This window comes from Molothrus aeneus, chromosome 3, assembly GCF_037042795.1.
Source record: "Molothrus aeneus isolate 106 chromosome 3, BPBGC_Maene_1.0, whole genome shotgun sequence".
Lineage (NCBI taxonomy): Eukaryota > Metazoa > Chordata > Aves > Passeriformes > Icteridae > Molothrus > Molothrus aeneus.
The window spans coordinates 92,930,127-93,173,919 of NC_089648.1; the positions used below are offsets into that span (position 1 = coordinate 92,930,127).

General features: G+C 37.2%; 2 protein-coding genes across 4 annotated transcripts; one reads left to right on the top strand and one right to left on the bottom strand.

The window, feature by feature from the left end:
- Nucleotides 1-75,747: 75,747 nt before the first annotated feature.
- Nucleotides 75,748-126,179, top strand: IMPG1 (interphotoreceptor matrix proteoglycan 1). Its single transcript, XM_066545903.1, has 18 exons — nucleotides 75,748-75,814; nucleotides 88,387-88,620; nucleotides 91,441-91,607; nucleotides 91,815-91,843; nucleotides 94,218-94,285; nucleotides 95,310-95,395; nucleotides 96,459-96,605; nucleotides 97,866-97,924; nucleotides 99,662-99,682; nucleotides 101,087-101,340; nucleotides 102,756-102,832; nucleotides 103,640-104,141; nucleotides 118,635-119,191; nucleotides 119,970-120,189; nucleotides 123,465-123,675; nucleotides 125,384-125,560; nucleotides 125,660-125,841; nucleotides 126,148-126,179. The coding sequence occupies exons 1-18, from the start codon at nucleotides 75,748-75,750 to the stop codon at nucleotides 126,177-126,179; spliced, it is 3,090 nt and encodes a 1,029-aa protein (XP_066402000.1).
- A 4,663-nt stretch (nucleotides 126,180-130,842) lies between these two features.
- Nucleotides 130,843-234,252, bottom strand: MYO6 (myosin VI). Of its 3 annotated transcripts, XM_066547401.1 has the most exons (35): nucleotides 234,174-234,252; nucleotides 204,929-205,067; nucleotides 198,811-198,880; nucleotides 194,147-194,220; nucleotides 192,013-192,142; nucleotides 190,905-191,010; nucleotides 188,995-189,050; nucleotides 186,698-186,795; nucleotides 184,760-184,924; nucleotides 180,218-180,298; nucleotides 177,447-177,627; nucleotides 175,197-175,341; nucleotides 169,313-169,470; nucleotides 168,670-168,761; nucleotides 168,148-168,220; nucleotides 167,166-167,293; nucleotides 166,020-166,115; nucleotides 164,368-164,541; nucleotides 160,591-160,629; nucleotides 158,829-158,922; nucleotides 157,353-157,483; nucleotides 157,163-157,240; nucleotides 156,118-156,247; nucleotides 155,273-155,363; nucleotides 153,908-154,058; nucleotides 152,343-152,551; nucleotides 151,884-151,962; nucleotides 149,944-150,104; nucleotides 145,881-145,910; nucleotides 145,293-145,331; nucleotides 141,991-142,094; nucleotides 140,218-140,349; nucleotides 138,043-138,069; nucleotides 135,710-135,928; nucleotides 130,843-134,256 (listed from the first exon to the last, which is right to left on the bottom strand). In XM_066547401.1, the coding sequence occupies exons 2-35, from the start codon at nucleotides 205,043-205,045 to the stop codon at nucleotides 134,057-134,059; spliced, it is 3,858 nt and encodes a 1,285-aa protein (XP_066403498.1). In that variant the 5' UTR covers nucleotides 205,046-205,067; nucleotides 234,174-234,252; the 3' UTR covers nucleotides 130,843-134,056. The 3 variants fall into 3 exon arrangements, with proteins under 3 accessions (XP_066403498.1, XP_066403500.1, XP_066403501.1); XM_066547403.1 differs by lacking the exons at nucleotides 145,293-145,331; nucleotides 145,881-145,910; XM_066547404.1 differs by lacking the exons at nucleotides 138,043-138,069; nucleotides 145,293-145,331; nucleotides 145,881-145,910.
- Nucleotides 234,253-243,793: the final 9,541 nt, after the last annotated feature.

Genomic DNA, 243,793 nt, shown 5'->3' on the forward strand with positions numbered 1-243,793 from the left:
CATTCAAAACTTTTAAGGTTAAATACATAATTTAATCAGGAGACAATTAAGGTTCATCACAACAATTTTTATTATTTACTTCTGTATGTATTGTAGACTAGTAAGGTAATGACTACACAGTCTTACATAAGTTTTTAGGGATCCTTATACTTTTATTTTTGTATCTCAATGGATCCAATCTCTTTGGATTTGAAAAAGAATAACGATCTCAGTAATTATTTTGGGTCTAAGATGCCTGAAAGATTTCTTTACTCGGTGATGTACTTTCAAAACTTTACTCTTATTAGTGGAGGACATATTCTGTATTGCCCTCTCCCAAGGGCTCCCAAGGCTGGGGAAATGAGCAGCTGAAGAAGCACAATGTCTGAGACTTCTCCGTGTTATTTTCATCTACAAATGAATTTGTATGCTTTATCTGTTGCTTCCCTAAGCAAAGGGAAAAAACAAACCTTTCATCCAAAGCTCAAATACTACTAATAAAAAGTATATTTCTTCCTTTTATATCACCTCTTTTTCCCCCACCATTGTTAACATTGACCATTTCGGGTATATTTATTTAAACAAGAAAATTCTTTTCATGCAAATCAGGTCAGCAGCAGTGACTGGGACAGAAAATCAATAGGGGAAAAGAACAATACTTTGGCAAAGGGAAAAAAGAGATTGCTAAATATTTTTGCTGCCACCTTCCTTGCTTGTTACTGTCCCACATCCAAGATAAAACAGAAAATTAAATTCTAGACATCAGTTCCCAACTTTCTTTCTTTAAAATATTTTGACATATTTATCACCTAGGCAATAATGGAAGGAAAATTAGGAATTGAAGGAAGAACAAAATTAGGAATTCAAAGAATAAAACCAATTTTCCTTACTTCAATTTTTTTTCTGCAGAATGATGGAAGAATATTATTGAAAATGCTGAACAACTCTGGCTACTGTATTTCACAGAAATATATGGCTAGACACTCACACTAGAAACATGTGGTTAGCATGACTGATAACTTTCAATGTAATTCTTGAAATTTTTCAACATTTTTCCTGTTTCAGAACACAGCCTAAAGAAAATATGCAGCCAATTACTTGCAACTCTTTTTTTTTTTTTTTTTTTAACATATGTGCACATCTGTGTTGCACTGGCCTGAATGAATGTTTCAAATAAACATTTAAAGCTGTCACACAGATAGGGACTCCCCTAGACAGACAGAGGGTGGGTAGCTGCCTCTGGTAGCAGACTGCTTCAAGAAAGATTTTTCCTCATTACCCAGGTGCTGGCTCTGCTCTGCCTTCACCATTGCCTTTTCCCAGCTTCCCTAAACCATGCCATCAACATAACAGTTGATTTTGCTGCCATTTATGATGAGGAAAAATGCCTTACCTTTGTCATCCTTGAGGTGACAGATTTCAAGTTTCCTTATACTTCTGAGAAGATTTGGGTCAGGTCTGCCTCACCATGCCTACTTAAAACAGGAGCAAATAAGCTCCCAGCACATATTCACAGTGGCAAAAACTCCCTGTGGAGTCACTCTGACTCCTTTTATCAGTCTGGTGTAAAGTCAGTAAATACAGGACCCATGAGTTCTTACATGGTTTTCTCTACAGAGAAAGCCAAATTATGCCAAACAATAGTATTAGAATAATCAATACAACAGAGATTGCACTCTTTATTTACGTCAGTTGCTTTTTGAGGAGGGAAATGAGGGTTAACATCTCCAGAGATTAAAATCCAGATCAAAATTACTGATTAATTTTCATAAACGTGTTATTATTTAAGATTTTGGTTTTCAGTAGTTGTTTCACATTTGAATATGAATATCCTAATTTTATGTTATTATATTTTCCCTACATTATAGAAGAAGTGTTCCTTCAAATTACTACTGCAATAGAAATGCTATTAAAGGTATTTTGTTTTATAAAATCATTACTTTTTCTATATTTGATCATGTGCAGATTATTCAGGATTAATATCATTATAACACATTCCAGAATATTCATTAATTTTGATTCTTGAACATCTGGCAATCTGGCAATAAAATTACTAAAAGCAAACAAGATTTGTTAGTTAGACTCTCAGACACAGGCATTCAAACAGAAGTGAAATCCAACAAATGCAAATTGAAAAGACTGCTGGCACTTTGAAAACAAAATTATTTTCTAACACAAAATTAGTTTTAGATCCTGTAACTGCCTTTTCATTTCTGAGCTCCTCCATGAGCTCTGGGGATTTTTACAGTAACTTTTATATGTTTTAAAATTCTATCTTTGTTGCAGCATGAAAGATCTACAGAAGCTGCAAATGAAAAATTTGTTACTATCCATGTATGCAAGGAATCAGAGGAGATTGGTTGCAATTATAATGACTCCAAGCATAGTTTATAGTATCAATAAAAAAACTATCAATTTTCTTAAATCTTCTATTTACTTCTCATGGCAAATATGCTAATATAATTATGTGATTATGTGACATATTTATTCAAACTCTTTGCCTTTGATCAGTCCAATGATTGGAAATTATGAACAACTTAATTAGAGAGAAGGGATCAGTTTGTGATTTATGTCAAATTCCATTCGAAGTTGAAATTGGAATTGCATGTTTACCTTTAAAAGAATTTTTCTGTTGAGCAGGACAAATTTTAGAATTTAAGCCAGTTTTCTAACTAGCAATGTATTTACTGTAATTGCACAAGATCACAGAATTAACTAGGTTGGAAAAGATCTCTGAGATCATCAAGTCTCACCTATGACCCAACAGCACCTTATCAACTAGACAATGACAGTGAGGATCACATCCAGTCCGTCCTCAAACACTCCAGGGATGGTGACTCCGCCACCTCCCTGGGCAGCCCATTCCAATGCCCAATCAGTTTCTCTTAAGAAGTATAACTAATTTATTCTCATATATTTGTAATTCAAGATTTTAATTCAACTAGGTACCACCTCTCTTCCCTCAATTCATTCATATATTTGGAAATTTCTGCCTTTCCAAGTCAGTTTGTGATGCTTGCCGAGGCCACAGCTTAATGCAGTGCAGGCCTTCTGCATGCTGCACTGCCAAGCTCTTTGCCTGAAGTCAGCTGGAGCTAGACTTGTGCCAGAAGAGCAGCCAGCATGGGGGCACTGGGGATGAGCAACGAGCCTGGGTTCCTTTTGCCACAAACATTACATGAAAAGTTGAGGCTTTTATCATTGGCAGCTAATTATCATGGGCAGGTCATTCCATGATAAGTGACTCATTATGCCACAAACATCACAAACTGGCTCTCTGCAGACTCCCGCTCAGTGCTGAGCACAGCTACCTTGCTTCTTCCACTGCCAGCTACATCTGATGAGCAGTATTGCCATGTTTGCCCAGAGCAGGTCCCGTGCCAATAAACCTTGAAGACCAAGGCTGGCCTGTGCCACAGCACAGGCTGGCATTTGTATTCACACTGCCCCCAGATCTGTTGGAGAAACTTGTGTGCAGGGAGGCCCAGAAGCATCTCTGCAGAGCCAGCTTCCACTCTGCAAGGCTGGCACTGACTTGAAACCAGAGCACAGAGCACATCCAGACAGTTCTGGGCAGAGCCCTATGGCTGAGGCTGTGCCACACAACCTCATTGCTCCAGATTCCAGCAGGGTGCATTTGCTGAATGCAATGCCAAGCTTACAGTGGCTCCTTGTGCTTGTCTGGAGCATGACACAGAGATGCCCAAGTGACTTTTCAGGGGCAGCTTGCAGGACAGTGCAATACTGCAGCCCACATGGCAGCTCTAGAGTAACCAGCCTTCCTGTTACCCAGGGAATCCTGGCTCCCACGGAAGTGCAGAGATGACTACAGCAAGAACAACATGTTTTTAGTAAGTGTTTCGTGACTGAACTCTCTAACTTGTTGTTATTTATGTCATAGAATCTGTAGGCTGGGAGAGACCTATGGGTGGAAATCACCCATTGCAGCTCCTGTTCTAAGCAAGCCCAGCCCCCAAAACTGAACCCTGGGCAAACTGTATCATTGGATCTACTTTTAAGACAGTCAGTGCACCGGTATTGCAGTTGTCTTTCATTAAATACCTATGAATATTTATTATTTCAGGATATAGTGTTTGTGATTCAAAGCACTCCTGCTCTATGTAAATCTAAACAGAAACTTCTTACCCCAAACTCACTGTCTCATCCTTGCACAGCCAGTGAGCTCTGTTAGAATTCTTCACCTGAATTTATTCACAGAGCAACACACTGTCATCCCCAGAACAAGGTTTCAATCCCTTGCAGATTCACACAGTTTGCTGTGGTGTCTGTATAGACAAGACAGATCTACATGGTTCACGTGCAGTGGTGCACATGAGCCAACACACAATGTACAGCCAGCAGCATATGTGACATACCAGGAACACATTTTAGAGAAGAATGAGGTAAGAAATCTGCTAGTACTTTAGCACAGCACAGAAAGCAGCTAATCTACACAAAAAATTACAACACAGAATAAAACATTAACATGACAAATGAACAGTGGTTTTGCTGTTAGTTCTTGTTTTGTAGCATTGCTTCCTACTAATATCAGAGCAGTAAATGCAAGAGCTTCTAAATGGATAGGGTCTTGAAGTTCTGGATGACACAAGCACATACACAAAATGTCTAATGGACTCTGTCTTGCATAAAGTCATATTCTTTTAATTATTCATGCTAGAGCTAATATGTTTTAGAAATCTCAACGAATTTTAGAAAAAACTTCCTAGACACAGATCTAGGAGGACAAACACTCTCCAGATCATCTTAAGAAAGCTATAGCATTCTGTACAAATTGATCAATCAATACAAGAAATACATTGTTCAGCACACAGAGAAAAGCACACTACCTCTTCCTCCAGAAATTAAATGCCTGTGAGATAGGAAAGAATGGCAAGAATGGCACTATTTTCACTGAGATTTATTTGTAATTGTGATGTCATATCAGTTCACTTCTTCCATTAAAACAGCTGCCAGTGTTTCTGAAAATCATACAGTGTCAGCTGACACCAAGAGCACAAAAACACTGCAGCAATCTCCTTGGTGTTTTCTTGTCAGTTGAATAAGGAGCAATTTCAATTCAAGGCCAAATTGATCCAAACAAATCAAGAATAATTTTCTCAGATGTCCTATGTCTTTGAAGCATTATTTCCTTCTTGCAGCTGATGCACTTCCAAGGATTGAAAGAACTGCTGGGGGCTTTCTTTGTTTTATGTTACTGTTTCCATCCAGGAAGAGGGATGGAATATCACATATTCTAGTCTGCACACAGTAGCACTCAAGGACAGGTTGATCAACCATTTGATGGCAGCAATAGGAGCACTACCCCTGCTGTGGTCTGAGGCTGCCCTGGGCTTACGGGGGGTGTTATGTGCCTCTGCAAGTGGCTGGCTGCAAGCAGCAGCCTTGTAAACTGCCTGCACACACTTCAGCATTTCTCTTGATCTCACAACTGAAGAACTGCAAAGGTATACCCAGTGAGGCCTTAAAAAAATGTGTATGTTAATCTCCTGTCTTTCTAATATGCTTGTAAGATAGGAGGCTCTAACTCTCTCATTCCTGTGTTCTGAGTACTCCACAGAAGAGCAGTTTATTCCAATTACCATCTGGCATAGCTGCTTGCTTAGCTTAAGTAGCAGAGCTTCATGTGTGGGCTTGGAGGTTCCCAGGTTCAGGCACTGAGATGCTTTGAGCACAGAATTTTTTACTCTGTTTTAGTTTGGGTCTGTTCAAGGACAAAGGAGAGACATTACTCCCAGCACACTGTGAATCAGACCTTTGTCTAAAGTACAGTATTTCTTGTGAAAAACCTGAACTTCTGTTACTTGAGCATCCCAGCAGAAGGACATTGAGACTAAAGCACTACTTTACTGTCTTACTTGGCTTACCTACAGAAGGGTGGTACAAGGCTTACTTGGCTGCTAAGCTTTGCAACGCTCATTGAATGGAAAATGGAGATTTGCAGTGCAGCTGAAAAGCAGAGGCTGTAATATTTCATAGTACCAGGCTGTAATTGAGCCGGGGCAATGAGGAGAAACAAAAACTCAGTTAGCACTCTGCTTTTCCCCACCGATAAATCAGCAGCTGATATTGCCAGTAAATTGCTCAAGTATATGCATATTACAGCAGAGTCCAAAAAGAGCATATAAAAAGAGAATATAGGTACAGCATATGTTAGGAAATACCATATGAATGTAGAAATAGCCCAACAGAAAAAGAAGGACATGCTTTGTGTTAAATTAGCTAAGAGCTAAATCAGATGCTGTTTAATCAGTAAGTGAGCAATCCAACTAAACTCCTTTTTAGTAGGTAATTAATGATGGGAGACTTTTAATCCTGCAGTTAAATTCTGCACAATATCTGAAACATGTCTTGATTCTTACCTGGTTTAGATGTATTACACTCAGGTCATGGTGAACAAAGAAAAAAAATTGAGCAAGAAAATTTATTCTTATTCTGATGTTGGTTTAGTGACTTTTCTAAGGATACCTTCCTAATGGGGCCAAATTCCAAGTACGTCTCATCCTTTACCCTTCAGAAATTCATACATGTAGACCAACCTAAGGCTCGTGGTCACACAAAAAAACATAGGAGAGATCTAGTTCCTTTCCTGCTCTCTCTCACTTGTAACTCTCTCAGATATAATTCTTGCGAATTAAACTTTTTTTCTCATTTTTCTTAGCAGTACCTTTCCTTTTTAACAGCGATGGTAACCCAGGATTAGGTTAGTACAGACAACATGCTTGTACTTCTTACTTGTAGGTGCACCACCAGTTCCTAGTTAAGTTCTACTGGAAGAGCTTAGCTTTCTTAGCACCCCTAGGTAGGTTACTGGAAAAATGTTTCAAACTAAGATTACCTCTGGAAGAATCTCTACATTGTAAATCAGCTTCTAAAATTGATTTCCAGAAATGTTGACAAACAAAACCTGAGAAACAGAGCTTTAGACCAATTAAGTTGTTTTATTTTGTTACTGTTGACTTTATTTTTTTATAAAATAGATTGTTTGAATATATTTTTATGTCAAATAATTTTTTAAAGTTTAATTTTTATTAGCAAAACAATGAGGCATCAAGAATTTGCAAACAAAAGTAAGAGAACATCACTGAGCAATTACATTAAACCAAGCCCTTGCCTTGAAATGACTACGGGTTTGACTATTTAAAATTTTTAACAGAAAGGCTTCATAAAAAAATTTTCTTGGTGGCTGTACTTTACACATTTTTGTAAGCGTCCTTTCCCTTGATCTTTCCAAATAAGATGTTACCAACCTACTAGTCAATAGTGAAGTTTAAAAGCAGAAAAAATATCACAGAATTACATATATTCACAGAATATGCTGAGTTGGAAGGATCCCACAGTCATCAAGTCCAAATCCTGACCCTGCACAGCACCATCCCCAAGAATGATCCCCAAATGGCACATCCCCATGTGCCTGAGAGCATTGTCCAAATGCTTCTTCAACTCTCTTGGGCTTGGTGCTGTGACCCCTTCCCTGGGGGGGAGTCTGTTACAGTGCCCAACCACCCTCTGGGTGAAAAACCTTTCTCTAATATCCAACCTAAACCTCCCCTGACACAGCTTCAGGCCATTCCCTTGGATCCTGTCACTGTCACCACAGAGCAGAGATCAGTGCCTGCCCCTCCTCTTCCCCTCACAAGGAAGCTGTAACTGCACTGAGGTCTCCCCTCAGTCTCCTCCAGGCTGAACAGACCAAGTGCCCTCAGCTGCTCCTCACACAGCGTCCCCTCAAGGCCCTTCACTATCTTTGTTGCCCTCCTTAGACACTCTCTAATAGTTTAATGTCTTTCTGACATTGTGGTGCCCAGAACTGGAGGTGAGGCACTCGAGGTGAGGCTGCCCCAGTGCAGAGCAGAGCAGGACAATCCCCTCCCTTGCCCAGCTGGTGATGCTGTGCCTGATGCCCCCAGGACAGGGTTGGCTCTCCTGGCTACCAGGGCACTGCTGGCTCATGTTCAATTTTCTACTGACTAACACCTCCAAGTCCCTTTCCATGGCACTGCTTTCCAGCACCTCATTCCCTGTCTGTCTGTACATCCAAGGTTGCCCATCGCAGGGGCAGAATTCAGCACTTTCCCTTGTTCATTCTGGATTATAGTGTTATACTCAAAAAAGGCATTGCATAACCAGTACATGCCATAAATAATGGAAACCTAAGTCAGAGGGTGAGGCTGGCTGGGAAGAGGCAGTGTCCATCTGTACATGCTGGTGTGGGCAAGGAACTAATGCACAGAGAGATTAAGGGTATTGTTCAGCAAAACCCTTAAGCACGTGTATGAGTAATCCCACTGCTGCTCAGGATGGCATTACTGCCAAAAGGAAGGTCTACAGCCCTTTGTGTCAATTCAGGGCCCTGCTGACCTTTCCAAGGTCACGAAGTAAATCTGAGATAATTCCAGGATTTGGACTCAAGCATCTTGTTTTCTACCAGCAGGTCTTGAAAAGAAACCCAGTCTCTACTTTTCAGTTTAGGTTCATCCCCATTTGTTGTGGTTTTGTTTAGAGATAGATAGATAGATAGATAGATAGATAGATAGATAGATACATACATACATACATACATACATACATACATACACATTCAGGAAATCAAACAAGTAATTACAAACTTCAGTCTCCAATCCAATATATCTAAAATCTAACTGGCATGAATTTATTAAATAGGTGGAAAAAATTAACAAGAAATTGTATAATCATAAACATGAAGAAAAAAAATGTGTAGGAACATAAGTGTGCACACTGTTTCATAAAATTGCCATGACTCACTTTCTGTGAGATCACCATATAAGCAAGTCTTCAGTAGAAATGGAAAAATTTTATATGTATACATAAAAACAAGACTTTTCTGAATAAAGCTGAGAAGACTTTTCTAAATAAAGCTTCTTTCAGGAGAAGAGAATGTCAGAGTAACGTGTCTTACAGGTACAGCTCCCTGCAGAGAATCATCAGGTTCTACAGGCCTGTTTTATAGGAAACAACATGTCACAAAATCAGACTTCGATATTGTGAAATGGACTTTGTTGTTAGGAAGTGATTGCTTAATTTTTATATTGAGCAAAGAAAATTATAGAGTTTAAACTGAATTTCATTACGTTATCGTTCCTAAATTTGTCGTTTTCTGATGAAGATACATTGCAATGCCTTCACCTTGGTTGCATCTGCATTTTCCATTAAGAAGCCCATGCAAATTTAGAAGGGACTTTTATGCATTCAGCCTTCCTGAACTTTTAAGAGCTTTTAAGACAAGAGTCTAAAAAATTACCATTGTCCCAAGTAATGGAGTCCCAGGTACTGTACCAAGACAATTTGATCAAGACAGCTAGAGGACAAGTACCAATTTAGATGAAGTCATGTAAAAGTGTTCTTTTTTCTTCTCTCATCTCACCTGTTTCAGACAAAAGAAGTTGCATAGGAGGTGAAGTTTTTCCTAATCCCTTGTCACAACTCTCAAACCAAAGTTTAGATTCAAATGAAGTGATAAAGAGATTTGTGATAGATAGAGGTTCGGTCATGAAGTGGAACATGTTCAGTTTCATTGCTAGGCTGACAATGAAGGAGAAAAAACTGAGAACTGGAAATATGTTCAGCCTGGAGAAGAGGAGACTGAGTTACGACTTCCTTGTGAAGGGAAGAGGAGGGGCAGGCACTGATCTCTGCTCTGTGGTGACCAATGACAGGGCCCAAGGGAATGGCCTGAAGCTGTGTCAGGGAAGGTTTAGGTTGGTCGTTACTAAAAGATTCTTCACCCAGAGGGTGGCTGAGCACTGGAACAGGCTCCCCACAGAAGGGGTCACAGCACTAAGCCTGAGAGAGTTGAAGAAGCATTTGGACAATGCTCTAAGGCACATGGTGTGAGTCTTGGGAATGTTCTGTGAAGTGCTAAAAGCATGATAATCCTTGTGGATCCCTTCTTACTGAGCATCTTACTGAGTGATTCTCTGTTTCTGAGAACCAGTTACATAGACAATGTTACCAAAACAAACCAAGAACCAAGAAAAGGATGTGACTCTGTAATTTGCCACAGCTTTACTTAACATAGTTCCATGTCTCCAAGTTTCATGTCTTCAGTAACGTGAGCAAAAAAAAGAAAAAAAATCCTCCTTCAGGATATGAAGACTGTCAACAGCATTGAATGAGCGATTTAGAGAGCCCCATAGGCACAGTGCAGACAGCAGGCTGCAGAGAAACCCTTCACCAGCAAATATTGCACATAGTGGTAAAAGCTCTCAATTTGACTTACTCAAATAGCAAGGCTTCCAATTAGGCTTGCTTAAGAGTTCCTTCAAATCATGTGATTACTCCATTTGGGAGTCTGCCACCGAGCTTCATTTGTGTATGCATGCATTATAGAATTATTATTGACCCTTATGCACTTCAGTTGACACCACTCATTCCTAATGATTTCAGGGACTTTCCACTGCAACACCTTGCTTACTAATATTTTTAAGCTTGCAAAACTAAATTAGCAGAATTTTTTTTAGTCCAGATGTTTGCCTGAGATCACACTTTAATGGAGAAATTCCAGAATATTTCATCTAGGAATACATCCAGGAAAGAAAAAAAGTCAAAAGCTTTTATCCTTTCTTACAGAAGTTCTGTTAGCTTCTGACTCTGCAAAAAGACCATGACATTTTTCAGGGCTGAACTTTTTTAGCAAGAATATGCCTTTTGCCACTCTGCTGAAAATCACCCCACATGCCTTCAGTCAATACCTCTGCCAAGTCAGGGTTTGCATAGTAAGTCCAATAGAAATGTGCCAACTTTTCTGAAGTTTAAAAGCAAAAGTTTCTGAAGATGTGTCTTAACTAAGAGTGCTTGAAAGATCCCTGGAGCTAGAAAAAACTAGATCCTCTGCGTTCAGACAAAGAAGACATTTCACTCTCTTTGTGAATCAACAAATTAACATCAAAGAGAGATGGAAAATCTCATCCAAACAGAAACATCTCATCCAAACAGAACATTTCATCCAAACAGAAAAAATCCCTGAATTTTGGTAAAACAGGAGTGAAAAGAGTTAACAAATTTTACTTCAGCACTACTTCCCTTCCTCCTAGGTGTTCAGTTTTCTGCAGGATACCTACTCTAAATTTTTAATTTAGTTGGAAAGACATGGGTTGCCATTGATCATCAGCTTAATCAATTCATACAATCTGAACATCAGCTTGCGGTACTGTCAGAATTTTGTGAAGCTCTATTAAATTAATAATGCACTTATTTAGAAAATATAGAAAATAGGTTGCTATTGATCATCAGCTTAATCAATTCCTACAATCTGAACATCAGCTTGCAATACTGTCAGAATTTTGTAAAGCTCTATTCAATTAATAATACACTTATTCAGAAAATATGGATACTGTGCAGCAGCAACCATCAGTCCCTGTAGCTTTTCTTCTTGGCATCGTCTTTTTCCTTTTCCAAATGAAAATACTTCTGTTTACAGAAGTAGATTTCTAGCATATCATAAATAAACATATTTAAATCCTACCATCATCCGAGCAGCAGCTGCTCCTAAGAAGGCATGGGCTGTGGGATTTGAGTGCAAATCCAATTTAGTTCAGTCTCCAGTGGCCACTGCTCATAAACCTGAGCATAATTTGTTGCAATTGGCAACTTTTACAGAAAGAAACTTGCAAGTTCCCCAGTACTATAAAGTATACATCTGCCATCAAAGTCTGCTTTCTGCAGGGGTGGAGGGTGAAGAAAACAAGCACCAAATAGAGTTTCACAGTTTCTTCTTTGGGATCCAGGCATAATATATTATCTTTATTAAAGTTTACTGGGAGACATAAGCAATAGGAAAACCACTGGTTTGATGTCTGGCACCACATTATTTAGGTTTTGCTTGAGAGGAAGATTTAAAATAAAAACTCAATTGCTGTGTTATTGAATAAATTAGGATGGCTGAATATATCTGGAGAGGTGTTTGATGAACACTTGGAAACATCTATCCAATGTAAAATAGGGAAGGAGAGGTTTTTTCCACAAAACCAAACAATTTACAGAACTGTCTTATTCCAAAGATGCTGGTAACCCAACTCGGCTATAGGTGATACTGTAACAGGTGCACAAAGGCAACACAAGTACATTGTAGTAAGTAAAATGAGCTGGTGATCATCTGATGCTGAGGCCAATTGACACAGCAGAGCTGATACCCTGCAACTAAACCTTTCTCCAACCCAGCACATGGTGGCTTTATGTACATGAACAATTAAAAGCACTACACTACTCCCCAAGAAATGCCTAGATATCCTTTGTGAAGATAGTAGAAAGCAAAAGACAAACCCAAACCATGGGGCACACTGACACATCATCTGGATGGAGAATTTAATATCTACCTTGTAATCTTAGTATAAAAAAAGCAAAAATCCCCAGCCAGGATTTGGGTTGCTGAATAGTCTGTCTTTTTAATATTGTGGTCTCTTTCCTAGTGCAAGAGCCAGCCTTCTTCCATCAGGCACCAGATTAAGTTCTCAGCAGTTACTCCCCAATGAGACAAGTACTTTAAATGACATGAGGAACTTGGGTAATCAAGATGGGTCTTGATGCTTCAAGATATGGTTCACTGTCCACCTCTGTTTTTTGAAGCCTTAGTGTCAGGAAGCCCTTCCAAACTTATTACTCCCAAAGGAGTTCTCCAGAATAATTTCCAGAGGAATAAACCAACAAGAAAATTTTCTACTCTGTGTCATGGCTCCTTCCCAAAGAGCATAATAAAAGTAACTACAAGAGTGCACATCAGTTATGATCAGTTGGCTCAGATGTAGCAATGTCTAACACAACCTTTCCATGCACAAACATGACTCCATGCAGTACTTCCCCAGCTAAGGTCTCTGCTAGACAGGTGTCTCTGTACCACTTCCCATTTCGTGGTGTAGATTTTCCCTGGAGGTGGCAACATAAGTACTGCTTCCTTACTGGCACTGGCAGGGGTACAGGGGAAAAAAACTCTGAAGTCATTGAGGTTTACAGTATTTTTCTACCTATGTAGAAGGCAATTTCAGCATTTGCTGATTGATTTTCAGGCAATTACAGCAAGTAGCTTTGACCACTGAAATCAGGAGTGCAAGGACACAGGAGTAAGGATGAGCATTGCAGAGAAAGTGGAAAAAGACTTTGCATGGGAGCGATAACACAGTCCCCTGCTGGGTAAGCTTCTTTATTCCCTTATCTAAGTTCAACTGCAATGTGACTGAAAGCAGGCCTGTTCTCTGCAGGCACGGCTTCAGCTCCAGCCTGCCTCTTGTGTGATCTGCCCTGTATCTGAGAACATTTCATTCTCCCACACTATCCATGTGTACCCATTTGCCACAGATTTCTGTTTTGAGAATCTTGCCGGTAGCACTGGCCTCGATAAAAAATCTCTAAGAAATATTTTTGTTCTTTATTGGTTTTGATGAATGCTTAAAAAACATTGTTTATACATTTTTTTCCAGATAAAGCTTTTACAGGTTGGGGCTAACAGCTTGCAGTCTTGACATTCAAGCTATGTAAAGAAAAATGTGAGTTATATGCTAGCATACATTTTATTGTGAAATATAGCTATACCACCTTTTTTCACAAATTCTGTCTTGTCTGTTTGAAAAGAAAGTACACAATGGGCAAGGTAACTTTCAGGTTTCTTATCAGCCTCTAACTACTCTCCAAACATTCACACAGTTGGTGAGAAATGTTATCTTCGGAACTGCCAGAAGTATCAGCTTAAAAGGCTTTGGTCTGTTTTGCTACAACTCTTCTTCATAAGATATTCAGGGAAGGAAACCAAAGTTTACTCTCACTTAAAGCAACTGGCATGATCCACAGTGAGCATTGATATAGTGTTAAAAATGTTTTAAAAGCAATTTTGGAAGCACTTTTCTTTATTTTCTGATGTCTGTTATAAAGATCTTGGAGATTTTCCAGAAATTTGTCTCTTGCCATCTAAGAAAAGGGATGCCATGGAGAGCAGACAAAAATTATGTCCTTTTAATATATATTGACCTATTGTAGACAAAATCCACTGCTATTTATTTGAGATATTTACTTCTCATTTATTTTATTTTATCCACTTTCTCCTCTTATCCTTCATGCTTCAGAGAATCATCTATGAAACAGTGCTTTGATATTACCCCAAGGAATTCATATACAGCTGTGCAGAAGCTGCCTTGTAAACATGCCCCCTATAGATGAAAATGTCCAAACTGGAAGTCCAGCAAGAGAACATAATAAAACTGTTAAAGACTGCTAAGAAACAAAAAAAAATTGTGAAATTCATTTCAAAACATGAGAAAGTTTGATAAAACTTGAAAAATGTGAGTATACATGATTTGACCGTTGTCCTATTAGGCATTCCCAGGAAGTAAAAAAACCCACTGCTTTAGCACTCTTCTAAAACCTCTTCTTTCTCTCATCATAGCCTGTAAAACTCCTCCTAAAAATTCACAGTCAACTAAAAGAACAAATCTGTTCTTTCAGGGAGAAACACATTTGAGATTTATCTAGGAGCGCTTGGCAATGGCATATTTACACTTTATTAGGATATGTATTTGGATAAATTTAGTGTCTGCAGTAGATCATAATATTACAAGCTTTCAAATTTATGCGTAATCTAAGGTATTTTAATAGTTAAAGTTGGTAGTACAAATTAACTCATGTATTTACACATGGTTTTGTGAGGCTGCTGCTTAAACAGCAATCCATGGAACTTATTATGTTATGATATTACCAATGAAGAGCTGCAACTCACATGAAGACTTTAGGAAGGTAAAAGTAGTACCAGCCTTCCAGAGAGATTGAAGACAAAGCATCCTATTGTATACATATCTTTTTCTCTGAATATTACGGTTTAGAAGATATTGAGTTGAATTATCAGTAAGTAAGCAAAAACTAATTAAGCGGTGTTTCTTAAACTGTGCAAAATGATGATGGATAAATCCTTTCAGGCAAAAATGATAAGTTCTTACGATAAAATTAAATATACACTTACTACTATGTGGAGCATTTTTCTACTGATTAAAGAAGACAACGATAAGGGAGCAAATATTGATAGAATAGATATAAAGGATTTGATTGTTAAGTACTGATACTGGAGGAAAACACTTTTTCAGCATATGAGTTCATCTTAGCTGAAACTTCTATTTGCTTCAATAGGGGTTAAACGTAAACTTCACACTTGCAAAAGGCAAAGATTATAGGAAAATAATTGTAGATCTGAGCAGTCACACTGTGGACAGAAGTTTGCCATAATCAGATGTTGAACCTACTGCAGATTTGTTTACTAATGATATAGCAATGTGATGAAATTATTCCTTCTGTCATGAAAGCATATGTCAAATAGGTTGTCAGCACCCACAAATGGCACATGGAGTTGAAATTGTCTTGGAAGACAATGCAAAAAATAGCTACAACTAATTTATTTCCCTTTTTTGTGTTTGAATTATTTTTCCAAATGATTCGGCATATTGCTTTCTGCTCTGTGAAGTTTGACCTTTAAAACTCTGAGCCATGAATATTGCTTGTTTGTAATTTTTTTAAAATAAATTTAATCAAGTCTTGATCATTTGCACTTAAATTATCATGTATTATTAGTTCTTGAAAATTATTATTTTCATCTGAACAGAAATTGAGGACAAAGTTCTTACCTATAGAACGTGTATTTTAAATTTTTTTTCTTTGTTTTACTTTCTAGAAAACTCTTGAATACTGACAGCATAAAGCCTCATGAATATGTTGGCCAGATGAATGTCCTCCCTAATACTAGGTATTTTTTCCTGCTTGTTATAGGTGGGTATTTAAATGATTAATCTTTCTGTTTTCCAGTTTGTGCCTAATCTATTAAAATATTGATCTATGAACTTCAGATTATTTGCTTTAGAGTTGCCTGCAATCCTGAAGAAGAAAATGCTGTCTTGACATTAAGTGCCTCTTCTGCCTTCTCTCTTGTCTGTCTATGGATTCCTTATCAGAAAGGTTTAAGAAATTTCAAGTTATATTCAAGCAATGTTCAACCATTTAGTGATAGTGAATAGAATCCATTTTATGCTAACACAATATTAACTCCCTCTCTGCTTAATGATTAAGTTTTTTAAGATTTATAAGAAAGGAAATAAAAAATGTATTCCCTTCAGGACCATCAAAACTTTGACTTTCCTGTGACATCTTGATGTTATTCTCTAGCACTCATAGGACATAGAGAATAGCACCATAAAATCCTCAACTTCATGTCATGTGCCATTAAGCTATTCACTGGCAGAATCTTCTTTCTTCCATACGCTTGCTCCTAAAATAATGCAAGTACTAGAGTAAAGCTGTTTAGTTTTGTGTTAATAATTGTTTTTAACTGCTTATCCATAGGTTTAATTTTCCCCTTCACTAGATGGGTATATTCCAGTGAATGCACTAGTGTCAAACAAGAACCTGAAAAGAATAAAGTCAAATTTTTTATCCTAAATGGAGAGGCATTTGTATGCATATCATAAGCACAGACAGAAGCAAGGGTGAGCTAAATTTGATTAGAAAAAAATCTAGTCTGCTGTAATCGGATCCAGGCAATTATAATATTGAAAAGAAGAGTACAGTGAAAATAATCAAATTTTTATTCCTTCTCTGCAGCACTGTCACTGGTTTTGGATTCCAGAAGCATTGTTTATCTGTGGTCTCCAAGGTGAACCACAATGCAGCTGCAGAATCACCTGACAGACATCTTGCAATGCAGCAGCATCAATTGCTGGTCTATTAAATGAGATGTTGTTTTACAGTAATGGAAAGAGGCTCAAAGTAAAATAAAACAACACTACAGAGAGGAATAAAGACATGTTGAAGAGTTTCTTTGAATACACAATAGTTGTGGCCATCTGATAATAAACAAAAAAGTCTTCCAACCACAAAATTGAAACGAGTGGGTTTTGGTAGAATACTGATCAGCAGAGAAGAAAAATCTTATAATTACATCAACAGATTCCCTAACACTGCATTACATATTAATTTAAACTACTATTGCTTGTATTAAGGACTTCAACTCATCACTAAGACTCCTGACAGGAAATCTCCTGTTTTCGGAAAGGCATGTTCACATCTTTCCCAACAATGTGCAATGAATACAAGCTGAAGATGATAAAGATTTTTTTGTTGTTTTTCTTCACCATACAGTCTTCTTTTGCAAGACATTATTACCAAGACATAATTCAATTTACCTGGAGATCCAAAGATTGAGGCTTCATTTAAATGATACACAGGCAGAATGTCTTTTGAATCTAGATGCTTATGATGTGACTCTCCTGGGTCTGAGTTTCCCCTGCCCTGCCAGCACTTCAATGCAGGCTCACATTCAGCACAGTCCCTGGCTTCAGGAGGTTGCACCCTCCATACTCTGAGAGCCTGGATCAATTGGTAAACCCCTGTCTCTTCAGGAGAGACTGCATTTTGTGGCTTAGCCATACTCTTCTATAAACAGGGAAGCCATTAATAAGATAAAGAAGCTTCTTGAGGAAAAATTGTGACACCCAAGTTAAGAAAAGAAGTTGAGACATTTGATAGAATGGGACAGGCAATAGGGAGGAATTCTCCCAGGAACGGGAAGTAGCAAGTAATGTTGAAAATAACAGTGATCTACCTTTCTTTTTTTTTTACTTTACTTCTTTTATTATTACTTTTTAACAGCAATAAGAAGGTAATGCATAACTATCATGGACTGAGAAAGTGTGATCAGTAGTTATAGTGAGACTCACTATTTTTAAGATTATCTTGGAGGTGAAAAGTTAAACAAGAGCAACAAAATGTTCTTTACCAAGAAAACTTTCTTGACTAAGGATTTTATGTCAGAAGAATTGTCAGATTCTCTCATTTCAGTCATCATATTCATTGCTTTCAAAGATCAAATATTTTTCATAATCATGAACATTTGAAAGCTTTTCACCTTTCACCGATGATTTCTGCTGCTAATGAATACTTCTGGATATGTCCTTGCCCCTCAGATGTCTTTTCTGTTTCTAATGACAGTCAGATATCTGTCTTCCTTCGGATCTGACATAGCATTTTTCTTCCACAATGTTACTAGATATTTATTTCCTATACCTGTATTTAATATACTGATTTACTTTTCTCCTGGAATAAAGACATTTTAGGAAGAACAATCAGGCAGTCATAAATTTTGCTTCTAGTTTGCTCATTTGTATTTTCATTTGACAATGTGAGTTTGCTATTTGTTAGGAAGTAAGAACAGATATTGAAAAAGAAGGTTCTTGTAGCACCTGAGAGTACCTGCTAATTTCTTTGCTTTTTAGGATCCTATTTCTTAATCAGAACATTTGCACTCTCTCTACCCCTCCTATGTGGTGGGGGGATTTTTTTTTTTTAATAGAATTCTTACTTTGCTGGGAGAATGACAAAATTCTCTCCTTTTGTAAAACTTCCCATTGTCAAGTCATGTCTGGCTACCTCCCAGGAAACAGGGCCTCAGCACATGTAGAAGTTTCTCCAGAAGGCAAATGTTGTGAATAATAAATGCTTCCCCTTCATCCTCCTTTCCTTATCTTTTACATCCCAGCTGATGTCATATGGTAAGGAATAGCCCTTGGGACAGTTTTGGTCACCTGGCCTGATTGTGTCCCCTCCCAGGGTCTTGCCCACCCACAGCCCCTTGGTGGGGGCAAGAAAAGTTGGAGAAAGAGCCCTGATGCTGTGCCAGCACTGCTCAGCAGTAGCCCACACACTATTGGGTTATCAACACCTTTCCAGTTATCAATGCAAAGCTCAGCACAGGGAGGACTGTGAAGAGAAAATGAACTCCAGCTCACCCAGACCCAATACAATCATCTTCAAAGCTCTCCACTGGACCCTCCCCAGGAGCTCCATGTCTCTCCTGTATTGAGGAGCATACTATGCTTGAAAAAATTGTAATACAAATTTTTGATAATCACAGAATGCAAGATTGAAATATATTGTATGTATGTAAAGCATTCAAACATGAAAAAAACAGGGTAGTTTTTTTTTTTTTTTATTTCTTTGATTTTGCCATCTGAACAGCCCATTGTTTTATGGTAATACAGAAATTTATCTCCTAGGTTTGATGAACAAGTCCAGTAACTGCATGAGATAACTCTAGCAGTCACCTGACATATAACCCAACAAACATGTATTTTCATTTGCAATTTATACAAGCAGAGTTTTTGCTTCCATCTAAATTTATTTTTTGAGCACAAAAATATCTGAAAGCATGACTTGGATATTCTAAAAGTACAGTAAAATTGTATGGTAATTTTGAAGGATAATAGTAAATAGTCAAGCTATTGGGCAGCCATTTGAGAAAATATGTGCTAAATCATCTTGTCCATCGCAGCAGTGCAGCTTTTCAGTTCCTCCAACTCCTGCAATTAACCTGCCCCTCCTCCCCTTCCACTGGTGAGTTTCTGGACGCTGCAAGATATCATAATCCAGCATGTGAAATGTCTTTTATTTATGAGTATGTCAAATAGTCATCCAAAAAAGCACAAGTATGTAAGTTTGCTTCAGTACCTTTGCTGCCATTTGGAATGAAGAGTGGCTGTGTATAATTGTTAGCAGTTATTTCAGATAATTCAATTTGTGAAAATGAATATAATTTTCTTTCAGGCTCGTGTTCTTTTTCATTGCTTCTCCTTCTTACAGGACTGTTCATTTCTTTAAAGGCAGTTCATTTCTATAACTGAGAGACTTTACAAACTGTCACAGACATAATTTTAATTACTTTAACAACATAAAAACGAGATCAATACATCACAGTAGGCAGAAATGTTGTCTAACCTTTGAGCTTGTCTTGACAACAGTTAATGCCAGCATGCAGCTGGAGAAGGATCAGGCTTTAGTGCTTTTATTCGCTCTTAGCAAATGCTGAGAGAGTCTTAATGAGGGTGAATGATGTGTGTCCTCTGATGCAGAGGGTTAAATGCACCCCACGATGCTTCACCTTCATAAGCAAAAACTTTTGATGTCTTCTTTACCTAATTAATGGTGTTTTTTCCAAGAAAATCACAAGCTGAAGAATCCGTCATCAGCAACAACAGCACACCAGACCACAGACACCACCCTGCTGACAAGACATTTTAGGGGAGCTCATAACTCCTATACCTATTTCCATTTCTTAGTAGGAAAACAGTGTAATGAAATTCCTGTTTGCAGATGAATATTTGCTTAAGCATTACAAAAAACCCCACACTCCAAGACTCAGAATGATGTAAAGCTACAGGAGGCTTATTTTGTCCCTTTAACAAAATTAATATAATTTTCAGCTCTTGTTGCTCTATATGCCAATTTCCAGTTTTTTTCATTGCTCAAATAATTTTCCAAATCAAAACTAGGACACACATTATTACAATGCTAAACATGTCAACATATTTATGCAAAATTTACATTTCTAAGGCAAAACAAAGCCTCATAATATCTAATTGTTTTGCAGAGCAAAAGATTCACTCTGAATCATTGCAACTACATACAATATTTCTGAAATACAAATGAATTATTGTTGCAAGTTAGATTTTCTTAAAATTAATTACCAAAGTACTTAGAAAAAAGAAATATGGGCTCAGAAAGGATCCTTGCTAACTTGCAAGCCATTATGTGGAAGCCCCAGAGGTATTCTGATGTGATGCTGTGCACACTCTCAACCACCTCCCAGATAAAGGAAAGGTCTGTATTTTCTTGTTGATATGTAACTGAATCATTTGGTTGTGTAATTAGCCAGGGTTTATTTGAATGACAGAAGTAGCCAAAAGTACTTATATTTCCTTGATACTTTATTCTAGCTATTTGGTTTTCACCTCTAACCAATGACACAGTGTGACTGTGGTTCCAGGAGAGAAGAAAAGATAAAAAGAACTTGTCAGTCATTTTGTTAATAATAATCCTGAGCTTTTATACACATTTTTCTACATAAAATTTACCACATTGTCTTTATGAGATGATGATTGCTTCCACTGCAGACATTTTTAGGTTTTTTGTGACATTACAGCAAGCTGTGCTCTGTCAGGCTCTTGTTTTCGCAGGGTCATCACCTGAAATCACTTCAGACAGAAATTATTCACTATCTGTTCTCAGTGATTCCAAGTTTTCAAATGTGTTTCGTATAATTTCTTTAGTACTCCGTGCAAGTCAAATATGACAGTGTTTGTTTCTGCTTTTGTAATGCAGAAATATCAGGTTTTACTCTTACTCAAAGCACGTCCAAAGTTTTATACAATTAACAGACAGAAAACTGGTTACATATTTGTCAAAAGCTTTGATGGTTAAAGATGAAATATACCTTGCAGTCACATAAATCTCCATGTACTCAATTTTCACCAGTAATAATTATGTGCACAATTACCTGTCACGTTCAACATCTGGCTGGAACAAGGAGAAAAAGACTTTACTGGGTAATTGATGTCACCCTTGGTTTCCTGTTTAACATGACTTAGCTTTTCCTTAACTCAATAGGAGTTGATGCTTCTGTTAAATAATGTAAAATCCACTCATGGACACATTCTGGTTTGTTGATCCATCTTAAATCAGCATTTGCCTTCTTTGTTAGACCACACAGAGTGCAGAATTTGGCAGCTTGAAAAACAAGACAGTGGAAAACAGTGTCTACATCAGTTATTAAGAAGCATATGCCCAATGGCTTCAAGACAGACACTGGGACAGAAAAAAACTACTTTAAAAACACCCACTGGAATGAAAGTTATTTGTCTTCTGCTTTTCATCAACGTTTTTTCCTTTCAGGCAATTTTTTAAAAGATGCTGTAAGCCCAAGTGAACTACTGAAAAGTTCTAAACTGCCTTAAGTAGGAAGATTTATCAGGCTCATGATTGACAGATGGTAACAAGTCTCAAAAGGATTTATGAAGCATGAGAGCCTTTGGTCTCCAAGAGCTCCTTATATTATGTCTAACGTGTCAAGTGTACAGACTGCAAGGCAGGAAAATCTTTGAAGATTTTAATAAAAAGAAAAAAAGGTCCTAAATTGGACCACTGAATGAATGAGCCTGGACAGCACTGCAAAGCCATGGGGAAAGAAAGAGCACACAGAATTTTGTTTTCACTGCTCCAATGTCCAACTTACATTTTGCCTTTGCAGACAAATCTGCAGATGCGATGAAGGTACACTCTTAATTTTATCACAGGAAGGGAGCCACAGAGAGTGAAACTTAAAAGGGTGTGTTCCACTAATCTTGGATGTCTCCAGGCAGTAGATCCTTGAGGCTTCCCAGACCTGAAACAGGACATCTAAGTATCCTCTTCACAAAGTGAGTCAGCTCTTTAATTCAATGTCTCCCTTTACCTACCTGCTTTTATTCATCTCATGTGCATGAAAGCTTCAGCTTTCTACTGATATCAAGCAGATATTGTCAAGCATTTTGTCTTTCTGAAGGGTACAATAATACTTATTTGTTGACTCATGGAAACTATCTCCACCTTCACACTGAGGATATTATTAAATGCTGCTACTCCACAATTCATGCAGAAGGCTCTCTTAAAGTCAGTAATTCTGGTAGATATCAAATACATTGTAGGTGGACATCTCACCTAACTTCGGTGCACGAGAAATAATATTTTTATTTGAAAATATTAGGAATGTGACATAGTACAACTTACCAGCAGTACACTGCTCTGCAGTCTTCACTGAGTATGAAAGACAGATTTCTTTTGTCTTCTGTCAGCAATTGTAAATAGAAAACATGAGAATGTGAATCATCTTTTCTCTCTCTTCTTCCACTCTTATCAAGGATATGTCTTTAGGATTTTGATGCAGTCTCACACAGCAATTTCCTAGGGGCCACAAACAAGAGGTAGGAAGTGGTCATCAACTCTGCATCTGCAGCCAATGGATCCTAGCCAACCTCCCAGTGCAAAACCCATTAATTTTCAGCAAGGATTAAATTCCAAAATGTCTAAAGAATTACAAAGAGGTGTTACCACTACTACATTTTCTACAAGCATTCCACTGATTTCTGCCTTTTTCCTAGCTCTCTCTTGCCAAATAGCATAGAAACTCTTTGTCCATGAGTAAAGAAAATACATAAACTGAGAACAGGTGGGTTTTTTAAAATAAAAGAGGCAAAATCCCTGCAGATTTAATTTTTTTTTCTCTGTGTCCTGGTATAAAAGCATAAATATACAGGCAGAAAAGCTTAATTATGTATGACTGTTTCAATCCCTTTAAAGGTCTTTGTTGCTTCCAAGGCAGTGATTTTTGTTTAAAGCTAGTGACTGAACTAGAAGCCAAAGGCCATGTAAACTGCTTATCTATTGATTAGTTAGTAGAAAATGCACAATTACAATGTGAATCGGTTTTGTAAGGAGGCACCTTGAGTTTAACAATAAATGTCAAGTTTAATTTGGGGCTAAAAACAAAGAATTGAATGGCTGCCTTTAGACACAATCTGACAGCTGAAACACATTTTTCAAACCAGAGGGAGCCTAATAATAACTTATTCAGGCAAATGTGACATTATCCAGAACAGAAATATGCTGGAAATGGTTCACTTTGTTTCTACATGCAAGTGTTTTCTGTATTTCACTGATAGTCACTGGCAAATAACTTGGCAAACCTCTCCTTTATTCATATTTCTGGGGTTTTTTTCCTATTATTAAAATTGTATTCCATTCTTGATATTATGAAATCATTTTTACTTTGCAACTGAAGTATCCAGAATATTACAGTACTTCTTATTATGCAGATATTTACTGTGTAAAATTATAGCAGCCAAAAATTAAGGCTTGGATGTGTATAATCTTTTTTCTTAGAAAGAGTTCATTTTTCTTATATATGTTTCCAGTTTAATGGCTGATCAAAATAATTATGTTGCTAATTAATTTCAGAGTGCATCTACTCTTTATCTCCTGCCACATATTGTTTTTTCCCATGCCTTTCCATTCACCACTGTCAAAATGGACAAATGTTTCCTCTCATTGATAAGTACTATGACAACATACGTGCTATCCCTGTGGTGCTTATATTCCACAAATCATGTTGGAGCTGTACAACATGTCTTATCCACTCTTGGAACTCTAAGTTAATATGTCTGTAGCTTGGGGCTATGGGAATGGTTGTGACAGCTACAGGGCTAAGAAATACCACTTATAACTCAATAGAGCACATAATGTTATATGTTTTGACATGTCATTTTGCACCATTCTGTTAAAATGAAACCATTGAAAACTTAGGTAATCAGCTTTTGCTCGACCTTGTGCAAACCTCAACCATATATGCCTTGATTTTGTGTCATTGGAAGCACTGCTTATGGCAGTTATTAAATGGAAATTATGGCTGTTTTATGCCTGCACTAGTTCAGGTTTCCATTGTGAGAAAGAAATGCCTTGGTTTCGTAAGATACTTTACAAATACAAAGCATCATTTCAGATACCTAGAAACCTCCTTGCCATTATTAGATGTTCAAGTACCTAATTTTTAATCTCAGTTCTGCTCAGTCTCAATGTATCTCCCTCCATTTTGAACTGAGCTAGAGCCAACTGAAAACTCCTATTTATCAGCTGGATGCAAAGCAAGAGAACTTTCACTTCCATCGCAGAGATTCATGCCACAAGTTACTGTCTAGTCCTTTTCTGTTTTCCCTGGTGACCCTCCACTCCTCCCTCGCCCCCGCCAGGTGCTGCTGGAACTGCCTGCTCTCCTACTGCAAGGCCCAGCCCTGCCTCTCCTGGAGGAGATGGTTAATAAGGTGGTGGGAAATAAAGAGGCTGTGATAGGGCCAGTGCAGGTCAAATGCAAAGTGGCAGTTTTCCAACATCTGCTTCAAAAGCAGTATTTGTAAGCCTCCTGCTGCATTGTTTTGCAGTTACAAGGTTGAAGATGAGAAACTGGAACTATGGCCTCATCCTGCTCCATGACCAGGACTACAGAGTGCCTTACAGCATAAGGAATTTTTTCTCTTCTTGTGCTCAGGGGCCTGAAATTCCATCATCTGTGAACTTGGTTTGGAAGACATCAAGCGCCCCTAGACCTACCAAGTCATTAAGAGCTGTGACCAGTACCCTACCACTCCTCAGATGGCCTTGTTAGTACAGATGGGCAAAATAAAAAGTTGGTTTTAAGAGCAAGCATGTTAGGAAGAAGGATTCAGAGTTCAGCTGCTGTAACTCCCCATCTCATGCCTCTTTCATTTGCATGGTAATACTTTCTTATTTTTTCTGATCTCGAAGCTAAAGGCAGAGATTTCAGTAGCAGCAGTAGAAGAAAATGATCTCCTGGAGGAGTCCAGCTACTGGATTTGTGCAGGCTCAAATCACAAATTGTTGTGCAAAGGCAATACAGCAGCAAAGATAGGTGTAATAAAAGACATTTTCTAGGCTGATATTGATCACCACCATCATTCCTTCTTGCTTTTGTTTCTATTCAAATGAATTCTAGTAGTTTCAAGCATATAGACTTTATTTCTCTCTGGATTTATTATTTCTCCTTCCACTCAGATGATTTTATTATGCAATAACACTGCAGTGAGTGCTAGGTGGGAAGTAATGATTCATTTAATTATTTGTCTGGCTTTGATATAATAGCTTTCTAGAATTTGCTTTGAAACACAACATTTTTCAAGAGTCTTAGCAATTATTTTAAGATTGTAATCCAGTGGGTGCTCAGATGGGCTGGATAGTAAAAGATGAACAAAAGCTCGGAAATAATGAATAACCATTCCTATTGTTTAAACATGAAAAAAACAAGCAGCTCTTTCTGTCCTTCTACCCCTATGGAAAAAAAATAAAGATCATTATTTATCTAAATTTAAAAAAATTCCCAAACACCTTACTCAGTACATAAAATCTTAAAATCATAGAGTAATAGAATAATTTGAGTTAGAAGTGACCTTTAAAGGTTGTCTAGTCCAATCCCCCTGCAATGAGCAAAAAAGTAACAGGCTTTTCATGTCAGTGTTAGAGCTGATTTTACATAGGAAGTTTCCATTGCAGTCTTTGTGAAGCAGCACCAGAAAAGCATTGTGCCACTCCTGTGCAATTCTGACTAGAACTTTTAGCAGCCTCATGGCGAAGCTAGCAGAAAGGTGATAAAGCCCTCTGTGTTGAAACCATGAACAAAATCAAAAGCAGAATCCTTCTTACATGGATTTCTAGTCCTTCCAAAAAGAAGCACACAACCCCTTAAAATACAAAATAACAGTGCTGCATCTTCATGGGGTCATCCTTGGTTGCTGTACTCACTGGGGTGTGAGAAACCCACTTCAGACCCAACTTCTGATTGCCCGCTTTGGCAAGGAGGCCCCAGTCCCACGGTGTGTCAGATGTGAACCTGTCAATATTCAGATGTATTGGCACAAAGTGCTGAGGCTCTTTCCAGAGACACTGTCATGTGTGAGGTTTTTGCTGATAATTACCATGGCAGGAGGGCATCACACTAAAAATGCCCTTGTTAAAACATTTCACTTTGTTCATGATACTTAACACTTTATTTGCTCTGGAACAGTGATAATGCCCCCAGATCTCCTCCGAAGATCCCCACACTCTCTCTATTCAAGACAGAAAGCAGTCTGTATTGTGTTATGAAAATGCAATAAGCATTATTCAAAATTTAATTGATAAAAAAAGATCCATATGTGGGTTTAGATACAAAGAAAACTGTTTTTTCCCAATAAAATAGCATGAGTTATGGAAGCTGTAACAATTTTAAAGTAGATTAAGAATCAATAAACTTGAAAAATTATGTGCCAGACAATAGGTAATAAAAAATGGTAATTTTGCTTGGGTATCTTTTTGACCAAGTACTAAAGTTTTAGAGAAAAGAGTTTGAAATAGCTTAAAATAATTTTTAATTTAGGATAAGTCAGAATTATATTCGTTACATTTTCTTCAGTACAAGAGATCATTATTTTAAAAAGACTGCAATTGTTTTTCATTATGCAAAGAGAATAAGCTTCAGCAAATGGAAAAGCTCTTGTGTACCATGGGTAAAAGTCCTGTCAGAAATTTTTTATACAGGAACTAGGCATATAATTGGTATTTGAAAGTAATAGAATAAGAAGGTGAAATTTTAAGAAGGTAAAATTATTCTGCTCTCATCTGAAGAAAATAAATTTGTATGGGAGAAACACGTGCACTATCTTTGAGGATAATCTACCATATTATTCTAGGAGTCAATTCTGTCAAGACCTTGTTATTCACAGTGTAGTATTTTTGTGAACATGAGCATTTTTTGAAGTTCCTGCGTAAAAATTAGGAACTTTTTTTTAAATTCCCTAATTAGGAATTAGGGCTTTCAGTGCTTAAAGGACACTTGATGAAGCATTGGAAACAGAGGATCGTCTCCTTCGTGTAGTGAACAATTTGATGTTTGGCTACAACAGAGGCAGAGATCTCCACACTGATTCTTATTTTTCTTTATTTAGTTCTATCCCTTTTGTGTGTAAACATATTCTGCCATTTTTGTTTCTATGGTGATACAAGTTTAAGTAAAAACAAGGTTTGGAAGTGGAAGTAATTTTTTTTTATGACACAGACTGGCATATTTTTTAAAAGTAAGGGTCTTTCAGCCTCACAATCCCTTCTTAAGGTCTTCATCACATTACAGCTGTTGGTTGAGTATGTGGTTATCAGTAACTAAAAAAACCCAAAACCCACAATACAGTCCTTTTTAAATTTTGTCACAGTTTACTAATAAAAAGTAAAATATAGAACTTGAATAAGCAGTATTATCAATATATTGCTTTTTAATTAGTTCTTTTGACAAAGAATCATCCACTAAAACAATTTTTAAAATAAGAAAAAAAATGAAGGTGAAGCAATTAAATAAAACTTCATAGTAAAACTTCATAGTCCCTCTAGAGCATAAAGTGTGGTTTGAAGTAAGCCGGACTTCTCCATAACTCTAAGAACACAAAGCAACTCGAAAATGAAGGCTGAAGTAGTTGGTTCTCTTTGTATGGTGACACATTTTTTTAAGATAAGGGTACCACTCAGATTTGTAAACCTTTTTAAAAACATTTTAAATCTAAATATTCAATTTTATTTTTTTATCCTCCTATAAAAATATGTTAAAGAGAAACTGTTTTAATTAAAGAATTTAATTTAATTTTAAATTAAATTAATAATTTAATTTTCTCCAGGAAAAAAATTAAAATAAATGCCTACACATTTTCATTAAAAAATAAATGTATACTTAACATTTTAACAATGATAAAATGATTTCACAATGAAACAAATTAAAAATTCCTGTCTCAACCCATTCATTTAAATCATTTTCAGCTATTAATATTTTCAATAAGTTCTATGGATCACACAAAGGCAGTAACAGTACTCGATGAGACCTGTAGCTTTCACATGAATAAAAGCAATAATATTGAAGAAAAACTGTTGTTGGTTTGCCTAAGCCTATTTATAAATTCTCCTTGAAATACTTTTAATATAAACAACCCCATTTCCAGATGGAGAGATCACAGCCCATCACCATCATAGCCCATCACCACTACTCTGATGAGAGCGAAAGGCCACTGAAAGCCTTGGCCAGTCTCAGGCCAGGAACTACATCGACCTGACACAGATTGTGATCATATATAACATGTAGCACAGCACCTCTCACTGCAGAACTGCACAGAGCATTGCACCCTGCATGGCTGCCTCTTGAGACGTGCCCTAAATCAGGCTTCCTTTCTTTGGGCAAGAATTAAACTGTTCTCGAGTTCTGAGAAGCAGCTCTGCAAAATACACACCACTTCCACCCTGGATCTTAAACCAGAATAACCCCACACTTAAATATATGCTTGAATGCCCTTATTTTAGAAGATATTCTAGCAAGCATTTAACTATGTGCTCAAGATGTGTACAGACAACTAAAGATTTCCGTATTTTCAGAGAATACCTGGAGCTGTAGTCAATAAGATCTAATCTGAAGAAGCTAAAGGTCCTTTTCATGGCTAGTGGGTAAAATGATATGATAATGATATGATTTTGATACTGAGGACTACTGATCTTTCTCCATTAGACAGCAGGTCTTCTCTCCTGTGATGCTCTGATTCGGGTGTGAAAGGTGATGATGATGGAGGCAAACTGTTCCATCCATTAACGACCTTTCCTCAGTCACAGGAAGTGCTTTGTCAAGAAGGGTAGATAAGACACTTAGCTCTCAGATGGCTAAACTAGGTGAAACTAATTTTTTTTCCTAAAGTGTGGGAATACTGTGCTTTCTATTTTCAGGTTTATCTGTTAAACTATGAAAGCCAGAGTAGCCAATCAAAACTCAGAGGTTATTCATTATAAACTGTAATTATGCAGCCATGGGGGAGTAAGTATACAAAAGACTTTAAAACACTAATTAACTCTCGGAAGTAAAAAATGAAATGTGACTGAATGCGCATTATAATAAATGCAGGATAAATTATACTGCAGTGACATCTCAAACAAAAGACTCCTTTTTAAGTTAAAAAAAAGGTGATTTCACATTTAAACTGAACTCTCACTTTTTGAATACTAGGTTTGCAAAGGGAAATTAATATAGAATATGTAAGCTACTGAAGTAAGTGAAATTTCCAGAGGTTTTCTATTTTTTTCTTCAGTTCAACACCCTCAAAATATCATGAACATTTCCTCTGATGTAAGTTTACTCATCTTTCACTATCAAGACACGAAATCTCTTTGGAGAATTTCAAGGTTTTCAGCTGCAGAAGAACAGATCACCCTTTTTCCTATTGTCTCATGTACCTACCTGATCTCCACCTCCAACTGCACCTGAATTTGACTGGTTTTTAATTTTTCCATTGAAATAAAAGGCATTGCTCTGAACTCCACCTCCAACACCATGAAAAATTTCCCTTTACAATACCTCTCCCATCATTCATCATCTTCTATTTTCCTATCTCCTGGTTATGGAGGTTTCAGTTTTTTACCATAGAATTCCTGCTTCAATCCATGTAGCTATGAACAGCATCCAGGGAAAGAAGCAAGATAAACTACAGCAATTTGGAAAGTTTCTGACTTGCATTGATCTTCAGCACAGATTTTTTTAAAATTCTTATGACTCACAGCAACATCTGAATTCACTGTGAAAAGAAGTTTAATTTAACCTAAACCACCAAAATTCAAGCCCTAGGAACCACAAAGCAGGAGAAAAAATTAGTATAATATAGTCTTCTGGATCACATCATTTTCCTATAAAATAGATATGTTCACTTTCTGGAGTGGTGTTAATACAAAATACTCATGAAACACTCAGATTGTATATGGCAAACCATAAAGGCACTGAGAAAAATGATTTTTTTTTCTTTTATGAGTTTCATTAGCATAGAATAAATAATATATCTGAATTTGCATTATCAATATGCAAATTCAGACATATAGAAATGTGTCTCCAGTCATAGTTTCAGCCTGTTTTATACTGTTTTATATGTGTGTGTATTTTTTTTTATATGTATATGTATATACTTTGTAATACACATACAGATACACTCTTAAGGTAAAACTTAAGGTAAAAAAGTAGGGGGTTTTGATCAAATACCTCATCACTATAATTTTTTGAGAGGAGCATTACCTGCATGGGAATTCTGCAGATGGTCCCAGAAAGCATTAAAAATTCTGGTACTGCAGTATTTTACATGTTTTGGCGGGCAGAGGAGGTAAACCTATGCTCAAATGCTGGAATATTTTGGAGACAAAATAGTTTGTTAAAATTATTAGGCTTTTCTAACTGGAAGGAGGTTTGAGGGAAAGATAACTGCAGAAGATGGGTTTCACGTATTTCTTATCAAAAAAAAAAAAAAGGCACCCAACTGGTATTTTTCCTATCAAAACCAATACTGCTTACTTTTCCATCTTTCAGACAGTTAAAGATTAAGAAGCTGAGTTGCATGGCCCTGCTGGACATCCAGGACATTATATTGTCAAGAGATATGAAGTCCACATTTTTTACCCTGCAGTGCTAATAAATAGGTTTTAAGCCATCCCTTGTGCATGACTGAACAATGTCCCCCTGTACTAAGACCAGCTTGTTTTGAAGGTAAAATTCCTTAGCTGAGGAACAATCAAGTTTCATTTTATAAAGACAAGGCAGATATTTAAAGAATTTATATAGGCAGATATTTAAAGCTTAGAGGCTTGGAGCTTTAAATTTTTTCTGGCCAAGGTTCTTAGGTTTGTAGACAGAAGAGTGATGAAGTAGATAACATACTAGAGGCATTATAAACTGCAATTAAATATCTCATCCTGTAATTTATTATATATTTATCACTTTGCCAATATTCACTGTATCTATAGAGACAGAAGTAGTTGATCAGGCCAAAATCATAACAAGTTGTTAATCTGTGTTCAGGGATTATTTTAATGAACAGTCTTAAGATAAAACTACCAAAAATGAGGTTGAACCACAATGTAACAAAGATAGTCTAAAAAGAACAGAACCTGTTAGCACAGGAAAAGTCAATCTGGATAGCTGATATTCCTGTTTGTAGTCTTTAAAAGAACACCTGCTAACCCTCACTGAATGCCAGGTGCCCACCAAAACCAAACCCCACTACCCTCCCCATCCTCAGCTGGTCAGAGGAGAGAAAATACAGCAAAATGCTTGTGGGTTGAAATAAGGACAAGGAGAGATCACTCCAGTTACTGCCACAGGCAAAACAGACTGGACTTGTGGAAAAATTAATTTATTACCAATAAAATCAGAGTAGGATAATAAGAAATAAAACCAAACCTCAAAACACCATCTCCCCACCCCTCCCATCTTCCCAGCCTCAACTTCACTGCTGAATTTTTTCTACCTCTTCCCCCAGAAACATGGGGAATAGAGGCTGTGGTCAGTTTATCAGGTTGTCTCTTCCACTCCTCACACTCTTCTCCTGCTCCCCTGTGGATCCCTTCCATAGGGTGCAATCCTTGAGGAACAAACTGCTCCAGTGTGAGGTCGCCCATGGGGTCACAAGTTCTGCCAGCAAACCTGTTCCAGTGTGGGCTTCTCTCTCCATGAGTCCACAGGTCCTGCCAAGAGCCTGCTCCAGTGCAGGCTGCCCACATGGCCACAGCATCTTTTGGGTATCCAGCTGCTCTGGGATGAGACCCTCCAGGGGCTAGAGGTGGATCTCTGCTCCACTGTGGATGTCTGTGGGCTGCAGGGGCACAGCTGCCTCACCACAATCTTCCCCATGGGCTGCCAGGGGATCTCTGCTCTGGCACCTGGAGCAGCTCCTTCCCTTCCTTCTGCACTTTGGTGTCCACAGGGCTTTTTCTTTCACATGGTCTCACTCTTCTTTCTTCTCCTTCTTGAATCTGTTATACCAGAGGCTCTCCCACCTTGGCCAGCAGCTTGTCTTGGAGCCAGCTGGGACTGGCTCCACCAAGCATGGGGAAAGCATCTGGAAGATTCTTCTTCGCAGGAGAGTCATCCCTGTAGTGCCCCACTACCAAATACCTGCCACAAAAATCCAATGCATACGCTGAGTCTCATTTCTGCTGCTGAAATAAGATCAGGCAACCCCCACAATCTTAGTTGATGACATATTCATTATTGAAAATGCTGATCAGGAGACTAAAAAGGGAATGAACACAACGTTTGAAAGAGAAAATAAGATATAGCAAAACATAACTAAAAGAGGAAAAAAACCAAAAAGGAAAAAAACAAATAAAAACAACACCATGTTGAAAGGCTCTTCAAAATTGCTTTCAAACCTTCCTCCTCTTCTTTTATGTTATTCATTTAAATAGAGTAAGCTTAATTCTGTAATTCTGAAGTACTCCAAAAATCTCTTCCCACATACCTGTGCCCATTTTTGCCTCATAAAAGATCGGTTAAGATGAAAAACATGGCAGCGTTGGGAAAGAGCAGCAGAAGAGATGCCTCTCACAGTGCTGAAAAAGCTGCTAGGAATAAGGCAGTGAAGAGAGTGGACAGGAGTCAGCTGGGGAAAAGAAAGGCCAGCTACAACCTGTAAGAGCAGAAAATAGAGGCTATGCACTTAGGGCAGGTGCTATATGAAAACATGAAATATAAGAATTCTGTTGGCAAGAACTGAGCTTGAATTTCAGTTTCTTTCTAAGAGCTCAATTTTCCTCCCCTGACCCCTATTGTGGTACTGCAGGAACCCTAAAAAAAAGATAATGTCTTTTGAATAGTATGGCAAAATTCAAGCTTAAGTTTGTTCAGATGACTTTAATTGTTTTACTTGCTTTATGTCTATATGCAGAGTTCCAGCTGATGCACAACATCAATTGATATTTACCATGTATATCTCTACACAGATGTATATTTTACATTTCTTTTTTAACAGGAACACAGTCAGTAACACAGTAACACAGTCCACTGGAAATATGCCCCTGCTACAGAAATGATGTTATTTATGGGCCAACAACTTTTTCCAGTGTATATTCTGCACAAGGCAGCCCTCCCTCTCATGCCATGCAAGAGTGGAATGAAAGCTGTTGGCATCCTGACAGCAAAACACAAGGCTGTCACACCACTTTAATAGGCATTTGTCTGGGTGAACAGCAAAAAACAAATTTCCATAAAGGCCTTCTTAAAGCCAAACATTATGTTAAGTACCATAGCTTTTAATTTAAAAAATATCACAGACTATGCAGTCTATATGCATTTTTAATTCTTTAAGGCTTACCAGCTCCTGCAGCTCCTTACTCTCATTACAAACTGCATCAAGTCTCTGCAAGGGTGTGTGAGAAACTTCCCTTTCTTTCTTCCACAGAGAGTTTTCAACTATTTAGCTTTCCCAACCTCCAGACTCGCAGATTAGTTTGAAAATATGCCTTCTTCTGTTATTTGGCCTTTCACATACTGTTGCTTCTCTTCTCTCTTTCATTTCATAAAAGAAAATGTAATACCGTGTTCAATCATTTCACTTCACAGCCAACACCATATGAAGTATTCATAAACCCAGTACCAAATGTTTTGCATTTCATGGCACTTCACATGTTCAGGGCCTTCTTCTCTCCTCTTGCAGAGCATAGTCAGCTCTCCCACATAAGGAGGATGGTGGGTCAAAGCCTTGTACTTATTCAGTATGAAAATTTGTATTTGTCACCACAACTGCTGTGCTTTTAAACAAAGGATACCACAAGACAGACATTCTCCAGAGAAAGGACTCTCAGCTTAGCTCTTTCCACTGCTGAGCCACTGAGATCAAGCAATAGTCAACGTGAAACTATCTGGCAAATGGGATTGCAAATAAGACAATAAAGTACTACATGAAAAAGCACAAGATAAATTTATCCTTGAAAACTCAAGTGTGCTATTCCAGGAAGGGTATTGTTTTCCATTTAGTTTGAGATAGGTCATTTATAGATTGAATGAGTTTTAAAAGCTCATTCCTAAATAAGGGAATGTGAAGGTTTTTCCTCTGAGGAGAATGTGTATATGTCAGCATTCTACTTGATCCATTTTAATAGTCAGGGGGAAAAAGCTGTATCAGCGGGTAAGGCAAGTAGATGCTATAGCAGATTACAATAGTTTGGTAAAAAGTGATTTTTTGTAAAGTTGATGCAACACATCAGAAAGGGATGGAAGACCCCTGAAAGTCTGTATGCTGCTAGAACGTCTCATTAAAATAACCAACAAACCAACAAAACATTTCCCTAGCATCTTTTCATCATCTTCTTTTATTTAGCCTTTTATTATTGCAATTACTTTTTCATAAATAACTTTTTTAATTGTTTACATTTTTTACTGAAAACCGAATGGGATTAAAAAAAAATACCTCAGCCTGTTCACCAAGAATCCCCAGACAAGATGCTGATAATCTATTTACCAGTGCAAACAAAAATATTTTGGTTTTAACTCAGACCTTGTAAAAGCAGCTGTAAACAAACTGCTACATCAGTACTACATCAGTTAGGTGTTGCATGAAAAAGAACATTTAAAATGTTTTGCAAATTAACTAGTGTCCTCTACGTGTAATAATGTTAGACATTATTCAGTTGTTGTTTTAAAAAGTCATCTTTATTATGTCATGAAATCATAATATACATGGGTATATGAATAAATTGATCTGAATTCACTGAAGGCATGCAGTTTTATATGGCACATTTATTCTAATTCTAATATTTTTATGTATATATTTGCAATTGGTTATCACCACTGTTGGTCACCTAGAGTTCTAAATTGGACTTTATCCAGCAGCACAGTTTCAAAATATTATTTGTGAGTAGAAAATCTTCATTTTCTTATTTTGAAGTTCACTATTTAATATTCCAAGTGCTGGTGCATAGAGTATCAAAAAATGCAGCCTATAGGTCACAGGGGCTGTGAGAAGCATTTGTATGCAGACACACACAGTCACGGAGCTTTTCTGGCCAGCCTTCCAAGGCCATGATTTTCTTATGCAACTCCATGTTACATCCTAGCAATTAAACAGTCTTTAATGAACAAAGCCTTCAGGCCCAGTCCATTAGCACCTGAATGACAACACATTCAAGCAGCAAAATCCTAAATTTGCACCTGGTAGATAATGCGTTATTTTTCAGGCATGCACACTCTTTACCTCAAATGAGACGGAAAAAAGTCTTTTTGTACGCAGGGAGCATTCCAAGCCAGGTGCATTGACAGTTAAGTGTTGTTTTCATCCACAGAGCTCAAAAACAATCCCATGCTCTTAGCTGTTGCTCTGTCACTGTACACCAGCCATCTCCTCACACAAACAGTTTTCTTTCTGCAGCACAACTCAACAGCAAAATCCAGAACAAGAGCATATGAAGCACTATTACCCTCCTGCAAACCTTCCAGATAGACAGAGCATTTGTAGCGAAGGATGCACCTCAGATTGTCATTCCTAAAATATGGTAACTACGTTATCATATTGCAGATTTGGCTTGTGATTGTTGGTGTATCCAACTTGGCAGCTAAAAAGGCTCTTGCCACAAGATATTCGCCATATGCTCCTTGATTGCTGTTGCTAGACAGGAAGGTAGAATAGCACCAAACCCACTGAAGCATTGTCAAATACCCTGATACTCATTTTCTGTTGCCTTATTGCATTTGACTGTAGTGTTTCAGCTCAGGAACTGGTTCATGTTTGCTTCAATTCGTCCTGCCATTTGTTGCAGCAAGATCTGCTTCAGAACAAACAACAGAAAGCATCAGCTGCCTCAGCCATACAACTTTAATCCATCTGGTTTTGTCTGCATTTCATTAATATCTCAATAAATGTCTACAAATTCTCCCTTACTGCTGTAAACAGTGAAGATATCTAATAGATGAACAAATGGTAAATGCTATAAATATGCAGTTTGAAATAACATGAAAATCAGTAGAGTGCCAAGTTACAGTGTATAGAGATGCTCTGCACAGTAATCTGATTGTTCCAAATATATTTGTTTTGAAAACTATGACATTTGCAAAGACAAAAATGAGATCTAAGGGCAAAATGGGATATAAAAGCAACCTGGTCTAGTAGAAGATATCCCTCTCATGGAAGGGGAGTTTGGAACCCTTCCTTAATATTCCTTCCAATCCAAACGATCCTACAATTCTGTGAAAGTGTCAACCACATTCTGAAACATGTTTACACTGAGAAAGATCCTGGGGTCATATAAGAAATGAGCTAATTAAGCATGAATATTCAGCAAAGTGCTGTAGATAAGAAAATGACTGTGATTCCTGGATGCTTAAGCCAGCAAATACTAAGATTACTGAAGAGCTGGTATTTACCTCTGTAAAGAGCATTAGTGAGACCATAACTGGAATATTATGTCATGCTGTGCAGTACGCAATTTAAAAATTACTGAGTCACAAGTTAGAAGGATTAAAAATGTTTTCAAAATAACTTGTGACCTGAAAAATCCATCTGTTAAAGTGTTAATAAGCTCTAATTAGTTTATTAATTAGTAGGCTAAGTTATTACTTGTTCAGCTTCTGTAAATACATGTAAGTAAAATATTCATGGCATTGAGCTCTGTAAGATAATAATTTTTAAAATGTATAATGAGATTCATTAACCAGAAAACAATGAAATGTGAAGTTCAGCCTCAGGTTTACATTTCAGCTATGAACCTAAGGAATCACTGGGAAAATACTAGGACAGACATGTATTCAGTCATTTTGTATTTCTGAGTTATACCTTTTTTTCAACATATACCATATCTTATGCAGAAATAATGTACAGCTTAGGGACTGTCACTAAATGAACATAACAGTCACCCTTTCTCTTCAAATTCATAGAACTTTGAGTATTCCTCAAATTACATGGTTTGGTTTTTTTTAAGGAAGGGAGAAAAATATCTTTATTTTCCCATACATTTCAAGCAGATGTCATGTAGAACAGTCTCTGATTGAATTTCATAGTTCTTCACAGCCTATTCAGAACCTATCTGTCATATTCAGTATTCAAAGATTAGTTCCTAAAGACATAATAAGAGGTACAAAACTCAGCATCAGGGCTCACCAAAGACAACCACAGACAGTGAGACCTGAAGGACATGGTGGAAAGCACTCAAAGGCAGAGAGATTTCCAGCAGACTGTTTCTAATTAAACTGTCTCTTATAATGCTCTAAAACACATATCTACTTTGACCATCCAAGAATAAAATCTTCTGCTACTATGCACAGTTTGATTTTCAAAGTTTGTTCTTATAAATCCTTCCCTGTACAGGGTAGCAGCTCTCAACAGCCACTCTGCTGCCCTCTTTCAAATTGCACCTGCATGTCTGGGATGCTTACAAAAAGCTTGAGAACATTTAGGTTGCTAATGCTCTGTAAGAATTTTCCTTTCTTGCTGAGCTGATTTGTCCTAATATACTATACTCTTCATTTATGTTAACCCCATTTTACCCCAATGGTTCAACCATATACTTTTGGGACAAGGAGAGCCTTTTTCCTGAGCTCTGTACAGGCCTGAGCCAATAAAGCCCTAGGACCCACCTACGTTCACTGGCAATAATTAAGAATTAAATAGAGTCGATTGACAAAAGCCCTGCAGTTAGCAATAATTTGATATCTCAAAAACACTGAATTGCAGATATGAACTACAGGTCCCTAGTTCATATTTACCACTGCTGCTGTCCTCAGCTTCTTAGTGTTCTTTCACTCATGGTACATACAGAAGAATGAGGATTTCAGATTTCAGGATTGAGAAATCTCCCTTCAGTTCTAGAAAGTGAGTCCAGCTATCAAAATCTACAACCTCAAGATTGCTTCAAAAATTACTTTTTCCCAACAGTCAATTATTGTGCAATGTTTTCAAGTACTGATATTTTCAGCAAGCCCAGGAGTCTTTTCTTTCAAAGAATATCATCCACTAGTTATCATATATAATGACTCAAAGCAAACTTACATAATTTCTACAATTATTCTTCACTTTTTGTCCTGTACACCATTGTGTATACACTCTGTATAGGTGTATGACTGCCCATGTTCTGCAGGCAGTGGACTTTGGTTGGTTATCTTCCTTATAACTCTTGTATTCAATTCCTCATTTTCTTTTGTTTTTTGATCTTTCTTACACAAGGAACTTTGCTACAAATGCTAAGACAAAAATGCTAGGACACCCATGCTGTGTTTTAACATTTGATTTAACCAGATTTGATATCGATAAAAGCACCATTTTGAAACTGCAGTCTGCATAGGAGAGGTGGATTAATGAAGCATGGTTGCAAAAAGTGATTTATCAACCTTGTCTGGGAAAAATAGAGGGTGCTTTAGACTCCCTTTGTTAGACTCCCTTTAGACAGCCTTTGTTAATTTGTTCATGAGGAACATTCAGCAAGAGGGGCTTGTTGCAAGGAAGGAAGGTACTTCTCAGATGAACTGAAAGGATACAGAAGTTTTCAAGGACAAGTAACACTCTCTTCTTCATTCTGCAGCAAATAACTGTAAATGGGATTTGACCAACTTGATAGTGCTACAAAAGCACAACACACAGAATAACAGAGGAACTGTTTTATCCATGGTCATCTAGGAAGAGTAGGCAAAAAGCAATCATTCTGAGCTCAGTTAAAATCTAAAAAAACCCCACTTTATTAATATATTAGCATAGATTTCAAATAAATACTGAATGTACAATCAAATTTATATCTCATGAGCTCTTCATCTTATTAATTCAGTTTTGGTAGAAGTTTTAGGACCAAATTTTGAGAAACAAGACCATCCAGACCTTAAGATTATGTCCAGAAGGATAATTTATGACATCAAATGTGCCTGACATCACATGTGTCTTTACCCAATTTTCCCAGTGTATTAAAGTCAAAATCCTGTTATTTATACTCACATCCATTCCTTTCATCAGTGGATGGTGGCACAAAGTCAAGACTGCTTTTAAAACTTCCTCTAGAACTACTTTACATAAGCTGTTCTATGAAAAGAGAAGAAAAAGTGGTAAACAAACAAAAAGCAGAACACAATTCTGCTACTTAGCACAGTCTAGATGAAATTACTTTCATAAATAATTCATTAAATCTCCAGTATTAAACAGGTTAAATCATTTTTATTTGATGGGTTTTAGTGATATTAATCCTTCAGAACAAGAATTAGAAATTGAATAATCTCGTATTATTTGTAACTGTGGTGGAGATATGTGGTCTTTTTAATGCAGTTCTAAAGGAACTTTCTGAGTTGCAAATGTAGTTTATTAAATTTCTAAATAGTACCATAGCTGGATGTGATGGTGAATTTTTTTTTACCCAGGCCATCCTAAGGAAGGTGCAAATTTCAATGAAGGAAGAATCATGGTTCTTTTTAAGCTTCATTCCCATATTTTTCGTCCTGCTAATTGTGAAATCAGGCATAATCTGGGCTATTTGCTGTGCTATCTATTCTCCTATTGAGAAATTAAGTTCCCATATAAACTTGGAAATCTATGATTTTCTCTATTCAAGTGAAATATTTTTAATTTCAATATCAATTAAAAATCAGGTGGCAAAAATTATATATTTGAATCAGAAATGTAAATGTTCGTGCTTTTGAGCAAAGAAAAAAAGTAGAGTTTTTTAATTCAGGATGAATTAAGGGTATCTCTTCTCCCTTTTTTTTGAGCACCTAAATATTTACAATTTATGGAATAGACTGAGAAGAAAATTATAGAATTGATTGGGAAGGTGTCGCCTCTTCTTTTATTTTTTTTTCCAAGCAGCTTAAAAGTAGGGCCTTTCAGTCACCTGAAAGACATGTTCAAACACACATCTGCTCTTTTTCAATGGCATTCAAATATTATATCCAAGGAGAGCAACTTTACTAGCAGGTTTCTGTGTATTGCTCAGTAAATTCTTCACATTCCCTCTTCTTGACACCAATACTTTTTATAGAGAGTTTTATACACTGCATTAGAAAGGGAGTAGTAAATATTATATAGCTGGTAGAAACAAATAGGGCTTGGTTTAGTTTGTTTTTTTTACTGCAAACCCCAGTTTGTAGTCTGTGCCTCACCTACAATGCATTTTCTGCAAGCAAAATCACAGGTCAGACCACAAGGGATGACATGTTCACAATTCGTCTATGGAAAATTTGGTCAAAAATAGGCTACAGAAGAATATTTGGTTAAAAAGTTCTGGAAAGCACTGTCTGTTTCTAATTTTTCTGAAATATTTCTTCTTCTAAACAATCAGAAAAATCCCGTTCAAAATTCACAGAGTTTTTCATTAAAATAATTTTTAACATCTTAGATAAACAAAATAGCCTTAAACTATTTATAGCATAGATTGAAAGGCCACCCAGACATTTCTGAAAAAAAAATATTTTGACAGTTGCACCAAAACACTTACAAAGCTGGATTTTAAGAAATGTCTGTTTCACTGTCCTCAAATAGCAAGTTGTGTCAGTACTGGCTCTGATATATGAAAATATCAGTGGGTTTTAGTTAAATTTTGCACTTGAAAAAACTTGCAAGGGTTTGCAGATGTCTGTCTTATGTTCTGCTATAATTTTTTCTTGTTTGTTTTTCCTAGTAGGCCCATATTAAACAAAACAAAAACAAGAAAAATTCCCATATCTTGGTCTACATACCAAACTAGGAAAAGATTGCAGTGCATCTCCAGCTCAATTGTATAACCACACAGACAACCAAAAATAATCACTTCTATTTTTCTGGTGAAGTGTTGAAAGAGCTGCTATTTTGACCAGCATGAATTAGCAGGCAGTATTTTAGCTATCAAAGTGAACCCTAATTCAATCTCGTGATAAACCTCAGATGTCAAAGTGTTTTCAAACTGCCAAAGCAAGCCTGTAAAGGCAGAATAACCCAAAGCAGTGAAATCCCTGAAATAGTCCCAAGCCTCCCTGTATGGCAGAATGGGACAGGGCAGACACAGTGGCAGGGTTTCAGCCTGTGGTCCCAAAGAAGTACAGGTTTATCCCAGTGACACTTGGTTAAATGAATTGACTGTGTTTCATCAGCAAACGAACAATGCTTAGCTCTTCTGCTGCATTGCCTCCAGCTCCAGTTTGGTGGAAGGAGTCAGGGGAGCACTTGTTGGAGTCCTGGGATGTGTTGGAGTTCAGGGATGTCTCTACTCTGTCTGACATGGGCAATCCCTGATGAGCTGAGGGACACAGCTCCCACAACCTTCAGTGGAGTTCCAAAGCCCACCCTTGTTTTCTAGGTGGGTGTGACTTGAAAGCAAATATTTTTGCTATGGTAACATGTTAGATGGAACACATAAGATATGCACACCCTTTTTAATAAAGGATACTTCCCAAAGAACAGAAACAAGAAGCAAATTTTAGAAAACTAAAATGTAAGCAGTACCTGTTGAAATGATTTTAGGGAATCATTCAAGAGTGCCCAAAAAACCCACAGCAACTCATCAAGACAGCCAGCTGGCAAGCCCACAGCACTTCCAGAGCAACAGCCAGACTGTAGCAGCTGCCAGCTGATCAGATGATGTAGTTTTTGAGATACTATTTTCCATATAGAATCATATATTTATATCTAACTCCATTACTACCTAAAACACTCTTTTTTTTTCTCAAAAACAGAGATTATGACAGAAAACTTATCAAGAAGACATTTAGAGGCAAAATTAGACAGTCAATACTTAAATGTCAAAGCTACATTCCATATTCCAAGAATGCACAGGGATCAGACTCTTAGTTGACCACCTCTGTGTCAAATACTTCAAAGGATATAGTAAATGAATAAACTTGAACCTTCAAAGAAGCAAAACCCTTTGCTCTACAGAAAGGCCTTGTACAGTATCCACACAGAGTTCTGCAATACTGACTTCAAGAAGTGGTCATGGAAGCCCACTGGATCAGATCAAGTTATAAATTCAAAAGGAAACACTGGTTGGATCAGCTCCTGGCCTTGAAACAGCATTATGGGAGAGTCTGAGAATGGGTGCTTGAAGGTGCAAAGCTGGGAGTCTCGTGAAAACACAGGGTCTCCCCTGTGTCCCAAGCTGAAGTCCACATTATTCCTTGCTTTCACAAAGCCAGCATCACTGCCTGAAGAAAAGAGAATAATGAAAGATGATAACTCATGTTCTAAGAATGTTGTTCTAAAATCAGATCCCTGGACTCAGCAATGACTCATGGCCAATGAGCTCCATGAACTTTTATGAGGGTAAAAATAGCATATTTGCACATTGTTAAATATATATACAGTAAACTAACCTCTTTATACCAGCTACTCTATCACTACAGTTGCTCACTGGGCACTTATTTCTAAAGTTCTAGGAGGTGTACTAATGAGAAAAAATAGAAATAATGTAAAATACTCATCCTGTCCCTCAAGGTTATGAAATTCAAGTGGCCACATATTTTCTGATGCTGATTCTCTTTTATGGGCTATGATCAGGTACAAAGAAAGTTAGCTAAAACCATGATGCCTTCAAGAAAAGCATTACATGACATCTTGACTGAAACACTGGATGTGAGCACCTCTTCTTCAAAGCTTTTATTAAAAATCTCAGTGCTCAAAGAAAACAAATAAAAAGCATTCCTCAAAGTTTAATAAAGACAATTCAGAGAATATGCACTTAGCTTCCAAAGCACCAGCGTGTGCAGCACTGGACAGGATTCAAATTCTTCAGCATAGAAATCCAAAGAGGTGAAGAATATGAAAGAAAAATTGGACCAAAAGATTATTACAATTTTTTTGAATAGCTGGTGTTCCTGATAGTACCAGCTTAACTAGACCCTAAGGAAACTGTCATGGACCACTACTAAGACAATTCCCTCCCAACTTCAGCATACCCTGAAACTCTGGGCTTCCCATCTCCAATGCCTTTGGGAATGGCTCAAACTAGCAACTTGTCACTTCATCATTGTCTATTATATTTTCAGCTCTTCACAATCTCCACATGTACAGAATTTAAAAAGACATTTCTGAATTCAAGAGAATTTTCATTTTCCTCAAGATGGAGTGCAACCCAATCTTGTTATTTCTTCTCTTTTTACACCCAAGAGCTATTACCTTAAGGAAAGAGAGCAAGTTACATAAGGAAGAAGAAAGGAATCTGATGTATTCCTACCTATGTTGCTTGAAAGACTTTGATCTACTTGTACAAAGATAAATATGCTATTTTGGCCATCAGTATTGTCAGAGCCTGCTGTGGAAGAGAGAGGGTTTGGAGAAAAGAGTTGGAGAAAAGGGGGAATACTTCCTACAGGATTAATTCTCACGTCACAATATCTAGAAATATAGCAATGTATTGGAATGGGTGCAGAGAGAGAAACAAAGAATTGGAGCAAATTATACTCCTTACTGAATGAAAAAGTCAAAAGACACCACATTAACTGCAAGCAGGTTCCCATCCTCTTGAAGCAAACTCAATAAATACATGTCTCAAATTACAGCTGGATTGCAAAATTACAAATTAATGATACACAGAAGGATTTGTTAAAGAGCATTATTAAAGCTGCCATTCAGCTGCTGGAATTCAGACTTAGGAAATGACAGAACTGTCTGTAGAGACATCATCATTCACCTGCCATCCTCTCCAGAAATATATAAATAACTGCAATATTTTATTGCATAATCACACTCCGAGTGCAGACTGATCAAATCTCCCAAAGTAACAGGTACACAAGGGGCTCACATCCCATTCTCTCCCACTCTACACCTCTCAGCACAACCTATGATCTTGCTCCTGTCCTGTGACTTCACATCAGGCTCCCAGAGCACGTGGATCTGAGTCAGTCAGTCAGCCAGTCAGCCAGTCTGTGTGCTGCCCACAGATGAAGCAGTGGGATAGGAGTTGTACCTGGTAGGTGATGTGCCACCTGGTGATTGACCACTGTCATCCACTTCATGTCATAGTGTCCAGATTTATTGGATTGAGAACAGAGAGACGGAAAAAACCATGAGGCACACATCATTCTTTCAGCCTGATTTGATGTGCAGAATGTACTGGGCTCAGTTAAGGGGCTTGCCTCTCTTCTGCACACTCTTTAAACATTTTTACATAGGCAGTATGTGATTATGAGTACTCTCTCACGATTCTTTCCACAGAACTCCTCGATAGAATTTTTGAAGACTTCATGAGCCATCTTCCCAAAACACATCTGTGAAAAAGGTCAATGGCATTAGCTGTGTATGGCTGAATCTGAGGCAGATGTTAAAATCAGTTTTTCTCACAGGGTTCTCAGGCCTAGGATTCTGCCTCACTCAAGAGATGCCCAACCTGTTCTGTAAATAGGTTACTGATGACCAACCCAGATAATTCTTTAACTTTTCAACTCTAGCTCCTGCTCTCAGCATTCTGGTTTTGAACAATTGACTTCCAATTTCCCATTTATTCCCCCTACTCCAATCCAAATAATTGCGTATCCATTGTTTCTCACCAAGCTGTCACAGCAAAATCCAGTATTTTTTTCCTTTCTTTTCTTTCTAATTCATTACCAAATGCTTTCAACGGGTCCTTCTCTAGTTTTCTGACTCTCACCCAGTCTCTGTCTGACTGCACTCTGAATTTATACCATATCCTCCTTCTGCTTTTACTCTACTCCCCACAACAAGAAAAGATTACTTCTTCAAGAGGCCAGGCTCACCAGAAATCAATTAAGGGAAAGCTACTGAAACTTCTGTGGCCCTGACCTCAAGCATACACAAGTAATTTGTAGCAGCAACAGTTATTCAGCATGGTTATTTCTGAGCTATGAGAACCACATCCAATTATTCTACAGGGATGGGACAGGTGTAGCTTGAGCATCATTTTGGGATCTGTCTGAGAAAAACTAGCTTGAAGAAAAATGGCATTTGAATTTCTTCGGCCATTTTAACTATAGAAATTTAAAAATTCTCTACCAAGTACTCACCAGTTTCAGTTTTCACAGAGATTGAAAAAGGTTGCCCATGACAAAAAAACCCAAAAAAAAAAACAAAAAACAAAAAACAAAAAAAAAAAAAAAACAAGCAAAAAAATAAAAGACCCCACAACTTTTCAAACAACTTTGAAGACTGGGGACTTTTAAAGATATAATCTCAGAACATTATAGCATAGGTAAAAAAAAATATCTTTCCCCTGATGGTACTACTGTTTGAGAGGAGCAAAGGAGAGAGAATGATGAAAGGAAATGACTGGAAAAAAACTGCTGGATCACTTTGGCTGAAATTTTCCAAAAGAAATTTCAAACATGCAAAAATTTTAAAGCTTCATACCCATTAAGGCATCCTATCAGAAAAGTTTCCAATTGCCACTTATTATAAGGAAATGCTGCAAAAGGATTTATATAACACTGCTTATGTATCTTTTAAGTCCTGTGCTTCTGGGGAAATTAAATTATTTATTAGGAAAAAATTGTAACATTTTGCATACTGTGTTTACAATTTTAATTATAGAATAAGAAACTCTAGGTCTTTCTATGTTCCACAAATACTGACCAGGAATGGTTTGCGTGCCAATTCTTGATTTGGGACAAGAGAATGGATTAATGCTTTTCTAACTTTTCTTTCAAACCTATTTTCTCAGATTAACATAACCCTTTTTACAAATCCTACACCTACACACTCTTAGAACTACAATTATGGGCATTCACATCATCAGTAGCCTAAAAAATCCCTTTTACATCAGCAACATATAAAGAGAAGCAGTAACTGCTTGTGTTAACTGCAGCTAAATTTATCCAACTGAGTATTTTGCCTCTAGCCATTTTAGTTACAACAAGTCATACAAAGATAACACAGAAATTAAAATATCTGAGGGCTGTTGAGGCTACATTTCCTTTAGCAGTAGGTAGAGGTGCCAATAGAAGAAGTTTTATAGGTAGAACAATTAGTTCTGAGGACCTACTTTTGGTAGCAGTACGCAAATATACATATTTTGGGTGTTTTACAATAGTCTAGCCCTACTCTGGTCCCATGGAGTGTTGGACTAGAGCAGGTGAGTTCCTGGATTGATTTTATCAGAAGGAATTTAATTCATCTCTGGTCTCTCTATATGAGATACTAAGTTCAGAAAAGCACTCCTGCCCCAAACCAGAACCCTGATGTAGGCACATCTTGTCAATGAGGCTTGTGAAGCTGTAGTACAAACCAAGAGTGACCCTTTTGAAGCTCACATTGCAAAGGGAAGAGAGGAAGATCCAAATCAGGACCCTGAAACAATATTACTGAGCTTTAAAGCTGAATTACAAATGCTTGCATAAAGGTTCATATTTGCCTACAAGGGAAAGGGAGGCAAGACAGCATGAGGTCTCAGCAAGTGAATTAGAGATGATGCTCATTACCAATTGAAAGAATTGCTAGGAGCTGTTACATTAGCTGGATAAGCTAGGTAGCCTGTAAATTCATGACTATCTTAGCTGAACAGACAGACTACAGGAAGAGAAAACTTGCTTTACTTTTTGTTGGGGTCATGCAGGGCTAGTTGCAGAGAATGTGTGGATTGTGTGACATGAGGAATTTGCAGACTCTTACAGGGTAAGCAGAAGTTACCAATTTCTAGATTCCCAGAAGTCCCTTTTATAGCTGAATTCTAAAACTTTAAGAGGGAACTTGATGTAAACATATGTATTGTTGTTATAATGCCTTCAGGCCAAGTAACTCTTATCCAAATGAGGCATATAAATTAATTCTTCTGATGAGCAAGGGAGATTCTTTGCTTATTTATCCAGTGTGGGTAAAGGGACCTGTGTGTGCATGGAATGGTTTGGGGAGTTGTTTGTTTGATTTAATGAGTATAATTTCGGTATTGAATTTTCTAGCACACATTAAATTTCAAGCAGATCATTATTTCTATGCAGAACCTCATCGAAGTATACCCTTACAGACCTAACAAAGAAAAGCACACTATATGGTTTCAGAGAGTTCTTCTTTCTGCTTTTGCATAGAATGAAATAAAATAATTAAAAATTCCATATCAAAACCTGCAATTTTATAAACAGTATTCAGAGAATAGGAAAAATATGGAGAAGATTGAGGCTCATTCTTCATGACCAGGTTTTCTACCTTCCAGATTCAGCGAGCTAAGGTCAGTTCAGCAAAAAGAAATCAATGATTCATCCAGATCTCAGGCTCAATCTTATTTCTTTGGCACATTTCTGTGTCTACCACAAAAGTTTGAAAGATTTGGAAGGGACCACGTGAACCTTATGAAGATAAACAAGGCCAAGTGCAAGGTCCCGCACCTGAGTCCAGGCCACCTCAAGCAGAAGTACAGCTTGGGTGGAGAGGGGATTGGGAGCAGCCCTGAGAAGAAGGACTTGGAGCTGTGGATGAATGAGAGCCTCAACATGACCTGGCAATGAGCATTTACAGCCCAAAAGCCAACCATACCCTGAGCTGCATCCCAAGAAGGGTGACCAGCAGGTAGAGAGAAGTGATCCTGTGACTTCACTCTCATGAGACCCCCCCACCTGGAGTCCTGCATCCAGCTGTGGACCCCCCAGATGGCAAATCCATTTCTCTATTAAACATTGCCCAGCTTTTCAAATCATTTTTAAGTATGAGCTCCAGAGCTACACTTTAAACCAGAAGTTTAAATTAAAGGTTTCAGAAATGTTGACAAAATGTTGCTTGCCTTTAGGAAATAGGCAAAATGTAGTTATGTGAGGGCTGGTCACCTAAGCTGTCAAACTAGAAAAGAAAATCTGTTGCCACTAAGGAGAATAGGTTCGTAGAAGTCCACCAAAGCCCGAGTGAAACAGAATGGTACAAAGTGTACTGTTTAAAAGCTCTCTGACATAGGGGTCTCAGAAGCAGAGAGAGGTCTCTTGGTATGGTTCTAGGTTGGCATGACTCTAGTCTGAAGGATCCTACGAGCAAAAGTAGATGTGCAATATCGGGGGCAATTACAAATACATTCCATGTACATTCTAATGGGCTGTGGCTGGTTATCCCTCATAAGGGGATAAGGCACACAGTCATAAGGCACACTCCTATGTGTAAACACAGTCTGGAATTTACTGTGAATTCTGTCACCATAGTTACCATAACTGTTCTTTCTCATCTCATTTTAGTAAAAATTATTTTCTTTTGTCTTTGGAACACCCTTTCAGTCAAAAAGCAACAAAAAATATTATTTTCTTTGTAAGGTACCGTTTCTTCTTTCACACTTAAATCTCAACTTAGGAGAACACATCCTTTTGGGAACTTGTCAGGGTCTTGTAGCTACTGCAAGAACTGTGTGGTGGATGAATTAGACAAGTAAAGTGCTACACAAAATGGCACAGTATAAACTTGCATTACATGAACATGGTTTAAGTAACCCTAAGATAGTCAGAAAGTGAAGAAGACCTCATCCAGTAGAAGAAAGAAAAGATAAATGGATAACAGTATTGTCCAAATGGAGACTTATTCAAATGGGAACTTAATAAGAAGAACGGTGCTTTATGCCTATTCACCTGCTGGATCTCATTCCTATCCTATGGTGGATCCCATGGCTTCATTTTTCATTTCTTTTTGCTGTAACCTCTATATTCCCCACTTCATTCCAAAACCTAACTTCTCCTAAACCTGTTGGCTCACCCACAGCCAGCCTTTGTTCCCTGTCCCCTCCCTCTATGCATTTAGGCTCAGCCATGTGTTCTCAGATATGATGATTGCACAATTGCCTGTGATTTCTGCTTCGTTTGCAGGAGAGGTCAGCCACATGCTACAAGCCCTCAGCAGGACCCTGAACCACTGAATCCTCTATTCCCAGTTGGCAGAGAGTGCTACTGGAGTGCTTCAAGATGTGCCAGTGAGGGGCAATGGTCTGCAAAACACGGTATGAAGGGGAAGAAAATCTCTCCCTTTTAGAAGACTTCTTTAGCCCAGATTACTCCAGCACAGCTGGCAAAGCGATGGGGACTGAGTTAAGGCATGGGAATGGGATTGAAGGAGGACAAAAGGCAAGAACAAAGCCCCCTCGGCTGTTTTTGCTGCCAGAGACAGATGGAAGCACCTATCTAGCTTGCCAGGGTGTTGTTCTGGAGAGTGGAGCAGGCACATCAGGGATGGGGTAGCTACAGCCTGGGCACACAGAGCTTTGACAGGGGCATTCACAGGAAGGGTGTCTGGCTCTCAGGGCTGTGTGCCTCCTGTTCCAAGGAAAGGGCCTTACAGACACATAAGCATTTTGAAATGTATGGAAAAACCAGTCCTGAGGCCTGCCAGTTTCTGACACTACACAGTCTTGCATTTTATATATCTGGAGAGAAAGTCCTGTCATAAAGATTTGTTATAGCAGGAATTGTTTCGTGAGGAAGAACATGGAAGCCCCATTTGAAGCACTCTTCTTTCTTTTATCTTTGTCTCAAGTACACTGACATGAAATTAATCTCATCTGAGAGTTTAAAGGGCTTAATTCCATATTCTTTTGTGATTGTTAAAAGAAAGAAGCAGGAGGCAAATTTAACTACAATGTGAAGTTCAATTATTTCAATTACCACCTCCTGCCTAAGTGAAGTCTGTTCCTTCAAAGACATCTGCAATTTTACACTCATTTGCTCTTAAAATAGCATTAATTATAATCGTTTAACTGGTAATTCTAAAAGAACACATGAACAAATTAAATAATTACTTACATACATTAAAAAGTTGCATACACATTTAATTTATAAATTAGTTATTTACCTTACATAATTAATCATGCAGCTAAGAACAAGCCTTAGTAAGTATCTCAAGAGTGTAACATGAAATTTTGGTCCATTTTAGAAGTCATATTAATATGGGATCCCACTCTGCAGGCCATTTCACAAAACAGAATAAACAGATCTTAAGTAGTTGATACTTACAAAAAGCACAATAAAGTGGTATAAATTACAGGGGAAACTATCATATTATCACTTTGGTGCTTTTTCTGGAATGGGGATGATAGGTATTGACAGGACTGTTTCTCTGTGGGGGAACTTGCTATATTGTGGATCAACAAAACGACAGAACAAAGAGCAAACAAAAAAGACAGAAAAACCACAGGCAAAGATAAGATAAGGAAAGATTGTTGCACAGTAGGAAAGGGAGTGAAGTGACTGAGAAGCTGACAGTGGTGCTCTAGGCAGCATCTCAGGGTGTCCATGGCAAAAAGTATGCAAGGAAAAAAGATGCATGGATAAAGACCCATAACAGAAGGAAGTCAGGATTTTATCACATTTTCTGTAGCATTGGTCAGTCTTTATGCAGGGAATTTATTTCAGTTATGCCAAATGGCACTGAATAGACACCTTACATGAAGAAAACTTCAATGTTGCAAGTACACAGGAATGAAGTGCACTTAATACTCTGGTTACAGACTGCCCTGTGCATGGTTGTTACTGAATTTAGTCAGAACTGACACAAACAGGTACATTTCTGAGAGATCCATTTGAAATCACAATCATATTTTGTGTCTAAACCTGAGCATTCTTTTCTGCTCCCAGAAAAGGCAGGTGCTAATTTTGCAGTGAATAACCAACAAAGTAATTTAAATTCTGCTTAGATTGCCAGGTTCCATTCTACCTAACCTATGGCAATAACCCTGTACATATCCAGAGAGAAATGGAATGAAAGATGTAGAATTCCACGCATAACAATCTGAATACCAAAAAATTTTATTATCAGACATCAGCCAGAAAAGCTACAGTGGGCACTGGCAACAAAACAGTGCAAGAAATTTTTTATATCTCTGCTCTTTTTACTGGGCTACACAGCACAGATTGATGCCATTTCTTTGCTGGGATCAAAGATATCCATACTTATTATCAGAGTACTTCTGTGCAACATGCTTGGTGACTTCCCAACCCATGTGCAGACCTAAGGACACACTGATTCGGCATTATTACCTCACAATGAGTCAGAAAGACAAGAAAGAATCTGCTTTTTTTTTTCAAAACTGTATTAATTGTGTTACTTAGATCTAAGGATGGAGTTTATCCTGATTCTGCGGAGATGAATATTAATGGCACCAGACCAATTGAAATTCTCTGGCCAACACTGATGAACCTGCTGTCTATCATTATATTTTTATATATTTTTATTATTGTTAACATTTTATTAAGCACAATGACATTGGAATAAATCAAGCAAGACTCCATTTTCTTCATGAGCAAAAAGCTGAATCTTTATTTAATCACATAACTTATTTAATACAGTTTGCACAGACCTCGTGTCCAACATCTATTGGCTAGTAGTTTTCTTACTACTTCATTTATTGGTTAGAAGGTGATTTGTGTGTACATGCTAGGGTTCAGGTTGTTTACATTTTTCTTTTGTGGCTTCTCATGGACCAGATCTAACGTTTATGTGGGTACATTTATTTTTTACCCAAGAATTGGTTGTTATGTTAATGAACTATTCATACCAAGATTGTTTTTGCATGGGAACTTGCAAAGTACTAGCTGCACTTAGAAGAAATGACAGGCTAGCTATTGGTTTAACAGAGCAGGCTTGATTTTATGAGGCCTTTCTTTTTATAATTTCTCTTTCTCTTTATAATTTTCTTCTACAATGGTATTATTCAGCAAATAATATTGCATCAGATCCCAGTTGACTGCTTATCTCTAAAAATAAAGAGATACAGAAGTGCATGATTTTATTCATCATCTGTAGAAAAAAAGATCACAAGAATTTTTTCTGGAGTCACAGTGTCTGTGTTTAGTTACAGCTCAGTAATTCTCTGTAGGACACATTTAAGCAGAGAATGGACTTTAAAGAGTGAGCCCTGAGTACTGAGACAGCATGGGCAAAGAAATTGTACTCACACAATAATCTGACTTAAAACAACAAGCATCTCTTCTCTCTTGTTTCAAGAAGTTAACTAGTAAAGGAGGAAGAAAATCTTAACCTCAGGGACTCACTACAGGCATATTTTCTTATTAGGAACTTGCTGAAAGAGGAGATTTATTGTACCAAGGCCAGGGGCAGGAGATAACCCTTTCTGATTGAGAAGTGATTAATGTATGATACAAAAAGAGGGTGGAAGCACTGTCGAAATATTTGCTCCTCAGAGATGTTCTATCTGAATAATGAGATTACTAGATAATAAAAACTGCTGGCTACTTGTTCCTTTCCATCTCAAATTATTGCAGAAGTAAATGTGATAAACAATAGCTCCCACTATCTGAACTCTGATCCTTCAATCTATATGTCTCTATGTATTTACTTTGTCATTCCTTGGTGTTTCTCCTTAGCCATACATGTCACAGTTGCTAAAATTCTCAAAGGGTGACATAAAAAAATATACTTAAACCTCAAACACTGCTATATTTAAAACATAATTCTTTTGTTCTCTGAATATCATATCCCTCTGTATAGTAGAAGAAATGTATTGTATTAGAATTTCTGTATAGAGGTCTATATATATATATTTGCCCCAGAGGTCTCAGTTGCCCTTGATGGGCTGCAGCTGCAATGTCCTTAATTGGGCTGCAGCTGTAACCAATGAAGATGACTGGGATAAAAAGGGGGTGGGTTAGCCAGTCAGGGAGAGCTTTGGAGGAGCCCTGACCTGAGAGAGAACAGTATGCAGCAGAAGGAGTCAGTGAAGATCTGCAGCCATGAGAATACACTAAAGAGGTATGGACTTAAGAAGTCTGAGACTATCATTATGGGACTCTAGAGAAATAGAACAACAACAATTGGTGACCCTGACATGATAGTTAACAGAAGATAAGATAGCTGAGAGCTGTGACAGAACATAGCCTTTGGGTCAGAGAGCTGTGAAAGAGTATGGCCTTTGAGCAAGGAGCTATGTGGGTTGTGCATGACCTGTGAGTCATGAGAGAATATGTGGGTTGTACATGGCCTGTGAGCCATGAGGAAATGTATGTATTGTAATTGAACATCTGTACAACTCTTAACTTATGTAAAAGAAAAGGGGGAAATATAGTAGAGGAAGTGTATTAGAATATGTGTATAGAGGCGTTGCCCCTGATGGGCTGCAGCTGTGACCAATGAAGATAACTGGGATAAAAGGGGATGGGTTAGCCAGTCAGGGAGAGCCTTGGAGGAGCCCTGAGCTGAGAGAGAGCAGCATGCAGCAGGAGGAGTCAGTGAAGATCTGCAGCCATGAGAATACATCAAAGAGGTATGGACTTTAGAAGTCTGAGAATATCATTATGGGACTCTGGAGAAATAACAGAAGAATAACACCTCTGCTTAATCAGACATTGGCAGAAAAAGAGAATGATTCCCAGAAAAAGAAAGAAAAGATCACTTTATGCAAAAATATGTCTTTTTCTATACACATATAAGGTAAAATTTTGGAGAGGAAAAAAAATCTCAAATGCTTATCCCAAATCACCCTTATTCATTCTCCACAGTAAGAAAAATAGTTCCCTATGTGGCCTTAGTCACAGAATATAGTTTAAATAGGTTTAATGCTAAAATGGAGCTTGCACAAGTAGGGAAAAAAAATTAGAAATTGATGGTAGTTTTCTTTTCTGTCTTACTTTAAAGTTACAACCAGGATACCTCATGATATCCACAAGAGTGGTCAAGAGGCTAGATGATCTGCACAGTCTGGACACAGGCCTCATGATCAGTTCTGGAGCGCCTCTGACACGAATCACAAAATCTGGAGATAGAGCAACTAATCTCTACAGCGGTCTAATATATTGAGCATGCTATGGTCATTCATAATGCAAATAAAAAATACTGGCATCACTCATCACAACCCAAATAATTTCATAAATAAAAAAAATCATTAAAAATTGAACACTGCTGAAGATGGACCTACCAAATGCTGCCTATTGGATCCATGTTTCAAAGTCCCCATACAAATGTTAGGCCTTCCTCAGAAAAGGGAGCACAGAACCTCATTTCCAGTTTTCTGGGAAAGTCCAACCATTAGGCAGATCTATGACAAGATAGGCTGTTAGAGAGTGTTGACATAGAGTGTGGTTATCATATTCAACCAGGATTCCTACTCACTTCTAAGCTTTTTAAAAAGGTAAGACATGAGGTTCAAAGAATTCAAACCCAATATTTTTATATCAAATTCTTTTATATTTTATATGTTGTGTTTGCATTCATCTAATTCAATTTGTGGCTTTTTGAGATTGATCTAAAATAACCATAATTTTCTAAATGCTCAAGTAGGGAACCTAGCCACCTGTTGATGCTTCTGGGCTCAAAACCTAGCTCTTAGGCACTGCAAAATTTAGGAGTAACTTCAGCAGGCTGAACAAATTTTAGGCAGAGCTCTTCTTTTTCTTGGTATTTTATCAACAAAATACTGTATTAATATGTGATCACTAGTTAAGGAACAATCAGATACTAGGAAAATGAGGCAAAAAAATGCTTTAAATAAGTATGTACATTTTTAATGGAAGCTACAGGCACACACACCTTTAATTCATCTGGGTCTCATCTTCACTCTTTTATAATTCTGCATCGTTCAAATGAGGTTTTATGAAAATATCCAGGTCCCTGCAAATATCCATAATGATACTTTTCCTGATGACCTTTCTGTCAAGAGAGATATTGACATTTTTAAAAGAAGCAGTTGCCCCTCAAAACAGCATCTCTTATTATGTCATTATAAAGCAGGTAGATTTCCCCCCCCCACACTCAATTTCCATCTTAGGGAAAGAAAGTATTTAATGTCCTTAATATCTAGGTGAGAAGCCTGGGGAAACACAGAGAATTTTTTTTATAATTGCCACTGAATTATTTTTGCAACCAAATAGCAGATGCCTGATTAATGGTTTATCATGGCATGTTACAGGAAAGAAGTGTTCAGTTGCTTTACTGAGAATTTTAAGTAGACAGCAAAGGCTAAAGAAAGGAAAGAGAAACATAAATAATAGACATACAGGTGTATGATGTACAGGTATTATTCTGTAAATGCAAATAATACACATACACTACTGTCTTTTGACATGGCTTCATGCCTCCTAACCTAGTCCAGGAGAGGAGAATAGGACCTTAGAAGGAAAAGTCATGCAGTCAGTCATGTCACTTGAATGTATTACAGAAAAGAAGACTCCCTATATGTCTGTCTATTCCTGGGTAGAACAATTAAGATTGGAAGTTAGTAACAATAGATTTCTTGCAATTGCGTTTGCTGTACAATTAGCTGTTCCTGTATTTCTCTCTGTAGGAAGAACCTCCAAACTGTAATGTTTTCACTGACCCCTTTTTTATATCCATACAGTGTTAAAATTTCTTCTAGCTTCTTTTTGTCTTTGCTATCACAGGTGTTCAGCATCTCCTCCAAGGCAAAGGAAAACTAGACTAAATTCTAATTAAAGTACAATACTGAACTATTGTTGGTGGACAGATTAGGAAAAGAAGAAGAAACCAAAAATGTTTTTAAAATATTCTGCAGTATTTTCTCTTTCCATATGAAATTTCTCAGCTAAATGCAATTGTAAAAACACTTCAGCAGAGTATAAGAAAACAATGTTAATATTTTACACTATAACTATTTCTAGATCTTATGACTTTCTACCAATATTTAAGCTCAGCTTTGTGTTTACTGCTGAAGTCTTTGAAAGAAGCAGCTGTATGGAGCAATCCTGCCAGCCAGAAAAGCCACACAGATTCCTGGCTAGGTAAAAACCACATGTTTGAACACAATTAAGTGGAAAGCTCCTTAGCCCAACAGGCTCTATCTGCCCATGGGACAGTGGCTTAAGAAAGGAATAGAAAGTGATTAAAGGTTGATCCTTTCCTTAGAGGATTCTCCAGCTTCCTGAAAAGAGCATGTTGAAGGGCTGCTTCAGTCAGAAGTTGTAGATAGATGATCAGATTTTTCAGTTACTCCATAAATTCATCTGTTACTAAAACCTGTAAAGTATTTGATCTGTACAGCATCTCAATGCAGTAGATACCAAAGTTTAATTAAGTTTGAATGGCAGCTCTTCTTTCTGTTTGTTTTGAGCGTGGTGTCTGATGGTTTTACTGGATATCTTTTCCCACTCTCATGAAAGGTACAATCGTGTACCTCTATTTCTTTATCCCTCATTGTTCCTTTTCTTTTGCATCTAGGGTGAGCAGAGCTTCACTCAGCCCCTGCAGATGGAGTAAACCCTGTTACAGCTAACCCAAAACACAAAATTGATGTTTCATTCATTTCTCTAAGCAATGATTTTCCTAATTCTAGCCCTCACCACAACTGATCTTAAGTATGAATTTCACACATAAAGTTCATAAATAACATTTTTTAAGGCAGAGAAATATCTTCATAATGAAGTAATAGACACTGAAATCCACTTCCCTCCCTACCCCCAAGTTGTAGAAATATACTTATGATTTTAAAGGTTCTTGTTTTAACTATTAATTTCAGAATAAGGCTTTTGTGTTTCCTTACTTTTCAGTCAGCACCTTTTTCCAACTAATTCTGCAATGTCCCTAGCCAATCCAAGGTTATTAAAAGATACATTCTTTCCCAGTAGGAGAGTGTAATATTATAAGAATATGCCTTTCAAACAACAACAAAAGGACAAGTTGTATTAAGCTGTATCTAGGAGGAAAGATTCCTCATTCAAATGCACATTTCTTCAATAAGCACAAGTGGAACACAACAAAAAGTCAATTTCTTTTTCCAGCAGCTTTTTCTTGAAGTGAGAGTACCTTAATGTATAAATTCACCAAAAGAAAGAAAGGGAGGCTGTTAATCCTCAATAGCATGTGACCACTTGACCTTCAGTATAAATGTGTAAATTAACTGTTAATAAATATCTTCACAGATTAACAAATTGAACAAAACTTCAAAAGGAAGCCAGTGATATAAATGAAAAGGAAGATGGCTTTTTTTTTTATGAGATGAGAGGGGTATGTGCTTCTGTGTCTTCTGGACAAAATTAAACATATTCAACAGAAAGCTTTCAAACAATGTTGTATTAAATGCCATGTTGACCTCCTATTACTTTCAAGCAGGTCCAGTTAAGTTCAGAATGCATTTGTATCTAGCAGATAATAATATCACTGCTTCTATAAACCCTGACACAGAGCAGTTCACACATGAAAGGCAGAAACTCCTCCAGGTTGATCCTTATTATCTAGAGCTTACAATTGGTAAATAATTCTGCGTGCAAGGACTTAGAAATAAAAGTATGACACAATGCCAGCATAAGAAACCACTGAAGTGTCTTTCTCCCCTCTTAACATTTTTAAATATCTTTGGATAAAATAACTGTTGGAGAGAAATAAAACTATGCTTTTACCATCTTGAGAGGGTAGGATTCTGTGAATTCTCAGGTTGTTACTAAATGATCAATGAATTTATTATTTTTTTTCAATGAGCTTCCATGATTATGCAAATACTTGAAATTTGGCTTTTGTCATGTTAACACACATTATATCAATATGAATGTCTTCTAACGTGCCCATGATTGCTGCAAAGTCAAATAAATTTTGTAGCTGTGTCATTAAATAACCGTTTGAAAATTATTCCTTCACATCTAACACAGATTAATTTATTGCCAAATAATAAAACATGAGTCCTAATGAAGCATAGGAATTCTGTTATTGTCCTAGAACTGAAAAAATTGTAAGACAGAGCCTATCTCATTTCTTTCTTTCTTTAGCTACATCACAGAACTAATTCCTCAGCAAATAGTTTCTCTGATGGCTTTGGAAAGATGGCCACAGCAAGGCTCAATCAAAAGGCATAAAATAACAAATTTGACATTGCTGAGAAAAAGGAGGGCTAGTCCTAGTTAGAAGATCAAACCCAATAGGGCTAAGAAAGTATAAAATTAAAACTTAGCCTTATTGTATGAAGAGGAAGACATAATGTTGATCCTTGTGTAAAAAATGCAACCACCACTACTAAATAAGATGGTTACTCTGAATTTAGAAAATTTACAAGTTTCTTTTAAAGGTTTGTTTATCTCCCTTAGGTCCAGGCCATAGCAAATCACTTTGCCACTATCACTTTGTGATACTGAGTTTAGAAAAGGCCTTTCACTAGACACTGACTTGGCTTCTTTTTGTGCTAGAAAAGAGAAAGAGAAAAAATAATTATGAAAATTAAGAATGTTCTCCAAAAGTTGTAGGGATTGCTGAGGTTACTGACCTAGGCTGGATGCTGATTAAGTGCTTCAGCACTGGGATGCAAAGGGGGACGTGCAGGAGCTGCTCCCCTCTGGGCTGATGCACTGCCCTGTGTGGGCCATGGAATGCTCTGGAATGTCTGTCTGTGTGCAGGGCTTGTGTGACCACATGCAGCACCCTGTGTCCTTTCACGGGCTCCCTGGACACAAGGAAAATATTAACACACTGCAGCAAGTTCTGTGAGAGCCACCAGAGTGGTCAAGGGTCAGAGCACAGGAGGCAATGAAAAATGACTGAGAGAAATTGACTTGTATAGCCCTAGGAAAAGAAGGCACAGAGGAGGTTTTTCCATGCTGGTCCAATATATGATCTGCAATATAAAGGCTTTCCAATATCAGTCAAAGGAATCTTTTTATAAAATATCTAAATTTTCCTTCTTTCATAAGAAAAACTTTAATTGACTTTGCACGATGAATGGCATCACTTTAAAATGCCAGCTGACAGGCCTACAAAAGCTAGTTATTTAAAGTAAATTTTAAGAGGTGTGAATCAGCATTCAGAAACACATCTCATATGTCTGACAAAACATTGGATGGTAGATTTTAGTTCTACAGCCTATCATTCATTTTCCCAGTTTATATATTAAGTGCTAAGGTGTGCCTCTGTGTGTTTAAAGATAATTTTTATGCCATCCAAAACTGCAAACCTGCGATCAACTGCAAAATGGCACAAAATAAGTAGGCATTGGGTTAAATGATTTCTTTTTCTGAGGCAATTGCATACTGCTACAATTTTATCACATTTATGCATCACAGTCTTTCCATTTCCATACGTCCCTTCCATTTATTTCACAAACTTAAGTTCAGAAAAAGGACAATAATTTCCAAATCATCACCTCAACCAATCTGGAATCTCATAGAAGTAGTCCTTGCTACAACATAGAGAAATGTCTCATCACCTCAGACTTTCTCAACACCCAAACATAAGAAATCCTAAACAGTGCTATTTCAGTGCTCAATTACATATCTGAGGATTTTGAAGTGTTGGCTCTGAAAAGAAAATAAGAAAGATATAAGAAAAACATGAACTAGCGTTGACAAATTTCTTCTTCCACAACATAAAGATCTCACATGAAACCCTCAACATAATGTCATCTTTCAAATTAAAAGGAAATTCCAATCATGTTTCTTTTACTTATCAGAATGAGTTAGAATTTACTTTCTTGGTTAAGCACAGCAATTACATGAACAAAAACTACACTTTCCATATACAACTGCATAAAGGAATATTACTAATAGAACCTTTGCTGTAAAATTATTAAATAATTAAATGCAGTTCCGAAGCCACAAAATGTGGATAAGTAGAAGTACTTATTACCCAACTCTGTTTTTCTAGAACAAGCAAACGTTTCCACTTACTTGAATGTCTAAGAAATGTATAATGCAAGAAAATAGCCTGAAGCCAAAAAATTTTTAAGAGCTTGAAACAATCTCAAAAAATTGTTGAAATTACATCTACCTGTGCTAGAATAGAAACATTTGCCTAATGAATTTTCCTTCAATGGCATGAAAATAGTAGCTAATGTATTTATATAACCTGTGTATATGTTATTGAGAATCTCTCATTACAAGAAAAATATGCAGACTTTTTATAGATCTACCAGATGAGAGGTTTACCATAACACACTCAGATAAATTACTTCCAAGTCATATTATTGCTTAAACATTCCAACAGTTCAGACTAAATCCTTCTTTAACAAGAACAAAGCAACCCAGTTGGACCAGTGTCTGAGCATTTCTTCAAAGCCTTAGTGCTTCTAGAGCTACTCCCCTGCTACAGTAAAACCAGTAATGTATTATAGACATAGACAGGATTCAGATGAAATGTAGTTCCAGAGTGTTGCATCTCTGTGAGAAACTCAAGTGAAGCCAGAGTGCAGCAAAGTCTTAATTCCCCTCTGGATGTGGCCTGTGAAATGCTAGAAACGCAAACAAATTTAATTAAATCAACGCTAATCCCCAGAAAAACAGATGGAACTGAGGCATTTATTTCCCAGACAGTTTCAAGAGAGGTAATTAGCCCACAAACCAACCTACAAGATAACAGTGGAAGGGAGATGGCACTGTTGGTGCTCCCTTAAGGAAGGGCAGTAAGCCAGGCCTTGGCTAAGACCTTGGAGTTCTCAGGGCAATCAGACTCAAGGAAGTCATTTTAAAGTAGCAACAAGAACGTCCATGAAGTCTACTTAATGTATTTTACTTCATCAAAGCTTCACACAGTTTCCAGAATGCTTCTGCCACACCGTGGTTGAGGTCTCAGGTCTGAAATTACCCAGAATTACCTGTCTGGCCTCCACCTAGTGATTCAGGAACTCACAGGTCCAGCAGAGGCACTGTGTCAGATCTGTCAATCAGAATCCTTTGGTTAACTGTGAAAGAAGCCTTAGCTATTTGGTTTTGGTTTGTTGGTTGTTTTTAGTTTTTGGTTTTTTTTAAAAAGTGGAAGCCCATAAATGTAACTTAGGAGGTTCAGAAAATTCTGTGGATTAATCCCAGTTAAATAAGTCAATCTCTTTGAATCCAAAAGTAAGATTCTTATTCTAGTCTTATGTAAACAAAATTAAAACAGTCCTTATCTTTTCTACAAATAAGTTATCACTTATGCTTCAGGAACCACTGAAAAGATGATAAAGATGATTCCTGATAATCCACTTTATAAGAGAAGGATACAGAGAGATTCTTCAAAGGTAGAAATTTGCTTTCGTTCCTTAGGAGGGAAACTTTCATATAGATTTTATTAAGAGAAGAAAGATTGCAGGAAGAAACATCAATGACTAAAAAGCAACAGAGAAGCCTATACATAAGAGAAGATATCCCCAGAGCCCACTGAGAGGAAATATTTCCAACACAGAAAAAAATCTGTCATTGATTCCTTTATTTTTTTTTTTATTATTATTTTTGTGGAAAGTAGGAGCTTTTTAAATACTAAAAAAATATTTAAGTTAAGCATGTAATGATGACATCATTATGGGTCTTAATAACATCAGAGTACTATGAATATTTTTGTAACAATTCACATTAACTCTAGAATCATCTCATGATGAAAACAGAACCAACCAGCTAAAAGTTCCTTTGCTGGTGTTTTTATTCAGATCATTAACCAAGACTTGAAGTTGTTTTGTCTGATACCTGGAGAACCACCCTCGCCTGCAACAAAACAAAACAAAACACAAAAAAAAAAAAAAAACCACCACCAAATAAAAGACACAAGAAAAGTACTTCTCCCTTGCAAGAAAGAAAATCTATACCATTCTGATTCAATCCAGCCTCAGCATGCAACTTTTGAAGACAGAGGTTGATCAGCAACTGTGCACAAGAACAGCTTTCCAGTTTTGAACTGTTTGTGGTCCTTCCCCTACTACCATAAAAGCACAGTTTTAACACATTCATCCTTGCAGTACTGCCTTGAGAAAGTTTTATGGAAATGAGCTAGACTGATCAACAAGGCTCCAGATCATCAAAGGGTTTTAAGCCTCTAACTCCCCTCACTACAGCCTTGGTGATCTGACCAAGGACTCTGCTGAAGGTCAGACAGTTGTCTGTAAATGAGCACAGAATTCAATCCAGCTTTCTAAATTCCCAGAATACTGGTCTAATTACACTTCCCCAAATCCTTATGCCTTAAGTAGATTGCTGAGATGATTTTCCTGTATGGGCAGTACTCTAATTTTTACACAGAGATAGATCCTGTCACTTTAAAACTACACACCCTTCAGCTGCAAAATTACAGGGGATGGGAGCTGCTTGGTTTTACTTTGTTTCAATTAGCTTTAATGTTGCATTGGTCCAGATTATTTCAATTAAAACCTCACTCAGCATTCCTATTTGGATAACAATTTTCTTTGTGTTTTTTAAGGCGATATTTGCACACATGTGAGGCAATTTTTGAGCACCTGCATTGCCTGCACCCACCCCAGCCTCTGCTTGTACTCCTCTTATTTCTTGTGTGCTCAGGTGGCCCAAGTGTGCTGAGTTGCAGTCTCTGATTTGGTCATTAGATGTCCCTGCGTGCTCGGTAGGATTCTGCACAAGGTGTAGTCCTGGTAAACACCACAAAGCTGAACTAGGTCAGTCCTGGGAAGTCTGCTTGTTGTATTTATGCTTGATACTATCCTGTTAACAGGTCTCCTCTTTAAGAAGGCCTGTTGTTTACCATTTTGAAGATGTAATCCAGCTGTTTACATTTCCAGAAATATCAGCTAGCTAATCCCAGTTAAACAGCATTGTTCCTTCTATTCAGTAGGACAAGATGCTGTTGATTGTCCTTTAAGTCAGCTCTTGCAGTTTGTCCAGTTTAAACTAATAGCTTTACCAATGAAAATTAAAGATACAATTGGTTTGTTCATGTGCCATAAACATATTTTTACTTTCCCCATCCCTCTCAGTTGATTCTGTGCCTTTGTACAGCTCTGGCATTTGCTCTCTACTCATCTTCCTTATGCAATATGCAGTCTCCAGAACAATTAAGTCATTTCTGTGGGGAAGAAAACCTTTTGGTTTTCTCATAAGTAGATTCTGTGGGGATGAAAGCCTGTTGATTTTCTCATAAACTGTGGTTTCTCAATAAATGGGATTTCTGGACTCAGCAGTTTTATAACCAATTCCCTCTCAAATTTAACTACAAATTAGTTAAGCCTTAAAAAAAAAAGCAATAAACCTTAAAATACAAACTCAGGCATAAAAAACTACACCCTGATTCCCTTGAGACTATAAATAACTTCAACAGGAGCACCTACTGCACAGTTAAAGTAGAAGAGTCCCATTTGCATTACATCAAAAGAACTGATATTATCTGTTCTATCGACAGAAGGAATGCACTCAACAGGAATTTTCAGAATTGACCATCAGTATCGACGTATCCATTCTGTATTTGTGGATGTGAAATAAGTCTCAGTATAACAGGGGTGAAAAGGTGCTTTTCTTCTCTATCAGGTGGCAAAATGAATGAGTGCTGTACAATATTGTTATACTCTCTAGTGCTTCAGTAGCTGTCATTTAATTTCACTAAGTCCTTTCATATTATGAAGTGGAAATTTACTCAGAAGCATCAGAATTGCCTGATATTAAACATTTTTTCTCTGTAAATTTAACAAAAGCAACAACTGTAGAAACTTTTCTACTTGCTTTCTTATAGCACTGAAAGAAATTATGGCACTTTGATGGGAAGTTAATCTCTGCAATTTAACAAATATGTGCATTCTCATTGTTTCACTTGTATTGTTTTATGTATTGTGAACGTGTAGGACTGTGTTGGTTTCCTCACCTTCAACAAGCACCTCAGCAAAAAGATATTTAGTGAACCTTTTCCCGCGCTTCTCACTATTTTTATATTCTGTATAATATGACATAAGTAAACTATATATTATAAAAGAGGTTCTGAGAAAGTGAGTGTCAGATACATTCTCATTTTAAATTTGCACCAACCTTTGTAAAGGTCAGATGCATTTTGATTCCTGTGTAAAAAATTTTAAGGTGTCTCTGAAACTACAACCTATTTTTACAATCCAGTCACAATCCAGAACAAATACAAATCATGAATCTCAAACAAATTGCTAGTTTGCCTTAGCATCCTATTTATACTACGTCTTTGACACTTATTTATCATTCTAAGATTTCTACCTCTGTAAATCATAGCTGACAATCTAAAAAATCTAATACCTGCATAATGTTGAATGGAAAACTATAAACATGAGAAAGGAATGTACCCAGGGCTTCAGTCAGACAAATGCATGCATGTAAGCTACACTCTGCTCAAAGTTGATTGAGTAGATTTTATGAAACTGATCATTTTCCTTTAAGTCAGTGATATACCATTTGGTAGAAATCAAGTCAAAAACATGATGGAATCGAGTCCTTTGCACACAAGCACACTTGGCGGACTTAGTTACAGGACCCTTCAGATTATAGCTCTCCATCTGTTGTGTGTTAATGGGAATTAGAATAAAGCTAATTTAGGAGCTGAAAGGCAATGCACTTTCACTAAAAAAGCACAAATCCAGTCTACTAAGGTGGTTACAAGAAGACTCAGTAATGCAAATATAAGATACTTATCTGGTCTTGCTGGATCTGTGCAATTTTCTGGAAGCAGAATCTTTCTTCCCTTTCAGCAGAAGCTCTGTCTTCAGTCTCTGCAAGTTTCCAAAAGAACTGTCTGCACTCATATCTGAGTTCTATAGAAGAAAATTATTAAGTCCCTTGTGGGACTTTTCAGTTAGTTTTACAAAACACTTAAACTGACAACTATTCTACAGCACACTGTTCTTTGTGGAAAGTAATATAATTTAATGAATGCAATAAAATTAAGCATGTAATATAATTCACAGCAATTTAAATTTATGTGCCATTAACTGCTTTCCTGGAGAAAAGCAAAATATAATTTGAAAACATTTCTCCTCCATTGTGAATAAAGACCCAATTTTGAAGTAATGATGATGCATTACAGAAACATTTCTGTACTTTTTTGTAGGCTCTATGATATTGAATGAGGAGCTCAGCATCTTTGCTTTATGCTTCTCAATCATCTTCTTGCTGATGGCCAATACATTGTCTTACATAAAAATGGTATTTCTGCCAGGTAAATCACTTATGCTTAGGTCTAGGTATATGTAATCAGCATTCTTCCTCACAATGAATTCCATTTTTATCCAGTCTGCTCCCATGAGGCATGCAGCACGCATGGCTCCAATACAGCTTCTACAAATCCAGTAGGGAAATGTTTTCATTCACCAGTTTTCCTTATTTACTTGTTTTGCTGTGAAATTTGCTGGGTTTCTGTTTCCAAGGTACATCAGGAAATCAATGTCAAAAGTCTTGCTGGGAGAATTCTAATGCATTTGAAATTTTTTAACATAATACCTAATCTATCTTACCCTTGTTATCAGGAATCTTATAAGACTGTAATATTTTGTAATAAGACTTTGTTACTGCATTAGAAAATTGAATACTGATCAGAGGCTATTATATATGATAAAAATTTGATCAGACTGTCATACGATAGCAGAACAGAAGGCAGTTTCTGGATTCAAAGAATTATATTATGGAAGAACATGGAGTACACTAGCTCTGTTTCATAGGAATAGTAACAGTGGTCCTATTCATGGATTTGTAAAGTTTATGTAAGATTGAACTCAGTCCATCTCTGCATTCCTTTTTCCTGGTTTTGCAAAGTTCTAGGATATTTTAGGTAAAAATTACATCTATTTCCTGAGTCAGTATAAATAACATTATGTTCCATTGCTTTCTAGCATTTCTATTTTTCTCATTGTTGCTATTAAGTGTCTGCTACTACAGGACCTCCTACTTCTTCTGTCTCTGCTTCTTACTTATGATCCTTTTTATTTCATCAAAATATCTGCATTCCAAATTCTTTTTACTTTGTAGGTTTGTTGGGGTTTTTACACTTGCTTTCACATTATGCTTCTGAATGAAGACCTGGTCATCATGAGGGATTTTTGCTAATCAGAGAGTGATTTTTTTCTAATAATTTTCATGATTCCAAGAACTCATTCTTTTAATCTATGTGAATTAGCTTCTCTTTTCTGACCTTCATGAGTCCCAATTTGTTTGGAAATTTTATTGATAGATAAGTTATACTTTATAGCACACGGAGTTTAAAAAAAAATTATGCAATTTTCTCAAAAGTGGCTACTGATGTCTTCATGTACTAACAGTGTCGGATTTTCTGTGTAAGTGAGCATCTCACCCTTAAATTCTTTCTCTGGCATAAAAAATGTCCCACATTCAGCACAAATCCTGAAACTACAGTCCTGGAAATACCAGGATGGGAAACTGACCCTCTTGCCAGCTAGAAAGTCTGAATATCAACAATTTGTATTGCACCCTGCCCTATATATCTGACCTGAAACCCTGACCTGGAATTTGGATCATCCAGAGACATCCCACAAGCAAATTCATTAAAGCCCTTACTGCACACCAAAAAAAGTTGCTTAATAAGTATTGTTCTGTTTTAAAGTCAGCTCTCCAGCTTGCATTACTACTAAGACACAACAATACCAGTTCAGGAATTTTAGCTTAGTGAAGTATTCTCTTGGATCATTCCTAAGGTGTTGGATTTCCCAAAATAGTTAATACCTTCCAGCCAAAAACAGAGAGCTAACTTCAGCACTAAGATATACAGACATTTTTTTCATGTATGAAAGGGAGAAAATGGAGAAAATATATGGAAAGAAATAAAGGAATAATATTAATTTGATAGTTAAGGTAGGACAGAATACTGTTTTCACGTTGCTCTTTTAAGTTTAGATAATAATATGCTTATCACTTTCTTTTAAGATCAAGCCAACATCCTATGAAAGAATTTCTACAAAGCAAGACAATTTGACTGATGAATGCCTCAAAGGTATTTGAGCAAATGGGCCTCATGTAGAGCCTACAAATAATTTTCAGAGAAAACTCAGGTCCCAGGAAAGCAGGAACTTCTTCACATGTCATGACCACACTTGCTCATGTGGATACTCTAGGGCAAGATATGAGAGCTTCTAAAATCCTGCATGGGCTCCCTGTGAGAGATGCTAACTTGGGATTTCATGGGTTCTGTGCATTAAATAAGGATGACCATGCATGTCTTAAATTAGTTAATTAAATCACTGCTAAAAAGTTAATATGGAGCTTTGCAGTTCCTGTCTGCTTAATTTTTTTTCCTTGTCTCTCTTTTCTGAGCAATGCTGAGTGTGTGCTGCCACAGCTTCAGCATTAGCTGCACATAAACACAGATGAACTTTTGGAACTGCTACACAAGTTACAGAAGTTACAGTTCTCAAAAATGCACATTCAAACTGAAAACAGGCATCTGTGGTAAATGGAGGAAGCACAGGGCAGTGACATCCCTCCAAAGACACCATTCATTTTCATTCATCCCAAGTTATTCAAGCTGTTTGAGGGGATAAGGTGGAGCTAACGCCGAGTCCTCATGTGTGAAGATAGGGTAAAGAGACCTGTTTGTTTGAAAGTGCTGGTCTAGAAATTCTCCTGGAACATTTCCATGGAATCTAGCATCCAGGAAAGCATCTGAGCCCAAAAAAAGCTTCCAGCCTGGTGAGAAGGTGAGCAGTTTCACAAGAAATACCTTTTTGCAGAAGCAAAATCCCAAACAGATCTCAAACAGGCAGCAGTAAAACAGCTGCCACTAGCACCTTTGAGACATGGCATGATGACCTTCAAATATAGTGTGATAGTAGCATTTATTTGTTACTGGAGTGTTTATGAAAGTGGGGCTTGTACAATACACACACAACATCCCTATTCCACAGCAGCTTCTTATCTAAATAGACAGGCAGATAAAAGCTAGAGAGAGGATTAAACACACAAAAAGGGCAATAGGAGTAAGAGCTGGCAAATTTCATGTCAGCTCACCTACTTTTATATATTTGTCCTTTGGGCAGAGTTTAATTAGTAAGGGATTACTTGACAAAAAGACAGATGACAGGGGACAGATATTAAAGATGGCCAGAGGGAGGGAGGAGAGGCACACAGAAAGAGTCTGGAGTGAGGCTGAGCTCAGAGTCTGTAAGAAATGAAGCTCAAGGAGTTGCAGAAGGTTGGTGCATGGCGCAGGGCAGCACTGTTCCTTACTAGAACTGTAAAAAGCAGTCAGATGTCTATGTGTGAAGTGGATGGGGACAGAGGCACTGGCTTGCCTCTAACAAGTGCATAGCAGAGGCAGCCCTGAATTGGTAATAAGGACACACAGCCAGCAGAGTGTCTCACATAGGGTAAGAGGCTGTAAAAAAGTTGCTGGTTTTAACAACTTCTGTGCCAGAATCAGCCTTGAACTGGCTCCTCCAAAACCATTTGTCTGGGTGATCATCAGTGGGATGCAAAAAGCTGCTGGATCCCAGAGGAGGCCTATTCTCTGCTGTCTCAGACCAGAATGATGAGGAATTCCAGTTCACTGCTCAGTTATCTCAGGGTAAGGTGAGAGGAACCCACATAACACATCCTCTTCCATCAGCATTGAGCAGAGCATCAGGCTCAGCTGACAACAGAGCCTGGTTTCTGAAGCCTGCATCCTGCAGGGATGGCTCTCCTTGCATAGAGGCAGGAAGAAGCTGGAGCCACTGTGAGAACCTGAAGGCAGCAATGGTGAATGAGAAATTGAAATTAAAAAGATGTCTGAAAAGGAGCTAAATAAACCCTCATGTTAACACAATCTGCTGGGAGGTAGAAAGAAGATACATGGCAGTTGCTTATTTTTTCCTAATAAAAGGTAAGCTATTTGGCCTTCTAAATTGTAATTCTCTGGTAAATTTTGAAGACAGGAGCTACTTATGTATTGCTGTAGCCATCAGTGACATGCAGAGGGAAAGATGGAGGAACTGCCAGTGGATGGTGGTATTGTATAAGGTAGAAGAAGCAGTTTCTCACTTCTTACCTTGCCATTATCTACCAGGGATAGCCAGTAGACACTACAATCCTTCACTCCACTCTTAGCTTTCAAAATATTGTACCACAGTGGGCTGGAAAATAACTTCAGGCTGAGACATAGAGGAGATGAGAAAACTGCAGAAAGAAACAGAATGAAGTCAGGAGATGGAATGAAATAGGAAGGTCAGAAAGCAGAGAAAGCAGATGGCAACACGGGGAAAAGGGACTAGACGAGAGGCCAGATGGTGACCAGGGGAAAGAATCAAAAAATGGTACTTGGACAAATAATCGGTTGGAAAATGTGATTTTTAAAAATTGATACAAAATATCAATCAAAGACTGAGAATTTGGGGTTTATTCTGGACTGGAAGGGAAAGAAAATGGGATTTGTGTACAACAGATTTTCTTTTCAGCTCCTCCCTTCCTGCCAACCATATGCCCCATCAGTGTATCTCAGGTTTTACACTGGAAATAACTTAACCACAACTGATCCTATATTGCAAAAATATTTTTAAACTCCCATCCTATTACTTTGATCAATTCTTGCATTCATTCCTGGGGAGGGGTCATCTTTAATTGAGAATTTGTATGTACAATGTTTTTTGAAATTTTGAAGCCTATTCTAGGAATCACAGAAAGAATGATGATAATAAAAATCTAAACAGGTTATTAACACCATTTCTAACAATACACAAAATTTTGCCTCATCACAGAATTCAGTTTCAGAAACGAAGGAATTCTGTAATTTTTTTCTTCCTATTCAGACTAAACTTTTCCTTCTTTGAAACGTAATTCAGCTTCCTAGACTTCTAATTGTACACGGAATAAGTCTTCCTGCTCTGTGTGTATTATATTCTGAAATCTTTGTGTGTGAATATATTTGCCGCATCAAAGAATCCCTTTGAAAATACTGTTGGGAGCTGAATGTTGCCATACAGAAGCCCTGCAGTAATCTGAAAAGAGTCATAGAATGAGAGTGTCATAAATGGCTGAGTGAGCAAGGGCCCTGTGCTGATCGCATTGTCCAGCCCCAAGGAAGACCAGGGTCAGCTAGAACAGGCTGCTCAGATGTTTTTCCAAGAATGTTGACTTTACTGCCTCTCTGGAGACTACTGTCCCAGTGCTCAATCATTCTTATATTTAAAAAGTGTGTTCAAATAAATTTTTTTTTAATATTTCAGTTTGTACCCCTTGCCTCACGTCCTTTCACTTGGCAATACTGAGGATCTGGTTCTGACTCTTTACTCCCTCTCGTCAGGTATTTTTAAATGTTGTTAAGATTTCCCCCTGAGTCATCTCTTCTGAAAGCTAAACAATCCCAGCTGTATTCAGCATGCAGAGTAATACATGTATAATGCATTTGGCCTTGTGGAATAGTACACTGAAACTGCAAACACTTCCAGACATACAAATCTGCAAGAAGGGGAAAAAAAGTCTGGAAGTGAGAGGTAACTGACATCTTCATAGAAAAACAAGGTCACAACCTTATTAAATTATACATAACAACTTCTCAAGCTGCTTAATGAAAGTGAAGAAGCAATTTTTAAGTATGAGAACAACTTTACAATAACTACTTTTGGAAACAATAAAAATACACCCATCCTCACATAAAATGGCCAAAAAATATTAAAAATTTTTCTGTTTGAAAGGAACACTGGCTAAGAACTCATCTAGTTGATATTTCCCTTAAAACTTTTCAATATCAAAATGAGAAACAGCAACTGAGCAATAAAACCAAGAACTATAACATGGTTTTAAAGAGAGAAAATGTTTCCATACCCATAATTTGCATCACCTACATTTCCAAAAATGCATCTACAAGATGCAGATAAAGCCTTGTTGGCTCAGAGCCCTTCAGACATAATGGGAAATAATAATAATAACAATAATAACAATAACAACAATAACAATAATAATAATAATAATAATAATAATAATAAAAATTCACTTAACAGAGCAAGATAAGGTAACATGGGATACAAGGAACAAAGCATGATATGAGTAATGGCAGTGTCACACTGTTATAATGTTATAATCGTATAATAGATAAACCATAAGGGAGTTTATTGGTGGTAAGAACAACATCAAAATTAATTTTGTGAGATTCCATGGAGGGAATCAGCAGCAGCAGTACTGGGAAAACCAGCTTCTGCACATACACAGGATCCATTATGTAAACAATGATAAGCATGATACTGTCGGAAACCTAGACATAGGATTCCATCAAAAGCGTAAAACAATCTTGTCAGACAAGGGGTCAGTACTTGTACAGTTGACAGACAACCTGCTTCCCAAAGCAACTCTGTTTTTCACAGCATTTCTCTGAGCTCAAATGCAGTAGATTACTAAAAGCAACTGAAGCAAAAATTCCAACAATATACATAATAGTAGTGTTTAAATTATTTAAAAAATTCCCAAGCCTTACCAGATCTAATTAATAGCAATCTCCACACTATTTCCTATTTTCCTATATTTTGTTAAAAAACATTGGAATTCAATTTTTATATTTACTTCTGCTGGACTATGAATTATGACAGCCACTAACTTTGTTGATGACAGTCAACATGTATAGATCAGGAAGTTTCAGGTCAGATCCTAAGGGGTCCTGCTGACTGTCACCTGTCCCTTTCAGGAAACAATAGCAACACCCATCCCCTCTTGAAAAAGAAGAGTAAGAAATTCTTAAGTAAAAAATATAGGGATAGCTTGGATAGCTTCATTTTTTAAAGCTGATGACTACAATGTTCAACTTAATTTGCTACCCTGCTAAGGACAGATTTGTGACCAGTAAATCTACCAGTTATTCTACCAGCTAAATCTAGAAAGATCCTTTCCCAGCATCAAGAGAAAAGCAACTTGCCAAGCCTAGGAAGAAATGTGTTTCAGCTCCTTATGACTCCCCATGACAGAAGCTTAAGGCAGCCCCATGAGTAACAGAAGGCTGTGTATTGGCAAGCAAGCAGGTGAATGATAATCTCCTTGGGCAGATGTACTGTAGTCTTTATCTCCATTGACTGGAAACTGGTGGTCAGCTTGCAGGAAAAAAATAATCATTTTAGTTCTGTTTAGATGTTGGAAAATACCAAAGTCATATCAATATCACCATGAGCATCATTTGTTTATCAGTGATCATCTTAAAGCAGGCTGAGCTACTTTCCTAATAATTATGCTGAATTGCTCAATTACTACCATGCTTTTTTCATACCCTTATCTCCCTTGTCACACTAAACAATATCTAAGTACATTAATCCTTTTAAGAGTGTGCAGTCTAAAAAAGTTTCAGAAGAAAGCAGAGGTAATGGGGTCTGAAAGATATATCCTGAGAGCAGAGGTAAAGCAGTCCTGAGAAATATATTGACTGATAACTCATCATGTAAATGTAGGCACATGATACTTTTTCCTGTTCTAACTGATAAGGGGTTCTAGGACTTCACAAATGTGATAGCAACAGCATAACAGCAAAGATTCTTGAAGGCCCCGGAGAAAGCTGGAGATATTTTTGGATTGCAGTAGTCTAGGGTTATGTCCATAAAGGGGGATGAAGAGCTGCATTCATGCATCACATGCTTCAATTTTGTGCTCAGACTAGAATTCCATCATGGTCTCTGCAACTGCAGGACAGCAGATCATCAGGCTCCTTGTTTTGGAGGAGAGAGGTGTCACAGAAAATAAACAAGTTTGCTTTCAGCCTGACCAGTAAGCTAGACTTTAATGGAAAGTTGGTCTGAGTTAGGGACTACAGCTCAGTGCCTAAAGGTAGTCATGGATGAGATCAAAGACTCAGTTAATCAACTATCTCATCTGTGTTTATGGCAAATAAATGGATAAAGAAATAACATAAATAACAGGAAAGCAAAAGTGACCCAGTTTCCAGCTTGCCTTCAGTGCATTTGACTGACTTTGTAGGACCTAATTTTGTTGCAACTGGAAGAGCTTGTGTATCCCATTCCCGGATGGTTTTACAGTTCAAAAATGTCTCAAATTCCTTCTCATTCTTAAAGGAATAAGGAAGAAAAATTTTATAATGTCACAATTAAGTTGGAAATTATTTTATCTCAGCAAGCTGCCAAGACCAAAAATATAAAAGCTCAGGAAAAAAGTAGGCAATAGATGCCTGAAAATGAAATTGGGTATATTCCTCTTTTTTCTTCCATTTTACATGAAAAATTGAGACATTCTCTCAACCTTTATGTCATTTGTCTTTCAGGCCAAAGATTTCAAGGCTTGGTAATCTTTCCTTATAGGGTAACCCTTCCATTCTTCTGATAACTTTCACCACCATCTTATTCAAATTTCTAGTCTTACTAGGCAATATTGCTGTTGCAAGACAAGAGTAGGACACACTATTTCATTTTTTTTAAGTTTTTCTTTCCATTTTATCCCTGCAGATCAGGAGGCTGAGAGACAAGGCTTGATTTGGCCAAATTCAATAGCAGAGAAGGGACCAGAAGAATCCAGATTTCCTCATTTTTGCAACCAAAGGAAACAGCTTTAGTTGTATTTTAACAGCATATGCGTGATTATTCTAGGTATGTGCAGTAGTGCACTCAGATGACCAGTAACAAGTTGAATTTAACCCATTTGTAAGCACTTGTTCTGGGTGAATGGATATTTTGTTTTCCAGTTTTTCCCTTCCCATGTCTTGGTAGTATATTTGTAATGTACTATTGAGTTTCAGTAGAATTTTTTTAATCACCTTTTAAACAATATATAATTATTGTTGACAGCAAACCAACTAGAAGAAACACTTCTAGATTAATTAACAGTGACCTATAATTAAGCCCTGCAGTACTTAGAGATGGAGTGGTCCCTAGATAATATTGCTTTAGTTTTAATGAGTGTTTATCATTCTTGTTTGCTCCCCCTGTGGCAGTTATCAAGGTTAGTTACAAAATTTCTTAATTAAATGGAACTACATGGAAGGTACTGTCTTAGCAGAAAACAGTTTGAAATATTCATGATTTAAGCATAATCTCAAAGTGTGCAAACTCCTGCCCTACAAATTTTAATCATAGTTTGCCTATAGAGCTCAATCTTTTCCTTAAGTCATATCTTGATGCTAAAAGCAGTGCCATATTTTAGGATTTTTCTTGTTCCTTTATCTCTGAAAGATAAGAATGTGTTATTAAATGTCTGCCTTCTCCAACATGTGAATGTCTCAAAAATACACTTTTATATGAAAGCTTTGATAGAGGACTTCTGATTCCTGGCTCAGGCTTCACTAACCAGTTTCTAGAGTAATTAAGTAAATCTCTTTATTGCACATTTTCAAAATGTAGTCTGACATTCCTAATAGAATTAAAGGATCACATTCCTAACAAATTCCATATGGAGTTTGGTACCCAGAGTGCTCTGAAGAAATAATCTTCCTTTCACCAATTCCACATTCTCAGATGACACCAGAAATGGCACATTCCACCACCCTGAGAAAAATTCTCTTTGCTTCCAATTGTTGCAGAGTGAAAGCTGAAGTAACTAAAAATAAGGTAGCATATGGGGGGACCTTCATCTTCCAAATATAATGCTGATAGAAATGTTTGCTAAAAATTACCTGGTTCACACAGGTAATACTTCTAAGATTTCACTATATACAATATGATTATTATAGGTAAAACATGTAAAGACAAATATTGGTACTGCTAAAGAATGAACCTTATATAAAAATACATCTTTCTTCAGTAGAAATCCTAATCATCCCCACTGTTGCTTTCCATTGTGCTGCTGGCAAGGTATTCTAAATTTTGTTTTGGTATTATACAAGGTATTCTAATTTGTTTTGTTGGACCAATAAAACAATGTGCATGAAAGTTTATACACTTTAAAAAAAAGCAAATCTTATGTGAACCCAGCCCAGTCTGCACCATAGCTGGTCTGAGTAGTTAAAATCAGGCAATCTTGGAAAGGGAGGGAGGTTACCATTGTTTAAATCCTAAGTAAAAATAGAATACTGATTGGGTTCAAATGAAGGTTGTTCTTAAAGTAACTTGTGCTTACAGATTCTTCCTGGCAGTCGAGATACTTCTTATGTCAAAGCACTTGGACAAAAATTTTTAAGGGGGAGAGACCACTAGAAATGCCTACCTGGTAGCATTTTCAGGTGTAATGCAACAGTAAAAAAGGTATTGGAAAATAAAAGGGTAAGTATGAAACACCTACACTTACCAACATGTAACTGAAATAGTTATCTGTGAAACTGGAGCAGATAACAGCAGAGCTGTTTGAACATTGTATTCAGCTGCTGCCAATTCTTGGCCTAGTTAGAGCTGTGTGCTTGAAACAGCATTTCCCACCACTTTCTCTTTTCCTCCCACCATGCAGCACTTTCCCTGCCCCAGTCACAGTTTGGCATCAGATTGTGCCAGCCCTGAACACTGCTGCAATTCACTGCTGAGTCATCACTTCACCCCTGTCACAGAACATCATCATCACTGCTCCAACAGGAACATTGCAACGGCAACCCTGTGGTACAAGAAGGGAGAGAGGATTGCAAGACATGGGCGGTGGAAGAGCTGAGCATTGAGTGTTCTTTCAGGAAAAAGCTATCCTAAGGGAGTTCCCTGGGGTTTGTGGTCACTGGTTTGGAAACAGCACCATTATCTCTTCCCTTGCTCACATGCCATATCTCCAGAATGCCCAAAGGATCAACGCTCCAAGGCAATGGGAACTAGAGGAGACTTCCGTTGTTTATCATGGTGCTGTTGAAGTCTCCTGGGGTTGACAGATGCCGCTCCAGAAGGTTAAGAAGATGAAGAAAGCTCTTCCAGCTGGACCGTAAGAGGGATTATGTCTGAGCAGCAGATAAACAGATTATTCCAGAAACAGACACTGCTTTTTTTTAAAACTTCGTCACTCTTGTCTTACCACTCCAGTTCCCCAGGCTAGAAGTGTGGGCGTCGGAGGGTTCGCCCAGCTCTTGCACTCTGGCACCTGTTGCACTCTGCCCAGTTGCAATTCCATGCAGTCCAAGGCTGGAGATACCTGAAAAATAAAGACATTTGGGGATTTTTGTTCTCTAAGAAAACAGAATTCTTCTACTTGACCAAAATTTTCTTGTTTCCTGCATGACTGGTCTTGAAAACTGTGAATGATCAATAGACAGCATGCATTTGAAAACTGGATTAATATTTTTGATCATTTGCCTTGCTCTCCAAGTTCAGGGAAGCAGAGGTAAGTTCATATATATTAATATATAAGGTTTAGATGAATTTTACATTGCATATGTTGATAAACAAAATAATTGCAATATCAAAGGCTTTCTTATTACAGAATTTTTAGTGTAGAATGTGGTCTCAATACTACTAGAGACACTATGGTTACTGATACTGCTACACAGCTGAAAAAGGAAATATTGGCGTTATTTCTTACGTGTGTTTTGCCGGTTTTACAATATCATAAGAGATGCAATTTAGCTTCATTTTACCTGAACAGGTTCTGATATGAAAAAAAAATTATCTGTGAGACAAATATATGAAAATTTTAAAAAGGCTGAAATATCATCTCAGTGTTGACATGGTTGAAGATGGTCTTTCATCACTGAAATGAAGAGAAAGTAGCAAAATATATCTGCATTTACTAGTAAAGACATTTATTCTGATTACTAAAAACAACTTCAAAAACTTCTAGATGGACAAATTCTGGAAGAATACACCATACTGTGAAATATACAAAAATGGCAGTAGCAGTATAGATTAATGTAATAATAACTATAAAATTATTTTCAAGAAAACAGAAATACAGGGAACTAATCTGTACTTAGTACATCAGCTAACTCTTGCTCTATTTAAAAACATTTAAAAGTCCACAACATTTATAAAGCTACTTCAACAACAAAAAAGAAAAGACAGTGATGTGATTTTCCCTGGTTCGTCCCATATTCAAAAGATTTAGAGCTTTGGGGAATGCATTTAATTTTGGAGAAGATTTCTCATTAAATTTTCCATCTATGCTTTGATATTTGCATAATTGAATTAAAAGCTAACATTACAACTGCTATGTGTGCTCAAGTCAATGACCTTCTATTTTTATGTCAGGCCTGTTAATTAAATGCAAAGAATGTAAAATTATAAAAGATAAGTCTCCTCAACGTTATCTAAATATTTGTTAGGGAGACAATATGAAATATAGCCTGCTGTCAATACTAATTGGAAAATTTTATTTACACATTTGGGTTTTTTAAAGAAACTCCTGTTTTTCTTAAAGAAATACAGAAATGCAGACCACAGTTCTTGTATCTCAGTTAAATTATGTAAATCTTCTTTAGTGGACAATTAAAGAACTGAAAAAATCCTTCGGAAAATATATAGTTAGCACTAGAATTATGTTTTGCGTCTCTCTAATTTTACTTTTAGATTCTATGCCAATGGTTTCATTTAATCACTAATGATATTTTGGAAATGTGGCAAAAAATGAGAGAATGATGATATTTCATGTCTGACAAGAAAACAAGTTTTAACAAGATGCAATGTTTTTGCATTTAAGTTGAATATTCTGTGATGGAAGGAGACAGAATGAATTCCAGGCAATTCATGCATGCTTGATGGCATCATTGCAGTCCCTATTTATAATTACAACTTAGAAAGCAATAGTGGTAAAAGTGGCATCTCATAGTTTCATCAATTGCAAATTGTGATTGTATACTACAATACACCTTCCATAAAAGACCAGCAAAATAATGGGGGACTATCTTGACAGAGAGGAATACTAAATAACTAGAAATATTCCTTGCCACCAGTTCTATAAAGTGCAGGTGGTATGCATAAATGCATAATAATAACACTTGGTTTTGACATTTAGTCATGCCCATACATAATATTTTTAAAGTATTTGATTTCAAATATATGCACACAGATCTCAAAACACTTAATGCTTGTGTTAAGAAACTTCTTTTTCAGAGCAAAGATACTTCCAGGGCTGTTATTTTATGACTTAGCATTAGGGTCAGATACTTACAGAAAATATTTTTTTAAAGTGTATAGGCTCTCCCAGTAGTCTGAATATTTGCATGAATTGCTCATTAGAGCTCCTAACATGGGTATTTTGAGATCTTTACAGTTGCTCGGATTTGAAGTACATGTAAACTGTGACAGACTAGCAAATAAGAGACTAAGATATGAAACAGCCCCATCTTAAACAAAAAAAAATAGAGATCATTTCTAAATATTTAAAGGGTTAGTCAGTTGTTTTTTTCCTCATTAAAAACTAAATTTCAAATTGTTTTCTCACATTTATATTTAACAAAAGGTGGGTTAACAAATATGGAGCTTGCTTAATAATGTTTTTTGGTCCTTCCTCCCTGTCCCTATTTAAGGACCCATAGAGTCCTTCCCCCATCCATTTGGAGGCTCTCCAGGAGCACCTCCAATTCCACAGTAAACAAACAGGAAACTGTAGACAGCAAAATAAGAGTTACAGTACTTAACTTTGGACATAACTTTGCCACTGTCCTGACAAAAATTGTCTCTGGCAATGAGAAGAGAAAGTGAGAGGGATTAAAACTTTTTGACAGCGAAAAGTCTGCGCACACAATCTGAATAGTAAACTCCTGAACAGCCAGACTAAATTCCAAAATGCAGAGGAGCTCTGAAGCCTCAGAACTATGCCCTGATGCTGGGTACATCCTAGCACTTGATACTGAGAATGTAGAGGGCCAGAGTGTGTTCAAGGCTGTTTTGTGACACTTTTTATTCAGCAAGCAAATATCTGCTATTTACTCAGCCATTCCTTAGGACACAAAGGCTTTGTGTGTGCTCTATGAAATCATTTTAATTCATTCTGACTCATCCCTTCCCGCTAGGCTGTTCTAATTCCGCAATAAATGTTTCAGATCTTCATTACTATAATTGCCCTCAAAAAAAAAAAGGTTTAAGCAAATTTGTGCCAAAGGAAAAGGGAAAATCAAGGAATATAAAGCTTCAAACAAAGAAAGAAAACAAGATATATCTGCTTTTTGTGCTAGGATTATCTTCTACTCTCATCCATAAAATAAGAATTATCATGTTAAAGTTGGCTTTCCTGGATGGGCTTATAAACTTATGAAAAGTAAGACTTTTCCTTTTTTCTCTCCTTTCTCAAACAAATGTAACACTGCACTATATATGGGATTTGATCTTTTCTGTTTTCTGGCTAAAAGCCAAACTGCAATATAAATACTAGACCATTGTCACTGAATCCTAAAGATTGATTCCCGGAATAGTCGCACGTGTGGCATAGGCGTTGGTGAACTGCATGTGAATGAATAGCAAGATATGTGAAATTTTTCTCAGAAAAAAAATTGTCCACACCTGTGGACAAGATGATCAATATTAATGATCAAAGTTTTCTCCTTCTACTGGACATTAAGTTACAGGCTGTAATAAAATAACTGGGAGTGTTAACCTAATAGAAATCCAGAATGTTCATGTTCATTTTTCAGCTAATTTTGGAGTCTTTGTGGTTTAAGCAGTGTACTAAGTGACATGGACAACACCCATCACATAGCAAACATGGTTTCCTTTCCAGAAGACAGCTTTTCTTCCCCAAAGGAAAATTCTGAATGCATTCTCCTGCATTTTGATGCTTTGAAATATTTTAAATATGTTTTCATTCTTTTTTCTCCCCTGTCCAACCTAGTCCTTTTGGGATTAAAATTAGTCTTCTGATCATTCTCTGTCACATAATTCTTCCATGTTAATCAGAGATTAGTTGCACTATCTTGTACACGCCATGAGGTTTGTACTTTGTAAGTCCAACTGTGTTTCAATTTCTTCCCCTTCAGAATGTGTGATATTGAATAAGACACTTCTTAAAAAGAAAGAAATATTTATCTGCTTTCCTATATGTGTCTGCTGGCAGTTAGTCACTGTCAGCTGCTGTTTACTAGACAGAGACTTCAGAACAGTAACCTGTCTGAAAAACACAAGATTAACAATCATCTGGGCACCTGCCACAGCGTAGGTGCATTTAGATACCCTTACATAATTGTAGCAGCCTTATCATTGTAGGCAAGCACAGCCCCAGCTTCACCCTCACCTGCTCTGACAGAGTGCACTGTCATTCTCATTTCACAAGGTGTGAGGTGTGACACACAAACTGAAGCCCTGGCTCGTACGAGGCATTGCAGTCATAGAGCAGGACAGCACCAGAGGTTGCTGGGCTGATTCTGGTTACACAGACGTCTGCAAAACAGTAAGACCCAGGCTCACAGCTACATAATTAATTGCACTTAGGCCACCATGCTTGTCTTTCCATTGGTGAGGTTCTACTGGCTTCTAAAGTGCTGCTTCAGTACAGAGCCAAAATTAAATTCTTCCTGGCTACTCAAATGTTTCAATATCTCCCTGAGACTTTACCCAACTTTATAGTGACAATCTTGGTACCCCTGTTACCTGAAATACTGGTTTTAGTGGCTGTGTTGCAGGTATACCTTTCATATATATGATTCAGCACAGATCATAGAAACCCCAGCAGTTTCAGGCAGGAAACAGCAGTGCACTCATCTTTAATTTTGTGATCTCATGGTGATGGCACAAAATGAAGACATTTCTATTAAAGTTCTTTCCCCTTTCCTCTTCTCCCTCAAAACTAGATGAGTAAGTTGTCATGCTTAGATCAAGAATTGGATTAGGTGTCCTCCAAACCATTGGTCTGTGCAGCCTGATACATAACTAAGGTTAAGTGAAAGTCATGTTCTGTCAAAATGAGGTGTAGTGAATTAGCCAGGGACTGTAGATTGTCCTGCAGAATGAGTGACCCCAAACTGTGAGGAAAATCAACCAGTTCCAATTACACAAGCTGAAGTGAAGAGATGACACTGGGTCTTCTGGCACCTTTTCATTCACCAGATATCCTAATTGTTATCATATGTGAATACAGTTACCTCAATAAATCCATTCTGCACTGCAACTCTTTGACTCATGCCATCAAAACTGTTGAAATGTTGACAATGTTGACAAATGTTGAAATGTTGAAATGGCAAAGCATCACTGGAACTTGAATTTATGCTGTCTTATTGACTTTCTCAGAGAAGGCTGTACCTCTTGAGAATGACTAATCAGAAAATTAAGAGCAGAGGTGCTCAGTTGAGTGTTTTATCACTGCCAATTGGATGCATCCCTCCAAGAACTCAAACATTTAAGGCATTTTCTTGCAGCCTTTGATATCATATCCATATTAATTAATAGATACATGTTTCATACATGAGCATTAAAACCAGTCACTCTTCAATGCTGTTTCTAGTCCAGGTTCTGGACTTCAAGCAGACTGTTGCAAGATTCACAATCTGGCAATGAAAGCATAGATGGCCTTTGATATTTTTTATGAATTCCAGCAGCAGAAGTGAGCACAGCTGATGAATAAAAATTTTCACCTTTCTGTCTGAAAGAGAATGTAAACATTTCTACCTTTAATGGCACATATTACATCTATGAATACATTACTTTCTTACTATGTTTTTGTCAGGCTGCAAGAAAATGTGTCAAAATCATATGTTGACTCAAAGATTTCAGCATGTTCAATATTTGTGGTATGTACAGACAGCATTTATTGTGAATGTGGCTTCATCATTAGTATATGACAACTATATTCACAAAAGCAGGAAAATCTTACCAGTTTCCTGTTATGCTTTCTATTCTCATCTATAATAGGTAGATAATATGCTGCAATTATTTTCCCATTAATTGTATAACTAGTATAATTCAAAGAAGTTACTATATTATCTACTTTAGAGAGAGAGAGAGAGAAAACTGTTTGTCTGTTGTAAGGCCCATGCCTACATTTCATCAAAATTGTTCCAAATTCTTTGTTTCTTCCTGAAGTTGGTTTTCAATTGTATTTCTCCACTTGGCCACACAGATATGCATGAGCAGAGAAGGAGGGCAACAGCTGAGGAATTCTGATATCTATTTTACCTTCCCAGTGTAACTGACTTGCAGAAATTAAATTCTCCACACTTACTGAAATCCAAGAGCACATTAGCTGATGGCAACTATGATGTTTGATACCAAAATGTAAATCCAGTTTAATTTGAAGGGTTCTGAAAAAGAACCATTACCTAATGTCATCTCCTAGCTTTGAACATAAAACCATTAAAACAAAAAATTTTGGAGTTTTCATTAAAATTTGAACATTTACTAATGGCATTGTTTATATCACATATTTCTGAATAATTTATCATGTTCTTCTTCAGATTTATTTCCATACATATTCTGAGGTGTAGGTTGTTTCATTATAATCAAAAACTTAATATTTTTAACATAAGGATTACAATAGGAATGTATCACAAAGATTCATGGGAGACTTACCTTATTAGAGCACTATGTTAACAGTACCAGATTCTTCAACTTCCATAGACATTTAAAGAAGAATTATCACGTGTTTCTGACAAGAAGCAGGATGTATGAAAACTCACCCTTTTCCTGGATTCTTGAGAAGGAAACCCCTTGGTATAGATCTAATTTTAAAAATAACATAGCCTTTAAAACGTTGAAACTTATAGAACTTACCTCTTAAGCAGAAGCCTGGAACTCCTCTCCTGCGTCATAGACAGCTTGAGTGCAACTTCAGAATATGTGAAGGTAGTGTTTTGTCATGCTGAACCCTAGCAAGAGACACAGGGATCAGGCATATTTTGTCTTTTGTATAAAGTCTCCACTGCACGAGCAGAGCCTCATACCTCCCTGACATGCAAAGGTGATGCTGAATCTTGCGTACTACTGAGATATTAGTATGTACAGGAAGGGTTCTGTAGTGCTGAGTGTGTAGCCATCATCTTTGTGGCTCTTGTACAGGAAGTTCACAAGTGAATTTTAGCCAGCTAGACACAGGATCTTCCAAACTGGAGGCCTGAACTGTCCCCCATAGATACAGAACTGCCAAAATTAGAGATCCAGGCCTCATTCCACAGGCAATGCTACTGTCACACTTAAGAATGGAATTTACAAAGCCAACATACCAAACAGTAATTACAAAGCTCATCATTATCCATATTCATTCTGAGAAATTAAAATTACTTGCTTTTATATATATGTCTTAGCCCCCTTTCCTTTTTTGGAAATGAAGGCATTCTCAGCCACATTTCCTCTTCTACTGAAGCTAAGCATCAGTGTCAGCAGCTTATTTTTCAGCAAAACTTCCCCAGAGTAGTGTACACTGCCCACTTACTCAGCAGTTCACTGGCAAAGTGCACTAAACCTGAAGAAGTGAGGTCCAAAGTGAGTTCCCTTCTGTGCCTCAGCTACCCCAGTTACAGACCAGGTAATCCCCACCAGGGTGCAACAATCACCATGGCGGAGTGCCTCAGGAATTCCTTTCCAAGTTCTCTCCCTGTGTGCATTAAAAACAATCCAATGACATATTGGACATGAAGATGAGTTCATGCAAGCCTTACGACGTTGGGTTTAAGGGCATTGAGCTCTCAGACAAGACCTGAGCAGCTTAAATATTAGCATTAATTCTTCTAGTATGGAATTCCATACCCTAAACTTTTCCAAACTGTGAGTCTTTAAGGTTGTGAAACACACTTGGAAATGCAAAGCAAACAGTCAAAGTAGCAGTATTCGACAAAGCACTGGCAAAGCAGCCCTGAGCATCAGCAAGACTAAAACCTCCACTTTCACACCTGCATGGGAAGATAGAGATTGCTGCACAAAGGATGCAGGCAGCATTTGTTGATAAAGCCTTGCCATATTTTAATCTGTCCCTGCTCATCTAAGCCCCTTCAAATCCATGTAGACTCTTCCCATGCAACAGACCTGAGGAAAAAAAGCCATGGGGAATAAAAGATTTTAAAAGGAATATGAGTAGAGGACATGTCATGGGCACCAAGTCTATCACTGGCAAGTGCCATTAGAATGTGGGATCCTCACTGGTGCCATGAGGAGAGTGCCTCTGGGTGAAGAGCCTTGGTATTACCTCTGTGTACTTTCTATGCTCCATCCGGTGTTTAAATGGATCAGCCAACTCAGAAATCTCAAGATCAACTTTTCAGGACTAGTTGTGAAAAGCACTAGCTGTGCTTTCATTACTGGGTCAATTATCAACAAAATGTTGGCCCCACTATAAATTTAACCTCAACATGTTTATGGATCTTTGCTGAATCAACCTTCCTGATAAGATTTCCCCGTTTTATTCAAACATTTTGCTTTACATAAGCCTGGTCTTTTAAATATTATTTTATTGTGCAGGCAGTATGACTCATTTATCAATCAAGCATTCCTCTCTATCCAAAGAAGATCCACTGATTTTTCAGACTAATCTGCTTTTTCACATTTTAAACCTTTTGATGATTTTAATGATGAATTATTCAGATTTCAACAATTTGGTCACCTTGAATTTTTCTGGCAAATCTTTAGCTACCATATTTTTAATTATTCTCTTAGTACTTGATGGCATCTAAATTTTCTCAGGTCAAATAAAAATAAATGTTTACCTGAAAAATAATGCTGTATATAAATGTTCCTACCCAAAGATCATCTACATTCCTGAAAAATGCAATTTTTCAACTCCAACTCCAACTCCAAAATTTGAGGCCTTCCAAACCTAGTACTATTAACAGAGAGAAATTAATAAAGCTGTATAGACAAGCATCCACTCCATTTACACAAAAAGGTATGAATAAGGCCCTCTTGCTCCTATGTTTGTAAAAGCAAATTTAAAAAAACAACAAAAGCTGACCAATTATCTGAGTAACTTTAAACTCTTTTTCTCTAGAATTCCATTTCAATCGTGATGTACTTTTCCCTTTTTGACATGCAGATTATTAAGAACATATAGGAACTTTTGAAATCTGCTCCTCCTGCCTTGTTGTTTTAGTTAGGGTATAAATTTGATAGTGCAAGTCTCAAGAGACACAGAGAAGAGGCCTGGCCTAATTTCAAGAATTTCAATTTTTTTCATATGTGAAATGAATACCATTTATTTGCCTGAAACCAAAACCTGAAGAGCAGTGCCATGCACTTGAGAGATTGGTATGGATATCAAAGCACTTTGATTAGATCCCATATGAATTAGATTACTGTATCATATTTGGAAAATTGCTTTATGGTGTTTTGAAAAAATTTTATTATATTTGTCAAAGTTCAGGACTAGATGTCAGGAACTCCAGAATTTAATAACAGCTGACAGTGATTCTGTAGATAACCTTGGTAAAACTGCCTCAGTATTTTTCTGCAAGTATGTCACCTGGAAAATTTGGACATGGTGTAGATTCTTGCATGTGAGAATAAAGGAGAGTTATATGTTTGTTTAAGGAATCTTGGAGATTAGCTGAAGTAGAAAAGCATTATCAGACTTCCACCGTTATCTGTCCTTCTGCCCTAGAACTACCAAAGAAATCTAAAAAACTTAAACACAGCTTTTAAAAGTAAAACTGAGACAGTCATCTCTGTGAAACAACAGAGTTAAATAATAAAAAGTCAAATTGGACAGGGTATATATTTGCTGCAAACACTGAATATTTTAATTGCATGTGCTTGATTTAAAAAAATGAATAAGAAAAAATTACAGATATTTATTTTAAGAAGAGTTAACCAACCTAGTGGTATTTAGATTATTTAGATGATCAAATGATGTACCTGTAAAATTTGCATCACTCCAGTGTATTCAGTTACTATGTTGCATAGTAAAAAGAAAAGGGATCAACTAATATCTATTGATTCAATTTCATAATAGCGTGTGTCTTTTTGATTTTTTTTTCAACCCAGGACACTGAAATCAAGGCATCTATAAAGGTAGAGATGGAAGCACATTTTAGTAAAGTATATGGATGAAACATCTGTGAGGTTTAGGTAGAAATTTCTCTACCCTAAAAATTTCTCTGAACCTAAAAATTTTAGGTTCAGAATTTCCACAGACACAAGGGAAAACAAAGATATGAAGAATTATGAGGAAATGTTTATGCCAGAAGGCAAGTTTTCTTCCAGTCACAATCAGCAAATATCAGGAAATTCATACTGGACAATCATGTGGAGAGAAAGGTTAATGCTTTCTCCAATTCAAGTTTTGCTTTAGCAAAAAAGTGATTTCAAAGAATTATGATAATAAAAGTTAATCTAGGAGGAGCAATTTGTTAACCACAAGATATAAAGGAAATTAAACCTATTGCAACAGATAAAGTTTAGAAACAGATCCCTAAAAAAAAAAAAAAAAAGAAAGAAAAAAAATTGAAGGGAAAGAATGAAAAGAAAAATAATGTAAAAAATTTATACCCACCCAAAATAGGGTAGCAGAACAGTGCAAACTGAGAGCAGAAAACAACTGGTCACTTCTCAGAATGAAAAGCCCAAATAGGGACCCTAACATGGAGACTTTGAAATCATTACAACAATCATTTGAGAAGAATCTCCTTTGTCAGTTTTATGAATAGTATAATTCTTAATTCAAGTTAAAGACTTAGAGGTAAATCCTGGAGAAGAAGCAAATCCTTCAAGAAAGGCCTCTGTCCCATACAAAAGCTATCAAAGAGCTTAGTGACAAAATCCTCTGCCCTAGTTGGTCGGGCTGCCTGGGCAGCTGGTCTAGCTCAGTTAATACACCTTGTGAAAGGTAATAGACTTACAACTGGCTACTTTCCATGTGGATTCTTGATTCTCTCTTCTAGAGGATTTCATTTATTTCAATATAACATTCAAATAGCTCTGTGTCTCAGCTGACTCTGTGTTTGGCCACTTGGGGATTCTGCTGAAGCCAACAACATGTTTCCACAGGGGAAATTCCTTTTCTGCAGTTTAGGGTTTGTGACCTGACTTTAATGTGGAAAAATTACTTCCATTTCATTTCATATCAAATATTATACGACTGCATCATCATTTTAAATTACCTTGCAACAATTAGGCAGTTCTAGGTCTGCAGGTCACTGTCCCTGGCATGCATTAAAAAGTAATAACAATGAACTATTACCTTTGTTTTATAATTTCCTTTCTTTTAGACAATATTCATCACAACCAAGCAGTTGACTTTTTTTCCATATCAGAGTAGCACCTATCTCAAAATATAGATGTTACTACTATGATTTCTACACAGTAAACAATGGATGTTCCTTTGGAAGTTAATCAGAACTGACATATATATATATATAGACAGATATATAGACATATATATGTCTACTGACACACATAGTAGAACGTTCCCTATTCTTCATTTCGTATACTGTTCTTTTTATAAAAGTATGTTTTTCAATTATTTTTCTCTCATCGTTTATCTGCCCACTTTTCTTTAAACATTTAATCAACACTACTCGAAAGTGTCAAGATAATGTGTTTTTAACCTTCCTTATTTTCTCTTGATTTGCCTAAGAACAGGGTAATTAGTATTTGTTATATGCAGCATGACACTTCTTTCTCCAGCAAACTGATAATTTTTTACTGCTATTTTTCTTGCTAGTACTTCTCCTACTGAACTTACTCCTTTTTAACCCTCTTATTTTCTGTTATTCCTCCATTAGAAGCTTTAAAACCATTTTTCAAAGTAATTTTTTCACTTGATTAATCAAGATTCAGGAACACACATACCTTGCTTAAAGCTTTCTAATTCTTTCAAATTGTCTTCTATTCTGCTTATATTTTTCTTTGTTTTTCATCTGTAATAGCTGTATCAAATTACAGCAAAAATTTAACATCTTTATTAACATGTATACAAAATGTATTAACATAACATGGATACAAAATTTTGGAAGATAACCTAAAAGATACTCATTGCTCCTGTCACATGTTCCTGTAAAAGGCTGTATTTCACCTCATTTAAATCTGTAGTTTATACACTATTTTTAGCATTGACTTTTTCATATTAAATTTAGCTGCCATTCATGCAATACTGCAACACAAATAGTTAGGAAGTGGTACCAGATGAGTCCTGAATTTTTGTGATGGAAATTCCTATGCTTGAGGTTATCTTGACAGCCTGGAAGCTTTTCCATTTTTCATAATTGAGTAGCTTCATAAGTAAAATTTAATCCTAGGTCTTCCATTCCTAGTTACTGATGTCACTTTTTTCTACTGTAACTGTTCCACTTTGCCAGGAACATTTAAAGTTTTATTAAAATATGATGCCAGAGAATTCACAACACCTATCATCCAGTTGCAAAGAAACAATCAAAGTCTCTTCTGGTTAATACTTCAGTTTATGTGAGGGAAGGATAGAGGAGTGCACTGTGGAGTAAGAGAGACTGGAAACAAGTATTTCTTTTCCCAAAGGTAATAAAACTTCTGTTCAACTTCTGAAAGTTTCAGGGTCTAGTTCTTAGGATAGCTTCAAGGTTATGAACCTGATTTGAAGGGAGATGTTCCTTGAAGCCCAAAGGAAAAGTTAAGATTTTAAAGACTTAAGGTACAACTATTTCTCATTTTACTTATCTGCAGTGTAGACATTACTTATCACTGTACTGTAAATTTCCCTACAGGGCGATATGCTCACAAATGAGATGCTGTAGCACAAAGTTCAAGCACTTAAGTGTCTTTTGTGGATCTAATCCAAAGTCACTTTTGAAAACAGGATTTAGAGCTTCTGAAACTTTTACCCTGTGTGTCCTGGGGTCACATGTTGAAATACAAGGAAATTAGTTACCAAGTCGCTTGAGCTGCAGTTCCCCCGAGTGGTCAGAGGCTGTTTCTCCTCAGCACAATTATTCAATCAGTGCATTGACTCCACTATAATGTAGCAAAAAGAATTCTCAAGTTCATGTCCATTTTCAAGACATGAACCTGCATTGAATACCTACTGCCTAGGCAAGGTATGCTTATGTACTTTCTTGTTTTGTTTTTTTTTTACAGAAATTCCTGATAAAATAAACCGTGCTGAAGCCAAACAACTTGCAGTCACCTCAGGGTCAGACAAAACAGAAAGAACAACAAAGAGGTCCAGGATATCAACCATAAGGCGGATATTTGACATGGCAAAACACCGAACAAAAAGGTCATCCTTTTTCTCAACTGGTGTGAAAGTTTGCCCACAAGAATCAGTGAAGCAGATTTTAGCCAGCCACCAAGCTTACTACAGATTAAGAGGTAAGACGATTATTGTAGTATGTACTTCCTCCTTCAAAGTCTTTCCTTTAACTGAGGAAACCCAGTAATTTTCCAGAATTGTGTTCTTCACCTTTAGGCAGTGTAAGTGCTATTTAATTTATGCTTTATTTTTACATAGATAATCAAATGTTACTTGTGCATCAGCAGGGTTTGAGATAGACAGTTACCAGAAGAAAATACAACAATGCATTCAAAGGACTAATGAACTCAGAGTAATTGCACAGTGCTCTAGCATGGCTGAACATGAAGAACAAATTGTGCTTGCATTAGTGTTGAAAGAAGCACCCCCTTTCTCAAAAGAGCAGGTACCATCATTGCTATGCAAAATCAATAGCACCAGTTTAGGACAAGTATTGGAATCCTTAAATGGTCATTGTGCAATCGTGTTGGTGTATCTGTAGTTATATTAAGTCTATGGCAGTGTTGGTATACAATAAACACTGAGATAATTGCTAGCAAGTCATGAAAAAAAGCTTAGGGAAGAAGAAATATTTCAGACATTTTATTAATAAGACTTTTTCAACCAGGTCTGTCACTTCCCAGCTCTTTTTTTTACTTCCCTTGCCTACAAAAAGCCTATCAAGTTACCATTCTAATTTTTGGTCCATTTTTCTCTCTTTCTTCATCTATCCCTCCCAGTCTTTTATCCTGTCACTGTTCTATTTTGTATTCGAAAAATGTGTGTATTTGCAGTGCAGCTGGATGGTCCAAAGCTAATTCTAAAACCTAGTCAGCATTTTGGGGATATAAGTATCTAAGGCAACATCTACTCTCTAATCCACCTTTCCTTATCCATTTTTTCCTTTTTATCAGACACCATCCATTCACATTGATCTGTGTAACCTGGATGCTCCTCAGCTCTCTTTTGGGGAACCAACTTGTTCCCTCTGAAATGAGACCTGGAGGTAAAGCTTCAAAAATTGTACTCCAGCAGCCACTTGCTATAGGCAGCATGGGAGAACTACACTAATGTCTGTAGCTATCCCTATGCATATAAAATATTTGATTTCCATTGTAGCATCCAATGGGCATTAGACAGAAATCTGAAATGTGTTACAGAGGCTGATCCAAAAAGTGTTTCTTAAATAGAAATTAATCCTCAGAGTCCCTGAAACTCCCTGGTTACATCTCAGATTGGGCTGAAAACAAGCTATCCTGAAACAGACAGGTATCATTAATCTGAACTCAAAAAACTATAACTATGACCCTTTCATTTAAAAGTCTGAATATGACAGCACTACTAGCTCTTTGGAGAGCAGCACATCAGCTGGAATACTGGACTCTGTAAGTCTTGTAGTGCAAGAAGGTTTAAACTTAAATACTCCGTTTCCCCAGCTGTGTCTTCACTCACAAAATTTTCTAAGCAGGTGTCATCCAGTTCTTCAACTGAAACTGGAGTACTTCCCAAAAAGAAAGCAACAAAACGCATTCTGCAGCTGAATAATTTGCACACTCATTCATAAAAAGGTGTTTCTGCTCCCTTGAACAATTGCATATTTTCCATTACAATGTCTTCCATCAAAACCTCAAAAAAAATTTTCTTCAAGGAAAGACCAGAATTTCTGGTAAAGACTTCTGCCCTCCCAGTTGAGCATGATAATTTATCTGATGAAAATGATAAATGTAAACAAAAAAGAGCTACACTTGAAAATGTGGTGATACAAGAATCATCCTTGAATCTGTAACCACGTACAATCCTTCATGTAAAGGCAATCTGGTAGCCATGCTGGAGCCTGAGAGCCTGTACCCATCTGTGGGATGATCTCACCTTCATTTTGTTTTGGATATATACTTTCAGGTTCTTTTCTGTGTCTAAAGCCTAGGAGATGACCTCCCCCCCTTCAAGTTCCATGACAGTGAAAAAGCACTGTGGATCATATCAGTCATCTAGAGAATTTTTCTGCAAGAAAATTTAGACAATTTTATTCTTTTTTCCATATATATGCATTCTGTGCTTCCAGGAATGAGCACTCAACAAAAAACAGCTCAGATGTAGGAGCTCAGATAGTTGCTGTGGGATTCTTCAGCCTCCTGTGACCTTATACCAACTCTGAAGATACACATCATAGCTTAGGTCACCATGAGGACAGTCTCTTATGTGGGGCAAACTGCGAGAACACACTACAATGCCTCCTCAACTGGTCATGTGTCACATTTATCTGGTAACTGGATTACTTATCATCAGATGGTATATCTTTATTCAGCAGTAACTGCTCAGAAAAACAAATGCCAGAGAGTTGCAAGAAAAAGGAGATAGAAAGTAGCTTTAATTGCTAGCTCATAATAAATAAATCTCTTCAAAAGATAGCCTGTTCCTTTTTAATAACCTGACCACATCTGCTCCACATGCAGCTGCTCTACTGGGAGGGCAGGTCGTTCCTGAGGTATTATTGAGGGGCCCTAACACAGCTAGGTGAGTACATCCCTACAGCAAGTTTAGAGTAAACTTACTGCACTAATTTCAGAGACACCCATATTTTAGATAATGCAGATAATGAACTCACTCTAAGGCAAAGTAGGTATCAAGTACTGAAAATAAATGTCCCATCTCACAGTAATGAGTTTTGCAAAGTAAAGTGCTAAAGGCAACAGCTTTTAAATTACCAGCAAGTTTTGGTTAAAATGGTTTTTCTGTTAAATTTGAAAATCACCTTCTCTAAAAGAATTTTTAAACATTTTGAAAAAGTGTGTTCCTTCATCTTGAGTGAAAATGTGTAAATGCCAAATCACTGTTAAAAGGCTTTCAAGTTTACTATTTGGTACAAAGCATCTATCCCCAGCCCCTTTCTTCTTACTCAGTCTGCCAGGAAGCTGTGTGGGAAGCCTTTCGTATTTTTCTGGATCGGATTCCTGATACTTCTGAATATCAGAACTGGGTTACTGCCTGCCAGAGAGAAACCTTTTGTATATTTGACATTGGGAAAAACTTCAGCAATTCCCAAGAGCACCTGGAAATAATTCAACGGGTAAGGATTACTGACATCTGTTTAGAAACTGGGAGAGACTTCCAAGTCCCTCCCCACCTGCTTATTTAAGGGCAAAGTATTGCTCAGGAGAAGGAGGGGGCATGTCTTAGAAGGAAAACATAAAAGTGTAGCAAACAAAAGAGCTAACAGGCTCAATGGTTGGATACACCCACTAGTAAAATGCTGTTTTTCTTAATCTTTTTGCAGCGAGTAAAACATAGAACCTTCCAGGAAAGGTAAGTAGCACAAATAGAACCTTGCCACTTGATGTTACTGCCTCCCTTGTAAAGATATGTGTAGCTGTGTGTGGATGTGAGCAGATATTCAGATAGCACTGTGGTGTATTTGGTGTGTGCTGTGAGAGTTGTGTCTACTGGATATATTATAGGACACTGTAATTGAATCACAATAATGGATATGGCCAAATGGCTGTTACCTGTTCATTTCAAAACACCCCTGAATGTTTTCTCAGACTAATGTGAGCATGAAACCCTGACAGAGACATAGCTTGGCATTAGGCTAGTGTTGATTGGGAGTGTGACAAAACTTGCTGTAATTCTCAAAAGGAAAGTCAGTTTAATAAAAGTTTAACTGAGAGGCTACTTTAAACAGTAACATGAAAACTCTGTGCCTTCACTTTAGGTTTCTCCTGTATTTTTATACAGTGTTAATTGATGTGATACTTTATTCTGTAAACTCTTTGGAAAAAGTATGCTCCTGGCAATGCTCAGAAGTTGGAGAGTGGCAGGATTAAAGCTACCATGCTGAACTCTGGTTCTCTGTATATAAATACTACAGTGCAGCCAGACAAATCATTGTCCACAACTTCCGATTGATGTTTCTTTTCCCTTCAAGTTTTCTTTGATTTTCAAGAGATTTTCAGGAAAATAATATTTTCCATAGGTTACACTGTCTCCTGATCACAGAGGTCTTATGTATCTTAATTCATTCTGACATGGGAGATCTGACATATTTGTAATAATGTAGGGCCTAATTGAACTTTCCTGGAATCCAAAGGGAGCCCTTTTCATTCATCCTAGTGCAAGCAGCGGCAGCAAGGCATTAAGAGAAGTGACTGATCTCAGAGTTCTTAGGTTCTCTGTGAACAGTACTGTTTTCCCTAGACACAACACTGAAGGTGAATTTGATTCCATGAAATTTCTTGTATTTTAGTTGGAAATACAGACAGCAAAGTTTATGCATGGTTGGACTTCATATTTACTACTTTGTAGCCTAGAAAATATTTTGTATCTTCTGTAGATGTCATATAGAGAAATCAGTCTCCATGTATAGATACAACACAGAACTAGTTAACATTGTGAAAGCATTACAAATTATACTTTAGTTCTCACCGCACAGGATATCCGGACGTGGTAAATCAGTTGTCATTCATTCATGTTCTTTATTTATGTTATTAAACATCTATGTTCCTCCTGTAGCTCAGGACACCTTTTCTGTCTCTGCTACAAGCTTTGTGCTGTCTCAATTAACACCACACTACACATTTGCAGTACCCTTATTTCTTTCATTCATACCAGTTTTCACAAGTACTCCATCTGTATGCACTGTAGAAAATTTCGGGAATTATACTTTACTCCCCAGTTTCAGGAGAGCAAAATCTCAAAAAATCCTTTAGAAGATTCTTATCTAAGAAGCTTAATTTTCCCAAAAGTTACAAATTAATAACAATTTGGTTTTAAGGCTATAAAATAATTTCTAGCCCAAGTAAAAGAATCTTTGATACATCTATTTATTTTAAAATGTACTTAGAGATGGATACTATTGCTGTTTTTCAAGCAAGCTAACATTAGCTATTAAAAATGTATTCACCATGTGGCTATAAAACTTAAACCAGAAAATAATTATCATCAAAACCAAACAAATCCTGTGATACATCATACCCACCATATATTCTTACTTGAGTTTTTAGCTCTCCTCCTTGGGGACCATGGTAGGCATTAAGCTATGAATATTACATCCAGAAGCAAACACTAACATTCCTACACCTCAAAATAATCTGGAATCAGGAATCGGATTTGATACTATAATTATTTGGAAGCATCCTTATGGTATTATAATGCAGACTGACAACTGAAAAATAAGCCCACCCATTATTTTCTCACACCATACCATATGAAACACACATGGAACCTGAAATGTCCATTGGCTCTAAAATGAGAAGAATCCTAAAGCCCTCACTGAGCTACCTTGATAGGATGAGAAATAGCGAAGAAGACAAAGGCTGATTTAGGTGATGTACAAGAAGCCTTTCTTCCATTTTAGATAGTGGTCAACCCTTCAATGAGTTCCAAGAGTAAAAAAAACAAACCCAGTACACTGATTTAATCTCTGTGATCTCATCCCTCTGGTGGCATTGATAAATTCTGAAACAAAACCTCATGAGCAGATTCATGACAGGATTGGTAGTTCTTATGCTGTTCCACTGCCTGTTTAATCAGGTCACAAAATGTTCTATTAGAGATAACTTCTCTCATTTAAACTATGCTTAATATAGGGATCATTTCTATATGTTTTTTGGTTTTTTACCCTTTTGTCATTGCCAGTACAATATGCAGATAATTAAATCACTCATTTCTATTTGATTGATAGGAAAGATGAAATATCAGCAGAGAAAACCGGAGGCAAAAAGGTGGAAGACATTCCCTCCATTTCTACAGGTAAAATAAAATCTGCTTGTTCTGTGTCTGCCTGTTAAATAAAATTGCTAAGGCAAATGATTCTTAGAAGGCTATATTTAATGAATGTTGCAGAATGCTTCTACAACAGTTCAGTGGAGTGAAAATGTTTGAGCAAAATAATCTTTGAGAAGAATTTTTTTTATCTCTTTACAACATATTTGCTACTCAAATGTTGCATTCAAAGTTTGTCTTCAAATATATGTGTTTACCTAGTTTCAAACTTAGATAATATAGGGTTAATTTTCCTTCAGTTAAAAAATACCATTTAAAATGTCAACTGCTGCATTTTGTTAACAAAAACAAAACAAGCAAGCAAGGCAAATAAAGACTGACAAGCAAGAAAGTCAGAGTGGTGCCAAGACAATAAATTGATCAGACTATTACAATTAGGCCTGTTGTGTACTTCAATTCTTTAAAGTAATGTTAGGATGTTAATAAAATAATGTTAATTCACACAGTGATAAAAATCTGTAAATATTATCATTTTGGCTCAAGGAGAAACCATCCTGAACATATATTCTTATGAAATATATCAAAATCTTATTGGGAAGGACTTCCAGCATGGTAAGTTGGCCTCTAGGTGAAAAACTCTGTCGACATCTCTGGTTACCTTTAATTGAGCCTAAAGAAAAGAGGCTCTCATAGGGATAAAGATCTCAACTGGCAAAATTAAGACACTTGGTGATATATGATGTGGCATGACAGAAAATGACCAAATATTATTAACTCACACAATTTCATTGATTATAGTCAGTGCCATTTTTGCCTTCAGTCACACACGTGCCACACCACTAATGTTTGACCTGGAAGAAAGGTTGTCTATTGTACAAAATGCAGCAGCTTTACCCACACCCTAAGTCATGGCACAGGCTTGTGCTCAAGCCCTCCCTCCTGGGGGAAAGCTGCTCCAGTGAGCCGACCCCTGACCAACACACGAAGAGAAGGCTTTTGATGTGAAGGCTTTTGATGTTCTTTCCTGATTTTTCTTTCTCTCCACCTGCAGGCTCTCCTGGCACACCCCTCTCTCCATATGCACCTAATGGCACATTGCTCAATGAAATTTTCAATGACACAAAGGCTCCTGTGAAGGTGAGGACAGCCTGTGTTCCCACACACTTTTTCACTCACCTTTTCTTTTTGAGCTTCAGCCAACAGGAAAGAGGGAGAAACCTTATAAACAGTGCTTAAAAACAACAAGTGCTCCCCTCTGTTTCAGCTAGCAGGACTGAAGGGGTTTATTAGCAGCTGTTATATACTGGGGTAGGGCATGATGGGTTTTGGGTATATAGTAGAAAGTACAAAAGCATGGCAACCAGCTTTTGGGCAGTTTTCAGTCTTTCAAGGAGGGGCCTGTTGCCTATTTTGCACCATTTTGTAACATTGCTCTTCATTAAATAATGCCAAAAAAAGAATACCTGCTGGGCTTGCCATGACACAGGAGATAGGACTGGGGCCTCCTTGCCTTTTTCTGCCCAGCCAGCCGTCAGAGGCTTCTCCACTGCTGTGTCCTCAGGGCAGCCATGCAGCAGGCACTGGGGACTGCCCCTCTGCTCACTAACAGCACCTGCTGGAAGAGACACCTCTGAGAGAGGGGAGGGGTGCTGGGAAGGGCTGTTCTTTTCCCTGTCCTGGCTGCTGTGGTCTCAGCACAGATGTGTGGCCTCACAGTGGAGGGAAAAGCTGCAAATATTGTTGGTAAACAGCATACAAAATACAACAACTTTTAATAGCAGCAAAGTCAACTGCATAAGAAAGGTGTATTATGGGTAGGGATAATTCCCTTTTATTATCAGCAAAAAACAAATGCAAACCTCTGAACAGAAAACAGTTGTGTGACTTTATGATGATGGAACTAAGACTTGGTAACAGTCTCTGTGCAAGAAAGGCTTGATTCTCTTCATCTTCATTTATGCATATCAAAGACAATTCTCAAGTTACCTCTCAAGTAATAGAAACTTGTTTGCAAAGACAGAAGAATTAAGCCAACAGATATACTAGGAACTTTCACCTTTTGTGGAATGTAGTTCAGAAAGTTATTTTGGGGATGATCTTAAACGGGACCATTTCTACCTATTAAATACTGAATTGTGGAGGGGAAAACTATCTCTTGGTTTTATTTATTCCCTTTTTGTCCTTGCCTTTTCTTTTCCAGGAGCTGGGAACAAATGCAGTCCCTGAACTGCCTGTGGAGCAAATGGTGGAATTCAGTGTGACTCTCACTGATCAGGAGTACACAGCTGAACTTAGTGACCCCAACTCCCCAGAGTACCAACAACTAGCTGCCAAATTTCAGCTACAGGTAGGGATGCTTAATGAATGCAAAAAATTGTTGACTTTGTACCTTGGCTGAGGTTCATACTAGGAAATTATCTTCACCATGAAATAGGATTAGTATGTACTGCCCTCACTTTAAACAGGTCATTCCTGTTTTCTCAAGACCTTCACGTTTCCTTCATGTGTAGTATCAGCTTATCCCCAGATTTAAGCCATCTATTCAGCCAGCAAGCTAACAAGTCAACACCTTTGACATCAGTAGAAGCTTCAGATAATGGATGAACAGAATAACTTTAGGAATTTTGTTCAGACTTAATCAGGAATTCATGGGCAACACTTTGTCATAATTTAATTTCTACAATAAACCTAATGAAAAATGTAATATAAATGTTAAAAGTAATTAGCTACTGTTGTCTGAACTATTCTTCAAAGGACATACACTCATTGTGCATTACCAGGGTTTATGTACGAATTGGAACATCTGTTGTATTTTCAGACAGTTAATAATATTAACTGAATGTTCAGCTATCAGTTTAACTGATAGCAGTTAATGACTTGAGGTTCCCAAAAGGTTTTCTTAGTAAAATTAACTAAAGCCTCTCACCAGTTTCATGAACATTCCTTAGTGGAACCTATTTCACTTTCCTGGTTCAGTTCCAGATATGTGTAGAAAAATGGTAAAGGATGCATTGGCAGAGCTGGCAAAAAATGGTTTCTCTGAAGATTTTCAGCATTACCCTCAGACATAAGTGCCTGCAGACATTGTGTAGTACACATGTAATGCCTCTTCTATTCAAAAACATGTAATTCTACTACTGTTAACACTAGAATAAAAATTGTATTGTTATTCTGTTTGTACAAGACAGTTAAAACTGTTTCATTTCTAAATGATTTGTCAGATAATATAAACTCATTTGCAGTTGCTTAATATGTCTAAATAAATAACAATTTACAGGTGACTTGAATCACAAAATTATTCATGAACCAAAACTACTGAAAATGAGGAAACCATTTGATTCATGTTGTTTTAATTGCTGTTCTATGAAATTGATTATCCCTTGTTTGCATAGTTACATTACTAAGAAAAGCAATATTAACGGGTAATACAAGTACATGGAAAGCAAATTTTGTGTTTAAACTGAGCAATTATGATACCCAAAAGAGGACAATTGAGACTGTTTCCTAAAGCTCTTTCTGAAATATGAAAAATATTGTCTATGTAGTCATCTTGTGATTGCCTTTTAGTCATAGATCTTATGCTGATTTTTTTTATGGTTTTCTATAGATGAAAAAAATATTTGAGAAACTTCCAGGATTCAAAGAAATCCGCGTGTTAGGATTCAAGTAAGTAAGAAAATGGGGCTCTCCTTTTTGTTGGTTCCGAGGGTTCTCCTCTTCCTTCCTGTCCTCAAAAAGGAAGAGACCTGTAGAATAGTGGGCTGTGTATTTCTGTAAACAGAAAGCAATTTTATGGGAATATCATAGGGACAATATGACAAGAAGTACAGACACATCCCAAGTGAGACTATGAGGTTTTGAAGTAGCAAAAGTAGCTTTGATTCCCCTGAAGCTTGAAGGACACAATAAATTCTTTGAATTGTTTGTTAACAGCCCTGTATTAAGGACTTTTTAAAATGACAAGATAAAGAGAGTTAGTAGCATGATTAGTTAGGTGACAACTTTTTTGTTGCCCTTCATATCTTGCAGCGAAGGTGCCTTAGCAAGAGAGGGTTGCAGGAAGATGCATGTTCACACATATAAAACTTTTTCAGTAGTTCTTTCTCAGGCCTTACAGGCAATTAAAAAAGTTTCACTTTTTCAGTAAATTTGTGTTCTGTCTTGCCATTTCTTTTAGTTTTAGCTTCCTTGTGTGTTTACTACTAACACAACCTCATTTACTCTTTCAGAGAATAGAGAATTTATAGGGGAGGGAGAGGACATTGCATAAAGAATCAAATGAAAAACAAATAATAATAGTAAGAAACTGCAAAAAGGAAAGAAAGAGCAGGGAAAAAAGACAAATTTATTCGGTCTTATGGCACAGCATCAGGAACACTCAGTACTTCTTGCAATATTTAATATATGTTGAAGAACACTCATATTGCAATGCAATTTTAGACAAGAGCATCCTTCTTCCTAGCATTTCTCTCTACAAAAATTGCCTAGGAAAAGGAGAGAGAAGAGCAAAATAGTCTGAAAATTAGTTCCTTGTATTTTTATATTGAAATTAATAAAACAAAAAGCTGCCTACTGCAGTACAAGCAGAGAAAATGTATAGTAGATCTCATAGTTACAACTTGCAGTACCTAATCTCATTTAGTTGTGACTCCAGGAGGTCTGGGATCCACTTTGCTATCATATCTTGGACTTAGCTGGTATGAAAGAACATTCATCAGGTGGAAAAATTGGATTGATTCCTAATATCCAGTAATTTAGTTAGCTTTAGGAGTTACAGATCAGCAAAGATGGGTGTTGCTGTCCACTCTCTCCATGTAGTACTCTTGCCATGGTACTACACATTCTAGCAGCATTTCCCACAAAGCAATGAAAAAAGACAACATCATAGGTATTCTGGAGAATTCACCAGGGAAAATAACTGAGCATTATGTGTAGAAGGTCAACATAGGCATGTCTTCCAGAGGTAATTAATGGTTCAAGTTACCCCTGTGACTACAGCCTGAATAGACATCGTGGATGGTAACTGTGATCATGGAAAGTACTGCCACAAGTGCCCATTGCCACCACAGATTTTAGCAGTGACAAGGCTCAAACTGCACCATTTCACCATGGAAATAGGAAAGCTGATATTTCAGACTGCCATGGTAAAATAAAATTCCTGTTTCCCCACACAAATTCCCCCACAGTGATTCCCATTGTTTGGAAGGGAAAAAGTGAACTGATGGAGAGTAGACTGTCAATTTCACACAGAGGTAAAAATTGTAGATGACATGTAGAAGATAAGATAAATTGTCAAAAGATGGTTGTGATGTGTGTGACAACTATTTACCAGTAAACATGAATCTTTATTTTTCTTTCTTTTGCAATCCTTTCTCACATTCTTTATTCTGCGATGAAATGAAGACAGAAGAAGGAGAAAGATGGGTAATCTTTCAGTCATTCATCATTGTTTTATAGACTAATTATAATAATAATTATTATTAATAACTTTATGATGTACATAGATAAATCATTAAATGTCTTTATCTTGATGTGACAAAGTGAATTGGTTGTGTTCTAAGTACAATATCTGCCTAAGTACAAAATCTGTGCTATAAAGTGTCAGGGACACCTTTAATCTGAATGTTTCATGTAATCAAATTTTCTTAGGATGTCTCTGAAGAAAAGAAAATCTTTGACCTAAGAAAATTCACATTCATATGACTAAAGATTTATACCAGCTGTATACTGAAAGGGAAAAATAAGTAGGAAAACTTTATATTCAAATTTTCATTTTTGATCTGCTGTTTCCTAGCTGTATTCCCATGTACAAAATATTTCCATGAGTATGTAGAATTTGATTTGTTATCTCCATTATCAAGGCAGATAGAATAGCAAAGAGATCAGTTACTAGCTTGATAAAATGCAGGAAGTTTTTCACTGGTAATACAAACAGCTACAGAGTCTATTGTTGTTGCTGCTTAAAAGTGCTACTGGGGAATAATTTTTCTAGCAGTTTCCCAGAATTTCTCTCTTGCTCATGCTTTAAAAGGAAGAATTTTCTAATGTGTTTCCTGAATTCTTGCAATGTCATATAAATGCAAATATATTGCACACACTAGATAAAAGTGAAATTCTTCTCTTTATTGTTATTTGACATTGTAAAAAAAAGTAACATAGTGGAATAGAAATGTTTACAATGTACTCACTATTTTTCATTTAATTAGGTGAATTTAACATGTATAAAAATGATGTATTAAAAATGGTGAATATTTGAGACTTCTGTTAAACATGAATTCCAGGGAGAAGCCATACACACCCATTTGCACTGGGAAAAGCTAACTCCCACTGTGAAAAAGTGATTTGCTTGCCACATTAGCTGGCTGTACTTTGAAAAAGAGAAAAAAAATGTCTCTTGTGATAAGATTTTTGCTTATCTCCAGTTTTATGATCTAATCCCTTTTCATAGGTTCCTGAATAATTAATGTGTGATTATACGTTCTAATAACCCCAGTGTGCCTTCATAGCTGTTTGAATCAGTAGTCAAGGACTTCACACTATATTACCAGTTCTACAGATTTCTGAGTAGTCAGATTAAATCAGATTATGTTAGAAGATTTTTGCAATTATCTTCAATGTGGGAATTTTTATTAAAAGTTATGCATGGGAAAAAAAAAGGAGTTAGGTGAAGAAAAAGTAATTTGAAGGTGACAGTCTCATTAGAAAGATGTAAATTTGCATTACTCTAACAGAATATGTTATGGCTGCAGATTTGTTGGTATGGAAAATAATTTCTCAGCCAGTGACTGATTTTGCTGCTCTGGGCACTCTCACCTTTCCCCCTTGCAGATCCAGCAGTACAGTAGCAAGATACGTGGTGAACTTTGAGAGAGATGGCTCAGAAACCAAAGGCACAGCAGATGACATCTCAACTATTGGATCTAATAAGGTTGAAAGTGAAAAAATACCAATTTCTCCAGTTGAAGAGAGGGAAATATCAGCAACTAAACTGACAGTAACAGACCTTCAGCAGCTGGTTGCCACTGCACTCCATGAAGACCAGTCCCTGCCAGTGGACCTTGGAACACTTCAGTTTACTGATGGTCAGTAAAGCAGGTGGCAGGTGCCAGGCACAAGCCTGAATCTTGCCTTCCCAAACTGATGCAATTTCAGTAAGGTGTCCTTTGCTTCTCTAACAGATGATTTTCATCTGGCATAGTCCATTCTTCTTGGTGTTGAAATAAGTTAAGTTTTATGGTAAAATGTGTCTTTATACAGCCTAACTTGCAACTGTATTAGAATATTTTTTCTTGGTTTTTTGTTTTTTTGAACACTAACATCATTAAGAGGAGAAAAATAAAATAAATACTATGAGTATTCACTGTATCATTTTAACTTCCAGTATGGACACTCCTCTTTCTTTAACAAGAAAAAAAATTAAATCTGCCTCTTACATCAGATTAGCTTTCTGAAAGCTCTATCTTTATTGTAAGTAAGCCATCTAACCTCTCAGCAGCATCAGAGACATTGGCACCTTAAACAGCATTTGATCCCAAGATAAAATCAGTAAAGATGTGTTTCACTCACACACTGAAACACAGAGGGAGTGTAGAAGACAAGCTGGGTGTGAAAACCTCCAGCAGAAGCTGAAGGTCTGGTGTTCAGTAATCCAGCTAATAAATATCCCTTTCTAGTTCATCAATCATTTTTGCAAAGCTAGCAAACTACTTTTTGAGAGATGTGTTAAAAAGGGGGGAAAAAAATTTGAAATAATTTTTCATATGCATATTTACTGCAACAACCTCAAAACCCATACCAAATTTTAGCTACAGTGTTTCATTTGCAAAAAGCAGCATTTTCCTACCAAAAAAAAGTTATTCAGTTGAACTAATACTTTCTGTAAGAATAAAGTGTCATATTTTAATGTATAGGAAAAGTCCCAAGAAAAAATTTTTATAGAACACTTCAATAATAAATATTTTAATCAACTTTCTCCCAATAGTTAATTCTAATAACCAATTTTAGACAAACGGTTTGCATGCAAGTACTTTTAAGTTCTTCTCTGAGAGGTGAAAGGAGCAGCCTGAGCACAAAAGCCAAAACACTGACATGGCAACGGTGTGGACTCAGGCTAAAACTGGAATGGCTTGAGGCTTAATGAGCACAATATAATGAGTCATTGTGGTCCATGCAGATTTAACTGAGGGGTTCACACTTCAGATCATTTTAAGCATTCCTCCATGGTTCAGCTCTCTGCAGACCTATCCCATTTATGCTAAATAAAGCATATGAAGAATAGTGCATATAAAGTTTGGTTTTCTTCATAATTGCCTTTTTGAATGGGAATTGATACTTTTTTTGTCTTTAGATGGATTTTTAAAAGCAATTTTTGGATGGAGAACATTTTAGTACTGTTTTTTTTAATTGAGTTTATGTGTTTTGATCAGTTTTCAATGTGCTGGTGCTGAAGTATTCTGTGCTGTCTCTCTCTTTCTGATGTTTTTGACTTTCTTTGCAGAAACTATTGTACCACCTAGTGATTTAGACAATGATATCCAAGGTGTGGTCACTATTCCTCTGGCAGGCCCTGATTTGGTAGGTTAATAACACTTTTCATGTTTATTTATTTCTCCATGGGAAAAGAAATACACAAAAAGTTTCTTATGCTGGAATAACATATGTGCCTTTTGTACATTCTGTAAGGATGAATATTGTGTTGTTTTACTGCAGCAGAGATACTGTTTAGAGCACTTACAGGTGAATATTACAGCCTGATTATGTTTTCCAGATTTAATTACAATGTAAACAGTGGCTCATCAGTTCAGCAGTACATCTTAATGACAGAAAGAGAGCAGTTTACAGGGCTAGTTAAAGTCATCTTCCTTCCACCACTTTTAAAATTACAGGAACTGTGATCAGGATCACACGTACATGCCAAACATTTTACTCATCCGACGAGTTCATAGCAGCCTTCCTGTATCTGAAGGGGCCTGCAGGGAAGCTGGAGAGGGACTCTGTCAGACAGAGTTTGTCAGATCTGTAGTAACAGGACAAGGAAAATGGGTTCAAATTGAAAGATGGGAAATTTAAGTTAGATATGCAGTAGATGTTCTTTACTGTGAGGATGGTGAGAAACTGATACAGGGTGCCTGGGGAGGTTAAGGATGCCCCAGCCCTGGCAGTGTTCCAGGACAGGTTGGATGTGCCATTGAGCAACGTGGTCTAGTGGAAGATGTCACTTACCACGGCAGGGGACTTGTGACTAGATGAGCTCTAAGGTCCCTTCCAACCCAACCCATGTTGACTTAGCTATTTGCTAGCTCATGTGGCTAAAGATTATTGCCTTTTTAGCAATGAAGTTCAAACATAATAATGAAAGCTGCTTTTTTAAAACTTTTTTAGGAAGAACTCCCACTAGGTTATCCCAGTCCAGCAACAGTAGATCAAAGAGGAGATGTATTTGTTGATGAATTTACAACTGAAAGCCCTGCTCTAAGTGAAGAAATCAGCATCCCTGAAGAATTTAATAATTTTATTACATCTGAACCTGATTTTCCTACCAAACCCTCCAGAGAACCATTTCAGGACAGATATCCATACACCCAAGTTATTGCTACTGACCACCCAAGTTTCACAGTGCCTTTCAGTGCTCTGGGTAGCACCAGCAGTCCTCCAAAACCAGAGGATTCCTATTTGCCTCCCCCAGCAGATGACTCTGCTGGCCAAGACTCGCTCACGGGTGGCTCTGAGTCTCCAGTGGAGCTGGCCACCACGGGGAGCTTCACCACACCCCATCTCCTGCCTGCCAGAGAGCTGGACAGGGAAGCTGAAGAGAAGCAAGAACTGACTGACACAGCAGAACCTCCTTTCAAGGAAGTCGACCAAGACAGCCTGTCTGGACAAGGTAAGACACAAGAGATTTTTATGTAAGGGAGAGTAGGAGAGGTGCAGCTGTTGCGACACGTGCAGTCACGCGTCAGAGCAGTAAGCATTCCTTTCCATTGTGACAGAAAATTCTCCTTCACAACCAAAGGTGAAAAATGTACATTTCTGATGGTCTCTTCAGCAAAATCCTAATGCACCTTAGTTCAAAGTTGTAAAACCCAACAGATGCCAAAGGATAAGGAACACTTAGTACAGAGTATTATGGTAAAATTTCAAACAGGCAGAGCAAAAAAACATGTCAGTGAAAAAAAAAAAAAGGAAGTTCTAGATTAACATCCATTCATGTTTTTCTGGATTAACACCCATTCCTTTTTTTTCTGGATCAATCAAATCATAACATCAGTGTTTTAGAGAGTAGAGGATGTAAAAGGTGCCAACCATCAGCTCCTGACTGGGAAGAGCACAGTGCATTTCATGGTCATGTTGTTGCATGTTAATGCACTGAATATAAACTTCCCATTCTATAATGTTGCTTTCATAAACAGATTTTGGAAATGAGAGAAAAACAAATACTTTATGATTAGCAGAGTGACTTAAAGTTTAGAAAAATCACTTCTTACAAGAATCAGCTGTCAAATGTTCCTGAAAATAATGTTTATGATGAAAAGTCTTGCATGCAACTATTTTCAAATGTGTGGTGAGAAGTCTTGTAGTGTTACTGATAAAAGCACAGCATACCTTCAAATAACATTCATTATAACTGTGGAAAAGTGCTACATTTGCAGGGAAAGGAAAGTCATGCATTTTTCATTCTATTCACTCATTGCGTTAGGGACTTGATGTCATAAAAACTGCATAAAGTCACATATCTATTTCCCAATTTCTTAAACATGTCTTGCCTATAAGCTTCAAATGACTGAAGGGAAGAAGCTGAGGATCTTTAACTCACTTGCACTGACCCCTTAAGAAATTATTTGCTGCATATTTAGGTTAGAACCTGTCAAACTGCAAAATAGAACAAAATCTAGAGCTGTAAAAAAAAAAAGCCTACCCCAAAATAAGGTATCCTATCTTGTTTCACCTTGTTGAATAAAAGTAATGTCTGAAACAAGCACCACAGTATAAGAATTCCATCATTATTTCTGCAGCTGAGTAGCAGGGAAAAAAAATAATTGTTCCCTGTCTAAAAAGTAGGGATGCTGTGTTGGCAATGACTCAAAGCTGCAGCTATTATATTTTCTTAAAAGCTTACACTACACAAAGCATACTGCATGCCTAACAGTCAGGAGAGCTGTTAAAAACCTATTTCTTGAGTTTTTAAAATGTATACTCTTTACGCTTTAAAACTTTTTTCCCTTTTTAAAGCCTTTTTCAATTTTGGCAGTCCTGTGTGTACAGTATTTCCTGTAGCCTTTTATTTCCTGATATATTGTCCATTTCATGGGAACTAATGGAATTCAATCTGGAAATTCAGGTTTTATTAAAGTCACCAGTGTTAGTACTATTAATTTTAATATGGCAGCAGAACCTACCTGGTACAGAATATTTCATACTTTGTTCCTGGCTGCATTTCATAGCTGCTTTTCTTAGTAATATTGAAGGGAAAAAAAGTCTTTAAACTGTTTTTGGTGTGAAATGGCAGGAACTACTCAGACAGTGCTGTATAAGGTTGGGCAGAGGATTAGAATCCAAACAGTTGCCTGAAATTCTACTGTATTAGTTTTCAACCATTTCCCCACCCTACTCTCCAGAAGATGGAGCACATTTTCTTCATCATGTGTTTAGAAATCTAAATTCACTCTTCTTTACCATGAAAGGAAAAACTGGCTACCAAAAATAACATAGTCTGAGGTTTTTTTAGGTATTAGCTCTGTTTCAGAGATGGGCTTTATTGCACTGGCTGTCACGTGTGTGCACTGGGAGCTGGACATCACTCCAGACTCCTGAATATTGAATGTCTACATCCCACACCAACTACCTTAACTGGGCCTGCCCAAGATCACTGAGCAAGTAACTAAAAAATTTCTTTCACAGTTTTTAAAAAGATAAACAGCCTCAGCCTCACACCCATAAATACAGGCAAAGTTCTGCATACAACACCTAGAGAAAGGTGAGCAGAAACAGGTGAGGGATGAAGAGTCCATGAGAGGTGTCCTTTGAAGCCGTGGAAGAATGGGAATTGCCAGGTGTGGGCAGCCAGGGGGATTCAGGACAGATATCCATACACCCCAGGGGGAGGGATGAGCCAGGAGCAGGCGTGGGCTGTGGAGGTGCAGCTCTGCACAGTGAGGTTGTCCATGGGCAGCCAACAGCAGGCCAGGGGGATTGGAGCTGGCCACATGGTGATGGCAGCTGCTCCACCCCCTGCCCTAGTCCAGAAGCAGCAGGAAGATGCCAAGCTGTCCTTAAGGTAAGCCTAGTGTTCTGGGATTTCACTACAGAACTAGAAGAAAGGCTGTGGACACTTTTCCATATCTCTAATTGAAAAGTTCTGAAATGCCTGTATCAGATGTCACTATTTCAATATCTGACACCTCAGAAAGGTTTTTCTTTGCTGTAGCACCTTTAAAATATTGTCTATTTCTATTTTCCATTTACAACTAGTGCAAAAAAGAGAGTTTTTTCCCCCTACTGTCTGAGATGATACCTGATCACTTTTCTCCAGCATTCTTCTTTCTTCTTCATATTTTCCTCCTTCTGCAGTTAAAAGTCATTAGCATTTCTTCTGCACAGTTAAATTTCTTCTCTTTGCAGTCCTCCTGCAACTGTCTAAAACAGTATGACAATTCAAAAGGGAAGCAATTTATGTAATGTATTAGACAAATGTTATTTCAAAAACCAAGAAAATTTCAGCAGTAAAACAGACAATAATATTTGGCTTCCTAAACAGTAAGAAATGCAATTTGAATTTGTTTTAACTGTAGCCACTAACAAATTGTACAGTCCAGGTAAATGTTTATCCCAAAATCCTGGCCATCATGGAGGCAGCATTATTTCTGGAGAAGTTATAGCAAAAAAAACCAAAGCTGCAGTAAAATCCCTCAGCTACTCAGATGTACTGCATCTCAGTTTGAGGAGCCTGGGTCATCCTCAGGCTTTCAAGAAGGACTCTGAGAGACAAAGACTCTGCAGGGTTTATTGGAGGAGTTTTTCCTGTGAGAAGAAACCACTGATAAGGAGTATATGATGGTCACATCTCTGTATGTGTAACTGATAAAAGTCTCATTAATTATTTCCATAATTAATCTCATGTTCACACAAACCTGCTGTGAGTTGTCCCCATTAATATTATCCTGCTACCCAACAGTTAATTAGGTGGCACACTCGTCACTCATTCTTATTTCCAAGTAATCTTTAGGAAAAAATCTCAGGGTTTTGCACATTTGTGGATTTTTTCTGCCTCTGTTTCAACCTCAGCTGCCTTAGCAGTGTCTTTTCTTAGCACAGTTTTCTGTTTGGCATAACCAGCATTGTCACAGAAAAGAAAATCCCATTGTTTCTTGCAAGAACCTCTCTGGAAGTTCCCAGGACTGGAATTCACCCATTCATTGTGCCAGGAACGCTCACCATTTTTTTTACATCAATGGATATAGAGGGTAAGAGCTCTTCTGTTCCCTTGAATATTTTTATGTTTTCCTCGTGTGTTCTTGGATCATAAACTGACAGAATTTTCTTGACATTTTTGCCCATCAGCTTCTCTCTGTGCCCTTCCACTTGTCTCTTGCCGCTTCAGATGTGCAAAGAGCGTTTCTTGTGAAGGTTGCCTGACGTTTGGAGAAGTGAACAGGTAAGTCTAGCAATGTCATTTTCTCAAGCACCTTATACAATATTAAGTAGTCTGAAAGTTGTCTACAAATTGAAGATGAGGGTGAACAGAAGAGTTCCAGCAGGCCCATATTAGGATATGCTGGATTGAAGGAAACATTTTGATCAGTTAGAACTGCCTACTCAGAGTATTCCAGAGGAATCCTAAACATATTAAAGTAAGTTATTAGCATCTGGTCAGAATTTAATGACAACAATCTGCCCAGCTGTCTCCGTGCTGGGAACAGCAGTAGCAATTGGAATAGAACAAAAACTACATCACATCTTCAAAATATTCTTAGAAATGCTGAAATGAAATGACTAATCCAAGCAAAAAAGTTTGAGAGAAAGTGAGCACTATCTATTTTTCCAATTTAACACATGACTTGTTTAAATTATTAAGCTATCCAACCACTTCTGTTTTACTTTAAGGCTAAGCTTGTCTTCCTTCAACTATTATTTCTTATTCATGACCCCCCAAATACACAACACAAATGAACCAAAAAGAGTGATAACTTTCTTTAAACTCAATTGGTAATTCCAATGACTCATTAAAATGACTGTGTGAAGTACTGAAAACAATTTATATTGCTGCTAAGAAAATTTGTTTATCCAGATGCAAATCTTCTCGTGTAATGAAAAAATGTATAATAATGAAAAAATGTAACACCCCATTGTGCACCTATGAAAATAGCAGGAAGATAGACCTCAGTGCTTCACCACTTGTTCAGTCACACTTTGTAGTCAAGCCTACAAACCACCCATAATTCTTCCTCTTTGTTACAGTGCATGAAGGAGCTCTCACTCCAGGAGGGATATATATGTGTTGCTGCATGTGGTTTAATTCCACTTTGTTCCAGAAAATTAATTTTCTTTAGAACTAAAGGGCTAAAATCTTGAGGCAGTTTACAGATTTTAGACATGACTGCAATAATTCTAATTGTCTAATAAAGGCGAACATAAAAGGCAGAAATAGGTTCAGAATTTGAAAGACCAGTATCACAAATAATTTTAAATGTGTATTTTAAATATATTATTGTCCTGAATAAAATTAATTTAAAGCCCCTGGTCTTTGCAGCATTATAATCAGAAGGATATTCTAAAACAAATAATACAGACATCTGTGCTGGGAGTGTAAGGTTAACATTTGTCATGTCATAAATGAAGGAAACTAATGACGTTTACGTGTCATGTAGTCCAGTTGGAACAAATATTAGGCAAAGTGGCTCTGCTGAGACTAATACACCCTAAATAATGCATTTCCCTCACTTATTAAAAATCCTTGGTTTTGCTAGAAATGCTGGGTTTAAAAAAATTGTGTTATGATCAAATGGTACTAAAACTTTGACTTTCTAAATTATTAATCTCCTCTCTTTGGAGAATTCAATATTCTCCAGCATAGGAGAGTCCACTTGACCTCAGACTGGAAATTTTTTTAGTCTGTTCCTTGTTAGAGAAAAACTCATGCCACCTGCACTGGACTGTTATAAACAAGTTGTAACTTGGGTGCTCTGAATAACCTCTGCTCCATCATCTGCTCCATGTCTCAATGGAATTTTGTATCTCTGTCTATAGACAGGGCTTGGCCTTCCAGCTTTGATCTTCTCAGCCATCTTAAGATGCCTTACGTAGATAGCACTGATGCTAATATCAATTTAAGCAACTAGTGTTTTTAAAACACTACAGTGTTTAAAACTAACAAACAAAAAAACATAAAAATCTTAAATGGAGACATATTTGCAATAATCACATTAAATTTAATGTGATTCGTGTTTATGAATATTTACAACTTAAACTGCTGTCAGGGGTGTCATAGACTTTTTGGTTTTAATTGAAAATGCAAGTAACTTCTGACTTTAAGTTGAAGATAACATGCAATTTTTCTCCCATAAGTCCTTAACATTTCTTTCTCAAAATTTCTATGAAGTTCTATAGAGGAAAAAACTAAATTTCAAGCAATGACATCCAGGTGTAAATTAGAAGGACACAAAAATTTCACTTGCATTCTGTAGAACAGCAAGATCATTACATGCATCAGTAAGAACATGATTAAACCAAGCCTGGATGCAAAATATTTTTTCTTCTTCATTTTTCTGAATTTACATGTTTGGCCTTCTCTTTCATTCTTCCCCAGTTGGTAGACATTTTAAAATTAAATTATTGTAGTATACAATATTGGTAGAATAGTGGTGCCAATAACAGAGTTTTATAGTCAAAATTTTATACAGAGTCAAACATTCCTTAATAACCATCTTTATTGCCATGCAGTTTGGAATAATGGGCTTTCAAGCAGAGTTGGAGCAGGGAATTTCTGGCACAGAAAAGCCTGCTGGGTTTGACTGAAAAACAAAAAGTATTATTCATGAATGGCATCTTCATAGCTTCCTAAAGTCCATCTTCCCATAAAAATTGCCATAGTTTTAATTTATCTTTCTAGAGATGGAAAGAAATTAAGTTGGGAAAATATTTCAACACATTTCAGTCCTTTCTCCTAAATGTATATCTAGCCTAGAACAGTTGTTGAAGTCCTGGTTAAACTTGTATTAAATAATTAAAATAAGCTCAAAGTTCCCTTCTCATCCCTATTCTATACCATCTATATCTACACCTATGTATCCTTGTGTCTTCATCACCATTTCAGAATCAGATACTGACACTTCAAAGGGAAACAACAAAAATTAAAATTATGCTGAATAAATCTTGAAGAACTTCACAATATGCCTACATGATACTGCAAACCTTGAATAATAATAATAATAATAATAATAATAATAATAATAATAATAATAATAATAATAATAATAATAATAAGTAGTAGTAGTAGTAGTAGTAGTAGTAGTAGTAGTAGCAGTAGTGTGGCTTGAGGAGAATGCATGCCCGAAAGCATCAAGGCAGATGATTTTAATGGTGATATGTGGCAGAGTAGAAGAGAATAGAGTCAGCATCAGCTGCAGTTGCAAAAAATAATGATTTCTTTTTTTTTTTTTTTCCTGCTGGTTAAAAGGAGGTTTTTCCCTCTTATTAACAATTTCTTTTAAAACTATGGCAAGAAGGTTAGTGTTAGTAATACTTAGTTCTTTCAGGGGCAGTCAAGGGAGTATTTTATGGACAGCTCACTAGTTTTTCCTATTTTTTGCATCCCAATGTACCTGTAAGTTCTATGAGCAGTTTGAGTAACAATGTTTCATCTTTGTATTGTCACTGCCACTCAACAACAATTGGAAAAGTTAAATGAAACTCATCTACCTTAATCCAGTCATTTCATGTGAGAACAGTCCCAAATATTAATTTAACTGTAGTTTTTTTTAAAAACCAGCTCATGGCATAAGACTTCTGCCCCCCAGTGTTGTGTGAAGGTCTCTTGAGGGATTGCACTCAAACCTGGGACCAATGGCTGTAAGGACGATTTTCCTGCTTTATGGGTTTAACATTGAGCATCCTTCTGGCTGCTCTGGGCTGCTCAGGTCCACAATCCAAGCATGATGGGTGCATTCAGCAAGCCAAGTCTGCACTAAGGCATCTGACCCAGTCCTTTTCAATATCAGTAAGATTGAAATGTATTTCTACAATGAAACATAAAGACAGAAGGATCTTCCCTCTTAAATATCTCCTTCTATCTCTCTCACAAAGTCACATTTTCCTTTTAAAACATTGAGAAAAATCAGACTACCTACATCCAAGGCACAATTTAGAAGACCAAAACACTCCTCATTCTATAACTTTCATTCCATGAATTGTTTTCTCATACAAGAGACTACATAGTACAAGGGGGGGAAAAAAGTATGTTCAGTGTTTTAATTTTTCTTGGCAAGTCTTCAAGTGCTCATCTGATTATGAAATTATAAGAGAATCACTGGTTTTAACTTTCTGATTTCATGTTTTTCTTTTCTGTTTCAGGTCCTTGGTCAACACATTACCTGAATTTGTATCGTGTAACTTGTATTTTGTTTTTGTTTTTACCATTTTGTAAACTAATAAACTTTGTTACCGCAAAACTGTCTGATGGTCCCATCCTCTACAAAAATTTGCTCTTTTTCCTGTTGCACAATTGAGAAAAATAGAGAAAACGGGCAGGAATTTGGAGAGCATTTTAAGTACTGAAGGATAAGCAGTGTTACTTGTCAGATTTTGTTTCCAAACATTCCAAAATAAAATAAATCAAAAAGAGTATTCCAGGTTCTCCATTTGGGGTGCTCCAAAACTGTTATAGTGTCATACAGCAGTGTTTGCAACATTTAGAAGGATGTCTCTTTATTTTTCTAGGTGTTTGTAAAGACCCAGGCTGTTTTCACATAGATCTCATTATTTTAAATTCATTAAAGAAATTTTTCAAATTTAATTGAGAGCATAAAACAATGGGAATAAGAGATGTTAAATCCTCCTGAAGCTATTGTTTTAAACAAGAGTTTTCTTATTTGGTTTTGATTCTATTCCTTGGTAGAAGTGCATTTCTCTTTGCAAATTCACTGCTGCTGGGGTTTGCTTCCAAAATTAGCATGGTATCTTTCTTGTTTAATATATATTTTAATATGATATTTCTATGGTAGAAAATGATGCAGAACGTCAATACAAAATATCTTACAATACAAAAAAGTCATGGTATCCCTGGCATTTTTTACATGTTTTTATGTAAATGTACTTACAAATCTACTTATTTCACAAGAGCATTTTATTCTTGGTTGCATAATTTTTAGCAAGGACTTTAGTCAGAAAACTGACTTTCAGAGTGCTTGAGCATTAGTGTGTAATTTTATCTGGCAATCTCAGTAGCAGAAGAGGTAAAAGGTTCTGTAAATGGTGAAAGTGACTTGTCATGTTATGGAAATAACCTGCCGCTGACCTACTGTCCACACAAGGTATCTGATTATGCACCTCACCTTTCTGTAAAATATTCTTATATTCTATTCAGAATTTTGGGTCTGCTTTAAACAGCAGCTATTTCTGTATTGTTTAAATTATATCTGTGTCTTTGAAATGCTTAATCCTCTAAAACTGCTGAAAAATGAAAATGCCAAAGACACTAGCTAAGGTTCAACATCAGGTTTCTCAGCATATGAATTTGATACAGGTCTGAAAAGTAAGATTGCTCAGTTAATAGTTTTCTGTTCTATCTCCACCTGTTGTACTTAAATTATTAACTTGAAGTCAAAAATTTTTTTACAAAATATTAAATGTATTGATTTCATTGTTTCAAAACTTTAGAGTCTTCTTTAGAAAACTTTTAATTGAAGTAACAGAAGTCCTTTATAAAACAGCAAATTATTTATATAAACGTACTTATAGAACAGCAAGCAGAATTACTATTTTCAGCCATGCTATGGCAAATGCATGTGAAGTTATAATCAGAGAAAGAATGAATTTTTAATCCCACAAGAAACTGATATTTCAGAGGACTTGTACTGGTGCAGAGACCAAATATGAAATTGTTCAAGGCAGATGTGACTCCTTTCTGCAACAGACTGACTTCCATAAAGTCTAGGGGAGCCTCCGTTTCCCAAGGACAGTTGCATCAATCAAAATACTGACAGGCATTACGTGAAGAGAATTCTTCACCTGTACTGAAAATTCTGTGTGAGTTGAGTAAGACTGGCTGACTTGCAGCAGTGAAATGTTTACGGACAGTCAGACTGAGTGAGCTGCATCATTCTGCTGCTCTCAGGCAGACTTGGCTACTGTGAGGGGAAAATTGCAGAGCAATAAAAGCAGTCATGGCTTGGCTTTTTTCTTAATGGTTTTCTCTTAATCTTTATGCATTGAAACAAGTGAAGAGTTCTTTGCATTTTGTTTCTTCAGTCACTGCAGAAGTAAATAATACTACTGACCTCCCAAAAAGAATTCATGGTAAAGATCCCAATGAGATGAGGGCAATGTCATAACGCATCCCCAGTCAAACACACAGTCTGTGGCCCTTCACAAATTACTTAGCTAAGCAGGAAAGTCAGTAAGACAGGATTGTCTGGTACTGAACAGAAGGCTGGCCTTGATACCCATGTGGAGAATAGCTAAAGAATCATCCTTTGTTCATAATGAACATAGACAGGATTAGTAAGCTTTGGTTGCTCAATGCCCTGAATTCTGTAGTGGTTTAAATGTTCAGGTCTTGATTTCACAAATTTTGTCTTACTCTTTAAATTTTCAATGTCAGGTAGAAGTAAATAGTCCTGAGAATAATGAGAGAAAATTATCATTACTAAGCAGTATTTTATTAAGATAGAAAATACTCTTCTTGTGACATCATGTGAGAATGATATTTATCTTTGAGGCTGAGAACATTGATAATGAAGCACAGCTGCAAGGTATGGAAATTTTCAAAATAAGATGAAGGCTTCTATAAGTTACACAGAACATCACAGTAGTGGAGTGAGTAGCAGAGCTAGAGCTGTGCTCTCAGGCTGTCCTATGAAAAGTTAGACTAGCCAAGAGCTCCAGTGTGGATGCTAATGAGAAAGGTTAATAGAGAAAAGAGGTTTTAGGACTGGAGGATGGAGGAGAGATGGTGTGTGTTCCCAGTGAACTCAGGTTCCCTGGAGTTAGTGAAGAAAGAGCTTTATGGATTTAATGGACACTGAACCTCCTTTCTGGAGGGTCCATACAGACAGACAGAATGACAGTCTTAGATCACTGTGGCTCTTTTGTCTTGGCTTTGCAGTTAGAAAGATGAATGTAATCAGTAATCATGTGTTGGGAGACACTTGTGACACATTAGGTTAATGATCCTCTTCTCTTAATTCTTTTAATCCTCATATTACTTGTGTCCTAGTTAAAATTAAAGGCCTCAGACATAAATTCAGCACTTTGTCTGTACACAGCAGTCCTGTGTCCAGGGATTTAGTGACATTTCAAGCACCAACAAAACATGTAAATTTGAATGCATCTACCTTCTGTATCCATCTGGTATTGGCATCAGCAGAGCTGCACACAAGGTGATTCTTACTCTGTATTTTGAACCAATCTCTTAACTGCACACTTTTCCCTTCTTTGGTTATTTCTTTCAGCCAGCAAGTATGCAAATATATACATAGACATTGTAGCACTGTAACTTTCATATACAGAGCATGTACAGAATATCCACCAGTGGACTTGGGAAATATGTCAGTGCTTATTATGCTCATGAATGAAAGGAAATGCCAGGACCTCTTAAAGTACAACATTCTGGGCCTGCTCATTAATGCAAACCCTCTAGGAAAATGTCTTATGACAATTTGACCTTTCCCCAACAATTACTCCTTTTTCATGGTCAATTAGAAGGGTTTCCCTCATTTAAAAAAATATGAGGGTCAACTAATCAGATACCTAAAATAAAGTTGTTGAAATGGCAGGGTTTTTTTTTTTTTCTGATAACTCAAATCTGTGTATTTCATTCCCTCAGCAGGGAATAAATGCCTACATGGACAACTCCTTTTACAAAGATGTAATATAGCATGGGCACAGGAAAATGCCTCTTAATTTAGTGTTTTCGTGTCTTTGCCAATGGGTGTCTAATTTTTGTTACAATACTCTTGGTACAATACTGTCCTGCCTTGGCTATGCAGTACTAAAAAACATCTGGGGAGTTCAGCAAACAACTTCGTGAGAGGGTAAGAGGTGGCTGAAATTTGACTTGCAGTTTTTATTGCAGACATCAGCTTTTAATTCCATTGTATTGTTTAACCTTCAGTGTGGTTACTCTGGGAGTATATTTGATTTCATTGACTTATTTTGTGCCCTCTGTGGATTCCCTACACCTGAATGATAGTTCTATAAACGAAACTTTTTGCTGAAATGAAATATGCTGAGACTGAGTGTCTAAATCTTCCGAGTTTGTACTTGTAGAGGTTTCATAACATAATTGTCTTCTGATGTGAAAATCTCATCTAGAAAGCAAATTGGTGAAGTTTTTACAAACAATTCCTTTGTGATGAATGATGTAAGTGCATTTTGTGTTCTGTTGCAAAATTTTATACATATTTTTATGTGCATATGGATTCCAAGATTCATAGAATAAGTTTGATTGGGAGGGACCTTTAAAGGCCATCTAGTTCAACCCCTTTACAATAAACAGGAACATCTTCAGATTAGGTTGCTCAGAGTCCCATTCAATCTGACCTTCAATATTTCCAGGGATGAAGCATCCACCACCTCTCTGGGCTGCATGTTCCAGTGTTTCACCAATCTCATAATAAAAAAACTGTTTTCTTTACATCTAGTCTGAAAATCAATATATATTGATGTAATATATAAACCCAACATTTTAAATGCAAAGGGTTGGGAAGGGTTTGTTTTTCATTTCACTGACCAGCAGGTCAAGGGAGGTAATTCAATTCTGAACTCCACTCTTGTCACAACCCACCTGGAGTACTCTGTTCAGCTCTTGCCCCCCCAACACAAAAAACACCATGGAGTCCAGAGGAGGGCCATGAAGATGGTCAGAGGGCAGGAGCCCCTCTCCTATGGAGACAGGCTGAGAGAGATGGGCTTGTTGAGCCTGGAGAAGAGAAAGCTCGGGGGGAACCTTACTGTGCATTCCAGTACCTAAAGGAGGTGTACAAAAAGTTGGATGAGGATCTTTTACAAAGTCATGTAGATACAGGACAAGAGAGAATGGCTTTAAACAGAAAGAGTGTAGATTTAGGTTAGATATTAGGAAGAAATTCTTTACTGTGAGGGTGGTAAGGCACTGGAACAGGTTACTCAGGCAAGTTGTGAATACCCAATCCCTGGAAGTTCAAGACCAGATGGGATGTAGCCTTGAGCAAGCTGGTGTAGTGGAAGGTGAAGCTCCCCATGGCAGGGGGGGCTGGACTGGATAATGTTTAGGTTCCTTTCCAACCCAAACCATTCTTTGATTCTATGAAATGGCTCGGTCTTCTCTGTTTCATCCATAGTTCCTAACTTCTTAGGATTGAGTTTTATTGAAGCCTTGTGTAGACAGAGGAAAATCTTGGTAAAACGAGCTGTAAATCATTGCAGTGCTGATTTCAACATGTCACTTGTGTAGGCAAATCTTGCAGCAGTAACATGACACCTGTTAGACAAAGAACAGGTCAGTGATCCCTGGGTTTGGGACTGGTGCTGTGCCACAGTTGGTGCCCAGCAGCCCTTGATTTGAGCCCATTTACTAACAGGAACCAACACAAACTGTTGGGTCACTTGCTGTCTGTCTCTTTCAGCTGGAGACCCAGTGATTGCTAAGAACTGGCAGCTTATAAAAACAGGTGATAGATGCTCAGAGATCATCTTGGTATGCCCTCAAGGCCTTTTAAGTTACTTTGCTTATAATAAGAGGATGCCAGAAGACCTTTATAGTCTATGTATAGACCATATGTATATATATACACACAGCTATATGCCAGGTGTGCAATATATACATATGGCTGTGTATTTCTGCTTCAAATTTCCTGCAGTTTCAAAGCCATTTCAGTACGTCTTTCTCCTGTAGTTATCTTTCTAAAATATAATCTGCCTAACAAATGCCATCACAATGGTGTGTGCTGGAGTGTGTGCTCTCATGCTGAGAGAGGTGTCTGTGGGGCTGCAGGCTCATCCCATCAGTAGATCATCCTGCATTAATGCCTCAGGCACTAATGCTAGCAAAGCTGTTCTGAGTTCTCTTAACTGATAAGTGACTCTCACTCCTTAGCAGCATAACAAGTAATAGCAAGAGCTTTGTAAACAGAGAACATCACTAGGCTTTGCTTTTCTAATCTGTCCGTATCCTTAATCATACAAGAAACATGAGGACATGGCAAGAGAAGAGCATCTGAAGCTTTTGTTGAAATGAGGTGGCAGGACAATTGCCACCTCATTCAGGCAAGGATATTCCCAATGCAAAACTTTGCTCTCCTTTCATGTTTTCATTGGCCACTGGGAGGAAATCAGGATGTAGGGAAAGGAAGAGTTGATCAGTGGGAGAAAAATTTCTTTCCTTACTGCCAATAAGTGGTTTTGCCTAAAGGGGGCTGCTAAAAGTTCCATGTGAAGAATGGTATAGCACTGGGAAAGGACAAAGGCACCAGTTTGGGCAGGTGGCTTGGTGGAGGACATCATTTATTGTGAAGTCATTGTGGCCAGGTAGCCTCAAGCCAAATTCAGAGAGTCACATTCCCAAAACTTTAGATTTGGATTTCAGCTATAGTTATATCCTAGATCCATGCCAAGCCCCGATGGGAATATCATAAAAATTCTGCTTCAGGTGCAGTAGATGGCTTCTTAAGGTTTGAATATTTTTTCGTTGCTGCTATTGTCTTTTGGGTAAATTGACACAGTTTGCATCTGGAGGGGCTGTATTGTTTTTGTAATCACATTTTGTGATTACTGGCAAATAATAGCTTTAGCTTTTCACAGAGCGAAGCAGAATGACTCTGGCATACAAGTGTTCCAAGCAGAGAGCTCAAAGCTCCAATCTCCCCTTTCAGACAATATAAACTGACAGTGTGATTATGTACCTTCAGAACAAGAATGTGCTGTAGAGGTTCAGGAAAGACTTGCCAAGCATAAATATTAAACATAGAACCTGCAGAAATCCCATCACTCAAACATGTGTATGAGGTATTTTGTTTCAGTAGACCTTCTTGGTGATGGCGATAACATTTTCATATTTAGATAAGGTTAAACTTATTGTTAAAAGTGTTTCAGTGGAAATACCATATACATTTTTTTTACCATGCTTGATGCTTTTTACGCTTGCTTTGCAGCATAGCTAATTTGGTTTTATCCTGTTTTCCTGCAGCAGTTAAGATCATGGAAGAACCAGAATCATCAGGTGATGATATTTTTGTTACAGCCAGCACTTATGAAGGTTTGCCTTTCTTTACTGCTCCAAGTGGCGTCTCTACCGTGCAGCCTGGAGCTGTCATTACCGATGTGCTGCCACCAATAGCACCGCTGCCTGCAGCCACCAGCCCGTCCTACAGCCCCTCTGAGGTCATTGAGCAGTCCCTTGAGTTACCAGGTTCCTCAGTGCCAGCCCCTGAGGGTGCTCCTGTGGATGGCACCGGGATGGGCGTGCAGGACATCGCTGCCGAGCTGGATCAGATGGGCACCGTGAGCACGGCCGGGCTGGACGAGGGCAGTGGCTACATCCCAGTGCTGACCACGGAGCCTGCAGAAACCACCCCTGCACCCGTGCTCAAGTATGTCACTACCAGCTCCATGACCACTGCAGCCAAAGGCAAAGAGCTCGTGGTTTTCTTCAGCCTGAGGGTAACCAACATGCACTTCTCTGATGACCTCTTCAACAGGAGCTCGACAGAATACAAAGCACTGGAACAACAGTTCATGCAATTGGTGGGTGAAAATCAACCTGAACAGCATTTGTGGTAGCTGGGTGCAGTTTAAAGGAATACACTGAAGTGCACAGTATTTTAACAATACTAAACCCTACTACAGTTCAGTCTGATAAGCTATATTTTAAAGGATCCATAAGCCTGGGATGCTCTTAGAGTCTGAAGACAGAGTTTATGAAGTCAGTGATGAAAGATTTTACTTGATCAAGAGAACCCAGATATATGCCTAGCATGTAATTTATTTGGCTTTTTCTTAGATCCACGTCAACAGTATAGCAGTGCTGATTATATCTGAGACTTGTGTCTGCTTGCTGCATTTAAAAATAGGCTTTTAAAAATATATCATAGCATAGACTGTGATTAGATATGGATTTTCTCTGTTGGTACAATAGGGCACAGGTCAGCTCAGCTATAACATGCCTATTATACTATGCCCTAACCTGCCTGGATTGAATGTTTGAAAATAATTAAAGTTGGCTTTTGAGTGAGGTAATTTTTTTCTCTTCCAGATGAATAAACTCCCCAGCTGCTATGCATTTCATTACAGGGGAAATTGCTGCCCATCCATCTCAATACATTATTGAGAAAAGAGCAGAAATCCAGAAGAAGATACTGCTAAACAGAAAAGTTAATTTGTTCGTGGAGCTAACAATTGTATTAAACTCAGGAAAATAAATCTGTGATGTGTGTACTTGATAATGAAAATTGACTATAAGAGAAATTAATAGCAGGTAGACACTTACATCAAGTTAATATAAAGGCAAATTTCTGTTTTGCAGTTACTTCCATACCTTCAGTCCAACCTTACAGGTTTTAAGCACCTGGAAATTCTCAACTTCAGGAATGGAAGTGTGATTGTGAACAGCAAAATGAAATTTGCCAAGACAGTGCCATACAATATCACAGAAGCAGTACACTGTGTTTTGGAAGATTTCTGTGATGCTGCAGCTCAGCACCTCAATTTGGAGATTGACAGCTATTCCCTGGATATTGAGCCAGGTAAGATTGCATTACTAATGTATGTGCTAAATCAAAACTAAGCAGACAATCTTTTTTCAGACTGTTACAGATTCAGAAGTATGACTGTCTTGAAAATAACCACATTAGCAATATCCTCCCAATGATAGGGGGTAATAAGATGAAAAAAGATGTTGCAAATTCTCTGCAGATGTATTTTCTTACTGTAATGAAAAGCTGGGTGGAGCTGTTGGGCTGTGCATGTTCACCAGCTGCTTTTCAGAGACAGAGTGATCTCTGGAATAAATGCTGGGTGGAGACAGGTATAAGAAATGCTCATGTGCAGTTTGCAGGTCTTTCACTGGAGTATGGAAACATAATTTCTGGTGATTATTGCAATGTTATAAGCAAACCATGGTTTAGAGCATTATTTGTTCTTTTTTTAAAGGGATACATTATTCAAAACAAAAGGAGACAATGTGTAGGAATAATTGGATTCTACAGACACTCACTAATTGGGCATGACTTTATGTAGTACTCCATAGATTTGTAATTCTAGAATCCCCCTGGATTTGTATCTTTCAAATAAGTTTGTAGTCTTTGCTAAACAGTAGAAAGCCAGTAACTACACAACTGGACACTATTCTTATGTCAAAAACTTAGTGTTTTCAAAAACTACACTATTTTAAAAATTGAAGCCTAAATCTATTTTCAGGCTCTGGTAATTATTTCAGGGTTGAATTTAATTTCATTGTCATGGAGAAGAACAATAGCAAAGGTATGCAGATGCCTCAAGCAGTTTTGGTTAAGCTGTCTTTTTATGTACAGATCTATGACAATTCTGGAACAAAAATCCATTTAAAATTCAGTTTCTAACCAGTTTTCTTTTTACATATGTCTTTGTGGCCACTAAAAGCATAGGTAGCTTGTGGTAAAGAAAGCTAACAAAATCACAGTATTCTACCCACCAAATAAACCATAATAAACTGATGTTTGATGTATAAAGTATCAAATTAGTTAATTATAAAGAGTAAACTTTGGGCTGCCACATGTTCCCTGCTTTAGTAATGAATTTTCATTAAATAAAAATTAAAATAAGAAAGATCCTAAAATGCAAATTCATAAAAATTTTTAAATCTTTCATCTTCATCTGATATGCCTTACTGATATGGTATTTCAACATAATTCAAGAAAACAGAGAATTCATTAGAGAGAATTTGTGGAGAGAGCTGGTTTTTTGAGGCTTATAAGCTTATTAGGTAATATATAGTAGTATATATAGTTTATAAAGTAGCTTATAGAGTCAAAATAGAAGAAATTGTGTTCACAAAGCCAGTATATTCCAGTACAGGTGTGCCAAAGCCAGATGCGTTTTCATTTCAGAAAACAAATCAAAAAAATTAAACCCAACCTGTCTATCAAGTTAAGGTAATGTAAGCAAATTCCTCCTTATTGTGAAACTGAGAGCCATCTAGTGGTAAGGATGTTCTACCAAAGTGAAGCATGGATGGGAACTGACAGTCCAAAATCTACGTCAAGAGTCAGCAGCTGCAAAAGGCTGACTGCACTGGTCCTAAATAACACCATAAAGAAGGACTTTTCAAAATACCTGCACGAAATACTTCATTATTACTTAATAATTTCTAATATTTAACTAATTATTAATTTTATATCTGTTTTTTATTTTTTATTGATAATTAATTTCTGTGGAAACAGAAAATAAAACAAAGTATGCACGTATGTATTAAGGAAGATGAAATATTATCACAAGAACCCAGCCCAGCCAAGTGCTTGAGCCAAGCTCTACTTGTTGTTGGAGTTTACCTGTGCTCACACCCCCAGTCCAGGAGCAAAGGATGTATCAAGCCAACATGCACACTGCATATAGCAAAGGGAAATGGTGCACACTAAACCCACTAGTCAAAAATTAAAACCAGGAATTAGCCATAAAATTATCGAGGGATTATAAGTGATCAGCTCTGATGGATTCATTTCTACCACTGAAGCAAATCCCAGTGTGTGTCTGAGATTTCCAGTACTTGTATAACAAATGCAATCCTCATTTTTCATTTAAATTAGTATTACTGAGCATCTGGTGTATAGAGCATGAATGGCTGCAGAAGAAAACTCTCATCCCAGTTACAAGCTGCAATATCCAGTACAAAACTTCCCTTTAAACCACATCATTATAAAGGGCCACAAAGCCCAGTTCATACCTGTATATCTGCTCTCGTTTCCTTCTCTGCTCTCGTTTCCTTCTCTGCTCTCTTTTCTTAGTTTTCTCCACTTTTTTTTTGTTTTGTTTTCCTTTCTGTATTCATATATCTTACCAGGGCTGTTTGATGGCAAGAACAGGATTTGTATTCCCTGATCTGCTTCTCAACTTTTTGCCTTCTAAGGTTTTTGCCCCATGGTACTCAGGACACAGACTCCATGAGACAAGACAGGTGGATGCAGCCCTCCTCCTCATCACCCCATCTGTACAAGTTGGGTTGGCAGAGAATGGGAAAGGAGAAGCAAAATTGTGTAACAGCTGTCTCTGATTTGGGCCTTCTCATGAACATCAGTAGGGTCCTTTTCCCTTAATCTCACAGAGGCATCTCTTACTGATATTTGAAAAACAAAACAAAAAACCAAGCAGACTTTCCAATGTTAACATACCATAACGCAAAAAAAACTTACACAAAAAAACCACAAAAAAAAACCCCAACAAACAAACAAACAAAACCCAAAACAACATCAACAACAGCACAAACAAAAAACCCCAACAAACAAACAAAAAAAAAACCCCACCCATACACAAAAACCCAACACTACAAAGCCTGTAAGCATATTCTTTGGAATCTGACAGTATTTCTACATTGCAGGTCTTAGGATTGTGCAATATTCAATAATCTAATTCCATTCCTCTGTCATGCCCTAAATTTTGTGTTTAAGAACACATAATTAGAGTTGAAATTATTTCTCTCACTGTAGAGAAGGCTGTAGCACAGGATCCATGAGTATGATGATAGCACTCACAGCAAACACAGGGTAAAATCATCCAAATGTGAAAATCCTTGTCAGTGAGATGAAAATAAACTCACTGCTTAACAGAGATGGGGTAAATCAGTGCAGATGTCACCATGACCTGGCTGTGTCCTGTACAGGAAGAGGTACAGGACTGTCCTTCTGTCCTTCCATGCTTGACAACATCCTCCTCTCAGCCCAGCCAAGTGGCAGGCCAGGAAACAGGAGCTGTTTTCTCTGGCTGCCACAAGCCCTGCCAAGGCCCTTTGGGGTAATGCTTCATTTAATGATGTACCCATCCTTTCCAGCTGATCAGGCAGACCCCTGCAAGTTCCTGGCTTGTGACAAGTTTTCCGAGTGCGTGCTGAACGAGTGGACGAAAGAGGCCGACTGCCTGTGCAAGCCGGGCTATGGCAGCCAGGACGGGCTGCCCTGCCGCAGCCTGTGCGAGCTGCAGCCCCACCTCTGTGTCAACGGGGGCAAGTGTGAGCTGGTGCCAGGAAGAGGAGCTGTCTGCAGGTAAATGGATTAATGGCTTCTGTTAACAGCCCCATAAACCATGCTAATAACCCAAAAGATCGACATTCAGATGCTGAAGTCACACTGCAAATACCCTTCTGAAGTATAAATAGCCTCACCATGGATAAATCCATTTCTGCCTGTTAGTATACACAGAACATTATGATCTAGTTATTTTTATAGATGCTTCAGAAATCTATTAGAAATTCAGCATCATTGGCAGTGATGACACACACAAAGGCATGCATTCATGTCAGATTTCCAAACACATTTTGGAAAAATGGAATAACACATTCACAGTTTTGCTAGCAATTACATTGTAGCATTTTAAGAAGTTACATTTTTGTAAGATATATTTCAAAGAAAATCTTTATTCATACAGACTGTGATTCCAGACCACCCAATAAAGCACGTGAAGGCTTAAGCTGCTTTCAGGGATTTCTGGGAAAGACTTGAAGATTAGCAGCTCTTCCTTACTGCAAATATATTTCTTAAGGATTTTTAAATGGAATTATCTTAAGTCAATACTGAGAACTACAGCATACTTGAACATATTCACTCTTCCAAAGTATCAAGTTTCTTCTCATTGTAAGACTAGACAATTCACAGCATTATGTGAAACTATACCGGACTGGCACACAGTAGCTGACCAGCCATGTACATAAGCAAGGATCAAGTTCCAATTCTTGCATTTGTTTATTTTCTCTCAATACTTTGACTAGATTAACAATACATCTTTTACCTTACTTAAGGGTAACATCAAAAATTAAGACCATTGGACAAATTATTCAAATTATTCACTGTAACAACCCAACTACCAAAATTAAATTTCTTCAATGGGTATCACAGGAATTATTTTGAATTCACCACAGTTACTGCCAAATTCCTGACTTTCAGAGTCAGAGTAGAGCAGCTGCAGCATTTAGCACTGGAAATCAGCCTGTGACCTAGAAAGGTCCTCTTCAAAACTTTGCTGAGGTAGCAAGGGGTCTGACCTACTCCTCCAAGACTGATGCACTAAGCAAAATAATCCTTTCCCCATCCAGAAAAACCCTGAATGTACAAGTATAACCAAACCAACATGAGGAATTATAAAAGTACTAAAAATAATAAATTAATTTTTTTGTGAATTATAGCAAGTCACAAATTCCCACCAGTGTCTGACTGACAGCTTGTGCAAACTTGTACTGTCAGAGAGAAAATTATGGCCTACTATTTGCCCTTGTTCTCCTTGTAAATTCACTTCCCCCTTGTCTTAAAAGAGGAGTAGAGTTCTGCTACTTGTAGTAGAACCCCTATTCCAGACCTTACTCCCCGGAGTGAAATCAACAGTAAACAGAATATAGGCTTCAAAGTTGTGTTCAGACATTACCTTAAAACACACCTGAACTTCTAAAGTTCTAAACCACAAACGTTACCTGTGGGGTTAGAAATTTGTCAGAGATATTTAAAATGCATTATTTCCTCAATATTTGTAGGTCGGCAAGGAATATGTCAGTGTCTTTTTATTTAAAACTCACTCTTGAATGCAAAAATATTATCTTTCCCTATGATCAATCGCATAATTTTCATGCAGAAACATAATTCCTTGTAGTGGAAATAATGAGTTCATATTACATTTCAGATTTTCCTTTCTTTTTGTTTAAGATACTCAGTGTTTTTTGCCTTGAAGTTCTGTACATTTTTTCTCTTCCTTTCCTTATTTTAGATGCCCTGTACGTAGACACCAGCTTTACCAAGGACAGCGCTGTGCAAAATTTGGTCCAGAACCCACACAACCCTTCATTTTTAAATCTCTCATTCTTGGCTTAGGAAGCCTTGGTTTTCTTTTCATCATTTTAATTATTAAGATAAGAAGAAAATGCAAAAGAAACTCTAATTTGCAGTAAGCTGCTCACAATCTTTTCCTTCACATTTCAAAATATTCTTTTTGTTTCTTTTGCAATTTAAAATCTTACCTAAACAAAAATGTTCTGCATTGTAGAAGTCCTACTCTCAGCAGCTGTAACCCAGAAAATGCCGTAAGGATCAATCCTGCTTTTGAACACGATGAATCCCTATCTAGCTTTTGTCACACGGCTTGCAGTGTAAGTGCTTGTCTCAGTTCCTCAGAGATCCTTGATCACGAAGCATTACATGAACTTGAAAACACAATTCAGCCTGGAGGTAAACTGCATGGAAACCCCTTTCTCATCCCTCAACCAACAGCCCCACCTGAAATAACAGGTCCACCTTCGTGTATTAACTCCACAACTAAATCAAACTTGAAGCTACTCTCTTGCATGGCGATTTCAGAACTGAAAATACTAATGCATTCATTGCTTTCCACATTTACTGCAGTGTAGTTTTCATAACAGGACTGTAGAACTGCTTTTCTTACAGCTCTCTTGCATGGTTCTGCCAGTCTATCGTAGCTGAGTGCTTTTAGACATTTAGAGAAATAATTAGTGGTTTGGTTTTTCACTTTTGCAGGTCACCAGATGAGTTTACAAAACCAAGACTGACAAGTTAGTCTCTGGAATTCTTCGTTTCCAGCATCAGCCAGACAAAATCAAGGTTTGTGACTATTTTCAAGAACCTTAAAAATCTGTTGTGTCCATTGTCAATGTTATCAGGGAGCCTCTCTGTAGTAATTCCATACAAAAAAAAGCTCAGTTTTTTTGATGCTTGATGTGACAACTACATTTTCTTCTTAAATGTTTTTATGTAACCAAGTTCTATTTTGTATAACCATGTGGTAATGTGACAGTCACTGGAATATGTGAAGGAAGAAGAAATACCTGAAATGACAAAGTAACACAAAATGCAATCCAAAGGAGAGGTTTAAATAGCAGTACTAAAAAAATCTCAGATCACTCAGTCTGGTTAAGCTACAAAGAGTTTAAAAAGTAGGAATTCTAATTTGAGCAGAATATTGCTCATATCTCAAGTATTATTTCAAGTTTTGCACCTTGAATCTTTGTGGGGGGAAAAAAGACAGAAAGGGGAAAAGCTGAGTCAAAACTTCCTCTAAAACTGGCAGACTGTTTCTGATGTATCTGAGTATATCCTCTTGATAGGTAAAAAAAAAGCTTTTACTTTGTCATTTTCATTTTTCTGAATTACAGCCCAATTAGGAATAAAAAGGTTTTGCTATAGCTGTTAGCACCCTATGTTATGGTGGGGAATATCAGTACAGGACTGCCCTTGGGACTAGCTGGACATTTTGGAAGACAGGATATCAACCACATGAATCTTGGGGCTCCTAATATTTGTTGTTATGTAAATAGAGGAACAAGCAAAGATACCATAAAGAAAAGATTTATTGTCACTGATATTCATCGTTCCCAGGTCTGATCTCTTCACATACAGTTATAGACTGAGCTGAAAATGTGGGGACTGGAATGCAAAGATAGAGATGGACAAAGGTGGAGATGGACAAAGCAGCAGGCAGTAGCAGTTTGGAAAAGCTCAAGAATGAACTCACTTCACTGGTCATAAAAGCATGAGCACAGATGTTTGCAATTAGTATTTTACACCCACCTTAAAAGAAATGTGCCTGTGGGCAATTGTAGACCAATAAACTTTCATAATAGCTAAACTACTTAAAATTTCTACATAGAAAAGAATTAAATATTTTATTAAGTAATAAAATTGCACATCTGTGAAAGAAAACACAGTTTGTGTCATCTAGACCATATTTGAATTGCCAAAAGTACATTGACAAAGTTCTTCTCAAGATCTAGTTAAGTAAATTAATTTAGTAAGAAATCCAGCAACCACAAAATTGAAATGGATTTTAAAAAACTGAGAGTCTATTTTTCGCTTTTACTTAAGTTCACAGTGAATGTTAACATCACCCTTAGATTCAACATGTTTTTAATGATTTGAAAAAAGTCAGTGGCAGAAGAAAATGAAAGTAGAACACCTTTCATTAGCTGAAATTAAGAGGAGCATTTTGATTTCACAATCTAGAAAACTCCTTCAGGGCTAAGATTTTTTAAATAGAATATGGCACTTGAACTGTATTTTCAGGATGTGGCTATCTAGAACTTGTAGGCCAAATTGAGAATTCAGTATTTAAGTTCTGGTTTGCGATATGTAATGACAGCAGTGACAGCTTTTTAGGACATTATCTAGAGTAAGAACAGCTCTGTATTTATAAAGGCATATATGAAAATAGGCATAAAGTTTTAGTAGAAGCTAAAATAACCTTGAAATCCCTCCCAATTATGAAAAATGTCTCCAGTTTAATTATAGAATCACTGCATGGAAAATTATTGCAAAACTTCCTTATCAGAGGGGATTTTGATTGGGTGGAGTTTTACCCACATAGTATTTAATGAACTAACAACCTTTAACATCTCCAGGGATAGTGCATCCACTACTTCTTTGGGCAATCTCTTCCAGTGCCTCACCACCCTCACAGTTAAGAATTCCTTCCTTACATCTAATCCAAATCTCTTCCACTTTAAAGCCATTCCCTCTAGTCCTATCACTCCCTGCCCTCGCAAAAAGTCTCTCTCCCTCCTTCTTGGGTCCCCCTTAGGTACTGAAAGACCACTAGAAGGTCTCCCTGAAGCCTTCTCTTCTCAAAGCTCGATTCTTATGATAAACTACAATTATCTTACCAGATTTTTGTGTGACCTTGTGTGACCATTAGATAAATAGTACACTTTCAAATTCAACAATACTTTTCAAATGTCATATGGGACTTTCTCTTATAGGTTTTCAAGAAAGAAGGTCTGCATTATTCAAGACTGGACTTCAGGATGAGTATGGAAAAAAAAATAAAGGATTCCTAAAGATATTTTGGCTCTAAAATCAGTGCACATTTAAAAAAAATAGTTTTACTGAAGGAAAACAAATGACCAAGTTGAGCAGCTTTTGAGCACTTCTAAAATGCCTGGTAGGAAGTCCCCACTATTAAGATACATGCATTAAGCTTCTGGTGCTTACACATTTTAACTGTTTTATTTTAGAGCTGAGTGCTAGAAACAGATTTTGCTGAGATGTGACATTTTTCAGTATTGTATGTTACAGCCATTCTGGTAAAAATGTCAATGGAGCTTCAGTGCATTTCTATACCCCTCTACTAACCTTCCTTACACACACTGATGCAAATGGTGAATGGAAATTAAAGCTGTCATTGATCAAAGGCCACATTAAAAAAATTTGGGAACTTCTTCATTCCCTCCCTGAATGCTCACATGGCAAATCACACAGAAGTTGCATTTAATTTTTCAAGGGTTTCTATGAACATCAGATTCCTATTTTTCTGTTAATAAATACATCATTTTTACATACTTACATATTCACTTAGCTGTTTAATTCTGGTGACAGAATTCTGGTGACAGGTTATCCTAAGACTTTAACCTTTTTGCTGAGGTACAATATGTGGAACATCATCTTTTCAGAACATGAGATTTGTATTCACAAGCACCCACCTGGTAATGAGTAGATTAGAATTGCACATGAGAACTTACACTTTAGAGTCAGTATCCACACAAATAATTTTGAGAGGTTACTGTTAGTTTTTGTAGGAGAAGTCCAAGCAGACAATGGGTGGCCATTAAGTATTTTGTAGGCTTATTAATTTATGAATCAACAATCCTGATTCAAGTAGTAGCATTATTTTACCTTGAGTATCTTTTTCTTGAGTATATATCTCTATTTATATTCTGCACCAGTGCTGTATTCAGGCATTGGTTTGCTGCTTGGTGCACACCAGAAGTCATACTTACAGCTCAAACTGAGCTTCTTCAAAGTTCATGACTATCCTGGATGACAACCCCTCATCCAGATGTGAAACTTCCATGTATTCAGGACAGCAGCTGACTTTGGTGACAATTTTTACTTCGTGCTGTGCAGTTACCACAGCAAAGACTGAACTTTGGTTTCCTTTCTCAAGTCCTCTCAAAAGAACTGTTTATGAATTCCAAACAACTGCACGGGCTTGCCTGCAAAACCACCAGAACTGGTCACTGCGTACGGATGAAGGCAGTGCACCAAGAAGACAAGGTTGAGTTTCTACAGCTGAAATAGTGGTTTTACTTACTTTATTTAAGTAGGAAAGAAAAATAAAGGAGAAACCTAAGATGTGTTTTTACACAGTAACGTTTCAAAATAAAATTACTTTAAAAGTACTTTTTGCAAGGAACTGGAAGTCATCCTTGCCTACAAATGCTAGCTTTCCACTATTGCTCATGTAAGCTAAGAATGCATTAAGAATGCTGATAGCATTCCATTTTTTTCCATTACAAATGTATTTTTGTATGTGTTTAGTGTATTTCAACTTATACTAGTTATCATTAGTCAGATTAAAAAATAAGTAATTTTAAAATGTGTATTTTAATAATGATTATTCATGATTGTATTTATCACTCTCAACAATTAATTACCAAATGTTTGCTGGACGTAAACCTTTTGTATTTCAATAAAACATAATAAAATTATTTACTTGAAAATTTCACAGGGAATTGAAGTGGTACCTAATATTGCACTTCAGCTCATCATGTTACATAAAAACTGATATAAAGTTACAGTTGGTGATAAAAGGCATAAGGAAACTGAAACGAAATTACATTTCCTAGATAAAGTATTAATTACTTGAATATTTTTAAATTTAAAAACTGCCACTGTGATTTGGCCCTTAAGATGAGAAAGTTCCCGAAGACTCTAAGGGGAACACAAACAAGCAAAACCCCTACAAAAGCAATACCACATCTCCATCCCAAACATAAAGCTTCCCCCAGAGAGCACACATTCCAAGCAGCAGAGTTGATGTCATCAGTCACTGACTGACACAATCTAAAATTAAAAGAATGCAGAGTACATAGCATAGCAAATGATAGACACATTGGAAATGATAGCAATAAATGTTTAAAAAAAGTATTGAAAGTAAAAAGATACTTGTTTCAATAAATACTGAGAAATGAAGCTTGATATTTAAGAAAACAAAATCAGAATTTTCTAATATCAGAATGTTATTTTGGAGGAACACTTACCTTAGAAACTAAAGACAAAATCTTTACTAGAATAAAGCTTTAAAAAGTAGGTTTAAGCACCAAAACTATCTCATGGAAAAACAGCAGACATAACCAGCAAAGGAATATTTTTACCTTTCTCTTAACTTAATTAACCCTTATGCTTCAACTCTTCAAAGCCAAAACAGTAAGAAGATACAAGTAAGATTTCAACATGGAATGTGTTTATTTTTTATTTTTAATTTTCAGTACAGTATTAAGAGGTCATTTAAATACTTAAAATAAAGGTATTTGAAGAAAAACCCAGAGGATTCAACTAGGTAAAGAAAAACACAATATTATCAGTGGATAAAAGACAAGTATTGAATGACCTTAGGATCTTCAGAGCAGCATTCTCAAGAAAATGCATATTCCTGGGTCACCTAGTCAGGAAGGTAGCTTAATGTGGTGATTCTCTTCCTATTCTTTGTTTTGTGGAACATTTTAGGCAGATCTCAACTATAATGGACAGCTTCACTGACAGGCAGGAAGAATTTTTTTTTTAAATTAAACACACAGACAACCAAGCCAATCTGCTTTAAAAACCTCTATAATTTTCTCTATAATTATAGATCAGATAGGCATCAGGTCATACTACAGTCCTAAATATCAACCCTTTCCCCTCCTTTTATATTTCCTCTCCAAATCAACTAGCTATAATTATCTGACACTGTACAAGGGACCATGGAAACAATTGGTAGGCAGTAAATATTGCCAGACATGTAAAAAAAATAAAATAATCTGAAACTAATTGAAAATTAATTATGTTCACAAAAGGATAAGTAAAACTAAGAGCAGAAGCTGCTTTTGGTGTGGAGTGAAAAAAAAAGGGGAAAAAAAAGCAGCCTGCTACTGTGCAAACTAGAATACCCTGATTTCTGGAATGCATGTTCTGCTTCCCTCAGGCATACTTCTGGAGCAATGCTGGGAGGTGGGAACATCTCACTTAAGATGTCCAGCCACCAGACCCTCTTCCACTATTTCAAAGTCCATTTTATTTTCCTGATAGCTCATATTTGTTAGTCATTTAAGTAAAGAAAAATTTCCATACACCCCATTCTGATGAACAAATTTTCTTTCCAATGCCAGTCAAGGAAATCCTGACCTAACTAAAGGAAAAGAGTGGAAACATACAGTTATTAAGTTAATTTTACTTAAAGTTGGCTGCAGGTATGCTTACATACATACATACTAAAATATTTAAGCATATATATGTGTATATACCTACACACATATAAGCACTTGAGGTTCTTTGCTTACAATATTCCGTCTCTTAAGATCCATGGATTTTTAAAGATACATACAATGAGATGGAATGTGTTAAGTCAAGCAGCTAAACCCAGACAGAAACAAACACAGGTCAGGTCAGTGATTTTTCGTCCTTCGATCGCATGAGCAAGCACAGCTTCTTGCAGTACTAAGTGTTTGGGGACTGGAAGCTGTCACATTTTGGTTCTAATGCAGTAACACATTAAACCAGTAATCTAAATTTCATAAGCTGCACCTTTAAACTCACACAACACTATACAGGTTTGCACACAACTTTCCAGGCAGTAGTCTGATGCCCTTCTCCTTTAATCTTCCAGCCAAAAATGACTGTTTCAGTGAAGAATTTGGGTAAAATGAAAACAATTTTCTCATTTACAATCACATGACCAGGGAGTGGGTTTGCAGCAGAAGTTGAGATTCCCTGATGCAGTGGGTGTGTAGAGAGTTAAATACCACTTGAATATCTCCACATTATTCCCATGAGGAGTGTGTTTATAACAACAAGCAGACTGTGGCACGCAACCACAGTCTAAAGTCAGCAAGGAGCTTTCTCTGTGGTACAGAATTAACCCTCTTGAAAATTCAGTATATTTACGCATTTTAAAAACAAAAGTTTCCAGGAGGTTTTATGCTCAGTAAGGAGTGTGGCAATTATTTCATACTGTAAGCAAACTGTCAATTAAAAAGGGCAAAAATTAATTTTCAAATCAAGCTATATAATTGGACATCAAGCTACTTATATTTTGGATTTCTATTAGAGAGATAATAAATGGTCATGTTTAATTTGTTGAAATAATGGCTAGCAAGGTAAAGCAACATTCACTTAAGTGAAAGAGATGCTTCTTAAAACTGCATGAAATTAATGATTCCCACCCACAAAAACTCCCCAAACAAACAGCTTAATAAGGGAACTGTTACAAGCTATGAAACTTGATAGAGATTAATATACAGCTCAGCATCCAAGTCACTATGATATTTCAGTACACTAAAAATTGTATCTATTTCATCAGCACATATTATTAAGATGCATTATGTTGTTGGACCAACTTTTTACACAGTCTAACAAAAGTTACAGACCTTGTATATCTTGTTACAGTTAAAATAAAGAGGATTTCTGAGGTTCAGGCCTCAATACTCAGTTAAGTTATACTGCCAGCAAAAAGCTGAATATTTCCCTTAGTGCTATCCTTAATCTTATATACCTTCAGATACAAAGCTTGAACAATTTTGTGTAATATGTTGAAATTACACTACCTGGCTAAATAAACTGTCCAAGATTTGCTAAGAGAAATGTGGTCAGAAAAATAAAGTCTAAAGCAGCTTTGTATTTAAAAGAGAGAAAAATAAATCTACAAGAGAAGTGGTACAAGCCCTAAAGAGCAGTACATTCTTTGAGGACCTCCAATATTATACTATTTTGACGTATACGAATGCTTTTCTTGGAATGTACAGAAAACCATTTCTCTTAAACCAAGACAGAGAATGAATTAAACAGGGGTTTATAGGTCTCAAGTTTAAGAGGATTTCCCATCAGGTTCTGGAAAAACAAAAATCATTAAATACAGACACTAACCAGTTTGCAAATCAGGACATAAAATGTCTCAGATTATATAAAAGTATACTCCAACTTCTCCACAACAGAAGTCAAAGCTAAGGCCTCACAATTCCAGTTATTAGAAATAGCATATTCTCTTTACTAGGCCACCACTTGAAGCCAGCTACACAGTGTTTTAAAGAAGGAATCTTATAAAAAGCTGGTTGCAGTGCAGTTCTTTGCAATATGTACCCAAGTACAGATAGATTGCCTAAAAGTATTAAGAGTTATAACAGAAACTGTTAAAGAAAATGCAACATAAAAACAAAATGCAGCAAACTACACTGCCTGAAGTTTCTTCAGGGTCCTCATACCTAGTAAAGTTCACTACACAAATTAAACATCATGAAGTACAAGTTGACAAACCACATGATTAATAAAATCTGTTCACTTTTATATTAAAGATCTCTACTCTGATTACAGAACATTTAGGCCCTCTGTAGCACAGAGGAACTCTTCCCTTTGTATCGCGGGCAAGGTTCTCATCTCGAACGCTCCTGTGCCGACTGCCCGGTTATTTCAACAGGTTCTGCAGCATCGCCGTAGCATAGGTGGGGCGAGCTTGTCTGCTTGCAATTGCGTTTTGCAGATACTGGATGCCTCCACAGCGTTCCCAAATCTCTTCAAACTGTCTCGGTAAAATTTCAGCACCTCGCTTTCGGGTTAAGCCAGTCTCTTCAAGGTTAAGCTCACACATATCCATGTCATCCTTACCTGAAATGGTAAAGGGAAAAAGAAAACATATTTTACATCATTGACAGATTCCATCAATAAAATTTAGATCCTTGTTAATTACATTTCCTCTCTGTAGACCTGGTTTGCTGGTAGACTTCAGAGCTTATGAGGAAGTCCTCAGATACAGGCATTTTTCAGTTTCCTAGTTTTTTGTTACACAGAGAACACTAAAGCAGTATGAGAATAAACTAATATCAGATGCTGCAATTGACAAAGCTGTGCTTAAACAGCAAGCAAAAAGGAATAAAGGGAAGAAGCTGAAAGATCATCATCTTGATATATTCTTCTGAAACCCATTACAGGATGACAACCACATTTGGATTACATATACCTTCAGTTTCAGGCCACTTCATAGTAAACTGCTTTACTTATGGTTAAATGTAGCAAAGCAACTAAGAATTCCAGACTTTGGATCAAGTAGCTAATCTGTCAGCCTACCACACAAAACAAACAGTGGGACCAACATAGGCAATCCAATGAAATTATATGTGTAGCTCACAAACTAAATCGTAATCTTTTTTTTAACAGGTACTCACAACAGCAGTGCTACTTTTAGCTATGGACTTTGGCACTGAACAGCAACCCTTGGTATATATATATAAGGAATTCTACTTAAAATAATTTGCAGAAAACAAACTTTTGTTGCTAGTAAAGCATAATCCTGTAGTGAAACAAATTGGCTATGGCCTTTCCTCAAGGAAAAAGTGAAACATGCTTTACTAGCATAATCCTGTAGTGAAAATATTAAACTATTGAGTTTAATACAAATCTCAAAACACAGAAGCATAAGCAGCATTTCTCCAGTGTTTTATCTCCTGTTTCTTACCCTCCAGAAAAGGAGGATACATTTCACTACGAGATAAATCTCTACCTATCCATTGCAACATTTATTTTAAATTTTTAAGATGAAAAAGCTATTTTCCCATACTAAGTAGCATAAATAGGGTAAAAGCATCAGCTTGCTATTAGCCTCATGCTATGGACAGACAATGTAACATATGCACAAATTGTTTTGATACAAACTGCTTGTAATTCTTTATAGCTAACTAAAAAACAGTATAATAATGAGTAGACCATTCCCAGATAAATTGTGATGTTTTATCTTCACACTGTCTCCAGTTCAATGAATAGTCTGAGGGTTTGTAATCATACAACTCTTTCCATTTGATTTCCCACTGTCTATGGCTTCCCAAATTGAAGGATGTGTAGAAGTAAAACATAGGACCAGTTACATGCCCCAGTGATATTCTGAAACATTTGGCCACTATCAGCAGCAGTCCCGAATCCTCAAATTCTGCCCAGATAAGAACTGCTGATGAAAGAAAGAAAAGAAAAAAAAAAAAGGGGATACAACTTGGGGAACTTGGAACCTCACTCTCTTTTTCTGAAGTTTGTTATCAACTCTGAACCTTCTCAAAGTTTCAATACCAACCTGCTACAAGCAGAATGGGTGCCTTGTCAGGGTGAAGCTCCATTTGCCGAGCAATCCAGGGCCCATCGAAGTGTGCGTACCACCAGCCCTTCTTCTTGTTCTGGGGGTCTTTGTACTGGTCCGCGGGGCGGATGAAGGGAATGCGGAAGTAGCGCTGCTGTCTGTTTATTTCAATCTCTTGTTGTCTGCCTGGTAGCTGGGCTGTGGGGTTCTGTTGTGCTATCATACAAAACATCCCCCCAAAAATAAGTGAACAAAACAATTAGAAAACAAGAAAGCCATATTACTTCCTTTATTAATCAGCACATTAAAAAACAAACAAAGAAAACAAACAAGAAAACACCCCCCCCCACCCAGAACCCAAGAGATTCTCTCTCAAGGTCATCTGAAGTCGCAGCAAACCTAGAAAGTATTCCCATCTCATATAATGTGCATTCTGTTAATTGCAACAGCTAAAACATTGGTCAGAAATGGCTCATGTTAACTGCTGTACATGTTGCCCAATGGCAAGTTTAAACAAAACTAAGTAAATAAAATAACATATTCTGCTTTTAATCAATATTTAAGGTAAAACTTGCCATGCAAAATTTCTTACCAACCAGAAACATTTATCAGTAATTGCTTTAGTTCAGTCCATTTCTTTGTAAAAAAAGATTACAGCGCATAGAAGCATTTTCAATTGCAAACATACAAAAGCATCACTTGATATTTGACAGTCGACACAAAAGGATGTATAATACTGTTAGAAATTACTGATTTGTTAATAGAAATGTTTACAATAAATACTGCTTATTACAGAGCTGCCACCAAACAATTTTCTGACTAAATTTCTGTAAGTCAAAATCTGGCATTAGAAGTAATTTCTGGCTGCTTTCTTTTTTCAAGGAATTTTTTATTTCAGACCATTAAGATCAGCTGACTAAACTTCTAAAGGAGAAAGTTACATAAATTTTTTTCAAGTTTCATATATATTTTTGGTAAATATTTTCCACATGCATTTTTGGACTTTTTGAGTTCCCCATATTTCAGACTCTAGAGAGAAACTCACTTTCAAATAAAAGCAGATACTCTCTATGTTAATTCATCAAATGATCAACCTTCTTAATCTTACATAAACACTATCATAATCAGTTTTAAATAGTAAATGCTCTTAAAAGCAACATCCTTTCCTTAATAACTGCCCCTGCAAAAGTTTGTTAGTGATCTTGTTTCAGTGGTTTACACCACTGTTACAGATACCCTGCTTAAGAACCTTTACCATCTCTACAGAAGAAAATCAGAATTAACTTTTTATATGTTTCAGCATAAAAGGAATAATTAAAAGTGAATTCAATTTTTTTCCTTGTCTGTTGAGCAACAAAGAGAATTTCTGAGCTAACATTTATTAATATGAAAAATGACAATTACTTTTAATAACTTATTTTTACAGTCATGAACATAACTAATACAGACTAGCAACTACACCTTGAAATTTCTTCTGATTCAAGCAAAAATAATTTTTCTAAACCTGAAGAGCAGAACCTTAACAAACCCCTATATGTCATACATATCAAATCTCCTTTTTTAATGTGTGCATTAACAACAAACATAGAAGATTTTAACACCTGAATGCTATTTTTATACATCAACTCTGATAAAACACACACCTTACAGGAAGACAGAGAATATTAAAAACTAATTTAATTTTATGCATTGTCTGAACATTTATCCCAGCAGATCAGTACTTAAGTATTGTTGGATACTTTTTGCACTGCAATGGTAATTGCTAAGGCTCATTTCTACCCCTAGGCATAACTAAATCTAGAGAAAAGGGCAAATCTAGAGAACAGGAATGCTAAGCAGCCAATGGAGCCTCTATTGGTGCTATAGAACTGTGGCTCTCTATTCAGAAGAAACCATCACCTGAATGTTAGTTTGTGTGCTAGGAAAATAGTTGTTACATTATGTTGATTCCAGAGTTTTGCTACAACAAAAAGCCATGTGCAGACAATAAAAAAAATGCTAAAACAAGAATGTTGTTTGGGGTGTTGGGGATTGTGGAAAAAAAATAGGAGATTATATTCCAATAATTTATGTAAGAAGGTTATTTCACTCTCCCTTCCCATGACTCCTCAAATAGGTAGGTTTTCATGAAGATAGTACATTTTTAAATTACTAGAGTAATGTATAATTGCCATCAGATGAATAACATTGTCAAATTATAATTTTAATTTTTTTTACAATTAACTTCTATGTACAGGTGTAGCAAAACACTGGATTAATCAATGTTAGTATAGAGCTCTCAAGTGTTCCTACTCTTCAAAGTTAGCTTAAACAACTGTCTCCTCACTTACTTGAGTTGCTCAAAAATGGTGCAAAATCTGTGAACAAATATTACATGTTGAACAAAACATGAAAGTGCTGATCCCTTATAAGTTATGGCTTCATTAAAACATCAACATTATTCACCAATGCTGATAACAGACAAATAGGAATTCTAGCTACAACATAAATGCAGATTCTAAGTGTTTCTACTCTTTTTCTACTTCTATTTTCATCGGGATTTAACCTCAAAATTAATCACCTTAATAATTTGCAATTCCTGTTACAAAGCTTCAGCGGTATATATGCTAAGCCCAAATTCCTCTGGCAAATCTGCTAGTTAATTAATGTAGTACTTTACTTTTTTCTTTCTGCTAGAAAAAAAACTTCCAGAGCTCTGTCAATACCAGTAATAATTCACAAACCAGTGCTTAGCTTCTATACTGAATGTATGAATTTAAATAAAGGATACTTATAAAATTACATTAAAGGATACTGTAAAACTACATTAAATCAATGAAGAGATGTAAAGAAAAAACTACATCACTTGAAGCCCACATCCACTGACACCAGAAAGACTTTTAGCTTAAACACCTAAGAAATCAGAATTTCTTCTTACTACCTTCTCAGATGACTACAATACATATATACATGAAATGCCCACGTGGTATAATTATTTCCAATGCAAAGAATTATACTGGCATTAACATTAAGAGTCTCTAAAGGTCACTATCAATTTCTCCTGAATGCAAGGTTCTCTTATTCTCTTATTATGCCGTATTTCAATGCAGTTAAAAAAACACAATGAAAAACACTGAAAAGAATGCAGCAAATATCTCAATAAAAGTGATAAGAATATGAATATTCTCAGCTTTGTGTGCAAAAATCCAAAGATCATCTGCTCTTTGATACGTCCCATCAGCAATACTGTGTATGAGTATTTTACCCATTTAGCTCCAGAGAGAACGTTCAAAGCAATTTACCACTTGGCAGAAGTGCTTCAAATGCCTTTTCCTGCCATTTCAGTCACAAGCTTTCTTAAGCAGCTAAAACCACATTTCAGACACAAGGACCCATTCTTTGATAATATCTTCTCCAGGGGTCCAGATTTTGCCTGCCACATATCCATACTAAAATTCCCTGAGAACCTCAAACTCAAGTAATGCTCAAGTAATGAATAACTCAAGTAAATGAATCAAGGGGAAGGAGGTGCCTTTGTACATGGACTGAGATTACCTAGGGCACCTGGATTCCCTGGGATGTTTATTCTGCATGTCCCAGGACAATGCATTAATCTCAGGCTCATGTGACTTTGGGGAGAGCACTTTCTCCCTATCTTCCCTTTCCTTTGTCTCTCCCATGAACTGTGTGACAGGAACACAAATATCAAATATAATGGAACAAAAAGACAAAAGAAATGATCTGACTAAATTGTTCCATGCATTTACTGTGATCCTATAAATTTCTTAGATTCCTTTTATACAGATGATCACCAGACTTTTAAGGTGGGATGTTGGGAAAAGAGTAACAGTCCACTCTGTAAATGCCACTCCAGAAACCAGGTACAGAATTTCCAGGTCTGGCAGTCTGAAACTCCCACACTTTCTTGATGAATGCAAAAGAAACTTACTCTGATTAGTGTGTTGCTTTGTCAATAAACACCAGCCTGTGAAATCAATAGAATGAGAGGTCTAAATAGAAAACGGGGTCTACACAAAATTTGTTACCCCATGAGCCAGAATTACAGTATCAACACTCAAGATTTTATAAAGAAGGATGTAACATGATGTATGTAAGCAGTGCTGTAAATGACAGAATTAGTAGCACCTTTTAAAAGTATCTACATCTATGTCTACATGGCTGTATATTATGAAATGTTAAAGTAGCACAGCAATGAACATTTAACAAAAATGCCAGCACCTGCATCAGTAGATCAAGAACTCTTTTTACAGATGCAGCTGGATGTGCGATAAGGTTTTAAGAGAGAGCTGTTCAGCATAAGTAGCTGGGTCTACTGAACGTGTTTTAATTTCTGTGAAGAATTTGCCAGTTTCAATCTTTCCAAAATATTTACCTTCAATCAACATAAAACACTCCTAAAAATTCCAAGTTTCTTCAACCTAGCAAACCCAGAATCCATTCCAGAAATGTTCTCGTTAGAATATTATCACCAAAACTACCATAAACACAAAATTATCTCTCCTCACCATAGTCTGTGACTGATTTGGGAGCACGCTGTTCTGTTTCTGCATTGCGTTTCTTATTCTTGGATTTCCAAGCATGATACACCTTTAGCCTTCGGTGGAACTCCTCTCTGCAAGCTGCCAAGAGTTCAATATCTATTCCAAAAAAAGGAGAAGGGGAAGGCATGAGTGAGAAAAGTCAGAAAAAGTATTTATTAAATGCTTTTCTATATTGATAGGTATATGATTGGAGATCAAGTTGTGACACTAAGATGATAAAATGTAATATAAAAACCCCTCACTTGCTGCAGAACAGGGCCTGTATTTTATGGCCCAAAAAGTCCCTCAGAATTTGATGAATCCTTTTCTGCTTTAGAGTAAAGGCAGTTCCCAAAGTAGCTGCTGTACTGGGACATTTGGAGCAGTAAAGTGCTACAAATATTTCTGTTGACAGTATCACAACACAAGCAGCACAGAAACAAATTTTTAAAAAGAGGTTAAATTGCACTGCTGAACATTATTTCTGCAACTGAAAAAAAAAAGAAAAACAGAAATTTGACGGCCAAGATTTGTATTCTTTTTTCATGTATGTATTTTAATTTTTCTGAATTTCATTATGCTAAGAATTGAATGATGACAAGGCTTTTTCATTAGTTATCTCACAGTATCCAAGCTGGCTTCACAAGGAAAGAACTCAACTTATTACTGCACCCTCTACATAGCTGAAAACATTGCTCAAGTCTTGCATATGTAAAAACACTAAAAGAGAATGAGTTAGTTTCCAATTAATACATCCAGAAAGAAATTCTGAGTGAACTTAAATCACAAATTAACCAACTGCTTTCCATAAGAAGCAGGAAGAAACTGTAATATCTAAAAGAGGAATAATTCTTATCTGTTTCTATCTTCACAGCATTGAAGCCAAGGTGATTAATGCCCCACTGTAAACTCCCAAAAAGAAGTTATACATTTTGAAAATTAAAGAATATTAGGAATATCTAAGAACATATTTTTGCTTTCTTTATGATCTGGTGACAGCAAGAAGTGATAGCAAGAAAATTCTTAGAACATGTAAATTCTAGGTAAAGCATAATAACTACTATTTCATCCGAGGAAGTACATCAAATGGAGTGAACTTAATTAAGAAGTTATAACATGTATTTTATGCCCAAGATGTTTATTATCATAAATATATAATCCCTAAAAGACATAACAATGGAAATTTTGTTTCCGTAATATGGAAATTGTGACAGTGTTCACAGGGGTTCTTGGATGAGGCAAAAGACGAGAATGTTGACTCCATGTTCAGAAGGCTTGATTTATTATTTTTTGATATATATATATATTACATGATAACTATACTAAAAGAATAGAAGGAAAGGTTTCCTCAGAAGGCTAGCTAAGAATAGAATGCAATCAATAACAAAGATCTATGTCTCAGACAGAGAGCAAGAGCCAGCTCTGCCATGAATGGTCACTAAATCCAAACATCCACAGGAGACCAATCACGGATCCACCTGTTGCATTCCACAGCAGCAGAAAACCATTGTTTACATTCTGTTTCTGAGGCCTCAGCTTCTCAGAAGGGAAAAAATCCTAAAGAAAAGGATTTTCACAAAAGATGTCTGCAACAGGAAATAGCTTTGTGTATTGTTCTTCTGGGGGTAAGAGAATTTTTTTAATTAAGTTGTTATTCACTCAAACTCATGTAAACTTTGAATCTTTGTTATAGGAAGAAAGTAACACTTTTCGTGTAACTACAACTTGAACTCTTTCTCAGAAAAAAAAAACACTTACCACAGGAGGTGTTGATTGTATCACGAAGCTCTGCATATTTCCACTTACTGAGATCATGCTTCTTAGTACCAGCAGCAGCTTTTGTGGCTTGCACTGCAGGACCCCTGCAATTATTTTTAAAATATAAATATATTTTTTCAAGTATTAAACAAGAATTGTTTTAAAAAGAGGAAGAGATCCCATGATCAATAACGTGTCATACTTATTACTATGCAGACAAAATACCATAGTATTTTCAAGTTGTTCAAATTATCAAGAGAAAATGAAAATATATTTTATGCTCAAAATCATATCATAATCTGATTTGCCTCTTTAAATGCAAATTAAAAGATTAAAAGGAATTGTCATTGATACTTTTCATGTATGGAAAGACACATATTCTGAGTATCTCATCCCACATTGATGTACATTTTACTTAGTGAGAACCAAGATGCAAAAAACAAAGACTGACCAAAGACTGACAGTAGACATTTTTAGTTCCATTCAAAAAACAGACAAGGAAAAATATTCCTGAAGTAGAACAACAAGAAGGAAGAAAAGGCATTTCCTCTGCTATTTAAAATTGGTCTAGGACAAAATCATTGTTCCTAACCTTGAGAAAATAGTCTGTCTTTGACAAAAACCTAATTTGAGAGAATAAACCAAATTAATTCTATCTAATAACTAATTGGCTATCTAATAACAGCAATATTTATTCTGGGGTTGGGGGTGATGATATTGATCATCAAGAAATATCAGGGTAAAAAAGACCATTCGGACTAAAGGCTGACCAGTAAAAATGACTCATCGAAACCCATTATTTTCCAAAGGCAAAAGGTCTTCACCATGTAGGTAATACACAAATAAGTCAACAGCAAATGCATGTGAGAAATTATTACTAAAATCTCAATCTTCAGGAAAATGTACAAGGTTTTCATGTATGAAACGAACATTAGATATAAACATAAGCCTGAATTTCTTTTTTTCTCCAAGAAATGTGGTATGGCTAAGTGGAAGAACCCTCCCTCAGGAACAGCAAACTTCCTGTGGATTATTAGCTTATAAAATAAGTTGAAAATACTGCAATGTTCAGTGATGATCAGTGCACCTTTTAAACACTAAGGAATTCAAGAGCAGACACAAGATTTAACCAGTCTCTGCTCATGACTAAGAACAAAAATTGCATTATTTCAGGATCTGAGGGAATTTCTTCAAAAGAAACTAGATCTTTAACAAGGTAGCAAAGTTCTTGATGCAATAAGATAAAAAAGGCTTTTTCATTGGAAGGTCTGTTTGTGCAGTAATGCAGTAATATCTTTCTGGGACAGGCACAGTATTAATAGGTATAATCTAGTGAATATTATTTTAACATTTATTTTTCCATAAAGGTCTCATGTGGTACCGTGAAGTTTTATGTTTATTTTCCTTTTTTAATTAGAAGGTTATAAAAAGCTATTATAACCTGCATTTTTTCTTTATGCAGATGCAGCAGTTTTGAAAGCAGAGATAACAAATGCAATTTAAATTTCATTGAATAAACCTAACATTCCTCTTAATACCAACTGAACCATCTCTTCAGTATAATTAAAACTACAGAATCTTGCTGTTGGAGTAGCAGCTTAATGCCTACTCATACTACTAATCCGAGTGCACACACAGCTTCCAGTTGGAGTTTGAGAAGTCAAACTTAAAAAATTGACTTAGAACTACTCATGACTGTAAAACAAATAACTGGACAAACTTCTTCAAAATATATACTTTAATATTTTGTTATTATTGGCATACTTGTAGGACATTAAGGATTCCTGATAAATAATTTCCACTGCCTGGTGTCCAACCTTTTCGAACCTAATTTGACAAATCCTAAGGATTTTCCTTATTTAGCAACATTACCCACCATTCTAAGAGTTTGCTGCCTAATTTAGCACAGCAGAACTAGGCTGTACCCTCTCTGGTTAAACTAGTAATCTTTAAGAATGCTAATCCAATTGAAAGGTTTAGTCTTTCTATTAGGGTACTACTCTGCACTCTGAAGATCACTTGCTTGTTTTCTACAGGACTTCAAGCATAACATTCTGGCAGTAAGAGGAGCATCACATCTGACATTCCATCTTCACTGCTCCATATGACAGTTATGTATGATAAACAGTATTTTCAGACTAAAAATACAAAAGCTCAGTCTCATGTCAAAAGTTTGCAGTGTATGAAAAGCAAGACAAATTTATTTAAACAAGCAGATACTGAGAAGCATTGCATTTTGAATTCAACCAGAACACAGAGCCTGATTTGGCCCCAAAATTTTTTCATCTTTTTGTACATTAAAAATTGGCCACTGTCATTGGAACTATGTCAATATATGCAATACAATATGGCCATTTAAATTCACATGCTACCTTAATTAAACATGATGTGGTTTATTCCTATTCTTAAAATAACATTGCAGGAGAAAAATTTAGTTACCAGCTGCATTCCAATCATCCATGATACCACTAGAAAATCCATTAAACATGTGAGACTGAGCATCTTCAGACTATATATACATAGCTTAGTAACTTGTTAAACAACAGATTCACTTTCAAAACCTCTAGACATTTTTTCTTCTTCTGTAAGGTTTATAAAATCAATGTCAACGTTATTTCTACCATCAAGTTGCAGAAAACACTTTCTAATTACTTGCTGATATGGAAGACAATCACAACAATTTCTTTGAACAGAGTATTAGTATTTTACCAACTAGTATATTCAGACCAAAACATGTATTTATCTTTTCTTCTGCATTGTGCATAAAATCTCACATTACCATTCAAGAAATCCCAGAAGGGGATTTTGTTTGGATATCTTAAGAGGGTTTTTAATATGGTTTTACCATGGAAATTTTCAAAACTTCTTTTATTTTAAGAGAACACTAATGAGAATATTTCCTTATTAAATGCACCAACAATTACATTACTGTTAAATGATTTCATTAGCTTTGTGCTGAATCTGTAGAAATATGCCTTTAAAAGACGTGGAGCCTTGTGCTCTGTTTATCACAAAGGTGAGAGGAGAAGAAAGCTGGAGAAGCATGAATGAAATTACAGAAAATTACAGAGTACATGAACTATTCTCATTCTTCTTCAATATAATAAATTAAAATAGCAAAGAAATAATTGCTGAAAAATGGTAAACACAATTTATCTGAAAGAAATAATTTACTTATCTGCTTATCATTTAAAAAAAACCCAGATTCCATTACTTTTAATTCCATAATAATTCAACCCATTTAATGTGTGATTTGTTTTTAGAAAATGATTGATTCACTGGTGTTATACCTTCTCACCTACCTAGACAATATTTCTGACATTTCTGTGGCCATTTGTTCCCTACAAGAAAATTGGTAAATGAGCATAAACCAAATATATGGATATAAAACCAGCCTTTATAACCGTGAAAGTGTCTTGACAATCAAACTGAAATTAAATTAAGTGCACAGGAAATGGCTACTTATTTTAAATTATTTCCATTCAGACACACACACAAACATATATAGATAGATAGATAGATAGATAGATAGATAGATAGATAGATTGATAGATATAGATATACACATACACACACAGAGAGTCCTGATTCAGTAAAGAACGAGAAATCACACAGGGCAGTGAAAAATGGATGGTATGTGAAAAACTTTACAGCAATTATATAATAAATTTGGAATAGATGTTATTTGGTATATTTGATTATTAAAGGGTTTATTAGATGTAAGCAAAGTAGTGAATGTAAGGCATTAAAAATTGATTTAGACATTACAGATGCATACTAACAAAGATTAATATGGGGTATTAGTAAATAAGAGGACAATATCCATTTCTTTTGATTAATTAGTGTGGCTTTCATCTATTAGAGCATTCAAATGGAAAAAAATGCCATACGCAGTCATTTGTGGCTTTGTTCCATTGGCTCTGCAAATAGAAGACATTTAATGTTAGACAAACTACTACCTAGCTAATATTTTAATAATCTGAAGCAAGAAAAGTTGGGTCATAGCATTTCCTGCTCTCTCACATCTTCTTTATTATCTTATGAATTTTTATTATTATTATATTTAGCTGATTTTTAGCTTTTTCCCCCCCAAACTTTCTCATTCAATTATGACTTAAATTATAATCTGGGAAAAAAAATGTACAAGTGAAAGCTTCCCCCAGCCTTTCTCCCCTGTCCAATCTTTCAAAATCAGAGACTTTGAGACATACTACTGATCTATTTCATGCTTGGATAAGCGTATCACAAGAAATAACAGCAATCCTCCTGTAGCTGCTCTGGAAACAGGATGGGTACTCCTTCATGCAAGCTGTGAACAGACCCCAAGTCGAACTGCTGTACTGGAAACACACGGCTGAGCACAGGTAGCACTATCGATGCTACATTAGGACTTTTTTGGATTGTTCCAATGCAAAACCCAAGACAGATACGCTCACAACACTCTCTATGACTAGCTTTCTTTTGATGTTATATGCCATACTGTATGTTTCAATAAGCCACATAAATGAAAAAAAACTGCCCAGTTGAAAGCAGATACCTACTATTTAAATTATTTTTTTACTTAACTACTAATCACTACCTTTAATTTACCGCTGGGTGCAGTAAATCACGTATTACACATCCTTTCAAACTGTGGATGAGTAGTAAAATTGGATAAAGATAGAAGAGGTCCAGCAGATCCAGCACAAAATAAGCACAAATGAAAATCCTGGATCTGCTGCCAGAACAAACAACTTTTCTTCTGTGATAGAAGCCAACAAATATATTTTTCAAGCTAACTGTTAATACTTATGCTCCTTGAAATATCTATGAAAGCTATGAAAGTGAATACAGCAAGGTATTGTGAAAAAAAGAAATAAACTACAGGCACTCAAGTTCAAATATGACAACACAAAAGTGTCCGCCTATTTCTTACAACTGAGTATATAAAATCACCCTTTTCTTCCTCTTTTCACTCAACAGTTAAAACCATACAATGGAAAATACCCTTTTATTCATGCCAATATGTAAGGATGAAACCATTTTTTACAAAACTGTGAAAACAAAAGCAGTACACTGCATGAATTCAGTATGAAGTCACACATGCTTTATCTTATTACAGCAAAATTTAACAGGGAAGGTATATATACTTATAGAAAAGTCAGTGATTTTAGTGTATCACACACTAATATGTCAGTCTCAAATGTAGAAGACTGTAGACTATAACTTTAGACTCTAGCAAAATTTTGATTGGTATAATATAAAAGAAGTCCTGAGAATTTATTATTTAATTATTAAATTACATCATTTGTTCTAACCAATAGTTTTTATTTCACTGAGTTTCTTTAGTTGCTACCTTTAGGGCAACTCCTGAAATTATGTGAAAATTGTCTGATTTCAGTAGAAGATACTGGGGCCTGGGTGAGGTTTTAGTTTGATTTTAAACAAACAAAAATAAAATCAAATATTAAATTAAAAGCATTCTATTCATGTTCTGAATGTGCGATTAACTATTTGAAGTAGACTTCAGAAACAAGGGAAAAAATTCGCCAATGAGATAAAAAAGATCTCATATAAGCAGAAAAATCTATCACTTCTTTTCTAGATTTAGGTATTATCTTGCTCAAGAAATTATTTCCATCTCTATGCTAACATGTTCAGACCATTCAGCACTTTCCAAACACTCAGAAGGATCTTCAGTCACCTACCAGCTGCACAGCAGAACTGTGCTAGCTACACAGCAGAGAAACTGACAGTCAAAGAGTTATGATGACAATTAGTTCATCTTTCATTCTGGGATTATACAAGAAAGACCACTGCCAAAATCACCTATGAGCAGTAGGAAACACAGTGGAGATTAGAACTTCACTGACAGAAAAGTTACTGAATTCTCTGAGCTCTTGTCTATTGCATCCCTTCTTTCATATTTAAGAGAACTCTGCCAGGTTGCAACACTAGAGTGACTTTGTGTTTACCTTCAAAGTATTGCACCAAAATCCAGACAGGGAAATTGGTGAGGCACTGGAACAGCCTTCCCAGGGAAGCTGTGGCTGCCCCATCCCTGAAGGTGTTCCAAGACCAGCTTGGATGGGCCTCTGAGCTACCTAGTCTAATGGAAGGTGTCCCTGACCACAGCAGGAGGCTGGAAAGAGATGATATTCAAGGTCCCCTTCCAACCCAAGCCATTCTGATTCTGTGAATGGAACATGTCAGTCTCAATCAGAGACAATATGATAGCAACTACAGAACTAAGGGAAAAAACACAACTGTTTCAGTGGAACTGTCTCAAAGTCAGTATTGACCATGACAAAAAATTACCCACCTATCTCAAGCAGGCATACAGTTATTAAAAAAAAGTATACATCTATTTGAAATTTGGGTAGCAAAAGAAACACATCTAGGAGTTGCATTTCATGGCAACACAAGGGATTTTCTTGTACTCATTTCAACAACAACAAGCTGAGTAGAGTCATATTAATGAAGTCACCAATTATGTGACCATATTCACAGGTCCCTTTATGCAACTTGCCCAATAAGTACCATTTTTACTGGAACTTCTAAGTTGCTTCTAAGACATCACCTTTTACCCATGAAGAGTTCTTGCTCTGCAGACAAGGCAGTGTGGTTCTGTGTATCAAAAGTTAAGCTCTTCTTATCGCACATCAAAAATTGATACAAAACAAGACTAACACTTAACATTTGAACTCATCTATATTAGGTATTTTCATTCCACTTGAAAAAACTTACCAGTCAGGGCCCAGAAATTACTTTTATTTCTGCAGTCAAAGAGAGCTTCTTGTTTAAAAAAAAAATCCCATACAAATTCACTGTAAAAATGGAACCATCAAGTCCTAGCAAAGATGTATTTTATTATTACTTACCACTGAAGAAATTATATTCCCTACTTTAAATGAGTCATAAAAATCAGAATTCTAAGTTTGCAATCCTTGTTAGAACTCAAAAAAAGAGAGAGACCTGCAGTCATGTCCACATGCACCTACAAAATTACTGATGTAGCAAGATGCAAAATGAAGAAAGTCTAATCAAAAGCAATCTAACAAATTTCAAAATTTAATTTGAAAAACATTCTAATACACTGACTTAAAAGCTCCATTTAATGAACACAAAGTTCCATTAATCAAACAGAATCAGAGAATCACAGAATTTCTAGGTTGGAAGAGACCTTCAAGATCATCGAGTCCAACCCATGTTCTAACACCTCAGCTAGATCATGGCACCAAGTGCCACATCCAGTCTTTTTTTAAACACATCAAGGGATGGTGACTCCACCACCTCCCTGGGTAGATGATTCCAGTATTTGACCACTCTTTCCGTGAAAAACTTCCTCCTTAATTCTAGCCTGTATCTCCCTTGGCACAGCTTGAGACTGTGTCCTCTTGTTCTGTTGTTGTTGCCCGGAGAAAGAGACCGACCCCCAGCTCACCACAGCTACCCTTCAGGAAGTTGAAGAGAGTGGTAAGGTCACCTCTGAGTCTCCTTTTCTCCAGGCTGAACAACCCCAGCTCCCTCAGTCGTTCTTCATGGGGCTTGTGTTCCAAGCCCCTCACCAGCCTCCTTGCTCGCCTTTGGACACGCTCAAGCATTTCAACGTCCCTCCTAAACTGAGGGGCCAGAACTGGACACAGCACTCGAGGTGTGGTCTCACCAGTGCCGAGTACAGGGGAAGAATTACCTCCCTGCTCCTGCTGGCCACACTATTCTTGATACTAGCCAGGATGCCCTTGGCCTTCTTGGCCACCTGGGCACACTGCTGGCTCATGTTCAGCCGACTGTCAACCAGCACCCCCAGGTCCCTTTCCTCCTGAGCACTGTCCAGCCACACCGTCCCCAGCCTATAACGTTGCGGGGGGTTATTGTGGCCAAAGTGCAGGACTCGGCATAGCCTTCTCAAAGGGACCAGGATAGGGAGAAAAAAAACCACAGAGAAGAAAACGTAACTCCTTAACTCCATACCTGCGCAAACCTAAGTCGAGCTGAGCTTCATCACTGATGAGTTCTGCCTCGCTCTGGGCAATCCTCATTGCAAGCTCATGGTCACGACGCTCCTGTTCAAGCACTGCCTGGTGCTGCGTTTCCTCCTCTCGTTCTCTAGCTAGCTGAGCCTCAATTTCAGCCTGTTGGAGAATAAGACACCTTTAGCCTTACCCAATAAAAACCAAAATGCTACAGAAGGAGTATTTGAAAAAAATGTTATGTTGTATAGTAGCTTTTGAAAACAAGTACAGTTTACAGAAATGAAAAATTAACAGCATTAGTCTTTAGTTTGACCCAAGAAAAATGAAACAGCTACAAACTGAATCTTGGTTTTCATATAGTTTATCAAATATTGTCCACCAATTATATTAACTTTTTTAATAAAGTGCCAAGTAATTATTATTTTTTTAATATATGAATTATTTTGTTTCTTATTATAAAAATTAAAAATTATTATAAAAATTAATGTTCAGAAGTTTTCAGAATCATTAAAACTCAAATGAAACAGAGGCTATGGCTGCTCCTCCATAGCACTAACACAATACTTCCTTGATAGTCTGCTCTTGGCATCACAGGACTTTGTAATAGGCACTACTTTGGATATAGGTCTGTATTTCATTTTGAAAAGGGATTAAGACAGACACTGGAATTCTCTGTGGAATTGATCTAACTTTGAATTTAAGTAAATGGTAAAACTTTCAACTTAGTGCAGTGCAGGAGCAATTCAAATATACTGCCTCTGCAGAGCCAAACAACAGCAGCAGTTTACCATCATTATTTCACAAAAAGCCTTGCACACACAGTAAATAAAACAGGACCATCCAATTCATACCTTCAAAAGGCATATACATCAAGTTTTAGCAGTGCCCAAAAATTAACAAAGGAAACAAAGATGCTTCCCACCCATCATTGTGAAGTTGCACCACTAAAACACTAAAAACTGTACCATTACACCACTTATGTGTGTGTAATGGTACAGTAAGTAAGTGACTTTACCTTATGAATCTCATTTTAGATTAGCTGATAAAACCAACACCAGGAGGAAAGATAATGAGAAAGGAACTGTATGTGAGAGAATGAAACACCTTACAGGGTTATGTATCCACTTGGATCCAAACACAGCATTTTAAAGTAAAAGTGTAAATTACATTCTGCATTGCAGGTATCCACAGCTCAGAAACCAAGAAACATTGTTAAAGACAATCACTATAGATGTTCTTTTTTCATAAGACTGCTATCCCAGGTCACCCAAGCAATCTCCAACAAAAAAGGAAAAGAGGGATATAGGATCCAAACACACCTCCGAAGGAGAGCTCATTATGAAATCAGTAAGAATTGCCATAAATCAAGGGGAAAGGTGGAGGAGTAGGGTTTGAGCTGCATGTATTTAGTGTACATGCATGTAGCCAAAGGAGCTACCAAGGAGAGTCCTGCATCCTCTCATTATTACCAGTACTCTCAAAATGTTTGCAGTTAAGCAAGTAAACAACACAATCAAAGTCGAGATGTGACTTTAGTAAAAGAATGCCAAACTTGCCTGACATGGACCACCCACAAAACCTTCAAAGGCTAAACTAGGATTCTCCAACATTGCATATTTTTAAAATAACTTTTAAAACCTTTTAAAAACAGATGCACCTCCACTCAGAATACTTGAAGTTGCATAGGAACTAGAAATAGGTGATCTGTCTTGGCATATCCTAAACATGACACTTGCCTCATATTTACTAATAACGTAACATTGGTGAATGACTCTGAGAAATGCATTTATAGAAAGAAGCCATTAGACTTGGTGGAGAACATAAGCTACAAAAAAGATTTATAAATAAGTAAATGAATACAAGAAAACAAACACACAACCCCAAAACCATCACAGTAACAAGAAATCCCCCAAAGCCACACACAGCTAAAGTATTAACCTGAATACGCTTTTCTTCTTCTTCTCTCTTTTTTCTCTCTTCCTCTTCCTGTTTTCTCTTTGCCTCAATCTCAGATTTCCTATTACATAAGAGGAGAAGAAAATGAAAAAGTGTTATTATGACACAAGTGAACAAGAAATAGTAAGAAATACAAATTCTCTTTCATAAAACTGATTGGTAGTCCAGAAATCAGTACAGTTCTGATGACAGGATACTATATGTAAATTATGAAATTTTTCAAGTTCATCTGAATTTCCAGCTGCATCATATAATTTCTTCCATATGCTCTTCTGTCACTTGCCTTACAAATCACTGGGAAAGGAAATGTTTCAACACTGCACAGAAATACAATCCAAATTATTCTCTAAGTGAAAGTGTATCAAAACCAACTTCATTTAAAAGTCTTTCCTGTTTTCTTCTCATTCTATAACCAGGAACTTATTCAAATTCAAGACTCACAGGCGTCTTTCCTCTTCTTCCTTCCTTCGTTTTTGGTCTTCCTCTTCACGTCTCTTTCTTTCCTTTTCCATTTCCTCCTGGATGCGGCGTAGCCTCTCTGCTTCATCCTCTTGCTGCTTCTTCTTTTGCAGTGCACTCAAAAGCTGCTCTGAGCTTTTAACTAAAGCATCATATTCTTTCTGTATCTGTTCTCTAGTCATTATAGTGGTCTGCAAAAATAAGGGGGTAATTCTTTTTTATTTGTGCTTCACTTTTGAAAGCATATATTAAAAAATATTAAGTGAAATGAGATCACTGAGCACTACACTTAAATCATTTATACACCTCAGGGTTGGGAAGCTTGAGTCCATTCTTCCCTTTCTGTCTAAAATCATGAGGACCCATTCCTCTCCCCTCTCCTATAAAACCATACAAAGTCATCTCCATTTCATCACTGAAATTAACTTAACTTTCTTTCAAAACATACCTTCATATTTTAAATCTTGCCATTTTAAGCAAAGGAAATTAATTCTTAACATGCTAGGATGGAAATTAAGGCCTGCCCTGTGTATTTTCCATTGTGCTCTTATCTTCTTTAGTGGTTATTTACAGCTCTGCTTTTATGTCTTAGCATAAAATAGTTTTTCTTAATATTTGTGCTAGCACTCAGAAAAAATACTGCACTGTGTTGTGACTAACTTTTTCTAAAAAGTTATTAGTAACAAATTACAGGTTGAAATTGCTTCAAAAATAGCCTTTGCTAGACACATTTTCAAACCTTATTGACAAGTACAATTTAATTTCATTTTACAATTCACATCTTATTAAAAAAACTGCAATATGGGGGTTTGCTGACCTTTTCTGATACTTTATCATGATAGAGAAGCCTAAGTTGACAGGTTAACTCTACCATCTTTTCAACAGTGATTTTAAATAGAGAAGTCTTAATATGGTACACTAAGAAAGCTATAATATTGCATGAAAACATGAATTCAAGAAAACAAAATTTTTCTAATAATAATAAATGCCAGTGTGCTTTCATTTTGTCTTTGTGCTTCTGTGATAAGAAAGAGAGGACTACAGATCTGAAGCATAATCAGCAACCTGAATTCTCTTTACTACTAATTCTGAAAAACCACATAACTGGAAATTTCGAAATCTTTATTTCGTAATAAATGTCTTTATTCTGTAATAAATGCCTTGTTTCAGCCCTTATTGAGTTAAATTATTGGTAATGGTAACTGGTATTCTGATAATGGTAATAATGGTAATTGGTATTCCAATAATGAAAGCAACAAACAACTTATTGACAGCCCTTGTCTCATTATATCAACATGTATTTTTTCTTTAAAACCTTCAGTGCCAATTTTGACACACAGATACCAAAGCCATATGCACGTATTTTCAGGATTCACTTCAGTTATATTTACAGATAATTTTAAACAGGAATTACTGAATGACTGAAAATTAAGACCACTATATTAAAGTATATTTTCTACTAAGAAATGCATTGGCCTTCTCCTTTAGATGAAGCTTGTAAAAGATTCCAGTAGCAAGATACTATTTCTCTCATTATTATCACATACCTTAATTTTGGTCATTGATGCATCAATAGAAGCCTCCAACTCCTTGACCTGCTTGCTTGTCTCTGCTTTTCCCTCCTTCAGAGCACTTACTACTTCATTAAATTTATCAAGTCTCTTCTTCAGTGTACGTACTTTTATCAGGCCATCAATGCTGTGAAGGTAAGACAGCTTATTTCCTTATTTGAAATGATCTTGGAAGGTGATATTTTTAAAACTCCACAAGTCACTCATGCATAAAAGGTGGACAGGGAGAGAAGTTATGCCTTCTGACAAAACTCTCCCTCTTCTTTGAAATTCGAACATTATCACATCAAGTAACTAAGCAATGGAGCCTTTTCCAAGCACTAACTAAAATTACTTAGCAAACAGTGCCTCAAAATGGAAAAATGCATTTTTATTTTGGGTTGGCTTTTTGTTTTTCTCACAATAATAAACGGATATTAATGATTATTAGTATCCACTAGAGGATTTTAACTGGAAGGGATAAAGGCTGAGTAGTGCTAATTATTCAAAGAGCAGTATCAGAATTAATCAGATAAAACTCAACTACACAGCATTACACCCCAGAATGAACACTGTCATTACACCCCAAAGGACTGAGAAAACAAGGCTGGGGAAGAGTTCAAGAAAACTCAGGAGTTTTTTTAAGAACCACTATTGAAGGCCCCACACAAAAGTTACAACTCTGCAGACAATCTTCCTAAACAGATATCACTGTACTGGGATTTGCAAATCAACACACAAAAGTAGAAACTAAATCAAATCATTAAAGATGAGCACCAATTAGCTCAAAAAAAAAAGTCAGAAATGACAAGATTCAAATGAAACATAATTCTCAAAGGATGTAAAAGAATTTATGAGAAGCCCACAACTAGAACAGAGTTGCGTCTCTGTCAAAGAACAGACGTGTCAGCAGAGCTTAATTATTGAAGTAGTTTTTCCATCAGTATTCCCTGCAATCAGATAAGGGAATTAATTTCAAGAGGACATAAGACAGTTATTATTTCTAAGATAAAAATGAAAGGGAGCCTATAAAGGAAGGAAGGTGTGAACTGGTAAAGGACAACAATTAACGAGCTTGAATTAAATTAGACAGACTCAGTAAAAAATTTTTAAAAATAAGGTTGCCACTGAAGGATTTTATGAACAATGAGCTAAATAAACATCTTTAGGAAAGGTTCAGATTTAGTCTATTCATCCTTGGAAAAGAGTGAAGGAACACAGAACCTCTCAGTCTCCTTCAACTGTACTTAGCATCACTCTATGATTTCAGATAGATTTAGTTAATAAAGTAAACCTCCCCTTACAGTCCCAAGAAAATATTATTTAAAACATACTTTCTTCAACCAAGGAGTATCTTCTTACCGTGGTTTGTGCTTTCTCTTGCAAAGCCACATACGAATAGTCTTTTGTATTTTAATGCAGGCACTGGCTCGATATTTTATCTTATTTTTCACTGTAAACACACAGAAGATAGAATCTTAATGTTTTATACAGTTTAACACAACTTCTATCTTCCTTACACATTTGATGTCACAAATGTGATGCAGACTATGTGTGCTTGAGAGCTTTTTCTATATTGGAACCACAACATTTAAGAAACAGAATAGCAGAATTCACAATCTTGGGCCAGGCACAGAGGCTCCCACCCAAACCCAACAGGAACAATGAAATGTGGGCACACTCATACACCCCTCCAGATTCACAGACACCAGTAACTTTTGTTAGAAGTCAGAGCAAACCCAAGATTTTAGTGTTACAATCTCTGATGTCTGAAATCTCATAAGAATTCATAAATTCTATTTGCTTCACTATAAACAGCAACAAATAATAACCAATCAGTGACAGACTGTGCTGGCCCCAATGCACAGCCATGTGTGCACTGGCATAAGGCCTTTATGCTTTTCTTCCCCATTCTAATGCAGTTTTCACTTTCCATGTTATCAGATTGCTGACATTCTGCATCAGACCCTTCCCCATCTCCCAGATACCTTTTCTGAAGCTCACCACAAGTGCCAATCTCTATTGCACACCACCTTATTCCTACTCTGCAGAGTAACTTCAAGAAAAATCCCACCAACCTTGAAATCAGTTAGTCAGAGTTCAGTATGTATCTGCTATACATGTCCTTGGCCACATTTCAAGGTGTTAACAATTGCTTTGCTGTATTTTTAACCAACATTTGAGTTAATAAAACATAAAACACATACATTTAATCACCGAGAGAGAACACCACTGAACTTTTTTCCAACGACTGCAGATAAGCCAGCGATTCACTCGTTTAACCAGCTCTGCTAAGTGATCTGGATCAGACTTCATTATCTGATCGAACTCTGCAAACTAAATGACAATTAAAACAAGTTTTACATATTAGGAGGACAGAGAGTGTTAGATATTATTGTTTGAGATCATGCTGAATTAAAATTTTTAACATAAACTGTATGTCATTATATCAGCTTTCAATTAAAGTCAGCAGATAATTTTATTACACTTTGTTGTTTTATGAAAACAGAAATTACAAGTGTGGATTTTTTATATGTTTGCTGTATGGATGTCCAACACTTGGCATTTTGAATAATATAACCATTTACTAAACACCAAAAATACTTATTGTCAAAATTTTTAAAAATCAATTGTTTTTATACTTCCTGGAAATGAACTCTGGCCCTTCACAACTTCAAGGCACATCTAATTATATATCTGTGGAAAAAAATAAAAGCTGAAAGCACTTCTCAATTTTTAACCTTTGTATAAGTTTCCCATTGAAGGCAACGTTTTCTGAAAATCCTGCACTTCCACTTTTCAGTAAATATAAGACAGGAAGAACATTTTTCTGGGATTACAATAATTTTCCTTTGTCATCACAATAGCTCTCAACTTCATCTCCTTACTCTGAATAGAAGCAGCAATGCTCAGAATCACAGAAGGAGATTGCAGTTAGAAACAGATTTTACTAGAAAATATTTCTTCTTGGCTCTGACTTCATCTTTTTAAAAGTCAACATAATTCTTGGAATACAAACATTGCATTAGAAATACTGTAGGATCAGCAACAAGACTATAAACCCAATTGTATCCATACAAATTTTGTGAGTTATTCAAAGAAAGTGAACAAAATTACTTGTATAAATCCTGGGCAACCTTATTTAGGTTGGCCACGCTTTTATCAATGTGTTAAACAATGTCACTTTCAAATGTCCTTTCAAATGGAAATTATTTTAAGATTCATAATCATGAACTCCAAGAAAAAGATTACCTTGCCGGGTCTAAAAAACACCTTGGTTAGTCCAAATTTGTAATCATTTTCATTCAGTCCCAGGGCTTTAAATAGGGCCTAAAATACAGAAAACAGAAAGGATTAAATTCTGCTTCCTTCAAAGAAACATGAAAACCAACATCACAATATATTTTCTCTTGTGGATGATACAGAAGAATTATTTTCTTACTTTGCAAAAAAGCCTAGGGTCCAGTCGAGCCAATTTTTCAGGCAAGTATTTCTTGTACATGTTGTATAGTTCGTGAAATGAAGCTCGTGACGGGAAACCACCTTGCATCAAATCCAAAACTGACACCATCCCTAAATTCACAGACACATACACAAAACCTGGGATCAGTAACATGCAAATTAAGCAGTGAATTTTATGATAAACAGTAAGAAGGTTTATGACATAAGACTCAAAGACATTGTTCAGAGACTAAACCACAAAGTTCAGCTGGGATTTTTTCAAGCCTGTAGCATTTTTTGATTATGTGATCAGTCACAAAAAGTTAATACTGAACACATGAGAAAAGCCCATAAGGTTTTCTCCCTATTTGAGAGTTAAGTAACACTCAATCATCCCCATGATTTTTCTTCTAATATTTCTTCCAAAACCTCTTTTTCTTTTTCAGCGGATTTGACATTTTCATTTTTAAAGGGAAGACAAAAAGACCCAAATCTACGCCCCAAACCACCAAATAATGCCCAACCAGGCATTTATTTTAATCATGTGAATGGTATTTGTGAGATGTGGTGCAGATACAACCTCAAATACATGCGCAGGACAGTGCTAGAACATTTAGTGTACTTGAAGTACAAAGTATCAGCTGCTAAGATGTAACATCAATGTCCCGAATAATGTTACATTTTGGCTGCAACTAGGATATCAGTAAATCCTAGACACTGTCAGTAAGATTCAAATTACTTCAGCAGCACAGGCTATACCAGTTTTTACCCACTATTTTACATATCCTTATCCACGGAGGCTGCAGGTAAGTTTTTAAACTTGAGGTTGCTGACGTAAAACTTAATGTTTTGCATACTTGCTTTCAATAGAAATTTAATTTGTTTATACTGTCTTTGTTTTTCAAAAAGTTCAGTGCACGAGCAAATAAAGCTATACATTTGGAAAGCATCTAGCATTTCAAGAATAATGAAGATGCGGCATTTCATCCATGTTAGATGTTCAGCTCCAAATCAGATTAATAGTGATATGAAGAAACTTTTGAGAAAGCAAACTTTTGAGAAAGCAGTATAATTGAACTCAATCACAGTATCTATAAAATCAAAGAACGCTGGTGTGCTTCAATTACTAGATATCTCAGCTAACAGTGACTGCCTCTAAAATCTACAGGAGTTTCTAACACTTCAACTGCCACAGAAATTTTAAATTCTATTGTTCCAGACTGAACTGGTGCCCTATTAATACTGTGGGCAACTCTTCTTTGCAAGAAGAGTCCTAATGCCAATTCAGAATTATTTCTAAAATGAATGCTAAGTCACTAAAAATCTAAATAGCTGTTTATAAGGCATAAATAACCTACCTTCTAGAAAACAGATCAAGCAAGGAAATACTGCTTTCATCCCACATATTTCAAACTTACAGTAATTTATAATCACCAAAGTAAAAATCAGAGGGAAAAATACCAGAGGCATACATTACCTGAACACTGAAGCTGAGAGAGGATCTGTCCTCCTTCAAAGTGGTGACTTGTCATCTTTAGGTTAGGTTTGATACAGCGAATAAAGCTCGACCCCTATGACCAAAGCAAGAAGTTAGCAAAATACACAGATTTTTAAAACTCCTAAAATAACAGTTAAATAATTAACACTTACGTGTGGGGGGGAAAAAGATACAAAATAATAGTATTCTAAAAGAGAAATGCTGACATTATCATAGAATCATGGAATGTTAAGGGGCTGAAGTGGGCCTTAAAGATAATCAAGTCCCAATCCCACCCTTTTTCTCTCATATACCAGTTTTGCACTGTAACCTTGGTCTTGATGTAACTGATCTCAATGGTAAAGCTATTAATTGGATCCTCAATTATGTTGAATATTCACTCAACTATTCTCCTTAACATGTATATAATCTATGATTTATGACTCTAGATCCTACTACCCTCAATATCTTCCACAGTCACAACACTAAAATGCCCCAGAGTTCACATGAGCAAACCAGACTCCTGACATCAGAATCATGCCAGATGAACCTGACCTTCCTTAACTTCTACTTTTCACAACTTCCTTTGTCTCACAGCTGCAGTCTCCTTTCCCTGATGTTGTTCCAGTCTGCTCCTCTGTCATGACCACGTGCACTACAGTTTTGATCACTGCTCTCTCTGATGATTTGACATTCATCAAGGATAACATTTTGCCAAGCACCACCCAATTATTCAGATTTTCCTTTAACAGGTGACTGCTAATGACAACTTTGCATGTACAAAAACAAAATTGGGACTGAGAAAACATAGTATTAATCCCAGTTTGTGGCATATTCTCTCTTTTTCCATCTCTCAGCTGAGAATGAGACAGCACCTGCCAAGGGAAATCTACATTAACAATATCTCCCCAATCATGGATTAGCTAAACTCAAGAGTACAGCAAGCCTGGCCACATACTTTTTTCCCTGGACCGTATTTCAGTTCCAGAATGTTCTGGGTGAAATAGATCACCTTTCATATCAGCCTCATGACTACAGTAAAATCGTATATGCTGGCTATACTCCAAGCACCCCACTGCTTTGTTTCCCTTAATTTTCCACCCTTTTTCTTTTTTTGACAGAGCATAACCTAATATCTATAATTGGTTAGAACATGTGGTCAAGAGAGACAGCACTGTGTTCCTACAACTCCAAGTTCTAAAGTAAAATGGCACGTTGTACATGGAGAATTTCACAAACTATCTAATTACATCAGCCAAATTAACAAATATTCATTAGGGGACTCAGTTTCTTTGACCAGCTGTGCATTTACAGCCTATCAAAAAAAGAAAAATGAAAAATATTTTTAATGACTTTATGGAACATTAAAACAATAATTAATAATAAATTATTTCTTAAATGGCTTACTTCTAAGAAACATTTCTAAATTTTCTGAAAATTAGTTATCAATGATAACCAATGCACAGAAAGTAAAAGAGACAAAACAAGAGATCGCAGCACAGACAGATTTCACACTGCTTATTCACTTTTTTTAACTTTCATTCTACAACTTTTTTGAAGGGGGTTCAAAATGAATGAATGAATGGTTTTCCTTTTTCCAGTAAATAAATAACCATTACATGCACAAGATGTTTCCAAAAAGCCACGTAGCTGCAAACTTTAAAGCAATTACTAATCACATTTATTGTAAGCCCTAATATTGAGATTATCTATTTTGCCTTACATCAGAAAACTGTGAACCTTCATCTGTATATATACTTACAGTGCTGTGAAGCTTCTCAAGAAGCAAATTTAACTGAGTCTGTAAAAGAAAACAGGTATTTCAAGAGCCTTACCACGGCATGAACAGAAATATACACACCAAATTGAGGTACAGCATTACTGCATGCATTTTCATTGTTAGTGAGACAGAACTGATAAACCAGACATTCACCAATTTTAATAGACAAAATCATGCAAGTGTGCATGAATGGCCCTGAGAAAATTGCTTGTACTTAATTGTACAACAATACTGCATGGACTAGTCACTTATTACAACATAGTTATCACAAAGAACATGCATGTCCATTTGGGAAAATAAAAAATAATGACTATGTAACAAAATTATATAAAAAAATTAGACCAATCAGCAATCATTTTTAAAAAACAAACTGAAAATTTGTGAAATCCCAAATTTAATCTGTAGCAAGCATTATTTGTGTGTTACATAATTAACACAAAGTATATTCCCAGGCTTTGCTTCTGTTTTTTTTTTTTTTTGATGCTATGCCAACATTTACCTGCAATGATCTATTTCTATTTCCAAACTTCTAACTTTTTAATTCTCTATTGATGACAAAAAATTACAATGTTAAAATTATACTTGCTGAGGTTACATTTAAATATACTGTGATGAGAAAAGCCTGGAATACTACTATTATTTGGAGTCAAGTTTTCAGGATAACCAGAGACTTAAACGTACCAGAGAAAACAATTTAGAGTTGGTATTGAAAGTAGTTGGTAGGGACTTAAAATATTCCAAAACCACATCAGAAAAATAGCAATATTTTTACTTTAGAGGTGGGTCTGGTTTTTTTTGTTTGTTTGTTTTTTGGGTTGTTTTTAACATAAATTACTGCTAGGCCAGCCTTTCTAGTTTATTAGCAAACTTTAAGTATATAGACTGCAGTAATACAAAATTCAGTATGTCCTAACGTATTCATTTTCAGCACTGGAAGCAAAATTCAAAGGATCTGACTTTTGACTGAATTGTTTTTAGCCAGATCTTTCAATTACCTTGAATCCAAGAAACAAGGTCTGTATGGGTAGTGTGCATCACCTACAGCTGCCAGTTGTCCCTCTGGTAGATAAAATTGGTTTGGGATTTTTTTAACTTAACATGGATGTGGTTAGAAAGAGTGCCACAAGAAGCATGACAAACACTAATAACCTCCTGCTCAGTTCTCACTTACACATACTCTTTATATTTCAACTTGATCATAATAATTATGTTTTCTTAAGTCAGAAACACTTAAGCTTGCAAGAGACAGACTAATTTCCATCAACAGAATACATTTCTGCTTGAGGAAAAATACCCCTTCCTTATACTCTGTGATTTGACAAGAAATAAGCCAGTGACATTCTCAGGTGGACTTCTCCAACAAAATCTGTATATGAGCAAAACATATTGCTAAAACTACTACTCTTTGAATTGTCACAATTTAATTCATCATTAGCATAAGGTAAAATCATCTCAAATAATCTTGAAGAGATCCAATGATAAATTAATCATTATTTTCTCAACTGATTAATGAGAATTAATTTTAATTAGTTATAAGGAAGGGATGTGTGAAGGATTTCATAAAGAGAAGTCCCTGCAACATCATCTAATAATTGATATAATTAGAAGAAGGTCTAATTTCAGTAGTTCAGAAGACTGACTTAGAAATTAATGCACAAAGAATTGTTATTCTTAAAGAGATGAAATATGTAGTAAGATAAAAGACCTTATTTTGATGTCATCTGAAGTGAAATATTCAAGGCTATTAGTGTTCATCAGCATCACATGCTGTGTCTGGGAAGGTAACACTAAATGAATTACTGGAAGTAACACATATATTCAAAATGCCATGAAACTTGAAAACATTGAAAGAATTATAGATTGATGGGCCAGATCCAAGAAGGACATTAGTTGTGTTGACACTATGTGGAGAGGGGAATACCAAAGTAACAAAAGGAAATCCAAAAAAGTTCGCCACAAAATTTCTGCTTCACTTTAAAAATGCCTCCCTTTTAATTCACCTCTCCTTGGGCAATGGTATAATGCATAAGACCGCACCACTGAAGGTGGGGTGATAAATCCGAGAGAAACTGAAAATCCAGACGGAAGAAGAGGAAACTACCTCAAAAGATCCCCCAGTTGATTTCATTTTTAAAATATAGTTCTAAAAAATTGTGGATCTTAGCTTCATTTAAAGCAGACTCATGGCTGCAGGGTTTGCTCAGGACATGGCTTATCTGTATGCAACTTTTCAGACTACCTGATGATCATGTATTTTATATTAAACCAATTACTGCGCTTTAATTCAACAACTACTATAGAATAGGAAGGAGTTAAAAAGACTCATCAGAGCAAAACTCAAGAGAGCAGCCTGCCCAATTCCCAGTTAAATGCCAAAACCACTACCTTACAAGTCAGGCCCTGTATTCTGCTCTTCATGGCACCATAAAAATTTTCTTTCTGGCTACCTAACCAAACAACTCCAGAAAAGTGTAATGAGAACACCCTTTGTCAGACTGACCAATATCTTGGTGCTCACTACAGGAAATAAAATAGCCATAAAACACTGAATACAGTATAGACCTGAAGCAGAATACTATTGCTATAAAAAGCAAGTGTGCTGCTACCATATCCTTCCTGTTCTTCAGCCCCTGCTGAAGAAAACAGTTTTTAAGAAAACAGTTCCAAATGCTAGCCACAAAATATGATTATGCAAGAAGCAAGCTATATCTTGCAGTCCTGATCCAGTACTTAACCTTGATATGGAGCAGAAATGCAGAAACACTCTTCTGCTACTGGCAATGTCTCACTCTATGGGCAGGTTTTTTGGACTATCTAAGATACTTGCATTCCCCAGGGACTGTGTCAGGAGTCTAGCTAGGAACATGAGGTGGGTTTCTGGTGGCCCTACAGGTAAGGTAGCATACCAAAACTGTTTCAGCACTTGACTTGAAGGCATATAAATCCTTCATTGGATCTGGCCCAGATGTGTTGAAAAGAGCTCTTGCTGAAATTGCTGCAGCTCTACCAACTGTAAATCCACAAGACTGAAAAATTTACCTGCAGCCCACGATGTGCCTGCTTTTCATCTCTTAATTCCCCTATTGTTCTCTTTCTAGCCATCCTGAGCTGGAATAGTCCAGCTAAAATAAAACTGCTGAATGAGAAAAGGATGCAGAAAACACTTGGAGAAGACAAGGTTTGAAGGTCATCTTTACAACATCAGAAGAAAGGAGAAAATGAGGAGAAGCATCAGATTCAGGTATTGGGAAAGGAAACATTCAGCACAATTAATATCTTCCTGTGAAAGCCATGACTAAGTAAATATTTCAGAAAAGGAAAAACTATGGTTAGATTAGGTACTAAATTTTGAGAGTTTGGCCAACTGTAGGGAATCAATACATCTTCTAGAAGGTATAATTACAATAGGATGGAAGAACACATTTTGTCACATCTAGAAAATGTGAAAGTCCACAGAATCCAAATTTACATCTCAAAACCTTTTGAATGAAGACTTCTATGTGACTTTGAAAGATTCTGACCTAAAAATCACTACATAATCTCTGTAAGGATTATTATGGAAGATACTTTTGACAGAAATGCATAGCATGTAGCTTAAAACGCCAGTTTCTTATAATTCAACAGAAAAAAAATCTATTTAACCAAATTTTCTTCTGAATCTCAAGTTAGTGCTAGTTCTCCCAACCTTAGGTTCTATTTAATTCAAGTAACATAAAACTGCCGTATATTACAAGAAGATAGGACTCTTTGTGATTTTACCTTGAATTTGTTACCCACGCTGATGAAACTGAGTTTTCCAGCTTTTTGTTTGGGATCCTTGTTGTTGTTAGTGTTGGCTTCAAATAACTGTCGAACAAACTTGTCCTTGGATTCACATATAAGAGACTGAAGAGACATGTGCAAAGCATCATTGTTTTTTTCCACAAATTGCATCTGAAAAGACAACCCAAGAGATAAAAGCACATTTGTTTTACTGTCCAAGTTACTTCAGTCTAATTAGAAAACTAAAGGAAATATAGTTACATACTTAATTCAAAAATCAGCAAGAATACATGGGGTAAATATTAATCCATTATTTCAAACAACTTTTCAGCTGGACACACAAAACTCCAATGCCAGAGAGAAAAGACATTCTTAAATTTGAAGGATGTTGTTGGAATTATGAAACCCAAAGAAAGGTTTGGTGCCTTTAAAGAGATCGGTTGTTTTTATGTTGACTTCCACTTCCAGCACTCAGCACATCATCATCACCTGGAGTTCTGAGAAGCTTAATTCTTCACTGCTTGTAATATCACTTAAGATCTATTGTGAAATGGGAATTAATGTGCACACTTAAACCTACAGTTTGGAAAATGAAATGAAAACAGGTTATTTTAGAAGTACTATGACTATTTATGAACACTTGATTTATTAAAACATATTGTCACTTCCAACAATCTTTATATATCTGGTTTATTTGAAGTGGATCACTAACTTAGAGAAGAACAATACATTACAGTGAAACTCAAGAGGTCAATGTATTAGTATCCAATTTCCCATTTACAAAATCCTCAATAGCTTTTGGTGCAACTTAATAGAGACTTTGATATTAATGAACAGAAGATGCCAAGACTGCTTTGAAGAAAATGCCAGATCTCCCACAAAAGGGTGGGATTCTTCTTTGATAAGAATCAAAGGACTAACACAGGCCTCCAAAGTTTCCTTGGGCCATGAAGACACTAGAGAGGAATATGTATGCAGCCAAGTAAGTAATGCAAGTAGCGTCCTTCATACACGCTGAAGTTATACACCAACAAAGACCTTATGGATCTTCATTTTATCTTAAACTTTCATTTTTGAAAATTGATGGTCTAAATACTGGCTTCAGGTCTTACAATGTTTTTGTACAATAAGTAATAGTCAAAACAGCACAAGAATCTGGAATGTATTTTGAGGGTAGCAATTTCAGGTATTTTGTATTTTTACACGAATGAGTCCATTGCCAGTAGAAACGGAAAACACAAAGTATGATGGGGACTGTGTACAAGGATAATCATGCTTCCAAAAAGGTACTCTTCACTAGCAACACTTTTATATCACATAGTTTATTCTTGTCCCCAGGAAGTAAACACCTTTTGATGCAAAATTTGCAGTAGGCTGTGAATCAATATATTTAATACTGACGCCATTACCTATAGATTTGAAACAAACTTTTACACAAAACACGTCATTAAAATGGGCTGTAACCTGAAAAGTTAAAAGAAACTGTCAATTCTGTCAAATGTGCAAAAAATTAGTTTCTAAGTTAAGACATATAAATGTTTGAACTTCTCTTTTGATCACAAGAAATTTTGCCATTTAAACTATATGCACGTAAAAATATAAATGTTCTACAAAACACAATAAACATAGTTTTCCATAGATAAAATTACCGTCTCGTAGCATACTGCTCCTGCGAAGTGTCGGATAATGAAGCCTTCATCATCTCTGATATTTCTGTGAATGGCCAATTTAGACTTTCTAGGAATCTGGAATTAAGAAGCTGAATTACAAAGAAGTATTGCAATGGAGACTAAGAAAAAGTTTATTCTTAGAACACCATTGTGATCTGCCAGGGGCACTAAGTGCTAAAATCATATTTCCTGTAAATAAAATTGTGCTGATCATTACCATTCCTGTCCAAACCATGATGTTCTAAAAACCTAATTTCAAACTCTTCCACACTCTTAAAATACATTGCATTCAAAATACAAGTCACCAGGATTGCTAACACCAGCCAGTTGATTTTGGTTGTGCCTTTAATCAACACTTTCTTTATCATAAATTTGACAGCTGATGAAAAACCTTGTTATATGAATAGGATTAGACTGAAGCTCAAGATATGGCTTTAGATGGTATATCTTAACAGGCAAGCACCAGCTGACCATACACATACCACCAGAATGTTTCATTGCACACCAATTCAGGCGAGTGGGATTAAGTGGAAACTTAACACAAGGCAAATGGATGACAATTTTGGTAAATGGATTTTAAATGATGGTTTCCTTTGCTCACATTTTATCAGCATTTTTTTAAATTTCAACACATGGATATAAATTTCAACAATTTGCCTTAATCTTCCAGACAGTGCTGTATGTTAAAAAATAAGCAACAAAAAAATTTTCCTAGTATGATTCCTATATTCATCTCTGAAGTGCTAGCTAGACACTAGACATGAGTCAAATGTTCTCCAAAGCAAGAATTTTTTTAAAAGAACAACAAAATAACTCATGTGATATGAAACAATCTAAATTAAAATGTGTTTTTACTTCCTTTTCATGTTTCACATGTTAAAAAACTTCAAATGCAAGTCAAGAATATGGCTTTAGTTTCAGCAGGATATTAGAATTGCTTGAAGTCTTCAGTGAACTTTTCATCAAATCTAATCACCAAACTTGTCCTTAACAAAGAGGTACAGACTGTACAGACTGGGCAGTATGAGATTTCTTATGAAAGATTTTCATTACATTGAAGTGTTACTATCAACTGTTCCAAGAACTGTTTCATTAAAACAAGACAAACAACAAAAATAAACCTACCGAGAGTCTGAAATGGTCCTTGTGTTTTTGATGCACAGCTGAAGTAAAATGCTGGTCACTTGGTTGGGGAAGACGATTTTCTTCATCCAAAATATCCAGTACACCTACTAATTTTGCTTCAATCAAATCTGTTAATAAAATAAACCCATATATTTATGGAAATTGAATATATCAACTTGTATCACTACTGAACATTACACACCAAAATGCTGCTGATCTGATTCTCTACAAAAGTACCTATGGAAAGCCATTAAACAAAATACAAGAAGTCATGACAAATCAGTTCTGTAGATCTTAATAGGTATGTATAGGATATCCATCAAATCTAGAAGTTCTAAGCTTGTGGAACATGGGAGAAAAAGATCAGGAACCAATTGTTTGATTTTTACTCTTGATCTCAAGCTGAAATTAGTCATCCAAAAAGTGCCTAAGTCTTCTTACAGTATGATCCTAGGTCTAGCTTCAGTTGCTGGGGGAGATTTTTAAGCTTTTCATACACATTTTACCACATGTCAAAACTAAAAGGTTAATATTTCCATTTGATAACATGACCCAGTGAGAAGTAGAAATTTGTTTTAGGAAAGGCAGACCAGCATTTAACATACAGTGGTGGTTTCACAACTTTTAACAACTGAATTGCCTTGACCTCTCACACACATATTCCAAAGCCCTTGAAAACTGACACAGAAATTCATGCTCTTGAAACTATTAGACCCAAACTCACAGTTTTTGCAATTTTTTTCCATTCTCTATGAAACTGCTCTTTTAAGAGGAATTTTTACTACAAACTTTTTCCTGTGGAAAGGGTGAAACTGCTATGCTTGTACTGCAGAAATGTCTATGAACTCTAAAGAATGTGAATTGAATGAGGCTATATATAAAACCATATAATTGCTAGTGCTATGCATATTTCACCTCCTCTGCTTGAAGGTTTTTTCCCCATGACAGTAACAAAAAGCTTGACAATTCAAGAAGTACATACCTATACAGTCCTGATTATCTACATAACGAACTTCATTAACCCCCAGGCCTTCTTTCTGGTAAAGTTCTTGTTCCTAAAGTAATTGAAAAGAGAAAACACCTCTCTTAAATTTTTTTTAACTGAAAAAAAATCTAGGAAAAAAAAAATTTAAATCCAGGAAAAGCATTTTTAAAAAATATAGCATGAATCAACACACATTTGAGAATTTTCTCACACAGCCTAATGTATTCCAACTTTAACACCTTAATGATAAGCCTGTTCAAGTCAATATTTTCATTAGGTATTAGCAATTATCCAATCTCTGGATAGCTCATTGCTGGTTTTCAAAAATCCACATTCTTTTCTGACACAACCAGATGTCACATAATATGGAAACAGTGTATCAACGGATTTTTTTTTTCAAACATAATGTGTAATCTTATGAAAAGCAGTGCTACTTAAGGCATCTCTTCAGCAAAAAAAACAAAAATTCCTGAAACAGTAAAAAACCAATTCCTAAATATAACATTAAATATATCATACCTCTTTCAGAATTCTTTCATTAAAAAATTGCTGCAGTTTTTCATTACAGTAGTTTATACAGAATTGTTCAAAACTGTTGTGTTCAAAGTACTCTGAAAGACAGAAGTTAAACTTTTATGATAAAACACTGTTCCAAGAGTTTAAATTAAATAGTAAATAAGAGAAGCTTCACAGTGCTAATATTTAAAGATGTGTTCAGATCCATAGCCATTTCTTTCAGCAAAATGAAATCTTTTACAGATTTCCAAGTTGTACACAAGCCATCTAAAAATACTGCAGCAGATGATATTTCTAAGATAAATGACAGACAGTTGGCAGCAAACCAAAGCAAGATGCTACCAGACAGTGAAATTGTACCAATACACCCTCATGCATCTATGATACAACAGGCTGGCAGTAGATATCAAAGCTCTAAAGACCTGAGAACCAAAGGTTGCTCCCCTGGACAAGCTTGGCAGGACTAGAGCACATCACAAAACATGCCCTGTTTTGAATTTTAGTGAGTCAAAGAAGCAAAAAGCAAAAGCTTCACAAGAACCATCAACACCAAAAAGAAAACCCCTCCCACCCTTCATTACAGAATTTATTATTGAATCTTTGGTGGAAAACAGTGACAACTAGAAATTATTTTAGGCATACTTACCAAAACCAGCTATATCTAGAACTCCAATGAAGAAAGAAGAAGTTTCAAATGGAAAACACTGGTTTACCCTTTTCACTACATGATCAAACAGATGACTGTACACGGTTTTAGCCAAGGCATCGCGAGCATTGTTTGCTTGTTCCACTTTCAAGGGTACCCTAAAAAAACAAGATACAGATCTTATTTTTCAGAATTCCTTACTGTGAAATGCTGAGATTAGACTCTAAACCTTAAAACAGCCTTTCCAATACCATAAATTAGGACCTAAGAAACCCTCCCTGATCTCTAGGCCAAGGCAGGAAACAACCTTGCCAAGTTAGACTATCTTAGCTGTAAAAAACAATAATGTTTTGCTACCATCAGTAGAAATGAGATTCAGATGCTTTCATAATTCTTTATTAAATAATTAGAAATTCTACTGACAGTGTCCAGAGAAAGGTATTTAAACTATATACAACACCATCTACAAAAATATTTCAACCATTTACTTATGATTTGTTATGTTAGAAGAAAGCCTAAAGTTCAGTTTTTGCTCTGACATCTTTTCTGCTCCTCACCCTATCACACCAGTGAGGAGGCTGAGGGTGAACAAGAAGCTGAGAGGGGACACAGCTGGGACAGCTGACCCCAACTAACCAAAGGGACATTCTGTATCATATGGCATCATGCTCAGCAACAAAAGCTGAAGGAAGAAGAGGGAAAGGAGAACGATTCTATGAATTTAAAGTATTGTCTTCCTAAGTAACCACAACACTTGATGAAGCCTGCTATCCTGGGGAGCTGAACACTGACCTTCCAACAGAAAGTAGAGAATGAATTCCTGGTTTTGCACTGCTTGCACATGTAGCTTTTGCTTTACCTTTTAAACTGCCTTTATCAACAACCCATGTGTTTCCTCATTTTTACCCCTCCCCTTTTCCCTTCCACTGGCAGGGAGTGAGTGGCTACAAGGGGCTGAGTTGCCAGCTGGAGTTAAACCACAACAACAGCTTATCCATATTGCATAATTTCCTTCACTTCCCAGAATTCATAAGCACTAAACTAAGTAATAATTACTATTTTTTTTATTTCTACAAAGATAATACTTCTGATGCAGAATCATGACAGTGATGGAGATCACTTTCTATTGTGACTGGTAAGCCATGGAACCAGAGTCTCCATTCCCAAAGGACACTTGCAGCTACATTACATTTGATAGTAATTAGCTTTAACACACAATCTTGTCTTCCACTAAGTATCTATCTTATCTTAAGGTAATGAGTACTGACAGAAATCTCAGCTTATAAATAGAAGGAAGGTACCTTTGCATTCTGTTCTGATACGTTTAAGAGATCAGAATACTAATTCCTGTCAGCTGCAGACCTATTACATAATACAATATATTAAAATCATTTATGTTTTTTACTTACTTTTTTAAACAACATGACAAATAGTTGTACTGCTAGAGCATGTATTTACAAAATGGTCCTAGTGTTCAAAATAGCAAACTCTGCCACTGTTAAGTGCAATTCTAAAGACTGCACAAACCCTTGCTGCTAAATTTCATAGTATGCAGCAAACATGCATGGAAAGAAAATGTAACCCTGCAAAGCATTTTGCACAACTGAAAGTGCTGAATGCACTGAAAATGCCCTGAAACAGTAGATACACAAGAGCCCCATCACAGAACTGATGCTCAGAACAAGTAGCTTTCTTTTCATGAACTTGCTTTCCCTCAGCTCTCCTTTCTTTGGTCTGCAAAAAGACAAATGAATCTCTTTCTTTCTCTTGTTTCTTGCCTGAACAGGAAAAGATAAATTCTCCTTCCTCCATTTTACCTTCTTTCCCTCTCCTGAATTTATCAGCTACTTGAATGCAATGGAGAAAAAATTTGCCAAATTCTAAGTACTTTGGTAAGGCTGCAAAAAAAACCCTTGTTGGTCTTCATGCCAATTTCTTCAGCAAAGTTTCCAATGATCTAAAGTTTAAGACCTAGGGGAAAGCACGGATGGTGTAGATTGAGTCTGTGGACAAAATCTCTCCATGCAAACTCCATGCAGTTCCCAAATATATTCCAGAACAAATTAATTAAAAACATGTATAATTTGCCCATGGTTGACAACAACTGAGGGAGAGAGCAGGTGAAGCGATATCCATCAATTACTGTCATCCAATATGGTTACTGGTTCATAAATAAAGTAGCCTGGATTAAGTAACCCTACCTAATTAAATACTCCATATAATTAAAGAATATAAGCAGTATATTTGTAAGTTGAAAAAAGCTAAAGTTCAAAAAAGTTTCGAAAAAGTTTTTCCAATGGACACTTCAGTAGCATCACTAAAAAAAATGCATTTTGGTAGAAAATGTACTGCAAAAGAAGCTGAAGGACTTGGAATGATGCAAGTTAATTTTTTTCACCTTGTAAAATAATTTAGTTTGTGATGATGGAGTCCTCTGTGAAAGTCTTCTAGGAAAAGAAGAAACTGAGCAAGAGAAAAGCACAGTAGCACATTTACAGTCTAAGAGAAGCACCAGATTTTGAATCCTAACACATTATTTCTCTCTGTAAATACACTTCACATGGATGTTAAAAACACCATCCAGCAAGGTAATTATTTTGGGGTTTTGGGAGACAAAGACAGATAGACATAGCGCAGCTGTCAAGTCCCCCAGGCAAATCACTGCACATGATTATTTAATAAAATTCAGAGAGATTGCATTTAGCATCACCCTCCTACAGTTCCTTGTTGGCTCCACTGTGCCCAGCAGAACAAAGCCTTTGTTATACTCTGAGCACAGTGATTTCAGCTGAGCTATTTATTCACTGTGACCTATTAGGACTCACATGATCTACTTGCACACAAAAGGTCCCTAAGAAAGAGAGAGAAATGACCAGCTCTTTGGGTTGCTGGAACAAAAAAAACCAATGCACTTGTCAAAACTCTAATACTGATAGCAGTCAAGTAGTTTCTAAACCACACTACCATAAAAAAATTGTGTCTATGTAACAAATATCTAAAATAGTCCAATCCACTTTTACATGCAGTAAGCCATGTGAGAAGATGATATTGGTGTATTTATTAGAGTATGTCTGCTTTTAGATGCACAAGTTTATAAAATGCTAGCAAAAGAGGCTTAATGCAATAATCATTGAGATGTGTAAGGAGTCTGCTGAATTCATTTTTGACATCCCCAAAATAAAACACGAGAAAAATAAGATCTGCTGGCATAAAAACATAGCTCCTTGTGTTTGCAGACTTTTGAAACTGCACAGTGCTAATAACACTACAGGCTTATTAGGATAAATTTGCTGATCAGAAAATCTTTACAGTTTTAATCCAAAGTAAACTCAAAACTGTAACAAAAATTAAGAAACCTTCCCTGACAGTGTCATTTGAGGAGTGATCAGACGGTGTGCCTCATAATGGTGGTAGCTTGGTATGTCCCACCAAACATTCTCCAAAGGAAAATATACAGACAAGCCTTATGTCTGTGTTACATGTACTAGAGCCAAAACGAATCTGTTCTCAGAGGCTGAATCAGCAGTTCCCTGAGAGCATTTCCAGTGGGGTGCCATCTGAATCTGACATGGATACAATTCGTTCAAAGCCCTTCTGCTTCTGTTTAACACTTTCACTTAAAAGGAATGTGAAACTAAGGGTATTCTCAAAAAACGGGCTCTAATAATACTGAATCAAGAAAGCAGAAAATCTTGTAACAAGATTAGTATACAGGATTATTTTCAAAAAATTCATAATGTAAAAATCCACAAGATATATTTCAGTAAAGGAAAGTGGGTAGTAGTAAGCTGAAAAGAATTTAAAAATGCAAATGGAAGATGGAGAATAACCAGGTAAGCAGTAAGTCAACAGAGAAAGATCAGCAATTATTGTGCATCCCAACTTGAATTAAGTAAAAATGTTATTGACTTTCAAAACCTGCAATGTTCATATTGCCATGAATTACTATGAGTGCCATCTGTACTGTACAATAAGAAATTTTCTACTCTAGTGTACTGATAAAGCTTCTCCTGGATGAATATATCAAAGATTTTGCTGTCAATTTAGACATGGTTTGGACAAGAGCAAATAGTAAAAGCTCGGTCAATATTTTCCACTGGAGACACTTTTTCCTGCAAGACTGACATCTTCATATACATTAAGCTTGTAATGAAGGGGAAAAAATTTCTTATAACACTCCATATCATCTGATAAGGCAGCAAGATGACAACGACTCAAGTCCCCTATTTCTAGTAACTGATGGGGAAGAAAAAGGAGGAATTTACATTGGGCAGGGAGAGAAGAATTTACTCTCAAGAAATGGACTTTTGAATACACAATTAAGAGGTTTAAATCTTGAGCTTTTAACTAAATGCAGAGTAACACATCACCCTCTCCCGCTCCCCCAACATTATTTACCATTTGTCACTGCATTAGAATTTTTTCCATAATAATAATTTCTGTAATAAATTTCCAAAGAAATTGCAAAGACAAAATATGCAAGGAAGTCAAATAAACCCCATTAATACAGATAATGATGAGTTTCATATATTAAAAATTTGGTGTAATGTGAATAAAGTATTTCCAATTCACTAAAACAATCAGATTGTTTCCATATGTTAATAAAAAGCACACCTGTATTCTTCCAAGGAGTGAATGTTCATTAGCTTCCTAATCAAAAGACTGATGCATTCAGGTGGACACTGAGAATTACTTTAATGTGCACAAAACTGCTTAGTCCAAGCTCAGTTTTTTATGTGAACTCCAGAAAATACTCAACACAGAAAACTAAATGTTAAAACACACAATTCAGTTGCAGGCATCCCTGACAGCTTGCATGCTAGGATCAATCTCAGCAAGAGAAAATTTGCGGTAGAAGCTAGAGGTTTTTCATAAATAAAAGGTAACTGCATTGTCATTTTCATAAAACTCAGTTTTGCAAGAGTTATAAATTTCATGGTTTTGAAATGTTATCACCAGTACCATATTTATACAGGCTCTTTGCCCTTAATTCATTTCCATGTACATACAGAAAGGAACCATTATCCTGCTTCTGTGCCTAGGAAGTTACCTGGATAACAGCTTCAGAAAAAAAAAAAAAAAAAAAAAAAAAAAAAAAAAAAACCCACACTTTCTATCCATGTTTTTGTGAAACATTATTTACAGTCAAGATTAAATGTGTGTTTACCAAAAGCAGCAAAAAGCAGCAATTACTGGATTACCATTTGCAGGGGTGTTTTTAAAGTTAAAACTTGATTTCAGAAGAATTACATATGACAAACACAAGGACAGTGATCACTCAGACATTAAGAAGGGTGGCCATCCTGCCCTCTGATTTAAGCATCCCAGCCCTAATTATTACAGAGCAGCACTCACGGGAGCACTGCGCAGCCCTCAGGAGAAAGATTCAAGCATCTTCTGAAAGACTTCAGGCACCACATTGACATTCCTTGATAGTGTATCTAATAAATGATTTAGCATATCAAATTTGCTGGGCAGGCTGTGGATTTAACCGGCTGACTGCTATACTTTCTTTGGCCACACAGCGTACTCACTAACACATGAGAGATTTTACACAGCACAGGAGTTACTTATTCAAAGTGCTATACGCCTGCTAGCCTTCAGCTAGTGTAAGTGCGTAACTGCGATTTCTTTACGACCAAGGGGGTGCACCTGTGCTCGGAGAGCCATTAAAAGAAGCGCTTTAGACAGCTGCGCTTGGTGCGAGCGCCCCTCAGTTCTGCCCTGCAGCTGGTTAAGCGGAGCTGGGGCCCATTGTGCAGGTGGGTGAGCAGGGAAGGCGCGGAGCCGATCCCCGGCGAGGCAGCAGCGCCGGCGGCCCCTCACGGGCGGCGCCCGCCCCGCCCCGCCCCGCCCCGCCCCTCCCGCCGGCGCCGCCACTCACTTGATGACCGTGCCCTTGGCGCCCCCTGCCGTGGTGAGCATGACGCGCGAGGTGAGGCTCCCGCGCAGGTCGTCCTCGTCCAGGCCCAGCAGGGCCGCGCAGCGCTCCAGCGCCGCCTGGCTCCGCGCGCGCGGCGTGCAGCCCCCTGCGGACACACAGCGTCAGCAGCAGCGCCCAGGGAGGCACCGCTGCCTCTGCGCAGCACCTCGGAGCAGTTCGGTGCCAAGAGGCAGTTCACAGAACCCAGGGAACCCCCTCAAAACAAACACAAAAATAACATCTCGCCCAAAAACTATCCATGAAATTCCGTATTTCTAGAACGCTGTCCAGGCTGCTTGTAGGGAAGAACTATCCCAAAATGCAGAAGTGCTAACTCCTACAAACTAACTCTAGTGACTTAAAACTTTTGAACGTAGATGCTCCTGTTATCCTCCAGGCTCCCTTGCAATGCAGCAGAAGTGGCTGCTAGGGCAGGCTCCTGGCACTTGGATTTTTCAGATGAGGCTGTGTACATGTCCAGGTAAACAGCCAGAAGGTGCAGTCCTGCTGCTCTGCACCTGCCTCGGCGCCAGGGCTCGGCCAGCAGAGATCTCCAACTGGCACACCACCCACTTTAGTAAAATCTGGCACTTATTTACGTGTTTCCTGTTGCTTGCAGTAGAGCAGCGACAGAGCTCTAGAGGGTCTTACCAGTCTCTCTCTGGTAAGAGACTGCCTGAACCAGTTCAAACACACCCTGTATATAGACACACAAGGTGAGGGAAAAACAAAACATGTATTTGGAATTTAGAAGTTCAATACATTAATTTACATTTTAGAAGTTCCTTTACATTTTAGGAGATCTATAACTTATTCCAGAAAAAAGTGGGTCTGAATTTCAGTATTTAGAGGTCCTAAGTTCTCTGGTGACATTTCCTTCTCTAAACCCTGACTTTCCTTACCATCTGTGGTTTCCACTCTTCTCATTCATTTCTTCCTCAAACTCACATTTGCACCTCTCTCACTGTTTAACCTGGTCAATGCCCACGTCCCAACTCACAAAAGGCCCAAACAGGGAAGCTCTCTGTGAAGCTTACTGGTTTGAGCTACATGAGGCCACTACCCATCTCTACACCTGCATCTTCCCAGATTCATTCTCATTAATCATGCTCATTTCTGTCATCTTCATGAAGATGGCAACAGCATGAACTGAGACTGGGGAGGTTGTCATTTGATCTATAGAGTAGACAGAGGAAAACAAAAACCAGAAACAAAACAACTCACCTCTATGCCAACCCTAAGCTACCCAATTTGAATTCAGCACTGGCCCTGATTTGATACATGGGACTGGAGCCCACCCATGATCTCTTCTGAACAGAATGTTTTGTACAGTACTGTGCTGATTCTGTACTTGGGGTCAGGAGCTAGTGAACCTTTAAGGTTAGCACTCATTTAATTCATCATTCAGAACACCTTTTAAAATGTTCTTTGGTCTGCTCTTCCAAACAGCTGCACCAACAGCTATACATACTTGAAGTAGGACCAGGAGGAACCAATTTCACTCTGTCTTGCAACTCAAGCTAGACCTGCATACTTATGTTTTCTACTATAGTTGTGTATTTGTAGTACATCCAGACCCAGAGGAATCAGCCCTTCAGGAATATATGGACAGCAGTTCTCAATTTAGAGAGGCTGATTTCAGTAGTAAGGTAATAAGGACAATTCCCAAATCATTAAATCTCCTTCATCAACCTTCATGCACATTCTGCAATTAAGTCCCAACTACACTTGTACTGCTTCATCTTGTGAGCAACGTCTTAAAATGAGGAAGTTATATTTACCTACGTTTTTGCTGTAACTTTTTTTTTCATCTCTCAAAATACTAACACGATGTTATTTTTGGAAGCCAAAGGACATAACGCCTTTCCCTACAGGGAAAGGAGTTGCTAATGTCAAGATCTTTTTGTGGTATTAGAGAGAAGTTGGACCTTAAAGCTGTCATTAAAATACAAAATGGCTCTATTCTTTAATGAAACTTTTCACAGAATAGGTTCTTGAACAGTTTCAGTGCAACCCTATTTGCTTTCAGAGCATGGAAAGAAGTACAACTTTAAAAGATAAACTTGACTTCAAAATGGGGTGAATTAAGATGGAATTACCCATGAACACAAAGAAGCATTCAAAAGCAGTAATTCACATGCAAAGGGAATGTCTCTAATCAAGAGGCATTTTCAGTATTTTTAGGAAAAACAATTTCTATTTTGATCTAACCTGAAGTACTCCCAGCTTCCTCAAAATCGATATTTCCAAGGTGAAGGACACCAGCCACTACTCTAAAAAGATCAAGTTTTTCTTCATCATCCAGTCCAATCTTTTTCATAGCTGTGCACATTCTGTTGAAATCTCCATGATCATCTAACAGTGGATCCTTCAAGGAACCTTCTTTAAGATACTATAAAACACAAAAAACCAAAAATTCTATGTAAGTGCTTTAAAGTAAATGTAAGCAAATATTTCCAGTCAAGGATAAGTCATATCAAAAAGCATACAAAAGCATGCCAAACTAAGTAGATCCAAGTTCTTCATACAATATAGGCCTTGCAAGAACCTTAATTTAAATTGTTGATACTTGGAAGCATGATCTTTGAAACTTAAATTTCACAGCAAACTTCAAACTATCTTCAGAAAGCAGAAGCTAGAGAGAATGTGACTGCTTAGGACAGGGAAATATGAGATAATGAGCAGGGGGAAGGAAGACTTTGGCTAAGGGAGCTATTGGAGCATTTAATACAAAGGAATCCTTCTAACCCAAGCAGCTGAAAAAAGATAGAGGTCCTTGCAATAGGATGACAGAAGGACAGGAGTACAGGACAAATCAGAAGCAGGAGCATTTTCCCTATTATAAACAGGCTTATTTAGAGAAATATACTAGTTAACTTCTTGGTGTAATTAAGAAACAGAAAAGTTGTTTGCAGTGGTCTATGGCTTAGAAGAATACTAACTATGTTCTGAAATACTAATTTAATATTTTGCTGATTTTTCAAATTTAAATACATTGAAAGCTATTTTAGCTATAAACCAGTTTAAATAGTAGAAAGTAACACATCTGCATGCAATCAAAAACTACATGGACATGCACAGACTGAGCTACGTCTTTACTCATTTTTAAATGTTATCAATTAAAAAGAATAATTTACTAAATAAAAGCCTTGTATTGTCAAATAAGCTAACGTGATTTTTATCAAAACAAAACACCACATGCATCTGAAAAATTCACTTCACACAACATGTAGGCACATCAATAACATTAAACTACATGTTAATTATATAAAATGATCACCTCATCTTCCTGATAAGGAAAACACAAAAATAATTGAAGTATTAATTGACTATTCCAGATACTTTTATTCAAAAAACAATCTTAATATTTTTAATAAAATGACAGTAAATACGAAACTTCCAATTTAAAAACCTGAACAAGACAATATATTTCCTGTCTAAACAGCTATACTAGGTTTAAATATAATTTAACTTTGATCCTTTGTTGAGCCTTCAAATGAATATGGCAGTTACATGTAAGTATTATGGTATTATATGTTCTGCTACTTCATGTCTTATATATATTTTCAGAACTATTCTGTGAATATGTTTTAATTTAGACAAACACTTATTTCAAATCAAGTCTTCTCTTATTTCAAGTTCATCAGAGGACCAGTTTTATGACAACACCCACCTGTAAATCACATCAATAACAGAAAATTGCACAGGTTCATCTTCCAGAAGAAAAAATAAGTGAATGTTGATACTCTGTGTCTACTCACTACAATTCTTTGTGAAAGGCAAATTGGGTAAACTGAGGCAAAATTCCCCAATGCTAGCCTATATGCTTGTATCTACCAGCCTTCTGCCTCACAGTGATGTCAAATAAGTATTTTTGTATCTGATTTTCCATCCTCCCTGATTAAAGAAAATAGCCTACATTTAACAACAGAAGTCAGGACTATATGCTGAGTGTTACAATAATACAACCACTAGAAATCCAGGGGCAGACTTGACAATGTTGACTTGAGGAAAGGAATTATCTATACAGTCTCTTGTAGTTGAGCACAAGCCCCAAGACCACGTTGTGAAAGAGATGGCATGACCACTTGGTGGAATGAGACTCTTAAGTTATTTTTGTCAGATATATATGCAGCTTACCCTGCTACTGAATCACAAATATGGATTTCATTAATATTTGAAATACCTTCCAGCTACACAAATGTGAATTTCATACTTTGAGTAGATGAAAATTTTATTAGAGAACAGAGTAGAAGTTTAATTAAGTGTTTTAATAACTTCCAATTCATATATACTATTAATTCAGAACAAATTCTTTAGTATCCTCATGTGAACAGCTCAAATGTTTAAGTGCTCAAATTCTGGTAATTCCAGTTCTAAAAAATGCAAACAGAGATGGAGCAAGGAGGTATAAAAAAGTTTTGAAGCTTCAGACCTTCAACCGGGAAATTCCATGCTCTGGCATAACTAGCAGTTAATAGCAAGGGGAAAACAAAAACCTTTAAAGTGCACTGAGGAGGAGAATATAGTCATGGCTAGAAGTGAGGTTGCACTACTGATTTATAGAAACAGTTTGGAGCATCATTTCAAAACTCCACATAGTAAAAATGGCTCCAGAAAAAACATTGCTTTTGACCTATTTCTACCAGTAGTTAGGATTTTTAAAAAGAAAATTACAAAAGTATTAGACTTTTGTTTTCCACAGAAGACAAGCTGCATCATTAAGTGTTATGTTATTATAAGAATGAAGACGAAACCATTTTATATACACTGTTCCATTTGGGATTTTATGATGCATGTTAAAATGTATTTCTAGCACTGAACTCCAAAGCAGAGTTCTCAATACAGCATCTTGGAGAGTACCCTCTTAGACCTATAAAGATGTGTAAAATGAACATTTCATTCCACACTATAAAATTGTAATCACTTTCAACTCTATCTCCATTATTTAACAATATAAACTAACTAAGATAAAAACTTACCTCAGGACTCTTGCGATTTTGCAAAATCTGCTTGTCTGTTTCTTTGTTAGCGAAGAATCTGGTACAGCCTCGATTTAAATACTGTAACAATAAAAAAGTGGAAATGCATAGTTAAAGATAGAAGTAAGGAAAACATATGCTTTTATTTAAGGCTTGCCCTACATAGCTTGATTTAACCATTTGATACAAACAACATGAGAAGTGCTCATAATTCATTCCTTGAAAATATATTTATTTACATCTACAAAATTAAAGAACTGCAACAGTAGCAAACTTCTATTGAAAGTTTCTTGATTTTGACAACCAAAACACTTTTTGACACAATGGGATATTCATTAAGCTACACAATATTTTCTTACTTTTTGATTTTATTACACCTATGCAAGGAGTCCAGGATTACAGAAAAGACAACCAAAATTAGGAACCAAAAACATTCCTTTTCTGGCATACGTAATATGAAACTACTAATTTTTCCTCACCAAATATTTCTATAGGTAGTAGGAGACATAGTGTATTAAAAAGTCTGAAGAAGATTTAAAGCTTACAGCATGGTCTAAGTGGAAGCCTTATTTTGAACCTGGCTTCTGATATCCACCTTATGTTGTATAGTAATCTCAGATTTACTGTTCAGTAAATCAGACTGAATTTAGATTTAAATAATTACTGTTGCTTTCTGAAAAATGGGATCACCAGCTTTTCCTTTCTGATTTGTTCATCTGAATGTAAGAACTCTGTCCAAAAGCTTGGACAGAGCCCTTTGTCTGAAGGAAGTGAACTGATTCTTTACTCTTTAATTGAACAAAGATGTTTTCTAAGAGGTGAACACAGACAATTCTACTCTCTGATTAAAATTTACATGCAAAATTCCAAAACCTCAAAATATTCTTCAAAGCATTTCTAACAGCAGAAGAAAACTTGGTGACAAATTTAATATTAAAACAAAGTGACAACTGTTCAAAGCTAGCTTAGTGTTTAACAAAGTACAGAAGTTTTCTTTATCAGTCAATAAGAATGCAAATCACAGTGTATTTTAAACACAATATATCCCTGTTTTACAGCATTAGTAACACAATCCCAGAAACTGGGGATGAGAAGTGAAAAAGGTCATATTTTTCAAAAAGAGAGCGTGGAAACTTATCTGACAGGTTGAGAATGTGAACCAGCATGGTATTAAATGATAACCTACATAAAAGACATTTAATCACAAGATAATGGCTTTCATTTGAAAGCTAAAACCTTGAGTAAATTTATATATTAAATTAGGGAGAAATTATATTTTTAAAAAACACAAATACACAGTTTCAGGTTATCATACAGTACATCTAAATACCATTGTACTTGGGGTTTGGTTTGTATGGTTTGCCTGACCTTTTTTTTTTTTTTTTTGTGAAGTATAACACACTATTGTAACTTCAGCAACTCAAACATAAGGCAATTTCACTTCTCTTCCTGAAATTTAGATGAGAAAAAAGTTCAGCTTCTCATCCCCATTTACTGTTCTCCAGGTAAAGAATTACTCCAGAATTACTGTGCAGCTTTACTTTCACAGCCATGTGATTCAGTCCAAGGCACCAAGACCTACAAGGTTCAGCACAGGCTTTCCTCGTGACCTTGAATTTCTGAAAACTTTTACAGGGCAACCTAAAGCACAGCTCCCAGGACTGCACGCTTTAATGTGGGTTGTGCTGGAGAATGGGTGTGTAAGAAACCTGCAGAACTGCAGGGCTATTTGCATAATCCTTGGCCAAGTAAATTCTCACTACCCCAGGGAACCTGCAGGGGAAGGATGAACTAATACAGAGGTAATGGCCATCCATGCTGCTGCAATCCAGAGGACAGGTCAGGCAAGTGCAGCCAATGTAGTGCCTTGGTTTACATGCCCAGAGCAATGTGTCCCTATGCCATGATGGCCAAATGGATGGGGAGGAGATTCCAAGGGATCACTTAAGTCAAAGGGAAGCAAGCCCAAAGATTAAAGAGAATTAAGTTATCCTCTATCTTTTAAAAATATTTTGCTTCTTTGAAAAAGAAAAAAAAAACCAAACCCCCCCGAAAAACCACAAAAAACAAAAAAAAAAAACCAACCACAAAAAAACCCAAACCAAAACAAAACAAACAAAAAAAAAAAACCACCTTAAATTTGAGATGGTCCTATTTCTAACAAAGTGTACTTTAAAGAAACCAGGCTTGAGTCTTAGAACTCCAGCTGGCCCTAATTTGGACTTTGACTCAATAAGCCATAAGGCTCAAGGCAAGGGGCACAATAGAGCCAATGCAATGTGACTTAAGGGATTAGCTTTTCTAAATAAGCAATTTTAGAGTTTGAGGTTTTTTATCTTTCCTGTAAAATTTAGTACTGATTGGAAAATACTGATCAATCATCCAACTTTGCCTTGTGTAATATCACAATCTATTATCAAAAGCTTGAAAGATGGCATTTCTATGAACTCTGAAACACATATGCAGTCAACAAAATGTGGTAAAAAAAAGTGACACAAGTATGCTTAGTCAGAACCATTTCATGATGAAAACTGAAGTAGCAAATGAGAACAAAGAACACAAAAATCATCTTGACAAAAGAAATGCAAATTTAGGAGGAAAATTATCTTTTAAATTTTTGTTTTCCTAAAAATCTGCTATAAAATGGACCTTGATGAAAATTTAGTGCAATACGGGTAATAAACTTTAAGAATATTTAAATTCATTTACAAGCTTACAAAGATGAAAAATATCCTAAGGTTTTGTTTGTTTGGTTTTTAATTAAAGATAATCTACTTTAAGAGACAGAAAAAAGCTGCATTAAAGTTTTGTAATTTAACATGCAGAGTGGACCTTTCACATGCAAGAAAGTCAGAATTCAAATACTAACTTATGATAAAGCAATAAAATCCTTAATGGAAACTAAAGTGCCAGCTATAGTCTTAGTAGAAGTCAAAAAAAGGTCACAGTATGATAAGGCTGGTGTGCCTACAGACTCTTTATACATGAAATATGCAAGAAAACGTCCTCTGTAAAAGAACTCAGGCTGTTAAGTACTATCCTGCATCAGCCTGATTTTAAGAAGGTTTTAACTCTCACCCTGACATCTACAACCTTGGGTTCTCGCATGAGCAGAATTCTTGATTTTCAAAAAAATCCCCAAGGTGTGTAGGCAGCATATTCTAGAAATAAAATCTATTAACTTCAAGAAATAAATTTTAATGGAAAAGTGACTGCACAATAAAAACATGTACTTGAAAATCTGTTCAACATTTTAGCTTTAAATCATACAAGAGAATACTGCATGGAGTAACTGCAGAGTAAAAAAGAAAGTTTTGAAAACTAGCTCCACATTTTACAAATATAAACGGTGTTGGGTGTTCTTAAGTATTGTGTTTGTTGAGTGTTTCAAAAGAAAAACTTTCCTTCTAGGGAATGGAAGCAGTTCTTTCCTAATAAGCATCAGAACAAGTTTCCATCACACAGGTGAGTACAGATAGAAAAAATATAAAAAGATACAAACTAAATATTTAAAGAAATAAGGTCTATGAATGCCTAGAGAATGCCTTGAGAAAGTAAGGATACTTGTCCTAGAATATTGTCATGGCTTTTAGAGAGCAAGATCACCTTGATACCACAGTACAAATGTACAGTGCACACAATGTGGAAGTGCAGCTCTGTGCCCATTTCCTGGCTCATCCATAAGGAGAAACTGACTTGGCCAAGCCAAGGGGCAGCAGTCGCCTGTTTGGTGAGCAGGGCACCCCCACCTTCCCCAAAGAGAGTGCACTGATTCAGGTCTCACCTTTTGCTTTGCACAAAACTGGCAGGACATTTGTATATTTAGGGTTCTAGCCCTCTGCTGAATTTTGATGGAACTGAGTACAAAAGGGAAAGCAACCTATAAGCACAGTCCAAGTTTTATTTAGAACAAGTAGGAAGATCAACCAACAAAGAAAACAGTCAGCACAATAACTTAATTCTTTGTTTGCAGTGCTTCTCATCTCATTTAAGATCAAGGAAGTCTAAAGAGATGACAGTCATTTAACTTATGTCCTTGTAATTCCACATTGTTGTATTACAAAACCCTTCAAAACCTAAGAGATTTGGTCTGTGTACTTCAGGAATACACAAAATTCCGCTTCCATAATGTTCCAAGCCAAATATAAGGCAAGAAATGGTAGAGATGGAAACAAATGACAGAACACAAGGAAAGAACTGACTGGTATTTACCAGGAGATTTGATTTGCACTAAAGAAATTCACACTTTACATCTCTAGAAGAGCCCATAACAACATTACTAATAGCTGGGCATGCAACAGTACATTTTCTGGAAAAGCACAGATTTCTCAATTTTAAGACAAAGTATAGGAATTCTTCCAGTAAAGAAAAATGTCAGGTAGCTTTATTCCAAGATCAAATAGATTTAACAAAAAGAAAATCTGGTTTTTTAATTATAATGAGTCTGTCAAAGATAAGAAATAGAGATTTTAATATGATCTATATGAAAAATCCACATATGACGATATGACAAACTTTACAAATGCTGACTCTGCTACTCACCCTAAAGTTGTCAGGAGAGCTTAAATATAGCTTTTCCCTAATGTCTTCTGGAGCACCAGCACAAAGCCTGTAAAAGATATGATAATTCCTCTCTTCTTTGCCTTGCACACAGATCCTAGATTTCTCCAGAAGGTAGTGTGACACAAATCCACCAACCACCGAGTTCTAGGAAGAAGAAATATTTTTCTGATTATCTGACTATTTATAGCATTATTTAAGATTCAGGTTTTCAATTTACTTTTGCCTGATCATGACTTGCTCAATAGAAACTGCTCCAAAAAAGATTAAAAGCTTAATACATATTAAGCCTAGCAAAAAAAAACCCATTGCCTTTACCATTACTTCTCTCCCCAGCTCATGTATTGTATATACATACACTCTTCTTAAAAGAAAGGTCTTCTTCACCCCAAAAAGCAGAAATCCATAGCAGAACCGCAGGAGTTACTGCAAAGAGCATTGCTACAGCCATCCTTACACTTTCTGTATGACAGTGCTACTACAGCCTTCTTTAGCTGCATTTCACTGAGATTCATGTAAAATAAAAGGGTTCAAATTATAGAGTACATATTTGGACAACATCTTAGGCAAATTAATTATGACACAACATTTTACTTCCAACATTGCACTTCTTTATTGAGAAGGAATTCTGACACAGATTTTTGAGAGCTATTTCTTATCTGGCCTATGATAAAATTCCCTGTGCCTAGAGAAATCTAAATTGCAAGGAAATTCCTGAACTTAATGGCCATTACAGGAACTAAAAAGGATTAACTGACTGACAAATTTGATTGCAGTTATGCAGTCATTCCCTTATTCAGGAGGTCTCAGTCTGTACTCATGTCACTTTGAGAAACCGGACCTAAAAAGGTGACCATAAAGTGAGAAGTGATGCCTTGTAAAAAAGGGGCTCAAGTAAACACATTGATCTTGCAGTGGTAAGCTGAAACAAGCTTTGAAGCACTTTCTGAAGATACTCAGAGGGCTATTTGCTTCAGCTGAAGTAATTCAGCTGAAACACCATGTAAGTGTTGATGGGTAGTCCCTCTCCCCACAAAGAAATTTGGTTATTTACTAGGTAAGCTATTAACAAAAGCTCTGAAGTTAAATTACAAGCCAAGTGATGAAAACTTAGGAAAAGACTGCAAGCTCAAGACAAAACAAATGAGCTTTAAGTCTGCAGGAAAAGAAACAAATTCTTGCAATTTGTCTGTCCTCAGTCAAAAAGATGAGGAAGCATGTATGTAATCTCCAGAGAACGGAGTCTCTGGAGATTACATACATGCTTCCTCATCTTTTTGAGTCTCATCTGAGACTTTTTTGAGTCTCATCTCAGACTCACAGGAGTCTTCAACTTAGAGATACTGACCAACCATACAGCCATCCTTAATTTTGGAATGTGTGTATACATATCCCACCCAAACAAAACTACACCTGAACAAAGAAAATTTTTCTTAAGATACACAGTTGAATAGTACTTTTATCAAAAAACCAATTCCTTGACTTCTGTCATACACAGATTACGATGTAAGGTCCCAAAATTTCATACAAATACATAAAAAAGTTTGAAGTCAAAATACATTTATGTCTAATACATAACTTACACTTAGTTGAGCATTAAAGGAATGGATGGATACCTAACAGCAAGTGAGTTAGTCTTCATATGAGAAGACTCACATATGCAATGAAGGGACCCATTTTTAATCTTTTGTTGGTGGAAGCAATTTTCCTACTGAGTTGCCACTGCTTTCCAGTAATGAGACAGTACAGTGTGGCGCTGGTTTTTCTTTCAAGGTGACACAATTCAGATCAAATCTGTAAAGTAGGACAGTGGCTATTTGCTGCAAGACTATTAAGTCTGTTCAGCCTCCTGCCAGTCTAGCATTTCCATTATATGGCAAAAAAAACCATCACTGGTTATCTGTGACAAAATTCCAGTACCTTTTCATTGAAGTGAATTTCAACAAATTTCCCAAAACGACTGCTGTTGTTGTTTCGAACAGTCTTTGCATTTCCAAAAGCTTCTAATAGGGGATTTGCTGTTTAAAAAAATTAATTTTTGTAGTGTTAAAATTCAATCAGGAAACTACCAAAAAGAAAGAGAGAACAAATACAATTAACTGGGGAACTTATTTGGAATAAGGTTGGAAAATCAAAGGAAAAATATTACCTATTAAGAATAATATATTTTGCAAATTATACTGGATATATTGTGGTGGAACATAAAATTAAGTACTTAAGTGTCTTGTAACAATGCAATGTACTTGAATCAATACTGCAAGAAATTGAGAGACAAATAAATACCAAAAGTTATTCAGTGATGTTCTTCTATAGGAAGTAGGTAAATAACTGATACACAAACTACATGAGACAGCACAGAATTTGATGCTTCCCAATTATTTATTATTCATGAAATCTAAACTGCCCACTTATTCCACAGACAAAAATGCCACTTAAATGTCATGCATGCAATGTATTAGATTGACTTGGAAATTAATAAATATCATATTAGAAAAGTCTGTAGATTTCAAAAACCACTTAACACTGTCCTTTCAAATTAGGTCAATTAAGTGACTGACTGATTTCATTTTTTACTGGCTGCTGCTTTTCAGCATGTTAAAGCCCATACAGAAAGAGTGGCAGCAAACAATCTAATTCTCATAGCCATATATATACACACTCCTACAAATGTCATGCACAGTCAAACAGTTTGAAACTGCTTATTAATTATGAAATAGAAGGCCTCTGAAAGACTGCTCTTTAGTAGCTTTGAAGATCAAAGAAAAATAGTTTACTAAATCACATTAACAATAAACCACTAAAATATCAGCAAGATATTTTAAGGCTTCTAGCTAAAAAAAAGCACTGGAAACTAAGTGAGTGGAAACTCAGATTTAAAACTCCACTGACAACCATTTAAATATCTGCTCCTACAAAAATTAAAGAATGAAGGAATGACATCAATGCTTGGATAAAATGTGGGTGATAATGCATCATGTAATAGGACATGAGAATTAACCTTTTTTGTTTGGCTGTATTTTCATTTTTTTAACAATTAAAGTTCATAAAAATGCAAATCTGACTTCTTACAAGATCTTTGATAACTATTCAGGCATTTTGTGTAATATGAAGTTTTAAAGAAAGGATTATGAACAAAACCAAATTGCACAAAGTCATTCAGCTAGACTGAAGGTTCCTCTAGTAATACATATGCCACAAGCATATTCATTAAAATCACGCCTAAAAACCTTCATGCATCAGATGCTGTTCTAAATTAAAAAGCCCAAACTCTTTGAGGAATACCTACAAGTACCAATTAATTTGCATCAGGCATTATACAACTCTTGCCCACTTTCTGAGTTCCCTTAGTACACAGTGGATTTCACTAAGGAACTGGTTTAAGCAGACCTACAGCAACAAGAGATTAAAGCCTGAAGTACTTCTCTTGAATAAGTGGTTCAAATTTGAAAGCAGGAAAATTTAAAGCAAAAGTAAATTATTTTTTTAAGAAAAAGACACAGAGTCAAGAAATTTCAAAATAAATGTATGCTATGCTATAGAGGACTAAAACTGATGTGTGAGGAATTATTAGGTTGGCTGAAGGTTGTTTGTTCTTCAGGTATTTCTGTTTTCTCAAAAAGCTATTTTCTGTTCAATTAGGAAGTATATGCAACATTCAAGAGGCTCAATGAGAAGGATCAACACAGTCTTTCTTCACCTTGTTTGGAGTCTACTGTAAAGATAGATACAGTCAAAGGGCTGTTCTGAATTATGTGATTTCTGACAAAAAATATTATAACAGAAATACGATCCAGAATCATAATTTAAAAGAACTTCCCTACCTTATTTGACTTTGAGAACTTGATAATGAGGAGGAGGAATTATATTTTCCTGGTACTAACAGATAGTAATGAAAAAACAATCTTGTCCTTGCAGATTCTAAGCAGTTGAAAATTCCATTTCGGGTACCACCTTGAGTACATTATATGTGTAAAGCTCAATGCAAACACACACATAAACGTTTTCTAGATAAATGACAGCATTCCCTATAATAAATAAAGGGAATTACAAATAAAAAATGTTTCAAAACCTAGGATCAAGATCAACTACCTATAAATTATGCTCTAGAAATTCTGATAGCATTTCTATGCTACTTTTATTCGCTTGCTGTTGAGTCACATTTCTGAAAAAAAACAATAATGTTGGAACCTTTAGTTAAATGAAAGAAACTTCAATACCTTCTACAATTCTATCATCAATATCTTGGCCACTGCCATAGGATTCTGTCAAATACCTGTAAAGTAAGATAAAAAAAATCAGTATCATTCGTCTCATGTCAGGTTTCCTCACTTAAGCAGGGTTTAACATGGCTGTGCACAAATACTAACTAATTACTATATGAAAGGCATTCTGATTTTAAGTTTCAAATACCTATGCACTTTGAAATTAACTTTACTTTAAACTTTTAACTTTTCTTTTTTTGTTAAAACAAAAATATTCTTGCACACTTCCAATTTTTTTCAATACTCCAAGGCCTGCTAGAAATTTCTTTTCAACATACATATGGAAATTACAGTTTAATAGAAATATAATCAAACTATTACTGTATTATCTGTATTTATTAATAATCTTATTAAATACATTAGGTTTCATGTCTATTTCCTGAATTTAAGACTGTTGCCATCCATACTGTTTCTGTATTCATAACTATCAGTGTTAATAAAAATCCACATGGAGATGGTAAGGATAAGGAATTACAAGTGTACAATTAAGGCAGGATTCAATTTAGCAATTGAAGCAAGAATTAGAAACTAGAACCACAATCTACTTGCTCCAAAGTCCCAGTCTTTTTTAATTTTTTTTTCCCTGCTCATAGGGCATGCTTTCTGGAAATTCACAAGTGAATCTGGGACAAGTTAAAAACAGCTCTTGAAAATGGGGCTTTCCAAAAGATTTTACAAGTACTAAAGGAGCTGTACTAGCACCTTTTACTTTCTAAACCCACAAGGGTAAAATCTTCCAGCTTTTAAAACTCAGTTATGTTTTGTAGAGGGACTCTATGGTGGAGAGAAGCAGCAGCAATGATATTTGCTTGTTGTATAATGAGCTCTTCCTTTGCTGAGAAGTGGAAGAATAATCTCCTTTAAGAGCATCTCTTGTGAGATATTCTTCCAGTGCCTGCTGTCTTTTTCTGTTACTCTTATCAGGAATAGAATCAGATGTCCCTTGTAAAAAATCATTGCCAGCACCTTGCAGTAATTCTTACAGCTATCTATGAAAGGTTGCACAGGGCAAGTGCAGAGCAGTATGAAGGACAGACAGGCAGTTGTGACAATTCTTCACGGGATGTGGAAAATAATACCTCTACTGTAGAGAAATACTAGAAAATACATTATTTTAGGGAAAAAGGAATTAAATATTTATAGAGGGAAACAAGTCCAAGGCATGTCAAGGGAGCATGTTTACACTGCCCACACTGTGCTTCCCTGCATCATCAGGTCACCTATTGATATAGGTGTATTTAAAGGAGCAGTTCTTTCTAGTTAGTGTTCCACAGTGATAAAAAGCCATTAAAAGATAATGCAGATATGGAAGCAAGGCTGATATATATCAGCAATATGGCTTTCCATATAATTTAATACACTTGATTTAGTATTGGTTGCACATGAACATCAATAAATAAATAAATACCACTATTCAGTCTTACTCAGTAAACTTGGGTAAAGTATTTTAAAGTTAAAAAGATACTCAAACAAACTGAAAAAAAAAACCTCAGGGGGAACACAGAAATATACATTTATGGCAAAACCAACAGTGTCTTGCAAGATACAGTTAATATGTCTAATTACATTTTTGATCAACCACATTACCAAATGTGCAATACCAAAATGACTGTATCATAAACCATAATAACTACATGATGTCACTACAATTGAGTTAAAGTTTCTGTGAGTATGTAGCTATTTCTGCACATTATCATGTCAGCTTTTATCTCAATTTCTTGTAATAAAGTGCCCATAGAAACTAATACATATCTTACTGAATTGTATCTTATACCCACTGATGACCTTAGTTTGCTCTGCTTCTATGTCAACCAAATGCAGAAACACAAGAGATTCACATACTAACTTTGGTGCAACATACAAACCTCAAAACAAATTTAGTGTTTTCTGTCTTGCCAGCTCCTGATTCTCCAGAGACTATGATGGATTGACTCATCTTAAGCACTTTCATATCACGGAATGCTTTATCAGCTTAAAAAGAAGAATATGGTTAACATGACAAAAATTAATACTCAGCAGAATTGCAAGGATAAAGTTAAGCTACAATGCAGAAAATTAAAATGTAACATTTTCAGGAATAGAAACTAAATGTTTACAATTAAATTAATTATATTAAATTCTGTTTTCCTTTCATTTATACTACAGTTGTAATTCTTCCAACACTGACACGTAAGAAATCGAAGCCTTGGAAACAAAGGCTTACTCAACTTTTTCCAGAATAAAACAAAACAAAATCAACAATCTAGAGCTAAATCTTTTTAATGAAATGTATTTGCAAAATAGTAATCTGTGTTAATTTTATATATATATTTTAAAGGGAAACTTTCAGTTGTACTTTGCAACAAGTAACATCTGAGGAAACTTGGGAAAAAATCTCTCTTATTATGCAGCAGGTACTAAAACTCCAGCTAATTATACTTTTATTTCAAAATAAAATACAAAATAGTGAGAAGGCCTTTAACATGTCAAACTTTGATTGTAGTTTCCAATTATTTTTTATTTTCAAAAGTGACTGAAATCAGTTTAAGCCATAAATAACATTTCAATGTACTTTCTGTCTGTAACACAAGCATATAAAAGGAAACAGTCAATGTGCTCTGGCAACATAATTTAAGGCAAAGAAAATTACTACACTGAAAGACAGTGCCAATCATTATTACACCTTTTTCCCTTATAAAATTTGAATTTCTTTATTTCTTTTTTAGGCTTTTTTAATGGTTGCAAATTATATTTAAATTGCTTAGACAGTATATTTAAAACACTGGAAGTGCAGAATAATCCTAATAGAGTTGTCACAGTTGCTTATTTAATAGTTCTTCAAAAAGATGAGAAGATTTGCAATTTTAGCCATTAGTGGTTTTATTTTATAATAGTTCAAAATAAGTTAATTACTGCTACAGGTGGCAATTTACAGATAACTCTGAAGTATTAAATGTTTGTTTTTTAAGAGACAAATACAGGCTCAATACATACCAATTGCAAAAACATGTGGTGGCAATGTTCCCAGCGATCTACCCTGGTACTTTTTAATAGTATCTGAAGAGTAAAACTTAGGTATATCAAAGTATGGATTCACTGCAATGAGAATGTTGGCTACATAGGTCTGTGAAGAAAACAATGAACAGCAAATTACTAGGCAGTATCCAAGCAAGTGGTTAACAGCAGTTGTCTATTACTATTACAGACTATAGCCTCCATATAACAATTGCATTTATGATCCTCTCTAGCTAATGCAAACACAAGACAGGATATATTTTTACAGTTCCTTTAATTATCTTCTCAGCATTTCTATGAAATTATCCTGGGAAAATTCCCTAACCACCGAGCTGTGGAGTATGTCCTGAATCTGACCTTTCTCCCAGTCTCCTTTTAAATGATTTCCTATTGTCTGCATTACTGGATCAAGGACAGGACGCCAAAACCTCCTGCTCAAATGTGAATAAACTAAGCTCATGGACAGCATAACACACTGTCCTCCAGTAAGAAGCTTTTCAATATCTAATGGAAGCAACTCAGCAGGAAGGACTGACAGGATCCTGCCTGGGAATGCATTCAAGCCAGGCAATAAAAGCATTCAGCCAAAAGAAAATTAGCTATAGCTGCTTCCACAGAGAGAAATACAGAATGCAAATGTTCTCTTACAGAGAAGGAATTTGAGAAGAATCTCAGACAAAGGCTGCTTTTTACCTTTCCATAGGACAAGGAAGACTGAAGAGAGGGGTTTTTTAATGTTTTTGTAAGAAACTCTTATAGCTCAGTTATAATTGCCAGGTTACATAGAGGAAAGAAGAGGGGTCAGAATCAAATTAAAAATCAGATTTTCAGGAAAAGATCTGAAAAAAATGAGGTAAACCTTCAGCTGAATAACTTATTTGCTTTGTTGTTACTGAGAATGTCCCTAGAAGATTAAAATTTGGAAACTATTGTGTGATACATTAATAGAAGACCGGATCACACAATATATGACGATTCTTAAGTAGTTCTATTTTCAGCACTTATTTCACCAAAGGAAAACTTTCCTTCAAGAGTTACAAATACTAATATTTACTTTCCTTTTAATAACAAGATAAATATTGTTAACCAGGATTTTTAAAAAAGCATAAAACTGTTCACAAGGGAAATGTTAGTTAAATTATAAACTGAAAAAAGTCTCTTTTTTTTTTCCTTCAGAAAATACATGTGTTCTGGACAACATATTAGTAGTACTTGTTTACACTGAAGAAAGGCTTCATGAACTACTATCCTACTTTATGAAAATACTATCCTATCCCATGATCAGTTCATATTCAGAATTTTACTTCCTTGGGGGGTTTTATTGTTTGGTTGGGTTTCTTTAAGGATTATTTTTCCAGAGCAGTATTCAAATGGCCATTTTTATTTATTTATATTTGAAAGCTGGTGCATGATCTTGAGCCATAAAAAATTTAAAGCTATGTAAATTAACTGCAACAGAAGAAAACAATTATACTTTCTTTTTACATTTATATAAAAGGGTTTAGCTAAATTAATTTTATAATATGTGCTAAAAGAAAAGTTGATTATTTTAACACAGACACTTTAAAATATGTAGAACTGTTTTGTATTATCCCTAGCCAGCTTTCTATTAGGGAAAAAAATAAGAAAGAAAGAAAACTCTTATCTTCTGTTTCACAGCTGTCAGTATCTGGGCAGATGGCAAGGACAAAATGTAATTTAGTCAGAATTCATTAAGTACAATTAGGCAATTTGATAGCAATATAAAAGATTAAGATGGACATCTGAGCTAGGAGGTGTCAAAGACGGCACCTGTTTGCTTCGTTCAAAAATAATGAAGAAGAAAACCATCTTTGTTAACAGTGAAATAAGTTACCTGTAGGAACATTTGTGATAGAAAGCTGTGCTATGGTTGCACACAAACAGTCATGCAGAGAAAAACCTACTGCTCTGCCTGCTAAAAATCAGATGGGATTCTGATCTAAAAGTATAATATAAGGAAAAAAAGGCCTACAACCTCAACCTTTCCACATTAGCAGTTCTGTTATAGAGTAAAAACCAGAAGTGGAAACACTTGGTGAATTTTTGAAAGGACATCTCTATTAGATTGGTTGTCATGACACAGAATACTTACGTAAATTCTGTCCTTACTGTACCGAACTTTGATATTGTGAAGGAGAGTGGCTTCATTTAAATACATCAGGGAACCTGCAAGTGAAAAACAATCACATACCATTAAGAGCTCAGGACTACCTTTAAGTACAGATAAAAACCTAAATCTTCAATTAAGGAGAATTTTCTTCCCCTCTCTTTGTTTACAGTTTAACCCTATCATTTCTTCACACTGTCTTGAGACAGGAGTACTGACTCTATATACAATTTTAAAACCACAAACCTGCTCTTAACTGTACAACTGGAGTTACAGAAAGCTGCTGAACAAAGAATTGGACTGCAGAAACCTCAAATACAGGTTCTGCTCCGTGTAAGCTGCTTTAACCAGCCTGTCTGTCAAACATGGTGCATCTGCCTTCTTCACACCAGCCTCTAAGCACAGAAACTGCTGCCTACCAAAATCCCCACCAATGAATATTTCCTTCCTTCCAATTCCCCTCTCCAATCTCAGCCACAGTGTCCCCAGGGTAATGCCACCCAACTGACATTTGGAGTAACAGCTGGCTTCTGGTGATTTTTGAATTGATGAATATAAACATCTAATCTGGATCTGGAGGCAGAAACAGCAGCATCACAATACCAGGCACTAACCCTTCCCTGCTTTAGTTCTGAATTTTGTGAGTACTAGGCCTCCTCAGAGAAACTGTTAGGGGGAATAAAATGCTAACACATCAAAACTTAGCTGTATCTTTCTCCTTTGTTCTTTAACATAAAACACCTAACCCTGAGGTTAGCTCATTTGGTTAGAGCACAGTGCTACTAAGACCAGTGTTGTGGGTTTGATCCCTCTATGGGCCAATATTAATTTAAAAGCTAGACTCAATGATCATTGTGGGCCCTTTCCAGATCAGAACATTCTGTGATTCTGTAACTGCTGAAATGTTACAGGATAACCGCACCCACAGAAAGCTTCAGACTTTACAGGTTCACATTCTGGCAAAGCTGGTCCTTGTTTTCAGCTACAAAGCCCTGGAAAGTGTCAACAGCCTTAATTAAAGAGGTAATTTTCAGTTTCCACTATAACACTGTTAAAAATACTTTCCCTAAACCAAATGAGGGCACTACCTATTACACAGCCTCCATTTTTAAATATGCTCAATACACTTTATCTCACTGCTTCAAGTCAAATGTACAACACTATTTTGTGCTGTGACAACTGACAGACTGCCACACTGATAAACCTTACAGTAATACAGTACAAAAACTTCTATCCATCCAACTACTGTGGATGGAATAAGCACTGTACCAATAATGTCTTTTCTTTTTAAGGAAAGACTGGACATGGCACTTAATGCCACAGTCGAGTTCACACGGTGATGTTAGGTCAGAGGTTGGACTCCGTGATCTCAGAGGTCTTTTCCAACCTAATTGGTTCTGTGATTCTGTAATAGTAACCACTAGCTTGCACCTCACACAAGTGTCACATACACACCTCTTATCTATAATGACCAACAAAGTTGTTTTATGTTGAACTGACACCCTTTCTCAAGGGCTGCAGCAGCAAAGTATTCTAACTTATTTACATAAATGTGCAAAAAAGGCTGCCAGTTTGCATGACCTTAAGCCAACCTGCCCAGCCACCTTGCCCCGCAAGGATAACTGAAGTTCAGTAAGCAGCTCTTAACATCTCTTTCAACACTCCTCCTGCTGAACTGGCAAAGGAAAATGGGAGCTTCTCAAAAACATCTGTGTTTCTGTTTTTCATCTTTTACCCTTCCTCCTGCAGTGGACTGAGGAGTGGAGGTGGCTCTGTCCCCTCCTTATCTGCACTAGACTGGCCTGAAGCAAAGTCAGGTTCACCAGCAAATTGCAGCCTCCCTTTGGCTTGCATAGCTCTGCTGAATAACAGCCCTTCCCTCCATTACACAGCTTTGTTTCAAATATCTGGAATAATTTACACTTCTCAAAGGACCTTGTAGCTTCTGGTTTGTTCAGAAGAAACCACCTTCCTCCACAAAACCCCTTGCACTGATATTCCTGCATTGGCAGAAGCACACAAGGCACGCTTTAGCTTTACCCTAGGTAAACTCTCCCTTTGGATCATAACAGCCTTGAAATCATGGCTGTGCGCAATTCCTTCATGAAACAGCAGGCTGGCCCCCATCCCCACAGCTCCTTCTCTGCCAGCATAGCAGACACACATTCCCCCACAAGCCCACAGTCACCGGGACCTGCAGCAGCAGCCGAGCACAGACACCCTGTGCTGCACAGCAGGACTCCTCCTCCCCTCCCCGGGCATTCTCAGTTCACAAGCCTGAGAAAATGGCACTGGGACCACAAATTGCAGGTCTGCCTTCACTTCTTTTATTGGGGTCATCCCAAGAGAAAGAGACATTAAAAGGAAATGGGCCAGAAATAGAAACTCCTGCTTGCTCCAATGAAAGTTGAGATCTTCTTATGCCCCTCTATGTGCCTGGGAGGGGACAGCGTGGTAAAAAATTAGGAAACTTGAAGTCATTTGGATCCTCAGTATTGAGATGAGAAATTATTACATAGTAATTGTCTATCAACTTGCAGTATTTTAAAGGAAGCAGTTAATCATCAACTTTTTATTAGGTTGCTTATCTCAAAATCAAAGGACCCCAGATTTCATTGTGTCCCCAGTGCCCTCATCGCAATTAAAGCAGCTATACTTGCAGAATCAGTGTGCAATAGGAGCATGCTCCCCAAGGGAATGCCACCACCTCAAGACATGCAAACTAAGGCTTATGTCAGCAAATTCAAAATGCATCTTCTTTAGAATAAATCCTTTGGAAGAGGCATCCATATCCAAAGGCAAAGGAAGTCACTGGAGAGAGAGAGAATTCTGAATATTCATATGGCTCGTGTCTAAATATAACCAGTGTATACATGTGCATTTAATTCTCCATATATTTACTTACACACACACATAGTTCACATAAGTGTAGCGAAGCACTAAAAACTAGGAAATGTCACTGCCAAATTTACTCACAGTGGCTCTCCTGCCCATACCACAAAGTAGGGTTTCTATTGAAAATTATTTTATGAAGAAATTGCAAGGCTCTGCATCTGTAGAACTGGGGGTTTTTTAACAGTCTTATCCAATACCCTGTCCTTTTACTCACCTTTCAGGATTTTTTAGAACAGTTTTATAAGCACTCAGTATAGTTGTTTTTCCTAGAAATCAATGATAGCGAACACAAATACTCTCTGACAGAGAAGGAAATTGAATTTGGGATTCACACATCCTGCAAATGAACTGCAACTTCTGAGCAGCAAGTTAGAATATACTGGAAAGTTAAAATAATGTTTGATACAGAAGGGATTATTGAACAAAGGATTTTTAAGTTTTATCTTCTCACAAAGCCAAAGAAGATATTTTCTTTGACTAACTTAGTTGAATAGCATTCTGTTGGAATCTTAAATTATTTCCATAATCTCATTCCAAATTTGAATTCCCTGACCAGGACATAGAGTGTCAGGACATCTCAGTAAAATCATTGGGACAGATGCACAGATTAAGTGCATTTCCCTAACAATCACCATGTACAGAGAATATAGATAACAGCTTTGAAAAGTTTGAACCCACATCCTTGTTGCAAAAATGTAAGCAGCTGGAAGCAAGGCTACCAGCTTGATTCTAACCACACTGCACCATCTAAGTCAGAGCATAAGACTCAGCTCTCATCTTTTTGTTTCTCATGGAGAAGCTGTAACAGCTGCATTTCCTGTCATGGGATGCAAATACTAAACCCTATTATAGGACAGGAACTGAAGTTACATCACCTAGACCAGACCCCTAGCCTTTATTTTAAACTAAGAACAATAGAAGGTATTTTTGCCCACTATTTACAAAGTCTTCAGTATTTTCACCAAGCAGTAAACACTATAAGAAATGTTGAAAAGACTTGCCTTCATCCATATTCAAGACAGGAGAGGCTCTGTGATTGCTCATAGAGTGCAGCAACAGCAAAATATTTAACAATTGTCTAAAAGCTGATCACAGCACTCACTCAGCTTTCTCAGTATTCTCTCCCCTCTCCCCAGATTTGACAACTGTTTCCATCCACCTAACTACAAAACTCTCAATAAAACAAAAGCTCTGCAGATCAACAGTGACATTTATTACACAGGCTCACCTCAAAACTCCTTCTCCACCAGCATTCCTACATCCAATTCAAGTCTATCCTTTTTAGTGGTCCTGATAGGTCTAGATTCCCATCCCCAGTTTTGGGAAGGTAATCTTAAAACTTATATTCCATTACCTCTACTTCCACAGGAATGCTATCTGAGAAATTCCTTAAATGCAGGAAAATGCTATACAAATACAGGTGCTGATAAAGACACCGAGTCTTTTGTCACACTATAAAAAGTATAGTTACACCCATAATGCTGAATGGAATATTTCTGAAGTCAAGCAACAGTTCTATATGGGAATTATGTAACTATCCATTCCTCTAAAGTGTTCATATGAAAACTAAAAACCACAATAAATTATATTTTATATGGGCTTCCTTTAAGAAGTTTAAAGGACTAGCAAAGGTCATACATAAATTCAAACAAAGACAACCAGGAAGAAAGAGGAAGCTTGTAAGGAAACAATATTCATTTCATTGTATATATATTTTTTCAAATGCAAAATTTATTTTTAAATTCATAACTTACAATTATCTTCCACATCCTTTTTGCTGTCCTCCTCTGCAGGAAACACTTGGTTGATAGCAGCCTGGAAAGTCTGTTAGATAAGAAACATTAACATTGTCAGAATTCCATAAAATAGAAATATAGTTCAAAGACATCTCATGCAATCATACAAGTGAGTGCACTGTAATTATGCATGATTTCAAATGAAGTCACCAGCTTTATACTTCAGAATTGGAAATTTTACTGAGTTACTAGATGCAGACAAAAAGTGCTGCCTTTATATTACTACACTACATTATAAAAATGAATTCACTGTAATATATATTTTAGTGCAATAATATTTGATTCTCAGGTGAAAAATTGCATGTCATACTGTGCAATACAAAAATAAGACTAAAAAAGTAATGCAAAGGTAACAGCATTATAAATGACACACAGTTTCCTCAGTTTTGCAAGGAAGAAAGAATAAAATACAAATCATTAGTTCAGTCAAAGGACTGTGATGTTGTTATGATAGGATGTTTTAAAATATTCCTACTTAAAATATTAATGTTCAATACATAACATCCTCTGTATCACCAAATACTGTAGCTTTGGTTATTGTTTTTTGGGTTTTTTTCTTCAATAAATCAATAAAACAAGACCTTCCTTCAACCCTTGTATTCCAGTTATACAAAACGACCATTTATCAAGTGTTCACATCCAACTGGAAAAATTCATAACAAAAGCATCTTTGTTTCTTTTTTCATCTCCAGAAATCATAATTTATATTGCTGTAAAAAGGAAGGAAAAACATCCAAGCAAGCATGCATTACAGCATCTGCACAAAAATACCTATTGTACAAAGGCGACTTTTAATTCTATTTTTTTGTTGTTTACTGTAGTAACAGCTCGTTTGAGCTGGCGGTGAATGAACAAAACCCCTGTTGTACCAATTAAACATGACAACCACCATGCCACTGCAGGCACAGGCTCCTTTTCCCCATGGAAATGGAGACAAGAAGTCTGGTCTAATATTTGAAAAGGCAACCAACTGGATCTAAAGAATGAACTTAATAAACAAACATGTTTGCTTGTTTAACATTGTACTCAGCAAGGTAGTCCCATGAGAAACATCTCACAGGGAAATTTAGGAGAAAGACAGCAACTTGTTTAATATTTTCTTGGGCACAACAGTTTGAGAGGTCGTGGGGCTTACACCATCATTAACAGCCACAAATTGCAACTCTCTTTGAAGTGGGAAGAGTTAAAAATGTCTCAGAGCAGAACTAATTGCTGCCAGACAGAAAGCATTAAATCTACAGTATCCCTTACCTACCAAGTTATCATAAAGTATGCAATTTGTAGCCATAATAAAATATATTTTGTCATCCCCTTATCAGGATCTAATGCAAAAAAATATGTACAAGATGTTTTCCTAAGGGAAACAAAGCTGCTCGATGACGTTGGAACATCTGAACATCCATCACACCAACTTCCTCCAAAATATTCTTTATCAGAGTTTGTGAGGGCCATGGAAGCCTTCAATGTCTTTACCTACCTCAGAAAGATGCCTGCTGCTATTCAGAGTTTTAGCAGGGCAGAGATTCACCACACCCTTTCCTCCCTCTCACAGTATTACCATAACTACATATTATCATCATCATTTTCTCTACAAGTTTGTCAACACTGAAGGTAAATCTTGTTTGGTAAAGATGTACTGGAATACAACACTTCCCTGCCTGATCAGTTCCCTGTGCATGAAACAGTGGGAAAGTTTGAAAATAATATGACGAGCTTCACAAAAATGTAATTTCACTTCTTGTTCTTGTCTGCTGATGTGTAAACCCATTAATCACTAACAAAGACAGGAGAGAATAAACACGATTCCCAGCTATTCTGTGAGACTCTTCATAAACTTCTGATACTTTAACATTTCTGGAGCTAAAGTCAGCCATGCTAGAACTATCCCAGAAGAGGAATGGCTTTTTCAATGTCCTCACCACTAAGCCTTCTGAGTCAAAATAAATTTAAAGGGAAAAAAACAAACACCCCCCCCCCCCCCAGAAGAAAACAATTCAGAGAGTTCATGATGTCTTATCTCCTATCTGAAAGTTAATGCTTTTCTGTTGGGCTTTTTTTAGATAAGAACATAGGTACAGTTTCAACATGTAAAAAAACAATTTCACTGCCGTACATCACATTTGGAATAGTTTATGTAAAGTAAGGTACTTGTCACGTAGATAAATATGATAGCTAGACATGCACAGCTCCAAGTATTAAAATCTAGTATTTTAAAAAGAAAATAAGCTAACAATCTAATCTATCAATAAGAAAATATCCAAAGAAATTCTTCACTATATTTTGCTATTTTTAAATTTTTTAAACAATTATTTTAAGGAAAAAACCCTTCAGATACTTGAGGGAAGACTTTTGCATTAATCATAACTTAGGACAAGTTTGTTCTAAGGGAGTGGAGATTGTATTAATCTTATGAGACAATAAAATGGTCTTAGGAAGCAAAACAAGGTTTAGGGCATTCGGATAGGGTTTTTTTTGTCGTCTTTGTAATGAAGAAACCTTTGAAATCCAATGGCAATCTTAACTATTCTCCCAGAAACTAGATGAGTGAAAAAAGATATCTTTCCATTCAAGCAGGATCTTCTTTCTACCATGTAATCCAATATGTGTAACCATGCCTTCCTTTATCCCTTCCAGATGCAGACAGGAGACATCCCTACTCTCAGCTGTATTTCACAAACCAACCTACAGCAGTACAAACCATGTGTAAGACAGACAAGGGCATGTCTCACTTGTGCAAGCAAGTTGTGCTCACTGTTAAAAAAAAAAAAACAAACAAAACCACCTTAGCTTGAAGCACTGAACTTTGAACATTCTGATCCTTACTTTCAAAGTACATTTATTCTTTTATACTTAGCTGGGAAAAATACCTTTCTCATTATTCACAGCATACCAGAGCAGGTGGCCCATAAAGCCTTTCATGACCCTTTAGAAGTGGCACAGAGCCATAAGGTATCTCTCAGTCGATGGCAGGAGGGGTGTCAGCGAGTGCCTGCAGCACCTCACACCTTCCAGTGACTGCCAGAAACTCATGACTGCTGATGCTGTAAGAAGTGCCTGCCCCCTACTCCTCTGGGCCCCATGGTGCCCAGAATATGGTATCTCAAGGTGCAAGCCCTTCCAGTGCATCTCTTCCTAACTACTTTATTTACATTTGCTACCTCCAAAAAAAGAGTAAATCCCCCGTTTAGCAATTTCACTGTCATCTGCCTTCTCCTTGTTTTAGCCTCAAAGAACAAGAAGATCTATGCAACAGGATCCAAGATTACGAATCCCAGTACATTCAGAAAAGAACACTTTAAGGAGAAATGAAAGCACAATACTAGTTGAATTTAACAGCTAATTCCCTCTCTACCTGCCTGCTTCCTTGTACCACCAGCATGTGACTGCTGGTGGGCCATGGGCCAGGACTGCCAGCTCAGGTACAACCAATCCAGTTTGGAGCCTGTTCTCAGGGCAGGACTCCAGCTCTAGGTGCGACCATGCTCATTACCAAAGCCTCTCCAGTTTCTCTGGCTGTTTTTTCCTGGTATTTATTTTCCAGTCCTGGCATTTATAAACCTTACAAGCCAATGATCTCCTTTTTGGGAAAAGGTTCCCATCATGTAACACATGCATCCTCTGTTCCAGTAAAACACTCCTGCGGCTCGCTGTACTGTTCATGCAGGGCAGGTTGGGTGACTCAGATCCTCAGCTCCCTTAGACACACAGTTCTGCACAGAACTGTAAACACTTGAGGATGGGCTGTGGTGCCCAAAACTGCTACTGCTGGGATTTAAGTGAATTGGTGTGTTGGACCTTCACAGAGCCTGGACTGGGTAACTTGGTTTAATAATGAAATATGAAGCAACCTGCCACCACAATGGCCTCAGCTCCTCTGCCCCCCTTCCACTGCTTTCTGCCATCCTGAAAACTTTCCACTTCTTCCAGCTGGATTTGTTCTCTGACCTCATTTGGGGTGTCACGCACAGCTCGGCAGGCGGAGCTGGGAGGGTGCCACTCTGCAATGCCAGAGCTGGCCACGGATTCGGATGGGAGGGAGGGGTTTAAGACACGGTGAAACTGCTGCCTTGCAGCATATACTGCAGCTATTGACAACAGTGTCATAAAAGGCAATAATCAAACACATGCATACACATTTCCTTTTCAGACTGTGACCTCTGGCAAGCTACCAGTGCCTACAGAGAATACATATGACATGGTAATGACCCAGATTAAAAAATAATAATAAGTTACACTGCCAGGATATGTTTACAAGATCAGGTTACTCCTCTCCTCCCTGTAATTATCATGGGCAACTCCAGAGCTGCTGGATCACGCATTCTTGCTGAAGAGCACTTGTGAACTACCATTTTAAGAAAACAAAGTGATAATGAGTATTAATGCTGACTACTTCAAATTAATGGTCTAAGCGCACAAGGACAGAGTCGTCTTAAAAAGTCAAAAAGCAATGAGAAATATTTCTCGAAAAAGAAACCAATGACACCTTGAAAAGACTGAGAAGGTAACGAAGAAAACCTTTTAGTCCACCTTTATTAATATATGGCTAATCAATTAAGTTTGATAGTTTAAAATACAGGACCATAATCTCTATTTAGACTGTGAAGTGTTTGTTCCCTTAGCTGAATGAACATTAGGCTCTTAATTGATCTGCTTAATTCAAAACAGCCAACAGCAGAATAACAAACTCCCTAGACAAATGAGAGTTTTTATGTTGTTGAGAAAACCGTGAAACAAACTACTTGTATTTTAGGATCATTTTTTGGTTTTTATTGTTTTTTTTTTTTACTTATTTATGGGCCCTGAAAGGAGCATATGTTAGAAATAAATAGTGACTCAGAAATATTATTATTATTATTGTTTCTGTTTCAGTGTAAAGGCTTTTGCTCCTTATGGCATCAGGACCATTGGGGAATATAAACAGAAACAGCAGTGGGGGTGAAATTTATTTAAGTCATTTTCATATTAGCCATAGATCTGGAATATTTAATATCCTTGTCTGAGTAATCTTGCTCCTCCTCAAACTGACAAATGAATACTACTGCTACTAATAAACCTATACACTTTATCTCTCTCACTCAAAAATCAGTTGTTACACTTTGTATTTCTAAGGAAGGCAAAATCAACTTCCTGTCCAAGATGAACAAAAAAGAAAGCCTATAAACATTCCCCCAAAAGGAAGGACTGCTGCATAACCTTTTGACCTGTGACAAGGCATTCTCTCCTACTGCTGACATAAAAAAAAGACAACAAAACACATTGTTGTCTTTTTTACATCCTTGAACACAAGAAAAAACAAAACTATTAGAAAGGGCACAAAAAATATATTCAAAAAGACTGAAACCACAACTTTTAAGGCAATGCTAATCTTAATCTAGCTACTACAACCCAGGAATCTGACCATTTGAATTAGGATAATTGATAGCTTGAAGGTGCTTCCTGTAAATACTGACATTTAGTTACGACATACTGAGTCTGAAAGATGCCATGATAAATCAAGCCATTGGAACACACTAATTAGGATGAATTAGGTCTTCATTTTAAAAGTTACATTTATTTGACTTTAATTTGATGTAGCAATTCTGCAGCACCTTTTTTTATCATATTACTTCTCAAGGCACTTGAGTTAAGAGGATTCATCTCTCAGTCTTCATCAGTCTAATGGTGTCTAATCTTAGCCAGGGCCCAGCATATCCCTGTAGGACCCTTCCCATGCATGTAGGGAAAAAGAGAGAAGCTAATCTTAACAGCAGGCTCTTCATCAGTGTCTAATTGAGAAAAATAAATCATACAGTACTGAATCAAATGGCTACAGAGATTCAAGCATCTTCTCTTTTATGAGCACATACTCAATGCACATGCAGATAACTGACAAATATGTGCTTCTCATCAGTGTGAGGGGTCCACTGCAATACAAGCTAAAGCTGAACAAAGATCCTTAGCCAAACTTAAAACAGAAAGCTGATTTTCCGCTCCTTCAGGCTGTGTGCAGTTGAAGATGGTGGCAAAGACCTGGCCTACAGGTAAGGTGGTTTCTTTGTATATTTTTTCTCTGTTTCTTTGTTTGTGACACACTTACCTTGCCTTTCTGATTCAAAGGTTCAATAGTTAAGTTGTCAGGGCCAATGTCCACAATCATCCCCATCTGAAACCCATCAGTTGGGTGTGGAGCCCAAACGGGCTTCCCGTCTTCCATTGTGGGACCTATCCAGTATTTCCTGTAAGAAAAAATAAAACTAAAATTAATCAAAACACTTTGTATACAAATTGAATAAACCAACAGGATTTATGACACAGACTTTAGTTTATTATGTTTATTTCTCTTATTCAGTATGAAAGGAGACTGGAGCCAGCCTTTCTCCAATTCGCAATGCTTCGCCTACAGAGGACACCCCTTGGACTTCAACATGGACAAGACTGAAGACCAGAATCATTTTTCATAGGATCCACACACTGCTCCCCGAAGCTCTTTATCCAGCTTCCCTAACTTGTGAATCAAGAAGGAGTCTATCTCATGATCAAAGTAGAAGTGCAAGATAGATTCAAAGCCAAGACTATACTAGCAGTGTATGTATGTACACATATATGGATACATATGTAAAGACACACACATATATATTTGTATGTGCATGCAGTGGGTCATATGACTAATGGCTACTTGTCTGTATTTGAGCTGGTGTACAAATATTTGTATTTTTGCAACAGCACACGTTGAGGCATGTGAGCAGAAATCCAGTCTCTTGGCATTTGAGACAAATGAATGTGTTCACTCTTTCTGTGTGGCTGAACATATGGCTTTCAAATAACCCACAAACATATTTGGTCTCAATTGATTTATCATCCTGTAAGTCTTTTAAGGGCTGACCCTTGTGATACTATAACATTACAGGTCTTCCTCTTAAGGAATCTTATTTTCTATTAAAAAATGATATGAAAATTGTTTAAAAAATAATTTTTATCTGCAAATGAAAAAGATGCAAAGGCCAAAATATTCGAACCTTATGCTCCTCAAATCATACAGCTAAATAAGCTCCCAATTAAAAGGGAGTACTTGATTGCATGCAATACTCATTGAGCTAACCAGGAAAATTGCCAAGGTTGGCACACTCTGAATGGCTAATGGTACCATTTTAAATATGCTGAATTGGTCCCTTTTTTAGTGTTTGGTTGTTTTTGGGGGTTTTTTTGTTGGCTTGGTTTTGGTTTCTTTTAAACCTACTTTATAGTCCTTACCCTAATAAGAATAGAGTCCACTCAGCTTAAAAGGCTCACTTCTCCTTGCTGCTCCTTACTCCTCTCTAAAACTCATTCACCTACTAAACTGACATGTTTTAGTGATTCCAAAATTTGTAAAAAGTAATCTCATACCACCAAGGTGTAACTTGCCTCTCTCAGCATGAAAGAAATGAGCCTGCCAAGCAGCAAAGAAAACACTGGCAACAAACTCCAGAAGTCTAGGGAAAGCCTGGGAGAGTATCCCACATTTTTCTTTTCCCATATCTGAAGGAAAAAGAAGATCCAAAATTTCTCACGAACAATGAAGGCTACCGATCCCTTTGCCATGAGCAGCAGCAAGGAAAAAGAGTGATTGGCCTGCCAGAAAGCCGTATACAACTACAAGCAGAAAAGGACATCCTTGCCACTCAGAGGATCTGTCACCACATGCTGCACATAAACTGCTTTTTTCTGCCTCCAAGGACAGGTCAGAAAAGTTGGAAGGGAAGGAAAAGGCTGGCTAGATCTCTTTGAGAATGCTGCTGGTCTTAGTTAACAGCAAGCTGTCTTATTCCTTGGCAACTTTAATGTGAAATATTGATGAAAACTTGTGATTTACTATTCTCCCATGTACAAAACATAGTAAGTTCTTTTAACTACACACAGAAAGTTATGTTCTAAAACCTCCAGTATTACATTTTCTCCTGTTTACTTCAACCCTTTCGCCACAGCCCATGAACTCTAAAAAATAGCGTCTTCATCATGTGTTGCCATCACTATATGATAAATCCTGTAAACAACATCTGTATTCACTCACAACTGGCTGCTGGCCATTTTTCGTTATTTTATGATACTGAAAAAGGAATTTCTTTCCAGCCAGACCTGACCTCTAGATCCAACTGCCATCGTGGGCATAGTTGCTAAACAGCTGAGTTTATTTCTGGATATAACCAAGCCTTCATTTCTTCAAAACCTATCATTTGCTTTTAAAATGCTAGTTCAAAATAGTAGTTAAACGATATGTCACACAACCACTAAAAACAAGGCTGTCTTTTACACCCCAAGTACCATGGTCAGGGCTCCGGACATAACCATGTTGCACGAGAAACAAACCCTAAAATTACTGCCAAAACTTCAGCAGAAGTAGGAATCCAACCTCCCCAGTTCACATCCAGATGCTTCTGCTTTGTTCACTGACAGGGCTTTTTGCATTCTTACATATTCTTAAGGCAACTTCATACTTCATTAATAAATTATGACAGAGGAGTGTCACAAGCTGAAAAAATCCTCTTGAAGGACAGAGCAGTGGTTGAATTCAGCCACCACCAGGAAATGCAAATTTAAGAAATGTACCTGAGGCATTGCAAGCATCTAAGATGCCATTGGATGAAAGGAATACAAGTGAGTCAGTTATTAATGGGACAATTAATTTTAATAAATACAGTCTTCTGGCTGAGAAGTGACATAAAACCAGTTGTAACATTTTGGGTTTAGCACCACTTAATCTCTGTCAGCTGGGACTCTGGCAGGGCGCACACTGAAATTGGATATCAAAACCTACCAGGTATTACCTGCTCTATTATTTACACCCCCATCTGATGTATTGTGCCATTGCCTTGGGACAGGTGCAGGAAGCCTACTCCTGAACGAGCTCTTGAATAGCCAGTTTACAGACCAGCATTTTACAGTGAACAGGAACTACCAGAGGGAACAAACTTTTTTCCCCGATATGCATGCATCTAAATCCAATCTACACTCAGTCTGTCACACTGCTAAAAGAGCACACCATTTCTGAAAACAATGAAAGCAAAGAGACTCATGCCCAGGCTAAAAGCTCTAAGGCAACAAATTTGGCAGCAACACCACAAAACACAAGGAGTAACGTGGATGATGCTTCCAAAAAAGGAGACAAAATAAGTTATCATCCACATTTGTATTTGTATATATGCACTTAACATACATTAATTGATTGTTAGTTGCTGGATCATTTTGGTCTCTAAAATGAGACCAAAATTAAGGCATCTCCAAGACGAAGAGAATTTGCAAAGGTTATCTTAGAAGTGGGAAGCCAGATGCCCTTTTCTCTTTCTACATAGAAGGACCTCAGGAGTATTGGAGTTTTTCTCTCTGTTGAGCACAAGAGGAATAGTAATAAAATAAGCCTTTGCCTGAAGCTGGTAAACTTAATAGCTATTCCTTCAAATGTCAGATTTTATTTCTTTATAATTGGTAAGTAGTAATAGACCTATCCTTAATTATCAATAAGAGTACTTAATACATTCAGCACTGGCTAAACACTAGAACTAGTGTTCAAACAACTTGCAAGACAAATCACCGCCCAGATTCAGAGAAAAACACCCACCAATATTTCTGTAACTTTTTTTCTGCACTATTATTCCCCCTTTTGGAGAATGTTTAATGACATTTTTTTCTCAAAAACAATTATCTCCTTAACACATTGTGTATAGGAAACAACTAAGAATCTCTCAGTTGAAAGTTAACACACTATGCTCCTCCCACTTATGTTTACCTAAGTAGTATTGATTTTAAAATAATGTAATACAAGTACATTTGGGTGTTATAGACTATTTAAATAGAAATCAAATGCTTCCATCTGGTGAAAGAATTCTACAAAGGCAAAATATTCTAATGCAATTTTAAACCTGTTGCCAGAGCCCAGAGGCAGGCATTTGCATGATCTGATCCTACTTACAATCCTATGAACAGTCTGCTATACCAAGGCACTGTACTGATTGCTCAGTTAACTAATTAAAACAAATGAAAAATTAGACTTCATTAAATAACCAACAGTAACTCACTAAAATGGATAAGTCCGAGGGAAATAAACGAATTAGAATAGGTATAGTAGTAAATTATCATTGTAAAATAATGTTTTCTTAATATTAAAACCACCTTGCACTTGTGTGTTTAAGAGCTGCCCAAAATTCTGCTGATTACAGCAGGCACATGAGACTGCTCTGGGAAAGGTCCTATAAACATACAGAAGAGACTAGACAGAGAAAAACATTCATACATAGTGGTATCTTACTGTCAGACAAATTACTTTTGCAACCCTAGTTTACTGCTCAACTAAAACTTCTCCAAATCAAAGCTCAGGCAGCATGCAGCACTCAGTCACTGTGTCACTGCAGCAGGTGACACAGTATTTCAAATGAACTGCAGCTATAGTAGAGATTTATTTTTATTTGAGCTAATTACAATACAGTTATAGCTCCATTCTTTAACTGAGTACTAAACTGATACCATTTTTATTCTTTACTTTTCCAATTTACGACAAAACTCTGCTCTAACACATTCTAGTTTATCCATGTCACACTGCAGCTTTTTCATACCTAAAATAACATCAGCAAAGTAACTCTGTGAGGCAGGGACTTCTGCCAAACTGGAAAAGAAGAAATAGACTGCAATACAGCACAGCACAGAAGTACCTCCAAAACCAACTTGCTTTGAAAATCTTAATCCCAACTTGTTAATTTGCAGATATATGCATGTAAAACAAAGAGTATCTGAGGTCCACATCTGAGAATTACTAGATAAAAATTTCTTTTAAAGCTACCTGCTCTGACTGCTTGGGACAACACGAGCACAACAGCTGATGAAATTATTCTCATGGCATGCTCATTTTCTTCTTTTTGTATTTGCATACATCAGCATGTTTTCAATACTGAGCAACCAGAAACTGATTTCTGTAGTATTTCCAGATGAACCACTCTTTTGTATTTGTATTCACTTATTTAACATTCACATAGGAAATGCCTTCTCTGCTGTTGTGTTTGCTATTCAATAAGAAACGACAAGACAGTCCCTCATGCTTTAAGCTAAGGAGAAAACTTATTTTCTCTACATTAAACATGGCAATTCCCAATCAGTAAAGCACAATTGCAATGCTCCATATAATTTCTGAAAACACCTTTGCCTGGAACATCCATGCTCCTGGAAGAGACCTGTACAGCTTCCTCTAAACCATCTCACTTTCCTGTGTGTTAATTGCTGCTTGAGGCATTTCAGCCCAGCTGCCCTCCTGGCCTTGCTCCCTGCTCTGCCCCTTCCCCTCCTGACCCCTTTGAGAAGTACTGACACAGGGCAGGAGATGGTCTGAGTAAGAGCATGTATTTTGAAAAAAAGAAAAAAACCGTACTACTTTATCTGCAAATATTTAAATGGCTATTGCATCAAAAGAAGCTGTTAAAAAGAAGGAATTCAATTAATGGTAGGAAATTTCCCCCACAGCAAATGAATTTCATGTATGTTACCATCCTGAAAATGAGGTGATACAGGCATTGCCCAAGAACCCTCAGTTTTGAAATATATGTTTTATGCTTTTTTCAAATGCATCATATTGAATCAATCAGCACTTCTGAACGTCTGTGCACTTTTAATATAACAAAACTGTAGCCCACTAAAAAAACACCTATTGTAGGAAGCCTATCCAAAATAATTTGTACATCAACTGAACAGATTTCTATAAGGCCAAGTATCTTTCAGGTGTTGTTTGCTAAGTGCAAAATTCTCAGTATTGCTCAAGAAATAAAAATAAACCTCACATGAACAAGGAAATCTGCCATTGAAGGTGAGTGAAGCTTCAAAAAATCCAGAGGAAGGAGAGTCTAGGCAATTTTAACAAACATAGCAACTCTGCAGTTGCAGCAGAGGAAATGAGTCCACAAGAGAGGCTGTACACAGTAAAAGATCACTTGTGGCACACCAGCAGAGGACAAACAGCAAACATTCTCATCAACTGTACCACGTGACAAGAGGACAAAGAGTGGGGAAGATGGAAGATCAAATGAGACTTAGCAAAGGAAGACAGCAACATATATGGCAGCTAACTAGCAAATATTTGTCCAATTCAACTGCTGTTATACAAGACCAAGAGGAATTTTGTACAGCTTGTAAGTTTGTAAAATTCTAACCACAGAAGTTGTGGTCTTTTGACGATGACACTGAGAAATTAAAACTCCATTCATATTAGAATCAGCAAGATGTGATGATTTCCTCTGTGATTCCTGCTCTTCTGCCAGTTTTTTAAGCTACTCTTCTCTCAAGAACGTTATTCTTATTTTAGTTCCTACTAAGAAAATAGAGAGGTCTTTGTCCCAATTCTTGTTCATTAAAAGAACCTGAGTGGAGTTTCCTGACAAACCAAGAATTAAGTATGCCAAGGGGATCTGCATAAGCATTTTCAACCAACAGCAATGCCTACTCCAGTAATAGCAACAAGCAGAAAGAGGAAAAGTATCAAAACACAAAAAACAGTGTCAAATTTGAGTAGCAAAGTTAAAGAAAAAGTTCCTCAGTTATTGTCTGTACACCACTTCAGAAGCATTAAAAAAGATAAATGAGGACTAGAAAAAACAGAACTAACAAGGCTATAAAAACACTTTTGAAAGAGGTTGTTAAACTTAACGCTTTCAGGCTTTACAAGTCAGCCCTAGTGAAATTAGCAGGCAGCAAGAGGGGAAGAAAAGGCATACCAAGGCAGAAGTCACCAAACAGACAAAGACATCAAAGCAAAATCAGAAGTATCTTAAGCCATCCCATAATATATAAAGAACACATAGGATGCACTCCTGCAGATCTAGCTGGAGTAGTTCAGGCAGACAAGTGAACTCTGGAATTATCTCCATGGCAGTAGTCATGCTGTGTGACCACTGGCAGCAGTACTCAAGCATAATGGCTTAAATCATATTCCATAAGCAGCCTCAACAAGGTCAAGTAACTTCAAACCCCTTCAGCTAGCACTTTAACAGTGTGTTTGTTTATATCCTCATGTGCCACTTTTTCCAAGTGTAAACATGAGAAAGAGCAAATACTTCTTGAAGGTTGAGGATGACTCTCTCTATGCTAATGAACTCTAAATTCTCCTTCAGTTATGTCATTTTTCAGCCTTCCCCACCCATTCATCTTCTACATCTCATACGCTCCTACTGTCAAATTAGAGTGCCCTGTTTCCCCACCCAGCATGTCCTGCTGCCAAGCTATCGCTCATCTTCAGGTGACCTAATACAAGAACTGATATGTTTATTCTCTCTTAAGCCTATGCACCCAACAGTCTCTCTTTGAGCTTCGTATACAAGGCAAAACAAGAGCAACCAATTGGCCTAAATCTACCAAATACAAGGGATCTCACCTTCAGCACAAAAAGTAGAAAATCTAATTATGCAAATGAAAAAAAAACACTAAGAAAGTCCTTAATTTGATTCCCAAATACTTAAAATGAAATGGATCACTTATCATAAATATTGGTTGTTTATCATATAAATACCAATACCTGGTCACTGGCTTCCATAATCTGAACTGCAGAAGCTGACCATTATGATAAGCAATCAGGACACCAGAGTTTTAATCCTCTGTAGACCACCATCAATGCTGGCTAAAGCACATCTTGGTGCAGCCAGCAGGACCTTGTACCAGTTAAAGCAAGCATATATTGCATTTTATACTAGCTTTTGTCCAGCTGATTCAAAAAGCTCAAAAAATATAAGCTCCTCAAAAAGAGGCTGAGGTAGACTGAATCCCAGTAATTTATTCTAACTCATATGAACACAGATAAACCCAAAAAAAGTTCATACCCTCCATACAAAAAAATCAGAACAATATTCCTAACCACCAATTTAAGGGGGCGGAACCCAGGCCAAACAGAAAAAAATACCACTTTTGAGTGCTTTTGAATTTTTGTTAATTCACCAGCAATTCAAGAACTCTGCACTTAAATATTTTTTCAGAAAAATACTTAAAGTAGAAAGCCTACACTGCCTAGTGACAGTACCATCTATTTTGTACTTTTAGTAGAGTGATGCTAAACCCTTGACATTCAAGCAGCCCTACATTTCCAGCAGAGAAAGTCAAGAGCTGAATCGTAAGACAGAGCCTATCAGTGACTTGGTTCTCCATGGCTGCCTCCATGAATAATTCAGAAATGCCCCAGGGGCTCCTGAGGGTGACCAACACACCCTCTGACCTCTCCTCTGAACCCATGTCTTGTCAAGTTTTGAACTTCAGCTATATAACCCTCTCACTGCAGAATAATGAAACTAGGTAAATAAGCAATCAACCAACCTGCACTGAGTTTTATCAGTTTGATAAATACATATGCATAAATAACTGAACAGAGACACATTTACCTGGTAAGTTTTTTTTTTAAGTACAACTATAAAAAACATTGCCAAACTCCGGGTACATATCAGTGTAAATGGGACTGATATTTTAGGAAACTAAGAATACATACTCAGCCAGGGGTCAAGTCAAGTCAAATAAACTAAGCACTTCAGATGGCATCATCAAAGGCTGCTAGAGGGTGTGCAGGAAACCTCAGACCTCAAACCAGTACAAAGAGCCTGGGCAGGGAAAAAATGTATTTGTACTTTCTGACTTACTACCAGTATAACAAATAGCAAGTAAATCAGATGTCTTCAAATGGTACTAACTTTGATTTGGCCACCTTATTAGAGGAGAAAATACTAGAAACTAATGACAATCAGCAGCATATGCAAATTCACAGTTATAGTCCAGGAACTGTGTATTGCCATCCCTGGCTGTATAGAATCCATAACTCTTTCAAAGGCAGAATTAGGTCCTAAAAGCACTTACATTACCTGTTTCAAACTTCTCTTTCCTCTCTCCATATCAGCTTGTACTTATTACAAAAAGCATGGGTGTAGTTTATAGGCAATGAGCTGAAACACAGACAATCTACAATGGACCAGTGAACTCAGGAGAAACTCTCCCTTCAGAAACACACAACTAAAAAAGGAAGATTCTTGTCAAAATCTACTCAAATATTGTATACAAATAAAGAAATAAAAAATAGAACCTGTTTCCAAGTTCACAGATCTCATTGATAAAAGTAATTCTGAGGGAGGTGACTGAAAGCTTTCTCTTAACATCATGAGATCATGAGAGTCATTTAAGACAATTTTAACAGCAAAGACAAGAAAGCTACTCCAAGAAGTGACACAGAACGTGTTTTGTCAGCAACTCCATTTGTTTCCTTGGAAAGATGACTATAGTGGGCCCATAACTATGAGACAAAAACCAGTAATTACAACAAAAGATAAAGATCATTTACATAATCTCGAAAAAATTTCTGGAGCATATGATTTAGGAATAAAATACATTTAAACCCATAAAAAAATATTGAAGGTCTAGAACATCCCTCCTGTGAAGAAAGGCTGAGACAGTTGGGGGTGTTCAGAATAAAGAAGAGAGGGCTCCAGAAAAGATCTTATTGTGGCCTTTCCATAAATGAAGGAAGCCTATAAGATGGAGAAAGACTTTCTGTCAAGGTCCCTAGTAACAGGATAAGGGACAACAGTTTTAAACTGAAAAAGGATAGATTTAGACTGGATGTAAAAAAGAAATTCTTTGCAATGAGGCTTGCCTGAAGAAGCTGTCAATGCCCCATCCCTGGAAACCTTCATGGTCATGTTGAATGGAACTTTGAACAACCTAGTGATGAGTAAGACTTGATCTCTTTAAAGGTCCTTTCCAACTCAAACCATTCTGTGACTCTAAAATAACCTTTAATTCTTTTACTGTTCACAAATAGTTTGTATTTTCACAGAAGGCTGAGTACTGTAAAGGCTTGGCATCTGACCAGCAGCAAACCAGACAAAATCTGCTATTAGCACTGACAGGATCTTGGCAGCAGGGAAAACTGCAGGCCATAACAACTTCCACATTAGCCACATCCTGACCACAGCTCAACTCTTTCATTTTTTGGCAAGACACTGCTCTCTGCAAGGTTTGAGAAAGTTCTAGGCTTCCCTAAACCTTGGTACAGGGTCATGCAGATTACAGACTCTGGACTAATCTTTGCACAGATTTTGCCACAGCCAAAGACGAAAAGCTTGTTTTTCTTACTACTGATTCAGTATCTCAAATGGACTGATGCAGCCCCCATAGCTCAAATACTTTTATGAACTATGAATTACAGGAAATCCAGCTCAAGAACATCACACTCACTTCTTTTTCAGAAGATTGAGATCAAAGTCCAACTGCATTTAATCAACTGATTTTAATCTCAAATAGATTACCTGAATAGATTACTGCCCATCCCCATCACATATAAAATGTTATTTATTAATTTAACATGCATGCTGCAAGAAAGTGCATCCCTGCTAATGATTCTGTTAAAGTCAACAATGAGTAAAAACTACCAACCAGCAACACCACAAAAATGGTTATAAATTTTCTGCCCAGGCTTAGCCAAATGCATATTTTAGAAAAATCCTGGGATAGCTTTAAGGTTTTCAATAGCAGATGTCATCATACAGGCAACAGAGCAAACACTCTCTCTGCACAGGCAAGAGAAGAGAACCACCCCTGGGGCTGGGAACAGGCACACACAGTCTCAATACATCTGATATGAAAGTAAACCAAAAACAATTTATGCAGAATCACAGCTCCCAGGACCAGCCCTTAAGCATAATTACAAATTCTATACAGAAGCTCATGCAGAGGACAAACCACCACAGTCACATGCTAAGATCAGCCTATTTATTTTGGCAAAGAAGCAAGAAGTGGAGTTAAGGAAAGCTTTTAGTCAGGTTGTAAATTCAGACACAAAATGCAGCTCAGGTGTTTTTAAATTCAAAACTTCCTGAACAATTACAGCTGGGAGAATGAGCACGGTCATGCTGCCACTGCTATTTCCCAATTGGGGTCAGCAGCTCAAAGCATTTATTCGTGGCACTTGAGCCTTCATTTCAGATCATGCAAAATATTTTATACAAAAAATGAATCTCCAGAGGCTAGGAAACTCATCTAAGAAATAAAACCAGGTCGCCAATTCCTACCCATGCAGTCGTCATTGAATTCAGCTGCAATGGTTTCAATCTAGATGTTCAAGAACTGTCAATCCAGTGATAATCTGATGGTTAAGACATTTTTAAGGAAATAGTGGATCTAAGATCAGACAACAGAGTGAAACTCTGCTAAATAAAAATATATGGCAATTATCATGGGCACTTTTTTCTTTTTCAATTACACGGATATTTAGTTTCAATTTCATTTTCCTCTCTTATCAAATATTCAATAATTTAACATTGTGGTGGGATAAGGAGCACATAACAATAATTTTCACCTCAGGAACAAAATGATAAATGAAAACACCTATATAATTTTCAACTCTAAGTAACACACTTCCTTAATTTTGTTGCTTTTTAGTCCTTCTCACAATATTTTGAATTAAACTGAACACACTGTAGGGCAAACAAAATATTATGTGTTCAAAATTGAAGACATCTTATAGATTTGAATGGTCAATTCAAGATATTTCTGGTTTGGTTTTGGTTTGGTTTTTGGTTTGTTTTTTTTTTTTTCTTTTTTCTTTCTTTTTTACTAATTGTAAAGATTTTAAGCCCATACTCTGCACCCTCTGGAGGGTTTTACTAGTTCTAGTTTGTACCATGTAGCTCTAGTCTGGTCTCCCTGACTGAATATGAATTCACAGCTGCAGACTATCAGGTGTTTTTCTAAGGAGCATCTTCCAGGTTGGTTTCATCCAAATAGGATGCAGTTTGGTGCCTGGGCTTGCAGTGCCATAAATGCAGACAACCAGGAGGTTCAGTACCCTGGTAAACTCCTAAGATGAACTAAAACACTAATGGAGACACACCTCTACTCATTCTTTATCCAGCTGCTGATGGTTACCAGCATGAGAAAGACTCTTGCTCTAATATAGTGACAAACCAGCTTACAGTACTTTCCCCCCTTTTTTATCTGCACTTCAACTTTATTGCCTTTTTTATCTAGGCTTTATTCTTTAATACCAGGCATGAGTGATCATATAACATCTAGCTACCAATCACACATCATCACTTAACCAGAAAAAACAGCCTTAAACAAAGATAGTTGTTTTAAGTAACATAAACTAAGTTTTTCTTCTTTCTTTCCTCCTCATGGACAGATTATTGCTACTACAACATAAAAATTTTGCCGTAGACCTCCAATGTTCAACACTTTAAATTTATGCTTCTTGGAGTTCAAACACCAGCTAAGCACAAGTTCCACCCTTTAGAGCTTATATAATTGTAGTGATCTCGCCCTCTAAACACAAAGTATGATTAACATTATCTTTAGTTCCACCTCGATTGACCCAAGATGCTTTGGCAGTCCCCGTCCTGTGAGCCCCCAGCAGGCAGCTCTCCCCAGCCCACCCAGGGACACTGCACCCCAAGTGCCTGTCAAGCAGCCCTCACCCCGGCTGTGGAAGGACACTTGGAGATACTGTTGTCTAATCAAACAGGTCGCAAATTAAAACATTACTTGCATGCTCAGCTGGTAACTCACCACTGGCTCCCCATCAGATGATGCTGTGGACTGGAAATGTGGAAGCAACAGCAACAGGAATGTAAGTAAGTCCTGTTCCTGCAGGTTTCGACATAATCCTGTTCAGCAGTCCAAACAGAGGCTTGTACTTACTCAGCCTACAAATAACTTTTATCAGCATGTTTTGTCTAAAACTGGGGTATAGATCCCTCTCTCTGGTAACTAATCTTACTGCTGCTTGTCAGACAGGAGAAATTTGAATTAGGGCTTTAAGTCAAAAGCACAGCTAGCATTTGCAATTGCGCAGATCTAAACATGTATCAAAATTTCTGTTCCTGTTCCAACATCACATTATAAAAAGTAAACTTTTATTTGATTTACAGACAATGTATAAAACACAAATCCAAATTGTTTCAAAACCACACTGAAAGATACTATTAAAAATACTCTCAAGGGGAGTGCAAAAGGCTCACACGCAGAAGCTTAGTAGTTCCCAACTACAAGACTGGCGCAATGTTAACTCTTCCCCACAAAACCACAGATAGATACCACCACCAAAAAAACCCAAGTAGAGCTCTCTCATCCCTCTGCCGGGACAAGAGGTACCCAGGACATGAGTCACATTTCCCATTTCTTGGTGTCCTTCTTCCCAACAGAGGCAATACAAGTCCCAGCAACAACAGAAAAATATCTCTGAGAACATGTATGATCTGTACTTCTAAGCAATTCTTTACCGAGAGGGTGGGGAGGTGCTGAAACAGGTTGCCCAGAGAACTTGTGGATGCCCCATCCTGAAAGTGTGGCTTTGAACAACCTGGTCTAGTGAAACGTGTCCCTGCCCATGGCAGGGCGGTTGGAACTAGATGAGCTTTACGGTTCCATCCAACCCAAACCATTCTATGATTCTGTATTAAAAATAAACAAAGTCTAAATGAACTTTGAATTACAGGTAGACTCAAGGAGCATACAGTCCTTTTGTAGACATAAAAGTTTCCCTTTGTTAAAAGCAAAATATTTGATACAACAATACAGTCATGTCCACAATGTTAAGCATATTTTCACAATTCAGGTTTAAAACTAAGACCTTCCCAAACCCAATGGTTTTTTCCATAGCTCAGAAAATTTTGTTCAGCAAGTGTTCTTATCTTCCCAACTGATATTACCTACAACATTTAATAAAAAAAATAAAATAAGTCTAAAATACATACCAGCATCACCTGAATTATTTGGACACAAACTGACTTCAGATATTCAAGGCCAATCTAGAAAATCATTACTTTGATCATCAGAAAATAAATACAAATCTTTTAACATTTCAAAAAGAAAAAAATGTACATATAGTATTTGCCTAACAACTGTATTCTTTGTTCTTGTGTTTATGCAACATAAGGGGAAAAAAGGAAAATGTAACAGAACCTCCATTAGCAAACTTTGTGGAACTTACTACCAAAGATTCCTTGAGCTATTTCATGTCAAGGAAATGTCAGGGTTCACATTTATTTTGTTTCTCAACTGTTAAAGTAGGGCACTTTTTGTGGATCACAGAGATATGGCCCATATAAAATTCAGGATTTAAATAACACTCCTCTAGAACAGTTAAAAATAACTGCTGGTTTGGGAGCCCCTGAAGAGAAGATTAAGAAAAAGTAATATTTCAAAGACTTTTAAATTTAAAAGTCCCCACACTTTAAATTTATGACTGAAATTTAGCAGAATGGTGCTCAGCAGAAATTTCAGGGGGTTCAAAAATCAAAAAGATTAAATTATTTTTTTAATTAGCAAAACTGACATCACAGGTTCAAACCATGTCTCAGCTACATGCCTACATATACCACAGGCTGTTAATACACTCAATATCAAAACCATCAAGAAAAGTAATCAAATGGATTTGCCTATATGAGTGAGGAGGACCAGAAAGCATGAAACAGACACTTCCACTCAGTACTTTTATCTAATTTATGTTCTTGAAGAAATTTCTAATTTTCTCAACACTATTTCCAAGAAACAGGCACAACCCAATTTAATGCAATCTGCTATAAATCATTAGGATTCACCCAGGTAACTCAAGAAGAAAACCCAAACTTAATTAGATCATTTCAGATCAGTTGCTATGAAATCCAAGGGTTTTGTTATTTGGTACATTTAAACCTATTATCCAGTTAATCAATTAGAGAAGAGGATAACGTGAAATAGTTCTTAAGCATGCTTCAAAGATATTTAAATCTTCTTATATTTTTTCTTTTAATTCTAACACCTTCTGTGATCAAAAGCAGGATGTTTAAAGCCTTCCTCCAATTCTAGAACAATCTAAATCAATAGTTTCAAAATCCTTCCCACTGAAAATACATTATTACTAATTTCTAACCTCAAAGACACATCCCTTTGTTCTTACAAGGTTAAGGCAAGACATTTCCTTGCACAACTTTCCTCTAACTGCTCAGTACCAGCCACACAAAAATTCCATCTGATTTTAAACAACTCTTTGCCAAATAAAAAAAAGGTAAGGGTCATGTAATGACAGGTTAAGTACATGTAATATTTACATGGAAAACAAGCTACAGAATACTTCAATCTAGCAGAAAAAGCTGTAATACACAGCCAGTGGAAACAGAGACCACATAGACTAGAAACAGAACTATTTTAAACGCAATTTTGAAAATCATTTGAAGAATTACTTTTAACCACTAACACAGATTTTAAATTAAGACTATTTTTTTTTTCTTTCTAGTTTAATATTTCTCTATCTGATTTACAAGTTGTCACACCTAGTCTGCAAAGCAACTTCTTTGGGTTTTTTTCAGTACACACACAGACACAGCCAAAGGTAAGCACTAATGCCTTCTGACAAAAACACTTGAGAACCAGCCAGATTCCTGGCTGGTTTCAGCATTTACAGATATCCCATGGACTCAGAAATGCCAGTGATGTCAATCAAAAAGCCTAGAAAACAGTTCAAAAAGTCACATGCATAGTCCTCAGGTTAAAAACATTTAATTGACATCTTCCTGATTACAAGCAAGACCCTCATCCTGCTGATTACAAAATAGCAAAACACAAAACAGTCCCTGATTTTTTTCATGGAAAACTAATATATAACTAGTTTCTAAAAGATGAGGAATACAATGCAGAAGAGACTGTACTGCTATTGAAGAAAAGACTGTGAGGTCATGCAAAACTTATCATCAGTGGACCCACAACAAGACAACCTGTTGCTCCCCTTCTCAAGGCTTTACAAAGCATCCTCTTCAGCTTCCTGGACCTGTAGTCTACAGTGCAGCAAGCCAAGTTCACTCAAGCATTCTATTTACAACTCCAATCTGGAAGTTTTCAGCACTTCCTATATTCCAGCAAATATATTTCTTTATTTCAGACAGATTTTTTTTCCCATATACTTTCTTTCACCCAAAATTTGAGCTCCATGGGAGCTTAAGCTACAGTGATCAGGAATTCAACACAAAAGTTAGATATGATTAATTCAAATTCCTCCTTGCGAATAGAAATGTTTCAAATCTGCTTTCATGATGGATATTTCTTCACACAGTTGAATGGCCTGAGTGCCACCTTGGATGGGCAGGGGGAAGCTAACAGTAAACTATTCATGGATTTCCTGTAGTTCCTTTCTAGAGTAAAAAGTCCTCCTTGGGGATGAGTTTTTGGGTTTGAATCATTCATGGGAACTAAAAAACTAAAAGCTTTTAAGTACAGTTGTTTCACATTATCATATGATTAGAGATCTTCTAAGGTCATCTTAGAAAAATTCAAAAGAGTGTAAAAGAAACAATTGTGTAGAATGTAAGTACGATGAAGATCCTGGAGGATTATTACAAGTCAGGCGCTTCCTCAGGAACCCAGAAAGCTCCAGTTCCTTGTGTGCTGAGACAGCAACAATCACATGGGATTCAGCCTCCTCCCAGAGACCTACATGAAGTCTTGAGGCAAGAACTCAAGAATAACTGAATTCAAAAAGAGTAAAATGTAGTACAGAACAGCCCAATGATACAACTTTCAACCCACTGAACTAAAGAAAAAGCCAAAACAAAACACAACCAACCAACAGACCTATTTTGTAGAATGCATCAACATATGAATCACACCACTTAATGGAGACTCCACCTCTCCTTACAGAGAGTCCTGTTCCACCCTCCACAATAGCATACCTGTCTTCAATTACAGGGAGGTATGTGCTTCCTTTTATTGACTGAAGGACACAAAGTCTGAAGAATTCTCTTATTATTTCTATTAGTAAATAAAAACCATAATAAAAACTATTTCTATTAATAAATAAAAAAACAATACAAACCATTGCATTTTGATATCAATGTTCTGTTCAGAGGAATTTCACAGCTCCCAGAGTTTCTGCTTTACTTGGGTGATTAATGAAAAGAACTTGCTGGCTATTACGGCTTACTCTAATTTAAAAAAAAAATGCATGCCTCTTGAATAACTCCAATAACTTGGGAACAATAAAGGAAACAAGATTAATCAAATGCCTTCTCAAATGCCTGCATGTCCAGTTTCTATGCTGCCTTCAGACACAAGGGTGAAACATGCTGGCTAAATTTCCAGTGTTAGGACCTGTGAAGAATACAAATCTAAATTTCCTAAAATAAAAATATCACTGCGTGTCTGTTAAGAAAAAATAAACTTTTTTTAGAAGTGACAAGTTAGCAAAAGTTGCTGACATTCAATTACAAGAGAGAAACACAATTATATTTCAAAGGCTATTAAAAAAGCATTTGCTTTCTCAGCTTCCCTCTATAAAACTCATTCAAGTTTTACTGGCTGCTGTAGTTTACCTAATTTCTCCACGCATTCAGCAGCCTGTGCTGTGGGATGATCCTCCTTTGATACAGAAGCTTTTGACAGAATTCTGGGAACATGTCCAGCATAACAGAAATAACAGCATAGGAAACACTAATACACCAGGTGTGGCTTCAGAGATGAAGGCTGAGCCACCCAGGAAGTGCTCTAATAACTACAGCAGCCTTCCTGTAAGCTTTTACCACTGAAGGTCTCTTGAACAGGATTTATGCTGAAAAGCATCAGGGAGGTATAGGACACACAACTGATTTTTTTGCCTGACCTGCTCTTCTATTGTAGCAGTGGAATAAAAGATAGGCTTTGATTGTGAATGATTTTCATCTTTGATACTTGGCTTCTCCCCTTTCTCTAGGTATCCCTTAGTTTATCTTTTCTCCCAGCCTCAAAATGCCTTTAAAAAAAGTTTCTTTCTAGAAATTAAAAAGGTAAAGAGTTAAAACTGCAATCTAAAAAACTCCTTGCAATGCTCTGGCCTGCTTTTTGTTTTGGGGAACACAAGAGGCCCACAGCTGCCCATTTTGCCAGTGGAGCTGTGCTCATCCTGCCCTGTGCTGAGCCTCTGAGCCCAGCCAACAAGGCTCTGCCTGGAAGGTCAATCACATCTGCTCAGCCTGCCCTGTCCAGCATGCACCCAGCTCAGCAGCCACTGCTCCAGATCATGCTTTCCCATGTGGCTGCTTCTGCCCACACCACCCTGCTCAACACCAGCATTCATCATTTTGGACGTCCCCTTGTCGAGCCCTTCTGCTCTGTACTGCCTCCTCCTTATACATTAAACTGCACCTAAAATTAGCCTGAAAAACAGATCTTCAGCTCAAAGCAACAGCATTCTCCCCACTTCCATTTTTTCAAAACAGGAAGACTGACTGCTACTTTGATCCAGGAATGTAGTGAATCCACATTAGGATTCACTTAGGAGGTAAAAGTCATAGGGCTTTCTTTGTGAGGGTGCTCTTGGCACAGTGACAAGGGGTTTTGCTGACCAGAACAAGCTCAGCATGTTATCATCTGGTGCAAGGACCACTGTGAAAAGCCAAAGGAGTCCCCAGCAGAGCAGCAGTTCACAATAGCCTGCAACAACACAAAGTATTCCTTCCTGCTGACTCGCATGGAGAGCCAGCACGTTCTACTGCAGGGCTTCCCAGGCAGTGCTGGGCACACATGAGCAAAGCTTGCCATGACAGGAATGTTCCCTGCAGCAAATGTGTCCTCCACATCTCTCTCCAAACCTCAGCCTGATGAGCAGGGTTAACTGTAGGTTGACAGCTCTCAAGTAATTACAGCCATTCCCAATCCAGTGCTAACTGGTATGACATTGGTCATTCTCCACTAGGGAAGGCAGAAAACAAAGAAGAAAACCCAGATTTTGATTAAACTCTCTTCCCAATCTTTAAATTCTGCTTCTACCAGATGTTCTGCCCTGCATCTCTCCACTACCCTTTTGACTAGACACCAAGCCTGGCTGATAAGTAAAGCAAAAGCCAGCATCTCTTTCATCCTCAGAAAACCACAGTGATGCAGCCAGTTTTACTTGCTCAATTGTACAAACTCCATTTGCAATCTGATTTGGTATAGGCAGTTGACAAAGAGCCTGCAAAGCTGCATGCTCATCTGTAGGTTTGACGCCATGCAAATCCTTCCCACTGCCAGCAAGTTGTGAAACACAAAAGGCAGGATATCCTGGAAGTAGTGTAACATAAATGAAAAAAAAAAAAGGCATGTGTCCTGGGAATAACTTACATAGAGATTCTTTAGGGGCAGAAGCTGATCTTGGAAAAGGAAGTCTGATGCAGAGGGAGACACATTGTGAAGCCGTCAACAAATATCAGCACATGAAGCACCAGCAAGGATCCAGATGGCACCAGCGTGATCCAGGCAGATGAATGACAGACAAGACACGATGTAACCCAGGAAGCCAATCCAGGTGACATGCTAACAACATCCACTGCAGCATTCATTATGTTCTACACTCTGCTGAACTCCAAATGAATGCTATCACATGCATCTGGGTCAAAATTTGACTGCCATTACATTCAACAGTGCAAAGAGGTGATATCAGCTATCACTGAACCAAGGTCTGCATCCCATTACTTGCTATAGCCTGCAGCACCCAAGCTCCACACCATGCCATTCCTGTCCCAGCTGGGTGAGCCCTTGGAAGATAGCCTGGTACCTGAAAATGGGGAAATTCTCCTCAGCTAAGGGAAGACTTTTAAAACCCTTCATTCTCTTCCCACATTTTTTTCTGGTTAGTATTTAAACAGATGCAAAGACTTTGACAAGAGTATAATAATAGCGAAGGCACAATAGTTTTCCTTTACTTCCCTACGTATTAGTACAAGCTTTTAGTTCATGTCAGAAAAACAGCATAGTCCAAACATTTGCAGGAGATGCTTGAGAGAAGTGATTTGTTAGAAAAAAGGAAAAGAAAATCCTTGTTTTTCAATGGTAGTAACTTGAAGTCTGCTAAAACACAAGCTTCAAAAATAAACAGCACCCTCACCAATCAGCAAACTTTGTTCAAATGTTTGCTAATATTACTAGGCTAATTTTTCACTACATAAGATGGCTATTACTTCACATTCAACTCAGTTCTCCTCTGTGTTTACATGTGTGCAAGTTACACAGCTTTTCCTCACACAAAGGCCTGAAACAAAATAAAATTAAACACTTGGGAAGAAAGTCCTCATACTTTCTCATACTTGAAGATGTACCTGCTTCATTGTCAGACTGGAGATTACTTGTTAGAGTTTTGTGGGTTTGCTTGCCTATAAAATGTTCCACACAAAATTAGGCCATGAATTTAAAATTAAGCAGCTGATCAAACTGAACAAAACAACGCTACAGCAGCCTCATGCACAGCTGCATCTTGCCCATTCAAATTTCCCCTTTAAGTATGTACAGTGGAGGAAGTAAGAGCTCCTTTTGAGAAGGCTCCTGTCTTACCTGGTCCCCTAAAAACTAATTGGACATTTCTAACAAGATGATCAATGGAAAGGAGAGGCTGCTAGAGAGAACATGCTGAGTCCTAGAAAAACATAAGGCAATTAGCTTTCATTAATTACCACTAACCACACCTTAGCACACTTTCAGATGTCACTCCAAAAAACTTTACCTGTCTTGGGGTGAAATACTTAGCCCAAATTGCAAGGTCTCGTGGTCTTACACCCACAGCAGGCACACCCAGGGTCAGTGCCTGGACATGTACAGGGATCAGGCAGCACCTTAGGTTTGATCAGGGAAACATGGCTTCAAAGTCCTGCCCAGGCACGGTGGGAAGGGCAGCCCCCAGTGCTAACCTGTTTTGCACAAAAGCAGTCATTTTTCTTCTACTACAGTCTTGCTGGGGTCCCTTTGGTTCTCTCAGGTCCTCAGACTTTCCCACCTTAGCATCACCCTTCAGCCTTCATGTATTTCTTAGGAAGGAGCTCACCTCAAAATACTCCTCCTCTTCCCAGTAGTTTCCCGTTCCCCTGCTTCCACCTCCTCCCTTGGGCTAAAGCAGCAGTCACTCAGTAAACATGCCAGTGACATGAAGTGCCTTTTGTCTGCCCTCTTCTCTCCCAAAGGGATTTGTAAAGAGACCAGGATTAATACTAAAACAACTCATCTCAAACAGCTGTTAGGCTTTTTTTTAAACCATATAAATTTCCACTTCCATCCTATGTACTCAAGCAGTCAGTACTTATTACTCACTCAAAATCCCAAGCCTTTATTAAGCAAAAACAAACAAACAAAATATCAGGAAATACTATAATTTCATCTTTTTAAGGCATAAAAAAAAAACCAAACCAAACTCTTTCTAAAGAGATCAGTAACTGATCCCAGACTGTAACAAAAGCTCCAAAGGGCAATTTAAAAAAGCAGAAAGTCTATGAATGAACTTTATAAATTATAACCCTTGCCAAGCTGACTACTATGTGAACAGACACAGAATTCTGTGGCAACAGAAACAAAGAACCTAAACTCCAACAGCTGCTAAAATAAACTATTTTTAGTTCTAAGTTAAAAGAAATCTGATGTAATATTTCACAAAAATACATACATGTATGCAAAACTGGGAAAAGCTGCAAGGATTTAAACTGAAAGAATAATCTGTAAGAGTATATGGTCAACACATTATTTATGTTTGTCATCGCTGCTTTGGTGTTGAATAGGTATAATTTAGCACATAACCCAGAAATAGCCATAGCATTAGATGTCGTATCATCAAAAGACTGCACTTTCATTGATAATAGGAAAGATTCCTACAGCCACAAGAAAAGCAGCTACTTAGACCACTGAACTGTAAAAAAAGCATGTTCTGTGGGTGTTGACCTTTTGAGCAAGACATGACTTGTACAGCATGATAAAAGGCTAAGAAACTTCATGGCCAACATTCCTCTGCCTGGGTTAGTAAGAAATAATCTTTTTCCTTTGAAAGGATGTAGAACATTACAGCAAAACATAAGATCTAAAATTTGTTTCAGATTACCATCAGAATATGACATAAAAGGTATTTCAAAAAACATCCTTCCCCTAAACAAAGCTTAAAATTTGTTTTTGCATAAATGATCTAAAAAATACTGAGGTGTAAGACTTTTTCAAAACTCCATAGTGCATGTCCAAACACCCAAAGAGAAAAAATTTTAATAGAGGACATTCATGCAGTGAACCAAACACTATCTCAAGGTCCAAATAATCCGAGATTAATGTCTGACCATACTAATTTCAGGTGTTTGAGAAGATGCAAGAGTACTGTAATGGGATGACAACTGAAGACAGAGATCATCCCACCATCTGCAAAACTGCATGGGTGCAGTAGAAACAGGAGTGCTTTGTTCCCAACAACCCCAATTCAACACAATTATGACAGCCCACCTCTCCTGTTTCCCAAGAACTTTGAAATTTGAAGCAATGCTCTTAACCACAGCCAAAAGAAGATCAGCTAATAAAATCTGTAAAAACTATTAGAGGCTCTATTTTGGAAAAAAAATCAGAAGAGGAGGATTGACAGGCCCAGCAGTGCACTCATTGAAAAGCAAACCAACAAGTATGAGAGGAGAAACAGCATCATTCCTGGCATGTCCACATAAGTAACACCCCTTGCTGTACAGCAGAGAGATAGAAGCCACTGCAGAATGCCATTTGTGTACACAAGCACCTGCCATAAAGGCTGCCTGCATGAACACTGCCAAGGCTTTAAAGCAATCAGCAAACACTGAAAAAATAACTCCCTAGGAGCCTAGAAAATGAGACAAAGATTTAGATCACCAGTTTTCCTATCTTTGTAAAGGATCCCAGGTAACAAAAAGTGAAAAAACAAAAAAACAAAAAAAAAACCCAAAAAAAAACAAACAACAAAAAAAACCAAAACAAAACAAAAAGGCAAAAAACCCCCAAAAAATTACCACCCCCAAAACCACAAAATAAACTCATTCTCACCCCTAAAACATGCACTAAACCTAAGTGTTTTTATCTTTGCACAGTAATAAAAGTCCCTATTATCCTACAGCCCTTTGAAGTCCATGATCTTTTACAATCCTCTCCCATCCTACTCTATGACTCTGTCCTTGTATGTGACTCTGCCTGGGTGTCCCTGCCCACAGCAGGGTGTTGGAACTAGATCATATTTAGGTCCTGATTCTATGATTCTATTAAATTTCCCCACTAATACTCTTTATGTCTCTATTTCTGTTTGCAAAGGCCTCTGGAGGCATTTGTTTAACTTTTGTTAGAGGCAATGCAGGTTACACAGGTCTGAGACTGCAAAATAGGTTGCGGCTTCCTGAGAGAGGGTGAGCTGAACGACAGTGACTTATCACACCTCGTCTGCCTCCCCTCCTCTCTGCTGCTCTGCCTCTGCAGAGAGAAATGGAAATATGGATATGGATTTTCACGATATGGAAAAGAGAAAGGTGATGGGATTTGTTGCTTTCTGCAGAGCCAGGCATTTGCACTGGGGTGTGAAGGAGCCCATAACCATTCACACTGCTGGGAAGGGCAAGAAGATGCAACCATTGCTCCTTTCAGGGTCCAGCAGTCAATTACCTCAGCCCAACTGCTTACAAAACTGCAACCCAACAGAATTGTTAAAATTGAAGTCATCAAAAACGCTTGTCAGATTCTTCATTCCTGAATGCTCTGCTGCCTGTCCTGGAAACTTTGCAGTACATAAGCAAGGCCAACATCACAACAGCTTACTGCACATGGCTAAACCTTGAACTGGATGAGCAGCTACAGAGCATCCTGCCCCAAAACTCTCCAATGCCTCCCCTCAAACAAGCAGAGTGCCACGATAAGCAGGTTTGGTGTGCCTGCACACAGCGCTCACCCCGACAAAGCAAAAGGAGACACAGCAACACTGTCTCTCTTTGGCACAGAGGACTTGGTGAAAGAGTTTTATTGCTGTCAATCCCCTCACTAGACAGCAGCTGTGATGGACTGAACTTGAAGAAATCAGGAAAGAGCAAAGCACAGGTGTGAACTTGGAAGGGTGCCATCAGCTCACCACAGGCATGACCTCCTGCACAGAGCACACCTAGGGACTGGAGAAGGACATGCTGTCCTCCCACAGACAGCTTCTTCCTAAACATGGCTACTACAGTATCACCTTATAGCCAGGCTCCTTTGGATCTGGAACTCTGAGAATGTACCTGACACAAAAGCAAAACCTTGCTGACTGCATGGCAACAAAGACAATATAGCAGATGAGAGGGACGGAGCTCTGGACCATACAAATCCGAACTTGCTCAAAATGTAAAAAGCAACAATATTTCTGTGGCTTCAGCTCAGGCCTGAAGGATCCATAGAAACATTTAGATATAATTCAGAAGGTTGCTGATATTTTTGTGAAATACAGCCAGAGATCTTGCTAATATTGAAGAGATTTTTGTGAACAACTGGCTTTGGTAAATATTTTACTTTTTTTTTTTTTTTCCCTCCATGAATTTCAAATCTGTCCACTAAGTCTTGTTAATTACAAGGAAAACAAATTTGCTCATGAAACAATTATCCACTATGAAAATAATACTCTTAATTTGTCTGTGTAACTACCTTTGCAAAATAAATTCAGCATATGTTAAGAGATGTTGCTTTAAAAAAAAAGAAAAAATTTCTTTTATGATAAATAAAGCCATCTGTTGAACATTTACAAAACCAGGGTTCATTCAGACTTTCAGCTCAAGACTGAGAATTTCTCTTTAATTTCTCTGAGAGTAGATCAAGCCCTAAAAGATGCACATATGGATGTGATCACCCCAGTTCTGGTAGTGCTCATGGCACCTCTGTTTGGCACTGCCAGGACCTGATCCCAGTTTGGAGACTGGCCACATTCTGCACAGCAGCAGTGCTGCAAGCTGTGCATACAGAAAGTGAAGTTTAATTCCAGATGCCTCATGCATCTCTCGTTCCCTGGAGCAAGCAGAAACTGCCCTTTATCCACACACTTGCAGAGGAAGAAGAAGCATTCACAGTACAAGGAAGGCCCCTTGGCTTGGCAGAAGTGCTTCAGGAGTGACACAATGCCTGGGTATGACTGGCAGCACAGCCACAGCAGCCAGACACCAACCCACAGTTAACCAAGCGCTCATGCGTGCCCTGCTGCTGACAGTAGCTGCAATTTAGCTCACAGGGCTTACACATGCCTACAGGAGCTGTAGCCAGCAGGTTAAACGTCATCTGGCTGCAAGTCCCTTGGCAGCAGGAAGAAGTTAGGATTGTGTAGGTGCACCAAGGAGTCCCAAATCACCTTTTCAAGGCCAGGCTATGCTGTCCACAGATGACAACAGGCTTTGCCTTGGAGCTGCAGCGCCATGGCACTGTGGCCAAAGAGAGCCAGCCCTCCCCAGCCTCATCACCCTCTGCTCTGTTTCTGCACACAGCTCAACAACAACAACAAAACAAGAACTTGCTTTGCCCAAATCAGTTTTTTTGAATAGGTAGTCTAAGATGGTCACTTATCAAAAGACAGCTTTAGCATGCTTTCCCCAATAAAATACATAAATTAAATTTATATGGTAATTACTTACAGAAATCAGTCTACCAGAGACTAAAGTGTCCATGGATTTATCTGTCTTTTTCTTGACATCAGAGCCTTAGTAAAAACCATGAAGGCTGCTAATGCTTCTCATTCAGCTTTGCAAAATTGCTGGTTCTGTGGGTTTGTTTTTTTTTTGGGGGGGGGGAGGGAAGCATCCACAGCCATCAGTTCAAAAACTACAATTTTCTGTGTTCTTTATATTGATATAGTACAATCAATACTTCAGAAACACAAGTCACTCTCACTAGTATTTACTACAAACCTACAACAGTCAGTTATTCCAAGAAATAACAAAGTAGAAACTTAAATAGATAGCAAGCTATGCTAAAATGTTGCCATTTTAAAATGCCTTCTCATACTTTAAAAAGTGGATACAAAATGAGAGACATATGATAAATGACAATTTTTTTTTAAGTTAGGTATTTTGAAAGTCCTTTTTGAAAGTGTTTCAGACCAAACAGGCTGTAACACTAGGACACAAGTTATGAAGCCACACTCAGTATATTCTAGAGTAGATGATGAATACCTCAGGTTTTATCCCTCTGATTTTCCTGGTTTAAATCACAGTATGGTTGTACACCTACATTTCCTACAGTATTACAGGCTATACTCCTAAACCACAACATTTTGCTGCCAAATGCAGTAGTTTGCCTCAACACTAATTATTTTAAAACCAAATGCCTTAAGCTGTAACATGAGATGACCAGCAACTGAAAGATTATAGGACTTTATCAGAGAAACTGTTCATCTTTTGAGGACTGAAATTACTTTTTTCTACGTAAACTCAAGCCCAAATACAGACAGCACCTGAAGAAATCATCAAGCTCAAGCCCCTGCATGCGAACAAGTAAAACAGTTTTGAGGAGTGTTTTTAATATATCCTTAACACAAATACTATTTGACTTTCAAAAACCTTTGCAGAAATGAGATTGCACAACCTTACTTTCTTTCAGTTTTCCCTAAGGCATAACAGATTTTAAGAATTTCATCAAGTCTTTAGTGCAAACTAGTTTCATCTTTTTTGATAAAGTCACTGACAGAGGAACACAAACCACTTCTCACTAATTTTAATACTCTAACATCTTGTTGTTCCCTCATCTCTTTCTGCTGGAAATGAGCTTGTCTAGCTTTGTGGAACACACTTTCCAAACACACATATTCTTTGCATATCTGTTTTCCAAAACCTTCCTAAGCCGTGACCATTTCTGGTAGATGGACACATTTGATTTTATCTTTCTTAACAGACTGTGGCCAAAACTGGACACATTATTCTATTAACTTAAGCTGCACTAGTATGAAAAGCTAAATGCTGAACTTCAACAGTACTGCATCCCTGTGCTTCTTGTGATCCCACATAACCCTCAGATCTGCTTCCATGGTGCTGCTGCCAAGTCGACTTTACCCATCTGCATTATGGGATCTTCTTCCTGAAAATAGTATCTTGTACTCAAATACTGCCTTCGAACTTATCAGAAACCTCTGTCCTCCAAAGCAAAGCATGAAAAACACAGCCCGAAAGCCCTACCCACTCTCCTTCATATTTTGTGCTAATTCTGTTGATCAAAGATATCCATGTCAACAAGTACAAAGGTGCCAGAACTGCCCCCAGCACCACTTAAACCGATGTTTGATGGTGACTCATAATCATTTCCTAAGAATTATCACTTAGAGTTGTTATCTCTGTACCTGGTCCCTTTGGTTCAGCTGTTCTCAAAAACTTACTTCAGTTGAACAATTTTCCTAAGAGCAGCCCTACTGGGTCAGACAGCAGGTCTGTTGTCTGCACTATGTCAATGCCTGAAATTAATATAAAAATTTCATAAATAATTGACAGTACTTTCCCAGTCTATTGTCCCAGCTCTGAGCTCAGCTTGGTGACTCCCTGAGCTACTTCAGGTATGCCACACAAGTCAGCCTTAGTGTGTTTTTCTTCCATGAATTTGTCCAGCTGCTTTTCAAGTCCCTGTAAACTTTCAATATCCACATGCTTCAGAAGGATTTCCAAAGCTTAACTTACCACACATTGGGTCAAAACCAAAACCACATCCCTTTTGTTCATTTTGAACCTGCCAGCTTAATCATATGCTTTCACATTTTGTTCTGATAAAAAGTTAGTCCCTACTCAACTTTGCCGCATCATTCATAAGACTGTCAAAATTTCTAAAACCTGAAATCTTTCCTCAGACCGGTGTTATCAAATACCACAAAAATACAAAGGTTAGACTGGGTCACAAAGCCTTCTCCACCCTGGCAGACCAGGCACAAGGAAGCACTATTTCACCTTCCTTATGAGAACATTATTGTTAATGGGTCAAAATACTGACCCATTATCAAAACAAAGGCACATGGCAATGCCGGAGGCTGCAGGACACAGTACTTAGTGCAGATTATAGAGGAATGCCCCCTCTGACTAGAAATAATGGGGGTGGGGAAATTAGTTCAACTTAGAATTTCTGCAAACTAATATTGACATGGTTGTAATTCAGAAAGCTATTCAGCCTCGCAGGAAAGTTTACTGCCTTTATGTTTGCATTGCTGGCTTTGTAGTTTTACAGTCAAAGGCATAACTGTGCCTTCACTAAATAGTTTATTAACTGAGACACATTAAAAACCCATCCACTAAAAACAGTGTCAAGCTAAATCTTAATTTCTACGTTATTAAAAGCAACATCACAAGGGTTTGGAACTTGTGCTCTGATAATTCTGATATTTACTCTCCCACCTCAATAACACTGAGATCTCTTGCAGTTATTTTATAAACCATACATTTAAAAGTTAACTTGTGTGTTAGAAGTTTTATTGCATTTAAACAAATAGTGCAAGAGATTTGCTTACACTTTTAAGTTTTCAAAATTAACATTTTAAAAACTAAAATATTTCTGGTTTTGTTAGGCTTTTCTTTTCCACTAAAAAATAAAGTTTAAAAGCACAGATGACATTTAGCTCACGAGTTCATCTCCACCCTGTTAATTTGTCACACTTGCAACAGAAGGAAGGCTCAGTGCCGTGGCCAACCTTTGTACTCGGGCGGCTGTGAACGCAGTCCATAGGCCGCCCGCAGCCCGGCGATGCCCACTGAACTGTACGGAATCAGGTGGCCTCAAAGGTCTGTTCCCTCCGGGAGCACCACAGGGCGCAAGTCACGACATCCTGCTTCCCTGCACCTTTGTAACACAGGGCTGGCAGTCAGCAGTGTTCGCTGAAACAACAGATAACAACCATCCTTTTACAGAACCTAACTATTAGTTCAGCTACCTCCATCCTACAGGCCTTGGTGGCATTTACGAGTTGAGAACCTGAGAGCCAAGTATTAGACAAGCACCAGCAGTATATTTGCTGCACTGCAAGTTGTATTCTACACCATTAAGGAGACGAATCCTTCTAAGCTTTCCTATTCAGTAATGGATGCAAGTTACAGAAATGGGGTATTGGTTTTTAGTTGTACATCACAGTGACACACGCTGCTCTCCAAACCGCAGCCTGCAAAAGTACTTCAAGCAGAAATACTCCAGAAGACTTTTTTCCACTGAACTACCAGTCGTATTGTGTCCAGCCGGTAAAGGCTATACAAATTTTATTTTCTCTTACAAGAACAATCCCACCAGCACAGAAATGTTTCTGAAGCAAGGAGGGGAGCTGAGCTGTAACTCCGCAGGGATGGAATTTCACAGAGGATGATACTAAAAAAAACCCAAACAAGCCCACAAAGGAAAGAATTTCCATGACAATTTAAGGAAGTCAAGCACAGTCCAGAGGGATTCTAAGCTCCGGCTCCGGCAGGTCGGTCCCGCGGTGCGCTGGCCGGAGCGCTGCCCCGCGAGGGCCCGGCCCTTGCCTCGCCTGCCCCGACCGCACCTGCCCGGGCGAGAGGGGCAGCGGGGGCAGCCGAGGGGCAGCGCCAAAGCCGGGCCGGAGGGCCAGCGCCTCCCGCCGGGGGTAGGAGGGGGCGGCGGAGGCCGAGAGGCCGCGTCCTTACCTGCTGATGGAGGTGGTGCTGCTGCGCTCGGCGCCCCGCTCGCTGCCAGCCCTGCTGCTGCTGCTGCTCCTGCTGCTGCCGCCGCCGCTGCTGCGCTGCTCTGCGCCGCCCCCGCCGCCCGGCACGGCCCGGCCCGGCCCGGGACGTCACCGCCACAGGGCCGGCCGGGGGCGGGGGCAGCGCCGGCGGGGCGGTGGCGGCCGGGGAGGCCGGCCCGGCCTTCTCCCCGCGCTGGGCTTGCCGGGCCGGGGCTCCCGGCCCCGCGGCGCCCCTCGGGCGTACCGGGCCCGCAGCCCGCGCCCTCCACGGCAGAGGTGGTGCTGAGGGGCTGGCCCCTGGTTATTTTGTGTGTGTTGGGTCTCTTTCTTTGTTTTTTACCGACGCGGTTACATAAAGGGTCGTTTTGGTAGCTTTGTCTTTACTGACCATCGCCCCACAAAGAAAGGCGCCGAGCAGGTGGCGGCTCTGCTGCTGTGCAAACCTTGGGAGTCAGAGGCTGTTTCAGCCCGGCTCCTCTCGCAGGCTCGCCCTGGCCCTGTGCTGTCCCTGCCGTGTCCCCAGGGTGCTGCCTTGGCGGGTGTTACAGGGCTGGGAGCAGCCATGGTCACACCCGCTGAACAGCAGGACAGCTTGGCCTGCCCCAGCCCTGTGCCCCTGAGCTCCTGCGAGGCAGCCCGGGCCAGCCTGGGCTCTGCGGGATTGCCCTGGCGTGCCCCTCGCCCAGCCCTTCGTCTCCGCGGCTGCTGCGCTGCTGAGACTCGGGCAGAGCGGCCCGGCTGGGCGGCATTGCATCATGCCCAGCCAGGGTGTCACACCGCCGGTGCTACTCAGAGCCACCCCTCCCGTGCCGCAGCTCTGGGTCACCTCCCTGTCCCTTGGCTTTACCACGATTCATTCCTGGCGTCGCCAGCTGGTTTGTCAGCTTTCCCATAGCACCGTGCTTCTCTCCCCACAATAGTTCATGAGCAGCACAATGACCCCGACTGTACGTGCAAACCCTCCTTGTTCTCCACCTGATGGTTTGTTCATAGGTCTTTTGCTGACAAAGGGAAACAAACTAGTTAATGCTTTAAAATCTTGTGTTTTTCCTTGATTTTGCAGCCCTAGCTACCTTTCTTTAAGCAGGGTGTGTTTCATGGCATCCTTTTCGAGTGTTTGGACAACACCAGGGACATTGTGAGTATAGCCACTAGCTCATAAATAATTTACATCAATTCCTTCAAGCCATAGCTGTCCAGTAGATATGATTGTCATAACAATGCCTTGGCCTCTTTTAGAGGATAAAGAGAAATCCCAGGGGCTCCTTTAGGGGGAACCTAGAGAAACTCAGGGGGTTCTGTCAAGGATCAGAGTGGATGTAACCATGGAAGGAAAACGGCAGTGCATTAGGCGCATGAGTAATCCTGCATCCTGGGCAGAGCACGGGTGGAGTTCAATCCTGTGTCCAGATTAACATTCCTACAACTCCTAAAATGTGCTGTGGACTTGTTTTGGTCTTTAAAACATTCCACTTGCCTGCAAAGTGGCAAGGTGAATTTGATGGTTGCATCTTCTCTTGACATAATTTAGAATGTTTGACAATTTGGACGATCAAAACATTGTATAACTTCTAGAGTGCGGAAGCTTGTCTTTGGCATTACCTTTCAGTACTTTGTACAGTCAGCCTTACTTTTATTTGTAAAAGAGAGATAAGGATAACTGTTATCTGGGGAAAAAAAGAAGTGAATGGACCAGTAAGTGAAAATGTAAATTTGGTGACTGGCTAAAACCACCTCTGTTAGAAAAACAGGATGTAATGTCAGGAAACCATCAACAAAATACTTCCAGTGTAAACAATCCAAGCAGTGCTGAGCACTATCTTACCCTCTGATGTCCCTCTCCCTCAACAGAAGAAGCATGTCTCTACTTTCTCCCCTCTTTTCTCCCTGGGAAATTTAAAAATAACCCAAGACACAGCAACATCTGTTCTGTGAATCTTCAGGGAAAATACAGGAAGACTCACAAGTGAAATCGGAGTGCAAGAACTTCAAACTAAGCAAAGAAGGGGGGGAAAGTGGAAAGAGAAAATAAAGCAAAATATGTTTTGATGTAAAAAAACTGTACCCATTGCCTGTATGTAAGGAGCATTTCCAGTTTCATTCCTTGGAAAATTGGATGAACATCTGTAATTTCAGTCTAACAGAGACCTTTCAGAACACCAGGAACAGCGCAGATGGGTTGGAGCTGCCAAACAGTCTTTGTTTAATAGCTGTATAAGGAGCAGATGCAGCTTGGGGCTCGGAGGGAGGGCAGAGTGCCTTTAGCATCACCCTGTTCCTCCCACACCTCGGTGCACCAGGCAGGGCAAACAGCAGTGGAGGAGGCTCCACTGCCAAGTGTAACTCACAGAGGTGGTGTGTCAGTGCTGCTGAACTCGGGGCAGGCTCACACTGTACACACCAGAGCAAGAGGGTGTCTTGTGAGGAACCAGAGCTATGAAAGCACCATCTTCAATGTGCAAACTCCATATTCTGGATTGCCTACCAGGAATTCCACAAGCATTCCAAAGGCAGAAAGATCAACAATACAAGGCAGCAGGACATTTTTATGTTTGACATGCACATGCACCTCTTGTAGCCCTGCTGCAAAGAACTGACAATATCTCACATGTCCAAGGTGTCTTCATTCACCCAGATATTAAAATGAAACATTTTAATATGAATGAAACATTTTAATATGAATCCAGGCTGTTGTGGATAGTAAATAGCATTTGCCATATATTTTTTTAAAAGATGTGTTATTGTAGGAACCACCATATTTTGTCAGAGCTATTGAATGGTAGTCTGGAAGAATGAGCAGGTAAAGGACCCTGAATGATTTCTCAGAAAACCCTGAGAGGATATTACATGTGTTTTCATTTCAAATAATGTTATACAATGTCCTACTTAAATTTCAATGAAAGTGAATTCTTGTGTATAACTCAGTAGATCGAACTTTAGACTATTCAATATAAATAGGAAACGGTAAAGGCTCTCATACTTGCATTAAAAGTTTCACTCCTGAGAGGGTTGTTCTTAAGTGTTTAGTATCATGACTGCTCAGTTTCTCTCCCCACACTTTATGATGAAAAATTAAATGCAAAAATCCGGTTTGACATTGATTTCAAGCCTTTACTGTATGCTTCTTTCCAGGTGGAATGCTTGTGTTTGAATCATGTTGATATTAGCTAGCATTCCCTAGAATCCCTAGTAGATTCCAAATAGCTACAACTGTTTTACACATCACAGGTAATGGGTAAAGTTCTGCCTGTAAAAATGTCCACGGGCACTGACTTAAGTCACAGCTGATGACTTAATGTGAGCCCAGAAGTTCATTTGCTTTACACTGTTTTGTTGGCATACTCTAAGTGTACATGTGTGATGTAATGACAATGTATCTGTGTAATGTGGTCACGGTAAAACACCTCACAGCTTGCCAGCAGCAACTCTTGGCATTTCCTAACAGCTGAGTATTCTGATTTAGCACTTAGATACTCCCCAAAAATTATTTTATAGTTTTACAGTCAGTTTCTGATAAAAACTAAAGTCACTGGTTATAGAACAATGGTTATAGAACAGTTTTGGACTTACCGATGCAGGGTTTGCAAATGTGGCTACTGAAGCTGCCAGCACAATTTATCTATTATTTGTCTGGATAAAGAATAGCTTGTTCATACATTTGCAAAAGAACCTTTCTAACTTGGCTCAAGGTTGAGCAGCTTATGTTCAGAGAAAGAACAAGAAAATTTGCTGGGATTTTAGCAGTAGTAGATGACGTTCCTTCCAGGATCAATCTTTGGTTTCTTTCCAAGCAGGCTTACTCTAGATAAGCACCATTCATTTCCTTATCATGTAAATTATTTACTGGAAATAAATGTGTAAATCTTATTTTATCTGCTCCTTTTTACTTAATGTTATGTGCACATACATAATTCTCCAATTTTGACAGTAGTGAAATGATCCTTTTTTTTTCCTCTTTCTGGCACAGTTTACATAAACATCTATTTTGACTACGCCTGAATATTTTTTAATATTCTAACTTTTCCACAGGCCTTCTGTATTTCAATTGCTTCATACAAGTTACAAAAAATTTTAGACATTATATTTTAAGGTAAGGGTTCCTATTTAAAGTCTTCCTGTTTCATTTCAATTTGTGAGTAGTTTTTTCTTTGACAATGTGTTAGTTTAGGAAGATTGATGGTTTTGCATTTTCACCCCTTGCAATGTGTGACTGGTTTCTGAAGCTGTTTTTTGACTGAGAGTAAGTCTCTTGGACTGGCCCCATTTTTCAATTTCCTCTTCTTAAAGGATAATTCAATTAAGCAAATAGATTATTTTGAATTGTGGGTAGCTCCAGAGAACAAGGCTTGCATAAATTATAGCATGAAAGGAGGTAAGGGGAATCCCTGACTTGTGAACTTGCAATCCTTCAGAAGTCCACTGCTTTTTGTTTTACTTTTGTGAGTGAATCCATTCTATAAACACAAATGGTGAGGACAGGAAAATGAGATTACAGTATCCTAGGGTAGCTGGACAATATTCCTGGAGTCATCCCAGTGTTTGAAGACAGATGGATTCCATTCCTGGTAGAACACGCCCCATGTCCCTGGGGAAAGAATTTTCTTTTGTTTCTGCTGAGCCTTCTCTTTGGCAAAGATATCATAGGCCCACTCTCATACATATTTAAAAGGAGAATGGGCCCCACTGGTTTAGATACATCATCTGGAGGACAGGGAGGAGCTCTAGTGTAGGAAAGGGAACCCAGGAAAAGCAACTCAGATGACACACAATAGCAATTACCACAGAGTTGGCTTTTCTCAATTTTAGCTTCCTGCCCCCACTCCCCCTTGATGCACTCTGTGATCACCTACATGGAATTCCTTTTTGGTGATGAACAGCAGCTGCCAATAAAATAACCACAGGCTCAGCTGAAAAACAAAAGTAGCCTGCAGTAAATAGGTGACCTGTAGATGTCAGGAATAGGGCTGTCCTTCCTTCATGGAGCAGGGGCTACTCACCTGCAGTTAAATGAACTTCAGTGTGGATTCAGTACTGAGATCAGGGTACTGACAGCTTCTCACACTTCTTAGCAAAGGGAATTCTGTGGGGTTACTAACTAATTTGTAAATCTTTCTGTAAAAGCCACTGTTCATCTAGTGTGTTCCTGAACAATTATGGCCTGTTAAACATACCTTGAAGACTTTTTTTCCATCCCATTTCAGACTGTTCATTTTAGGCATTTTTAGCTTTAGTTTTTGAGCTAGTTTTTGGAAAGAAGAGATTAAGAGGAATAAGTAATCCCCTTGAAATTCTTACACACCTTTGGGCAGGGACCAGAGGAGGTCTGGCAATAACCTAATTCACAAAATATGGGGGTCCAGCTGTAGCTCTCCTAAGCTTCATATTGATGTAAGAAGCAAGAAAAGAAAAAAATATGCATGAGAAAAATGCTGAAAAGGAAGATTGTTAATGCTACTAAGGTAGGAATGCAAAGCTCTTGTAGACACCACCCTCCTGTCTAGCCTTCACTTATCACTGTAGGGTTATTATACAGAACAGAGAGAGTTTAATTTACATTGCTTGTTGAATAAATCCACTCTCAAAGATGTGAACTCTGTTGATGCTATCCATCTGGGCAAACCACTTAACAAGCTTGCTGGGGGAGCCCTGATTACTGTATGAAGGAATAATACACTTTTGCCAGAAAAATAGGCTGCCAAAGCAGTACATTGTTTCAGCTCTCTCTATTCCTTTGCAGCACAGTTACACATGCACTTGAATGGTACCAAAAGCACAGACAGACTCAAGTTGCTTCCCCATACCCTTCCCATATGTAGAATAACTAGGTTATCTAACCCTCACCCTGAGTGCTTTCCTGGTGGTGAGCAGCCCTTGAACTGGATTTTACACCCACACTTAAATTCCACCACCAGCTCTTCAACCCCTTGTGGTAGGACTAAGTGCAAGATAAGGCAAACTTCACTGAGAAGTTAAACACTCACTGTAGCATGACGTTCTCTCCTGGCATGCTTATTTGGCCCAGAGAGTGCCAAATTGTCCAGTTCTGACTTGGTTACTAAATGTGCCAATAATCTGGACCCCCTATCTGTTCACAAACAGTTCCAGGAATTGCACCACTACTCAAATTATTGCCGAAAAATAGCAGGTATCAAAACCTGCTGCATTTTGCTTTCAGTTGCTTATATTACCTTCACTAACCTTTGGCTGCCCAGTTTAAACTTTTCCAAATTAGGTATTTGCTGCAAATTGAATGCTAGCTAAAATGCTTCTACTCACTTAGTTAAAGAATAGTAACATGGTTTGTATTTTCTAATAAAGTTGTCCAGAGACTTGTAGCATAGTTTTAAATTTGGCAAGCAGGTTGTGTTTTATGCCAAAGCTGTGCCTTTTGCCAACAGTCTTGAAAGATAACCAGATTTTGTGAAGATGTGAACTTCTCATAAGCATCAGATGTGGCCTGGCCTTGTCCCCTGTATCTTCATTCTCAGAACAGCACACCTGGAACTGCAGCACTCCTGCAGCAGCAGTGCCTGGTACTTCCTCTGCAGCATCAGCCCCAGGTTTGTCACACCAAGTGCAGGAACTCAGAGCACACTCACAGAATTACAGAGTGGCTGGGGTTGGAAGGGACCTCTGGAGGTTACCTGGTGCCATCCCCTGCTCAAACAGGGACCCTTAGAGCCAGCTGCCCAGGACCATGTCAGACAGCTTCTGAGTATCTCAAGGATGGAGATTCCACAGCCTCTTGAGGCAACCCATGCCAGTGCTTGGTCACCTTCAGGGTAAAAAAGTGTTTCCTGATGCTCAGAGAAAACCTTTTCTGTTTCAGTTTGTGTCCATTGCCTCTGGTCAGTTTGTTACCAGCCTCCAACTAGATACTGTACCATAGATCACACCTCCAGGTTCAGAAATACAGCCCTTAATACATCTCACTGTCTGCTCACCCAGCCCATACTTCCTCAGCTTCTCTGCTGCTGAAGTTGGCAACACAGGATCACAGAGGGAAAAAGAAAGGTATCAGTGGCCTTTTTTCTAGAGTGTAGATAGAAGAACAGAGCTTAGAGACATGATAAAAGATTAACAGATGTAAGAGCCAAGAGAGACTGGGAGGAGAACCAGTATACAAGGGATCTCACCAGGGGTTTGGAAGGAGGGAAAACAGCAAGGGACAAGTGATGCTTGGGTAAAATCTGTAAAAACCACCAAAACAAGTTCTCCCCTCATATGTTTTCATCTAGGTAAGCAGGAAAATGACAACACACTATGACTGCTTATGGAGAAACAAAAATGAGAACTGTAGCATTAGTTCTAGGAGTGACCATCATATACTGACAATGGAAGTCAGAAAAACCAAAGTGTGCACAATACAAAACACACATTAAATAAGGCAAACATAAGCACTAAGAAGATAGAAAGCATCCAAAAATTTTCAGACTGTATAAGGAGTCGTAATTTACTCCCCTTCTATGATCACACTTTCTTCAGATCCTACTTCTTGCCAGAGATGCTAAGTCTGTCAGGGAACTTAACAGTGTTTAGGGAACTTCAAATTTCACAGTAAAGACAACTATGAGCTGTATGATTCATATTGTTAATGAGAATGCTATTTAAAAAAAAGTATCACTTTTTAAATCATCTTAAGCAACGGTTTTCAAGAGCACATGACCTATGGCTATAGGAAAATTATCCATTTGGCAAGTTACTTACAAATCATTAGCTACATCCTTATTTTCAGGTGCCCAATTTGAGATGTTTAGGGTCAGATTTACCAGAGTTTCCAAACCCAGAGCAATCAAACAACAGCTCTATACAAATACAGTTGAAAGCACTTCACCGTGTAAAGAACAGAGCAAGAAACTGGAAGACAGAATTAAACACTTTCTTCAATGTTGGCTTCAGATAAATCTCAAGTCAATAGAATTTCAGTCTAAGCAAACAGTTCTAACCACAAAACTGGTTTCTCTCAAGTAGCTAAGTAAACAGCAAGCATCCTTCTAAGCTTACTTTTCAATGCTCACAAGTGAGAGTAGCTGAAGCATAAATTTCAGCAGTTTAGAACAATTTAGCTTAGTTAAACTAAAATGCTTTTAACATCTTTCCCTGAACTACAGCACTTGCAATATGGAGATAATGATATGGAGCAACTCTGACTGGACAAAATAAGAGCGAAGCCAAGTTCACCCACCTAGCATCTTACTGGCCTGAAAAAAATTTCAAGAAACTATTTGAATTCAACAACGTCCCAAGGAAATAGGGAACTTCCACTGACTCCACAAACTTACTTGCTTTACACAGACAACCAAGACACAGGGATGCAAGTGAGAAAGCAAGCTAGAAATCAGGCTAACTATACAGCATTCAAGTTCATTAACCATGTATGAAAAATGGAGAATAACAGAGCAGAATGAAAAAACTCACAAAAAGACTGTACAGTAAGGTGTAGAGCCAAAAATGAGGTAATAAATTCATCCACAGAACACTGTCCTTGCAAAACAAAGACCTGGCTTCCACAGAAGGAAAAAAAATTAAAAAGCTCTATGACTTTTTAATTAAATATTGCATCATAAGCTGTCCATACAAACACATTCAACATATTGTTACAGACATTTGCTTAAAAATGCCTTCTTGAATCTTGAAAACTAAACATTCATTTGCAGTACAAATTTTGTTTGAAGGCTAGAAATCTCAGTGGTTTTATAGGATGGGAGGAAGCTGTGCAACTTCTCACGGCCTTTTAATGCCCTTTTGTAACATGGAGATATTATTGCAATATTGTTTACAAAGCAGTTTAAGTTTCAGGACTGAGGAACATTTAAGTAAAAAGCATACTCCATTTGTTTGTATTCCAGTACAATTTATGACCTATCTAGTGCCATTTTCTGTGAGAAACATGCCATCTCATAATAGTGCTCTTTTGGAGTTAGCCTGACTTTTTTGTATGACAGAATTGGCACACTATCTGCCATACTACTGATGTATAATATGAAATAAATTTCCTGGCTTGAACATGCAAATATGAAGCTCTCTAGAACTAAAATAATTATTATTTTCCCTCTGCTACATAAACAGTGCATTCATCAAGGTCAGGTTGGATGGGTCTCTGAGCTGGTCTAGAGGGAGGTGTCCTTGTGCACAGCAGCCAAGTTGGAACTAGATGATTTTTAAGGTGCCTTCCAACCCAAACCATTCTATGACCCTAAATCTTTAGATCCTAGAAACTTGATATTCCAAACAGAAGAATTCCTGAGAGTTCCTAGAATTAATGTCATAGGTTTGGTCCAATGTATAATAATGTCCCTGTCCAGGCTACCACTGCATTTCTAACATATACATAAAAATATGGAAAACAGGATAGTTTTTCAAAATTTAAGTTAGGAAGGAGAAGCCTGATGTAAACAGGCACTCTCACAGAGCTTGTTTTAAACAGTTACATCTGGAAGACAATGGGGTAGAGGTTTGCTAACAGTTTGCAAACTACTGCTGTGAGACGACATTGGTATCTTCAGTTATAGTATATGTAGTTGACATCAGTAAATGTACAAAAGTAAACTAAGTTCCTAAACTTAGAATACAGTTCTAAAC

What these genes read in the sequence shown, in the direction of transcription:
- IMPG1 (XM_066545903.1), top strand. Translation starts at nt 75,748, where the DNA reads ATGCATTTGAAAACTGGATTAATATTTTTGATCATTTGCCTTGCTCTC. An exon ending in CATAGAACCTTCCAGGAAAG is followed by an intron (nt 91,844 to 94,217) that starts GTAAGTAGCACA and finishes TTTGATTGATAG; the next exon opens with GAAAGATGAAATATCAGCAG. An exon ending in CATTCCCTCCATTTCTACAG is followed by an intron (nt 94,286 to 95,309) that starts GTAAAATAAAAT and finishes CTCCACCTGCAG; the next exon opens with GCTCTCCTGGCACACCCCTC.
- MYO6 (XM_066547401.1), bottom strand. Translation starts at nt 205,045, where the DNA reads ATGGAAGACGGGAAGCCCGTTTGGGCTCCACACCCAACTGATGGGTTT. An exon ending in AGGACCATTTCAGACTCTCG is followed by an intron (nt 166,116 to 167,165) that starts GTAGGTTTATTT and finishes TCTTAATTCCAG; the next exon opens with ATTCCTAGAAAGTCTAAATT. An exon ending in ACCCATTCTGCTTGTAGCAG is followed by an intron (nt 134,257 to 135,709) that starts GTTGGTATTGAA and finishes TTACCATTTCAG; the next exon opens with GTAAGGATGACATGGATATG.